We start from the raw sequence: 288,358 nt of genomic DNA, 5'->3' as shown, positions 1-288,358 counted from the left end.
AAAGATGTTTAGTCTTATACTCCATGAACATGGAATAGTCTTCCATTCATTTAGTTCTTCTTTGATTAATAGTATTGTGTACAAGTTCTTTACATCTTTAATTAAGTTTATTCCAAAGTATTTGATTCTTTTAGTTGCTATTGTAAATGAATTTTTTTCTTGATTTCCTCCTCAGATTGTTCATTATTGATATACAGAAATGTTACTGACTTTTGCACATTGGTCTTACATGCTGCCACTTTACTGAACTCATTTATCAGCTCTAGAAGCTTTCTTGTAGATTTCCCAGGACTTTCTATGTATAGGATCATGTTATCTGCAAGTAGTGAAATTTTTACTTCTTCCTTTCCAATTTGGATGTCTTTTACATCATTTTCTTGCCTAAGTGCTTGAGCAAGTATTTCTAGCACAATGTTAAATAAGAGCAGTAAGAGCATACAACCTTTCTTGTTTCAGATCTTAAAAGGAAAGCCTTTAGCATTTCACCTTTGAATATGATGTTGACTGTGGGTTTTTCATATATACCCTTTATCATGTTGAGAAAGTTTCCTTCTCTTCCTATCTTTTCAAGTCTTTTTATCTAGAAAGTATGCTGTATTTTGTCAAATGCTTTTTTTTTTTGTATCAACAGAGAAGATCATGTGATTTTTTTCCCTTTTGTTCTGTTAAGGTGGTTTATTACATTGATTGATTTTCTTATGTTGAACCATCCTTGAATACCCTGGATGAAACCCACTTGGTCATGCTGTATAATTCATTTGATGTTTTGTTGAATATGATTAGCAAGTATTTTGTTGAGGATTATAGCATCTAGTTTCATTAAAGAGATTGGCCTCTAGTTTTTTTTTGTGGCATCTTTATGTGGCTTTGGTATTAGGGCGATGTTGGTTGCATAGAATGAATTGGGCAATGTTCCCTCCACTTCTGTTTTTTTGGAAGCTTTTAAGCAGGATTGGTGTTAATTCTTTCTGGAATATTGGTAGAATTGAACTGTGAAGTCAATTGGCTCTTCTTAGTTGGGAGGTTTTTGATGACTAATCCAATCTCATTACTTGTGATTTGTCTGTTGAGTTAATCAATTTCTTCTTTCATCAATGTAGGCTGCTTGTGCATTTCTAGAAATTTGTCCACTTCATCTAAGTTATCCATCTTGTTGGCATACAGTTTTTGAAAGTATCCTGTTGTGATACTCTTTATTTCTCTGAGATTGAAGGTGATATCCCCTCCCTCATTTTTAAAAAATGTATTTGCAGGAAGTGGACTTGGTCCAGTGGTTAGGGCATCTGTCAACCACATGGGAGGTCTGTGGTTCAAACCCCGGACCTCCTTGACCCATGTGGAGCTGGCCCACATGCAGTGCTGATGCACACAAGGAGTGTCATGCCATGCAGAGGTGTCCCCCACGTAGGGGAGCCCCACATGCAAGGAGTGTGCCCCGTAAGGAGAGCTGCCCAGCATGAAAGAAAGTGCAGCCTGCCCAGGAATGGTGCTGCACACACAGAGAGCTGACACAACAAGATGATGCAACAAAGAAACACAAATTCCCATGCCACTGACAACAACAAAAGCAGGCAAAGAAGAAGACACAGCAAACAGACACAGAGAACAGGCAACTGGGATGGGGGGGGGAAGGGGAGAGAAATAAAGTAAATACATAAGCCTTTTTAAAAAAATGTATTTGCATCTTCTCTCATTTTTTCTTTTTTAGTCTAGCTAAGGGTTTGTCAATTTTATTAATCTTCTCAAGGAACCATCTTTTGCCTCATTAAAATTTTCTAGTGTTTTTAAATTCTCAATTTCATTTAGCTCTGCTCTAATCTTTGCTATTTCCTTCTTTCTACTTGCTTTGGGATTAGTTTTTTGTTCTTTTTCAGTTCCTCCAGGTGTGAAATTGGGTCTTTGATTTTAGTTTTCTTCTTTTTAAATATAGATATTATGTCTATAAATTTCCTTCTCAACACTGCTTTTGCTGCATCCCATAGGTTTTTTTAACATTATATTTTTTATTTATTTTTAAGAGGTACTTAGATTACATAAAATGTTACATAAAAAATATAAGGGATGCCCATATACCCTACCCCCCACACTTCTCACTTTCCCCACATTAACAACTTCTCTCATTAGTGAGGTACATTAGTGTGGTACATTCGTTGCAATTGATGAACACATTTTGGAGCATTACCACATAGCATGGATTAGAGCTTACATTGTAGTTTACACTCTCCCTCTCCATTCTGTAGGTGAGGGCAGGATATATAATGTCCTATATCTGTCTTTGCAATGCCATTCAGGATAATTTCAAGGCCCAAAAAGCCCCCATATTGCAACTCTTTTTCCCTCTCCCTGCCTTCAGCAACTCCAGTGGCCAATGTCTCCACATCAATGATATAATTTCTTCCATTGCTAGAGTCATAGTAAGTCTATAGTAGAATACCAGTAAATCCACTGTAGTCCATAATTTATTCCCCAATACTGAGGATTCTGGCATGGTGATGCCCACTCCAACTCCAATTGAGAGGGGGCTTCAATCCCATATGACTGATGGATGGGACTCTTGCTTGCAGTTGCAGACTCTCTTGGTTCCTTGGTGTCCCTTGATTGGTTCCTTGATTGATCAGTTCCCTTGATTGTCCTGGCTGAGTCCAATGAACTGGAGAGTAGGTTTTGCAACTATGCTGAAGCTCAGGGCTCAGTTGGCACATGGACAGCCCAGAGATTCAAGTCTCTTGGACATACACCTATCAACTCCAGCACTAACAACAGGTTCAAATAAAGGGGACAGAAGAAGATTGTGAAGAGAAGTCATATCTGAGTCTAACTCTGTCACACTTGGGTGCACAAATTCCAAAGTAGGGCCCATTGGCAAGGCACCAAACTCTGGAGCTATCTGCCATGACCATAGGACCTGGGAGTCTCCAGAGTCTCAGGAGAACCACTATTTGGGGGTAGTATCTACTTTGGCTGAGATGTGCATAAGTGCAACCTATCTGATGAACTACCAGCTCATTTTGAAGTCTCTTAGCCATATAAACTCATTTGTTTTTACCATTTCCCCTTTTTATTCAAGGTCTTTTTCCAGTTGCATCACCAGCTGATGCTGGGTAGTAACCCCTTGTTGCCAGAAAGGCTCATCCCTAGAAGTCATATCCCATGCTGAGGGAAAGATAATGTATTTATAAGCTGAGTTTGGCTTAGAGAGTAGCCACATTTGAGCAACACGGAGACTCTGAGGAGGTAACTCTTAGGCACCCTACAACACTAGGATAAGTTGCAATTTCAAGAGTGAAGGCTCATAAGCATAGTCATTAATATCAAGGGACCATCAATGGACCACCCTCTTCACTAGTCACTGCCCCTGTACTTGGGGGATTGATGCTGTTACATTAGAGATTGTGGTAGAGCTCCCCAGGATAGGAATTCAGTATTCTTTTGGTTGTTGTGTGAATCTCTACCCACTGTGGTCATGCCTCATGAACAATTCAACATATTTATATTCCTTGTATGTATGCCCAGGTGAACTTCCTTCCATGATCTCCCATCACTGACACCCTACACCAAATAGTTGTAACTTTTCTGTGATCCAAAATTTCCTTAAAAAAGGAAGCCAAGAATATTGCCAAAACCAATTAATAGAAAAATGGGATAGTAATGATAGGTTTAAACATAAGAAATAAAATACATGATAATTTAGAAAAATGAAAACTAAAATAAAGTTAAAAATTGGGGTATTAAAAAATGAAAAATATTAAAAATTTTTTTTTGCCAATTGCCTTCATCACAGTAATAACAGTTGTCCTGTATGTACAGTGGAAATTTCCTCCATTTCTTCCTTAGTGTCTTACTTTTTCTTCATTATGTCTTCAAAGAAGTTTTAGGTCACAGTAAAGTCACATACAGAATATAGGGGATTCCCATATTACCCAAGTCCCTGTCCCTTTCCCCCCTTCCCTATCAATGACCTTTTTGCATGTGGATAGTACATTTGTTTCAACTGATATACAAATATTGAAACATAGGTAGTAACTCTGGTCAGAAGTTTAAATTATGGTTTACATTTTAGACCATACACTTTTATAAATTTTTAATGAAATTTAACATGGCCTGTATCCATCACTGCAATACCATGCAGAACAATTCCATTCCCCCCCTAACTACCTCCTCTTCCATCTATTCTATTCCTCCATCCCCATCCCCTTGGGGCCCACAGCGACCACCAGACTTCACTCCTTGAAGGAAAAGATTCAAAGATACTTGCAACAATGCTGAGAGCTTGACACACTTGTCTGTCCTCCCCTATTAGGAACCACCCATGCTCCAGAGAGACATCCTCTCCTCTGCCTGAGAACACATCGGGTCTCTGCAGTATGGGATTCCAACTCTTTCCCACTCCTTATGTGGGTCTCCCCCCACTGATACAACACACTATGACAAAAGGATCACCTGAACATTTTCTAGAAGGCTGCCCCAGCTGCACTCATCTCAAATGCCCCCCACATCCAACATCTTAAAGAGTAACCCTTCCTTGCCATATTGCCAAAAGAGTTTTCTCAACATTGTAGTATCAACCATGTACTTGCCAGTCCCAATTGTTCACCTGCTTCCTCCCCCAATCCTCCCCCAAGTTCCATGGACCAGCCAACCCATCCTCCCCACCCTAGCCCCCTGTCAAACTTGCACTGCCCAACCCAATAATATCCCTATACCCCTATCATATCCCTTCACTGCACAACTGCTCACTTCCACCTTATCATAGATTTTGCCCATGTGGATGTTGGCTCAAACCTTCTCCCTTTTTGTTTCCTGTAAACCTATCTTTCAGCCTAGCTGCCTGAGTTGGTTTGATTTGCTTAATTCACATCAGAGAGATCATGTAGTATTTGTCTCTCAATGCTTGGCTTGCTTCACTCAACATAAGGTCCTCAAGATTCATCCATGTTGGAACGTGGGAGAGTATGGGCTATGATGTGGACCATTGAACATGAGGTGCAGAGATGCCCAGAGATGTACTCACCAAATGCAATTAATGTGTCATGATGATGGGGGAGAGTGTGGCTGTGGGGGGAGTGGTGGGGTGGGGGCAGTGGGGGTGAATGTAATATTTTAAAAAAATGAATTAAAAAAAGATTCATCCATGTTATCCCATGTGTTAGTACTGTATTCCTTCTTACAGCTGAGTAATATTCCATTGTATGTGTATATCACATTTTGTTTATCCATTCATCTGTTGATTGCATTTGGGTTGATTCCAACTTTTGCCAATAGTGAAAATGCCACTATGAACATTGGTGTGCATATATCTGTTTGTATCCTTGCTTTCGATTCTTCTGGGTATATACCCAGCATTGGAATAGCTGGGTCATTTGGAATATCCATAGTTAGTTTTTTGAGGAACCACCAAACTGTCCTCCACAATAGCTGGGCCATTCTACTTTCCCACCAGCAGTGGATGAGAGTCCCATTCCTCCACATCCTCTCCAACACTGGTAGTCCCCCCCCCTTTTTTTTTTTAAATGGCCACCAGTCTAATGGGCATAAGATGGTATCTCATTGTAGTTTTGATTTGCATTTTCCCTAATAGCTGATGTTGACCATCTTTTAATGTGCTTTTTAGCCATTTGTATTTCTTCCTTGGAGGAGTGTCTGTTCAAATCACTTGACCATTTTTTAAATGTGTTGTCTGTCTTTTTATTTTCGAGATATAGGATTTCTTTATATATGCTATATATTAGGCTTCCATCAGATACATGGTTACCAAATATTTTCTCCCATTAGGTAGGCTGTCTTTTCACTTTCTTGACAAACTCCTTTGAGATGCAAAAGGTTTAATTTTGAGGAGGTCCAATTTATCTTTGTGTGTGTGTGTGTGTGCTGTTCATGCTTTGGGTGTGAAGTTCATGAAACCATTTCCTATTACAAGTTTCTGTAGATGCTTCCCTACATTATTTTCGAAGGTCTTTATGGTCTTGGCTCTTATATTTAAATCTTTGATCCATCTTGAATTGATTTTTTAAAAAAGATTTATTTATTCATTTCTCTCCCCACCCACCCCCGGCTGTCTGTTCTCTGTGTCTATTTGCTGCGTCTTCTTCTTTGTCTGCTTCTGTTGTTGTCAGCAGCACAGGAATCAGTGTTTCTTTTTGTTGTGTCATCTTGTTGTGTCAGCTCTCCGTGTGTGTGGCACCATTCCTGAGCAGGATGCACTTTCTTTCTTTTTTTTTTTTTAAGATTTATTTATTTATTTATTTATCCATCCCCCCCCCCTGCGTTGTCTGTTCTCTGTGTCTATTTGCTGCATCTTCTTCTTTTTATTGCATCATCTTGTTGTGTCAGCTCTCTGTGTGTGTGGCGCCATTCCTGGGCAGGCTCACTTTCGTTCACACTGGGTGGCTCTCCTTACAGGGTGCACTCCTTGTGTGTGGGGCTCCCCTACATGGGGGCACCCCTGCATGGCACGGCACTCCTTGCACACATCAGCACTGTGCATGGGCCAGCTCCACACTGGTCAAGGAGGCCCGGGGTTTGAACCGCAGACCTCCCATGTGGTAGATGGATGCCCCAACCACTGGGTCAAGTCCGCTTCCCGTGGCTGCACTTTCTTTGATGCTGAGCGGCTCTCCATATGGGGCACACTCCTTGCATGTGGGGCTTCCCTACGTGGGGGACACCCCAGCGTGGCACAGCACTCCTTGCGTGCATCAGCACTACGCATGGGCCAGCTCCACATGAGTCAAGGAGGCCCAGGGTTTGAACTGCAGACCTCCCATGTGGTAGATGGATGCCCTAACCCCTGGGCCAAGTCTGCCACCCTTGAGTTGATTTTGTAAAGGTGTGAGATGGTGTTCCTCTCTCATTCTTTTGGATGTGGATATCCAGTTCTCCAAGTACCATTTGTTGAAGAAGCCATTCTCTCCCAGTTGAGTGGGCTTGGTGACCTTGTAAAATATCAGATTACTATATATGCAAGGATCTATGTCATAACACTCAATTCAGTTCCATTGGTCAATATGTCTATCCTTGTGCCAATACCATGCAGTTTTGACCACTGTAACTTCTTAGTATGTTTTGAAGTCAGGTAGTGTGATTCAATTACATTCTTCTTTTTCCATATGTCTTTGGGTATTTGGGGCCTCTTGCCCTTCCAAATAAATTTTTTTTTTGTAGTTTAATATATTTTAATAGCAAACTTACAGGAACAGCACAGAAGACAGACAACATTAAAAACATGTACTTGCATTGTTGGACAAATCCGTTAGAAAAGTATAGTGAAAGGATGGAATCTACTGTATGATAAAAATGCTACCAACACCATTTAGTTGCCATCAACAAGAAATTTACTTGTTTTAAACAAATCCAAATGCTGGCATTGTCCAGAAAAATTTAACAGGTTTATTTATAATTGTTATAAAGTTGAACTGTTGAAACTTGTTCACTGAAACATTTTGACTTGCATTAATGCTTTATGTCCCCGCATTTACATTAAAAAGTCACACACAAATGAAAATGGAATAACTGCCAATACCTGATTTCTGTCCCCTATTTTTCCATTCACAATCATATACTTAGGTTCCTTTTGACCCCATGGAAGAAAAATATCTAACGTTCAGAACTACCAATAACAGGAAGAAGAGGGAAAAAAAAATTTTTTTTTTTTTTTTTTTTTTTTTGAGAATGACATGTTTCCCACCATAGTGATTCTTAAGCACGCTCTCCACGTATGCGGCATGCTAGCTGGATGTCTTTTGGCATAATTGTTACACTTTTGGCATGGATAGCACACAGTTGGTGCCTTCAAAAAGGCCAACCAGATAGGCCTCACTTGCCTCCTGCAAAGCACCAATAGCTGCACTCTGGAAGTGCAGATCTGTCTTGAAGTCCTGAGCAATTTCTTGCACCAGACGTTGGAAGGGAAGTTCGTGAATCAGAAGTTCAGTGGACTTCTGATAACATCTAATTTCAGAGTGCCACAGTACCAGGTCTGTAATGATGCAGTTTCTTCACCCCTCCGGTAGAGGGCGCGCTATTGCGCGAGGCTTTGGTGGCCAGCTTCTTCCGGGGGGCTTTCCCACCGGTCGACTTGCGGGCAGTCTGCTTGGTATGAGCCATGGTGTGGAGACCTCACTGCCCCTTCCCCTCGGGCTGAATGTTGAGTGAGAGGCGGCATCGGCGCTGGCGAGAGGTGGCAAACACAATTCCAAATAAATTTCATAGTTAGTTTTTCCAATTCAGTAAAAAATGCTGTGTTGATTTTTATTGGAATTGCATTAAGTCTGTAGATTAGCTTGGGTAGGATAGACATGTTAAAGATATTTAATCTTCCTACCCATGAACAGGGAATACTTTTCCATTTATTTAAATCTTCTTTGATTTCCTTTAAGTGTTGTGTAGTTTTCTGTGTATATGTCATTTACATCTTTAGTTAAATTTATTGAGGTATTTGATTTTTTAAGTTACTATTATAAAAGGTATTTTTTTCTTGATTTCTTCCTCAGATTGCTCATTATTGATGTACAGAAATGTTACCGATTTTTACACATTGACCTTATAACCTGCAACATTACTGAACTCATAAGTTCTAGGTGCTTTGTTGTAGATTCCACAGGGCTTTCTGTATATAGGATTATGTGGCCTGCAAATAGTGAAATTTTGACTTCTTCCTTTCTAATTTGAATGCTTTTTATATCTTTTCCTTGCCTCAGTGCTCAAGCAAGTACTTCTATCACAATGTTAAACAGGAGCAGTGATAGTGAGCATCGTTGTCTTGTTCTCGATCTTACTGGGAAAGCTTTTAATATTTCACCATTGTATATGATGTTAACTGTGGGTTATCATGTTCAGAAAATTTCCTTCATTCCTATCTTTTGCAGTGCTTTTATCAGGAAAGCGTGCTGTATTCTGTTGAATTTTTTTCTGGGTCTATAGAGATGATCATATGATTTTTAAATTTTGTTCTGCTTATGTGGTATATTACATTGATTGATTTTCTTTTTTTGTGTATGTGTTCCAGAATATTTAATATTGTTTTTTAATTCATTTTTTAAAAATATTACATTCAAAAAATATGAGGTCCCCATTCACCCCCACTGCCCCCACCCCACCACTCCCCCCACAGCAACACTCTCCGCCATCATCATGATACATCCATTGCATTTGGTGCATACATCCCTGGGCATCGCTGCACCTCATGGTCAATGGTCCACATCATAGCCCATACTCCCCCACATTCCATCCAGTGGGCCATGGGAGGATCTACAATGTCCAATAATTGTCCCTGCAGCACCACCCAGCACAAATCCAAGTCCCCAAAATGCCTCCATATCTCATCTCTTCCTCCCATTCCCCGCACCCAGCAGCCACCACCATGGCCACTTTTTCCACACCAATGCCACATTTTCTCTGTGGACCTTGGATTCATTGTGTCCATTCCACATCTATGTCAAGAGGGAGCTTAGATTCCACATGGATACTGGATGCAATCCTCCTTTCAGTTGTAGGCACTCTAGGCTCCATGGTGTGGTGGTTGACATTCTTCAACTCCATGTTAGCTGAGTGGGGTAAGTCCCATAAACCAGAGTGCAGGAGCTGAAGTCTGTTGAGGCTCAGGGCCTGGCTATCATATTGTCAGTCTAGAGATTCAGATCCCCCAGATATATCTTAAACCCCAGCACCAACTACAATTCCTGTAAAGTAACAGGGAAGGCTTGTGAAAAGAGATCACATCTGAGTCCAGCTCCATCACGCAGAGACACCAACTCCAAAGAAGGGTCAACTGACATGGCAGTGAATGCAATCTGCCATGACCATAAAACTTGTGGGTCTAGGTAGTCCTCAGAATAACCAATACCTGGGGTTGTATCTACTTTATCTGTCTCTGAGACTCTGCTCAGGTGTGCATAAGGGCAATCCTTCTGACAACCTCCAGACTCTTTTGTAGAGACTCATAGCCATATAAACTCATTTGTCCTTTCCATTTCCCCCTTAATTTAGGTAAAAAAGCATTTTTAACTCCTGTTATTATATGTAGACAGGGATATTCTGCTGGTCCGCATTGAACCTTTTTTTCAAGGTCATTTTCTAGTTCTGTCATCAGCTGGTACTTGGTAGTGATCCCTTGGCGCCAGGGAGGCTCATCCCCAGGTGTCATGTTCCACGCTGGGGGGAAGGCAGTGCATTTACATGCTGAGTTTGGCCTTGAGACTGGCCACATTTGATTAACATGGAGGCTGTCAGGAGGGAACTCTTAGGCACAGTGCTGCTCTAGGCCTTGTTCTTATTTCAGGTGTACAGGCTCACAAGAATAGTCATTAGTATCAAGGGCTCACTGTTGGACCCTCATTCCTTCCTGGTCTTTGTCATTGCACCCAGGGGACTGCTGCTGCTCCCCTAGGGGCCACGACAGAGCCCCCACCGGCCAGGAACCCAGCACTCCCCCCAGCTGTTGTTTTTAACTGTTTCCACTATGAGTATATCCAAGCATTTCCATGCACCCTGGACACATGCCCTGTATAACTCCCTGTCAACCACATGTCCCCTGTCAATAACATCCCATACCAGTATTCCTCCACTGCCATTGTTGAACCACTCTGTGATCCAAAACTTCCTGAAAAATGAAGTCCAATATAATGCCAGGTTCCCTTAATAGTAAAATGGAATATAGCAATTAGTTTAAAGGTTAGATATAGAATACATATTGATTTGGAAAAATTCTACATCCTATCTTTTTCTTTTCTTTTTTCCTACTTATTAAGCTTCTCTTCACAAGAGCTATAGATCACAGTAATTCATATATACAATATACAGTACACCCACATATCCAATATAAAACCTTTTCCCTTCCACAGCAATAATCTTTTAACATATTCATACAATATTTACTGACACTGATGTACAGATATTGAGACAATAGCTTTCAAACAAGGTAACATTTGTATTTACATTGTGATTTATACTTTAGGCTATACAATTTTCTAAATTTTTAGTTATCCTATGTTTTACATTATGATTTACATTATTAATCTGTCAGTCCCTATATGTTTTTGGTGTAATATTACATGTTTTATATCCATCCTTGCATACACTTGTGAAACACTTCTATTGCTCTCACAGTTACGTTGGTTCCATCTATTCAATATCTATATTCCCCTCCCCTTGGGGCCCACAGTGGCAGTCAATCTTCATTTCTTGAGGAGCCATGTTCAGAAATATTTGTAACAGTGTTGAGGGCTTGACTTGCTCAACTGCCCTAATGCCCTGGGAACCATCATTTCTCTTGAGAGATACAGTTCCCTCTATTTGATGACATTAGTCCTCCCCAGGATGTGGGTATACCTTCACTCTCATTATATGGGTCTCTACCCAATGATATAACCCACTCAGGCAAAATGAGCATTCACATATTCCCTAGGAGTCTGTCGTACATCAGATTATCCCCTTTGAGTATCTTAAACAGGTAGCTTTGCTAGTTATATTTTGAAAAGGTTTTCTCAACATTATACTCTCAACCAACACCTGACAATCTCCTATGTTCGGGTGTTGCCCCACCCTCCCCCCAATTTCTTGGGCAATATTTCCCATCCACCCATCCCTAGCCCCCGTCAAACCTCCAAGTCTCTCCCAAAGGTAACCCTATGCCCCCATTTTATACCTTCCTTGTACACATACTTACCTCAAGCTTATCATAGATTTCCCCCATGTAGATGTCAGCTTATATCCTTCCTCTACCCCCCGATTTCCTGTAAGCCTATCTTCCAGTCTCTAGCTCTCTGAGGCAGCTTGGTTTACTTATTTCATATCATTGAGGTCATGTAGTAGTTGTCCTTCAATGCCTGGGTTACTTCACTCAACATAAGGTTCTCAAGATTCATCCATGTTCTCACGTGTGTTTGTAGTGTATTTGCTCTTAAAGCCGAGTAGTATTCCATTGTATGTATATACCACATTTTATTGCTCCACTCATCTGTTGATGGGCATTTGGGTTGATTCCAACTTTTGGCGATAGTGAACAATGCTGCTATGAACATTGGTGTGCATATATCTGTTTGTGTCCTTGTTTTGAGTTCTGCTGGGTATATACCCAGCAGTGGAATTGTTAGTTTTTTGAGAAACCGACAAACTGTCCTCCAGAATGGTTGGATCCTTCTGCATTCCCACCAGCAGTGGATGAGTGTTCCCATATCTGCACATCCTCTCTAGCACTTGTATTCTTCTGTTTTTTCATAGCTGCCAATCTTATGGGAGTAAGATGGTATCTCATTGTAGTTTTGATTTGCATTTCCCTGATAGCTAAAGATTCGGAGCATTTCTTCATGTGCGTTTTAGCCATTTGTATTTCTTCTTTGGAGAAATGTCTGTTTAAATCTTGTTCCCATTTTTTAAATGGGTTGTTTATCTTTTTATTTTCAAGATATAGGGTTCTTTATATATGCAAGTTATAAGTCTCTTATCGGATGTATGTTTGCCAAATAATTTCTCCCATTGTGTAGGCTCCCTTTTTACTTTCTTGACAAACTCCTTTGAGGTGCAGAAGGCTTTAATTTTGAGGAAGTCCCATTTACCTATTTGTTCTTTTGCTGCTCGTGCTTTTGGTGTGATGTTTATGAAGCCATTTCCTATTACAAGTTCTTGTAGATGTTTCCCTACACTGTTTTCCAAAGTCTTTATGGTCTTGGCTCTTATATTTAGGTCTTTGATCCATCTAGAGTTGATCTTTGTAAAAGGTGTGAGATGGTAATCCTCTTTCATTCTTCTACATATGGATATCCAGTTCTCCAGGCACCATTTGTTGAATAGGCCATTCTCTCCCAGTTGAGAGGGTTTGGTGGCTTTATTGAATATTATATGGCTATATATATGAGGTTCTATATCAGAACTTTCAGTTCAATTCCATTGGTCTGTGTGTCTCTCCTTATGTTAATACCATGCTGTTTTCACTACTGTAGCTTTGTAGTATGTTTTGAAGTCAGGTAGTGTGATTCCTCCAATTTCATTTTTCTTTTTCAATATGTCTTTGGCTATTTGGGGCCCCTTTCCTTTCCAAATAAATTTCATAGTTAGTTTTTCAAGTTCCTTAAAGAATGCTGTGTTGATATTTATTGGGATTGCATTGAATGTGTAGATCAGTTTTGGTAGGATAGACGTCTTAATAATATTTAGTCTTCCTATCCATGAACAGGGAATATTCTTTCATTTATTTAGGTCTTCTTTGATTTCATTGAACAGTGCTGTGTAGTTCTCATTGTATAAGTTTTTTACATCTTTAGTTAAATTTATTCCTAAATATTTGATGTTTTTATTTACTATTGTAAATGGTATTTGTTTCTTGATTTCCTCGTGATCTTGCTCATTATTGGTGTACAGAAATGGTACTGATTTGTGCACATTCATCTTATAACCTGGGACTTACTAAACTCATTTATGAGTTCTAGAAGCTTTGTTGTAGATCTCTCAGGGTTTTCTATGTATAGGAGCATGTCATCTGCCAATAATGAAATTTTGACTTCTTCCTTTCCAATTCGAATGCCTTTTAATTCTGGTTCTTGCCTCAGTGCTCGAGCAAGTACTTCTAAGACAATGTTAAATAGAAGGGAAGAGAGTGGGCATCCTTGTCTTGTTCCTGACTTTAGAGGGAAGGATTTTAGGTTTTCTGCATTGTAAAAGATGTTGGCTGTGGGTTTTTTCATATATACTCTTTATCATGTTCAAAAAATTTCCTTGTATTCTGATCTTTTGGAGTGTTTTTATCAAGAAAGGGTGCTGTATTTTGTCAAATGCTTTTTCTGCATCTATAGATATAATCGTGCGATTTTTTTCTTCAATCTGTTTATATGGTGTATTACATTGATTGATTTTCTTATGTTGAACCATCCTTGCATACCTGGGATGAATCCCACTTGGTTGTGGTGTATAATTCATTTAATATGTTGTTGAATACAATTAGCAAGTATTTTGTTAAGTATTTTTGCGTTTAGGTTCATTAGAGAAATTGGTCTGTAGTTTTCCTTTCTTGTGGTATCTTTGTTTGGCTTTGGTACTAGGGTAATGTTGGCATCATAGAAGGAGTTAGGCAATATTCCTTCTGGTTTGATATTTTGGAATAGTTTCAGCAGGATTGGTGTTAGTTCTTTCTGGAATGTTTTGTAGAATTCACCTGTGAAGCCATCTGGCCCTGGGCTCTTCTTAGTTGGAAGGTTTTTAATGACTGATTCTATCTCTTTACTTGTGATTGCTTTGTTGAGATCATCAATTTCTTCTTTCATCAGTATAGGCTGCTTATGTGTTTCTAGGAATTTGTCCATTTCCTCTGAATTGTCATTTTTATTGGAATATCATTTTTCAAAGAATCCTCTTATGATAGTCTTTATTTCTGTGGGGTCAGTGGTGATACCTCCTTTCTCATTTCTTATTTTGTGTATTTGCATCATCTCTCTTTTTTTCTTTGTTAGTCTTGCTAAAGGTTTGTCATTTTTATTGATTTCAAAAAACCAGCTCTTGGTCTTGTTTATCTTTTTAAGTGCTTTCTTATTTTCTATTTCATTTAGTTCTGCTCTTATCTTTGTTATTTCTTTCTTTCTTCTTCCTGTGGGATTACTTTGTTGTTTTTTTACTAATTCCTCCAAATGTGCAGTTAGTTCTTCAATTTTTGCTCTTTCTTCTTTTTTGATTTATGAATTTATGGCTATAAATTTCCCTCTCAGTACTGCCTTTGCTGCATCCCATAAGTTTTGGTATGTTGTGTTATCATTATCATTTGTTTCAAGGTAGTTATTGATTTCTTTTGAGATTTCCTCTTTGACCCACTGTTTTTGTAAGAGTGTGCTATTTAATTTCCATATCTTGGTGTGAAATCTGGGCCTCTTGCTCTTGCAGATTTCCAGCTTCACTCCACTGTGGTCAGATATTATTTTGTATGATTTTGATCTTTCTGAATTCATTAAGCCTTTGTTTGTGGCCTAGCATATGATCTATCTTGCAGAATGATCCATGTGCACTTGAGAAAAATGTATATCCTACTGTATTTGGGTGTAATGATCTGTATATGTCTATTAGATCCAGCTCCTCTAAAATACTGTTCAAATGTTTTGTTTCTTTAGTGATTCTCTTTTGAGATGTTCTGTCCAGAGTTGATAGTGGTGTATTAAAATCTCCCACTATAATTGTAGATGCATCTATTCTTTCACTTAGTTTTTCCAGTGTTTGCCTCATGTATTTAGAGGCACCCTTGTTAGGAGCATAAATATTTATGATTGTTCGTTCTTCTTGAGAGATTGTCCCTTTCACTAATATGTAGTATCGTTCTTTGTCTCTCACAATTGTTTCGCATTTAAAGTCTATTTTGTCTGATATTAATATAGCTACTCCTGCCTTTTTTTTGGCTATTGTTTGCTTGTAAGATTGTTTTCCAACCCTCAGTTTCAGCCTCCATGAATCTCTGGGTCTAAAATGTGTCTCTTGTAGTCAGCATATAGATGAGTCATATTTCCTTATCCAATGTCCCAGTCTGAATCTTTTGATAGGTGAGTTTAATCCATTGACATTCAGTGTTATTACTTTCAAGGAATTATTTATGTTAGCCATATTTTGATTGGACTTGTGTTTGTCATATTTTATTTGTTTTTTTCCTTCTCTTTTTGTCTTTTTTGTTTTTCTTACACTCTCCTCCAACTCTGCCTGTCCTGTTTTTTTCTTTCTTCCTGCAGAACTCCCTTTAGAATTTCTTGATGGGGCGGTTTCTTGTTGACATACTCTTTCAATTTCTGTTTATCTGTGAATATTTTGAACTCTCCATCATTTTTGAATGCTAGTTTAGCTGGATAGAGTATTCTTGGTTGGAAATTTTTTTCTTTTAGGACCTTGACTATATCATACCACTGCCTTCTTGCCTCCACGATTTCAGATGAGAAATCAGCACTTAATCTTATGGAGCCTCCCTTGTATGTGATGGTTTTCTTTTCTCTTGCTGCTTTTAGAATTTTCTCTTTGTCTTGAGTGTTGGATAATTTGTCAAGTATATGTCTTGGGGTGGGCCTGTTTGAGTTTATGATGTTTGGGGTGCGTTGTGCTTCTTGGATATGTACGTTTGTCTCTCTCAGTAGATTTGGGAAGTTTTCAGTCATTATTTCCTGCAACACCTCTTCTGACCCCTTTCCCTTCTCTTCTCCTTCTGGGATGCCTATAATACGTATGTTTGTGCATTTTGCATTGTCATTCAGGTCCCTAAGTCCTAGCTGGATTTTTTCTATCTTTTTATTGATCAATTCTACTATCTGTTTGATTTCCGATGTACTGTCTTCCACATCGCTAATTCTCTGCTCTGCCTCTTCTAATCTGCTGTTATTTGCTGCGAGTGTATTTTTGATTTCTTGAACTGTGGTGTTCATTCCCTTCATATCTGTTATCTTTTTATGTATGTCTGCAATTTCCTCTCCAAGTGTTTTCTTCATATTGTTAAACTCTTCCTTTCCTTCATTAAGTTTGTCTCTGATATATTTTCTGAGATCTTTAATTACTTGTGTGAAGTTCTGCTCCCCTTCCTGGTTTTTAGCTTCTTCATTGGTTTCAGCCATGTTTTCCTGATTACTGGTTTGGTTTGTATTCTTTTGTTGCTGTCTGGTCATCATTTTATCTTGACAGGTTTAATGAGTTCCTTAGCTTCTTTGTCTAGTCTTGGGGATTAATTAGCTCTTGTTCTTGCATGTTATATCTTCTCTTTGTCACTTTGTTCTTCTTATTCTAATTTCTTGTTGCTGGCTGAGTTAACTTTTACATGAGTCTTCTCTGTCACTGTCCCACCAAATCGATATCCAGGCACCTCCTGCCCTGCAAAATCCTGAAACAGCCTGGTCTGAAGAATTTCCAATGCTGCCCAGCCGCTTCTTTGCAGGAGAGACTATAAGGTGCATTCACTCAGACACCGTCTTCCCCACCTTGATTGATTTTCTTATGTTGAACCATCCTTGAATACCCAGGATGAAACCCAGTTGGTCATGGTGTATAATTCATTTGATGTTTTGTTGAATATGATTAGCAAGTATTTTGTTGAGGATTTTAAAAAGCTATTTATTTATTTGTTTGTTTATTTATTTATTTCTCTCCCCATACACCCCCCCCACCCCGGTTGTCTGTTCTCTGTGTCTATTTGCTGTGTCTTCTTTTTTTTTTTTTTTAATATTTATTTATTATTATTATTTTTAATTACAATTAAAAAAATATATGAGGTCCCATTCAACCCCACCGCCCCCGCCCCCCACTCCCCCCACAGCAACACTCTCTCCCATCATCGTGATACATCCATTGCACCTGGTAAGTTCATCTCTGAGCATCACTGCACCCCATAGTCAATGGTCCACATCATAGCCCAGACTCTCTCACGTTCCATCCAGTGGGCCCTGGGGGGATCTACAGTGTCCTGTAATTGTCCGTGAAGCACTATCCAGGATGACTCCACGTCCCGAAAACGCCTCCACATCTCATCTCTTCCTCCCGTTCCCCACACCCAGCAGCCCCTATGGCTACCGTTCCCACACCCATTCCACATTTTCTCTGTGGACATTGGATTGGTTGTGTCCATTGCACACCTATGTCAAGTGATGGCTTAGATTGCACATGGGTACTGGATGCACTCTTCCTGCTTCTAGTTGTAGACACTCCAGGCTCCATGTTGTGGTGGTTGACCTTCTTCAACTCGATGTCAGCCGAGTGGAGCAAGTCCAACAAGTCAAAGTGTAGGAGCTGAAGTCTGCCGAGGCTCTGGGCCTGGGTGTCATATTATCAGTCCAGAGATTCAGATCCCCTACATATATCTTAAACCCAGCACCAACTACAATTCCAATAAAGTAGCATGCAAGTCTTGTGAAAAGGGATCCCCTCTGAGTCCATTTCCATCACGCAGAAACACCAGCTCCAAAGAAGGGCCATCTGTCATGGCAGTGAACCCCTTCTGCCATGACCATAGAACCCGTGGGTCTCTTTATCCCTCAAAAGAACCAATACCTGGGGTTGTATCTACCTTATCTGTCTCTTAGACTCTGTTCAGTTGTACATAGGGGTATTCCTTCTGACAACCTCCAGACTCTTTTTTAGAGACTCACAGCCTTATAATCTCATTTCTCCTTTCCATTTCCCCCTTACATTAGGTCAAACCGCTTCCCGAAGTCATGTTATTATATGTAGACAGGTATATTCTGCTGTTCCGCATTGAATCTTTAATTCAAGGTCATTTTCTAGTTGCTTCTTCAGCTGGTATGTGGTAGTGATCCCTCGGTGCCAGGGAGGCTCATCCCCGGGTGTCGTGTCCCACGCTGGGGGGAATGCATCACATCTACACGCTGAGTTTGGCTGTGAGAGTGGCCACATTTGAGTAACATGAAGGCTGTCAGGAGGAAACCCCCAGGCACAATGCTACTCTAGGCCTTGTTCTTATTGCAGGTGCATAGGCTCAAAAGTGTAGCCATTAGTATCAAGAGCCCACTGTTGGGCCCTCCTTCCTTCCTGGTTCTTGCCGTTGCACCTGGAGGATTGCCGCTGCTCTCCCAGGGCCCACAACAGTGACCCCCTGGCCAGGAGCCCAGTACCCCCCTAGCTATTGTTATTAATTGTTTCCACTATGAGTATATATAGACATTACCATATACCCTGGGCATATGCCCTGTATAACTCCCTGTCAACCATATATATCCTGTCAATAACATCCCATATCAGTATTCCTCCGCTGCCATTGTTGAACCACTCTGTGATCCAAAACTTCCCGTAAAGTGAATCCCAACATAATGTCAGTTTCAGAAGAGTCTTAGATCACCAAAATTCATATATACAATATACAGTATTTCCCCAGATCCACCATAAAACCTTTTCCCTTCCACAGCAATAATCTTTTAACTTATTCATATCATATTTCCTGAAACTGATGTACAGATTCCGAAACTATAGTTTTCAAACAAGGTAACATTTGTGCTTACTATGTGGTCCATACTTTAGGTTATACAGTTTTCTAAATTTTTTAGTTATCCTATGTTTTGTCTTATGGTTTTCATTATTAGTCTGTCGTCCCCTATATGTTTTTGGTGTAATATTAGCTGTTTTATATTCATCCTCGTGTACTCTCACATAACTCCTCTTTTGCCCCCTTATTTACCTTTGTTCCATCCATTGCACGTCTATTTTCCCCTCCCCTTAGGGCCCACAACGCCTGCCAATCTAATGCCCTGGGAGCCGTCCTTTCTCACGAGAGATACAGTTCTCTCTATTCGACGGCATTAGTCTTCCCCAGGATATGGGTCCACCCCACCCAATGGTAGAACCCACCTTGGCAAAATGAGCCTTCAGCTATTCCCTCCGGAGTCCGTCCCGCATCAGACCATACCCCCTGAGCGTCCTAACCAGGTAACCCTCCTACTTATACTTTGATACGTTTTACTCAACATTTAGTTCTCAATGAACTTCTGGCACTCTCCCATGTTTGTATGTTGCCCCTCCCTCCCACCTATTTCTTGGACCATATTACCCCTCTTCCCATCCCCAGCCCCCCTCAAACCCAGAAAACCCCACCCGAAGGTAACCCCTTGCCCCCATTTTGTCCCTTCTTTGTGCTCATTCTTACCCCCAGCTCATCACAGATTCCACCCCTACAGACATTAACTCACAGCCTTCCTCCACCCCCCGATTTCCAGTAAGCCACTTTTCCAGACTCTAGCTCTCTGAGGCAGTTAACTTATTTCATATCATTGAGGTCATATAGTATTTGTCCTTCAATGCCTGGGTTGCTTCACTCAACATAAGATTCTCAAGGTTCATCCATGTTATCACGTGCGATTGTAGGGTATTGGTTCTTACAGCTGAGTAGTATTCCATTGTGTGTATATACCACATTTTATTGATCCACTCATCTGTTGATGGACTTTTGGATTGATTCCAACTTTTGGCGATGGTGAACAATGCTGCTATGAACATTGGTGTACATATATCGGTTTGTGTCCTTGTTTTCAGATCTGATGGGTATATACCCAGCAGTGGTATTGCTGGGTCATATGGCAAATCTATGGATAATTTTTTGAGAAACTGCCAAACTGTCCTCCAGAATGGTTGGATCCTTCTGCATTCCCACCAGCAATGGATGAGTGTTCCCCTTTCTTCGCATCCTCTCCAGCATTTGTATTCTACTGTTTTTTTCATGGCTGCCAATCTTATGGGAGTAAGATGGTATCTCATTGTAGTTTTGATTTGCATTTCCCTGATAGCTAGGGATTTGGAGCATTTTTTCATGTGCTTTTTAGCCATTTGTATTTCTTCTTTGGAGAAGTGTCTGTTTAAGTCTTTTTCCCATTTTTTAAATGGGTTGTTTATCTTTTTGTTTTCGAGATCTATGAGTTCTTTATATATGCAAGTTATAAGTCTCTTATCAGATATATGGTTGCCAAATATTTTCTCCCATTGTGTGGGTTCCCTTTTTACTTTCTTGACAAACTCCTTTGAGGTGCAGAAGGCTTTAATTTTGAGGTAGTCCCATTTATCTATTTGTTCTTTTGCTGCTCGTGCTTTTGGTGTGATATTCATGAAGCCATTTCCTATTACAAGGTCCTGTAGATGTTTCCCTACACTGCTTTCTAAGGTCTTTATGGTCTTGGCTCTTATATTTAGGTCTTTGATCCATCTTGAGTTGATCTTTGTATAAGGTGTGAGATGGTAATCCTCTTTCATTCTTCTACATATAGCTATCCAGTTCTCCAGGCACCATTTGTTGAATAGGCCATTCTCTCCCAGTTGTGAGGGTTTGGTGGCTTTATCGAATATTATATTGCTATATACATGAGGTTCTATATCTGAACTTTCAATTCGATTCCATTGGTCTGTGTGTCTCTCCTTATGCCAGTACCATGCTGTTTTCACTACTGTAGCTTTGTAGTATGTTTTGAAGTCAGGAAGTGTGATTCCTCCTATTTCGTTTTTCTTTTTCAATATGTCTTTGGCTATTCGGGGCCTCTTTTTATTCCAAATAAATTTCATAGTTAGTTTTTCTAGTTCCTTAAAGAAGGCTGTGTTGATTTTTATTGGGATTGCGTTGAATGTGTAGATCAGTTTTGGTAGGATAGACATCTTAATAATATTCAGTCTTCCTATCCATGAACAGGGAATATTCTTCCATTTATTTAGGTCTTCTTTGATTTCCTTGAACAATCTTGTATAGTTCTCGATGTATAAGTTTTTTACCTCTTTAGTTAAATTTATTCCTAAGTATTTGATTTTTTTATTTACTATTGTGAATGGTATTTGTTTCTTGATTTCCTCCTGATCTTGTCACCATGCAGGGACTACAGCCAGAACTGAGACTTCCGGAAATGCCCAGATGTCTCAACCCCTCCGCCTCCCTAACGTTGGCGAAGGCCGGAGAGCAGAACAGGAGCCCCGGAATTGGAAGTGATGGGTTCAGCCTTTTCTCATTACCAGTGTGAGAGACTGAGACTCCGCGGGGTCCAGTTGAGGATCCTGTGGGGGCCAGCTACGGCTGCGCGGGTGTTATTCCTAGGTAACATGCTTTTTGTAAGTCTCTGTGTAATTATCAATCATGTCCTGTAGAAGAGCAAGTAATTTTTTAAAAATGCCCTAATTGAGGTTTAATTTGAATACCATAAAAGTTACCAGTTGTAAGAGGTTCAATGATAATAATTTTATTGCACTGTGCAATTCAATTTTAGAACATTTGGCTCACCCCAGATCATTATCTCAATTGTATTTTTAGTCAGTCACCAGTCCATCCCAACCTCAGGCAACCACTGATGTAATTTTGGTTCTATAAAGTTGCCTTTCTGTACGTTTAGTGTTATTTAATAATACAGTATGTGATCCTTTGCATCTGGCTTCTTTAACTTATGGTAATGATTTTGAGGTTCATTCCTACTGTACCTTGTATAGGTATTTTACTACTACTTATTGTTGAGTTGTAATTTGCTGTTGTATAGCTATGCCTCAAGTGGAATGGCTGGAACAAAAGTAAATGCATTGGTAATCTGATAGTGTGAGAAATCCTCCATACTGATTATCATCATTTTACTTCCGCAACAATAGCATATGTATTCATATTTTTCCAAATGTGCTTGCCAACACAGTTGGCACCCATGTTTTCAAATCCTTTCATTTTTGCCAATCTTAGAAGAGAGAAAAACTAGATCTGTGTTGGTTTTGTGGGGTTTTTTTTCAGTTCTCTTAGTGAGTTGGCCAAATATGCTCATTTTCTTCTTAAAATTTTATAATTTAATGTTATCAAACATATAGATGCAAAAAGTTTAGATATCAATTGTATAATCTTCAAACTGAATTTTTATATCTAAGTAACATGCTTCTATTGAAGATATGCAATTTTTCTATTTCAGACATTATAGATTTATCATAATGGAAGCTGTAAAACAACTCTAACACACACACACACCCATACGCATACACTCTACACCCCCCTCCCCTGACCTTTGCCTTTCCCCCATTCCACTGTATTTTAGTTGGATGTATATTTCATGTTTACATTATTATGACTAAGATAGTACTGGCAGCTGAATCATGTCATATACCTTGATGACTTTTCCTTTATTGTGCTTTTTATTCTCCTTATGGTCATATTTTATATTTTCACAATATAAACAATAAGTGTATAGTAAAAATTGTGAACTTACACAGCAAACATGCGTAACACCATACATCAACCCTCCACCAACACCTTTCATTGTCGTGAGATGTTTGTTACAAATTATGAATGTTGTCAAAATCTTACTACTAATTATAGTATTTATCTTACATTTGGTGTAATTTTTCCCCCAACCCACCCTATTATTATTAGTTTATTTCTCTCCCTTCCCCCCCAGTCATCCGCTCCCTGTGTCCACTCACTGTGCATTCTTCCGTGACTGCTCCCATCCCTATCAGTGGCACTGGGAATCTGTGTTTTTCTTTTTGTTGCATCATCTTGCTGTGTCAGCTCTCTGTGTGTGCGGTGCCATTCCTGGGCAGGCTGCACCTTCTTTCGTGCTGGGCAGCTCTCCCTAGGGGGCACACTCCCTGTGGATGGGGCTCCCCTATGCAGGGGACACCCCTGTGTGGCACGGCACTCCCTGGATGCATCAGCGCTGTGCATGGGCCAGCTCCACAGAGGTCAAGGAGGCCCAGGGTTCCAAACGCAAACCTCCCATGTGGTAAGTGGATGCCCCATCCATTGGGCCAAGTTCGCTTCCCCCATTATTTTTTAAATATATTTTTATGACAGAAGTTGTAAACTTATAAAACAATCATGCACATGTGCACAGTTCCCAAACAACATCACTCTATCAACACACCACACGGTGGTGGAACATTTTCTACATATAAGATAATGTCATCTGATTGTTACCACATCCATAGTGTATGTTTGGCACACATTTTCCATACTGCCCCATTATCAAAACAGTACATCTTTGGCATTGATGCAAGGATCTTATATTATTACTGCTAACCACAGTCATAGGTCACTCCAGTTGTATTTTTCCCATGCTTCTCCACATTCCCACCACCCTGCAGTAGAGGTGTACATTTGTTCTAGCTAACAAAAGACACTCTTGTATCTGTATCATCAGACACAATTCTGATCCACCTCTTGGTTTTCTGTGCGATTCAGTTCCTAGACTATTCTCTAGCATTCTATCAATTGGCATTTACATACCTAGACTATCATTTTCAGACACATCTCCCTTTATAAACTAGCTGTTACTCACTATTTTCTACTACCCACTCTATACATACCCACACTTCTACAGTAAAGCTAATTAAAATCTCTACATACATTAAACACTAGTAGTCCATCTCAGTCCTCCTCTTATCTCTGTTAAGAATCTACCACATACCACCAGGTCTTGAAGATATTTTCCTACATTTTCTTCTAGGAGCTTTATGGTTCTTGCTTTTATTTTTAGGTTTTTGATCCATTTTGAATTAATTTTTGGATAAAGTGTGAGATAAGGGTCCTCTTTCCTTCTTTTGGCTATGGATATCCAGTTCTTTCAGCACCATTTGTTGACTGGACTGTTCTCCCTGAGCCATGTGGGTTTGACAGGTTAGTCAAAAATCATGGGCCATATATGTGAGGGTATGTTTCTGAACCATAATTTGGTTCCATTGGTCTAAGTGTCTGTCTTTATGCTAGTACCATGCTGTTTTTTACTACTAGAGCTAAGTAATGTGATTTAAAATCTGGAGATGAGGATTCACTTTTCCTTTTAAAGATATTTTTGACTATTCAGGACCCCTTACCCTTCCAAATAAATTTGATAATCATGTTTTCAATTTTAAAAAATGCTGGTGGAATTTTTATCAGGATTACATTGAATCTGTATATCAATTTGAATAGAATTGACATCTTAATGATATTTAGATATTGCAGGGTCAGATGCCAGACTTTATACATCCTGCCATAAACCACTGAATGTACTGGGGGAGAGTGAGAACTACAGGGTAAACTATTATCTATGTGGTGCAGCAGTGCTCCAAAATGTGTTCACTGAGTGTGATGAGTGTGCCACAATGATCGAGGAGGTTGTTGGTGTGGTAGGAGTGGGGTTGGGGGGGTGGGAGTATATAAGAACCTCTTATATTTTTTAATGTAACTTTTTTGTGTGATGTATATATCTTCAAAAAAACACAATTTACAAAAAATGATGGGGTGGGGGTGGGGAGTGAGGTATATAGGAACCTCATGTTTTTATGTTTTTTAATGTAATGTTCATTGTGATCTATTAACTTTAATTTAAAAAGTGTAAAAAAAAATAAAACCTTAAAAAATTAATGATATTTAGTCTTCCAATCCATAAGCATGGTATGTTCTTCCAGGTTTTTAGGACTTTTAAAATTTCTTTTAACACTGAGTTGCAGTTTTCTGCATACAAGTGCTTTACATCATTGCTTAAGTTTATTCCTGACTATTTGAGTTTTAGCTGTCATAACTTATTTCACCACTCTTTCAACACTTTTAGTTAGTTTTATTGATAATAATCTTCATTTCTAGACCCTCTTCCAGGCCTCTCTGTCATGACTTTTCTTTTCAGACTCTAGCACACCCTTTAGTATTTTCTGGAAATCTGGTCTTTTGGTTAGGAACTCTCTCAATTTCTGTTTATCTGTGGATATTCTAAACTTGCCCTCTTTTTGAAAGACAATCTTGCTGGATATAAGATTCTTGGCTGGAACTTTTTCTCTTGTAGTAACATAAATATATCATACCACTGTCTTCTTGTCTCCATGATTTCTGGTGAGAAATCAGCATTTAATCTTATTGTGTATCCTTTATATGTTATACATTGCTTTTCTCTTGCTTGCCTCAGAATTCTCTGTCTTTGGCATTTGATATTCTGATTAGTATGTGTCTCAGAGTTGGTCTATTTGGATTTTTTTTTGATGGGAGTACACTGTGCTTCTTGGACATGGATATCTATGTCCTTCAACAGGGTTAGGAAATTTTCTACCATTATTTCTGCAAATATTCCTTCTGCCCCTTTCCTTTCTCTTCTTCTGGGATGCCTATGACATGTATGTTTGCACATTTTTTGCTGTCATTTAGTTCCCTGAGACCTTGTTCAATTTTGTTGATTCTTTTCTTCATCTGTTCTTTTGTATGTTCACTTTATATGATTCCAATGTTTTTAAAATTTCATTTATTGTGCCTTTTATTCCCATATCTATTTTTCTATGCATGCTTTCAAAATCTTCTTTGTGCTCATTCAATGTCTTCTTAATATCCTTAATCTCTTTAGCTATCTCATTGAATTTACTAAGGAGATTTGTTTGAATATGTATGATTAGTTGTCTCAACTCCTCTATGTCATTTGGAGGCTTATCTTGTTCCTTTTACTGGGCCATATCTTCCCATTTCTTGGTGTGGAATGTAATTTTTTTTGGTGTCTTGGCATCTGGCTTACTAGAGTATTTATTCTGGGTGCAGTTCTCTTTAGTTTAGGGCTTCCTGTCCTTTCTACTTGCTGGTTGTACAGTAGGAGTCAAGGATGTAGTTGGTGCTATAAGCTGTGGTGGCTCAAGTGCCCTCATTGCCCAGGGACTGATGATGCTTCTCCCAACTTTCTCCTTTGCCAGGGGTAGGACAGAGTCACAGCTGTGTAGAATAATCCAAGTCGTGCAGGCCTAGGCTGTAGCTGTCCAGAGCAAACTGATGAAGCTTCATGCCCCTTTATCCCCTTCCTGGGGCAGGGATGGAGCTGCTGGTGTAGACAACAGTCTAAGCAGTGTGGGTCCAAGATGACCACAGTTGCTTCAGGAGACTTTCAATTATTCAGTCTGTGCCAGTCAAACACACCTGCAGGTACCTGGATTGGTTGGTGCAGAGCCTGCCAGCCTCCTCCCTGCCAGAGGTGGGGCTGATACCTAGGCTATGGTGGCAAGCTGATCTGGTAGAAAGAAACCTGTCCCTGTGGGCAGTGTGATTTTGATCATCCACACTGTCCCTCATGTTAGGGATGGAATCAAAATGGCAGCTGTGGGAAGTTGCCTCTGGCACTAGTATTGTATTGGCCATCTTGTTACCAAATGCCATCTTAGATACTAACCCAGTTAGGTTTCTATTCCCCCATCCTCACTGAAGTAAGTTAAGTTTCTATTTCTCTTTACGCCACTCCCCCGGGCTCCAATTGGGCACTCCCTAAAGTGCGCAAAAGTTTTTCTGCGGACGTTGCCAAACAACCATCTGCGCATGCGTGTGGCGCGAAAACCGAAAATCTAGTTACTTAATCATTTATCAACACATGCGCTGTCATCAGTACATACTACCTTCTTCCTTCCTAGTTATAAATACCCCTGACCGACCCTCAATAAATGAAACTTGATCAGAATCCTGTCTTGTCTCCATTCTTCGTGTCTCTTGTCCCCGTCTCTGTCATCCACTTTGTTTCTAGATTCCCCGAACTTGGTTGGACAGGAGACATCCTGTTGTGTTGGCCTGGCCCGTGGGTGGGCTGGGTCAAGTGGCAAGCCAGCCAGGAGAATCGAATCAAGCAATGATATAGAAAACACCAATTGATGGGCCCAAAAGAAGATATTGAAGGAGACACTGTGTAGAGTCAATCACACAGTCAGGATCTCAGAGTACAAAGAGACACCGCATAGTAGCCTGCTGTGTGGTCAGGATCTCGGTAAGTGATCAGTGAAAGTATGGGACAAGCAATGAGTGAGCATAAAGTGTTTGTAGAAGGTCTACGTGAGGCTTTAAAGGCATGAGGAGTAAGGGTTAAAGTTAAACAGCTCCTAGAATTCTTTGATTTCCTAAAAGAAGTTTGTCCCTGGTTTCACAGGAAGGGAGCATAGATGAACAGTGGTGGAGGAGAGTAGGAGATGCCCCACGGGATTTCTATAAAACTTTTGGTCCTAAAAAAATCCCCATAACTGCCTTCAACTATTGGAACCTTATCAATGATATAGTTTGTGTCCACCATAGAGATGCAGTCATGGCAAATGTAATTACAAAGGGCAAAGAGATTCTGTCACAGGGCCAGATTCCCCCTGGATCCAGTCCTTCTACCACCCTTAGCCTGCCTCCTATCAATTCAGATTCAGTTTCTATTAAGATAGAAAGTGAGGAGGAAATACCCCTATCTTAAAATAATGAGGCCAAACCCAAAATAGGTAGGAGAAATAAAAATAGGCGCAAAAAGAAAACTGGCGCTAGCTCAAGCTCTGAAACCTCTGATTCTGATCCTGAGTCAGAGTCAGTGAAACTCACTGCCATTGACTACCCACCACCACATGCTCCCTCTCCCTCTGCGCCACCGCCCAATCGCCCTACCGGTGCTGGCAATTTTGAAAGTCAGGATAACCAAGGAGTCATAGCAAAAATAGAGAAAACAAAAGAGCAAATTCGCTTACAGAGGGAACATTTACAACTCCTAAAGGAGCTAGAGCAGCTAAAAGAATTAGAACACCATAAATGCAGGAAGGCAGTTAACCACAATCCTTTTATCGACTTCCCGCCCACCTGCGCCTGCTTAGAAAGGCCACCCAGGCTTGCATCCCCTGCGGTGAAACCCCCCCCTTTTTTTTTGCATATCCAGTCACCGAGAGGCAAACCAAGAGGCAAAACAATGAGGCAGATAATGAAGCAGATCATGAGGTAAGGGTAGTTCGTGTGCATTCCACTTTCCCTTTAAAAAAGCTTTTTCAGATGTTGCCGATGCTTTGCCTTATGTTAAACAATTATTATCTGCTTTCCCGGTAACATTACATGCTATTAATACCACCAGATACAAATAATCTGCAAGGAGTGTTGAGTTTCATCCTGAGCCAAAACCTTTTAAACTACTGAAAGATTTAAAACAGGTAAAAATACTAAATAAAGTCAGTGAAATCAGGCTTGTAAGAAAACTCTGTTGTTAAAATGTTAACTAAGATAAGGAAACTATTCTGGCAGCAACTCTGCAAACCCCCTGCTGTCTACATAACAATGTAGCTGTGGGCTAGTGGGGGCCAATATAGTTAAGACACTGGAAAAACAAACAAACAAACAAAAAAACAAACAAACGTGGCAACATTTTTGTTTTGTTTTGTTTCCATGCTGATTCTGATTGGGCTTATTTAATCAAAATAATAAAATTAGTACCAAATTTTTATCAAAGTCTAAAAAGAATTTTCAGTTTTAAATCAATAGTTTTCTCCAAAACTTCAAGTCTTACAGAGTAATAATCCAAAAATGTGTGTTAATGGTTTGTCTAAACTGCAAAATAAAAACTTAACTACATTTATGCTGCTCAAGTTATCTTAACTGATTGCTGATAACTAATAAAAAATGTTTCCAAGCACAAACTTGCATGTTACAGGCAACATGGATTCCAGAAGAAATCTTAAAAAGTACAATCTAAGATGTGATATATAACAGAGGACTTAAAAGCAGCTATAACAAGAAAGTAAGAATTACGAGTTAATTGTAAACTGTATGTTTCTGTTACTGTGTTGTGATTGTTCTCTGTTTGTCTGTTCATTCAATGTCAGTGTATATTTTGATACCTCTGGATGGTAATATAAATTAATAAAAATTTATAAAAGAGCTCTATTCAAATGGCCAAAAATTAAATAAGCACTTATATTAACACTTAAGCTTAAATATTAATAAAATCTCTACAATGATAAAAATCATAAGTCTTAATTAACAAAATTACTATAAGCCTTTTTATAAAAAGTTGTTCTTGCCTAGATTGAAATAAATAACTTATTTTTCTTCACAAGATAATATGAAGGATGTAAAACTTAAATGAATATTTGGTTAAAAGTTTGTGAAAATGCTAACTGAAATTTAATACATTTTTGCAAAAAAGTGTGTTTTGTCCTAACGTAGGATGGCTAATTTTCATAAACTCTTGGAACTTAAATGCATGTGGCAAGTTATAGAAAGTATTGTGGTAACTTTAAGTAAAGAAATGTGTTCTGTAAAGATAAAATTTGTCTTAAAATAATATAATTATAGTCTATATGGTTATAAATAATTATAAGAACTTTTATAAAGCATTGTTTAAAGTGTTTAAACAAACCTGAATTAATAATAATAATAAAAGGTAATTTTATAACAGGAAAAATTTGGCAACAGCCAGCCTCCCCTGCCAACTTGCTTCTAGGAAACTTTCTGATATTGCATGCTACTAAGTATTTAAAGAAAAGTTCATTATTTTAACAAGCTTGTTTAGTGTTGACTGTATTATGTTATAAAAATTTTGCTTGATAACTTCATATGTAGGCTATATGGAATGTTTTTATTGTTAAGGAAACAAAAAATGATTTTGTCCTAAGATAAAATAATTAATTATTGGAAAGAGTAAAGTGTGGAACCTGAGTAAATACTGAAAGTGCAAGAGGTTGGTAGAAAAGGAATTTTTATGGGTAAAGTTGAATAAGATTTGATAAGTCTACCTATAAAATTTTAAAAGCTTTAGTATCAAGTAGTATGCTGATGAAAAGTTAAAAATTTTGTTCTTTCTCAAGGCCTCTCAAATCAATCTGTTTTGGTAAAAGTTTTTATCCTCAATAATCAGTATACAAAAAAAGTCTGTTTTATCAAAATAGCTCCTTGTGCTTCTTGTGCTCATCATTTCCTCAGTGTTCCAAGAAAGGAAAGTTTTCTCTCTTTTAAAGGAACATAATTTTCAAAACTGCTTTTTCAAAAACCAAATCCTGAACAGTAGCCTTTTATTACAAACTAATTATAAGAGACTTGTTATTTTACCTTAAAAGAAAAATTAAAGTAATAATTGAGTTCATTTAATATAAGTTGAATAAAAGGTGTTTCAAAGTGTTATAAAATTAACAAGTTTTTTCTTCCCTTTAACCCTCTGTTAATTAAAGTTGTGTGAGTAAAAAGTTTCTATAAATGCTTAAAAGTGTATAAAGTTACCAATATTTCAGCATAATATTAAAGAGAAGTACAATGTGGTTTTTTATAGCTTTAATTATAATAAAAGAGTATATGTCACAGAAACAACCTCTTATCATAGGTTAAAGTAACAACACTGTAGTATGCAGCAATCCCAAACACTGCTAGTTTATGGCAAAAAGTTAACGTCCAGCTGTGTTGCTATCACTTTTTTTTAAAACTTGCTAAGACTTTCTTTAGTGTCTTCTTAAACAACTCAAGCCAGCTGCATTCCTCTGTCTGTAAAAAGCCCAATAGACTTTTGCAGTGCTTTTCAGGGCTGTGTGCATAGCCCAATCATCTTGTACAGTATTTACTAATAATAATAGTAATAAAAAAGCAGAATACGTTACTTCTCAAAAAGAACATGTTTGGCAAACTCCTTATTTGTCTGCTCAATGCATAGAGCTTTCAGCCATCATTAAAGTTTTACAAATGTTTTAAAAGCCCTTAAACATTGTCTCTGACTCTAAATATGTAAGTCTTACTGTCAAGCATATTAAAACAGCTCATATCTTTGCTACTGATGAGTTATCTTAACTTTTCACTGACTTGCAACATCTCATCAAGTTAAAACAGCATCCTATTTACATTACTCACATACACTCTCATACCTCTTTGCCTAGTCCTATGACAGCAAATAATGCTCAAGCTGATTTATTAGTAAGGTGTTTACAAAGTGCTCGTGATTACCATGCTTTAACTCACATTAATGCTAAAGGCCTACAAAATAAATATCAAAAGTTAACAAAACTACAGGCACAAAAAATTATTCGCACTTGTCCTACTTGTGAACCACTAACAGCTGTGCCTTTTCAAGCTGAAACGAATCCCAGAGGCCTAACTCCTCATCAATTATGGCAGATGGATGTTACTCACATACCATCCTTTGGTAAACTACAATATGTTCATGTTTATATTAACACTTATTTTCATTTATGTGGGCTACTGCTCAAAGTAGGGAATGGTTTCATCATGTTTGTTTACATCTATGGTCTGCTTTTGCTGTAATGGGACGCCCCTTGAAAATTAAAACTAATAATGGCCCTTCTTACACTAGTAAGTCTTCTACTTCTTTTTGTTCTACATATGCTGTTAAGCATATTACTGGTATTCTTTATAATCCTACAGGTCAAGCCATAGTTAAACGCAGCCATCATACCCTAAAAACTATGCTTTTAAAACAAAAAGGGGGAGATAATGGTATTATAACACCAAAAGATTAATTAGCAAGAGCTTTATTTACTTTACATTTTCTTAATGTTTATAATTCATTAACACCTGCAGAATGTCACTTTGGAAAATGTCAAACATCTACAGTAGACACAGGAAATGAAGATCAACCAATATTCTAGAACGATATTTTAAGCAATGAATGGGGAAAAAAGGTAGGATTAAAGTAAGGGGGTGAGGCTATGCTCTTATCATTTCAGAAAATGGAGAACAAATTTAGTTACCTGCGAAAAGGATTAAACCCCAGAATGAAGAAATGGGGTCTTCTACAACTTCTGATGATGGTAATCGTAAGTAATAAGGAAGCTGCCGGTAATTACACTTATCGGGCCTATATACCTAATCCCCCATTACTTAGAGTGTTAACCTAGAAAGATCCATTCTTTCATATATATCTAAATAAAACCCATATATTCCCTAAACCAATTAATAATCAATTGCCAATTAAACCCTATGAAGAAAGACAAAGAATCAATAACCTCATATTACCATTTGATTATCAACCCTTATGCATTGGTAACCATATTTCCTGTATGTATGTTAAAAATCAGGCCATAATTATCTTCAAAAATAATAATACTCAGTTTATTGTAATTTTGTTTCCCTCTTACAATTTAATCATAACCAAAAATCCTACTTATAATTGTTGGAAAATTAACTATAACCCAAAAATGCTCTATTCTATAAAAATAAGGCCTTGCCTCCTAGTAGGCACTACCCCACAACTAACATACTATGGAGAAGGCAAACAAAAAAAATTTTACTATCCCCATCTGTGTCAAAGAGAGCCGCCTTCCTCCCTATATTGGTAGGAATTAGCCTCACAGCTTCAGTCACTGCAGCCGGCACAGCAGGTGGTGCCCTCAGTCAGGGCCTGGCTTGCACCTTTAATCAGCCCCTTTATCATAATCATTATGATCTGTGCTTTTGCACCCTGTCTTCGTAAGTTCTTACAGAAACGTATGGAAGCCAAATCAGCTTATGCAGTATACATCGCCCAGCTGCAGCAGTATTGGCCACTCGAACAACAGGAAGACATCACCTAGAAACAGCATGCTTATACTTCTCTCCAGCCCTGTTGTTCCCCCTCTTAGGACCCCTGCTTGGCTTACTAATACCTCTATTGCTAGGACCTAGTCTCTTTAACAAGATTATGGCCTTTTTAAAGCAACAACTGAATGCCATAAAAATGCAGCCCATCCAGGTCCATTATCATAGACTGGACATGGCCAACTACGACAAGGGGTCTAATCACTACTTGCAAATGGATCCAGCCGGTAGGCCTGATCCCAGACCATGAATATCTCATGAATATCTTCTGAGGTGCTGGACTGGTTAGTCAATGACAGGCAACTGGGCAAGGCATTCTCACGATAGCAACCGCCTAAGACAGGGACGTGGCCTTTCGCTGCCACAATTCTCAATGATGGGTAAGGTTTAATGCGGTTGTCTGTTTGCCAGCCCTGACTTAAGACAGGCACAGTCCCCCCAGAATGGGCCATCTTGTCAGTCTTCCTTTTCTGCTGAGAATATTAAAGAAAAGGGGGACCTGTGGGAAGCTGCCTCTGGCACTAGTATTGTATTGGCCATCTTGTTACCAAACGCCATCTTAGATACTAACCCAGTTAGGTTTCTATTCCCCCATCCTCACTGAAGTAAGTTAAGTTTCTATTTCTCTTTACGCCACTCCCCTGGGCTCCGATTGGGCACTCCCTAAAGCACGCAAAAGTTTTTCCACGGACGTTGCCAAACAACCATCTGTGCATGCGTGTGGCACGAAAACCGAAAATCTAGTTACTTAATCGTTTACCAACACACGCGCTGTCATCAGTACGTACTACCTTCTTCCTTCCTAGTTATAAATACCCCTGACTGACCCTCAATAAATGAAACTTGATCAGAATCCTGTCTTGTCTCCATTCTTCGTGTCTCTTGTCCCCATCTCTGTGTTGTCTGCTTTGTTTCTAGAGTCCCTGAACTTGGTTGGACAGGAGACGTCCTGTTGTGTTGGCCTGGCCCACAGGCAGGCTGGGTCAGGCAGCTACCAACCTCTTTCTGACTTGAACAGGTTCATACTTTAGTTGTTCTTAGGGTTATACTTTAGCCTGCCAAATTTACTGATCGGTAGGTGAAATGGGTGGCCAACTGTCTCTTTCCCCAAGCTTTGGGAAATGGAGTTTCAAATTCCAGCCATAGAATAGCTCCTGGGGCCCTGTGTGCTTACAAAGTAGGATAATCACTGGTCTCCAGGGCTTGGCTGATAATTTCCTGGAGAGGCTGGTGCAGGTCCTCCCAGCTTCCTCCCTGCTGGAGGTGGGGCTGGTGCCTAGGCTAGGGCTGCCTTCTGACCTAGATGAAAAGAAGCCAGCTCTGTGATTTTCAGTCTGTGCACTTCCCCTCATGCCAGGGGTGGAGTTAAAATGGTGGCTACGATCCTCTTTCTAACTTGGACAGGTTCAAACTTTAGCTGTTCTTAGAATTATACTTTAGCCTGCTGGATTTACTCATATGTTGCTGAAATTGGCCACCAACCATCTCTTCCTCCCCCCTTTTTGGGAAATGGAGCTTCTAATTCTAGCTGCAGAACAGCTCCTAAATGGCTTGTGCCTTCAGTGGAGGATGGACACCGACCTCTGAGGTGTGGAAGCACTCTACTTATGAATCTTCTCTGCACATGGGCAGTCTCCTTTTTTCATTCCTTTGAGGATATTGCAGGATGCTCTTTTGGTCTCCTGGAGCCCCCAAATAGGTGCTTCAGCTAGGTCCAGACAGCTCTGGGTATTTACTAATTGCCCTGTAGCAGGTGCTGATTCTAGGAGCTTCTTACTCTGCCACCATCTTCTTGGTTGTCTCTCAATGTTTTTTTGAAAAAGGTGCAACGGCGATTCAATGGAGAAAGAATATATAAGCACTGTCTTCAGAAAGAGTTATGAAACTCTGCATAAATATAAAACAATTTCCTATATTAATGATACATTTCATAATAAGAATGTAAAGAAACAAATTGGTGTAAATAAGAACAGAAGAACACAAATAAAATGGATGAATTTTATTTATTTAATTTTTTAAGATTTATTTATTTATTTATTTCTCTCCCCTTCCCCCCCCACCCTGGTTGTCTGTTCTCTGTGTCTATTTGCTGTGTCTTCTTTGTCTGCTTCTGTTGTTGTCAGCAGCACAGGAATCTGTGTTTTCTTTTTGTTGTGTCATCTTGCTGCATCAGTTCTCTGTGTGTGCAGTGCCATTCCTGGGTAGGCTGTACTTTCTTTCACACTGGGTGGCCCTCCTTATGGGGTGCACTCCTTGCACATGGGGCTCCCCTACGTGGGGGACACCCCTGCGTGGCATGGCACTCCTTGCACACATCAGCACTGCGCATGGGCCAGCTTCATACTGGTCAAGGAGGCCCGGGGTTTGAACCACAAAGCTCCCATGTGGTAGATGGATGCCCTAACCACTGGGCCAAGTCTGCCACTAAATGGATGAATTTTAAAGCATTTGAAAAAGATGTCTTCTTTTAAAAAAATGAATAAGTAAATGCAAAACTTAGAAAGGCTGGGGAAGGAGATGTGGCTCAACCGATTGGGCTCCTGTCTACCATATGGGAGGCCCTGGGTTCACTTCCCAGGCCACCTTGTAAAGGCAGACTGGCCCACACCCATGGAGAGCTAATGGCCTGCACCCGCAGAGAGCTGACAGCCTGCGCTGTCAGAGAGCTGATGACCCATACTCGCGGACAGCTGGCACAAGATGATGCAACAAAGGGAGAGAAGCAGACACAGAAGAACGTGCAGCAAATGGACATAGCAAACAGGAAGCAAGCTCTGAGGTGGTGGGGATAAAAAAATCTTTAAAAATATAAGAAAGGCTGAATACTAGGCTTAAGTGCCAGGTAGCATCCAAAGGAGAGTTTGTCTTAAGGGGCAGGAGTGAGATGTAAACATAAAGTCAGTATCAGTATCAAATCATCACAAACCAGAGAGCACACCACTGGCTGAATATTACATGAAGCACAGTGATAGAGAAATCCATAAAATGAAGTGAAAAGAAATAAGGCAAAAATCTTTCCCCAAATGATCCATTTAGTTAAATACACAGAGAAGCAGATATGTGAGGAAAGAGAGAAGGCTCCACTAGAAATGGCAGAGGCCCTGGGAAGAGAGATGAGCTGTTCATCTGACAGTTTATAGCTGGCCTTGTGAGAGAGCAGAGCAGCTGAGCCTGGAGAGAAATGAGCCCTGGGAGAGAGGCAAGACTTATCCCAGCCTACAGCTGATATTGGAAGAAGTTGGGGCCCCAGAGCCTTAAGAGGGAGAGGAAGCCCGAACTCTTGCAGATGTCAGCAACCATCTTGCTCCAACATGTGGCAAAAGACTTTGTTGAGGGAAGCAACTTATGCTTTATGGCCTAGTAACTGTAAGCTTCTACCCCAAATAAATACCCTTTATAAAAACCAGCAGATTTCTGTATTTTGCAGTAGCACCCCTTTGGCTGAAAATACACAAAGTAATAAGATGATTTAAACAATGGGAATTTATTGGCTCATGGTTTTGAGGCTAGAAGTCCAAAGTCAAGGCATCATCATGGTGATGTTTTCTCCCAGAAGACTGTGGCATTCTGGAGCTGGCTGCCAGCAATCCTTGGTCCTTGGCTTTTCTGTCACATGACAATGTACATGGCAGCCTCTTCAGGCTTCTTTTTTTTTCTTTGCATATTTCTTTTTTTTCTTTATTTGTTTTTAAATGCTACATTAAAAAAATATGAGGTCCCCATCTATCCCCTACCCCACCCTTCCCACCCCTTCCACATCAACAACGTCTTCCATCATTGTGGCACATCCACTGCACCTGCCAAATACATTCTGGAGCACCACTGCACCACATGGACAATGGCCCACACTGTAGTCCACACTCTCCCCCAGTCCACCCAGTGGGCCATGACAGGACACACAACGTCCAGCATCTGCCCCTGCAGCACCACCCAAGACAACTCCAAATCCTGAAAATGCCCCCACACCATATTTCTTCTTCCATCTACCTACCATCAGCAGCCAAACACTCTTACAAGCAAACAATAACCAAAAAAAGGGCAGGAGTAGCTACATTAATATCAGACAAAATAGACTTTAAATGCAAAACAGTTGTGATAGACAAAGATGGACACTATATATTAGTGAAAGGGTAATCTTTCAAGAAGAAAGAACAATCATAAACATTTATGCTCCTAACAAGGGTGCCTTCAAATACATGAGGCAAACACTGGAAAAACTAAGTGAAGGAATAGATGGCTTTACAATTATACTGGGGGACTTTAATATACCACTATCAACTTTGGACAGAACATATCTTCTGGCTTCTTGAACTTTTTGACTTCCACCTTCTGGCTGCTCCCTGTGGCTTTCTCTCTCTCTGGGACCTTCCCTATAAGGCCTTCAATAATAGGATTGAGTTTGGCCACACCTTAACTGACGTAGCTTCATCAAATATCCTACTTACAAGAGTTCACACCTGAATAAATAGATTAAGTTTAAGAACATGTTTTCCAGGGTACATAGCTCCAAACTACCGAAGGCAGTTATTAAACAGTAAAAGATATATACCATATGACTCAGAAATTATTCCAAATACTTACCCAAGAGATATGAAAACAATATGTCTATGCAAAGACTTGCACATTAATGTTTAGAATAGTTTCATTTGTAATAGCCAGAAACTGTAAACAATGTAAATTTTCACAAATTGAATACTGTTCAGCAATTAAAAGAAGTAAAATATTGATACATGCTACAACACGGATGAAGATCAAAAACATTAAGCTAAATGAAAGAATCCAGGTACAAAAAACTACATATTGTTTCATTCAATTTATTTTGTCATTCCATTTCTAGGAAATGTATAGAAAAGGCAAATTTGTGGAAACAGGAAGCAGATTAGTGGTTCCTAGATCTCTGGGTGGGAGCAGGATTAACAGCAAATGGACATGAGGAAACTCTTGGAAGTGACAGAAACATTTTAAAACTGGACAGCAGTGATGGCTGCAAAACTCTATATTTACTAAAATAATTGAATTGCAAATTCATAATAGGTGAGTTTGTCAGTAAACTTATGAGTAAATTACACCTCTGTGAAACTTTTTAAAAGGAACTTTTAAGAAAATAAAAGGCAAGCTACTAACTGGGAGAAATATTTATAAAACACATATCTGATATGATGAACCAGTATCCAAATTATGGAAAAATCTCTTGCAAAAATAAGAAAGTGGAGGCTTGTGGGAAGATGGTGACAGACTAACAGGCAGAGCTGAATGTTCTCTCACACAAAAAATGAGAAAGCTAAAAGTTGTCTGAGGGACCTGCTTTGGGGGTCACCAGACCAGGACAGTGCTACACCACTCCCAGGAGGGTGAGGGGCAGAGTGACAAAGAAGTCTAAAGGACAAATGTGTGTTTACCAAGCCCCAGTGGTGGTGGGAAGAGTGCACCCCCACCCCAAGATATCAAGCTGGGTTAAAACCCCTCGCTCACAGCAGCTGACAGAGAGGGGAACAGACAACTTCCTCCCTGCCAGCTGTTTCAATGCAAAAGTAAGGGGATGTTGGGATGCTTTTCTTTGTGAATTTGGCTAGGAGAGCTGGGTTTGAATCTCAGATCTGGAGATTCAACATAGGAACAAAGGACAGCCTAGAAGGAAACACCTCCGAGGAAAGGTGTTTTGACTAGCACCATCTGCTGACCAGTCTGGAAATTGCATGGACAAAAACTGTTCATGCTCTCTGTATTCAACACCTGGGAGACAATCTGTGCCCCACTAGTGAGTCCATGGCCCAATTTTGAAAACTTAAGCTGGGCAATTTTAAAGACTGAGAATGAGTTGAACCAAATATCAAAGAACTGTGGAAAAACAAACAAACAATAGATGAGAGAGAGAGATTAACCATGAGAGTAAATTCACCAACATATTCAGATGTCTAGAATGCAGCAAAAAATTACAAGCTATACTAGGAAACATGAAGAGATGGCCTAGCCAAAAGAACAAACCAAATATCCTGAAGAGATAAAGGGTTTAATATAATTAATCAGTGATAATCACAGAACTCTCCTAAATCACTTCAAAGAATTTAAAGAAAACATAACTAAAGAAATAAAGGGAAATGGATGTGGCTCAAGTGACTGAGTTCCCATCTACCACATGAAGGCTCCATGGTTTGGTTCCTGGTGCCTCCTAACGAAGGCAGTGAGCTGATGCAACAGACACAGCAAGCTGACATAACAAGATGATGCAACAAGAGACACAAGAAGAAAAACATGATGAGAGACACAGCAAAGCAGGGAGTAGAGGTTCCTGGTGCCTGCTAGAGAAGATGGGCAAGACAGCAAGACATGATGGGCAGGCGTGGCAAGCTGATGCAAAAAGATGATGTGACAAGAGACACAGGAGGAAGAACATAATGAGAGACACAACAAAGCAGGAAATGGCTTAAGCGATTGGGTGCCTCCCTTCCACATCAGAGGTTCTGGGTTCAGTTCCTTGTGCCTCCTAAAGAAATTAAAGGAAGACAAACAGACACACAAGTGCAAACAATGAGGAGGTAAGGAGAAATAAAGAAAATAAATCTTTAAAAAAAGAGAAAGGATATTAAGAAGACACTGGGAGCATAAAAAGCCATTTGAAAGCCTGCAAAGAAAAGTAACAGACCCTATGGTAATGAAAGACATGATGGATGAGATTAAAAATACATTAGAGGCACATAAGAGCAGATGTGAATTGCTTGAAGACAGAATTAATGATTTCAAAGACAGAACATCTGAACTGGAAAAGACAGGAGAAGAGAAAAAGAAGAGAATGGAAAAAATGGAACAGAGTCTCAGGGAATTGAATGACAATGCAAAATGCACAAACATTCACATTATTGGTGAAGGGAAGGAGAAGAGAATGGAAAAGGGGCAGAAAGAATATTTGAGGAAATAATGACCCAAAACTTCCCAACCCTTATGGAAGACATAAATATGAGTATCCAAGAAGTACAACACACCCCCAAACAGATAAATCCAAATAGACTTACCTCAAGATACCCCATCATTCAGAACGACAAATATCAGCGATAAAGAGAGGATTATGAAAGCAGCAAAAGAAAAGAAAAACATCACAAACAGGGAAACTCAATAAGATTAAGTGCTGGCCTCTCATCAGAAACGATGGAGGAGAGAAGAAAGTGGTATGATGTATTTAAGGCACTGAAAGAGAAAAACTGACAACCAAGAATTCTGTATCCAGCAAAGCTGTCCTTCACAAATGAGGGTGAGTTCAAAGTCTTCACAGATAAAATTTGATAGAATGTGTCACCAAAAGACCAGATTTGCAAGAAATACTAAAAGGGGTTCTGCAGCCTGAAAGGAAAAAACAAGGGTGAGAGATTTGGAGAAGAGTTTATAAATGAAGATTATTAGGAAAGATAATGTAAAGGATAAGAAGACAGACAATAGAACAATATGACAACAGACATGAGGACTGAAGGACAAAATGGATGAAGTAAGTAATGCCTTTATGGTAATAACACTGAATATTAATTCACTGAACTCCCCAATCAAAAGACATAGGCTGATAGAATAGATAAGTAAATAAGAGCCATCTATGTGTTGTCTACAAGAGACCCACCTCAGATGTAAGGACACAACCATTTTAAAAGTGAAAGGTTGGAAAAAGGTATTCCATGCAAATAGTAGCCAGAAAAGAGCTGGAGTAGATCAGATAAATGTGAAATAACAACATTAGAGTATATGAAGAATAATTGCTCAGTGCCAACAGGCAAATTGTTCCTGTGATCAGTATTCTGTAATTTTTTTTTTCATACAAAATAAAGACTTGTTTTTAATTGAGGAGGGCTGGAGAAGAGATATTTTTGGATACTTCATTTTTCATTAACTCCTTCTTATTCATACTCTTTAATTAAAATAATCTGTCTGGATCAATAATGATTTTGCATGACTACTGTTGAACAAGATTTTTGAGTTTTCTGCATCATAAAATTATGAGTTGGCAAATTGTTATCTGTTGTAATTCATTCCAATAAGATGTGAAAAATTCCCAAATAGTGTTATCTAGATTGAATTATTATTGGATTATCTAGAAAGAATTATGGCCTAAATGGAAATTAAATAACTAAAACAATTTATTTCATTCTTAGAGATTATGTCCAATAGAAATGTAATACAAAAATTAGAAGTATAATAATTTATATATTTGAATTATTATTTACATTTATAAATGTTTATTGCTATGAAAATACATAAGTATTATAATAAAATTATATGTAATTATATATACATAAAAATATTATAAGTGATTATATTAAAACTAACCTGGCCTTGCACTCTTGTTTAAAATTTGTAATTTTTTTCTATTTAGTTTTCTATTTATTTTATACTTTTACAATAAAGGACTTCTTTTAATAAATAAAGGTTTATTTATTATTTATTTATTTCTCTCCCCTCACCCCCACCCTCCCAGTTGTCTGCTCTCTGTGTCCATTTGCTGTGTGTTCTTCTGAGTCTGCTTGTATTCTTGTCAGTGGCACCAGGAATCTGTGTCTTTTTGTTGTGTTATCTTGCTGTGTCAGCTTTCCGTGTGTGTGGTGCCACTCCTGGGTAGGCTGCACTTTTTTCACATGGGGTGGCACTCCTTACAGGGTTCACTTCTTGCACATGGGGCTCCCCTTTATGGGGGCCACCCCTGTGCAGCATGGCACTCCTTGCATGCATCAGCACTGCACATAGGCCAGCTCACCACATGGGCCAGGAGGCCCTCTGTTTGAACCCTAGAGCTCCCATGTGGTAGGTGTATGCTCTATCAGTTGAGCCAAATCCACTTCCCTAAAGGACTTTTTAACAGTGAAAAACAAAAGCCATTGATTATACACATTGCAGAGATCATATGGTATGTGAATATATCTCAATAAAAGTACTCAATAAGCAAATAAATATTGTGCAAGAATAGCCAAAAATAGAAGCTATGTCCAGCAGGGGAAACAGAGATTGAGAGGTGAGGAATTTTCTTGTTTGTTTGTCTTTTGTTATTATTATTGAAATAATGAAAATGCTTTAATAGTTATTAAAGTGATGAATGCATAACTATGTGATTACATCAAATATCATTGATTGTACACTTTGGATAAATTATATGCTTTATTAATATCTAATAATAACATTAATTTGTCTAAAAAAAATAAGAAAGCAAGCAACCCTATGAAAAATAGGCAAAATATAAAAACAACTACTTAACCAAAGAAGAAATACTAACAGTAGTGTGTTAGTAAATGTTTAACAACATGCTTCCAGGAAAAAAAATAGCCATGGTGTAAACAATCCCACCATGGACAATTTCAAGCTAACATCATGATCATAGAATAAGAACTTGAGAAGAAATTTCCTCAGTTGTCTCTCAGAGGGTTTTAGAAAGCAGAGCGTGCCAAATAAGCATATGATAATATGTGCAATATCATTAGTCATTAGGGAAATGAAATTTAAAGCCAAAATAGGATTCTACATCATGCCTATTGGAATGGCTAAAATTAAAAAGACAGACAATACCTAGTTTTGGTAAAGGTGTGGAGCAACTAGAACTCATACATTTCTGGTGCAGGATGCAAAATGGTACAGGAATTTAGGAAATATTTTACCAGTTTATCATGAAGTTAAATTTACATTCACCATACAACCTCAGCATTCCATTTCTAGGTTTTTGTCCAAGAAAATGAAGACATGTTCACATATAAGCTGTATGTAAATGTTTTAGCAGTTTTATTTATAATTGCCAAATAAAGGAAATAACCCAAATATACATCAAATTGTGAATGGAAAATCAAAGTATAGTTCATCCTTATAATGGAACACTACTCAGTTATAGAAAGAAATGGATTTCTAATGTACACAACAAGAACGAATGTCAAAAGACATTACGCTACGGGAAGCGGACTTGGCCCAGTGATTAGGGCATCTGTCTACCACATGGGAGGTCCGCAGTTCAAAGCCCAGGCCTCCTTGACCCATGTGGAGCTGGCCCATGCACAGTGCTGATGCACTCAAAGAGTGCCCTCCCATGCAGCAGTGTCCCTGCATAGGGGAGCCCATGCGCAAGGAGTGTGCCCCGTAAGGAGAGCCATGAAGCGCAAAAGAAAGTGCAGCCTGCCCAGGAATGGTGCCATACACATGGAGAGCTGACACAACAAGATGATGCGACAAAAAGAAACAGATTCCCATGCCACTGACAACAACAGAAGTGAACAAAGAAGAAGATGCAGCAAATAGACACAGAGAACAGACAACTGGGACAGAGGGAGAGGAGAGAAATAAATAAATAAATCTTTAAAAAACATTACACTATATGAAAGAAGTCAAACTCAAAAGGCTACAAACTCTATGTTTACACTTGAAATCCCAAAAAAGGCAAAACTATGGGAACAGTGGTTGGGGGTGAGGAGATGGGATTAACTACAAATAGCAGAAGGGAACTATGTGGGTTATTTATAATGCTTTATATCTTGATTGTGGTAGTTAGTATGTGACTGTATACATTTTTCAAAACTCATGGAACTGTATACATAAAAGGGTGAAATTACCAAATGTAACTGTTACTTTAATAAATCTAACTGAAAAAATAGGCCATACTATTTTATCAAAAACAATGAAACAAACCATATGAAGTGTAATATAGGTTCTGTTTTTCCACACTTGGTATAATTCTCTCCCAGTTTATCTTCAACATAAATCCCTGAAAGCCAATGTGGCTGAACATTAGTATGTTGGAATCTTCCCAACATTGAATGAATTCAGAAGTTTTCAGTCCTTAATGTATTTTCTGGTGTTAAATGAATGATCCTTATTGGAAAAAGCTTTCTAGAAATCATGCAATTCAAAAGGAGTTGTAGGTGAGTGAGGCAAGATGGTCGCTGAGTGAACTTGCCTTTGCGGTCTGTCCCAGGAAGAGATGGCTGGGTGTGGCTGCAGGTTCTCCAAGGAGGGGCTTTTTCGGGATTTTTGCAGGGCAGAAGTGCCTGGACATCGATTGGGTGGAAAGGTAATGGAGAGGATTGGTCTAGAAGATATAATTTGGGTTCTATTGCCCGCAGGTGAGACCCGCACACGGGTTCCTCCCTATTGGGGGTGCGGGGAGCTGTGGTCCTGCCTGGCAGCTCCGCTTTTAGATGGCTCTGTGGTGCTAAGGAGTTCGCGAGTCCTGGGCGGGCTGTTGGCGGGTTGATGCAACGGGTCACCTTTGCGGATCGATTTGGGAAGATAGACAGTGTTTTGTTGTGAAGCGGGAGAAACTTTTGATTGCAGACACAAACAATAGCGCTTCCGCCTGAAGCCCCGCCCCCAAAAGCCCGGCAGCCAATCTCCAACCCAAATAGGCTGTAGGCAATAAAGGGACGTAATTGGAAAGTTGTTTTAGGCTGCGGCAAGGGAGGGGGACACGTCTGGAAGCCGATTAGGGAATATTTTGCGAAGCTTGGGAATTCCGGTTTTGGAATCTGTTTTCGGTGTCACAGGCTGTGCTCCGGATCTGTACCAGTAAAGTGGCTGCGGTGCAGAGGCGCCCTCTAGTGGCAGTGTTTTGGAATCACAGGGCGGGAGCTGTCCAAAAGCTGAAGTGAGATATACACACACTAATGAGCCTTACTAAGTAAGTGAATTGCAGGGTTCAGGCATAATATAGAGTTTGCGGATCTGACTTCCCCCATAGGGCTGGCACCCAGCTGTGGGGATCCCTGAGGGTTGTGTTACACTGCGGGGCTCCCAGGCTTCCTGTTGACCAGATTGGAGGTTGCCAGGTCTGAATTCCCTAAACTCTGGTGGCCCACACCACAGAGACTCACACCTCTTGAGTCCTCAATATCTCAGACTTTCCATCCCTGAATCCATCACGCACTGAGGTCCATCTGAGGTCCTTGAATGCCCTAGCCTTCAACGTTGGCATTTTTTCTTTATTGTTTCATTTTGTTTTGTTTTTATTTTCATTTTGACTTATTTTTTACATTTTTCAATGTCCTGATTGCTAACCACCGCATTATCCCCTAGTCTTCTCTCACAGCGTATCCCCCAAAGTCTTTTGTTATTCAGTTATTTAAGGTTTTTTTTTTGTGGTAGGTGTTGTGTAGTGGGTGTTTTAATTCTGGTTCGTGTATATTTGGTTTTTTTTTTCTTTCCCCTACCTGTTCCCCACCCTTTGCCCTCCCCCTTTTCCTTTCTTCCTCTCGTCCTTTCCCTCCCCCCCCCTTTTTTTTTCTTTTTTCTGTTGTCTCTCCCTCTTGTCCCTCATATTCCACTTAGTTTATTTTAACTCAATTATACAATAGGTGCAGCAGGAAACACCTCACATTTGCTGGGTTTTCTCATCCTGCACTGCCTCATTTCTGTGTGAACTGATTTAGGCTACCTACACTATCCTCTTTCCCCTACATCTTGATATCCGCCACCATCTACTGTCTCTCCTATATTCCACCTCCCACCTCCCTTTCTTCAATCCACAAAGGGTCTCAGTCTTAATTTCTTTTTTTTTTTCCCCCCCTTCCCTGGTTGTCTGTTCTTGGTGTCTATTTGTTGCGTTTCGTTTCTTTGTCCGCTTCCGCTGTCGTCAGTGGCACGGGAAGTGTGGGCGGCGCCATTCCTGGGCAGGCTGCTCCCTCCCTTCACGCTGGGCGGCTTTCCTCACGGGCGCACTCCTTGCGCGTGGGGCTCCCCCACGCGGGGGCACCCTTGCATGGCACGGCACTCCTTGCGCGCATCAGCACTGCACATGGCCAGATCCACACGGGTCAAGGAGGCCCGGGGTCCGAACCGGGGACCTCCCATATGGCAGACGGACGCCCCAACCACTGGGCCAAAGTCCGCTTTCCCCAGTCTTAATTTCTAATACCTTTGTTTTGTTTTCTGTCTGTTATCCACTCTTCAAACTATCACCTTTCTTTTCTCTTTCCCTCTCTCATGAAAACAATAGCTTTTTAGCTCATACCATATTCCTCCCATATTCAATCATCTACCTCATAATAGGTACTCTACCTACTGCTATAACTCTACACAATTTACATGAATCTAACCTCCATCCTCCCAGATCTCATATTCTTGCTTTGTTAACATATATCACCAATACTACTTTACACTTTTCCCTTGCTTACACAATTGCCTTTCCCCGGCACTAATACTTTCCTTTAAAGTGAACTTAACCAACAACAAGAAATTAGAATAAGAAGAAAAGAGTGACAAAGAGAAGATATAACACCTATGCAAAAATAACAGCTAATTAACCTCCAAGAGTACACAAAGAAGCTAAGGAACTGATTAAATCTGTCAACATAAAGAGATGACCGGAAAGCAACAAAAGTCTACAAACCAAACCAGTAATCAGGAAAACATGGCTGAATCCAATCAACAAACCAAAAATCACGAAGGGGAGCAAAACTTTGCACAAGCAATGAAAGATCTCAGAACATTTATCACCGACAAATTTGACGAAGTAATGAAAGAGGTTAACAACATGAAGACCATCACTTGAAGGGGAAATTGCAGACATACGCAAAAACATAACAGATATGATGGGAATGAACACCACAGTTCAAGAAATCAAAAATACACGTGCAGCAAATATCAGCAGACTAGAAGAGACAGAGCAGAGAATTAGTGATGTGGAAGACAGTACATCAGAAATCAAACAGATAGTAGAAGGGGTCAATAAGAAGATAGAAAAAATCCAATTAGGACTTAGGGACCTGAATGACAATGCAAAATGCTCAAACATATGTATTATAGGCATTCCAGAAGGTGAAGCAAAGGGAAAGGGGTCAGAAGGAGTGTTGCAGGAAATAATGGCTGAAAACTTCCCAAATCTACTGAAAGAGACAGATGTACATATCCAAGAAGCACAGCGCACTCCACTAGTCATAAACCCCAACAGGCCCACCCCAAGACATATACTTGTCAAATTATCCAATGCTCAAGACAAAGAGAAAAACCTAAAAGCAGCAAGAGAAAAGAAAACCATCACATACAAGGGAAGCTCAATTAGATTAAGTGCTGATTTCTCATCTGAAACCATGGAGGCAAGAAGGCAGTGGTATGATATAGTCAAGGTACTAAAGGAAAAAAATTTCCAACCAAGAATACTCTATCCAGCTAAACTAACATTAAAACATGATGGAGAGTTCAAAATATTCACAGACAAAGAGAAACTGAAAGAGTATACCAACAAGAAACCTCCCCTTCAAGAAATTCTAAAGGGAGTTCTGCAGGAAGAAAGGAAAAAACAGGAAAGGCAGAGTTGGAGGAGAGTATAAGAGCAACAACAACAAAAAAAAAGACAAAAAACAAAACAAAACAAAATATGACAAACAAAAATCCAATCAAAATATTGCTAACACAAATAATTCCTTGAAAGTAATAACATTGAATGTCAACGGATTAAACTCACCTATCAAAAGATTCAGACTGGGACATTGGATAAGGAAATATGACTCATCCGTATGCTGTCTACAAGAGACACATCTTAGACCCAGAGATGCATGGAGATTGAAAGTGAATGGCTGGAAAACAATCATACAAGCTAACAATAACCAAAAAAAGGCAGGAGTAGCTATATTAATATCAAACAAAATAGACTTTAAATGTGAAACAATTGTGAGAGACAAAGAAGGATACTACATTTTAGTGAAAGGGAAAATCTGTCAAGAAGATCGAACAATCATAAATATTTATGCTCCTAACAAGGGTGCCTCTAAATAGGTGAGGCAAATGCTGGAAAAACTAAGTGAAACAATAGATGCATCTACAATTATAGTGGGGGGTTTTAATACACCACTATCAACTCTGGACAGAACATCTCAAAAGAGAATCACTAAAGAAACAAAACATCTGAACAGTATATTAGAGGAGCTGGATCTAATAGACATATATAGATCGCTACACCCAAACACAGCAGGATATACATTTTCCTCAAGCACACATGGATCATTCTCCAAGATAGATCATATGCTCGGCCACAAAGAAAGGCTGAATAAATTCAGAAAGATTGAAATCATACAAAACAATATCTCTGACCACAATGGAGTCAAGCTGGAAATTTGCAAGGGACAGAAGCCCAGATTTCACACCACGATTTGGAAATTAAACAGCACACTCTTAGAAAAACAGTGGGTCAAAGAGGAAATCTCAAAAGAAATCAATGACTACCTTGAATCAAATGATAATGATAACACAACATACCAAAATTTATGGGATGCAGTAACAGCAGTACTGAGAGGAAAATTTATAGCCATAAACTCATATATCAAAAAAGAAGAAAGAGCAAAAATTGAAGAACTAAATGCACATTTGAAGGAATTAGAAAAACAGCAACAAAGTAACCCAACAGGAACAAGAAGGAAGGAAATAACAAAGATAAGAGCAGAACTAAATGAAATAGAAAATAAGAAAGCACTTGAAAAGATAAACAAGACCAAGAGTTGGTTTTTTGAGAAGATCAACAAAATTGACAAACCTTTAGTGAGACTAACAAAGAAAAAAATAGAGAAGATGCAAATACACAAAATAAGAAATGAGAAAGGCAATATCACCACTGACCCCACAGAAATAAAGACTATCATAAGAGGATACTTTGAAAAACTATATTCCAGCAAAAATGACAATTTAGAGGAAATGGACAAATTCCTAGAAACACATAAGCAGCCCATATTGACAAAAGAAGAAATTGATGATCTTAACAAACCAATCACAAGCAGAGAGATAGAATCAGTTATTAAAAATCTCCCAACTAGGAAGAGCCCAGGGCCAGATGGCTTCACAGGTGAATTCTACAAAACATTCTGGAAAGAACTGACACCAATCCTGCTGAAACTATTCCAAAAAATCAAAACAGAAAGAACATTGCCCAACTCCTTCTTTGATGCCAACATTACCCTAGTACCAAAGCCAAACAAAGACATCACAAGAAAGGAAAGTTACAGACCAATTTCTCTAATGAACCTAGACGCAAAAATACTTAAAATACTTGCTAATCGTATTCAACAACACATTAAACGAATTATACACCATGACCAAGTGGGATTCATTCCAGGTATGCAAGGATGGTTCAACATAAGAAAATCAATCAATGTAATACACCATATAAACAGATTGAAGGGAAAAAATCACATGATTATATCTATAGACGCAGAAAAAGCATTTGACAAAATACAGCACCCTTTCTTGATAAAAACACTCCAAAAGATTGGAATACAAGGAAATGTTTTGAACATGATAAAGAGTATATATGAAAAACCTAAAGCCAATATTGTTTAAAATGGAGAAATCCTAGAATCCTTCCCTCTAAACTCAGGAACAAGACAAGGATGCCCACTGTCTCTGCTCCTATTTAACATTGTCTTAGAAGTACTTGCTCGAGCACTGAGGCAAGAACCAGAAATAAAAGGCATTCAAATTGGAAAGGAAGAAGTCAAAATTTCATTATTTGCAGATGACATGGTCCTATACATAGAAAACCCTGAAAGATCTACAACAAAGCTTCTAGAACTCATAAATGAGTTTAGTAAAGTCGCAGGTTATAAGATCAATGCGCAAAAATCAGTAGCATCTCTGTACACCAATAATGAGCAAGATCAGGAGGAAATCAAGACACAAACACCATTCAGAATAGTAAATAAAAAAATCAAATACTTAGGAATAAATTTAACTAAAGAGGTAAAGAACTTATACACTGAGAACTATAAAAGATTGTGCAAGGAAATCAAAGAAGACCTACATAAATGGAAGACTATTCCTTGTTCATGGATAGGAAGACTGAATATTATTAAGATGTCTATCCTACCAAAACTGATCTACACATTCAATGCAATCCCAATAAAAATCAACACAGCCTTCCTTAAGGAACTAGAAAAACTAACTATGAAATTTATTTGGAAAGGAAAGAGACTCCGAATAGCCAAAGACATACTGAAAAAGAAAAACGAAATTGGAGAAATCACACTACCTGACTTCAAAACATACTACAAAGCTACGGTGGTGAAAACAGCATGGTATTGGCATAAGGAGAGACACACAGAACAATGGAATCGAATTGAAAGCTCTGATATAGAACCTCACATATATAGCCATATAATATTTGATAAAGCCACCAAACCCTCTCAACTGGGAGAGAGTGGCGGCCTATTCAACAAATGGTGTCTGGAGAACTGGATAGCCATATGTAGAAGAATGAAAGAGGATTACCATCTTACACCTTATACAAAGATCAATTCAAGATGGATCAAAGACCTAAATATAAGAGCCAAGACCATAAAAACCTTAGAAAGCAGTGTAGGGAAACATCTACAGGACCTTGTAATAGGAAATGGATTTATGAATATCTCACCAAAAGCACAAGCAGCAAAAGAACTAATAGATAAATGGGATTTCCTCAAAATTAAAGCCTTCTGCACCTCAAAGGAGTTTGTCAAGAAAGTAAAAAGGGAGCCCACACAGTGGGAGAAAATATTTGGCAACCATATATCTGATAAGAAACTTATAACTTGCATATATAAAGAACTCCTATATCTTGAAAATAAAAAGATAAACAACCCATTTAAAAAATGGGAAAAAGACTTAAACAGACACTTCTCTGAACAAGAAATACAAATGGCTAAAAAGCACATGAAAAAATGCTCAAATCTCTAGCTATCAGAGAAATGCAAATCAAAACCACAATGAGATACCATCTTACACCCATAAGATTGGCAGCTATGAAAAAAACAGAAGAATACAAGTGTTGGAGAGGATGTGAAGAAAGGGGAACACTCATCCACTGCTGGTGGGAATGCAGAAGGATACAACCATTCTGGAGGACAGTATGGTGGTTACTCAAAAAACTAGCCATAGATTTGCCATATGACCCAGCAATTCCACTGCTGGGTATATACCCAGCAGAACTGAAAACAAGGACACAAACAGATATATGTACACCAATGTTCATAGCAGCATTGTTCACTATCGCCAAAAGTTGGAATCAACCCAAATGCCCATCAACAGATGAGTGGATCAATAAAATGTGGTATATACACACAATGGAATACTACTCGGCTGTAAGAACAAACACACTACAAACACATGTGATAACATGGATGAATCTTGAGAACCTTATGTTGAGTGAAGCAACCCAGACATTGAAGGACAAATACTACATGACCTCAATGATATGAAATAACCAAGCTGCCCTAGATAGCAAGAGACTGAATGATAGGCTTACAGGAAATCAGAGGGTGGAGGAAGGATGTGAGCCGATGTCTGCAGGGGTGGAATTTAAGACGAGATGGTGGTAAGTATAAACACAAAGAAGAGATAAAATGGGGGCAAGGGGTTGCCTTTGGTTGGGGCTTTGCGGGTTTGAGGGTGGCTGGGGATGGGCGGATGGGTAATATTTCCCAAAAGTGGGGGGAGGGAGGGGTAGCATATGAACATAGGAGAGTGTCAGGTGTTGGTGGAGAGTAAAATGCCGAGAAAATCATATCAAAATATAATTAAGAGGGTTACCTGTTTAGAATGCTCGGAGGGGAGGGTCTGATGCAGGACGGGCTCCTGGGGAATGTCTAAATGCTCATTCTGCCAGAGTGGGTGACACCATGGGGTAGAAACCCAAGTAGTGAGAGTGGGGGTGGACCCACATCCTGGGGAGGACTAATGCCATCAAATAGAGGGAACTGTATCCCTCGAGAGAAAGGGTGGCTCCCAGGGCATTGGGGCAGTTGAGCAAGTTAGGCCCTGAACACTATTCCATCTATCTCTGTAAGTGGCTCCTCGGGAAACAGAGGTTGGCTGTCACTGTGGGCACCAAGGTGGAAGGGAAAATGGACGTTAAATGTGTGGAACCAAGGTAAATGGGGGGTAAGAGAGGAGTTTCGTGAGAGTACACAAGGATGGATATAAAACATGTAATATTACACCATAACATATAGGAGATGACAGACTGATAATGGAAACCATAATGTAAAACATAGGATAACTAAGAATTTAAAATCTGTGTATCCTAAACTATGCACCACAATGTAAGCACAGATGTCACCTTGTTTGAAAGCTATTGTCTCAGACTCTGTACATCACGTTAAGTAAATATGATGTGAATAGGGTGTAAGAGTATCGCTGTGGAAGGGAAAAGGTTTTGTGGTGGATGTATGGGAGTGCTGTATATTATATATATGCATTGCTGTGGTCTAGGGCTCCTGTGAAGAGAAGTTCAATAATTAGGGGGAAAAAAAAAAAAAAGAAAAAGATAGGATGTAGAATTTTTTCCAAGTCAACACGTATTCTTTATCTAACCTTTAAACCTATCGCTATATGCCATTTCCTGGTAAGGGACCCTGACATTATATTGGGCTTCAAATTTCAGGGAGTTCTGGATCACAGAGTGGTTCAACAATGGCAATGGAGGAATACTGGTATAGGATACCATTGACAGGTGATATATGGCTGACAGGGAGCTGTACAGAACATATGTCCAGGGTGCATGGTAATGTTTGGATATACTCATAGTGGCAACAATTAAAAACCACAGCAGGGGGGGTGCTGGGTTCCTGGCCAGTGGTGCTCTGTCGTGGTCCCTCGGGGAGCAGCGACAGTCTCCCAGGTGCAGCGGCGGGGACCGGGAGGGAGTGAGGGTTCAACAGTGAGCCCCTGACGCTAATGACTATGCTTGTGGGCTAATAAGCCTAAAATAAGAACAAGGCCTAGAGCAGCATTGTGCCTGGGAATTTCCTCCTGTCAGCCTTCATGTTACTCAAATGTGGTCAGTCTCGAAGCCAAACTCAGCATGTAAATGCAATGCCTCCCCCCCAGCGTGGGACATGACACCCGGGGATGAGCCTCCCTGGCACCGAGGGACCACTATCAACTACCAACTGATGATGCAACTGGAAAATGACCTTGTACGGAAGGTTCAATGCAGATCAGCAGAATATCCTTGTCTACATAAAATAACATGACTTTAAAATGCTGTTTGACCTAATGTAAGGGGGAAATGGAAAGGAGAAATGAGTTTATATGGCTACAAGTCTCTAAAAAAGAGTCTGGAGGCTGTCAGAAGGATTGCCCTTATGCACAACTGAGCAGAGTCTGAGAGACAGATAAAGCAGATACAACCCCCAGGTATTGGTTCCTTTGAGGGCCAAAGAGACCCATGGGAGTTATGGTCATGGCAGATGGGGTTAACTACCAGGTCAGATGGCCCCTCTTTGGAACTGGTGTTTAGGTGTGATGAATCTGGACTCAGATGGGATCTCTCTTCATAAGACTTTCATGCTAATGTGCTGGAGTTGCAATTAGTGTTGGGGTTTAAGATATATTTAGGGGATTTGAATCTCTGGACTGACAATGTGATAGCCAGGCCCTGAGCCTCAACAGACTCCAGCACCTACAATCTGATTTATTGAACTCACCACACTCAGCTAAGATGGAGTTGAAGAAGGACAACCACCACACCATGGAGCCTAGAGTGATTACAACTGAAAGTGGGAGGATTTCATCCAGCATCCATGTGGAATCTGAGCCTCCTCTTGACATAGAGGTGCAATGGGCACAACCAATCCAATGTCCACATAGAAAAGGTGGCATTGGATTGGGAAAAGTGGACATGGTGGCTGATGGGTATGGGGAAAGGGAGGAAGAGATGAGAGGTGGAGGCGTCTTTGGGACATGGAGCTGCCCTGGATGGTGCTTCAGGGGCAATCACCGGACATTGTAAATCCTCACAGGGCTTACTGGATTAAATGGGGGAGAGTATGGGCCATGATGTGGACCATTGACCATGAGGTGCAGAGGTGCCCAAATATGTACTTACCAAATGCAATGGATGTGTCATGATGATGGGAATGAGTGTTGCTGGGGGGGGGGGAGAGGTGGGGTGGGTGTGGTGGGGTTGAATGGGACCTCATATATATATATTTTTTAATGTAATATTATTACAAAGTCAATAAAAATAAAATAAAATACAAAAACAAAAAACAAAAAACAAAACAAAACAAAACAAAAAAACAAAAGGAGTTGTGACCATCCCACAGAGATAGTATGGGCTCCATCCCAAATTTGGTTTAGAGATGGAGACTGATGATGCCCCTACAAACATATGCATTCACACACTCACAGTATAAAAAAGGTTTATTACTCAAATGATGCTTTCTTAGGAAAACAGGGTGAGCTTCCCAAGCTAGTCCAAAATGGTCTGAGAAAACTAGGAAAAGATACTGGTTTGGGGCTTTCATGGTGATTGGGGGTTCATGGTGGGATCTGAACTTTCCACTGTTGCCAAAGAAGGGAGCTCCCCGGCTTTCTTTTCAGCTTGCCAAGATTTAGAGCAGAAGGGGAAGAGGGAGGGGAAACTTAAAAGCTGTCAGCATATAAACATTTTTTAAAAATGGGTTTGGTCCCCTTATTACAAATTTCCTCAGTATAAATTACCTAATTTCTAATGACTGATTTTCAGATCAGTTTATATATCTTGCAGGCGTAATGTTTCATTACCATGTGAATTCCATTAGATGTAATGAAATTTGGCGTTTCTCATACATATGGGTAGGAGAGTAAAATGGCAAACCTTTTGGGAAAGCTGGCAGTTTCTAAGAAAGTTAAACATATGCATACTTGAGACTCAGCAATATCTATTAGAGGTATATAGCTAAGAAAAATGAGTGCATATGTTTACAAAAAAGATTTGTCTGAAATGGTTCATAGAAAATTTATCAATAATTGACTGAATCTGGAAACTACCCTAATATCTATCAACAAAATAATGAATAATCAAGTTTGGTATATTCACAAAATAGAATACTGCTCAGCAAGAAAAAATTAAAATAAAAGAAGGAACTACTGAAACACACAACAAAGCAGAATCTCAGAAACATGTTGGGGTGAAGAAGTGAGATAAAAAGAAAATTCATATTGTAACATATATATGAAATTGGAGATGAGACAAAACTATTCTGTGGTGATAGAAGTCAAAAGAGCAGTTAGTGCTGCTAAGGGAATATTGACCAAGAACGGACATGAGGGGATTTCCTGTGTCTATGAGTCAGGGTTCTCTAAGGAAACAGAATCAACAGGAGATATCTGTCAATAGTATGTGATTTATAATGTTCTCTCATGTGACCACAGGAATGCACAAGTCTAGGTTCCGCAGGCAGGCTGCAAACCAGGGGCTCTGATGAAAGTCCAGTGAAGGTCCCTGATGACAGGAGATGGGTCCTTGATGAACATCTGGGAGCTGCTGGCTGTTCAAATATGATCTGGGAAATTCTCTCTGAATGCCAAAATCACTTCCCCTTTTAAGGCATTCAAATGTTTGGATAAAGCGTCACTCATTGCTGACGGCAATCTCCCTGGTTGACCATAGATGTAATCAGCCATCTATGCAGTAAACTCACTGATGACTAAAGCCATAAATGTCCTTATATTACAATTAGCCAGTGCTTTCTTGACCAAATGACTGGGCACATTTACCTGGTAGAGTTGACACATTAGCCTAACCATCACACTGTGGTAATGGAAATAAACTGTATCTTAATATGATAGGTAGCTACATAAGTGTATATACATGTGAAAATTCATCAAGATGTTTATTTAAGATTTCAATTTTATTCATATGTAAATTATAACTCTCTAAAAAGTAAATGAGAAAAACTAAACTATATTGTTTAGGGAAGCATACAAAAGTGACAAAACTAAAGAAAAGCAAGGAAGTTATTATGAGAAACAGCAGGATAATGGTTGTCTTGAGGAGGAAGGGAAGGGAATGTAAGTGAAAAGAGACACACTCTGGGGCTTCCAATGTGTCAGAAATATTCTATTTCTAATCTGGGAATGTGGTTGAATTACAGAGATGTTCAATTTAAGAAATATTCATTGCACTGAACTTTTTTCTCATGCATTCTGTTTTTAAAGTTTCTTTTAAAGGTAAGCCATTATGCAATTCATAAAGAAGTTTAAAGAAAGAATTCCCATAACCATGTGAAAGAGACCAACATTTATACAAATCAAGATATTTATGAAAAAAAAAAAACACAACTAGCCTCTTAACAAAACAGGTCTAAACAAATCTTCCTTAACCTAATAGGTGGCAGTTACCAAAACGTTGTAGCTAACATCATTTTTTAAATACATTTATTTATTTTCCCCTTCCCTACCACTGCCCTGCTAGATGTTTTTTTTGCTGTCTGTGTCCATTCGCTGTGTGATCTTCTGTATGTATTTCTCTCTCTCACTCTTTTTGGTCTTCTCTTCTCATCTTTCTCCTCTAGGAATTCAGAGGGATTTGATCCTGGAGAACTCTGATATGGAGAGAGGGTCCTTGTCAAATGCACCACTTCAGTTCCTGGTTTCTGATGTGCTTCATCTTGACTCTCCCCTTAGCCTCGTTTTTGTTGTGTCATCATCTTGCCGTGTGGCTCACTTGCATGGGCACTGGCTCACAATGTGGGCACTCATGTGGATGCTTGACTTACCATGTGGGCACACATGTGGGCACTCAGCCCACTGTGTGGGCACTGGCTCACCATGCAGGCACGCTTTCTCCTCTTCTTTTTCACTGGGAGGTCCCAGGCCTTATCACTTGAGCCACATCCGCTTCCCGCTAACATCATATTTAATCAAGAATCTTTAAAGATATTTCCTAGGGATTCAATAATGAGGTATACATGTATACTTTCACCTTTCTCCTAAATGCCTTTCTGGAGGTCATAGCCAGCACAGGATGACAGTAATAAGAAGGGTTTAAGCATTGGAAATGAAGAAACAAACCTCTCATTATTTGCAGATCATATGATTTTGCACATGGAAAGCAAGATAATCTGCAGGTAACGATGTGGAATAAGAAAGTCCAGTAGCATTGCTGGATGCACTGTCAACATTCAAATTAAATTGAGTGCTACACATTAGCAATATTGCAAAATAAGAAAAACCCAACTCTGTTCACAGTAAAAATTATCATGAGAATTTGAAGACACTTTATACTACTTTACTGAAAGATCTTTAAGATGAACAAAATAAAGGTATAGATAGGTTCTTGAGTGAGAAAGCTCAGTATCACAAAGATATTGATTCTCCTCCAGTCTTTTAAGTAACAAAACTTGGGCCAACATTGCTGAAGATGTAAGAACAGAGAGATATAATTCCCAAGAATTTCTTGAAAATTACTAAAATGTGACTTTTACTGAGAAAAGATAAACAGATAAACAATGGGAAAGGAACTGAGAGTAGTGTTGAATCTGTATAACCATAGAAATAAGCCTTTAGTAGACTGTGCATTTTTTGGTTACAGTGTCTAATGAAAGTGCAAAAAATAGTGATAATGTAGAAATTATATACCTGAAAAATGGGAGTGGAATAGAGTGTTGGAAACTGAAGCACAGCAGTCTTGTGACGTGCTGTCTCCATGACTATGCTTGCAACATAAGGAATGCAAGGGTTGAATGCTTGATGGCTATCAGGATGCCACAGGCAGAGGTTAAAATGAGCACATATATTTTATAGTAAATAGAATACTTAGACTTTGCACCTTGAGATAAGATTTTTTGAATTCCTTAGATCATGAGTAATGCTACTAGTTAACTGCATGTTGCTACTTGTTCTCATGTAGACTGGGGTATATAGAGAGCCCCTTGCAAACAATAAAGTTGTCTGATGAATCCCTACTTGCAGACCCCCTGATCCCAGCTCTCTCTCTCTTTCTTTCTCTTTGTTTCATTCTTCTTTTTCTCTTTCTTTCATTCTCAATACCCTTCGGGCTGACATTCCAACAATGGAGGAGGAAGGTGATCAGGAGTGCAAAGAATATTGATCTCATAATTTAGTCAAGATAGAAAGGTAAATATCATTTAAACTGATGTACTAAAAAATAGGAGAATAAATGTCCTTAAAGTATAAATAGAAACATCAGGAGAAATCTACTAACACTGTTCAGTGGAATGAAAAAGAAGGAAGTGGAACTATATGAAAAGAAGGGACTCAGGGATCTGGGCAGAAGCACCTTCTGAAACGGCAAATGGTGTCCCTTGTTTTCCATTTTTTATCAGAGAAGTTGTGAGCTTACAAAACAATTATCCATAATGTGCAGAATTCTCATACATCACCCCTCAATGGAGTCCCTTTTGTTGGCCAAGTTGCCATGGCCTGAGGAAAGCTCAGATTTTGGAATAGCCTGCAGGGCACGAAGGACTGGCAGAAATGCCCAGGGCTCCTGCAAGGATGTGAGAATAGCAATGGGTCTGAGCTTCCCCAATATCCAGACAACCCAGTACCCTAGGCAGCACCAGGTCCTTCCCAAAGAAAACACCAAGCTCAAGGTCTACAGTGACCTGGACAGATCTCATTGCTTTCCCCAGGAGCAGAACTTGGAGCATATGTAGCATCCACTTTGCACACCCTGATAGGACCACTCCAACACAGTCTTGGGAAAGACCTATCTACCCCCCACCCTGAGACACACAAAGTTCACTTCGGTGGCATCAAGAAAGTTTTCCTCTCACTGCACATTGTTTTAATTAGGTCATGTTAATAGTCCTCAGGAAGTGCTGATTGTGACTTGTCCTGGGACCAACATTTACAACTTCTTTGCAGCTGGGCCATGGTCCCTTTGCAGCAGGTGTCACTGTCTGCAGGTGACAGGGTAATGGCACCTCTGGGGGAGGGGGGAATGAACTTAGGGAATCCTGAGACCTATAACTGCTCTAGCTACAGATGGCATCTATTTACTGAAGATCCTTTTGCCAGTCCCAGCAACAGACATCAACCTTGGTGAGTATCTTTTTTAGGGCTCAGCTTCAGGTCAGGCTTAGAAAACAGAGACTGTCCAGAGGAGAGAACAGGAGAGAGGTTTTCCCTTGACCTCAGGACAGCTTTAACTAGCTCTGAACTCCCTTCTGGACACATGGATTGTGCTGATGGAGAGTGTGACAGGACAGGGAGAAGATGAAGACCCCAGAGCAGCCAGTGAATGGGCATGGGCTTGGGAAGGAAGGGATGTTGCCAAGGCTGAGGCCAGCCTGGGAAGTGCGGGGTGCTCTGTTCCCATTTGCTCTTTTCCCTGGGAGTGACCCAGGCCATTGAGCCCTGGACTCAGAGTCACTGATGAATTTGAATGTCTGGAATTCAGGGTCAATGTTCATGAACTTCTGCTGTGGCCTTTTTCTCTGTGTGCACATGTGCCTACAGATACATACCGCCTCATTATTAACCTTACGGGCAGGGTTCAGAGTTTGAGAAATAGGGTGGCTCACACTGGAGGGTCCGATCGTGTGTTTTCTTCACCACTGAGACACCAGCTGAAGGCAACGCTGAGTACCAGTCTGGCCTCTGGAGCCAGAAGCAGCTTCTTCCTAATCCTGGCTCTGCTACTACAAACTGAGGGGCTGGAAGCTCCTGGCACCACGCCTCAGCTCGCCGAACTGTGAGTGAGGAATTTGCCTAGTGTGACCTTGGTAGGCAGCTCTGAATATTAAAGTAAGTGGAAAACGTGGTGCAGGGCCAATACTTAGAAGTGAGATAGGCACCAGCTGGCAGGGATTCTCATCAGATTTTATCCCGTTTCCATGAGACTCTGCATAGGTTTCCATCTTCCTTCTTGTATGATTTTGGAAGTTCTATAGAATAGATAAGAATTACTCTGCTCTGTGTGTGTGTGAGAGAGAGAGAGAGTGAGAGAGAGAGAGAGAGAGACTGCATGTAGACCACATCCACATATACCATTACACTAGTGAATTAATCCTCCTTGGCAGTTATGCTTAATGAGTTTATACACACCACGATCAGACCACAGGTCAGATCAGACCTAGGCCTGCCTGCCATTTACCAGAAGTGAGTGACCTTGAGAAAGTTAAAACAATTTCCTGTGCCTCATTTTCGTCCATGTAAAATAACTTACATGAAGGTCCTGTCCCTAGCCCCAAAGCCCAAGATGCTGAAGGTCATCAGTAAATTGGGTTTATTGGTATTTTCTCTGAATGGACTTTGAACCATTTATTGGAAAAGGGGTTGGAAACAATGAAATTGGTGGCTCTATTCTAATTTCACTTCCTATATCTGAATTTCTATCTTCCTAATCACTTTTACCTCTCCAAATCTCTTATTAGATTTCCCCCTTATGTGACTGGAACACTCACAAACACATCCATCTCCCCTTTTGAATATCTTTAAGCCATTCCACTTTCAGATGCAGCAATTATTTCCAGCACATTCTGGCAGCCAGGAGCTTTCTCAAATATTACTGCCCCTGGCCCAAGTAGCAAGTCTCACTATGCCTGACTCACCAATATTTTATCAGTCCTTCAAACACCACTTCATTTGCAAATTCATATTTATCTGTCTGATGCTTGCTTCTATGGCACTTGCAACACCTCATTAAGTTTTTCCCTTGGATTATCCCTGGTAGAGTTAAAAAATATTTCTCATACAGATAAACCCATGAAGTACCAAACACCTGGGAGAAAAGCAAACCCAGCAGACACCATGGGTTCTATTGCAGAAACTTTTACATTATTGCATAGTGATGAAGACTGGACATCTAGCACCTAGATTACTGGGTTCAATTCCTACTAACTAGTGCAACTTTTGGTAATCTGTCTGGATTTCATTATTATCTGCAAAAAGAGAATGATGATCACCATATTTAGCTCATTTTGTTTGGGGGGAATTAAATGAACTAGTATTTTTAAAACCTTGGAGAAGTGCCTGGCCAGGGGTCAATTCTCAATAAAAGTTTCCTCTTTGTATCATCCTTCTTCTGATCTCATAAAGCATAGGTTAATGTGGATGTTTCATTGTGAAACTGTACCAGGGCTTTTGAACGTATGTCTTCAGACCCATGAGTCCAAGGCTTGATCCAGAAGTACACTCCACTCTACCCTCACCCAGCCTTGAGGTTATTAGTGACCAGCCGTGTTACTCCTTTCCTGTTCTAGAGTTCTGAGTCTGGCAGTAAGCTCAATACCAGAAAAAAGGAGGGCAGTCATATTGGCTAAGTTCAGTGTAAGAAGCTTTTGCTAAAGAGGAGTAATGAAGGGAAAATAATTAGGATATATATCCCATAATATTAGAAAGAAGTGGAAGCAGACTTGGCCCAGTGGTTACGGTGTCCGTCTACCACATGGGAGGTCCGCGGTTCAAACCCTGGGCCTCCTTGACCCGTGTGGAGCTGGCCCATGATCAGTGCTGATGCACGCAGGGAGTGCCGTGCCACGCGGGGGTGCGCCCTGTAAGGAGAACCGCCCAGCACGACAGAAAGTGCAGCCTGCCCAGGAATGGCGCCGCCCACACTTCCCGTGCAGCTGACAACAGAAGCGGACAAAGAAACAAGACACAGCAAATAGACACAGAGAACAGACAACCGGGGGAGGGGGGGAATTAAATAAATAAATTTTAAAAAAAAGAAAGAAAGAAAGAAGCTACATCTCTTTCCTTTAATCTGTAATGGTTCTTCTTTGTTTTTCATGACCCTGACAATTTTGAAGCATTCAGGTTATTTCTTTGCAGACTGTTCCTCAGTTTACACTCATCTGTTGTTTCCTCAGGTTCAATTCAGGTTATGTATTTTGGGCTGGACTCCTTTGTAAGTTATGCTTTGTCTTTCTCAGGCATCACCTTAGGATGCACAAGTTGTCAGTTGGTGCCAATATCTGTGGTGTTACCTATGACCACTTGATGATGTCTGCTGGGTTACTCCACTCTAAAATTATTATTCCTTTGTTTTGTTTTGTTTTTTAAGATTTATTTATTTCTCTCCCCTCCCCCCCCACCCTGGTTGTCTGTTCTCTGTGTCTATTTGCTGCGTCTTCTTTTTGTCCACTTCTGTTGTTGTCAGCAGCTCGGGAATCTGTGTTTCTTTTTGTTGCGTCATTTTGTTGCATCAGCGTGTGTGCGGCACCATTCCTGGGCAGGCTGCACTTTCTTTCGCCCTGGGTGGCTCTCCTTATGGGGTGTACTCCTTGTGCATGGGGCTCCCCTACGTGGGGGACACCCCTGCGTGGCACGGCACTCCTTGTGTGCATCAGCACTGCTCATGGACCAGCTCCACACAGGTCAAGGAGGCCCAGGGTTTGAATAGCGGACCTCTGATGTGGTAGATGGATGCTCTAACCACTCAGCCAAGTCCGCCGCCTCCTTTGTAATTGATAATTTGTGGGAGTTACTGTGAGGCTCCATTATCTCTTCCTCATCAAACATTCACCATCTAGCTTTAGCCTCAATTAATAATTCTTGCCTGAATCACTTTTACTTTGATGGTTGCAAAATCATGACTTTCTTTTCCATCTTTCTTGCTATACTTATTAGTTGGCATTTCATGTGAGGAAGTTTTTCTTTCTCCTTTTGTCATCTATCTATCTATCTATCTATCTATCTATCTATCTATCTATCTATCTATGTACCTACCTAATCATTAATCTGTCATCTGTCATAAATATGGACTTGTGGGTTCTTTTTATATTCAGGGGTTATAATATCATTATTACTGTCTATATTTTCTGGTGAGAAGTCAACTGTATTGTTGTTAAATTGTATTATTCCCACCTGTTAATGTGTTCTTTTTTCTCTGGCTGATTTCAAGATTTTTCTTTATATTTGGTTTTTATCTGTTTGGCTATGATGTGCTTAGGAATGACCTTTGGGTTTATCATGCTTGGGGTTCATTGTGACTCCTGAAATTGTAAATTTATATTTTTCCAAATTTTGAGCAATTTTGGCCATTATTTTTAAAAATTTTATTCTCTTCTTTTGTAACTTCTCTTGTGAGATTCCAATTATGTTTATTTTGGAATGTTTCATATTGTCCCACAGGTTTCTGAGGCTCTGTTCATTTTTCTTCAACTGTTTTTCTTTGTTCTTCAGATTATGTATTTCTATTATTCTATTTTCAACTTCACTGATTCTTCTGTCACTCCTATCTGTTGAACTCATGTAGTCATTTTTTTAAATTGCACTTAACTGTACTTTTCAGGTATAGATTTTTGTTTTCATTATGATTATGCCCATTTCTATATAAGATTTTCTATCTATTCAATCACTGATACCATATTTATTTTAATTCTTGGAATACATTTATAATAGCTGCTTTGGAGTCTTTGCCTAGTCAATTCAAAATCTGGGCACACTTGAGATAATTGCTATTTCCTTTATTTCCTTGATTATGAATCACATTTATCTAGTTCTTGTATCATCTTTTTTTCCTTCCCCACCTTTTTTTGGTGGGGGGGGTGTAGAAAACTGTATTGCAAACAATCCATTGTAATAATTCTTGATTTAGTTGCTATCTCTGAGGAGTTTTTATGTTTCCAATGTTTCCAAATTACTTACCTGGGTTCAACTGCAAAATTGTTCCCCTAGTGGTATGCAGCTGAAATATCTCTTTTGTTCTCTTGGCTTCCAGCTACTGCTTTATTATCCAGTCTCCCTGGGATCACCCTTTTTACACATAATTTGATGATTTGTGACTCAATCTGTCTGTGGTTTTCCTACTTCTAGGGATTCCTTTCTGTTTTCCAGCTGCTTTTCTGGTTCTCTCCTCTGATTCTATAAAGCCATTATCCTTCAGTTTTCTGTCACTTGACTGCATACAGTTGGGAAAAATACTCAGTTAAATAAGCAGCATATTCACAGGTCTCACCCCAACACCTCTCTCTCTCTGTTAGAGTAGATTCCTCTGATCTCTACCTGCTTTTCCCCCAGGCTATTGAGGGTCTCCCCTGAAACATGTCTAGTTTTGGTGGCAGTCAGGGATTTGGGAAGAATTTTATTCAAATGTGGTGTTTACTCCTTCAATTCTCTCATTTCCAGATTTCTCCTTTAAATTTCTAGCTTCATTTCTATCCCTTTTTTCAGGCACTTTGAGATAGTAAGAACTGCTTCTTTCCATAGCTATAGATTCCACTTCACAGCTTCAGGCAATACATTTTTGTAGCTGGTATTTGTCAAGTGTAAACTTTTCTCCAGTTTCTGCCTCTTTCAGGATGCTTTTGAATTTCTCTAAATGTTGTTTTTTAAAAATATTTTATCCATTGTTATAATTCGTAGCTGAGGGATAATACATTTATATGTGTATTAGAATTTTTGATAAAGCCTCATGTGTCATCCATCTGGTTTTATTCTTTTTTTTTTTTAACTCTTTCAGACTGTTAACTTAAAACTTCATTTTGTCATATTTAGTGAAATTTTTAAAATTTCAGATGCATTTTTTCAGTACTAGAATTTCATTTGGTTTCTTACGCAGTTACTATTTTTTTTCCATTTATTTTTCATCTCTTTACAGCAAAACAACAAACAGTTGTTCGTTACGAAAAAGCAACAAAAAGTTGTTTAATAAAATTTTATTGAAAATGAACATACATAAACAATAAATGTATAGTTAAAGTTGTGAAACCCCACAAAACAAACATGCATATCATACAGGACTCCAATGCATCACCCCACCACCAACCCTTGCATTGTTATGGAACTTCTGTTACAATATATGAAAGAGCGCTCTCAATCTATTTGTTAGAGAAAAATGGTGCTCACTGGGACATGGAGACTGATGATTGCTGGCAGAAAGTTTATTGGGACACTCTCCCAGTGGAGGGTGTCTGAAGAGAGACTTCAGCCAGCCTTTGGCAGAGGTGGTCATGAATTTATACAGTCCACCTATAGGCAGGAAAATTCGTAGTCAGTGGGAGGGGGTTGGGGACCTGAGGGCCAATTGGGAACTGTAGAGGTGAATTTTTCTCCTTGTATGGCTATGGGGTGGTGAGCTAGGGGTTGTGAATTCTAGGGAAGTGGGAGGGGTTGGTGGTGCCATGTGGCTCCTTTGTCTATTCTTGTGAGGAAATGAGCTGTATCTGAACACATTGGCTCTGGGTGGGGGTTGTTCTATGTCATGGGAATGCAAGTCACTGTTAAAAATTGTAAACCTTGTGATCAGTTAACCATTATAAACCTTGTAAGGGAGAAATCTCTAGCACTATTACTATTAACTATAGCCTATATCTTACATTTGGTGTATTTTCCCCCAACCTAACCAATTATTAGTATTATACCTTTGTATAGTATTACACCTTTGTATTAGTATTATACCTTTGTTATGTTCATGAGAAAATGTTCTCATATTTGTCCTGTTAAACAGACCATCTTCCATGACTGGATTACCTGTGTTGTAGAGCCCCATGTTCTGTACACTCCATTCAAAGTGTACACTCAGTGGCTTTCATTTTCTCATCAGAGTTTTGCTGTCATCACCTCAGTCAATTTTAGAATGTTTTCCTTACTCCAAAAGGAAAAATCCCTTACAACCTTATACTCCCTATAAAAGTTATTTTAATATCTTTACTAATTTGAACATCTGGGTCATCTTGAGTTGAGCCTTCCTCCCTCCCTTCCTTCCTTCCTTGATTTATTTCCCCCCACCCCCTCATTGTTTGCATTTGCTGTGTGTTTGTTGTGTGCTGGTCTCTTTTATAGGAGGCACACGGGAACCGAATCCAGTACCTCCCAAGTGGGAGGTAGGTGCCCAGTCGCATGAGCCACCTCCATCCCCTGCTTTGTTGTGTCTCCTATCATGTTTTCCTCCATGTGTCTTTTGTTGCATCATCTTATTGTGTCAGCTCACCATGCCAGCCCATTGTACCAGCTCATCATGTTAGCTGCTGTCCTGCTCATCTTCTCCAGGGAACACCAAAATCAAATCAACATCCCATGCGGAAGGTGGGAGCTCAATCACTTGAGTCATATCTGCTTCCCAAATTACTTTTTACTTGAATATTGGTTCCATATTACTATTTCTTTATGTTTAGTAATTTTGGAACGTGTCTTGATACACTGTAGGGCCCGGATTCCATTATATTTTACCAAAGACTGTAAATTATTTTGTTTTCAGAAGACATTAAATTAGGCTAAACTCAAATTCCATATTCTGAAATCTCAGTTCAGTAACTGCAGACTTACACGAATTGTTTGGCACCTGCTCTACACATGCATATTCATGAGTCAGGGAGAGATTTGGACAGATTATACCTAAAAATTGAGAGTACTCTATTTATGGCTCTCTTTCTTTAATGACTTTTCCCCTTACTGTCGAGCTTCTGTGTTTAAACTGAAATTTTTCTTTGGTTCTTCAGACCAATAAGACTGCATGTTCCATTTCAGTTTTAGTCATGTTGCATGGTAACAACTTCAACATGTCATGAGGCTGAGTCATTTAAAAAAAAGTGGAAAACTCTCCTTTTTTCCCCAAGTGTCAAACACATCAAAGGTTTGCCAACTTTTGTTTATTCTTTAGTGAACTTTAGTGAATATTTTTTCTTTTACAAATATTTTAAATCTAAGGATGTCATTTTCAAGAAGGTTGATTAATTAGGATTTGCTCAGCTGTTACCAGAAGCAAAACCTGTGCCTCTTTTTTACTTTGCAAATAACATTTTCCCCATGGAAATGCTTTCTCTTTCTATTTATATATAGTTGACCTTATAAAACTTTGATTGCCTCTTGATTTTGAGCCAGAGATAGAAAGCCTTTCCCTTCACTCACTTCATAGGGAAATTCAACAGAGTTTTCTTCCAATACTTATATGGATGGTTTCATTTTTAAAATTTAGGTATCCGTCTGCTCCAATAGGCCTTAGTCTTATGTATGGTGTGAAAATACATTAAAAAATTAGGATATAATAAAGATATATCCCTGGAGTAAAGATGAACTTTTTAATAAATGGTGCTGTGACAACTGTGTAGCCATTCTGAAAATGATAAAATTACAGCAATAGCCATAGTAGAATATCGGTAAGTCCACTCTAATCCATCTTTTATCCTCCATCCTGTGGACCCTGGGATGGTGATGTCCACTCCACCTCTATATCTAGAGGGGGCTTAGATCCCACATGGTTGCTGGATGCGATTCCGCTTGGAGTTGTAGGCACTCTCAGCTCCCTGGTGCGGTGGCCGAACATCTTCACCTCCCTGCCAGCTGACCTGGGTAAGTCCAACAAACTGCAGGGTAGGAGTTGCAACTCTGCTGAGGCTCAGGGCCCACCTGGCACATGGCCAGTCCAGAGATTCAAGTCTCCTGTGTATAAACCAACCCCATTGCCAACCACAGGTTCACCAAAAGTGACAGAAGAGGTATGGGTAGAAAGATCACATCTGAGGGTACACAGGATGGAGAAATAAAATCTGGGTTAGAGTGGACATACTGGTATTCTACTATAGAACTATTGTGACTAATAATGGAAGAAACTGTATCACTGATGTGGAGAAAGTGACCGTGGTAGTTTCTGAGGGCAGGGAGAGGGAAGAATTGTGCTGTGTGGGCATTTTTGGGATTTGAAGTTATCCTAAATGATATTGCAGGGACAGATGCTGGACATTATATATCCTGCTATAACCCACTGAACGTACTGGGGGAGAGTGTAAACTACAATGTAAACTATAGTCCACACAGTGCAGCAGTGCTCCAAAATATATTCACCAAATGCAATGAATGGGCCACAATGATGAAAGAGGTTGTTGATGTGGGAAGAGTGGAGGTGGGGTGGGGTATGAGGTATATGGGAACTTCATGTATTTTAATGTAACTTTTTTGTGATCTATGTATCTTCAAAAATACAATAAAAGTTTTAGAAAAATTACGTCAATAGCTAAGTCAGTTTGTAGACTTTATGCTGCTACTCTATCTGTCCATGTACAAGTATATTGTTTTAATTACAGAAAATTTGAAGCATGTATAAATATCAGGTAGAACTCATTTCCCCATATAGCTCTACTTTTACACTTTTTCTAGCTGTCATGTATGTTATTTTTCTTTTCTTTTTTTTTTTTTTTTCTGAGAAGGAAGATTTATTACTACCAGGCAGGCCCAGTGGACTCTTCAAAAAGCTGAGCACAGAGTTGGGGCTTTAGGTTCTATTTATACAAGAGACACAAGGGGTGGGGCCAGGAGAGGTTTAGGGGTCAAAAAGACTTTTTTTTGTTAGTTTTTTTTTAGGGTTTAGGGGTTTGTTTGAATACCAGCTAAGCTTGAATTAACATATAGACCATGTTCCATGTAAGCTTAAATTAATATATCACTCACCCTCCAGATAAGCTTGAATTAACATTGTTCACATACTGTCTGATGTAACTTTGAATACACTGTCTACATCCTATCTGAATATTTAAAGCCTATAGGACCTATATTACTTACTTGGCTTTCTAGAAATGAGGCACACTTGGATACAGAATTAGACAAGTTTGAATTCATGCACAGTGTATGTTATTTTTCCATTTCATTTTTAGAAATAACTTTCCTAGTTCCAGAAAAAAGCTTCTTGGTATTTTAACTTTGTCCATTAAATCTGTAAATTAACTTATGGAGAACTCACATCTTTATAATGTTTAGTTATCCAATCCAAGAACAAGTAATATCCTTCCATTTTGTCAGGTCTGCTTGATATACTACTGTATATAAAATTTTTCTTCATTAAGATTTCTGTATTTATTCTTGTTTGTTCCTAGAAATGTAAATTAAGGTTGGTTTGTAAATAGAGTTGTCTCATATATTCTGATGATTATTTTTGTACATGAAGGCCTTTGCCTTATGTGAAATTTATTAGCCCAATACATTCCTATTCTTTTATTGCTTGAGTTAGTTTTATCATAGTTTCTCTAGGGTTTACTTGGCATATTATCATACTGCAAATATAGTTTTACTTTTTTCAATTTTGATGCTTATTTATTTTCTCTTGTCTAATTACACTGGCTTATACTTACAGGACAATATTAATTATTAATTAAAATAATTGTCCCTCTTGTTTTGTTTCTGCAATACTTCCCAATTAAGGAAGGTGTGTGTGTAAATACACATGCATACACACATATTCATATAAAGGAAATATCCATAAATTCCTCTATCCTTTTTTTTTTTTCCTCAGGAGGTACCAGGGATTGAACCTGGGACTTCATACGTGGGAATCAGGAGTTCAATCACTAAGCTACACCATTCTTTTTTTTTTTTTTCTCTTTATTTTTTTTTTAATGTTACATTCAAAAAATATAAGAGGTCTCCATATACCTCCCACCCCTCTCACCCCACTCCTTCCACATCAACCACCTCTTTCCTCATTGTGGGACATTCATTGCATTTGGCGAATACATTTTGGAGCACTGCTGCACCACATGGATAGTAGTTTACATTGTAGTTTACACTCTCCCCTGGTCCATCCAGTGGGCCATGGCAGGATATACAATGTCCAGCATCCGTCCCTGCAGTACCACCCAGGACAACTCTAAGTCCTGAAAATGCTCCCACAGCATCTCTCTTCTTCCCTCTCCCTACCCTCAGCAGCTACTGTGGCCACTTTCTCTACATCAGTGCTACAATTTCTTCCTTTACTAATCCAACAGTTCCACAATAGAATATCAGTAAGTCCACTCTAATCCATACTCTATTCCTCCATCCTGTGGACCCTGGGATGGTATGTCCACTCCCCCTCTATATCAAGAGGGGGCTTAGATTTCACATGGATGATGGAGGCAATTCTCTTGCTTGCAGTTGTAGGCACTCTTGGCTCCCTGGTGTGGTAGTTGACCTTCTTCACCTTCCTGTTAGCTGGCCAGGGTAAGTCCAATAAACTAGAGGGTAGGAGTTGCAAGTCTGCTGAGGCTCAGGGTCTGGCTGTCTTGATTAAAAATCAAGATGGATGTTGATTTTTGTAAAAAGTTTCTTTTTTTTTTTAGCATCCATGAGATAATCTTATCAATTTTCATGAGATATATTAATACATTAAATTTTATTCATGGGTTTTAAAATATTGAACAATCTTTGCATTCCTGGTTTATATCTCACAGAGTACTTGTTTCCTAGAGCTGCCATAACAAATTACCACAAACTGGGTGGCTTCAAACAACATATATTTATTCTCTCATAGTTATGGAGGCTAGAAAACTCCAGTTGGCCATGCTCCTTCTCAAGTATCTAGAGAGGAATTCTTCCTTGCCCCTTTCTAGCTTCAAGTGGCTACTTGCAATCCTTGGCATTCCTTGGTTTGTTACTGAATCACTGCAATCTCTGCCTCAATCTTTCTATGGCCTTCTCACTAGTCATTGCACATATTCCACCCTAATTCTAAATTACCTCATCTTTACTAATTATATCTGCAAAGATCCCCATTCCAAACAAGGTTACCTCCTGAGTTTCCTGGTGGATATGAATTTTTGTAAAAAAAAAAAACCTATTTTCCCACTACATATGGTCATGTTATATTATGAGTTCCTGTGTCACCCATGAGTTATGAAGAATGCTTTAAATTTTCAAATATAAGCAGCATATTTAAGGCTATATTATTGATTTCTAACACATATACACACATTTTGGAAGAATATGAATATCTTAGAAGAATGTACATCTGAGATACATGGTTATCTCAGAGAATGTAAGATGTCAGCAGTTTATTAAATTTTCTATATATATATCTTTGTATTATTTTACTCTTATGGTATGCATTTGTGAGAAAAAATAATAATAAAATTTTCTATATCTTACTACATAATCACTGAGTGCCAGAATCCCTGGTAAGTACTTCTACAATAACTTATATCATGGCATGGTTTATATTTTATGGATATTATCTTTTATGTCTTCCATACTAGGCTCTGAGCCCTCTGGAACAAGCATCTAGGTCAATTAATCTTTGTATACCCCAGGAGTGATAACCTGTTCTGGCATATAGTGGATGTTCAAGAAAACTTTTTGAAATGAAAGGCAAGACTTTACTTTGGGGATTACATCCTCAGTATACACACCAAAGGATTTGGGAAATACAACACTGTATGAACCATTCTGCATGAACAAATTTGTTCATTCTTCCTGAACAAATGAGCATACACAGAAATATTTCAAGCTGACTACTGTGAGTGTCAATTTTGAGCTCACTGGTGTGGAGTCTCCTCAACAGAAATGTGACTGCTGTCTGGAGCAAGAAGAGATAGTAGGGGCCTAAGAGTTTCCATCAGAACTGAGAATGTTAGAACAAATTTGTGACTGGTGCTGTCAAACCAAATTCTAATTTCAGGACCTTCTTCCTTGAACATCTTCCTATAGTCTTCATGAGAATGCCTTCTGATAACTTGATCCTGAGAATACTTTTCCTGGTTCAGACTGGGATTGGGATCCTGGGGAATACTTTTCTTCTCTCCATTTATGCCTCTCCTTTAAACACTGGCCATGCACTGAGGCCCATGCACTTGATTCTCACCAATCTGGCTGTGGCCAACTTCTTGGTTCTTCTCTTCAAGGGGATCCCCCAGATGATATTTATCTGGGGAGTGACACACATCCTGGACAACACTGGGTGTAAACTTGTTTATTATATCCACAGAATGGCCCGGGGTCTTTCTCTCTGCACCACTTGCCTCTTGAGCAGTTTTCAGGCTATCACCATCAGCCCCAGAACTGGTGGGTGGATGGGGCTCAAAGACAGAGCTTGGAAGAATATCAATTCCTCCTGCCTTCTGTGCTGGATCTCCAACCTGCTGATAAACGTCTTTGTTCCCATACATTTAGATGCCGCTAATCACTCCCACAATTCTGCAAAGATACGGAATTATGGTCTGTGCTCTTCTAAAAATCCTGAAACATCTCGTGCTGCAAAATACACCATTCTAATGACTTTCCCTGATGTTGTGTTCATGGGGCTTATGATTAGTGCCAGCATCCACATGGTACTTCTTCTACATAGACACCACCAGAGAATGAGGTATATACATACCCTAAGTACCTCCCACAGATTCTCCCCTGAGGCCAAAGCCACTCAAACCATCCTGCTCCTGGCAAGCACCTTCATTTTGTTTTACTTCATCAATTCTAGTCTTACCATTTACAATACTGTTTTTTTCAAAGCTCGTCCTTGGCTGCAGCACACTACCACCTTTCTGGCAGCATGCTATCCCACATTCAGCCCTCTGATATTGCTGCTTCAAGATCCCCGAGCACCAAGTTTCTGCTCTTAAATGGTGAAAAACAAAAAGCAAATACAACCAAATTATTCGTGGTTGCATATATAACAGTTCTTCTTTTCTTCAAAGAATCTGGCTTATTCATTCTTTATTCGAGCAATGATTTGTGTCTTTCTAGTATCATATAGACATATCCCAAGACAATGACGATGAAGATTTATATGATATTAACTTAGCCCTGTAGAAGCTTGGAGCATCAGTCTGAAGACAGACACCATCAAATAAACACAATACAGCATAACTGTTCAGCATTATCCTGATGCTTTCTCATTTTTTATTTTACTTTGAAACATTTAACGGAATCATGTAGGTGAGGTGGGCAGAAATAATTTGGGACATTTGATAATTTTTATGGTGTATTAGGGACATTACTAAATGGGATGTTTTTGTTTACATTCATCTCAAGTATTTTCTAATTTTCCTTGTGATTTTGAGTTTTGAAGCATTGGTTATTTAAGAGTGTGTTGTTTAATCACCACATATTATTGAATTGTCTGATTTTTTCCATTATTTATTTCTAGTTTAGTTCCATGTGGTCAGATAACATACTCTGGATGATTCCAACCCTTTTAAATTTAGAGAGACTTGTTTTATAGCCTAATATATGGGGTATCCTGGAGGAAATTCCAGGTACACATAAGAATGTGCTTTCTGCCGTTGATGGTTGTGATGTTCTGTAGGTGACCAACAGATCTACTTGACTTATAGTGTTGTTCATATCTTCTATTTTCTTGTTAATTTCTTTTTTTTAAAAGATTTATTTTTATTTCTCCCCCCTACCCCCCAGCCCCCTTGTCTGTTCTCTGTGTCTATTTGCTGGGTCTTCTTTGTCCGCTTCTGTTGTCAGCGGCATGGGAATCTGTTTTTTTTTTTTGCTGCGTCATCTTGTTGTGTCAGCTCTCCATGTCTGCGGCACCATTCTTGGGCAGGCTGCACTTTCTTTTGTGCTGGGCGGCTGTCCTTTAGGGGTGCACTCCTTGCGCGTGGGGCTCCCCTACGCAGGGACATCCCTGCATGGCTGGGCACTCCTTGCGCGCATCAGCACTGCACATGGGCCAGGTGCACACGGGTCAAGGAGGCCTGGGGTTTAAACCGCGTACCTCCCATGTGGTAGACAGACGCCCTAACCATTGGGCCAAGTCTGCCGCCTCTTGTTAATTTATTTTACCCATTATTGAAAGTGGGGTATTGACATCTCCAAGTCTTATAGTTGAACTGGCTATTTCCCCCTTCAATTCTGTTACTTATTGCTTCACGTATTTTGGGGCTCTTTGTTATGTTCACATGTTTGTATTGTTATTCTTTATAGGCTGATCTTTTTATCACTATAAAATGTCCATCTTTGTCTCTAGTAACAACCATTGTCTTAAAGTCTATTTTGTCTGATATTACTGTAACCATTCCAGTGCTCTTTCGGTTACTATTTACATGGCATATCTTTTTCCATCCTTTTCCATTCAAAGTGTTTCTGCCTTTGAATATAAAGCAAGACTCTGTGAAGCTCACAAAAGCATTAAATTAACCATTTTAAACTGTACAATTCAGTGGCATTTAGTTCAATCATAGCGTTCTGCAATCTCTATCTCTAATTCCAAAGCATTTTTAAATTTAGATTTATTTCTCTCCTCTTCCCTGCCCCGCCCCCCCCACCCCCCCACCCCCAGTTTTCTGCTCTGTGTCCATTTGCTGTGTCTTCTTCTATGTCCACTTGGATTCTTGTCAGTGGCACCGGGAATCTGTGCCTCTTTGCTCTTTGTTGCATCATCCACTCCTGGGCAGGCTGCACTTCTTTCATGCTGGGCAGCTCTCCTTACAGGGTGCACTCCTTGCACGTGGGGCTCCCCTACATGGGGGATGCCCCTGTGTGGCACGGCACTCCTTGCACACATCAGCACTGTGCGTGGGCCAGCTCATCACATGGGTCAGGAGGCCTCCCATGTGGTAGGCAGACGCTCTATCTGTTGAGCCAAATCTGCTTCCCCCAAAGCATTTTTATCACCACAAAACCCTGTTAAATTAAGCAGTCAGACCCCACTCCCCCACCCTCAGTTCCTCAGCAACCACCAATTTGCATATTGTCTCTATGGATTTACCTATTCAGGATATTTCATATAAATGTAATGCAGTGGTGCATGTACCTGAGAAAAACATGTTCTTAAATCTAATCCATTCCTGTGCGTACAAACTTATTGTTAAGTAGGATCTTTTGATGCGGCTACTTCAGTTAAAGTGTGACCCACATCATTCAGTATGGGCCTTAATTCTATTCCTGGAGTACTTTATAAATGGAATAAATACACAGAGAGAGAAAGCCACAGAAGCAAGAAGTTGAAAGGAACAGAACCCGAAAGAGAAGGCAGACACCACCATGTGCCTTGCCACATGGCAGAGCCAAGATTGCCAGCAGTCAATCTTTGGGAAGAAAGCATCCCCTTGATGATTCCTTCATTTGGACATTTTCTCAGACTCTAACCGTGAATGAATAGATTCCCATTGCTTAAGCGGGACCATTTCATGTTACCTGCTTTAAGCAGCCTAGGAAACTAAAACATGTAATCAGACACTATATAGTCTTTTGTGTATAGCTTCTTTATGTAGAATGTATCACTACATTCTTTTTATGGCTGAATAACATTCGATTGTACAGATATTCTACATGTTTATTTCATCTGCTGATGTGACATTTTGGTTATTAACATTTTCTAGCTATTGTGAATAATGCTGCTATATACATTGGTAGTTGGTGATATTTTCACGAACATTCATGTACAAGTATTTGAGTATTTATTTTCAATTCTGTTAGGTACATCTAAGAGTGGAATTGCTGGGCCATATGGTAATCGTATGTTTAACTTTTGGAGGGACCACCAAACTTTTTCACACTGACTGCACCATTTTACAGTCCCACCAGCAGTGTCCAAGGTTTCCAAATTTGCAATGTTATTCTTAATATTAATTCACTGCCAGTAATTTTAGGAAATGCTAAGAAGAGAGGAACCATGTATAGTGCTTAGTGGCATGTCATCATAATAAAGCCAAAGTTCCTGGGTATTATAGCACTTAAAATATATACACATGAACTTGCCTCATGTAATCTCAAGTCCTTTTTTTCCTTCTCTTGTCTCATGTGTTGCTTGGCTTCAAGTATTTAATAATAAATATAAAGCTTTTTTCTTTTTAATCACCTTTGGATGTTTCAGAGAAATATGGCTAAAAAATGTAGGCTTTTATTTGTGATAGATTATTGCAATTGGCAGAAATATTACAAATGGCAGCAAAAACAAGGAGAAAAAACTTGTGTGGTATAATTCTTCAGACTTCTTACTAACAAGTCAAATCACTAATTACAAGACATATTGATTCATAAGAAATTAGAACATTTCCATATTTCTATTATTTTATACTACTCAATATTCTATGACTATGCTGAGAATGTACTTAATTCTGAGAATTATGTTCCTTCATATAATTCTAAAATAAAACTAAGTCCATGTTACAGCACAGTCTACAACCTAACCCTTATAAACATTTTTGTCTATTCCACTAAGCCTTACTCTGTTCTGATTTTTTCATACAGTCAAAATCATTGGATTTGCACAGTGAAAATGTCCAATATTTGTAGAATATTTGCTAACATCTTTTTTAAAATTTATTCCCCCACCACCACCTGCACTCACTGTCCATTTGCTGCACATTCTTCTGTGTCTGCTTGTCTTCTCTTCTTGTCTTCTCTTTTGGAGGCACCAGGAACCAATCCTGGAACCTCCAATGTGGGAGAGAGGCGCTCAATCACTTAAGCCACCTCAGCTCCGTGGTCTGCTGCATCTCTCACTGTCTCTCCTCTATGTCTCCCTTTGTTGTGTCATTTTGTTTTGTCAGCTCTCCGCAGTGTGGGCCATTAGCTCTCCATGGCATGAGTCATCAGCTCTCCATGGCATGGGCCAGCTTGCCTTCACCAGGATGCTCCGGGAATTGGGGCATCCCATATGGTAGACAGGAGACCAATCGCTTGATCCACATCTGCTTCCCTTCTCTAACATCTTTTTAAAAACATTCATGCTAAAATATTATAAAGTTATTTCTTTCTATATGCTTCCAAGTTTACTTAATTACCCAAATCTAAAAAGCCATCAAATCTAAAATGATTTACTTCTCTTATGTTCATATAAGAAAAATCCCTGGCAATTAAATTATCATATTCTGTTGATTTGCCATGGTAAAATGTGAAGAAATGAATCCACAAAATAAACAAAACAGGTAATTTATCACTGATGGTTTTGTCACATACACTGCATTTAAAAAAATCTCTCGATGACTAAACTGTTTCCATTTTAAAGAGCTTGTGAAGCTTATTGTTATCCAAATCTCTAAAAAAAAAAACATTTCCAGTGAATATGATAGGATTTCTGTAATGTACACATTTTTTGATGTAGAATAGAGATACAATTAAAGCTTTTGTGTTTCACTGAATCTAAAGTATTCCCTTGTGTGTGAATAGGCTCTCTCTGCTGTGTAATTTAGTGACAATTAAGGAGCTCTGATTTCTAGATGAAGGATTTTAGACAATCACTGCATTCGTGGCACTTCTTCCCTTCTGTACAGTAAGTACTGTGGCCAAAGACAGACATTAACCGTGTCTATCAGGTTCTCTTCTGAATGAAGCATCTGATGTATATGTCACTTTCAAAAGGAAGCTTTCCATATTTCTTGTTTCAAAATAATTTATCTACTTCGAGTTTGCTGATGATTAGTAAGTTCTCACATCTAGATGAAGGCTTTATCACATTTACTACACTGTGGGGTTTTCCTCCTGTATGAATTTGCTAACATAAGGAAAGTATGCATTAATTGGGAAGACTTTACCACATTCATGGCATCTACAGAAGTTCTATCCTATATAAAATGCCCAAGGAGTTGTGATTTTCTGGAGAAGGCTCTCTTATCACAGCATTTTTGAGTTTTTTTTTTTTTTTTTAATGTACAACAAGATATGTCCTTTCTTGGCTTTCCTGCATTCACTACATCTGTAGGGTCCCTCTTCTGAATGAATACTCTAATGCATAATAAATATAACTTTAAAGAGAATGATTTCCCACATTCACTGTACCCACTGGAGTTGCTTCCTAAATACACAATCTCTGACTTTCAAATGAAGCCTTTTGGCAATCACTGCATTCCTAATGTTTCTGTTGGTTTGATTACTATGATATAATGAGGGATGCCTTCAGATGGAAGGCTTACCTCTTTCATTGCACCTATAGTGTCTCTTTCCCAAAGGAGTTCCAGAAGGGTCTATTAAAATCACAGCATTCATGGCATTTCTGTTCCAAATGAGTTCTCTTTGTCAGATATGACTAACACAAAAAATCTTTTTCATATTCCTACATTGCCTCCTGTATGCTGAGTTTGCTGATGATTAGTAAGAGCTGACTTCCGAAAGAAGGCTTTCTGACATTCATTGCATTCATAGGGCCTCTCTCCTGTGTGAGTTCTCTGGTGACCAATGAGAGTTGACAAAGTTGTGAATGCTTTCTTACACTCAGAGCACTCATATGGTTTCTCTCCTGTATGAATTCTCTGATGTACACTGAGATAGGATTTAGCTGTGAAGGCCTTATCACATACATTGCATTTGAAGGGTTTCTCACCGGTATGGGTTCTCTGATGTATAATGAGAGTTGACTTACAAGACAAAACCTTCCCACATTCATGGCATCCATACAATTTCACTCTTGGATGACAAGTTTGCAGATGATTAGTGAGACCTGACTTTTGGATGAAAGCTTGTTGACATTCCTTGCATTCATAAGGTCTCTCTCCCGTGTGAGTTCGCTGATGAATAATGAGATGTGCCTTAGTGGAGAAGGCTTTCCTGCAATCACAGCATTCGTATGGTTTCTCTCCTGTATGAAGCCTCTGATGTACAATGAGATGTGCCTTCGATGTGAAAGCTTTATCACATGCGTTACATCTGTATGGTCTCTCTCCTGAATGAGTTCTCTGATGAACAAGAAGTTTTGACTTCCAGGGGAAAACTTTGCCACATTCACTGCATCCATGTGATTTCCTTCCTACCAGATGAATTTTCTTATGATTAGTGAGATCTGACTTCTGGATGAAAGCTTGTTGACATTCACTGCATCCGTAAGGTCTCTCTCCGGTGTGAATTCGCTGATGAATCAAGAGCTGAGCCTTTTTTGAGAAGGCATTCTTACAATCTGAACATTCATATGGTTTCTCTCCTGTGTGAGTTCTCTCATGTACAGTGAGATGTGTCCTGACCATGAAGGCTTTACCACATACTTTGCATTCGAAAGGTCTCTCTCCTGAATGAATTCTCTGATGTAAAATGAGTTTTGACTCCCAAGGGAAAGCTTTCCCACATTTATTGCATCCATATGATTCCCCTTCCCTATGATAAGTTTTCTGATGATAAATGAGTGCTGACTTTGTAATGAAGGCTTTTTGACATTGACTGCATCCATATAGTCTCTCTTCTATGGGAGTTTGGTGAGGAATAAGCAGTGACTTACTGGCAAAGGCTCTTTTATAATCACAGCATTCATGGGGTTTCTTTCCTGCATGAGTTCTCTCAGGCACAGTCACGAGTGGTTTACAAGCCTTAACTGCATCTTCATTGCATCCATATGATTTCTTTCCTAAAGCAGTCGAATGATTAGTGACTGCTGAATTCTGGATGAAGGCCAGTGTGCCCGCCATGGAATGAGCTAGATAATGAGAAAAGGTCCAGAAAAAAAGTTTTTTCAATTACTGTAAAAAACATTAGTGAGGCAACTAGTAAAATTTGAATAAGCTCAATAGATTAGGTAACAGCACTGTATCACTATCAATTTTCTGATTTTGATAACTGTACTCTGGTTATGTAAAAGAATGCCCTTGTTTCTAGGAAATAAACACTTAGGTGGTCAGCGGTAAAATGTTAAAAAAAACTTTCTATAGGGGTGTGTGTGTGTGTGTAGAGACAGAGATTTAAAGACAGACTAGGGAAGCAGACTTGGTCCAGTGGTTAGGGTGTCCATCTACCACATGGGAGGTCTGTGGTTCAAACCCCGGGCCTCCTTGGCCCATGTGCAGTGCTGATGTATGCAAGGAGTGCCGTGCCACACAGGGGTGTCCCCCACATAGGGGACCCCCATGTGCAAGGAGTGTGCCCCATAAGGAGAGCCGCCCAGTGCGAAAGAAAGTGCAGCCTGCCCAGGCATGGTGCCGCACACTCAGAGAGCGGACACAACAAGATGACGCATCAAAAAGAAGCATATTCCCGTGCCACTGACAACAACAGAAGCGGACAAAGAAGAAGACGCAGCAAGTAGACACAGAGAACAGACAACTGGGGCAGGGGGGAGGGGGGAGGGGGGAGAAATAAATAAATAAATCTTTAAAAAAAAAAAAAGATAGACTATGATAAAGCAAATGTGGGAAAATATTACCATATAGGAAATCTGCAGAATATACCAAAAATTTGTATATCATTTTTGGAAATTTTCACTAAGTCTAAACTATTTAGAAATAATTATTTTCAAAAAGAGAAAAAGATAAAACAAAGGAAGGTATATATGAAAAGATATGGACAAGTATGTTCTTAGGCCATTAGGTATTGTCTTCCTAAGTGTAGAAAGGATAAATTGTGTTATAGCATGAGACGGCATCTGCCCAGCACTGCAGCACAGTGTGCTGCCTGCAAAAATTTACCATGCTGGAAACTTACGAGTTGTACAGGTTTCCACACGTATGTCAAAGAAAAAATCCATATAGATTAAACAAAAAAAATTTAAGCAGGAATGGGAAATGCTCCTGGAAGAGGCTCCTGGAAGGAATTTTGGTATTATGTTACTAGTAATAAAATACCATTCAGAGTGATAGTGGGAGGGGATTTGTCTGATTTACACTTTAAAAGTGTTATTCTATGTGTGTGTGTGTGTGTACTGGTTATACCGAGGTCTTAAATATTGAGACATAAGTCCTATTTTTAGGCTTGTAGACTGTGGTTATGAGGATTGGTAAATATCTGCCATGTCATATAGAATTCTTATATGATAATTTAGATCACTTTCTTCATCCTCCAACTTAGAAGATTATTCTTTTTATATGGTGGCTTAATTATCTTCCAGTGTTCTTACTATACAGTTAACTATTAAAATCTGATATAGAGTGAGAATGAGAGAGAGAGAGAGATAGAGAGCCACAGGAAGCAAGAAGCTGAAGAGAAGGAAGAGCCTAGGAGACGCCACCACGTGCTTTGCCAGGTGACAAGCTAAGGACCAAAAGCTCGCCAGCAGCTGGCCCTAGAATACCACAGTTTTTTGGGGGGGAAAAAGTGTTGCCCTGATGATGTCTTGATTTGGGCTTTTTTCCAGCCTTAAATAGTGAGTGAATAAATTCCTGCTGTTTGAACTGGACCAATTTCCTGGTATTTGTTTGCACAGCCTAGGAAACTAAAACACTCCTGCTTAGAAATTTCAAAAGAACATTTTATAAAGAAATAAAAACAGTATAATTAAAAAAATCAATCTTGCTATTATGTAGAGAATAGAGAAAAGCAAGAATAAAGAAGGGAGATTATACTGGAAGCAACAGTAATAATACTGGTAAGAGATAATGGATGCTGAGGCTTGAGTAAAATACTAGTTACAGAAAGGATTGGAGGACCTCAAGGTATACTCAGCAGAGAGTTGAGAATAGACTTGCTAATGAACCGGATTTGTGAGGAAAGTGAAAAGGAGGAACCATGAGTGACTTGAGTTTGAGATAGCTCTCAGATCTCAAAATGCAGAAAAGAAATATCCAGGCAAATCTATGAGGATCAGGAAAGGTCTGGCCTGTAGACAAAAGTTTGGGAGTAATCAGCAAATAAATAAATAGTATTTATTAAAACCACATAACTGAGTAAGATCATACTGGGAGCACATGAAAGACAGAAACAGGCAAGGATGAAGCTATGCTCTACAACTTTGAAGATTTTAGAGAAAAGAGATGCCCAAGGGATAGAAAAAGTCCACACATCAGCCCCAAATGACGGCTATCAAGGAAGATGCCAACTTAATTAAATCTTAGGAACAAATATCTGGGGAAGCAGATTAGAATGAAGGATCCTCAGATTCGCACTTAAAAGTTAAATGCAATGAGTCACTCTTCTCAAATCTTTCTTTTCTAATTCTGCATGTGTGTAGTGATGAATTAATCTTACCCAAAGAGAGGTCTGGCTTTTTGCCCTCAGCACTGGGAAGTGATCTCTAGGCCCCCTGGAATGTCCTACTAATAGGAATGTGGAGTGGCTCTGTTTTCCTGGGGACTTTGACCACCAGAGAGCTGAATGATATGACTTGTGATGGAGGTTTTGGGACACGCTCTATCAGTTCCAATCTCTGGAGGGACTGGAAAATGAAGATATTAGCCATACTTCCAGGAAGGGCTGGCGAGTAAAGGTCAGTCATGCAGGCATTATATGATCAAGCCCCAATTAAAACTTTAGGTACCAAAGTCTCAGGTGAGGTTTTCTGGTTGGCAGTACTCTGTGCATATTGTCACACATCCTGACTCGTATAGAGTTAATGCTGTCCCGTGCCTCCATAAGGAGAGGATGACTAGAAACTCACATAGGGCCCTCCAGGATTCTGTCCTATGTGTCTCTTCCCTTGAATATTTTAAATTTGTATCCTTTTGTTTTAATTAACATATATTCATAAATAGAGTGCTTTCCTAATTACTGTGAATTTTTCCAGTGAATTAATGAACCTGAGGGTCATTGTGGGGACCTCTGAATTATTAGCCAGGTGATCTAAAGTGAGGCTGGTTCTGGGACTCCCAAACTTGAGGATGGTATCTGAAATGAAGGCAGTCTTCTGCGGACTGTTTCCTCAGACTGCAGGTTGGCTTAACTCATTGCAGCATGCAAAAGATCATGATCTTTCCCAACAAAATGTGGTCAACACTCCCACCTTCTAACTTGCTTTGATATATTTTTATGTGGTGAACAGAAATACAACTGGAATATAAAATCCAGTCAGTGGGCCAGCTACCCCTACTGCAGGATAAAATGCATTGCTTTGTTGGTTGCAAAAATCTTGCTGGTTTTTTAAAAATTTTAAAACACTTTTTATTATAAAAATAAACAGACCAAATAAAAACTAAAATATTGCAAAAAGACAAAGTCATCCATTTTCTGTCCTATTCCACTATAACCACAGTCAACAATTTTACTTTGTCGTTTTTTCACATGCTGGTTTGTTATTTGCAGCCATAATCATACCCATTCATATACTTCTTTATATCTTGCTTTTTTATTTAATATAACATTTTCTCATGTTTTAATAATATTCATTACTAACTTTGGGTATGCAAAATTAGTAATTTGTTTAATGACTATCCCCCTAGACCAAGGGTTTGTAAATTATGGCCCATGAATTAAATTTGGCCCAGGGTCTATTTCTGTACAGTCCACAAGCTGAAAATAGTTTTTACATTTTTTAAAGGGTTACAAAGAAAAAAAGAAGAATATGTAACAGAGACCGTATATGGCTCACATAGCCTAGAATACTTACTATTTGATCTATAAAGATAAGATTGGCCAACCTTTGCCCTGGAGGAGGGATGGCAAACTATTAACTCCCACATTTGTAAATAAAGTTTACTGGAGCACAGCCATGCCCATTTGTTTACACATTGCCTATGGCTGCTTTTGTGCTACCAACAGCATAGTTGAATAGCTTGCAAAGCCTAAAATGTTTACTATTGGGGCCTTTACAGAAAATTTTGCTGACTCCTACCCTAAACTTTTAAATAGTTAATAATTGGGCTATTACAAATAACACTACTTGAAACATCTTTGTGCATATAATTTTTCATAACTTGGACAACTTAATAGGGAGAGATTAACAAAAGTGGAATAACTGAGTTTAGCTAATAAAGATATTTTTAAGGCTGATACTGTCCCATACCATCTCTCTTGTAATATTTTAGGTATGATATAATAACAGTCCTTGGTGGCAATGAGAATGGAAAGGAAAGTCCACTACTCTTGTGAGTAGCACTTCTCTGGTCCCTGTTAACCTAGACATGTAAGTTTACCTTTAGTTACCTAAAGTGAGAGATGAAAAAGGAGACAGAAGAAAACTCTCAAGATGTCAAGGTGTGATGAAATACCATTCCAAGCTAGTTACACAGGCCAAAAGGCATATGGAGAGTTGAATAGCAGAAAGAGGTGACAGTCTCAACAATGAGCCAACTGTGGCAGCAGTGATTAATGAGTGAGGCTAAGCCAGGTGAGCAGCCCATGTAACTAGCGCAGCCGCTCAGTGCATTGTCAGATGAGAAAACTCTCTGGAAAGCACATGCTTTGGGGAACACCCTAAAGATGGCGCTGAAGCCTGTGGTGAAAGCATGTGGGTCTGCCCCTGTACTTGCCTCAACCCCCAGCAACAAGAGCAAATGAGCCTACCAGCCTCGCTGAATTAGCATAGCCAATCAGCTATAGACACGCCTGCTAACAGCATATAAAAGCTATAGCACTTCCTGAATAAACCAGACCTGCGTCAAGAACTAGTGTCTCCGGAGTGGTTACTGAGTGTTCTTTTGCTCTGTCGTCCTTATCTCTGCCTGTCCCAGGTCCCCGACTCAAGTGGGCAACAGTGTAGCAGCTATGTGTGTGGGGTGATAGGGGAAAGATCCATTCCAACCCTCTGAACATATCTTTGGCATAAACCTGCATACAAATGTAATCACACTTTATCCATATAAGAAAGTTCTAGAGTAACTACCCTATATTTCTTTTTTTTTTTTATTAAAGATTTATTTATTTATTTAAGTCCCCCCCTCCCCTGGTTGTCTGTTCTCTGTGTCTATTTGCTGCGTCTTGTTTCTTTGTCCGCTTCTGTTGTCATCAGCGGCACAGGAAGTGTGGGCGGCGCCATTCCTGGGCAGGCTGCACTTTCTTTCACGCTGGGCGGCTCTCCTTACAGGGCGCACTCCTTGCGCGTGGGGCTCCCCTGCGTGGGGACACCCCTGCGTGGCAGGGCACTCCTTGCGCGCATCAGCACTGCGCATGGGCCAGCTCCACACGGGTCAAGGAGGCCTGGGTTTGAACTGCAGACCTCCCATGTGGTAGACGGACGCCCTAACCACTGGGCCAAGTCCATTTCCCCCTACATTTCTTAACAAAAAGCATTTTTCTATCTGAGAAAGTCTTATTCTTCAGAAGAAAACCTATGGAATGGTCCAGCGAAGTCAACCCCAACTATCTCTGAGATGAAAGATGAAGCAGGCTGATTGGTCTCAAATCCAATCTTATAGCTTAGCTGTCTTCTTCTAAGTGAAATATTCTCAAAACTGACCTGAGGGTCTGGCAGCATAAATCCATTAGTAAGTTTATAATAAACTATTGTGGAATCAGACTCCACTATGGCCAAAGTAAAAGACATTGGCAAATCTGGGTTACCTTGCAATTTTTGGGATGACTTCAAGATTTCCCTTATCCTGTTATGGCTGAGGGACGCACTGATAGGAGCAGGCACTACAGTCAGAAACTCTTATCTTTCCAGCTCAGTACCGCCAAGGCATATGAGCTGCAGTTCTGGTAATCCCACACAGGGGATTATTTTATTCTCCATGAGGTCCAGACAAACCAAGAATGCTATATAAACTTGGGTTGAATCTCCAATATCTAATTCCATCATCTCTAAATACTTAGGCATCCTTGAAGGCGCATGAGTGGGTGCTGCTGCCACCTGGTACACCACCCCAGCTCATGCTGCTAAGCCTGAGGATGACTCGGAATCACTGTGTTCCTTCATGATGGGCCGTGGGGAGACCCATTTTGCTTTTGTTTTTGTTTTGATCAGGGTGAAAGGGGTGAAATGATGAGATGTTGAGAAAACAGGAGGTGAGTATGACAGAGGAGAAATAGAAAAAAAGGAGGAAGTCTGGAGAATGCTGCAAAGAAAACAAATCCTATTGAACAGTGGATCTATCAAAAGGAGAAACAGAAAGGAGACACAGCTTCCTTCAAAAGAGGCTATTTGTAATCACCTTCGAAGTTTTAGCATCATTAAACACATTTGAAAGAAGTCAACACTTCATGGTCAACTACTTTACATTCATGGCTTCCTATCATGCTGGTCTGTCACTCACTCATCTGAAGAACCTTGACACTGCATTTCATCATCTACTCTTCATGGCTCTTCTCCATGCACCAAATTCATTATCATATCTGGCTTGGTAGCTTGATAGCCTATTCGTGGAAAATGACAAAGTCTTGGACACTTGTAATTGGATATGGGTGGGGGTCTATGAACAGTACACACTGTTTCAGGAACTGACACACTTTCACCTTGGCACATTAAAAATTCTTTCTGGAAACAAAAGAGGGACTAAGAATCTATCAACTACACATTCAAGTCCAGTATCCTGGAGCTCTCTGGAAACTATGGCAACTGAAAAAGGAAAGGCTATTGGCTGGGCACACGCTGAATGATACAGGGCAACTGTCTTTACCCACTTTTCCATGGCTGTTATAATTCTCCATCATCACATCCTGGTATAGGTTCTTCTGAGCAAAACCTAGTAGCTGCCACTCTTCAAAAGTAAAGCCCACTGTTACATCCTTAAATGACATTAATTTCTGTAATAATACATTCTTCTTCAATATGAGGTGATAATCATTGGATGTCATAAAAAAGACCTACAGGTATATGTTCTGGTTATTTTTATCTTAAGTTATGAAGGTTTGTGTATGTTTTATGTCATAGTTTGTATGATTCATTATGGAAATGCCATTAAAAGTATCCTGCCAGGAGAGCAGATGTAGCTCTAGTGGTTGAATGCCTGCTTTCCATGTACAAGGTCCTGGGTTTGATTCCCAGTACCCCCTAAAAACAAACAAACAAAAAAAACCAACTCTCACAGGGGAGCATATAGCTTAGTGGTTGAGGTCCCAGGTTTAATCTCCCCTACCTCCTAAAAAAATAAAAGTATCTTGCCATTGCACATTTATCAACTAATTCAATAAATTAAAAGTTTTTGAAATGTGTGATCATTAAGCTCTATAGCTAACATCTCTCTAAAATAGAAATCTCTGAAAAAATATTTTCAACATCTATTTAGGAGAAATAAACTAGTTGCTAGGGGGAGAGCTGGGGGCAACAGTTGAATATGGGAGAATGTCAGATATATGTCTGAAGCTATAATGTTGAGAAAACTCTTTAGAAAATAGAGTAAGGAAGGATTACATGTTTAAGGTGCTTAAGTGGGGGGGGGTATCTGGTACGGGGCAAGCTTCTAGGGAGTGTGTGAGTGCACATTTTGTCAGTGTGTTATATCATTGGATGGAGACCCATACAGTGAGTATGAAGGTGTACCCACACCTTGGGGAGACCTGATGTTGCCAAATAGAAGGAATTGTGTCTATCGAGAGAAATCAGTGGCTCCCAATTAGTTAGGCCAGTCTAGTACATTAAGCCTTCAGCATCGTTACAGTGTCTGTAAATCTGGTCCCTCAAGTAGTGAAGATTATCACTGTGGGCCCTGAGAGGTACAGAATAGATGGAAGTAGGGCAAATGGGGGGCAATGGAAGTACTCCAATAGATCATGCAATGATGGATATAGGACATGTTAACTTACAGCAAAAGCGTATAAAAGTCTATAAGCTAAAATGTAGACCATGATGTAAAACATAAGGAAGCTAAAATTTTAAAAATCTGTACAGTCTAAAATATAAACCATAATGTAAACCAAAATGGAACCATGTTTGATAGCTATGTTTCAAAATCTGTATATCAGCTGCAGCAAATATAACAGGAACATGTAAAAAGATCATTGCTGGGGAAAGAGGAAAAAGGTTTGATGTTGGGTATATGGGAGTCCCCTATATTGTGTATGTGAATTACTGTGATCTAAAACTTTTTTGAAGACAAAATTTAGAAATTAGGAAAAAAAAGGATGTAGACACTGAGGAAGAAATGAAAGAAAAGTGCCTTGCCATTATACATACAGAGCAATGCCTATTACAGTGATGAAAGGCAAAATGTTTGAAACAAAGCTTTATAATATTTTTCATTTTATTAATACACCAATTTACTTTTACTTTATTTTAGTATTTCTAAATTATTATGTATTCTATTTCTAAACTTTAAACCCATCACTATATTTCAATTTCCTATTAATTGAATTTGGCAATATATTAGGCTTCATTGTTGAAGAAGGTTTGGACCAGAGAGGTAAAACTATGGCAGGGGAGGAACACTAGTGTGGAGTGTTATTGATGGGGGGGCACATGAGTGGGGGGAGTTCTCCAGGGTATGTTTAGAGGGGACATAAAAATGTTCTGATATATGTTGGGTATTTTTACAGTAGTTACAGTTATAAACATTAACTGAGGGAGTGCTGAGTTCCTACCCAGTGGAGCTCTGTCACATCTGTCACATTCCCCAATGGAACAACAATAATCCCCCAAGTGCAATGACAAAGACCAACAAGGAAGGATGGTCCAATAATGAGCCCTTGATACTGATGACTATGCTTATAAGTCTGTGTGCCTGAAATATAAACTAGGCTTAGAGCTGCAGGGTGCCTAAGAGTTACCTCCTGAGAGTCTCCATGTTGCTTACATGTGACCACTCTCTACGCCAAACTCAGTATGTAAATGCATTACCTTCCCCCCAACATGGGACATGACTTCTGGGAATGAGCCTACCTAGCGCCGAGGGATTACTACCAATCACTAACCGGAGAAGCAACTAGAAAGAGACCTCGAATAGAAGGGTCAACTCAGACCAGCAGAATATCGCAGCCTATATGTTGGATCAAGTGTTAAAAACTGCTCTTTGCCCTTGAATAAAATGGGGAAATGGAAAAGACAAATGAGTTGATATGGTTAAGAGTCTTCCAAAAATAGTCAGGAGTTTATCAGAGGGGTCACACTTATGTACACCTCAGCAGGACCCCAGAGAGACAAAGCAGATACAACCCTAGGTGCTGGTTCTTCTGAAGGCTATGGAGATCCACAGGGTATATGGCCATGGCAGATGGATTTGGAGTTCTGTGCCATGTCAGAGGGTCCTACTTTGGAATTTGTGCTCCTGACTGTGAAGGAGCTGGACTCAGATGTGACTTTTCTACACATGCCTCTTCCGTCACTTTTACTGAACCTGTGGTTGGCACTAGGGATGGTGCATACTCAGGCGACTTGAATCTCTGGACTTCCCATGTGCCAGCTGGGCCCTGAGCCTCAGCAGAGTTGAGACTTCTACTCTGGTTCACTGGACTTACCTAGGTCAGCTAACAGGGGTGTGAAGTGGTCAACCACCACACCAGGGAATCAAGAGTGCCAACAACTGCAAGCAGAGGAATTGCTCCATTATCCATGTGGAATCTAAGCCTCCTCTTGATCCAGAGGTGGAGTGGACATCATCATCTCAGGGTCCACAGAATGGAAGAATAAAATATGGATTAGAGTGGACTTACTGATATTCTACTATAAAACTACTGTGACTTAGTAATAAAAGAAATTGCAGCATTAAGGTGGAGAAAGTGGCCATAGTAGTTGCTGAGGGCAGGGAGAGGGAAGAAGAGATGTGATGTGGGGGCATTTTTGGGACTTTGAGTTGTCCTAAATGATATTGCAGGGTCAGATGCTGGACTTTATATATCCTGCCATAACCCACTGAATGTACTGGAGGAGAGTGTGAACTACAGGGTAAACTATTATTGGTGTTGTGCAGCAGTGCTCCAAAATGTGTTCACCAAGTGTGATGAGTGTGTCACAATGATGGACGAGGTTGTTGGTGTGGGAGGAATGGGGTGGGGGTTTGGGGGGTATACAGGAACATCTTATATTTTTTCATGTAAGATTTTTTTGTGTGATGTATGTATCTTCAAAAAAATACAATTTACAAAAATGATGGGGTGGGAGTGGGGAGTGGGGTATATGGGAACCTCTTATGTTTTTTATGTTTTTTAATGTTTTTCAATGTAACATTCTTTGTGACCTATTAACTTTAATTTAAAAAGTGTAAAAAAAACCTAGTTGCTAACATATAAACTCAGCATACACTAGTCCTCAAGGAGTTTTTTAACTTGAGCATGTTTTAAATGAAAGGAAAAACAATAAAGTCAGACATGAAATAATTATACAAGCAGGAATTATCAGCACAGTATATTAAATATGACCTTTTAATGTATTGAGAAATAAAATACATAAAATATAGATAAGAAACAAGAGAGCCTACCCTAAATCACATAGTTTGCCTTTCTGGCATGACTAGCTCCCTCCCTCAGAGTACTGGCTATATCCCTAAAATACACTGTAGCCAGCCCCTGCCTTAAACAGACTCCTATCAGGTATGTCATAGATACACCTTCCATAAGCCAAGCGCAAAGGCCAGACCTCTCTATGTGCAAAGTCAATTTCTTCACTACAAGATGCAGAGCAACTAGGATGTTCATATATATTGATGAGGTGGCATAGCAGTTTGATATGGTTTATTAATTTCAAAAATAGATACTGGATTGTGTTTGTAGACTGGTCTATACCTGGGCATGATTAAATTATTATTATTTTTTTTTATGCTTTCCTTTTTTTTTTAAATTGATTTTGTAAAAATATTACATTAAAAAAAATATGAGGTCCCATTCGACCCCACCACCCCCACCGCACCCCTCCCCCCCCAGCAACACTCACTCCCATCATCATGACACATCCATTGCATTTGGTAAGTACATCTCTGGGTATCTCTGCACCTCATGGTCATTGGTCCACATCATGGCCCACACTCTCCCCCATTCCATCCAGTGAGCCCTGGGAGGATTAACAATGTCCGGTGATTGCCCCTGAAGCACCATCCAGGGCAACTCCAAGGCATGATTAAATTATGATTAGGGCTTTGATTGGGCCATGTCAGTAGGGTGTTGAGTACCTGCCCCGTTGGTGGGTAGGGACTCAGAGAAAACTACACAGCAGAGCAGAGGAGTTAGTTGGAGTTTTGATGTTGGAGTTTTGAGCTGGAGCCCAGGAAGAAAGCACAGAGAAAAGCAGAGAAGCTGAGTCTGGAGAGAATCAAGCCCTGGGGAGAGAGACAGAGTCATTTGCTTGATAGCCTACAGCTGGCCTTGTGGAGAGAGGCAAAGCCTAGAGAGCCTCATAGTTTATAGCTGGCCTTGTGGAGAAAACAGAGGAGTTGAGCCCAGGGAGAAATGAACCCTGGGAAGAGAGGAACCAGGAAGCCTGAACTCTGGCAGACATTGGTAGCCATCTTGCTCCAACATGTGGCAATAGGCTTTGGTGAAGGAAATAACTTATGCTTATGGCCTGGTAACTGTAAGCTGTTGCCCTAAATAAATACACCTTATGAAAACCAACCAATTTCTGGTATTTTGCATCAGCACTCCTTTGGCTGACTAATACACGTGGGAATGTAAATGGTATTATAAACTTAAAGAATTGCTTGTTTCTCATAAACTTAACCAAATATCTCACCTGTAACTTAGCAATTCCATTCCTATGTATATAACCAAATGAAATTATGTCCATAAAATGACTTAGATCAGAATGTTCATAGCCAATAACCAGAAACATTCTAAATGTTTAACCATAAAAGCATAAATAATTTATAAATATTCATATAATGGAATAGTATCCAGCAATTTAAAAAAATGAACTATGAATCACACAACATGGATAACTTTCTAAAAAATACTAGGTAAAGCAAAATAAAAAAGCAAGATACTAAAGAGGACAGATTGGATGATTCCATTTATAGGAAGTCCAAAAATACAAGAACAGGCAAAACTAATCTACAGGGTAGTTGCCAAACTGGAAAACACAAAGGTAAACATATTAAGTTATTGATATTATAACACAATATTTATAAGACTAAATTATCTATGTTTTCAGACTTAGGGGCTACCCAGTAAAATAAGAAGAATCAGAAAATGCTAATTAGTGGTGGGGGTAACTGACTGCAAAGGGCCAAGAGAGAACTTTCTACTTTCTAGAGTAAGGAAAATATTTTTATTTTCCTTGGTGGTTCCCTAGATCAATTGTCAAAACCCATTAAAGTAGCAACTCAATACAATATAAAGCCTTTTATTGCATTATTACTTATACTGTAATAAAAATTACTGGTAACAATATGTTATGGGAAACAGTTATAAAAATTTTATACTTTTGTCTTTTTATCCTACTTGGTATGTTCGGTCAAATGTTTTTAAGTCACTTGAATAATTCATCTATATGGTTAAGATACCTAGATTGATTTTTTTTGCCAAAATTTTATCTGCAGGGATTTTTTAAATTTTAATTTTGTCTCATTACATAAAACTTTATGGAACCATGCCTTTGGCAGTTTGGTATTATTTATGAATTCCAAAAAGATGAAGATTATGTTTGTAAACTGCTCTTTTCTTCTGGGCATGATACCCTTTGATTGATTTAAAAGCAAAGGCTTTAAAGTTTACTTGAATCAATCAAGATTAGGACTTGCAGGGTTGAGTCCCCTTGGTGGGCTTTATAAACAGGCACTCATACAGGAGAAGAAACACACATAGGAAGACAGTTCCATAGACAAGGCAGAGGAGAGAACTTTGATTCTGCAGCCCTGGGGAGAAAGATGAGTCATTTGCCTGACAGTTTGCAGCTGAAGATACCAGAGCCCTAAGCAGCTGAGCAGACCTGGAAAGAAATGAGCCCTCCAGCCTATAACTGAGATTGGAAGAAACTGGGCCCATGAAGCCTGAAGAGAGGAAGGCTGAACTCTCACCAATATCTCTACCATCTTGCTTCAACACATGGCAACAGACTCTGGTGAGGAACGAACCTTGAGTTGAACTCTTTAGGGCCTTGTAACTGTAAGCTTTTACCCCAAATAAATACACTTTATAAAGGCCAACAGATTTCTGGTACTTTGCATCAGCACTCCTTTTGGCTAAGGCAATGCTAAAGCTGGAAAGAAAAAAAAAAAAAGTAAATCAGGGGAATCTAGCTTTCATTCCTACCTTCTTTACCCTGAAGCATAACTTCGCCCATAGATAATTATTTTCATTGACTTATATTGTTTATTTTTGTATTCTATGTGTAAAGTTTCAAGCAAATATTGCTCTTTTTGAAGGCTGCTGAGGACACTTAACACTGCACCCCTCCAAAGAAAGAGTCATAAATTTCCTAAGACTTAAGTGCCAGGAAATAATTACTTCCTCTGAGGAGATGGTCTGAATTCTCCTTGTGAACATACATCATGTAACCTCTATAGTTTTTCATGTTATCATTTGTGTTAGGCAGAATTTTAACAATGCCCTGTTGTTATTCAAGCTCTGGAGATGTACTTAAAGTTACCCATCAGCTGACCTCAAAATAGGGACACCTTATTCTGAATTGTTTGGGTGTCCCAATGTAATCACATAAGCCTTCAAAAGCAGCAAAAGATGGCAAAAGAGACATCAAACAGAAAAGGAAGTTGGAGAGTATGAAGCACACAAGAACTCAACCCACTACTGCTGGAGAAGGGTGACATGGAAATCATCCGACGGAATATAAACAGCCTGTCAGCAAGATCAACCCCCAGCTGACAGCCAGCAAGGACGTGGGGCTTAGTACTAGAGATGCAAGGAAATGGATTCTGCTAACAACCTGAATGGAATTTGGCAGCGAATTTTTCCCAGAGCCTATAATTAAGAGCCCAATTAGCTTACTTCTTGATTTTGGCCTTAAAAAAAATGAGAGCACAAAAACTAGCAAAGTCAACCCAGATTTCTGACCTAAAGAACTGTGATATATAGAATTTGTTTCCTTTCAGGCTGCTAAAAATTTGTTATGGCAGCAATAGAAAACTAATATATTACTGATATCAGAAATATTAGAAACAATTGGTAACTGAACTTATATGCACCATACATTCTTCCCCCCCCTTATCATACTATTACAGTTTTTAATGTAAGAAATCTGAATTCTGTTATTTATATACACACTTGGATCAATTTCTTATATCAATGTTGTAGCAAACTCACTTTTAGCTACAAGGTTCCAAGTATTTGGGCCTTTGCTTTTTATTTATTTATTGAATTATATCACACATACATAACATAAACAATAAGTATATAGTATAAGTTGTGAACTTATAAAACAAACATATATAACATCATACAGGATTCTCATAACTCACTCTACCACCAATACCGTGTATTGTTGTTAAATATATTTAATTAATGATTAAAGAGCTTTGTCAAAATATGACTATTCGGGAAGCGGACTTGGCCCAATGGATAGAGGGTCCGCCTACCAAAGGGAGGTCCACGGTTCAAACCCCTGGCCTCCTTGACCCGTGTGGAGCTGGCCCATGTGCAGTGCTGATGCGCACAAGGAATGCCCTGCCATGCAGGGGTATCCCCCGTGTCGGGGAGCCCCACGCGCAAGGAGTGCGCCCCATAAGGAGAGCCACCCAGTGAGAAAGAAAGTGCAGCCTGCCCAAGAATGGCGCTGCACATATGGTGAGTTGACACAGCAAGATGATGCAATAAAAAGAAACATAGATTCCTGGTACAGCTGATAAGGATAGAAGCAGTCACAGAAGAACACACAGCGAATGGACACAGAGAGCAAACAACTGGGGGGGGGGGCGCAGGAAGGGGAGAGAAATAAAAAAAAAAAAACAAAGTATTTTTTCCCCAATGCCCCTATTATTATCTTTGTATCATTCATATATGAACACACATAATAAGTATACAGTACAAGTTGTGAACTTACACAGCAAACATGCATAACATCATACAGGGGTCTCTTACATCAACCCTCTACCAAAACCTTGCATTGTCATGAGACATTTGTTACAAATTGTGAAAGAATATTGTGAAAATCTTACCAGTAATTATAGTCCTTATCTTACCTTTGGGGTATTTCCCCCCCAAACCATCCTATTATTATTTTTCAAATGTATATTTTATGACAGAAGTTGGAAACTCATAAAACAATCTTGCACATGTGCAGAATACCCAACAACACTCCTCTATCAACACACCACACTGTGATGGAACATTTGTTACAGATAAGATAATATCACCTGATTGTTACCACATCCATAGTGTACATTTGGCACACATTTTCCATACTGCCCCATTATCAACACAGTACATCTTTGGCATAAATGTAAGAATATTATATTTTACTGCTTGCCACAGTCCACAGGTCATTCCAGTTTTATTTTTCCCATGCTTCTCCACATTCCCACCACCTGCAGTAGTGATGCACATTTGCTCTAGCTCAAAAAGGACACTTGCATCTGTGCCATCAAACACAATTCTCATTTACCTCTTGGTTTTCCGGGTTATTCAGTTCCTAGATTATTCTCTAGCATTCTGTCAGTTGGCATTTACATATCTAGAAGACCATTTTCAGGCACATCTCCATTTATAAACTAGCTGTTACTATATGTTACCATCCACTCTATATGTCTCCACACTTTTACAGTAAAGTTAATTAAAACTCCTACATACATTAAATACCAGTAGTCCACCTCAGTCCTTTTCTTATCTCCTTTAAGAATCCACCACCTACCACCAGATCTTGAAGACATTTTCCCATATTTTCTTTCAGAAGCTTTATGGTTCTTGCTTTTATTTTTAGGTTTTTGATCCATTTTGAATTATTTTTTTTTAATAAGGTGTGAGATAGGGGTCCCTCTTTCCTTCTTTTGGCTATAGATATCCAGTTCTTTCAGCACCATTTGTTGAATGGACTGCTCTGCCCAAGCTGTGTGGGTTTGACAGTCTAGTCAAAAGTCACTTGACCATACAAGTGAGGGTCTGTTTCAGAACCATAATTTGGTTCCATTGGTCTATGTATCTGTCTTTATGCCACTACCATGCTGTTTTTTACCACTATAGCTAGGTAATGTGATTTAAAGTCTGGAGATAAGGGTATGCTTTTCCTTCTTAAGATGTTTCTGGCTATTCAGGATCCCTTACCCTTCCAAATAAATTTTATAATCATGTTTTCAATTTTAAGAAATGCTGGTGGAATTTTTTATCAGGATTGCATTGAATCTGTATATCAAATGAGTAGAACTGACATCTTAATGATAGTCTTTCATTCCATGAGCATGGAATGTTCTTGCAGTTAGTTAGGTCTTTTTTAAAAAAAATTTTAACATTGAGTTGCAGTTTTCTGAATACAAGTGCCTTATATCATTGGTTAAGTTTATTGCTATTTGAGTTTTCTCTGCCATATTTTATTTTCACCACGCTTTTGAAACTTTTAGTTACTTTTTCTGATATAATTCATTTCTAGACTCTACTCCAGGCCTCTCTCGTCTTTTCTTTTCAAGCTCTAGTACACCCTTTAGTATTTCCTGAAAATCTGGTCTCTTGGTTAGAAATTCTCTTTTTATCTGTGAATATTCTAAACTCACCCTCATTTTTGAAAGACAATCTTGCCAGATAAAAGATTCTTGGCTGGAAGTTTTTCTCTTGTAGTATCTTAAATATATCATACCACTGTCTTCTTGCCTCCATGGTTTCTGGTGAGAAATCAGTGCTTAATTTTATAGGGTATCCCTTACATGTTACGCATCTCTTGTCTCTTGCTGTTCTCAGAATTCTGTCTTTGGTATTTGACATTCTGATTAGTATGTGTCTCAGAGTTGGTCTATCTGGATTTTTTTGGATGGGAGTATGTTGTGCTTCTTTCGGGTGGGATATCTATGTCCTTCAATAGGGTTGGGAAATTTTCTACCATTATTTCTTCAAATATCCCTTCTGCCTCTTTTCCCTTCTTCTTTTGGGACACCTATGACATGTATGTTTTCATGTCTTTTGCTGTCATTTAGTTCCCTGAGACCTTGTTCAATTTTGTCAATTCTTTTCTTCATCTGTTGTTTTGTATGTTCACTTTCAGAGGCCATTTCTTCAAGCTCACCAATCCTTTCTTCTTCCTCCTCGAATCTGCTATTACATGATTCCAATTTTTTAAAAAAATTCATCTATTGTACCTTTCATTCCCAAAATATCTGCTATTTTTCTAGGAATGCTTTCAAACTTTTCTTTGTGCTCATCAAATGTCTTCTTAAAATCCTTAATCTCTTTAGTCATTGAATTAAGACTTGGAATATCTATGATCAGTTGTCTCAACTCCTTTATGTCATCTGGAGGCTTATCTTGTTCCTTTAACTGGGCCATATCTTCCTGTTTCTTGGTGTAGATTGTAAATTTTTTTGGTGTCTTGGCGTCTGGCTTACTAGAGTTATTTATTCTGGGTGTAGTTTTTCTCTTTAGTTTAGGGCTTCCTGCCCTTTCTCCCTTGCTGGTTGTGCAATATGAGCCAAGGATATAGTTGGTTTTAAAGCTGTGGTGGCTCAAGCTACCCTCATTGCCCCATGACTGATGAAGCTTCTCCCAACTTTCTCCTTTCCCTGGGGTAGGGACAGAGTCACAGCTGTGTAGAATAATCCAAGTTGTGCAGGCCTAGACTATAGTTGCCCAGAGAGCCTGATGAAGCTTCATGCTCCTTTCTCCCCTGCCTGGGGTGGGGATGGAGCTGCAGGTGTGGGCAGCAGTCTATACAGTGAGTCCAAGATGACTGCAGTTGTCCCACTAGACTTCTGCTTATTCAGTCTGTACCAGCCAAAGGTACCTGCAGTTATCTCGATAGGCTGGTGCAGAGCCTGCCAGCCTCCTCCCTGCCAGAGGTGGGGTTGGGGCTTAGGCTAGAGCTGCAATCTGACCTGGGTGAAAGAAACTGGTTCCTACTATCACTGTGATTTTTGATCAGCCAGGCTTCCCTTCCTGGTGGGTGTGGAATCAAAATAGCAGCCACTGTCATCCTCTTTCCAACAAAGACAGGTTCAAACTTTAGCTGTTCTTAGGGTTATACTTTAGCCTGCTGAATTTACTCATCAGTAGCTGAATTGGGTCCCCAACCGTCTCTTCCTTCCCCGTTTTTGGGAAGTGGAGTTTTAAATTCCAGCCACAGAACAGCTTCTGATGCAGCCTTTGCATCCAGTGGAGGATGGGCACTGGCCTCCGTGGCCTAGAGTTCTCTACTTATGAATTTTCTCTGCAGATGAGCAGTTTCCTCCTTCCATTCCTTCAGGGGTGTCACAGAATGCTCTTCTGATCTCTCGGAGCCCCCAAACAGGTGCTTCAGCTAGCTCCAGAAAGCTCTGGGTGTGTATTAACTGCCCTGCAGCAGGAGTTGACTCTAGGAGCTCCTTACTCCACTGCCATCTTGCTGGCTCTCTGGGCCTTTGCTTTTTAAAAAGTGGTTCTCTGTGTGTTTCCCAACGAGATAAGAATCACTACAAGAGTTTGTGCTAATTCCATTATAACATCACCATATTTTAATTACCTGTTTATCAGCATCCCATTAGTCTAAGAACTCCTAAGTGCGAGGACTGTCTCACCTCCTCTTGTAGAATGCCTGGTACACATAACTATCAAATTATTAGCTAAATGAATAATGAATAATATTGCTATTCAAATAGTCTAAGCACATTTATCCATAATTAACAAACTTAAAATTTATCCTAGTCTATAGTATGATTTAAAATTCTCAAATTTAAACAAAATTACAACCAGGCTTTGTGCTAAATCATTTCTTAAAAATTACAGCTTTGAGGCATTTTATTATAAAAGGTTGGTAATCATATCCATGAATTTATATGAACTTAAAAAATTACCATACATTTAGTTCATAGCATAGCTTGATCTTCTAGCTTCATTGATTTGGGCTGCTAAATAAGGAGAACCTCTCATTTGGGTGATTAAGAGCATAATTTTGTCAATGACTACCTCTTATTTTTCCTTTATTGGCAGTAGGGAGATTCTGGGAGACTCTGAAAAACTTATTTTACTCGAGGCTTCATATCATATGCTTCTCGGCTTGCAAAACATAATGGCCTACAAATCCTGTAGCAATAATGGTTAGTCCAACTGCTGCCAATCATAGCTCTGGCTTGGCTCCCCTGCTTCCCAGTGGGAGCAAGGTTAATTCAAGCCCAAATGCAATGGCTGCCCATGTCTCTACTAAAAAGTGATGCTCACATTTCTGGCCACCATACATTCTTACATATTTATTCACTTCTGCTCACACTTGAGGTACTTTGAATGACCCCTATGACCTGCATTTTCCTATTTCACCATTGCCCTGAACTTAACTTTATGGTATGTTTATTTTTCCTCAAATTTTGAATTTAAGAGTATGTATTTGTCCATTTAATAGTTATGTTCATAAGTCTCTGCAAATCCACCAGGTAAAAAAGGCAAAACTGACACTCACCAGGATTTTGGTCATTTTTTTCTGTTCTTAGGAAATGGTCAGCAAATCTAAGAAGTGGTCTAGTCTACTGTTTTTCTGGATCAGACCTTCTGCCAAAATATTTCTCCTCAAGGATAAGTAACATTTTAGAGAAGCAAAGGAAAATGCCAACTGGCCAATGACATAGCTTCCAGGATTCTAACAATTATCAATTCTTGAAACGCAGGGCTAAGGTTGGAAAAAAGAGGCCCTCAGATCAGACCCGACAACTCATATTCCAATTAGGTATTTCTTGGCCTTAATCCCAACCCCTAAAGACAAGCACAAGCGAAAAAAACAGTGGGAACCTGGGGTGACTTATCTCCTGTATAGGATTAGAGCTAGTTGATGCTGGACATCTGAGGTCTGCAGATTCTACAATCTAAAGACCAAGTTCTAGACTGACTATCAAGACAATGTGGATACAATATGTAAACCTGTACACCAGGAGTTGTAGGTTCTAAAGTGAATCAGATTTCTTTATGCTTAAATCACCTGTGCATTTGTGACGTTGTACTATTTAAAAGTTGCTCGCTTAGTCCTCAAAACACTCCACGGAAGATGTTATGATCACAGTGACGTAGATGGTAAAAAGCAACCTGAACTGGAAAACCCGCAGACAACTCAAAAGTTTCCTGGGCAGAACCGGAGTTCGGTGGGACCCACACGGAACGTCTCCTTCCAGCCCCAATACAGGATCTATCCGATTCCCCAGAGCGGGAGAAACTCAGCCAAACGCGTCCCTTACACCGACGGGATCCCTGGGGCCGCTGCTCACTCCAGCCGTGCATTATGGACCTACCGCGATCCTACCCGGGCCGACCCGGGCTTCTGGACAGACTCGGAATCGAGCCACCCAATGCCAATTCCCTCACGCGCGGCCTCTGGAACACCAAGCGGCCCCTGGTCGGTGGTGTCATGGGTGCCCACCTCGGCCGCCGCGCAGACCTAGCTGAAAAAACCGCCAAGCGGAAAAAACCGATCAAGAGCGGATGAATCACGCGTCCCAGACACCCGTCCGGCGACCGAACACACTGTACTTCGGCTTGAGCTTCCAAACTGTACTTCCCAGAAACCTCAGCGTCCCTGAACAGGAACGTCAGGCAACTCCCTTAACCACACTTCAATTCCCAGAAATCTCAGCGGTCCGGCACATGCGCCTCAGGGACTGCCTTTGCTCCAACTACATTTCCCCAAAACCTCAGCACTTAAGCGCAGGCGCCTCCGCTGGCGCCCGTGTTGGAACGAGTTTCCATACAGTACAAACGCCGCGCAAACGTAGGCTCTGCCGTGCTCCCCACGGTTCGCCCGGCCTGGTCATCTCAGGAGACCGAGTCCCTGGTGCTGACGATTGCCCCATTCTGGCGCCTGCTTGGAAGCCCGAACATCCTAGGTCGTAGGAAAACCGGGTCCAGCACTTACACCGGGCTCGCCTTTTTGATCATGAGGGCACTACGTACTGAATTATAATTTTTATAATCCACTTGATGCAGTTTGGTAACCATATCAGAGTGAGGGATGTAAGGGCTACATTTAAATATATCAACAATTAGATTCAGCGCAGAAGATACACACAAAACAGTATGTATCTAATTTAAACGAAGGTGCTTACTGGGAAAAGAGGGATATAGGAAATACCTAACAATGCGTTTTTAAGTCACATGCAAACGCAATGCTGTGACTATACTAAAAGCCATTGATTATACATTTTGGAAGGACTGTATGGTATGCGACTATATCAATAAAACTGTTAAAATACGTATAAAAGACATTTTGCAAAAACGTGCAAATAAAAGAGACATTAAATGCAAAATGATTACACATCTGAGCAGAGGAAAGGTAGTGAGATAGTGGTCAAAGATAAAAGGAGTGAATAAAATCTACAAAAGAGAAATAAATCCTGAATCCAACTATTTACTTTCTCTCCACAATCCACTGGGGAGAAAATATCCTCAGGAGAGAACCCGTGTTCCAGTCCACGGTCATCTCCATCTGGACAATAGTTCTAAATTAGTGTGACCATAAAATTTATTATACACCTCATACACTTTTCAGAGGCAATGAAGAAATTAATTACACTGATACAACAGGTATCACTAGCAATTAAGTTTATTTGCAATTTATGCAAATAAAAACTCCAATGAGATACCCGAACATATGGTCACTTTATTTTGAACTCTCCTCCCAGTTTTCACAGTTGTGTACTCCCTACCTTCAAAACTGCAGAGTAGACGCTTGGAATAAAATAACCAGATCTTTACCATGTCCTATAAGGTCCAACATGATGGGGTCCCTGGCTCTCTGATTCATTTCCTTTTTCTCTCAGACTCCATCCTTCTGCTCAATTCTTTTTTTTTTTCCCAACACATCAATTTTATTGATACGTATTAATAAAGCATATAAATCATCCAAAGTGTAAAATCAATGGTATTTGGCATAATCACATAGTTATACATTCATCACCTCAGTCATCATTGGAACATTTTCATTATTTCAATAATAAAAAATAAACAAAATTCTTCACTCCTCAGTCTCGCTGTGCTTCCCCTGCAGTACATAGTTGTTTCTGACTATTCTTGCACAATTATTTATTAAGCAATTTTACTGAGATATATTCATATGCCATATGCTCTATCCAAAATGTATAATCAATGGCTTTTTTTTTTATTGACTTTGTAATAATATTACATTAAAAATATATATATATGTGAGGTCCCATTCAACCCCACCCCCCCAGCCCCCCCTCCCCCCCAACAACACTCGTTCCCATCATCATGACACATCCATTGGATTTGGTAAGTACATCTTTGGGCACCTCTGCACCTCATAGACAATGGTCCACATCATGGCCCATACTCTCCTCCATTCCATCCAGTGGGCCCTGTGAGGATTTACAATGTCCGGTAATTACCTCTGAAGCACCATCCAGGGCAGCTCCATGTCCCAAAGACGCCTCAACCTCTCATCTCTTCCTGCCTTTCCCCATACCCATTGTCCACCATGTCCACTTTTCCCAATCCAATGCCACCTCTTCTATGTGGACATTGGATTGGTTGTGTCCATTGCACCTCTATGTCAAGAGGAGGCTCAGATTCCACATGGATGCTGGATGCAATCCTCCCATTTTCAGTTGTAATCACTCTAGGCTCCATGGTGTGGTGATTGTCCTTCTTCAACTCCATCTTAGCTGAGTGTGGTAAGTCCAATAAATCAGATTGTAGGTGCTGGAGTCTGTAGAGGCTCAGGACCTGGCTATCACATTGTCAGTCCAGAGATTCAAATCCCCTAAATATATCTTAAACCCCAACATTAACTGCACCTCCAGCACATTAGCATGAAAGTCTTATGAAGGGAGATCCCATCTGAGTCCAGATTCATCACACATAAACACCATTTCCAAAGAGGAGCCATCTGCCCTGGTAGTTAACCCCATAGGTCATGACCATAACTCCCATGGGTCTCTTTAGCCTTCAAAGGAACCAATATCTGGGGGTTGTATCTGCTTTATCTGTCTCTCTGACTCTGCTCAGTTGTGCATGAGGGCAATCCTTCTGACAGCCTCCAGACTCTTTTTTAGAAACTCGTAGCCATATAAACTCATTTCTCCTTTCCATTTCCCCCTTACTTTAGGTCAAACAGCATTTTAAAGACACGTTATTTTATGTAGACATGGATATTCTGCTGATCCGCATTGAACCTTCCGTATAAGGTCCTTTTCCAGTTGCATCATCAGTTGGTAGTTGATAGTGGTCCCTCGTTGCCAGGGAGGCTCATCCCCGGGTGTCATGTCCCACGCTGGGGGGGAGGCATTGCATTTACATGCTGAGTTTGGCTTCGAGACTGGCCACATTTGAGTAACATGAAGGCTGACAGGAGGAAATTCCCAGGCACAATGTTGCTCTAGGCCTTGTTCTTATTTTAGGTTTATCAGCTCACAAGCATAGTCATTAGCATAAGGGGCTCACTGTTGAACCCTCACTCCCTCCCGGTCCCCGCCGCTGTACCTGGGAGACTGTCGCTGCTCCCCTAGGGACCACGACAGAGCACCACTGGCCAGGAACCCAGTACCCCCCCTGCTGTGGTTTTTAATTGTTGCCACTATGAGTATATCCAATCATTATCATGCACCCTGGACATATGTTCTGTACAGCTCCCTGTCAGCCATATATCACCTGTCATTGGTATCCCATACCAGTATCCCTCCATTGCCATTGTTGAAACACTCTGTGATGCAGAACTCCCCGAAATTTGAAGCCCAATATAATGTCATGGTCCCTTACTAGGGAATGGCATATAGCGATGGGTTTAAAGGATAGATAAAGAACTTGGATAAAGTTAAAGAACTTAGATAAAGAATGTTGATTTGAAAAAATTCCACATCCTATCCTTTTTTTTTTTTTCCCCCCCTAATTATTCAGCATTTCTTCACAGGAGTCCTAGACCACAGCAATGCATATATATAATATACAGCACTCCCACACATCTACCAGAAAACCTTTTCCCTTCCACAGTGATACTCTTACGCCCTATTCATATCATATTTACTTAAGGTGATGTACAGAGTCTGAGATATTAGCTTTCTAACAAGGTAACATCTGTGCTTACATTATGGTGCATACTTTAGGATACACAGTTCTTTACATTTTTAGTTATCCTATGTTTTACATTATGGTTTACATTATCAGTCTGTCATCTCCTTTATGTTATGGTGTAATATTACATGTTTTATATCCATCCTTGTGTACTCTCAAGAAACTCCTCTCTTGCCCCCCATTTACTTTGGTTCCACACATTTAACGTCCATTTTCCCTTCCACCTTGGTGCCCACAGTGACAGCCAACCTCCGTTTCCTGAGGAGCCACTTCCAGAGATAGATGGAATAGTGTTCAGGGCCTAACTTGCTTAACTGCCCCAATGCCCTGGGAGCCACCCTTTCTCTCGAGGGATACAGTTCCCTCTATTTGATGGCATTACTCCTCCCCAGGATGTGGGTCCACCCCCACTCTCACTACTTGGGATTCCACCCCATGGTGTCACCCACTCTGGCAGAATGAGCATTTAGACATTCCCCAGGAGCCCGTCCTGCATCAGACCCTCCCTTCCGAGCATTCTAAACAGGTAACCCTCTTTATTATATTTTGATATGATTTTCTCGGCATTTTACTCTCCACCACCTCCTGACCCTCTCCTGTGTTCGTATGCTACCCCTCCCTCCCCCCACTTTTGGGCAACGTTACCCATCCATCCCTCCCCAGCCACCCTCAAACCCGTAAAGCCCCAACCAAAGGCAACCCCTTGCCCCCCTTTTATCTCTTCTTTGTGTTCATACTTACCACCATCTCGTCTTAAATTCCACCCCTGCAGACATCGGCTCATATCCTTCCTCCACCCTCCGATTTCCTGTAAGCCTATCATTCAGTCTCTTGCTATCTAGGGCAGCTTGTTTATTTCATATCATTGAGGTCATGTAGTATTTGTCCTTCAATGTCTGGGTTGCTTCACTCAACATAAGGTTCTCAAGATTCATCCATGTTATCACATGTGTTTGTAGTGTGTTTGTTCTTACAGCCGAGTAGTATTCCATTGTGTGTATATACCACATTTTATTGATCCACTCATCTGTTGATGGGCATTTGGGTTGATTCCAACTTTTGGCAATAGTGAGCAATGCTGCTATGAACATTGGTGTACATATATTAGTTTGTGTCCTTGTTTTCGGTTCTGCTGGGTATATACCCAGCAGTGGTATTGCTGGGTCATATGGCAAATCTATGGCTAGTTTTTTGAGAAACCGCCATACTGTCCTCCAGAATGGTTGGATCCTTCTGCATTCCCACCAGCAGTGGATGAGTGTTCCCCTTCCTTCACATCCTCTCCAGCACTTGTATTCTTCTGTTTTTTTCATAGCTGCCAATCTTATGGGTATAAGATGGTATCTCATTGTAGTTTTGATTTGCATTTCCCTGATAGCTAGAGATTTGGAACATTTTTTCTTGTGCTTTCTTGCCATTTGTATTTCTTCTTCGGAGAAGTGTCTGTTTAAGTCTTTTTCCCATTTTTTAAATGGGTTGTTTATCTTTTTATTTTCAAGATATAGGAGTTCTTTATATATGCAAGTTATAAGTTTCTTATCAGATATATGATTGCCAAATATTTTCTCCCACTGTGTGGGCTCCCTTTTTACTTTCTTGACAAACTCCTTTGAGGTGCAGAAGGCTTTAATTTTGAGGAAATCCCATTTTATCTATTAGTTCTTTTGCTGCTTGTGCTTTTGGTGAGATATTCATAAATCCATTTCCTATTACAAGGTCCTGTAGATGTTTCCCTACACTGCTTTCTAAGGTTTTTATGGTCTTGGCTCTTATATTTAGGTCTTTGATCCATCTTGAGTTGATCTTTGTATAAGGTGTGAGATGGTAATCCTCTTTCATTCTTCTACATATGGCTATCCAGTTCTCCAGACACCATTTGTTGAATAGGCCACTCTCTCCCAATTGAGAGGGTTTGGTGGCTTTATCGAATATTATGTGGCTGTATATGTGAGGTTCTATATCAGAGCTTTCAATTCGATTCCATTGGTCTATGTGTCTCTCCTTATGCCAATACCATGCTGTTTTCACCACCGTAGCTTTATAGTATGTTTTGAAGTCAGGTAGTGTGATTCCTCCAATTTCGTTTTTCTTTTTCAGTATGTCTTTGGCTATTCGGGGTCTCTTTCCTTTCCAAATAAATTTCATAGTTAGTTTTTCTAGTTCCTTAAAGAAGGTTGCGTTGATTTTTATTGGGATTGCATTGAATGTGTAGATCAGTTTTGGTAGGATAGACATCTTAATAATGTTCAGTCTTCCTATCCATGAACAAGGAATAGTCTTCCATTTATTTAGGTCTTCTTTGATTTCCTTGAACAATCTTGTATAGTTCTCGGTGTATAAGTTCTTTACCTCTTTAGTTAAATTTATTCCTAAGTATTTGATTTTTTTATTTACTATTGTGAATGGTATTTGTTTCTTGATTTCCTCCTGATCTTGCTCATTATTGGTGTACAGAAATGCTACTGATTTTTGCGCATTGATCTTATACCCTGCGACTTTACTAAACTCATTTATGAGTTCTAGAATCTTCGTTGTAGATCTCTCAGGGTTTTCTATGTATAGGATCATGTCATCTGCAAATAATGAAATTTTGACTTCTTCCTTTCCAATTTGAATGCCTTTTATTTCTGGTTCTTGCCTCAGTGCTCGTGCAAGTACTTCTAAGACAATGTTAAATAGGAGCGGAGACAGTGGGCATCCTTGTCTTGTTCCTGAGTTTAGAGGGAAGGAGTCTAGGATTTCTCCATTTTAAACAATATTGGCTTTAGGTTTTTCATATATACTCTTTATCATGTTCAAAAAATTCCCTTGTATTCCAATCTTTTGGAGTGTTTTTATCAAGAAAGGGTGCTGTATTTTGTCAAATGCTTTTTCTGCATCAATAGATATAATCATGTGATTTTTTTCCTTCAATCTGTTTATATGGTGTATTACGTTGATTGATTTTCTTATGTTGAACCATCCTTGCATACCTGGGATGAATCCCACTTCGTCGTGGTGTATAATACGTTTAATGTGTTGTTGAATATGATTAGCAAGTATTTTGTTAAGTATTTTTGCGTATAGGTTCATTAGAGAAATTGGTCTGTAATTTTCCTTTCTTGTGATGTCTTTGTTTGGCTTTGGTACTAGGGTAATGTTGGCATCATAGAAGGAGTTGGGTAATGTTCTTTCTGTTTCGATGTTTTGGAATAGTTTCAGCAGGATTGGTGTCAGTTCTTTCCGGAATGTTTTGTAGAATTCACCTGTGAAGCCATCTGGCCCTGGGCTCTTCTTAGTTGGGAGATTTTTGATAACTGATTCTATCTCTCTGCTTGTGATTGGTTTGTTAAGATCATCAATTTCTTCTTTCGTCAATATGGGCTGCTTATGTGTTTCTAGGAATTTGTCCATTTCCTCTAGATTGTCATTTTTGTTGGAATATAGTTTTTCAAAATATCCTCTTATGATAGTCTTTATTTCTGTGGGGTCAGTGGTGATATCGCCTTTCTCATTTCTTATTTTGTCTATTTGCATCTTCTCTCTTTTTTTCTTTGTTAGTGTTGCTAAAGGTTTGTCAATTTTGTTAATCTTCTCAAAAATCCAGCTCTTGGTCTTGTTTATCTGTTCAAGTGCTTTCTTATTTTCTATTTCATTTAGTTCTGCTCTTATCTTTGTTATTTCCTTCCTTCTTCTTCCTGTTGGGTTACTTTGTTGTTGTTTTTCTAATTCCTTCAAATGTGCAGTTAGTTCTTCAATTTTTGCTCTTTTTTCTTTTTTGATATATGAATTTATGGCTATAAACTTCCCTCTCAGTACTGCTTTTGCTGCATCCCATAAATTTTGGTATGTTGTGTTATCATTATCATTTGTTTCAAGGTAGTCATTGATTTCTTTTGAGATTTCCTCTTTGACCCACTGTTTTTCTAAGAGTGTGCTGTTTAATTTCCAAATCGTGGTGTGAAATCTGGGCTTCTGTCCCTTGCAAATCTCCAGCTTGACTCCACTGTGGTCAGAGATAATGTTTTGTATGATTTCAATCTTTCTGAATTCGTTCAGCCTTTCTTTGTGGCCTAGCATATGATCTATCTTGGAAAATGATCCATGTGCGCTGGAGAAAAATGTATATCCTGCTGTGTTTGGGTGTAGCGATCTATATATGTCTATTAGATCGAGCTCCTCTAATATACTATTCAGATGTTTTGTTTCTTTGGTGATTCTCTTTTGAGATGTTCTGTCCAGAGTTGATAGTGGTGTATTAAAATCCCCCACTATAATTGTAGATGTATCTATTCTTTCACTTAGTTTTTCCAGAGTTTGCCTGACGTATTTAGAGGCACCCTTGTTAGGGGCATAGATATTTATGATTGTTCGATCTTCTTGACAGATTTTCCCTTTGACTAAAATGTAGTATCCTTCTTTGTCTCTCACAATTGTTTCACATTTAAAGTCTATTTTGTCTGATATTAATATAGCTACTCCTGCCTTTTTTTGGTTATTGTTAGCTTGTATGATTGTTTTCCAGCCATTCACTTTCAATCTCCATGCGTCTCTGGGTCTAAGATGTGTCTCTTGTAGACAGCATATGGATGGGTCATATTTCCTTATCCAATGTCCCAGTCTGAATCTTTTGATAGGTGAGTTTAATCCGTTGACATTCAGTGTTATTACTATCAAGGAATTATTTGTGTTAGCCATATTTTGATTGGATTTGTGTTTGTCATATTTTGTTTATTTTTTTTGGTCTTTTTTGTTGTTGTTGTTGGTCTTATACTCTCCTCTAACTTTGCCTTTCCTGTTTTTTCCTTTCTTCCTGCAGAACTCCCTTTAGAATTTCTTGAAGGGGAGGTTTCTTGTTGGTATACTCTTTCAGTTTCTGTTTGTCTGCGAATATTTTGAACTCTCCATCATGTTTGAATGCTAGTTTAGCTGGATAGAGTATTCTTGGTTGGAAGTTTTTTTCCTTTAGTACCTTGACTATATCATACCACTGTCTTCTTGCCTCCATGGTTTCAGAAGAGAAATCAGCACTTAATCTAATTGAGCTTCCCTTGTATGTGATGGTTTTCTTTTCTCTTGCTGCTTTTAGGATTTTCTCTTTGTCTTGAGCCTTGGATAATTTGATAAGTATATGTCTTGGGGTGGGCCTGTTGGGGTTTATGACTTGTGGAGTGCGCTGTGCTTCTTGGATATGTACCTCTGTCTCTTTCAGTAGATTTGGGAAGTTTTCAGCCATTATTTCCTGCAACACTCCTTCTGACCCCTTTCCCTTCTCTTCACCTTCTGGAATGCCTATAATACGTATGTTTGAGCGTTTTGCATTGTCATTCAGGTCCCTAAATCCTAATTGGATTTTTTCTATCTTCTTATTGACCCCTTCTACTATCTGTTTGATTTCTGATGTACTGTCTTCCACATCACTAATTCTCTGCTCTGTCTCTTCTAGTCTGCTGATATTTGCTGCACGTGTATTTTTGATTTCTTGAACTGTGGTGTTCATTCCCATCATATCTGTTATGTTTTTGCGTATGTCTGCAATTTCCCCTCCAAGTGATGTCTTCATGTTGTTAACCTCTTTCATTACTGCATCAAATTTGTCGGTGATAAATGTTCTGAGTTCTTTCATTGCTTGTGCCAAGTTTTGCTCCCCTTCGTGATTATTGGTTTGTTGATTGGATTCAGTCATGTTTTCCTGATTATTGGTTTGGTTTGTAGATTTTTGTTGCTTTCTGGTCATCTCTTTATTTTGACGAATTTAATCAGTTCCTTAGCTTCTTTGTCTGCTTTTGGAGGTTAATTAGTTGTTATTTTTGCATAGGTGTTATATCTTCTCTTTGTCACTTTTTTCTTCTTATTCTAGTTACTTGTTGTTGGTTAAGTTCACTTTAGAGGAAAGTATTAGTGTTGGGGAAAGGCAATTGTGTAAGCAAGGGAAAAGTGTAAAGTAGTATTGGTAATGTATGTTAACAAAGCAAGAATATGAGATCTGGGAGGATGGAGGTTAGATTCATGTAGATTGTATAGAGTTATAGCTGTAGGTAGAGTACCTTTTATGAAGTAGATGACTGAATATGGGAGGAATATGGTATGAACTACAAAGCTATTGTTTTCATGAGAGAGGGAAAAAGAAAAGAAAGGTAATAGTTTCAAGAGTGGATAACAGACAGAAAACAGAACAAAGGTATTAGAAATTAAGAGTTAGACACTTTGTGGATCAAAGAACGGGAGGTGGGGGGTGGAATATAGGAGAGACAGTAGATGATAGTGGATATCAAGATGCAGGGGAAGGGGGATAGTGTAGGTAGCCTAAATCAGTTCACACAGAAATGAGGCAGTGGAGGATGGGAAAACCCAGCAAATGTGAGGTGTTCCCTGTAGCACCTATTGTGTACTTGAATTAAAATAAAATAAGTGGAAAATGAGGGACAAGAGGGAAAGAGAAAACCGAGAAAAAAAAACTAATTATAATAAAGAAAAAAAGAAAGACAAGAAGAAAGGAAGAAAGAAAAAGAGGATAGGCAAACGGTGGGGAACAGATAGGGGGAAGAGAGATACAGGTATACACGTGTCACAACTGCAACACTATCTAAAACAACAACCAAAAAAACCCCCCTAAATAACTGTATAAAAAAAGGGGGACTTTGGGGGACACGCTAGGAGAAAAGACTAGGGGATAATGCAATATTAGCAATCAGGGCGTCAAAAAGAGTAAAAAATAAGATAAAGTGAAAATAAAAACAAAACAACATGAACCAATAAAGATAAAACGCAAACATTAAGGTCCAGGGCACTCATGGACCCCAGGTAGACCCCAGGGCGTGATGGATTCAGGGGTGGAAAGTCTGAGACACTGAAGACTCAAGAGGTGTGAGTCTGGGGTGTGGACCGCCAGAGTCCAGGGGACCCAGACCTGGCAACCGCAAATCTGGTCCACAGAAAGCTTAGGAGCCCCGCAGTGCAACACAGCCCTCAGGGATCCCCGTAGCTGGGTGCCAGCCCCGTGGGGGAAGCCAGATCCGCGAATTCTATATTGAATGTCTGATCCCTGAAATTCACCTACTCCTCAGGGTTTCAGCCTTTGGACAGCTCCCTCCCTGTGCTCCCACGCAACGGCCACTTGAGGGCGCCTCTACACCACGGCCAGTTCAATGACCCAGATCCCAAGCCCCGCCGGGTGGGGTGGGCTTCAGCTGGAAACTCCGAAAACAGACTCTAAGATCCGAAATCCCAAACTTCGCAAAATATTCCCCAATCAGCTTCCAGACGTGTCCTCCTCCCTCACTGCACCCTACAACAGTCTCCCAATTGTGTCCCCTTATTGCCCAAAATCCAATTCCGTTGCAGATCGGCAGCTGGACCTGTGGGGATGGGGCTCCAGGCGGAAGCGCTACCCCCCCTGTCCGGCAACCAAAACGTCCCCTGCTTCACAACAAAGCACCGTCTGTCTCCCCAAATCGATCTGCAAAGGAGTCTTGTCCCAACAATCCCTCACCAGCCAGCCCAGTATCCGCGAATTTCTCAGCACCGCAAAGCCTCCAGAAAAAGGAAAAAAAAAACAAAAACCCTGGCCGCCGCGGCTCCGGAGCTTCAGGAGCGCCCGCTACCGCGGCTCCGCCCACCCAAGGAGGGAACTTCCCGAGCCCAGCTGGGACCTCCGTTTATATATTATAGATGTATCCTCTCTGTTACCTTCCCACCGAATTGACGTCCAGACACCTTCCAACCAGCAAAAATCCCCGAAACAGCGCGGTCCCAAAGAGCCTTCAACGCTGCCCAGCCGCCCCCTGCAGAGACATTACCAGGCAAGCTCACGCAGCCACCATCTTGCCTCTCCCCTCATCAATGGCTTTTAGTATAATCACAAATGTGCATTCCTCGCCACAAAAATTTTAGAACAATTTTATTACCCAAAAAGAAAAATGCCACACCCCTTAGCGGTTCTTCCCCAGCCCTACATAACTGCTTATCTAACTTTATCTTTATAAATTGACTTATATAACCATTTTATATAACTGGAATCATACAATATGTACTGTGTTTGGTTTCTTTTCCACAACATAATTTTTTTGTCTGATATTAACATCTTGTAGTGTTAACATATTTGTTTAATTTCAAAGAAAAAGTTTTATATAAGCAATTTTAGTCATACTCATATATCACATGTGGTTTTTATTATGCTATACAATTCCATATTACATTTTTAAGGTTTCCTTTTTAGTAATATACATGATCTTAGACTTTCCTTTTAAACCCCTTTCAAACCCACATAATAGTACTGCTAATTAGGAACTTCATGCTGGGCTTTCACCTTTTCTATTCATTTCCAAAAATTAACACACATCCTTTTTACCAATTCTGCACAAGTTAACCCTCAGCTTGCTGTTTTCTAACCTCATTCTAATTTCTGATGACCCATATTCAAGTTATTAACTCAATGAGATTATGCACTATATTTAGTTCATAGTAGCACAATCATACAGAATTTGTCCTTTTGTGCCTGGCTTGCTTCACTCAACATAATGTCATCCATGTTGTCATATGCTTTACTACTTCATTTCTTCTTACAGCCACATAATATTTCATATATTTCATTGTGCACGTACACCACAATTTGTTTATCCATTTATTGGTTGGTGGACACCTGGGTTTTTTCCATCTTTTGGCAATAGTGAATGCCACTATGAACATCAGTGTGCAGATGTCTGTACATGTATGTCACTGCTCTCAGTTCTTCTGGGTATATGCCTAGTAGTGGTAAGTCAATATTCAACTTCCTTAGGAACTCCCAAACAGTCCTCTACAGTGGCTTTACCATTCTCCAACACTTGTAGTTCTGTCTTTTTAATAGTGGCCATTCTAATAGGTGTGAAATGATATCTCATTGGAGTTTTTATTTGCATTTCCTTAATTGCTAGTGATGAGCATTTTTTCATGTGTTTTTTGCCATTTGTATAGACAAATGTCTATTCAAGTCTTTTGCCCATTTTTAAATCAGGTCATTGGTCTTTTTATCATTGAATTGTAACATCTCCCTATATATCATGGATATTAAACTGTTATCAGACATGGGATTTCCAAATATTTTCTCCCATGGAGTTGGCTGCCTTTTCATCCTTTTGATAAAGTCCTTTTAGGTACAAAAGTGTTTAATTCTGAGGAGGTCCCATTTATCTATTTTTTTCTTTTGTTGCTCATGCTTTGGGTGTAAGGCCCTAAAAACCACCACCTACCACAAGGTCTTTCACACGTTTCTCTACATTTTCTTCTATTACTTCTATTGTCCTGGCTTTTAAATTTAGGTCTTTGATCCATTTTGAGTCGATTCTTGTATAGAGGTGAGATAGGGGTCCTCTCTTTGACTCTTTTGGTTATGGATATCCAGTTCTCTCAGCACGATTTGTTGAAGAGACTGTTTTATACTGGTACCATGGCTTTGGTACATTTGTTGAAAAACATTTGGCTGTAGAGGTGAGGGTTTATTTCTGGATTCTGAATTATATTCCACAGACAAATTGATGTGCCTGTCTTTAGGTCAATACCATTCTGCTTTGACAACTGTAGCTTTGTAATGTGTTTCAAGGCCAGGTGGTGAAATTCCTTCCATGTCACTCTTCTTTTTTAGAATGCTTCTGGCTATTCAGGTACACTTTCACTTCCAAATGGATCTGGTAATTGCCTTTCCTATTTCTGAAAAAGTAGGCTGTTGGATTTTGATTGGTATTGCAATGAATCTATAAATCAGTTTGTATAGGACTGAGTCCTTCACGATATTTAGTCTTCCAATCACATGAACACAGAATGTTTTCCCCTTTAGGTCTTTGTTGATTTCTTTTAGCATTGTGTTGTAGTTGTCTGCATATAGGTCCTGTACTTTTGTTAAATTGATTCCTAGGTATTTGAGTTTTTGGTTTCTATTGTAAATGGAATTTCCCCTGATTTCCTCCTCAGATTGTTCAGTACTATTGTAAAAAACATTACTGATTTTTGCATGTTGATCATGTGTCCTGCCACTTTGATGAACTCGTTTATCAGCTCAAGTACCTTTGTCATAGACATTTCAGAATTTTCTAAATATAGGATCATATCAGCAAATAGTTTCACTTTCTCTTTTCCTATTTGGATGTCTTTTATTTTTTTCTTGTCAAATCACTCTAGCTAGAACTTCTAGTTACAATGTTGAATAAAAATGATGACAGTGAGCATCCTTGTCTTGTTCCCAATCTTAGAGGCTTTAAGCCTTTTCCCATGCTGTCGGTTTTGTACATGTTTTCTATCATATTGAGGAATTCTGTTAATGTGGTGTAATATGTCGATTTATGTTGAACCAGCCATGCACACCAGGAATAAATCCTATTTGGTCATGATGTATGTCTTTTTTTTTTTAATGATTTATTTTTTATTTATTTCTCTCCCCTTTCCTGTCCCCACCCCCCCCCCCCAATTGTCTGCTCTCTGTGTCCATTTGCTGTGTGTTCTTCTGTGTCCACTTGTATTCTTGTTAGCAGCACCGGGAATTTGTGTCTCTTTGTTGCATCACCGTACTGTGTCAGCTCCCCGTGTGTGGCACCACTCCTGGGCAGGCTGCACTTTTTCTGTGCCAGGTGGCTCTCCTTATGAGGCACACTCCTTGCGTGTGGGGCTCCCCTATGCAGGGGACACCCCTGCATGGCATAGCACTCCTTGTGTGGATCAGCACTGCATGTGGGCCAGCTCATCACATGGGTCAGGAGGCCCTGGGTTTAAACCCTGGACCTCCCATGTGGTAGGCAGACACTATTCATTGAGCCAAATCTACTTCCCATGTGTAAGTCTTTTGGTATGCTCTTGGATTCAATATGGAAGTATTTTGTTTAGAATTTTTTCATCTATGTTCATTAGAGAGATTGGTCTGAAAGTTTCTTTCCTTGTAGTGTCTTTATCTGGCTTTGGTGTTAGGATAATGTTGGCTTCATTAAATGTGTTGGGTAATTTTCCCACCTCTTCAATTTTTTGGAAGAGTTTAAATAGGATTGGTGTTAATTCTTGAAGTGCCTAGTAGCATTCACCTGTGAAGCCATCCAATCCTGAACTTTTCTTCATTGTGAAGTTTTTGATGACTGATTCAATCTTTTTAAATGTGATTGGCTTGTTAAGTTCTTGTATTTCTTGTAGCGCCAGTGTAGGCTGTTTGTGCATTTCTAGGAATTTGCCCATTTCATCTAGGTTGTCTAGTTTGTTGGTATACAGTTTCTCATAATATCCTCTTATTATCCTTATTTCTGTGGGATCAGTAGTAACATCCCCCTTCAACCATTCAGTCTTGGGCTTTTCTTCATTGTGAAAGTTTTGATGACTGACTCAATCTCTTTAAATGTGATTGACTTGTTAAGTTCTTGTATTTCTGATTTTATTTGCACCTTCTCTCTTTCTGTTACTCTAGCTAGGGGTTTGTCAATTTTATTGATCTTCTCCAAGAACCGGCTTTTGGTTTTGTTGATGTTCTCTATTGTTTTTGGTTGTTTTCTGTTCTCAATTTCATTTATTTCTGCACTAATCTTTTTTATTTCTTTCCTTGTGCTTGCTTTGGAAGGGGTGTGCTTTTCTAGTTTCCCCAGTTTTTAGTGATAGCTTTGATTTTAGCTCTTCTTTTTTAATATGGGCACTTAGGGCTATAGATTTCCCAATCAGGACTGCCTTTGCTGTATCCCATAAGTTTTGGTAAACTGTGTTCTCATTTTCATTCATCACAATATACATACAATTTCTTCTTTGACCTACTGATTATTTAGTAGTGTGTTGTTCGGCCTCCACACATCTGTGAATTTACTTCTTTACTATTTATTTATTTATTTTTCTAAATTAATGTTTATTAGCAAGATAATATTCTCTATGGTATTAGGCATTTTAATAACTACAAATACAAAAGTCAGTAAATTGTATTATAGTTCTTAATATTTTAATTATCATTTATGAAATTATAATTTGGCAGTAAAAATCACTTTTCACAAAGACATTTTATATATATTACCCAGGTTATTCTCCATTCATTTTGCCTTTCCATTTCTCCTGGTAGCTTTTTAAGAATCCACAACTTCAATTTTTCTAGCTCAGTTTTGCTTAGCTCATGATAAACATCTGGGAAACTATAAAACTATGTGCTCACACCTAGAGATTTCAGCTTTAAGTTTGTCTCTTCACCCCAAGAATGAAGAACTAACTCATCTGCAGTTCCATGACACTGAAATAATTCAGGAAGTGTACCATCAGTTTTCTGAAGAGCTGGGTAAACAGTAGATGTTTTATTCAGAAAACTAGAAAGAGCAAATACTCCTGCCACATCTTGATGATTTCTATATGCTAAATGCATTGCCATGCATCCTCCCATCGAAAATCCTCCTATTAATATCCCGTTGTTCTTAATTCCACTTTTTACTTCATCATTAATTAAATCAGTAAGCACTTGACACATTTCATCAATTGATTCATGGTGTTCTGGGCAGTCATCAGATATTTTAAACCTGTCAAACCATACGTTGGACATTGCTCCTTTCATAGGAGTAGAGGGCCTGGAAGGAGGTGTTGGGTAAATAATTTTTATGTGTTGGAATGTTAAATCTTGATGAGAAACTTGCTTGATCCACTTTCTCAATCCTTGTCCAGTATCACCTTACTAATGTGCTCTGAGCCATGCAGGAAGATGAGAGAGGCGCTGTGCCCCCCAGCCGGCGCCACGATGCACCGCGGCAGGCGGACTGAAGCGGCAGCAGCCGCCATCTTTGCTGCCCCGATCAGCTTCGCGGGCCCCGTCCCTCCCTTCTTTACTATTTATTGATTTCCAATTTCATTCCATTATGATCTGAGGAAGTGCTTTGTATAATTTCAATTTTTAAATATTTATTGAGACTTGCATTTTGACCTACCATGTGGTCTATCCCGGAGAAAGATCCATAAGCATTTCAGAAGAATGTATAGCCTGCTGAGTTTGGGTGCAACATTCTGTATATATCTGTTAGATCTAATTTGTTTATCATATTGTTCAAGTTCTCTGTTTCTTTGTTGATCTTCTGTCTAGTTTTATCTAACGATGTCAGTCATGTTTTGACGTCTCCATTGATTATTGTAGAGATGTCTATTTCTCTCTTCAGTTTTGCCAGAGCTTACCACATGTATTTTGGGGTGCCCTTGTTAGATACATAAACGTTTATAACTAAATTTCTTCCTGGTGAATTGTCCCTTTTATTTATAATGGCTTTCTGTGTCTCTTAGAACTTTTTTTGCATTTAAAGTATAGTTACTGCTCATTTTTGTTTATTGTTTGTGTGGGGTGTAACTTTTACCAACTTTTCAGTTTCAGCTTATTTTTATCCCTGGGTCTAAGGTGAGTCTCTTGTAGGAAGCATATGCATGGCTCATGTTTTTTAAATCCATTCTGTCCACCTGTATCTTTTGATTGGGGAGTTTAATCCCTTCACAATGATATTACTGTAATGCATTATTTACTTCCACCATTTTATTCTTTGGTTTTCATGTGCCATATCTCATTTTCATGCCTTTTTACTCTTTTGGTTATCCTTTCTGCTATTCTTGTTGTCTTCTGTACTCTCCTCCAAGCCTGTCTCTTCTGCCTTTTTCTTTCAGGCTCTAAGGCTTCCTTTAATACTTCCTGCAAAGGAGGATTCTTTTTTACGAACTCTCTTCGTTTCTGTTCATTTGTGAATGTTTTAAACTCACCTTCATAACTGAAAGACAGTTTTGCTGGATAAAGAATTCTTGGCTGGCAGTTTTCCTCTTTCAGTATCCTAATTGTATCATACCACTGTCTTCTTGACCCCATGGTTTCTGATGAGAAATCCACACTATTACTTACTGGGCATCCCTTGTATGAGATAATGTTATCCCTTTGCTGCTCAGAATTTCTCTTTATCTTTGACATCTGACATTCTGCATAGTATGTGGCTTGGTGTATGTTTATTTAGATTTATTCTGATTGTGGTACAGTGTGCTTTATGGACATTAAGTTCTTTTGTGAGATTTGGGAAATTTTCAGGTATTTCCTCAAATAGTTTTTCTACCCCTTTGCCCTTTTCTTCTTCTGAAACACCCATGACACATATGTGTTGTGTTTCATGTTATCATTCAACTCCCTGAGCCCCTACTCAATTTTTTTCCATTCTTTTCTCTCTGTTTTCTCTTTAATTTCAGCTGTTCTGCTTCCTGTATCATTTATTCTTTCTTTTTGCGTTTTGAGTCTGTTGTTGTAGCCTATATATTTTTTATCTCACCTATTGCGTTTCATCCCCATGAACCATAACTTTTCTATTCAAGTTTACCAATTCCTTGTGCTTGCTCAGTGTCTAATTTTTTATTTTTTTAAGATTTATTTACTTTTATTTTATTTTTTTAATTTATCCCCCACCCCCCAGATGGTTCTCTTGTCTGTCTGCTCATTGTTTGCTTGCCTTCTCTGGGAGGCACAGGGACTTTCCACATGGGAGGTGAGTGCCCAATGTCCTGAGCCACATCCACTCCCTGTGGGCTATGGCATCTGCTGGCTTGTGGTGTCTGCTTGTTGCAATGGATGTGGTGTCCAGCTCATTGCAGTGGGTGCAACATTTAGCTAGATGTAGCAGGTATGGCATCTGCTTCTCTTCTTTAAGAGGAACCAGCACCCGAACCCAGGACCTCCTGTGTGATAGGCAGGGACCCAACTGGTTGAGCCACATTCGCCTCCCTCAGTGTCTTCTTGATGTCCTTTATCTCTTTAGCCATATTGTCTTTCAACTCATTAATTTGATTTGGGAAATTTGTTTGCATCTCATTGATTAGTTGTCTCAAATCCTGTGTCTCTTCCAGAGCTTTGATATATTACTTTTCTTTAGCCATTTCTTCCATTTTCTTAGTATGGCTTGTAATGTCTAGGTATCTGATTAGAATGAGTTTAGTCAGATACCCAATTTTACTCTTTCATAGTGGTGGGAGGCTGTGTTATTGCTGTTCTTTTATACTTTTTAAAAAAGATTTATTTTTATTTCTCTCCCCTTCTCCCCCTCTCCCCCCATTGTCTGCTCTCTGTGTCCATTCACTGTGTTCTTCTGTATCTGCTTGTATTATCAGGCAGAGCTGGAAAACTGCGTCTCTTTTTTGTTGCATCATCTTGCTGCGTCAGCTCCCCATGTGTGGTGCCACTCCTGGGCGGGCTGTACTTTTTTCGCGCAGGGTGGCTCTCCTTACAGGGTGCACTCCTTGTGCATGGGGCTCCCCTATGCAGGGACACTGCTGCATGGCACAGCACTCCTTGTACACAGTAGCACTGTGCATGGGCCAGCTCACCACATGGGTCAGGAGGCCCTGGGTATCGAACCCTGGACCCTCCATATGGTAGGTGGGTACTCTTATCAGTTGAGCCACATCTGCTTCCCATGTTCTTTTATTCTTGTTTCAACCTGTTCTGGGTCTTTAGGATTGTCCCTGTTAGCTGCTCAAAACTGGGCCTTGGACCCAGTAATGGGTTGCAGACCAACCTCCTATGGCCTTGGGGAGGGAGGCTGAAAGGCCAGGAAAACGCTGTTACTTATTTACTCTTAATTTTCTCATGTGCACTTCCTTGGTCTGCCAGCAGATGGTGTTCTTTTACAGACCTTTCAATTCAATACCTGGTTGGAGCAGGTCTGCTGCAACGTGGACTGGAGCAGTATCACAGAGGATCCTGCCTGGAGGCTAAGAGGCTCATATTTTAAACTTTCTGAGAGGCAGTTTTCCAACCTTTGCTTGTAGCCCCATCCCTTTTCCTAGGTAGGAAATTCTACTTCCCTCTGTGTCCTCAACAACCAGTTTATGGATGCAGGAAGGCTGAATACCTGAAAGTAACTTCTCTCCCTGTTACTAGGATACAAAGAAAAGAATTATATGTAAATTAGAAGGTAATGAGAGGGAACCCTCTCTTGGTACCAAATTCCTGTTCTTCTGGTTAAGAATATGCTGTTGAAGCAATGAAGTATGAAAACAAACTTCAACCAGTTGGCCGGACCTGTGCAGAAGCCTCTTGCTGTCCTCACTTGCTTAATTAACATAGTAAAATTCCCACCCAGGGGTGGCCTTATCCACTCCTTTTGATTATGCAATGCATGTGCAAGCATGATTTCCTGAACATACTAATCATACAATTATGTAACTAGCTACGTATGTTCATCCATATACATAACCAAAGCAAATGCTAAGTAGTAACTTAGGCATTTAAGCAAGAGTAAAACCTCAGCACAAGGAGCTGGGACTGAGTCACTTTGGACTGACCTTGGCTCCTGTAGGCAGACATAATAAACCTAAGTTCTGCCTAACTCTTGTGTGAAAGTTTTTTTCCTCTACATCTCTGGTTATCCCCAAAGGCCCAGCTTTGGGGTCTAACACAGTCCCAGTTAGTAGAGAGAGATTGAGAGGGTCAAATCTCTTTAGTCCAGGATCTCTTTAGTCCCAAGTTGGCTCCCAAGGCAAACAATGGTGTGGCCCCATGTCCCTCTCTCTCCCCTTTCCTGGGAAGGCAAGATCCTTGAAGCCCCCTTAGTCTGTCACTGCTGGCCTTGAGAATTCAAAAGTGTCTATAGTGTGGGGGAGGTTGCCAGGAGTAGCAGCTGCAGCTTTTAACTCACAGGTTTGCTGCTGCAATTCTTTCTTTTTTTTTTCAAAGATTTATTTATTTAATTCCCCTCCTCTCCCCCGATTGTCTGTTCTCTGTGTCTATTTGCTGCGTCTTGTTTCTTTGTCCGCTTCTGTTGTCGTCAGCGGCATGGGAAGTGTGGGCGGTGCCATTCCTGGGCAGGCTGCACTTTCTTTCATGCTGGGCGGCTCTCCTTACGGGGTGCACTCCTTGCACGTGGGGCTCCCCTACGCGGGGGACACCCCTGCGTGGCATGGCACTCCTTGCGCGCATCAGCACTGCGTGTGAGCCAGCTCCACACGGGTCAAGGAGGCCTGGGGTTTGAACCGCAGACCTCCCATGTGGTAGACAGATGCCCTAACCACTGGGCCAAGTCCGTTTCCTGCTGTTGCAATTCTTTTCCTTTGTCCCTCTCTCTTTTGGGTGGTGTCCAGCCTTCCCCTGGTGCCCTAAACCCTGGAAGAATTTTTTTACAGGCTGTTTCTGCCTGTCCTCTATTTTTCTGGGAGAGAAGAGTACCATGTCTATTTTGCCATTTTCCCAGAAGTCTCTGCTCAGTTCTTCATGGTTTCCTTCTTAAGACATTTCAGAACTTTGGCTTGCTTTTCCTGTTGTTTCCCTAGGTATTCCTACCTCTCACTTTTTCATTTCATTCAAATCTCAGCCCAATTATCAGTTTCCCAAAGAAGCCTTCGTTGAACGTCTATAATGTACACACACACGCCCATCATTCCCTTACACTGCTTTAGTTTCCATCAAAGCATTTTTCATATCCTGCGATATACCATATTGTTTAGTGATTTTCTCTCCCATAGAAAGTAGGAGGCCAGGACTTTGCCATTCTTGTTCACTGCTCTATCCTGGTGTGTTGCACAAAGTCATTAACATGTAAATACTTGTTGAATAAATAGATGAGAGCTTTGATTTTCTATTTACAATGGAGCAATCCTGCAATATATGAGGAAAATAATACAAACACTGTAATAATGATAATCTCTTTTTTTTTTTTAATTCTATGGAATGGGAAATCAAAAAATTTCAACTCCACAGAGTAAAATGTACATTGCTTTAAAAAAAAAAACAAAAAATAACAAAGTCTAATTTTTAATTGTTTATATATTACCTAACAAAGGAATAAAGCATCCTCTACCTTTCCACAGGCCTCAAATTTAGTAATTCCCAAATGAAATCCATTATTATCTCAATATTCTTCTCTTTTATTCCATTTCTCAAAAAATATTGCTATTATTTAAGCCTGGATATTTGGAACTCTTTTGGAATATCCGTGATAGCTATTGATTAGTGAGGTCCTAAGCCTAGAAACAACCCAGAAATTCTCTAATACAGTAAAACTTTCTGTCAGTATTACCTCAAAAACAGTTCTTTGCTTTAGATCATACGATCTGAATTACAAATGCATCCTCACTAGATCCTGCATGAGCCTGCACATCTACCTCATTATGTATCCTGTAGGTCAACAGTCAACACAGTACCATACCTAAAAACCTAATTTAGTCATGCAAAGTTAATACACTCATGTTAGAAATTACAAGAATGCTTTCAAGTTAAAATCAATAGTTCCCCCACTCCTTCTTCAGTACTCCATCACATGCTACTCTAGCTATAGTGAATTAATTTGTTTCCCAAATTCCATATTTTTTTGGTGCCACTTACATACACAAAGTGCTTAGCATATGAGCCAAACAGCCTCCGAGATAATACCCTATAATTCTTTCCCACTAATGTTCATGCTGTTGTGTAATTCTCTCCCACATTGCATCAAATATGACCAATAGGATGCAACAGAAGTGATGGAATGTTACTCCCAGCATTATAGAAGTCACCATGGCTTCCATCTCTGTCTCTCTCTCAGATTACTTGCCTGTGGGAGTCCAGCTGCCATGGCACGAGAGACCCTAAGTAGGCCCAAGTAGCAAGAAACTGAGGTTCCAACCAACAGGCATGTGGGTGAGCTTGTAAGTGGATCCTCCAGCTCTAGTTAAGACTTCAGATGACTGCAGGTGTAGAAAATAGATTGATTCATAAGAGATTCTGAGTCAGAGCCAACCAGCAAAGCTGTTCTCTGATTCCTAGCTCTTGGAAATTGTGAGATAATTTTTTTCTTTTAAGCAGTTACATTTGGGGGTAATTTATTACATGGCAAGAATAACTATACTATACTTTCTAGCGTTTAAGAAATATATCGTGAATGTTAAGATTATGGTCATGATTATTATCATAATCATTTTTATTGGTTTTCTGTAACCCAGTTTAAGTATCACCTCTTCAAATAGTCATCCAAGTCCCAGTTGAAAATTAGAATAGGTTTTCTTCTGTGTTCCCACTGTCCTCTGAGCTACTCGCAAGTTTCTCTTTTCACAACAGACTGTAACCTTTACTTGGTTGCCCTCCACAGGGAACTCTAAATTCAAGATCAGGAACTGTGTATTATTCATCCTGAGACACTCTAGTTCTAGCCTTAGACACTCCAGCTCCAACCTGTAGCGGCTTAGTATTATTTTTCTATTCCAAAAATAGATATTGGATTATGTTTGTGAACTTGTCTGTTCCTCTGGGCATATTAGATTGTATTGGATTCAGAGGTTTCACTTTTACTTCATTGAGCTGTGATTAAGGCTTTGATTGGGTCACCCCAGGCAGAGACTCATAGAGAAAATTAAATTGTAAAGGAATTAGTTGGAGTTTTGAGCTGGAACCCCAAGAAGTAAAAACTCAGAAGAGAACACAGAGAAGCAGATACATGAGGAGAAAAGGCTCCATTAGATATGGCAGAGGCCCTGGGAAGAGAGACAAGCCGTTCGCCTGAGAATCTACAGCTGACTTTGTGGAGAGAACAGAGCAGCTGAGCATGGAAAGAAATGAGACTTATTCCAGCCTACAGCTGATAACTGGAAGAAGCTGGGACCATAGAGACTTAAGATGAAGAGGAAGCCTGAAACCTTGCAGATGTCGGCAGTCATCTTGCTCCAACACATGGCAACAGACTTTGGTAAGGGAAGTAACTTATGCTTTATAGCCTGGTAACTGTAAGCTTGTACCCCAAATAAATACCCTTTATAAAAGCCAACAGATTTCTGGTATCTTGCATTACCATTCCTTTGGCTAATACACACTCCAAAGTCTGGAGCACTGGTATGCTGCACGAATGGCTGGATTTGACTCAGAAAACTTAATCTTCCCTCTTTCTACTCTTCCTTCCTTACTAAAAATACAGAGATATAGAATATAGGTAGCATGCTCCCTTATGTGTATGAAAGGGAGAAAAGGAGTCTACTATGCATGTAATTGCATTAAAAAAATACTGCAATGACAGAAGGGAATGAAGACAAAGTAGATGAGATATGGATGGGAGCAAGATTTAAATGGATACCTGTTCGTAACATTTTTATTTTTGAACAATGTGAGTCCATGACCTCTTCAAATAAATTTAAAATAGAGTAGACAAATAGACTCCCATACTCTGCACTCTGGTAGTGACAGTCCAGTTGTTCAGGATGACTAATGGAGTGGGAAGATCAGATTATGGGCTTTCTAGTCAGACAATATTATATATGATATATACATATGTGTGTGATAAAATAAAGGCAGCTTAAGTTCCTAAGAGTGAATTCAACCAATTACCTCATAAGGAGTTGATTGACCAATTATTGACTATTATTGGTCACTAATACAACCAAAAGTAAGCAATCACATATTATGTGCTGGGTATAGCACTCCACATTGGATAGGCAAGGAATAGCAGAACTGGTCCAGATCTCAGGAAGCTTACAGTTTGATTGCAGAGTCAATCTGAACTGAAAGAGTGAACACTGCCTTTGCAGTCAGTGCTCTGGAGGATGGGCACATTGCTCTAAGAAGGCAGAGAGAAAGAGAGGATTTGACCTCGTCAGGAAAAGCTTCCATGAAGAAGTGATAATAGAAATGACATTTCAGGGAAGCGGACTTGGCCCAATGGGTAGGGTGTCCGTCTACCACATGGGAGGTCTGCGGTTCAAACCCCGGGCCTCCTTGACCCTTGTGGAGCTGGTCCATGTGCAGTGCTGATGCACACAAGGAGTGCCGTGCCACGCAGGGGTGTCCCCCGAGTAGGGGAGCCCCATGCACAAGGAGTGCACCCTGTAAGGAGAGCCACCCAGCACGAAAGAAATTTCAGCCTGCCCAAGAACGGCGCTGCACACATGGAGAACTGACACAGCAAGATGACTCAACAAAAAGAGACAGTTTCCCGTGCCGCTGACAACAGAAGTAGACAAAGAACATGCAGCAAACAGACACAGAGAACAGACAACTGGGGGCGGGGGGAGGGGGGAAGAGGAGAGAAATAAATAAAATCTTAAAAAAAAATGAAATGACATTCCAGGGATGAGAAGAGAAGCATGTGAAGATGGGAGGAAAGAATAATCCAGGAAGACAAAAATACACTGACAAAATCTGAAAGTGAGAGGAATCACTTAACACACAGACCATTAAAAGAGCCCTGAGAGCCAGGGGTTCACAGGGAGAGAGAGCTGGAGATGGAGGAGGCACCGTTTCTGGGAATTGTGCCTTCACCCTAGCCAAGAGAATTGGGAAACTTCAAAAGGTTAAGACAATGGGTATCATGATGAGAACTGTATTTTTCCAATCTAAAAACAGCCACAGGTTTATTACAGGATAACATGTTGGAATTATGAAAAATTCCAAGTTCAGAGTCTGGTTGCTCATAGTAGCCCTTGGGAAAAAGAGATTTTGTTTATATTCTGGACTCAGGCTGATTAATAACATAGTCCTATATTCTCTAATCTACTTCTACCTCCCTTCAATACAGCTAAAAATGATTTTAAAATATTTGCATGCTTAATATTTTCCGGGTTTTGTTCTCAGCATTTAGAATTATTAAAATGTTGAATCCTCCTAACAACCCAATGGAGTATTGTTACTGTCTTCCTTTTATGGATAAGTAAATCAAGGTCCAGAGAAGGTAAGCAAATTGTCCAAGGCTACATAGTGTGTAAGGAATGAGACAAGATTCAAATCCAGGGTGATACTGTATACATGCTCTTAACAACTGTGTTCTGCTACCTCTAGGCCCAGAAAAGAGAGGGGCATAGGAGTAGGTGAAGAGTTATCCTGTGACCACAAAGAGGCTGGTGGTAATAAGGGTCGTATGAGCCAGGCTTAGTTATGTGCTGCATTTGCTTCATCATTGATATCCAGAATTGATGGGTAAGTAGAGCATCTGTTCCTTCAGTCTCAGAACTTGACTGGGGAGCCCATTCTGGGTTCCTGACCTACCGTTTCAGGGATATGAGGACTTGCTTAAGGTAGAATAGGAAATGTGGCTTTTTATGGACATGAATGGAATCTGAGAGCTGGGCTGCAGCTGAAGTGGGAGTGGGGTGAAGGAGGTAGGGCATCATCTTATTTCTGTGGTGGAGTGCGTTAGCTCTAACTCCATGCTGTTGAAGTGGGCATTGTTAGAAACTCTAGAGCACATCTCCTGTGAGTTTCAGTGTTTTTTATAAATGCAGAGACCAGGACACATCCCATTAAGGTTCTGATTTGGTAGGTCTGGAATTCAGCCAAGAAATCTGGATTTTTAATAGGTTTTTCATAGTTGTCAGACTATTCTCTGAGAAGAGAACCCCTGTAACATCCTCACCACGTATCATCACAGCTGGTTCTCTAAGCTGAAGTTCCACTTAAATGTCACTTTCTGAAAGATACTCTCCCTGGAAACTCCCTCTAAAATGGTAACCACTACCATTCTCTATTGTATATCTTTATTTTGTTTTTCTTTACTGCCTTTATCACTAAATGACATCAATTCTCCATTTAAGTACTTATTTACTACCTATCTCTTCCACTATCCTGCAAATTTTCACCAGGGAAGACACTCTGCTGTGTGCTGGGGAACAACTTAAAGATATAAAATACCAAGGAATTTATACTACAGGTACTATGATGGGTCCATCAAAATACAAACTCACAAAAATATAAATAAGGTACCATTTGTAGAACGTTACTTGAGCAATTTTTAGAGAGAGGTTTTTATTTCCTCTTTCATTCATCCTATCACTTACATGGGAAACCAAAAGAAGGGATTTTAGATAGTATATTTTCTATTTCTACTCTAATGCTAATAAAAATCTTCATCTTACTACTTATGTCTACTTCATTTAATAAAATGATTTGCATCATTTAACACTATCTCCACTGGTTGAAGTGTAAAACATTACATTTATATATGATCCAGCTAAATATTATCAGGGATTGGGGACATTTTAGATAACATTTTAATTCCTGATACTGAGAAAAGTGATGGTATACATTAAGTACTCAATGAATTTATATAGAGAATGAAGTCAATGCCTGGATATGTTTTTGTTTTTTGCTTCATACAAAATTCCTGGCGTTTTTTAGAAGGGTTGCTATCTTTTAAGATAGTGTAAATTGAAATGGTACGTGTGTACCAATTTTCACCAGTGCAGCAAACTGACATTTTCAAATCTATTTTCAATGTCCATGTGTTTTTTCTATCGTAAAACCATTACATACATTATCTTCTCTGTTTTCAGAATTTCTCCACTTAGAGATATGTAAGCATGCTCTATTCCAATTTAATTGACATATGTGAAAAAATGGTGTGTAGATCTCAGTTGACAAAAGATTATTTTGGACACACATCTATTCAGATACAAAGAGTATCACTCTTAATGCCAGAGTGTCTCAGACCTTCACAGAAAGAAGGAATTGAATGGATATTGGTTTGTCTTATATGCCTTGCTTTATATTCACATTTAACTGAGAAACTGCCTGTCTTCTCTGAGATTATTTTCCCTGAGACAGAATCCCCAAATATAGAGAAGATAACTTTAATTTTCCTTCATGAATGATAAAATGAGTCATGTCTGACATCAGTTATTACTGTACTGAACAATAATTCTGTTTTCAACTTACTTTGCAGCAAAAACTGAGTCTTAAAGTCCTCTATTAGGGTAGAGTGCTAGGTATTTTTTTTTTTTAAAGATTTTATTTATTTCCCCGTTGTTTGTGGTTGCGGTCTGCTCTCTAGGTCCATTTGCTCTGTTTTCTGTATCTGCTTGTCTTCTCTTTAGGAGGCACCAGGAACCAAACACGGGACCTACCTTGTGGTAGGCAGGAGTTCAATTACTTGAGCCACATCTCCTTCCCTAACTTTATTCTTGATTGCTTATTAGGTTAGGGTCATTCAATTCACTCAACAAAAAGCAATGCTCGGCTTTTCACCAGGGCAGTTTTACCAGCTTTTTGCTTTTACTTCTTTAAAGGTGTCACTCCACTGCATTCTGGCTTACATTGTTTCTGACAAGAAAACTGCTGTCATTTTTATCTTTGTTCTGTGTGTCTTTTTTCTCTGGCTGCTTTTAATATTTCCTGTTTTTCAGCAGTTACATTATGGTGTGCCTTGGTGTGGTTTTCCTTGTTTCTTTTGCCTGGGTTTCTCTTTGAGTTTCTTCGCTCTATAGATCTGTAGGTATACAGTTTTCATGAAATTTGAAAGGCTTTTCAGCAAGTATATATTATTTTCTTCCCCCATATCATTATGTACTCTCCTTCTGAGACTATAATTACATACATGTTGGGTTGTTTAATGTTGCCCTGATGCACTATTCATAGTTTCTTTTTAATCTTGGTGTTTCCTTTTTGGATAGTTTGTTACTGTCTTCAAGTTCACTAATCTTTTCTTCTGTGGTGTGTAAAGTTATTTCCATCCAGTGCAGTTTTATCTCTTTACATTGACTGGGGCCTTTTTATATCACCCATTTCTCTCTTTATCAATCTCATACTTTTCTCCTCCTTCTTGAGCATATGGAATTTTTAAAAGGTGTTTTGCACCCTTGTCTGCCAATTCTATTACCTATATGATTTCCCTGTCCCTAATTCTTCCTCAAGTTATGAGACATTTTCCTGCTTCTTTGCAGGCCTCAGTAAATTTTGACTGGATATCAGACATTGTGAATTTTACATTATTGATTGCTGGATTGCTTTTTATTCCTTTAAACATTATTTGGTTTGGGGAAGGAGTTAAACTACTTGGAAACTGACCCTTGAAAGGCTTGCAATTTATGCTTTGTTATGTGGGTTCATAGAAGTCTTTAGTCTAGAACTAATTTGACCCACCTACTGAGGCAATACTCAGAAGGTGGGTCACTTTGAGTACCCAAATGTTAAGTGGTATTTTCATTCCACCTGGTAGGAACACAAATTATTCCAAACCCAGTATGAGCTCTGAGAATTTCATTTTTAGTGGTTCTTTCCCCAGCTTAGGTATTTTCCTCAATACTTGTGCTGACTGCAAAGTAAAGACTTGCGGGAGAATATTCTATAGATCTCTGGAACTCCCTTTCTTGACCGCTGGGAGCAGCTTTCTTCTGTAGTATTCTGGCCGATGTATTTGAGATAATTTGCATTGCCCAAACCATGTCTCAACTCATGGAAATGCTTGAGTTGCTCCTCCTTATGAGGCACCCTGGAAACTCTCTCTAGTCAGTAAGCTGGGGCAAGGATAAAACTCACTTCATTTGTTTCCTTTCTCTGAGGAGTTGCTGAACTGAGCTCCATATTGTCTATGCCTGAAAAAAGTTCAATTCTCTGTTTTTAAAATGATTACAGGTGAATGAGTATAGACATTAAATATTTACTGTTAAAGAAAAGGGGGTTGTTGGAATTGGCTGTGAAGAATAGTGGTCAGCATTTAGGTGCCTTATGGCATATACATACTATACTCAGAATATGTTAATTTGTGCAATTCCAGAATAGGTACAAATTTGTTTTGCAGCATAATGCCTTTAAGACATTTAAAATAGTTCTTTTCCACTGCTAATTTGATGTATTTCAAGTACATTCCACGATGTTCATGTCTAACAATCAGTGTACAATTCTGATTGTAGCAAAAAAGTTAATGTTTTTGGATAATAATTATGATAGTATTTCTCCAGAAACCTAATTTTCCAGGTTAATTTAATGGTTACACAGGGATTTATCAAAATGTGGATTCTCTGAAATCTATGAACTTGTTGTGGCAGGCAGAATAGTTCCAAAGATGTCCACATCTTAATCCCCAAACCAGTGAATATGTTACATTACATGGCAAAGGGAAATTGAGAAGGTGAAATTAAACATTTTGGAACCACATAACTTGTTTCTTGAGTTTCATAGATTTACAGGAGGAGGGGAATTTTACCTCAGAATGGATTATACCCAGACCCTCACCCATACCTAATTTAGATGACATATGGGAATTGTGAGGCAAGATTTAGATATTTTAGGCTTTGAGTTGGTGCTGTAATGGGCTGGAACTTTTGGGATAAATGTATTTTGCATATGGAACAGATGAGAATTATTGGGGGCCAGAGGGTGGACTGTGGCAGACAGAATAATGGCCTCTCAATGATGTCTACATCCTAATCCCCAGACCCTGTGAATATATTAAATTGTATGGTAATTAGGACAGCAAATAGATTTAAGGTTGCTAAATAAGCTGTGTTTTTTTCGTAAGACAGATTTTTAAAAACATTAAAAATAACATTCAGCAGTCTTAAATTAGGAAGATAATCCTGGAATACCTGGGTGGGCCTGGGGTAATCACAAGGATGCTTAAATGTAGAAGAGGTAGGCAGAAGAGTCAGTGTTAGAGTGATGAAAGACTTGACTTGTCATCGCTGGTTTTGAAAATGGAAGGGGGGCCACAAGCCAAGAAATTCAGGCAGTCACTGGAAGCTGGAGAAGGCAAGGAAATGAATTCTCCCTATGATATCCAAAAAAGGAATGCAGTATTGCCAATTTGATTTTAGGCCAGTAAGAACCGTTTTAGATTTAGGACTCACAACTTTAAGATATTAAATTTGGGTTGTTTAAAGCCAACAAATTTGGGATAATTTGTTACAGCAGCAATAAGAAATTAATACAATTGTACTTCCACATTCACTATATTCATGGGTTTCTTCCATTACATAATGTGATTTACTAGCATACAGGATTTCATGTATTGGAGAAGCCTTTCCTACATTCCCAAGGTATAAGAATATGATATATGAATTAAGTTTGTGATACAACTTCCATCATTTATTGTTTTCAGGGGTATCTCTTTTCCAAGGTTTTTACACATTTTACCAAAGATGTTTCCCAAATTAAGTGCCTGTAGAGTTTTCTTTTTATGCTTCTCTGATGTCATAGTGTAAACTCTTTTGGGAAACACCATTACTTTTCTTCCTAAGGTTTTGGTCCTGTGAGAATTCTTTGACATCAGTTGAGATCTTATCTCCAGGCAAAGTCTCTTCCCAAAGGCTACATTTTACCCAAATGATCTCACTGATATTTAATAAGTCTAACTTCCCACAGAAATATTATCCTCAGCCACTGCATCTATAGTATTTCTGTGCTAAATGTGCTCTCACATATAATGCACAAGGGATTCTTGCTAATGGTTTTTCCAAATTTCTTATATCAAGGAATTTTTGTTCCTACACGATATCTTTAACATATAAGACATAATTTATTACTGAAGGTGATGTCACATTCACCACATTTGCAAGGTGTATTCCCTGTGCAAATTCCTGATTTACTGAAGTTTGACTTAGAAAAGGTTGTTCCATAATCACCACGTTTCTATTTCCTAGAAGCTCACTGATACTTAACAAGGTCTGAGTTCCTGAAGAAGGCATTTCCACAGGTGTGTTCAGAGTGTTTTGCTCCTGTATGAGTTCACTCATGTATAAAGGGCTATGATTCTCTGAGGAAGGTTTTGTCACCTTCACTGAATTTATAGCTTTCTCTCTTATATGAGTTTTCTTGTGTTTAATGAGGACTGACATGTGGGCAAAGGCTTTGTCACATTCGCTACATGAATATGGTCTCTCTCCAGTATGAGTTCGTTGATGTTGAATGAGCTTTGACTTGCTTCTGAAGGCTTTTTCACACTCACTACATTCATAAGGTTTCTCTCCTGTGTGAATTCTCTGATGCTTGGTCAGGTCTGACTTAAAAAAGAAGGTTCTTCTACAATCACTGCATTCATAAGGCTTTTCTCCTGTGTGAAGTCTCTGATGCGCAATGAGGTATGCCTTCTGGGAAAAGGCTTTCCCACATTCACTGCATCCATAGAGTTTCTCTCCAGTATGAGATCGCTGATGTCTACTGAGCCGGCACTTCCGGCTGAAGGCTTTTCCACATTCACTGCATCCATAGGGTTTTTCTCCTGTATGAGTTCTCTTATGTACCATGAGCTGTGACTTTATGGAAAAAGCTTTCCCACATTCATTACATTCATGGGGTTTCTCTCCTGTATGAGTTCTCTGATGTTCAGTGAGCTGAATCTTCCTCATGAATGTTTTCCCACACTCACCGCATGCATGGGGTTTCTCTCCTCTTTCAGTTCTCTCATGTCTAAGTAGTTGTGCCTTCCTTGAGAAGGCTTTTCCACATTCACTGCATTTATGTGATTTCTCCTCTGTATACGTTTTTTGATGGTCACTGAACTGTGACTTAGTGCTATCAGGTTTAACATATCCATGGTATTTAATTCTAGTAAGAGCTTTATCATGCTTGACATGGAGAGATGATTTCTCATATCTACTAAACTCATCAGAATCTCTTCCTGCATATCTTCTATTTGGAATAACAATGCCTAAATGAGATTCCAAACTTTCACAATGTGAGCCAAACTTATTGTGACTTTCTGTTAAGGGAACAAGACTTTTGATTAAATTGAAATTATTTCCAAGTGCATAAGTCTGCTGACATTTTTCCAAACTTTTAAGCTTGTTTTTGTTTTCTGGGTGCCACTGCATATGGTCAATCTCCCACATTTCCTCTAGGAAAAAGAACAATGAAAACATCCATAATAATTTTAGAGGAGAAAAAAAAGATACAAAGTACCATGGTTTGGACTGGCTCTTATAAGATTTCAATCTAAGAGAAATGTACCCTATAGAAATGTACTCTATGCTCTGTGAAAAAAACGTAATATTATAAAACAGAGAAAGGAAAATAGCTATTATAGAAAAGATCATGGATAGTGTACAATGAATAAATATAAATTGGGCAGGCTTTCAAACAGGACCTTGCAAAATGGGAACAGATGTAGAAAAGAAAGAAATTACAATTGGAATAAACAAGGAGGATGGAGGGATATATGACCTAGGATTGTAGGAGATGGATCTGTTCATTCTACCAGCATTTACTGAACGCTGGTGCTGAGACATTAAAATGACCAATACACTCTGTTTTCATGGAGCTGTCATGCTAGCAGGAAAAACAAAAAACAACTAAGCTGGGAAGCGGACTTGGCCCAGGGGACAGGGCGTCCGTCTACCACATGGGAGGTCTGTGGTTCAAACCCCGGGCTTCCTTGACCCGTGTGGAGCTGGCCCATGCGCAGCACTGATGCGCACAAGGAGTGCCGTGCCATGCAGGGGTGTCCCCCGCATAGGGGAGCCCCATGTACAAGGAGTGCACCCCATAAGGAGAGCTGCCCAGCGGGGAAGAAATTTCAGCCTGCCCAGGAATGGCGCCGCACACACAGAGAGCTGACACAGTAAGATGATGCAACAAAAAGAGACACAGATTCCCATGCCACTGACCTCAGCAGAAGCAGACAAAAAGAACAGGCAGCAAATGGACACAGAGAACAGAAAACTGGGGCAGGGGAGGGGGGAAAGGGGAAAGAAATAAATCAAATAAATCTTTAAAAAAAAAAACAACTAAGCAAAGAAATAAAATTACAGAATGTAAAAAATAGTATGAAGGAGGTGAGAGTAACAGTAGGTCAATCTTAAGTATAGCAGTCATTCACAAGAAGGAAAGTTGGATATGTGAAGAACTAGAGGAAGAAAAGTCCAAGAAGAGGCAATAGCCAGTGCAAAAACCCAGAGGCAGAAAAATCTTGGGCATGATCAAGAAACGTAAGAGGCTAGTGTACTTGAAGCATCCTGAGCTTGAGTGAAGGAAAAAACAGGTAAGTTTGGAAAGGAAGGCAGAATTGGATTTGGCAGGAATTGGATTTTAAGCTAAGAATGATGGCAATAAGCCACTGAATATTTTTTGGCAGGAAAACATATTCTGAAATATTACCAAAAGGTCACATGACTGATATATGGAAAATGAATTTGAGATATGAAATTGTAGAGGAGAATGGACATGAGGCTATGAGAGTTCAGGCAAGAAATATTATTAGCTTGAACATGACTAGTATCATGGAGATGGACAAATGTGAAACAGCACAGGGATGCAGTCTTGAGGAAAATAAAGGACTCTGTTAGAATGAATGTTGATGGTAGTAAAAGTGAAAAATAAAGGATAATTCTAGGTATGTGGCTTAAGCATCTTAGATGCTGGTGCCATTTAATAACATAAGGGGATATACTTGGTTTTTGGGAGGAATCAAGTGCTTCACTTTAAAGCACATTGAATTTGAGATGATGTATATTCAATAGGAAATATGAAGTACCTAATCAGATTTATTAGCATGGAGAAAGTTCTGAACTTACAATAACAATTTTAAGACATCAGTATATAAAGATTATTTAAATATTTGGAACTATATGGAGCTAGATGAGATCATTTAGGAAGAAAGGATAGAGAAAGAGAAGGGTCCAAGATAAAAACTTTAAGTACTCCAACTTTTAGTTTGGGGAGGAGGATATTCACAGAGCATACAAAAAGCCCATGTGGAGACATCAAATCATGAGTATACTGATCAAGTAAATAAGCAATATGGGTATTAGTACCCATAGTTTGGAATCAGGAAATTAGAATGTAGGATCTGTAGTATCTCATTCCAAGATTACCATGGTAAGATATTTAGTAACCACCTTGTTACTAAATTTCCCCTCTTTCATTCCAACTGTATAACAAAACTAAACTTTCCTAAAACATCAATTACATATTAAAAATACAGAAGTAAATACTCCAACTTTCTATGGAGTTGTGATACAACTTCACAGGGTACACTATATCAAAACACATATGTGCCCATCTGGAATTTAAAAATAGTACCCTGGGCCTTTGCACTAAGGTGGAGATGCAGCTGTACTGATTGGTGGAAGTCTGAACTTCACCAATCAGTTTAATCATAACTGTGTCCAGCCCTGGCACTGTCCAAAAGAACTTAAAACTCTCTGCAATGATCGGAATGTTCCACATTTATGTTTTCCAATATGGTAGCCAGTGACCACCTGTAGCTACATAGGACTTGAATGTGGCCAGTGATTACAAAACCGAATTTTTTATTTTACATAACTTAAAATATATTTGAATTTAAGTAGCTACATGTGGCTGGTGACCAATGCACTCACTGTTCAGGGCAATATTATATCCTGTATTTGACATTAATGACCTTCTTGATACAGTCATTCCCACATTTTTTCCTTTTTTTTACAACTAATACCATATTCTTATTTAATGTTTGCTCTCACACCATCACTGGCACCCATCAATTAAGAGGTTTTGAGAAATCACATTCCCCATCCAGGAACAAAACACTCACCAGCTTTATCTTCTGGTTCTCTTAGAATGCCAATCTATACCTTCCTCCTGTTATAATGCTACTATCCAGCTATCAAGCAAGGCTCCCCAGAAAGAGGCAAAACCAGAAAATAAAACCAAACTCATACTTTCTAACCTTTTTTTTTCTTTTTAGGAGGTACTGGGGATTAAACCCTGGACCTCATAAGTGGGAAGCAGGCAGTCAACCACTGAGCTACACCTGCTCCCTAACCCAATAATTAACATAAAATCCAGAAAAATCAGCCATCTCCTTTCACTCAGTCTCCTATAGGCCAATCTAGTAAGAGTCTTCTACATCACCTTCCTTATTTCCAATTTCCAAGTCATCTTTTTATATTATTATTGATTCCTGAAGGTTTTCATGAGCATTTTAATTTAAAATCCAACCATCATTCGTGCAGAAAGAATTCTATCATGCTTTCAGGAAAAAAAATCACTGTGTTCTCTCTGAAACACTATTGAAGCTCAATTTTCTCTGATTTTTAAAACCATCCCTGTCTGTAGCAGACTAATTTTGACAATTTGCACAGCCTTGTATTGAAACATAAATGCCTCATATTCAAATGCTATCATTTTAAAGTTTTATGGGCCTATATCAATCCTTTCCAACTGGGACATTCATTCATTTTTTGTCTTTCATTATATCTGAATCTCTTTTGGAGTATATTAGAATGGTGGTTTGTCAACTATAAGGATTAAAGCAGAATGGCATGGCAAGCCATTCAAACTTCATATGCTCAGGCCTCTCCCAAACCTGACAAATCAGATGCAGAATCTCAAGAGGCAAAATCTGTAGTTTGAAAAATCTCTCACATAGTCTCTGCACATCCTTGAATAAAAAACAAAATGAAAATTAAAGCAAAAGTGAAACAAAATAAACAAATCAAAACTTGCATTCAAGGAAGATATGGCTAATGGATGCAAGTGATATCATCAAGGAATACTATGTAGTCTAAATTTGAGTAAGGAAGAATAAGACAGTTTTTTTTTTCAAAATTAAAAAAGAAGCTTCATACCAATCAATAAACTAGTTAATTATAATCTATAACTATGACTGAGTTAGTGTAGTATGAAATTAAGGAGAGAGAGTTTCAAATATATACTGGAGGGAAGCGGATGTGGCTCAAGTGTTGAGGCCTCCACCTACCATATGGGGGACCTGGATTCAATCCCTGGGACCTTCTGGTGGGAGAAAGGAAGAGGTGTGCCTGCATGGTGAGCTGAGTGCCTGTGCAAGTGCCCACGTGGTGAGCTAGTGCCTGCGTGGTGAGACAGGACCTGCGCAGTTGGGTCACGTGGCAGGATGGTGATGCAACAGAAGAGAGACCGGGCCGGGGGGGGGGGGGGGGGTTAACCAAGGTGAAGTGCAGCAGAGACCAGAAACTAATGGGGGTGGTACAGTTGACAGGGAGCCTCTCTCCACATCAGAGGTCCCCAGGATCGAGTCCCTCTGAATCCTGGAGGAGAAGGATGAGAGGAAGAAAATAAGAAAGAGAAACAGATACAGAAGATCACATAGCAAAAGGACACAGACAACAAAAAAACAGGGTGGAGGGGGAGGGGAACTATATATATATATATATATATATATATATATATATATATATATATATACTGGAGTAGTCAAAAACTACTTTAAGGAAATAAAAAAAAGCTCAAGCTGAAAGAAGATAGTATCTGGAAGGAAAAAATTCAGCCTAATCAGAGGCAGGTAGATGCCAGTATTCATGTTACTTATTTGTAGCAGTCTGCAAAATATATCACAATTTTGCCTCATTTTTCTGACTCTTCTCCTCTCTCAGCCCAATCCTTCTCATTCTATTTGACTGGATTCTCACTTTCTCAACCTCTAAATATACATGGACCACTTGCTTTTGTGACTGATATTCATCTTCCTGTTTTCTCATAAAGTACAGAACGGCTTTACCCAGAGATGAAAACAGCCAAAACATCAAAAGAAAATTGGAATTAGCCAATGTATGCAGGAATTGGGGCAATACAAGCATAAATTTTCATGGCCTGGTTTGAGGTGGGAATTGAGAGCATGGAATTTTCAAAAGGTCTTTCCAAAACAACAAAAATTAATAGGAAAAGCAGAGATCTTCAAAAATAATAGAGAAAACAGAAATTTAAGGCATTTCAAAGGGGATCAGGAAGCACAGCAGCTTACAAGGAGAGAAAAGATTATCCTGGTTTCTAATACAGAAGTTGAAGGAAGTAGGATTTCACAAGATAATTGTTCTGAGTGCAGGCAATATATAGAATTAGAGGCAGGTTATACTACAAAAAGAGAGAACCAACTTCGGATTATCTATCAGAGTATGGAGAGTTTAAATCTTCAGGGAATATGAATATGTGCCGTCAAGGTGACAAGAGATTATCTGGGACACAGGAGGATTCTAATTTTTCATATAGCAGGAAATCATAGGGCAGCTACCCTGGTAGCTGACAAAACACACAGGGTTAGAGTGCAGAACAGACATTACTAGGGAAGATGCTGATTTTGAAGTCTCCACCAGAGAACAGAAAGCTTAGGTTTTGAGAATGAATTAGATTTAGATTTTCAGAAGATATGCATATTAAGCAGGAGATAAACTATCACAGCCTGAGAGCCAGGGAAGTAGACAATGAATAAATAGAGATGAGAGGTATGTGGTTTTTATATGAAATAAGGTGAGATTAGCTGTCAAGAAGGGAAATCAATTCTTTCAAAAAGGGCAGGGATACACACAGCAAGAAAGGTGGAAAACAGGAAGTGAGACTGATGCTGAAGAAGACAAGAAGAACACATAAGGATGGTGAGAAGAAAGGAACCAGACAAGAAATCAAGGTCCTAGATGTGAAAGACTACAAGCAGATTCAGAAGACTAAAAAAAAGGGTGGAACTCATTATCTTCAATAGTAGGCTAAGAAGAATAGCACAAATAACAATAGAGTTGAAAAAAGGATTTTACTGGTTTCTGGATAACATGAAGATGTACGAGAAGTTCTCCAAATGACATTTTAAAAGTGTCGACCCTTCACTCACCAATTGGGATTTTATTGTCATATGTCCCTATCTTCTTAGTTTTCACTCACTCACCTGGATAGGGCCAACTCTGGATTTTACCCTCTACCATCCATGGTGGTTCCCCTTGCTCCAACTTGAAAAGTGAATCTGGTTTGGTAGCTTGATACCCTAAAAACAGGAAGTCATTGAACGTTTTGCACCACATAATTATGGTTAGGAAATCAAGGAAAGGTAGAGAAAGTTTTATTTCAAGGATCACATTATTTATACTCCGGTAAAGTAAAAGCCTCTCACCCAGAAATGGAGAGCAACCATTCTAGGATCAAAAAGAGAAACCACTGATTGTACACTTTGGATGAACTGCTTTATTTATTATTTATTTTTCTATCTGGTTACATCATCGTCTTTTTGGTGCATTGCTTCATCTTGCAGGGGCCTGCACCTCATCTCTCCACGCAGGTCTGGGGTGCCTTTTTTCTTTTTTTTTTTTTTCACCAGGAGGTCCCAGGGATTAAACCTGGGTCCTCCATATGTAAACAGGAGCTCAACTGCTTGAGCCACAGCTGCTTCCCTGTATGCTTTATTAATATGTATCAATAAAAGTGATTTGTTAAAAAAAAAAAGAGTAAACGTCTATGCCCTATACCGCTTTAGTCACAACCATTAAATATTTAAGGGGTCCTACAGATTTCAAGGGATGAGAAAGAAAAAGCAATCGATTGAGCTCACAGTGATCTAATAATACTGAACTTACCTACTGATAGTAGGTTGTTGTAATTCTCCAACATTACATCCTTGTACAGGTCCTTCTGAGCAGGGTCTAATAATTGCCATTCCTGCCAGGTGAAGACCACAGCCACATCCTCAAACGACAATAATCCCTATAACACATCCCAATGCAATCTGAGGTGGCTATCAAGAAATGATGTGGAACAGACAGACAGGAACATATTCTTTTTTTAAGGAACATATTCTTATTTCCCCATGATAAATTATACACACTGTGACCCACATACCATAAAACCATGGAATTCTGCTAGTTAGTTTTCATTGCTTAAAAGAATGCTAATGTGGTATTTGCATATACGTAAAACAATGTGCAGTAAGAATGTTCACATTCATTTGTTTATAATACTGAAAAACCACCAATAATCTAAATGTTCATCAAAAACCCTTTACAGTACCTCCATGCTATGAAACCATGTAAACACTAAAACCACTGAGATCTATAATACTGATATTGAAAGATCTTCAAGGCATTCTCATATATGAAAAATCAAGGTCCCAAATGCTATATATATGACATAAGATGTAAAAAATGTTAATAGGATATACAATAGTATACATATACATATGTGTATATTAGAAATGCATATAAATATACACATAAATAAGGTATAGTCTAGTACATGTAAATTCATAGAAAGGGACTAGACAGAGACCCAAACTTAACATTTGTTAACTTTGAGTTAGGGGTTGGTCAGGAGAGAAGGTGAAGAGATACTCTCTTTCACCACAAAATACTTGAGTTTGCCAGACGCCCTTGCATGCAAATGCAGCCCATGTATAATTTGGGCAATTAAACATATGAGGACTAAAACAAGAATAATGGGCTTTGACTTCATTTTCTAAACCTGGGGTTAAGAAGGAATGAAGGGAACACCATCAATAGCTACACTCCAAGATTTTGTCAAAGAATGGAATTTTCAGCAATCTCCTACCGTATCAGAAACAAAAATCTTGAGAGAATTCTTCATGGAAGCCTATTTGAAGACCAAATAGTCCATTCCTTCTATTGAGTAATCCAGGCTTTATTTGTGGGTAGTCAGACTATCAGAAGGCTCTACCGCCAAACCAGTTTTTGAAAAATTTTGTCTATCTGAGTTCTACTTTCACATGACCCCTTAGCTCACTCCAAGAATATAAGAAAAAGTTAAAAGAAACATGCTGTGCCTTTATTCCAAGGCTGCTATTAAGGACTGTCTACCACAAAACTTCTCTAAAGACCTAGGAAAAGACATTTCTTAGGATCTAAAAGCAAAGAAATGTTTACTTCCCCTGAAGAAGGGGTTTGCATTCTCCTCACAGACATTGCAAATCATGTAACTTTTCATGCTTTCTTTTTATTATGGCTGCAAAGAAAAACAGACACAAGTTCGTAGCTAAGGAAATCCACAAGGTCTTACAGTCAGTCATGTTTCATCTTTAAGACTTTGACTGAACCCTATGACCTATTGTTGCTTTTCCTAATTTGCCCTGAGGTTATACTCTGTTTATTTTCTGTAAGATCCTAATTTTTATCAAAATATACTATCTTATTTAACCAATTGACTTTTATAAGCTTCTACAAATCCCCTGGGGGGAAAAAAGGATTAAAACCTCACCTGGGCTTTGGTCATTTTCTTCTCGTCTTAAAAAAATGTTAGCACCTCTAGGGTGTGTTCTATGTTCTATCCAAAAGTTGTAGACAGATATCTCAGATCAGGCTATTATCACAAATAGTGATTTTTCAAGCCTGGGAACTCATCCTTCTTCTATCATTTAAAATGTCTCATTCCTGTAGACTAGACCTGTGGATTGAAGAACAAATTCAATTATCAGAGGATATGAACCCAGACCCACAATTTAGTCTCTTTTGCCATTTGGACTCACGCTAACAAAAGTTCCTAGTATTCCATCTGCCGCTTTAAAACCTCAGAAGCTTTTACATCATGAGGAAGTCCTTCAGAGGAGGATATGGAATAGGTGGGAGGAATGCCCTGTTTGTTTGTTTGTTTTAGCAAAGCTGGGATAGAGTGGATGGGAAAGAGAAGACAGGAAACAAAAAGGAGTGCATGGTCTTGTCCACTGGCAAGTTCTACCAAAGAGTAATTTTAGGAAAGACAATATATAGAAGTGAAGGCTCTGAAAACTGACTTAAAACAACCTGAGGGGAGTGGAGGTGGCTCAAGTGATTGTGCATCTCCCTCCCACATGGATGGTCCCTGGTTCAGTTCCTGAAGCCTCCTAAAAAATAAGAAAATGAACACACACAGCATACAACGAGCAGACACAGAGAGCAGACAGCAAGTGCAAACAAGGGGCAGAGGAGAAATAAATAAATACAATAAATTTTTAATTAAAAATAAAAGGAACCTATGGCCACATGCTCCTCTAGTGTCTGTGTACTGCTCTGATACAATTACCTGACTTTGAAAACCAAGGTACTAAACAAATCACCATGAACACTGTCTTATTTAATCCTCAGTAATACTCTATAAGGTACTCTGTATTATCTCCATATTAAACCTGAGTAAACTGAGGCTTAGTGAGAAGGAGCGTGTTGCCCGGGACAGCATCCTTCCTAAGTAGTAGTGTGGGAATTTGAACTCACATTGGTCTCTCTCCATTAGTAATTTCCCTCATCCAACAGCCTCACAGTACAAATTTGTTCTCTTTCCCAATTCCTCTAAGAATGTTATTTCCCAGTGTGTCATAATGTGGTGTGGGCATGCAGTCAAAGTTATAATTAGGTCTTGTAACATTCACTGTTCACACCCAGCCAGCTCTTCTATACAAAGAGGAACACAAAGGCAGCCCCATCCTTGCCCTAGAAGCAGCAGATGAGAAATCAGTCTCCTCAAGAGTCAAGCTCTGGAGCCATGCTAGAAACAACACACATTTGGAGGACACTAACACTGTGAGGTCAATGTAAATTATGCTTTCACTGTATGAAGCAGTAAGTAATTCTCAAAGGCTCTCTCTAGCTCTCCTATACCCTTCAAATTCAGAGAGCTCATCTCCAAGCCAATCTCTGACACACTGATGAACATGCATATCATCTTAGGACGGCTTTGTCTCAGCCCCAGTCCTTCAATCTAACCTCTTGTAGTACTAGGTCCTGAATAATGGTGCCCAACCATAATGTAGAATGCCTCATGGGTGGGAGAGAGGTAAGAAGAGGCAATTATTCCCAGGAGCAACTTGGCCAATTTTCTATCATATTGAACAGATGTTCTATACCTGGAACATAGCAATTGAACTTACATGACATATCAACTACTCTTGATTGGTTAGAGTAATCTGGACTTCTTACTGAACTGAGGTTATGGTCAAATTCCCAGATGGATGGCTACCTAAAGTAAATAAGGGTTTTCAAAACAAGTAAAGGGAGTATGGCTGTCAGGATGACAGCCAGTAGTGTCTAATAAAATAAAATAGATACTAAAAAAAAATTGCATAAAATCAGGTATTGCTTTTGTTACAAATCCATGATAAGTACTAGAATGGAGAGGCTACTTCTACAGGCTAATAAAAAAACAAAATCCTACATATCTCTTATAAAAAAACACATAAAGTACAACATCACTTGTATAAAAATTTAAAACACACAAAAATAGTATACACTTCCTGTAGATAAACACATTTAAAAGTCCCAAAATAAGCATGGGTATAATATAAAATTTCAAAATAGTTACTTCTGAGGAGAAAGAGGAAGGAATGGAGTTAGGACTTGGAGTTGCAACTTTAGTTTTATCTGTAACACTTTCTTTCTTTCCAAACCAACCAACCAATAAAACAAACAAAGAGAAAAAGAAAAAAGATCTAAAGCAAAACAACCACAACCACTTTATATTTCCAACTAGAAGCTGATGACACACTGCTAACATTCCTAGGAGGCATAAAAAGGGGGCAATCAGCATTCTCATTCATCACTGGTCTGACCATGCCTCCCAATGCAATTAGAGAAAAGAATCAAACAACAGTTACAATATTAGAGAAAGGGAGACTAATTTTTAATTTATGCTCAATATTATTGTATACTCAGAAAATCCAAGTGATTGAAATGGGCAACTATAAAAAAGAAGAGTTTAGTCAATGGTTGAAACTTACATGAAAAATGACATGTATATGAAAAATGCCAGCATTCCCTACTTTAATTTTAGACATCTTCTAGCTTTAAAACTATGAGCCAATACATTCCTTTTTTTAAGCCAACTCATTGTGTGGTATTTGTGATAGCAGCTCTGGCAAACTAAGACACTACTCATTATATATAATATGATCTTGTATTTCTGCTACAGTAAAGCAAAGCATCTATTTCTATGAATGTGTGTATGCATGTACACATAAATATACTCACATATACTCACAAAAGGAAATAAAACAATATGTTAATAATTATTATGGCTGGATACTGGATTGGAAAGTGAATTTTACATCTTTATTTTTTCAATATAAGCACAAGGTTAATTTAAATTAAAAACTGAAATAAAATGTTTAAGTGACAAACTTAATAAAAAAAGATCTGGGGAAGTGGATGTGGCTCAAGTGATTGAGTTCCTGCGATTACTGGTGCCTCCTAAAGAAGACGAGCAAAACAGCAAGTTGACACAATGGGAAGGTACAGCAAGCTACACAACAAGATGATGCAACAAAAGGCACAAGAAGTAACAAACATAATGAGAGACAACAAAGAAGGGAACAGAGATGGTTCAAGTGATTAGGTGCCTCTCTCCCATATCAGAGGCCCTAGGTCCAGTTCCCAGTGCCTCCTAAAGAAACAAGGAAAGGAAGAGCCGTGGCTCAAGCCACTGCGCTTCCGTCGACCACATGGGAGGTTCAGGGTTTGATTCCCAGGGCCTCCTGGTGAAGGCAAGCTGGCCCGCACAGCGAGCTGGACTGAGCAGAATGCTGGCCTTCATGGCAAGCTGGCCCAAATAGAGAGTTGGCACAGCAAGATGACGCAACTAAAAGAGACACAGAGGAGAGACAATAAGAGACACAGCAGACTAGGGAGCTGAGGTTCAAAGAGATTGAGCACCTCTCTTCCACTCCATAAGGTCCCAGGATCAGTTCCTGGTGCCACCTAAAAGAGAAGACAAGCAGACACAAAGAATGCACAGTGAATGGACACAGAGAGCAGACAACGGGTTGGGGGGTGGAATAAATAAATCTTAAGAAAAAAAAAAAAAGGAAGACGACAGACACAGCTAATGATGCAAACAATCAGGGAGTGGAGAGAAATAAATAAATCTTAAAAAAAGAAAAAGAAAAACAGATCTCCACTTGAAATAAAATTAAGGATACTGCCAAATAATAACTCTGTAGCTTTATGGACTTACACATTTTGGAAGGAATCAAAGGAGAGAAAGAGGATGGGAGAGAAAAGGAACAGGTCATTTATTCCACAGGATTGCCTAAAATAGCAGGGATCCTAAGGGCTCTAGAGACACCTACACAGTATAGGCAGAGCAGACAGCTCAGGAGTTTGGCACCCTGCCAATGAGAGCTACTTTGAAATTTATGCTCCCTGATGTGACCAAGTTGGACTCAGTTGTGGTTTCTCTATACATGGTTCTTCCGCCCACTCTTCTGAACCTATAGTTAGTATTAGAGTGGATAGGTGTATGTCCAAGAGACTTAAATATTAGGGTTTTTCATATGCCAGTTGGGCCCTGAATCTCAAAAGCATTGTACTACCTACTCTCCAGTGCACTGGACTCACCCAGGACAACTAACAAGGAGATGATGATGGACAACGACATCCCAAGGAACAGAGCCTGCAACTGCAAGCAACATAGTCCCATCCATCTGCCCCATGGGATCTAAGCCCCCTTTCAATTAGAGGAGAAGTGGTTATCACCATCCCAGAATCCTCACGATTGGGGAATGAATGATGGACTAGAATAGACTTACTGTTATTCTAGTACAGATGTATTGTGATTCTAGCAATAGAAGAACTGTTATCACTGATGTGGAGACAGTGGCCGCTGGAGGTTCTGAGGGGAGAAGGAGAGAGTCTGAGTCTCAGGACTTGGGAATTGTCCTGAATGACATTGCAATAACAGATACAGGCCATTATATATCTTCTCGTAACTTACAAAATTGTACAGGAGAGAATGTAAACTACAATGTAAACTATAATCCACACTTAGTGGCAATGCTCCAAAATATGTTCATTAATTGTAACAAATTACCACACTAATGAAGGATGTTGTTAATGTGGGAAAATGTGCAAGGGGTAGGAAGTGGAGCATATCGGACTCCCCCATATTTTTTATGTAACATTTGTGTAATCTAAGCATCTTTTGAAAAAAATTTAAAAATTATAAACACAAAAAACAAAGACATTAGGATAAAAAATAAAAATAAAGAGGAAAATATACTGTTGTATAATAGGAGTTACGGGATAAAAGGAACCTAAGAGATGTAACACTCAAATGCAATGCATGTACATTATTTGGATCATGTTTTGAACAATCTACTGTTAAAAGACAACTTTGAGAAAATCAGAAAAACTGAATATGGATGAAATAAAGGAATGATTAATTTTGATACATGTAAAAATGGTTCAGTAGTTATAAGTTTTTCAAAGGACCTTACCAGTTAGAGATACATTTTGGCATATTCACAAGTAAAAGGAAATGATGTGATGCCTTGGATATGCTATGAAATTCTCCAGAAAAAAAAAAAATGTAGAAGAGAACTAGATGAATAAGACTGACCATGAGTTGATAATTATTGAAGTTAGATGATTGGAATATATTATAGTATTCTCCCTCTCTTGTGTCTGAGAATTTCCAAAAAAAAAAAAAGCTAAAAAGAGTCACCAGGGCTTGATGGGGTCCCAGCTGAGTTCTATCTTTACAGTGTAGATGATTGCAATATTATTTAAACTCTCATATCAAAGAAAGAGACAAAGTTTCTCTACTAATTGTATAAGCCAACATTTCCAAATACAAATCAATAAAGTATAAGAAAGAAACTACAGAGAGAAATGCTTACTCATTAATTTTTATCCTACCTTTTTTTTTTTAAGGAGGTACCAAGGACTGAACGCGGACCTCATACATAGGAAGCAAGGTCTCAACCACTGAATTATATCTCCTCAATGAGAGTTGATTTTTTCTTTTTTTTCCCCTCCCTACTCCGCCCCGACCCTGCTGTTTTTGCTGCCTGTGCCCATTCACTGTGTGACCTTCTATTTTTCTTTTTGTCTTCTCTTCTTGTTTTCTCCTCCAGGATTCACTGGGATTCAATCCTGGAGATCTCCAATGTGGAGAAAGGTTCCCTGTCACTTGCTCCACCTCAGCTCTTAGTTTCTGTTGCACCTTGCTTTGATTCTCCCCTTTGTCTTTTTTTGTCACATCATCATCTTGCTGCGTGGCTCGCTGCATGGGCACTGGCTTGCCACGTGGGCACTTGGCTCACCATGCAGGCACACCTTTATCAGGAGGCACCAGGGATTGAAACTGGGTCCTCCCATATGGTAGACGGAAGCCCAATCACTTGAGCCACATCTACTTTCCCATTTCTTTAGGAGATACCAGAGATAGAACCCAGGATGGTGTACATAGGAAGCAGGTGCTCATCCACCTGCTCCCTCTTTTTCTTTTATTAGAGAAGTTGTGGGTTTTCAGAACAATCATGCATAAAATACAGTATTCCTATTTACCACCCCATTATTAATACCTTGCATTGGTGTGGAACATTTGTTACAAAAGATGAAAGCACATGTTTGAAAAAAAATGTTGGGTGCAGTGTTTTATATTGAGTTAGTTAATTATGCTATTTTAATCTTTCAGAGATTGGCATTACAGCAGGCTGTAGACCTGTCTATGCAAAGATAAAGTTTTATTGGAACACAGCCACACCCATTTGTTTATGTAATCTCTATGGCAATTTTTGCACTACAATGACAGAGTTGAGTAGTTGGGAACAGAGGCCATCTGGCTGGCAGAGCCTAAAATACTTATTATCTGATGCTCTACAGAAAAAGTTTGCTGACTCCAGTTAATCTATAGGCTTCTAGCGTTTTGTCCTTTCCCTCATTTACTAAGAGAGGTATGCTAATAATCTCCCATTATAACTAGGGATTTCTCCTTAATCCTTGTATCTAGCATACCCTAAGCTCAAGCAATTCTATACCTAGATATATAACCAATATAACTTTTAAGTACCAAAGACGTACAAAAATTTAATAGCAGCATTACTCATAACACCCACAAGCCAGTTAACAACCCAAATGTCTATTAATAGCAGAATGGATAAATAAATTATGTATAACAGTGCAATGGAATACTGTACAGCAATGAAAACAAAGAACTACTGCCATATGCAGCAGTTTAGATGAATTTCAAAAACAAAATATTGGAAAAAAGTCAGACAAAAAATACTACATACCTTAGGATTCCATTTATATAAAATTGGAAGCCAGGCAAATCTACTATGAGGTTAGAAGTTAGGATAATTATTTCCTCTGAAGAGGAGAGAGGAGATGAGGATGAAATGGGGGCTTCTGAGGTGCTGTATATATATATATATTTAAAAAACCTTAAAAAAGAAACTACAGATCAATTTCACTTGTAAATGAAGAGCTAAAAATTAAAAATTTTTATCATGAAAAATTTCTAGGAGCAGAAGAAAGAACAATATAATTAAACCCCATGTATTAAAGGAGAAAAAATAAAGTAGTCAACTCCACATATGCATAATGTGGCTTCAACAATTATCAGCTCAAATTTATTTATTTTTTATCGACACCACTACTCAACTCCCTTCCACTACTGGATTATGCTGAAGCAAAATAAGACATCTTTTCATTTTTAGATGCAAAAAAATTAAGTAAAACATTAGGAAATAAAATCCAGTTCTGTATTAAAACAATAAATCATATGGACAAGTATGTTTTTTCCAGAATGTAAGAATAGTAAGATATTAGGAAACCTGGTGACATAATATCAAATAAATTAAGGAGAGAGAGAGAAATAAATTATAAACAAGCATAATTTTCAAGTAAAAAAGTCCTTGGCTCTCTCTCCCTAGAGGGGCCCATACCAAATCTTGCTGTGTATTTGTCTTTCTCTCCCATTTCCCAGCAAGAACTGTTCTTTCCCTCATTTCCCAAATAAATTCTTTTTACTGGCCTAACTAAAAAAAAAAAAAAAAAAGGCCTTGAGAAAGAGAAAGAAAAACTGGGAAAATCACAGATACTATTTATTCAGACTATACTATGTGCCAGGCACTACACTTCATACTTAGAGAATATCTGCTCTCTTAGTTTCATAAAAACCCTAAAAAGAAATAATTATGACAGCTCTTTTCATAAATGAAGAAACTGACTCACCAAGTCAGAAGCAGAAGCAGGTTCTTCTCACTCTGCAGTCCATGCACCTGAAACATGGCCAAAATTATTTGCAGATGACAAACATGCTCAACTAGAAAACAAAGGAATCTATTTAGAAGCTACTAGCAATAACATGAATAGGGTGAAAAAACAAAAAATATATATATATACATATTTCTTTAAATTTTTGCTCGTGTAAAATTGAAAGAAACAAAAAAAAGGGGTGTGGGGTCATAGAAAAAACACACACACACCATTTACAATTACAACAAAAGTATAAACAATGAAGAATAAACATAATGAGAAATGCCCAAGGCACATGGGGAAAAAAATATTACAAAGCAACGCGGTAGGTTCAAGAAACAAAAAACTTGGGTTAATGGAACTCTTTCACGTCACCCTGAAAGTGCTGTACCTAGATCTTTCATATATATCAATTGTATCCAAATTAAAGTACCTATCTAGGGAGACATAACTGCAGCAATAAAAATAATTAAAAAAAAAAAATGAAAGAATTTTCTCAGGGCGTCTGTAATATGAAAATGGCTGATAGTATGTTAAATTAAAAATGTATAAAATTATATCAGTGTCTACATACCCGATCCCAACACTAAAAAATGAAATATACTAAATTTTAATAAGATTTATTTTCGGGTATGGGGGGTTTTAGGATGATGGCGATGTCAGAATCTGGGTCAGAAAGAAACTGAAGGCAAATTTTCAATATGAATACACAGTAAACTTGGAGGAAGAGGACCAGCAACCCCATCTTCAAAAGTAAAACTATGACAACCAATAAATACAAAACTTCCCAAACGCCGTCCCCAACACCAACCCGCCTTCACTTCCCTCAACTACGGACACCACAATACAGACACCAGCACCCCCAGCCAGTCACTACTCTCCAACTTAGACCTCCAAAGTGCTCGAACCCACACGGAGCCACACGAGCTCCCCCTCTACCAGAAGCCCCAATAATGGGACCCCCAAATCGCCTTCCCCAACAAGGATTCCCAGGCGCTCGCGAACACAAAACCCTCAACGCGCTCTCCTTAGCCCCGAAACACGCCCAGACCCAAAACTGACCTGGCCGCTGACCGCTGACCTCTGACCTCTGTCCCCACTACTAGGGCCGATTCAAGGAACCTACTCCTCTGAACACTTTTCCCTCAGACAACCGCCTCAGAAGCTGTGGGAACGGAGGCCTGCGAGAGCCACCTGGCGTATCCCCGGAGACCAGGACTCGGGCTTTCGACCGTCCCCTCTATGACGCAATATTTCTACGCCCCGTTCATCGACAGTTGCTGGGAGCAACCATCTTCCAACCTACTGCCGTAAACTAGTCGCCCTCTTTACTCCTTTCACGTGAAGGGATAGGGCAACGAGAAGCAATTGAAAACGACCTATATCGCCCCATTTGAAAGCCAAGGGCGCTACACAAGTTGTTTAGCTTCTCAGAGGCTCAAGCTTACTCGGACCTCTCCGCAGGTTGGGCAGAGAATGTCACGGACTTAGAGGCAATTTGCTCTTGAGGCTGAAGAAGCCGAGTGGGCGCCGCCATCTTAGAGGAAGTTCTATTGTCCGTACAGTGGGGACTTCCCACGACTCTTGGAGAGGAAGATTGGATCTGGGGAACTCTTCTAAATGGAGGGAACTTTGTGGAAGAAGCGGCATTTGAGTCCAGTTTGCGGTTTGGAGAAGTCGAGATAGTTCGGAGACGGCGCCGGTCACAGAGTGGGGAAACAACGGGAAGAAAAAGCTCTTACGATTGATTGTGCGAGGAGGGGTGGGAGGACGCGAGACACTGTGGATCCCAGGCAGGTAAAAGGGGCGGAATAAACGCAGAGGCGTGCCCCCCCCCCCCCCGCCGCCCCCGCACTTGGTACCTGGCGGGCAAGGATTTCCGTCCACAAAGAGGGAAGAATGCCTAGAATGAAGCTCACAGAAGGGAACGTGTGTTCTGTTCCTTTGCGGCCCGACTGATTAATTAAACCGACTTGTTACCAAAGCCAAACCCACTCCCGAGACTTTGAAAACATTAGCCGAGAGCCTTTGAATTAAAGGCGTTAGTCATCCATCCATCCAATAAATGTTTATAAAAGTGCCTGCTATGTGTCAGGCACAATTCTGCGCGTGGGAGATAAAACAGCTATAAGCACAAACATACCCTCCATGGAGTTTTTCGTTCTGTTTCGAGATATTTCACATGAAGTCGTTGATTTTATTTCCTCCTCACTGCAAGGGTGTTGTGATCCCCACCTACAGAAGGAAAACAAAGGTCCAAAAGGGACCTTCAGTTTATATAAAATGTAAATATAAATCAATTTATAAAGATGGAATTAGATTAGTGGTTATGGAGGGCTGGGGAAGGACTGCTAGGGGTTTGGAGTTTTTCTTTGTGGAGTAATGAAATGTTCTAAGATTTTTTGTGGTGATGAATGGATAACATTGTGTTTATACTAAAAGCTAGTGATTCTGCACTTTGGATAGATTGTATGGTATGTGAATATAGTTCCATAAAACTGCTTAATAAAAAAAATAATTGCAGCTATGTACAGCAGGGGAAGCATAGAAAGATTGAGAGGAAGAATTTTGTTTTTATTATTGAAATAATGAAAATACCCTAATAATGATTAAAGTAATGAATGCACAACAACTACTACGTGATCATACCAAACACCATTGATTGTAGTCTTTGGGTGAATTGTATGCTTTATTAATATATATCAATCAAATTGATTTGTTAAAAAAAAGGGTCCTTCATGGAATAACTCCTCATTCTTCAAAATCCAACTCACATATGGCTGCCCATCCAATAAAAGGTCCAATGTACAAGAAATTTTTAAAGAAGCAAAATATTAATCAGATTTAAAACAGTAGCAAACCCAGAGTTTCCATTGTTGCTGGGAAAATTTTATTTCCATACACTTCTGGAGGGTGTATAAATGGTCGAAACTGTCTAGAATAAAATGTGTATTAAAATTCATTATGAGGGGAGTGGATGTAGCTCAGTGGTTGAGGGCCTGCTTTCCATGTGACAAAGTCCTGGGTTCAATACCTGGTACCTCCTAAAATAATAATAATAAAATAAAAATAAATAAAATGCAATAGGAGAAAGCACATTAACTGAGAAATTCTGCCACCAGAAATATATATTAAGGAAAAAATTGCCCACTGTGCAGACATATCAACGAGGTAAGGTCCAATGTCCAAAATTAGGGGAGTTTTTTAAGTCATTGAAGGTAATTTAAGAAAGGAAATCATCTCTTTTAAAAAACACTTTGTAAAAAATGTTTTCCTTTGAAATAATTGTGGATTTACAGGAAGTCACAAAAATAGCGCAGAGGTCCCATGCACCCTTTACTCAGTGTCCTCTAATGGCAACAATTTACAGAACAATAGTAAAACATAAAAACCAGAAAAACGACATTGGTATAATCCTCAGAATTCATTCAGATGCCACCAGTTTTACTTGCACTTGTGCACATGTGTGTATATATATGGTGTAACCACCATTCACCTGCTGCATCTCTTCCTCTGGCTGGTATCCTTTCTTTTATTTTATTTTTATTTTTTTTCTTTTTTCTTTTCCTTTCTTTTAATAAAACTATAATAATAAGTACAGCACTTAATTGAATTGTCATTCTAGTGACTTATTGAACCTAAGAGAACTCCTAACTTTGTGGCCAGCTGGTCTGAAGTGAGGGTGATCCTGGGAACCCTTGGATTTATGGCTGGTGACTGTCGTGAGGGCATATGGGAACTGTTCCTTCTGACATTGACGTTGGGCAAAATCACTACAGACATTATGAATTTTACACGGGCAGGGGTTGGGGTGGGTGCAATGTGGTGAGGGAAAGTACCTGGATATTTTATATCACTATGTTCTGAGATACAAATAAGTTATTTGGAAACAGTTTGATCTTTTTGAGTCTTGCTTTTTTTTTTTTTTTTTTTACTATATAAACGAGAATGAGTTTAATTTAAAGTAAAAGCCAGGAACCAGATTGGTATTGGATAAGATTCAGTCATCCTAACTGTGGGTACTCAGAGCTTACTCTAAGGCAGACAATTTTCTAGACATCTTGTATAAGGGGTAAACAAGATAAGTTCCCTGCCCTCATGAAGCTTACAGTTTAATTCTTACAGTCTATAACTTAACACTGAAGTCCTTATTATACTCAGGAGCTTAAGTTGAGGGATTTGATATTTGTTGTAATGTGCTTTGTATGGAAACTGAGACATGGTAGTGGTGATTGTACCTTACTCAAGATCTCTCTATATTACATATCCATTGTCAAAAATCATTAAGAAAACAGTGAAGATGTTCTTTCCAAGTGTCTAAATTGATTTTTTTTTTTTTAAAGGAAAATAGGAATACATCAACAACATGCAATCACTCTGATTAGAATCCCACTAAGATTCCTGGTCTGTCAGCTCTTCACCCTAGCTTCTCCCTCTGACTGATGCCCTTACTCAAATATCAGTTTTCCAGCAGCAGACTTGGCTTGAGCCTGAGCCTTATCCTGGCCTTAGTTTTGTGCCAGTCCCTACTGACATTCCCCCAACCACTGTTCAATAATTATACAGATAAGTCTCTGAAAATACTTGACAGATTGGCTAAAAGTCTGTTGTAGTCTGATCTAAAAATCGACTGAACCAGGAAGTGGATGTGGCTTAGGTGACTGGGCTCCCACCTACCTACCACATGGGAGGTCGCTGGTAAGGATCCTGGTGCCTCCTAAAGAAGACAGTGAACTGGTGTGATGGGCAGGCGTGGCAAGCTGACACAGGAGACACGAGAAGAAAAAACACAATGAGAGACAACAAAAGCAGGGAGCGGAGGTTCACAGTACCTCATTAAAGAAGACAGTGAGCGGATGCAGCAGGCGTGGCGAGCTGACGCAACAAGAGAGTGGGAAGGAAAAACGTGATGAGACACAACAAAGCAGGGAGCAGAGGTGGCTCAAGTGATTAAGCACCTCCCTCCCATATCGGAAGTCCCGGGTTTAGCTCCTGATCCTTCTAAAGAAACAAGGAAGTCTAGAACAGACATAGCAACTGAAGAACAAGGGAATGGGGAGAAATAAATAAACCTTAAAAAAAAAAAAAAAGATTGAGCCAACCCTTCTAGGGTTCCTTTGCCTATTCCTGTTCTGATGCAATCTCTTCAGCACTCTGTGGAGTAGGAGATTCCAGGCCAGTTTTGACACTTCTATGAAGCCCTACTATTCTCTTCCTCAGGCACTACCAGGACATGGAAGACCTAGTTTGAGAAATTAACAGGAATAGATATCAGGAAGAATGGTGGCGTGGTTCCATCAGGAAGGCCAAGGATAGTGTTAAGCAGGAAACTACCCCATGTGGAAGAGTGCAGGTGGATAGGTTATTCTGGAGGTTAGAACTTTGTAGTCCAGGATTCTGAAAATAATACTTTGAATGATGAGGGGAGAGGGGAACTGGGTTGGAAGCAAGTCACCTTAATTCATGTTCAAATTGACTACCTTACTGATTTTTCTTCTTGTTTTTAAAAATTCTCAAATAAGGTATGATAAGATGGATTTTGATATTTAATGTACAGGTTTTAAAAAACTATCTTTGGACTTTCAGTTCACTATTTTGCAGACCACATTTCCCTACTAGAAAATTGAAAAAATCACATCTAAGGTATTTCCACTGCTCACTCTGGCAGACTGAGGCCCTACGGTGAAGTGACTGGGAACAGTCCACCTCAGGACAACAGGGGGTTTAGGAGAAGGCAGCACAAAGCAAAAACCCATTTCCCGCCACAATGAGCCTCAGGCTGGTGTTGAGAAACAAGAGAATCTGACCAGCATGGTTTCCAAGTCCCAGGGAATGAAGGTACTCTTCTCATGAGAACATCTATTTGAGATGTTGACTGTGCAAGACAGCCCTTAATTAAAACAATCATGGCTATGTAGTCAGAGAACCAGGTGTGAAAACCAAAATTTTAGAGTTTAGGTACTCTCTACAAAGTCCAAGCACAACAGACTGGTATTTGAAACTCCACAGTCAGGATACAACTACCCTTTCAGCCTCATCTCCTTCATAACACATGAGCCTTGTCACTACAGAACTGGTATTCCCTAAACTTTTATTTGCTTATGCTCTATTTCTCAAATGGAAATACTCACCTTTGCTCATTTGTGTATGTATACACCAATAATCAGACTTGAAGCTGGAGGTTTTAGAAATCCAAGCCAAAGGACTTCTCTTTGGAAAACACCCATGGCAAAATACTGGGAGTGTTAGCTAAAATATGAAAAAATTCTTTTTTGTATATATAGTTAAGTCCTCATTAAATTAAGCAAAATCCCCAGTGGCTAAAAGGTCAAGATGTCAAAATCAGATAAAAAAGCAGATGCTAACTTTATTAGTCAGCCAAAGGCATGTTGATGCAAAATGTCAGAAATTGGATGGTTCATTTTTTTTTTTTTAAGATTTATTTTTATTTATTTCTCTCCCCTTCCCCCCTCTCCCATTGTCTGGTCTCTGTGTCCATTTGCTGTGTGTTCTTCTGTGTCCGCTTGCATTCTTGGCGGCACTGGGAATCTGTGTCTCTTTTTGTTGTGTCATCTTGCTGCGTCACCTCTCCGTGTGTGTGGCACCACTCCTGGGTGGGCTGTGCTTTGTTCACATGGGGCGGCTCAATGTGGGGTATACTCCTTTGTGTGTGGGGCTCCCCTACATGGGGGACACCCCTGTGTGGCATGGCACTCTTTGCGTGTGGTAGCACTCCACATGGGTCAGCTCACCACACAGGCCAGGAGGCAGGAGGACCCTTTATCAGTTGAGCCATGTCTGCTTCCCAGGTTGGTTCTTATAAAGGGTATTTATTTGGGGTAGAAGCCTACAGATACCAGGACATAAAGCGTAAGTTTCTTCCCTCGCCAAAGTCTATTTTCACTTGTTGGAGCAAGATGTCTGCCGATGTCTGTGAGGGTTCAGGTTTCCTGGGTTCCTCCCTTCCAGGGTCTTGCTTCTCTCTGGGTTCAAGGTTCCTCTCTTCCTGGGGCTCACTTCTCTTTCCTCTGTGAGCTTACTTTCTGGGGCTCTAGATTAAGTCTTCAGCATCAAATTCCAACATCAAAAACCCTCAACTCTTTTCTGTGCCATGCCTTTTATCCGTGAGTCCCCACCCACCAAGGGGTGGGAACTCAACGCCCTAATCATAACTCAATCATGCCCAGGTACAGATCAGATTACAAACATAATCCAAAATCTTTTTTTTTTTCTCTTCTCAAAATCTATTTTTGGAATTCATAACCATATCAAACTGCTACACTCCATCCTCTGAATTCCAAAAAGACATTACAATATTCGAAAAAACGTTAAATCAGTAACAATGCAAGTACTAAATCATATCACAATCAATTTAAAGAAATACAGTTTGTCTTGGGGCAAAGTCCTGTCTGCTATTGATTTCTGAAACTTACAAAACAATTCATCTGCTTCCAATACACAAAAGGACAAAGGTTAAACATTTTCTTTACAATAAGGAGAAATTGGGAGGGAAACATGAGTCCCAGTATCTCTACAGTTCAGTAGACCTGCAAGGAATCCTCTGTTTGATTTCAAAGTTTGAGAGTTATCCTTAAGATGGTTTCTTCTCCTTGGGGATTTATGGGAGCCCACCCTTTCCATAGGCTTGCCCAATAGCCATTTTCTTGGTTCCACCCTCATCAAGCATCTGGGTGTCAACCAAGCTCCAGACCTCACCCTCCAAGAGTGTTGGGGTGATTGCCACACCTTACCCAAACTTTGGGTTAGTCTCAACTACCCTAGTACAGTGTCATGAAGACAACATTCCCCCCAACCTTTGGCAAACAGGCTCAACCCTCACAGAGCAACGAGTTGATCACCTGGCCTTCCCTAATCCATGGGGGACAGGTCCACCCTTCTCAGACCTGTGGGGTGCTGACCTTAACTGCTCTAATCCTTGGGGAATGTGCCCCACCCTCTCTGTATTCTGAGGCAGCAAAACTCTTCCAGAACATCAGACAGGAACATCCATCCTCTTCAACTGCTGGGGCAAATTCATCCTCTCTGTACGCATGGGTGGGGTTCCCTTCTTGGCCCAAGGTGATGTCCTAATTTCAGATTTCAGCTTCCATGGTTTTCCTCTTAACGCCGTTTCTCCTTCAATCTCTCCTTTCCATGTCCCTTTTAGTCCAAGCTGACAGTGGTTTTGTTCACATAGTTCTCTCGAATACCTTGTTGGTTTAGCATGCAAGAAGCAGGGGTCCAAGCCATCAGAGAGTAAGACTTTCCACAAGTCTTTTCAAGATAACTGCATCTTCAATCCTGATTTACAAGTTCCAAGTTTAGTTAAGTCCTCCATGGGGCAGTTTCATGTGGGAGCCTGATTTTCAGAGGCCTGGAATTTCCAGAATCAGTTTCTGTTTTCTTTGTACCCAACAATTCAGTCCTCAGCATATCTCTCTCATCTAACATTTTGCTATAAGCTGCAAGCAGAAGACAAGGCACATTCTCTGGGTTTACTTTAGAAAATCTTCAGCTAAATGCCCAGGCTCACCATTTTCAAATTCTGCCTTCCATAAAACACCAGGAGTCAATCTTGCTAAGTTCTCTGTGACTTTAAAACACGGATCGCCTTTCCTCCAGTTCCAATAATAGTTTCATCATTAACTTCTAAGGCATCATAAAAAGTCTCTTTAGCATCCATCTCACAATTATTTCCTTCTAAGGTCTTATAAAAAATAACTTTAGGCTTCTTATTGCTACCAACAGTCTCTGCAAGGCAATTCAGGCCTTTTCCATCAAGCATCTCACAATTCCTCCAAAAAATACTCCTAACCCATTTATAAAACGGTTCCAGCATTTCAGTAATTGCAAAAGCACTTCCCCACCCCTCAGCACCAAATTCTGTATTAGTCGGCCAAAGGGCTGCTTATGCAAAATACCAGAAATTGGTTGGTTTTTATAAAGGCTATTTCTTTTGGGTAGGAGCCTACAGATACCAGGCCACAAAGCATAAGTTACTTCCCTCACCAGTCTATTTTCACTTGTTGGAACAAGACGACTGCTGATGGCTGTAAGGGTTTAGGTTCCCTGGATTCCTCCCTTCCAGGGTCTTGCTTCTCTTTGGGTTCAGGGTTCCTCTCTTCCTAGGGCTTGCTTCTCTTTCCTCTGTGAGCTTACTTCCTGGGGCTCTAGATTAAGTCTTCAGCATCAAACACCAACATCAAAAACCCTCAACTCTGTTCTTTGCCCTGCCTTTTATCTGTGAGTCCCTACCTCAGTCATGCCCAGGTACAGATCAGATTACAAACATAATCCAATATCTATTTTTGGAATTCATAACCATATCAAACTGCTACACTAATACTTTGGAGGTCCCTTAGTTTGCCAGTGGTGGGGATGAAGTGGCCTAAGATTTAATGGCTGTGTGCTGACAGAAGATGAGGGTGTAGGTCCATGGGAGGCAGGGAACTGAGTCTCCTCATAAAGTGGGGTCTCTTCATAGGTTATATCTTCAGAGAAAGGGTGATATAGGAAAAAACTGTAACCAAAATCCTCCTGAAAACTCATAACCACGGGCATGCCATCATGTAGGTTTGGGGTTCAAATTTATTCTACATGCATTTCCAAGAGCCCCAAGTTGAAGAATAACGTCAAATGTGACTCCTGTGGTACCCGTGGCATGCCTGGAAGAGGCATTTCTCTAGAGGGACATATAATAAGTCCAGTGTTACTGGATTTTATCTAGGTTCTTGGCTATGGTGCAGAAATGAATTTCAAGAGCACACTGGGTGAGTTAGGCCAGTAATTTATTCAGGTAGGGCGGGAAGAGAAATGGGAGAAAATAACAGAGCAGGGTTCCTAGGTAGTGAAGAAGAGGATGAAAAGGGATGAAGAGGGCTTATTTACAAGCTACAAGTCCCCATTATAGATTATAAGTCCCCAGGTTTACTTGTGGGGCCATGTGGCAGAGGGAAAAAGGCAAAAATGACACAAAGGGGGCAGGACGGATCCATAGGCAAAAAGAGCAAGGCAAGAGCCCGTGCTCTGGTTTGTGCCTGGCTTTTAAACCGTTAATTATTCTGCCCCTTTGCTAATGGAAGGGGAGGGAGTTTCAGCTGTTTGGTGTTTGGATTGATTACCCCACCCACCTATTCCTTAGTGAGGACCCAATGATAAAAGTGTCTAGGGAACATCCGGGCTTTTCCTTGTTCTCAGGAAGGAGTCTTTGTTCTAGGTAGCAGAATCCTGGGGATGGGGTTCCTCCAGCAGCTCTCTTGGGGGTTTCTGATGTCCACGTGGGCTCTCTGTCAGGTTCCAGATCTGTCTATTCCCTATCTTACTAGCCTGCTCCATCAGGACTCAAGAGTATTTCTGCAGATAAAACCCAACTTCGGGGAAGCAGATTTGGCTCAATGGACAGAGCATCCACCCACCATATGGGAGGTCCAGGGTTCAAACCCAGGGCCTCCTGACCCATGTGATGAGCTGGCCCATGCACAGTGATGTGCTCAAGGAGTGCTGTGTCACGCAGGGGTGTCCCCCGCATAGGGGAGCCCCACACATAAGGAGTGCACCCCATAAGGAGAGCCACCCATTGTGAAAACAGTGCAGCCTGCCCAGGAGTGGTGCCACACACATGGAGAGCTGACGCAGCAAGATGACGCAACAAAGAGAGACACAGATTTCGGGTGCCGCTCACAAGAATACAAGTGGACACAGAAGAACACACAGTGAATGGACAAGAAAGCAGACAACTGGGGGGGCCGGGGGGAAGGGGAGAGAAATAAATAAATCTTAAAAAAAAAAACTTCAGCTCACAATCCCAATATTACAAAACACATAAGAAAATATGCTACCATAAGTGAGAGTCAGCAGGCACACAAACAGTAGCAGTATTAAGCTCCTCTCACTAAGATAATAGATTAAAAACCACGATGTAAATTTGTTTTAAATTAATAAAACACAAGAATATTTAAGAAATCTCTCCCTCAGGAAAAAAAATCACATCTAAGGTGAAACTGAATAATGCTTGGCTCTATTTATGGATTTAAGTTAAAACACATCCAAACACATTAAGTTACGTATATGAATTTAATATATTAATTTCTTTTTTAAGGACTTTAGTTGTCTGAAGTAATATTTAAAAAATAATTTTAGAGCCAAAGAAATGCAAGAACAAATCATCATAGGATACTGTATGGGCAATGAAAAAAATGGAGGAAAAATGGGTGAAGTAACTATAATGTGATAATTTTAAAACCAGTGGAGTGGTGCATACATCACTTCCTTTAAATTATGCAATCATTAACATAGGAATAGGAATATGGTTCAAGGCATGCTGTCCAAAAAGTTGTACACCAGGTATGTTTTCTGAGGCAAAATGAGGATATGGAACGGAAAGCTCTTAAGCATTCATTTTTACAGGGCTTCTTTATTCCGCTAAACACCTGACAATTGATGAGGCAGAATATACTATTGAAAATCTTGCCAGTCATTGCCTTCCAACAGTTTATCCCCAGTATGAACTCTCTGGCACCTGTTTAGAGTAAGGGCTTTTCCAATCATTATATTTCTACCTGCAGTGAGCTCACTAATTTATGATGCTCACTGATGATGAGCCCACAGAAGGCTTTCCCATCTCACCATTCATAAGATCAGTTGCTCATCTAGAAATTTTTGCTTAAGGCTTTTCCACACTCAACATGTCTTGCTCTTTCGGTGGGAAATTGGTAAAGGTAACCAAACAGTTTATTCCAGTTCCAAAGGAAGGAAGTCTGTGGGTGGGGGCAGGGAGACCTTCAAGGGGTTCCTTAGGGATGTTTCCCTAGCCCAATGGTGTCGGATTGCAGGTGTAGCTTCAATGACAGTCACAATGGGAAGTTTAAGAGTTTATGACTGGGGAGTGGATATAGCTCAGTGTTTGAGTGCCTGCTTCCCATGTACAAGGTCCTGGGTGCAATCTGCAGTACCTCCTGAAAAAAAGAATTTATGGCTAACAGGTATTCAAGCCATTCAAAGTGACAAAGGAGGGGCAGACACCAGTGCTCCATCCCAGGCCTTGGTAAAGATGTAATACATGCTTGGGGATATAGTCTTTATTTAAAGGCAGCTCAGGTTTGCCTTACTTTCACAGGGTTGTTTCCAATAGGGTCTTTCAAATGGCTTTGGTGGCAGGGGCACTGATTGACCCAGCCACAGCCCAAGGATACCCACCCAGGTTCCGGGGAGGGAATGCCTATTTGTCCTGATCAGCCCTGGCCAGGCCTACGCAGCAAATAACGGATAGTATGCTTGCTCCCAGGACATTGTGCCAGAGTTTTCCTATGTGTTTTTTCTGACATAAAATAAGATAAAATTGATCACTGAAGGCACTACTACATTCATCGCATTTACCAGCTTTGTCTCCTGGGTAAATTGTCTGGTAGCTTCTAAAGGAGCACACCTGGCAACAGGTTATTGCACAATGGCTCCATTCCTGTCTGCTAGGAGCCTGCTGATATTTAATGAGTCTGAGTTGCCACTGAAGGCATGTACATAGTTACTACATTGACAGGGCTTTTCCTCTGCGTGAGTTCACTAGCTTGCAATGAGCCGTGACTCTCTGTGGAAGGACCTTCCACCTTTACTACATGTTTTTCTACATGTTTTTCTCTTGTGTGCATTTTCTTATGTTTAACAAGGCAAGACACATGGGAGAAAGCTTTCCCACATTCCTTACAGTCATACCGTCTCTCTCCTGTAGGAGTTTTTTGATGTGCAATGAGCATTGTTTTTGTAGTAAAGGCTTTCCCACAGTCCCTACATTCATAGGGTTTCTCTCCTGTGTGAATTCTCTGATGTCTAATGACACCTGACTTCTGTGAACAGAATTTCCCACATTTACCACATACAAAAGGAGTTCTTCCTGTGTGAAATCTCTGACGTGCTATGAGGCAAGCCTTCTCGCTGAAGGCTTTACCACACTCTGTGCATTCATAGGATTTTTCTCCAGTATGAGTTCGTTGATGAATAGTCAGATTGCCCTTCGGAATGAAGACTTTTCCACAATCACTGCATATATAGGATTTCTCTCCTGTGTGAGTTTTCTGATGTATAATCAGCTGTGATTTTCTGAAGAAACCTTTCTCACATTCACTGAATCCATGGGGTTTTTCTCCTCTTTCATTCCTCTGATGTATAATGAGCTCTGCCTTCACGTAGAAGGTTTTGCCGCACACACTACATTCATATGGTTTCTCTCCTGCATGAGTTCTCTGGTGTTCAGTTAGCTTGAACTTTCTGGAGAATGCTTTTCCACATATATTGCATATGTGAGGTTTCTTTCCTGTATGAGTCTTCTGATGTTCGGTAAGCGGGGATTTCCTGAGGAAGGCTTTTCCACATTCACTGCATCCATGGGGTTTCTCTTCTTTGTGAGTTCTCTGATGTTCAGTTAGCTTCTTGAACTTGTAGGAAAAGTTTTTCCCACATATACTGTACCCATGGACTTTCTTTCCTATATGAATTCTCTTATGTTCAGTGAGCTGAGACTTCTTGATGAAGGCTTTCCCACATTCAATCCATTCAAGGGTTTTCTCTATTGTGTGAGTTTTCTGATGTTTAATAAGTTGTGACTTAGTGCTGACTGATTTTCTACTTTCAACGAATTTATTTTCAGTAGAAGTGTGCTCAGGATTAACATGGAAAAAGGCTTTTCCATTTCCTTTAAACTCAGCAGGCTCTTTTATTTCACAGCTTCTTTTCTGGTTGATAAACCTAAATATAATTTCAATGTTTTTCCATATATATCAAACATATCATGAATTGACCTTAAAGGAAAATGACTTTTACTCTGACGAACAATATTTCCAAATGCATTATGTTCATAGCATTGTTCCATTATCTTTGGCATTCTTTGATTTTGTGAATGCCCCAGCAGATGTTTGTCAATTTCCTTAATTTCTAGAAAAGAAAAAAACAATGAATGAAGATTGAGGGTGGTATGGAACACAGTTGCTTCAAAAATGCCTTGGGGAGGGAGAGTTCTTTAGAGAAAACCCTAAGTTAACAATATAAAAGAAATTTCAAGTATAAATGTTCCTTATCTCTTGGACATATATAAAAACACAATAATACAATAATGTAAAACAAACCAAAAGATACCAGTAATCAGTGCAGAAACAGATAATTCAAAATGAGTAATAGAGATTTGGTTGCTTTCTAAATGGGGCCTTGAAAAACATGCAGAGTCAGTAAAATATAAGCAAGTCACTATTAGCACCAAATCCCAAAGGCTGGAAGAAAAACTTTCTTCAAAATGGGGAGAAACATATTCATTGATTCAGTGTATCCTTCTTAAATGATCCTTATTAAATGGCTAAACCATGTACCAGGCTGGTGTTGGTAGAGGAGATATCACAAAAATATCCTTTATTTTTACTGAAGTTACATTTTAGGTGTGAAAAGGGAAACAATAAACAAGCCAGAAAAACAAAACAAAACAAAACAAAAACACTAATAAAGACGGCAGTTGCAAATTATGAAAAGTGGTTTGAGGTAACAAAGGAAATGAAGAGAAATGGATGAAATCAAGATTGATTTTAAAGAAAGTAAAAACGAGAATCACTAATGGATCCAGTGTGGGGGAAGGTAAAAAAAGAGGGAATCAAAGAATATTCCTAAGTATTTGACTTGAGTCAATGGGCAGGTGGGTAGTGCCTTTTATAAGATGAGGAATATTGTTGAGATTTAAAATGTAGAAAAACCAAGTGTGCATTTTAAAGCATTATCAATCTTGAGAATATTATTAAGATGCCCAAATACAGACATGAAGATCCAAGTCAGATATAAAAAAATTGAGAAAGGCACTGAGTGGAGATAGCAATGTGGGAATCATTGGTATGTGAATGTTATGTAAGAAATAAGTATTAATCTTTAACTAACTATTAGATGGGTATTAGATGAGATCACATTCAGAGAAGATGAAGAATGAAAGAAGATGAAAGGCACAGGACCAAGTCTTCAGTTATTCTAGCATAGTTTTGGGATTCTTAGTTTTGTGAGTGCCCCAGTACTGAAGAGACCCCAAAATCAACTACACTGAGTAGGAAAATAAGCAGACATGGGTGCAAAGACAAATAACCCAAAGAGGCAAGTCAGAGTGTTGCATGCACTGCATTTAATTTAAAATTAACTATGAAAGACCCTTGGGTGGGGACACTGTTCCTAAAATTTTCCCTTCTTCTTCGTTCTGTAGAGCAAACTAACTTTCCCAAAGCACCACTTTCACATTTAAAGGAAAACTCCTGCGGTCAACACTCCAACCTTGTGTCTAGCTATGACACATTCGTGTATGTTCCTACAGAATGGGAGATGATGATCCCTAAGGGATTTTCCAGCATTCCAGTAGATTATAGTCTTCTCCAGAAGCAAATATGCTGCTATACCAGATATGGGCACTGTCACTTCTTCATGCTGTACCTGTACAGATATTATATTGGTATTTTCCCATTTCAGTATCCCTGTATATTGATCTATCTTGCACTTTCTTCCACAACTCTACATTTATGCCTCAGTTGGCATCAGTGATAGGTCCCTTAAGATCACCTTTTCTTTCTTATTTTTTTTCAAGATTTATTTTTTATTTATTTCTCTCCCCTTTCCCATCTCCTCCCCCGCCAGTTGTCTGCTCTGTGTCCATTTGCCATGTGTTCTTCTGTGTCCGCTTGCATTCTTGTAAGTGGCACCCGGAATCTGTGTCTCGTTTTTGTTGCGTCATCTTGCTGCGTCAACTGTGTGTGTGTGGCGCCATTCCTGGGCAGGCTGTACCTTTTTTGCGCTGGGGGGCTCTCCTTACGGGGTGCACTCCTTGCATGTGGGGATCCTCTACACGGGGGACACCTCTGCATGACACGACACTCCTTGCGTGCACCAGCACTGCACGTGGGCCAGCTCACCACATGGGTCAGGAGGCCCTGGGTTTAAACCCTGGACTTCCCATGTGGTAGGCAGACGCCCTATCTGTTGGGCCAACTCTACTTCCCACCTTTTCTTTCTAAATCATGACTTTTGGTAGCTTTATCTTCTATTTTTCTTAGAATATCTGGTTATACATTATTATCGCTATGCTGTGGCCACTCAAGTGAAAGGTAAGTCTATCTAGAGCTAAAAAAATACAAAAGCAACCTGCCCTTCACATGTTCTACTACTAATACGTAAAATTGATAACAGTCAGCCTGGCAATTAAAGTTTACATAACCATAATTTACCCAGTGGCTCTAAACTTTCACTCTACCAGTTCCCAACAAATACTTTCTAACATTGGCCTTTATGTGGGTGCCTTAAACCCAATTTTTGGCAGTCTCCACAAGCCCCTATACATTTCCAATTTCATGTCTTATACCCTTATTTCTTTATCATCACCTTAATTCAAAACCTACTAGATATAGCTCTTACTTTATGATACCATCATTCTCCATGCTCCTTAAACTGTATTTCTTCTAAATTTCTAGAATAGTTTCTGTATTTACTATCTACTTCAGTTTTTTTTTAATCCCCTCCATCCCCTCACCCCCTGAGATGGCCCCCTTATCTGTCTGCTTGTTGTCTGCTCATCTACTTTATGAGGCACTGGGAACTGAACCTGGGACCTCCCACACGGGAGGCCAGTACCCAGGCATTTGAGCCACTTCCACTCCCTGCTGGTTGCATCATCTGCATCTGTTCGTTGCTGCAGTTACAGCATCTGCTGGTTGTGGCATCTGCTTGTTGCAGCATCTTGCTAGTTGTAGCGTCTACTCGTGGTACCTTGCTGGTTGCAGTGTCTGCTCATCTTCTTTAGGAGGCACCAGGAACCGAACCTGGGACCTCCCATGTGAGAGGCAGGCATCCAATTGCTTGAGCCACATCTCTTCTTCTACTTCAGTATTGAACAGCCTTGCATTGTTGCAAAATGTTTCACATTCAAAAGTTTAATTTCTAAATACTGCACAAATATTTGTTCTAACTTTGCTAGTAAAATCTTATGCTTCTTAAATATATTTCTGTTTCTCACTAAATTCAGTCTCACCCACCATATTACATGTTAGGGCTGTGATTCATCAACTAGGGTCCCAACAAGAGTCTCTGGAGAGCTTTATGTAAAGACATGCCAGGCTCCCACACAACTCTAAAAACAAGGACTCTCAGTAGAAGAGCCAGGGAACAAGTATTATGAAAACTCCCTCAATAAAAATTTTGCATTCAAGAAATGACTGACAGATAGATGGAAAAGCATGGCCTCTCCCCAGCCTGGATAATTAGTCACCCAAAAAAATCGGTGAATGACCAACATCTTTTTCAGTCTTCACAAGGAAGAATGAAAACAAAGCCTTTGACTCCAGAATGGCAAAAAAGCCTCAAGCACTACCAATCCATTATGATACAATAACTTCAGAGGGGGGTTGTGTGGTTGGAGCACAAAGCCAAATAGAAATTCTGAGAAGGAAGATAATTAAATTCTAATGTAGTAAAAATAATTTCATGAAAAGAGAATTCCAAGTGGAAAATATATATACTGTCTAGATGGGAAGACACATCAAAATCACATACTTATCTCTTAGTTCTTATCTTTGATGAATTTGCAACTCTAGACAATGTTTATGGCTTAATCTTTGGCGAAACACATTTTGTTTCAGAGAAAGTAGCCTCCTTTTGGATGTTACCCTTTCATCACCTCTTCTCTCCAAACTGATTTGTTACAGACTCATTTGTCTGATCTGTAATTTCCCAAGGCTCTTCTTTTCTTTTCTTTCTTAAAATTTTTTTTTTATTTTGAGGTACCGGGACCTGGGATTGAACCCAGGACCTTGTATGTGGGAAGCCGGCTCTCAACCACTGAGCCACATTGGCTGCCCTCTTTATCTGTACTTAGTCCCTAGAAGATCTCACCCCCATCCATTTTTTTTTTAAATCTCCAGAACTAACCTCTCCTTGAATTCCTCAGGTACAACCAACAGAAGCAGAGAGTTCCACTTTAATGCTAACAAGCAACTCTGACTTACAGAACTCCTGACCTCCCAACCCAAATCTCCTCCACCACATACCTTCTCCATCACAGTAAGTGGTAATTCCATTCTTCTTGAGACATGTGCTGAAAGTTCTTAGCATCACTCTTCATCTGCTTACTTCTCTCAAAGCCCACATCTACCTCGATTCCCAACAGCTTTTCTTTATAAACATATCTGATATCTGTCTAATATTCACCCCTCAAGCCTGGTTGAAGCCACCAACATGATCTCCTGTCTGGCTTTCTTGCTTCCATAGCTGCCATGTTCCAGCTTACTTTTTACCCCCATTGGCAAAGTGATACTTTAAAAACATAAATTATATCATGGTCCTGATCTAGTCTATACCTTCTAATGTTTTTTCATCTCATTAGGAATAAAACAAAGTCCTTGAGCAGAGTTGGTGTAGTTCAGTGCTTGAGCACCTCTTTGCATGTACGAGGTCTTGGGTTCAATCCCTGATACCTCCTAAAATTTTTATTAATAAAAGTGAAAAAATAAAAAACAAAACACCAGGTCCTTAAAAGGGATTATAAAGCCCTATGTGACGTACCTATCCCCAACCCCTGGCTACTACCTCATTGACCTTATTGACAGTATTTTTCTGTTTTTGTTCACTCTGCTCGATCCACATAGGCTTCTTTGATGTTCCTAAACCACAAACCCGCCTCAGACCTTTCAGCTTACTATTCTCTCCGCTCGTCACCCAGGGAGCCCACTAATGTCCCTTGCCTTTCTGTGCAAAGACACCTTATCATAGAGGTTTTCCCATGCCCAAAAGAGTAGCACCCAGACTCATCACCCACTGTTCTATTATGCCAATGTATTATGCTCACAGTCATTTTCTCCACCAGACATAGTATTTATGTATTTATTTTTGTTAATTTTATGCCTTCTCCTCTTAGAGAGTAAGGACTTAGGTTTCTGAAAGAAAAAAAATCTCCATGTCATGCTAATACAGTCAACTGGAACTTAATATTATCAGACTGTGAAGAAGAAATGGAAAGTTAAAAAAAAAGAATCTAGCAACAAAACCTAAGAACTAAGAGAAAGATCAGAATTAACAAATATACAAAGAACAGGCATGAAATTTTATGATTTCATTTGGCTAGGAACTGAGAAGAAGAGATTTTATAAAGGCCTTTCCTAATTAAACAGTGAATAGGAACTACAGAGACCTTAAACATGGGAGTCCAGAGGGTAGAAAAGATTCAAGGTAATGCCAGGATGGCCAGGAATTAAGATGTATAGTAGTTCAAGAAATCCTCACTTTTAAAAAGGATGGTAGAAAGTGATTTTCTTGGAGGGAAGATGATTCTAGTGCCTTGCACAGTTAAGTGTGGCCTCATAGGGGAGTTGCCATGGAGATGGGTTAAATATATGTTCCTAGTGTGTAGATTAGACAATGCTAAGGGAGATGGCAACTTGGGAGTCTCCACTGAAGACAAGAGCTTAATGTATTAGAATGAAATAAACTTTCGAGGTCTATGAGACAAATAAAAGATGAAATCAGAAGGGATCAGATCCAAAAGGAGATAAAGGAGTTTATTCTCTTCTTAACTCTTACAAAAAAAAAGAGCTCTTCTTTGGGTGAGGATACATGGAGGCTCTGTTTATGATTCCTTAGTCACCTTCAGAGTGGTGACATCTATGAATCGCCTAGAATGTGACTTCCATGGGTTTCTCATCTTGCTGGTTTTCTTACTCACCTGGATGGGTCTGACTGAGGATTTCATCTATTGCCCATGGTTGCTCTCCTCTTTCCCCCTTGAGGAGTGCATCTGGTTTGCTGGCTTGATACCCTGTTTAGGGGAAATGACAGAAGACTTAGGCATATAGAATTGCACGAGCTTCTGTGAAGACATAACTCTAGTATAATTTAGGGACTGGACAATTTGCTTTCTCCAAATCAAAGGCTTTTCTCCAATGTAAGGGGAGATTATACCCTCTCATCTGAAGCGGGCCGAGACTCTACTCACTTCAGAGCATGGCAGAGAATCCCTAGTATTAAGCAAATCGGAACGAAAAGACCACTGACTGGGTACCTTCTGAGTAACACAGGGGACCTGGCCTCACCAAGTGACACCAGGTTGCTATAGTTCTCCAACATCACATCCCAGTACAGGTCTTTCTGAGCAGGGCCCAACAGCTGCCACCCATCCCAGGTGAACTGCCCAGCCACATCCTCCAGTGTCAGCAACTCCTGCAAGAACATGGTCCTGTTGTACAGGAGGGCTCTCTTCCACCCTTTTTATTTATTTATTTTTGTCTTTTTTTTTTAATATTACATTCAAAAAACATGAGGTCCCCATATACCTCCCACCCCCCTCAGCCCACTTCTCACCCCATAACAACAACCTCCTCAATCATCATGAGACATTCATTGCATTTGGTGAATACATCTCTGAGCACCACTGCACCTCATGGTCAATGATCCACATCATAGCCCTCATTCTCCCACAGTGCACCCAGTGGGCCATGGGAGGACATACTATGTCGGGTAAATGTCCCTGCAGCACCACCAAGGACAACTCCAAGTCCCGAAAATGCCCCCACATCACATCTCTTCCTCCTACTCCCTACCCCCAGCAACCACCATGGCCACTTCTCCACACCAATGCCACATTTTCTTCAATTACTACTAATCACAATAGCTCATGAATAGAATATCAGTAATTCCACTCTAATCCATACTCTATTTCTCCATCCTGTGGACCTTAGAATGGTTGTGTCCACTCCACATCTATATCAAGAGGGGGCTTAGATTCCACATGTATGCTGGATGCAATTATCCTGCTTTAATTTGTAGGCACTCTTGGCTCCCTGGTGTGGTGGTTGACCTTCTTCAACTCCATGTTAGCTGAGTGGGGTAAGTCCAATAAACCAGAGTGTAGGAGTTGCAAGTCTGTTGAGGCTCAGGGCCTGGCTATCACATGATCAGTCCAGAGATTCGGGTCCCCTGGGTATACATTAAACCCCAGCAAAAACTACAGTTTCAGTAAAAGTAACAGGAGAGACTTGTGGACAAAGATCACATCTAAGTCCAGGTCCATCACACAGAAACACAAATTCCAAAGTAGAGCCAATTGAGAAGGCACTGAACTCCATTTGCCATGACTATAGAACCTGTGGGTCTCTGTAGCCCTCAAAAGAACCAATACCTGGGGTTGTACCTACTTTATCTGTCTCTGGGACTCTGCTCAGGTGTGCATAAGGGCAACCCCTCTGATAACCTCCCGGCACTTTTTAGAGACTCACAGCCATATAAACTCATTTGTCCTTTCCATTTCCCCCTTTTATTCAGGTCAAAAAGCATTTTTAACTCCTGGTATTATATGTAGATTGAGATATTCTGCTGGTCCAAGCTGACCCTTTTTTTTTTTTAAGATTTATTTATTTATTTATTTCTCTCCACTCCCCTCCCCACCCCGGTTGTCTGTTCTATGTGTCTATTTGCTGTGTCATCTTCTCTGTCCACTTCTGTTGTTGTCAGCGGCACGGGAATATGTGTTTCTTTTTGTTGCGTCATCTTGTTGTATCAGCGCTCTGTGTGTGCGGCACTATTCTTAGGCAGGCTGCACTTTCTTTTGTGCTGGGCAGCTCTCCTTATGGGGTGCACTCCTTGCACGCGGGGATCCCCTATGCAAGGGCCGCCCCTGCGAGGCACGGCACTCCTTGCACGCATCAGCACTGCACATGGGCCAGCTCCACATGGGTCAAGGAGGCCGGGGTTTGAACCGCAAACCTCCCATGTGGTAGAAGGATGCCCTAACCACTGGGCCAAGTCTGCTAACCTGAGTTGACCCTTTTATACAAGGTCATTTTCCAGTTACATCATCAGCTGGTACTTAGTAGTAATCCCTCAGCACCAGGGAGGCTCATCCCCAGGAGTCATGTCCCATGCTGGAGGGAAGGCAACACATTTACATGCTAAGTTTGGCTTTTAGACTGGTCACATTTGAGCAACACAGAGGCTCTCAGAAGGTAACTCTTAGGCACCCTGCAGCTCTAGGCCTTGTTCTTATTTCAGGTACACAGGCTCACAAGCATAGACATTAGTATCAAGGGCTCATTGTTGGACCTTCCTTCTTTTTTGGTCTTTGCCGTTGCACTTGGAGGATTGTTGCTGTTCCTTTAGGGACTGTGATAGAGCTCTCCTGGCTAGGAACTCAGCAATGCCTCAGTTGTTGTTTTTAATTGTAACCACTATGAAAATATCCAAACATTTTATGTACCTTGGATATATGAACTGGAGAACTCTCTGCCAACCATGTGTTCCCTGTCAATAACATCCCACACCAATATTCCTCCCCTGCCATTGTTGAACCTCTCTGTGATCTAAAACTTCTTCAAAAGTGAAGCCCAATATATTGCCATGTTCCATTAATAATAAAATGGAATATAGTGATGAATTTAAATGTTAAATACAGAATAAATATTAATTTAGAAAAATTACGGTAAAAATAAATTGGGGTATCAAAAATTTAAAAATGCAAACGCTTTGTTTTTGATGTTTTGCCTTCCATCACTGCAATAAGTGTTGCCCTGTATGCCAATTGGCAAGGCAACTACTTCCGTCTTTGCCTCAGTGTCTACATCATATCTTTTTCTTTTTTTTCCCCCTAATTATTAAGCTTATCTTCACAAAAGCTTTAGATCACAGTAATTCATATATACAATAAACAGTACTCCCATATATCCAACATAAAACCCTTTTCCCTTCCACAGCAATAATCTTTTTACATATTCATATTATATTTACTGAAACTGATGTATAGATATTGAGACAATAGCTTTCAAACAAGGTAACATTTGGGTTTACATTGTGGTTTATATTTTAGACTATACAATTTCCTAAATTTTTAGTTATCTTATGTTTTACATTATGATTTACATTTTAGCCTATCAGCCCCTATATATGTAATTTAACATGTCTTATATCCATCCTTGCGTAATCTTGTGGAACACTTCTACTGCCCACACAGTTACACTGGCTCCATCTATTCAATACCTCTTTCCCCCTCCCCTTAGGGCCCACAGTGACAGTCAATCTTCATTGCTTGAAGGGTCATGTTCAGAGATACTTGCAACAGTGTCGAGGGCTTAACATGTTCAACTGTCCTAATGCACTGGGAACCACCATTTCTCTCGAGAGATACAATTCCCTTTAATTGAGAGTGTCAGTCCTCCCCAGGATGTGGGTATACTTTCACTCTCATTAAATGGGTCTCTACCCAACGATATAACACACTATAGCAAAATGAGCATTCATATATTCCCTAGGAGCCTGTCCTGCGTTGGATTATCCACTTTAAGCATCCTAAACAGGTAACCTTCCTTATTATATTTTTGAAAAAGTTTTCTCAGCATTATACTCTCAACCAAATACCTGACAATCTCCTACGTTCGTATGTTGACCCACCCTCCCCCCAATTTCTTGGGCAATATTACCCATCCTCCCATCCCTAGCCCCCCTTAAGCCTGCAACGCCCCACCCAAAGGTAACCCTATTCCTCCATTTTATCGCTTCCTTGTACAACTACTTACCTCCAGCTTATCACAGACATCACACATGTAGGTGTCAGCTTACATCCTTCCTCTACCCCCCAATGTCCTTTAAGCCTATCATCCAGTCTCTAGCTCTCTGAGGCAGCTTGGTTTACTTAGTTCATATCATTGAGGTCATGTAGTACTTGTCCTTCAATGCCTGGGTTGCTTTACTCAACATAAGGTTCTCAAGATTCATCCATGTTATCACATGCGTTTGTAGTATATTCATTCTTAAAGCTGAGGAGTATTACATTGTATGTATATACCACATTTTATTTATCCATTCATCTGTTGATGGGCATTTGGGTTGATTCCAACTTTTGGCAATAGTGAACAATGCTGCTATGAACATTGGTGTGCATATATCGGTTTGTGTCCTTGTTTTCAGTTCTGCTGGGTATATACCCAGCAGTGGAATTGCTGGGTCATATGGCAAATCTATAGCTAGTTTTTTGAGAAACCGCCAAACTGTCCTCCAGAATGGCTGGATACTTCTGCATTCCCACCAGCAGTGGATGAGTGTTCCCATTCCTCCACATCCTCTCCAGCATTTGTAGTCTTCTGTTTTTTTCATAGCTGCCAATCTTATGGGAGTAAGATGGTATCTCATTGTAGTTTTGATTTGCATTTCCCTGATAGCTAGAGATTTGGAGCATTTTTTCATGTGCTTTTAGCCACTTGTATTTCTTCTTTGGAGAAGTGTCTGTTTAAGTCTTTTTCCCATTTTATAAATGGGTTCTTTGGCTTTTTATTTTCAAGATATACACGTTCTTTATATATGCAGGTTATAAGTCTCCTATCAGATATATGGTTACCAAATACTTTCTCCCATTGTGTAGGCTCTCTTTTCACTTTCTTGACAAACTCCTTTGAGGTGCAGAAGGCTTTAAGTCTGAGGAAGTCTCATTTATCTATTTGTTCTTTTGCTGCTCGTGCTTTTGGTGTGAAGTTCATGAAGGCATTTCCTATTACAAGGTTTTGTATATGCTTCCCTACACTGCTTTCCAAAGTCTTTATGATTTTGGCTCTTATATGTAGGTCTCTGATCCATCTTGAGTTGATTTTTGTATAAGGTGTGAGATGGTAATCCTCTTTTCATTCTTTTACATATGGATATCCAGTTCTCCAGGCACCATTTGTTGAAAAGGTCATTCTCTCCCAATTGAGAGGGTTTGGTGGCTTTATCGAATATTAAATGACTATATACATGAGGATCTATATCAGAATTCTCAGTTCGGTTCCATTGGTCTATGTGTCTCTCCTTGTGCCAATACCATGCTGTTTTCACTACTGTAGCTTTGTAGTATATTTTGAAGTCAGGTAGTGTGATTCCTCCAATTTTGTTTTTCTTTTTCAATATGTCTTTGGCTATTTGGGGTCTCTTTCCTTTTCAAATAAATTTCATAGTTAGTTTTTCTAGTTCCTTAAAGAATGCTGTGTTGATTTTTATTGGGATTGCATTGAATGTGTATATCAGTTTTGGTAGGATAGACATCTTAATAATATTTAGTCTTCCTATCCATGAAGAGGAAATATTCTTTCATTTATTTAGGTCTTATTTGATTTCCTTAAACAGTCTTGTGTAGTTCTCTGTGTATAAGTTTTTTACATCTGTAGTTAAACTTATGACTAGGTATTTGATTTTTTTATGGACTATTGTAAATGGTATTTATTTCTTGATTTCCTCCTGAGCTTGCTCATTATTGGTGTACAGAAATACTACTGATTTTTGCGCACTGATCTTATAAACTGCGACTTTATTAAACTCATTCATGAGTTCTAGAAGCTTTGTTGTAGACCTCTCAGGGGTTTCTAAGTATAGGATCACGTCATCTGCAAATAATGAAATTTTTACTTCTTTCCAATTTGAATGTCTTTTATATTTGGTTCTTGCCTCAGTGCTCGAGCAAGTACTTCTAAGACAATGTTAAATAGAAAAGGTGATAGTGGGCATCCTTGTCTTGTTCCTGATCTTAGAGGGAAAGATTTTAGGATTTCACCATTGTCAATGATGTTGGCTGTGGGTTTTTCATATATACTCTTTATCATGTTCAGAAAATTTCCTTGTATTCCAATCTTTTGCAGTGTTTTTATCAAGAAAGGGTGCTGTATTTTGTCAAATGCTTTTTCTGCATCTATAGATATAATCATGTGATTTTTTTCTATTTATATTGTGTATTACATAGATTGATTTTCTGATGTTGAACCATCCTTGCATACCCGGACTGAATCCCACTTGGTCGTGGTGGATAATTCTTTTAATGTGTTGTTGAATACGGTTAGCAAGTATTTTGTTGAGGATTTTTGTGTCTAAGTTCATTACAGAAATTGGTCTGTAATTTTCCTTTCTTGTGGTATCTTTGTTTGGCTTTGGTACTATGTAGGGAGCCACCCGCTGTGAGACCTATCTACAGCCTCACACAACATGGCAGTGTTCACAAATCTGCCCTGTCATTTCCTTATTCTTCTCCTCCCTGCTTCTTTGTTCTCCCCCTCCCGCCACTACTCAGGTGACCACAGCAATACGCATGCACAAGGCACGAAACTCTGCAGACCCGGTGCGAACTGTCGGCCAATCCCCTCCTTGGACATCTGCCACCCACAAGACCAGCCTATCACCTATGTACACATTCCCTTCCCTCTCTATATATCCCCGTGTTTTACCCCCAATAAATGAGGCTTGATCAGAACCCTGTCTTGCCTCCATTCTTCTCTCGACTCCTGCCCCACCCTGCTTCTTCCCACAGGTCCCTGGACTCGCCCCCGCCGGCTCGTGCAGTACTAGGGTAATGTTGGCATCACAGAATGAGTTAGGTAATGTTCCTTCTGTTTCGATTTTTTGGAAGAGTTTCAGCAAGATTGGTGTTAATTCTTTCCGGAATGTTTTATAGAATTCACCTGTGAAGCTGACCGGCCCTGGGCTCTTCTTAGTTGGGAGGTTTTTAATGATGGATTCTATCTCTTTAATTGTGATTGGTTTGTTGAGATCATCAATTTCTTCTTTCATCAATATAAGCTGCTATGTGTTTCTAGGAATTTGTCCATTTCCTCTGAATTGTCATTTTTGTTGGAATATAGTTCTCCAAACTATATATGATAGTCTCTATTTCTGTGGCATTTCTCATTTCTTATTTTGTGTATTTGCATCTTCTCTCTTTTTTTCCTTGTTAGTCTCATTAAGGCTTTGTCAATTTTATTGATCTTCTCAAAGAACAAGCGCTTGGTTTTGTTTATCTTTTCAAGTGCTTTCTTATTTTCTATTTCATTTAGTTCTGTTCTTATCTTTGTTCTTTCCTCTTCCTGTGGGGTTACTTTGTTGTTTTTTTACTAATTCCTCCAAATGTGCAGTTCTTCAATTTTTGCCCTTTCTTCTTTTTTGATGTATGAATTTATGGCTATAAATTTCCCTCTCAGTACTGCTTTTGCTGCATCCCATAAATTTTGGTACGTTGTGTTATCATTTTCATTAGTTTCAAGGTAGTTATTAATTTGAGATTTCCTCTTTGACTCACTGTTTTTCTAAGAGTGTGCTGTTTAATTTCCATATCTTGGTGTGAAATCTGGTCCTCTGGCTCTTGCAGATTTCCAACTTCACTCCACTGTGGTCAGAGATATTATTTTGCATGATTAAGACCTTTCTGAACTCATTGAGCCTTTCTTTGTGGCCTAGCATATGATCTATCTTAGAGAATAATCCATGTGCACTTGAGAAAAATGTACAGCCTGCTGTATTCAGGTGTAATGATCTGTATATGTCTATTAGAACCAGCTCCTCTAATATACTATTCAAAGGTTTTGTTTCTTTAGTCATTCTCTTTTGAGATATTCTGTCCAAAGTAGATAGTATTGTATTAAAATCTCCCACTATGATTGTAGAGGCATCTATTCTTTCACTTAGCTTTTCCAGTGTTTGTCTCACGTATTTGGAGGTGCCCTTGTTAGGAGAATAAATATTTATGATTGTTCGTTCTTCTTGAAAGATTATCCCTTTCACTAATATGTAGTATCCATCTTTGTCTCTCACAATTGTTTTGCATTTAAAGTCTATTTTGTCTGGTATTAATATAGCTACTCCTGCGTTTTTTTTTTTTTTTTTGGTTATTGTTTGCTTGTAAGATTGTTTTCCAGCCATTCAGTTTCAACCTCCATGAATCCCTGGGTCTAAGATGTGTTTCTTGTAGACAGCATATAGATGGGTCATATTTCCTTATCCAATCTTCCAGTCTGAATCTTTTGACAGGTGAGTTTAATCCACTGACATTCAGTGTTATTAATTTCAAGGAATTATTTATGTTAGCCATATTTTCTTTGGACTTGTGTTTGTCATATTTTGTTTGTTTTCCTTCTCTTTTTGTCTTTTTTGTTACTCTTACACTCTCCTCCAACTCTGCGTCTCCTGTTTTTTTCTTCCTGCAGAACTCCCTTTAGTATTTCTTGAAGGGCAGGGTTCTTGTTGGCATACTCTTTAAATTTCTGTTTTTCTGTGAATATTTTGAACTCTCCATCATTTTTGAATGCTAGTTTAGCTGGGTAGAGTATCCTTGGTTGGAAATTGTTTTCTTTTAGTACCTTCACTATATCATGCCACTGCCTTCTTGCCTCCATGGTTTCAGATGAGAAATCAGCACTTAATCTTATGGAGCTTCCCTTGTATGTGATGGTTCTCTTTTCTCTTGCTGCTTTTAGAATTTTCTCTTTGTCTTGAGCATTGGCTAATTTGACAAGTATATGTCTTGGGGTGGGCCTGTTGGTATTTATGGTGTTTGGGGTGCATTGTGCTTCCTGGACATGTACATCCATCTCTCTCAGTAGATTTGGGAAGTTTTCAGCCATTATTTCCCCCAACACCCCTTCTGTCCCCTTTCCCTTCTCTTCTACTTCTGGGATGCCTACAATACGTATGTTTGTGCATTTTGCAATTGTCATTCAGGTTCCTAAGCCCTAGCTGGATTTTTTCTATCTTTTTATTGATCAGTTCTACTATCTGTTTGATTTCAGATGTACTGCCTTCCATGTTGCTAATTCTCTCCTCTGCCTCTTCTAATCTGCTGCTATTTGCTGAGAGTGTATTTTTGATTTCTTGAACTGTGGTGTTCATTCCCATCATATCTATTATCTTTTGGCGTATGTCTGCAATTTCCTCTCCAAATGCTTTCTTCATATTGTTAATCTCTTCCTTTACTTCATTAAGTTGGTCTCTAACATATGTTTTGGGATCTTTAATTACTTGTCCGATGTTCTGCTCCTCTTCCTGGGTTTTAGTTTGTTCATTGGATTTGGCCATGTTTTCCTGATTATTGGTTTGGTTTGTAGTTTTTTGTTGCTGTCTGGTCATCATTTTATATAGAAGGGTATAATAAGTTCCTTAGCTTCTTTGTCTAGTCTTGGGGATTAATTGGTTGTTGTTCGTGCGTAAGTGTTATGTCTTCTCTTTGTCACTTTGTCCTTCTTACTCTATTTTCTTGTTGCTGGCTAAGTTCACTTTGAAGGAAGATATTAGAGCCAGGGAAAGCAAAATGAGTAAGAAAAGAAAATGTATAAAGTAGTATTGGTAATAAATGTTAACAGAGCAACAATGTGAGATTTAGGAGAATGGATATTAGACTCATGTAAGTTGTGTAGAGTGATAGCAGTAAGTAGAGTACTTATAATGAGACAGTCAACTGAATATGGGCAGGAATATAGTATGACTTAAAATGCTAGTGTTTTCATGAGAGAGGGAAAGAGAAAAGAAAGACAACAAAATCAAGAGTGGATAAAAGAACAGAAAACAGAACAAAGGTATTAGAAATAAAAAGTCAGACAATTTGGGGGCCAAAGAAAGTAGAATGTAAGAGAAACAGCAGATGATGGAGGATAGAAAGATATGGGAGAAAGGGGATAGTTTAGGTGGCCAAAATCAATACACACAGAAAAGAGGAAATGGAGGATGAGGAAACACAGCAAGTGTGAAGTGCTCCCTGCAGAACCTATTATATAAAGAAAATAAAATAGAAAAAGAGGAAAGAGAAAAGAAAAAAAAAGAGAAGAGAAAAGGGGGGGCAAAAAAGGGGGGGGGGAGAAAGCAAGAAAAAGAAAGAGAGAAAAAAAATTAAATAAATGAAAAAGGACCTTGGGGGATAAAACAGGAGAAAAGACCAGGAGACAATGCAATATTAGCAACCATGCCAAGGGAAAAAAAAAAAAAAAGAACCAACGTTTCAAGCTAGGTATCCTCTTTACAGTTAAATAATACACTTAGGGATCTGACCTTCCCCCTTTCTCCTTTCCTCACTTCTCTCTCTTCCAGGGCAGCAGGAAAGCTGCCTGAGAGATCTGGTAGGAGGTTCAGGTAGGTCATTGTTGAATCAACTCAACACAGAAGACCATAACTCTTTATTTCCAGCGTGAGAGCACCTACAACTCACCAGAAACCCCAAATATGTTATTGGAAGTTAGACAGCACCTCCTACAGTCCCTCCCCCTTAGGTGTGCTAGGAGAGGTCTAATTGATTTTCTGACTCCACCTTCTCCCAGACCAAGTTTCCTATCCCAGGACATTTAGGTAAATTGGGCTTTCTCAGCAGATTTGCCTCTCCTTTCTTCCCAGACTCTCCCCAAGTCAGCTGGTACACTCCTCCAAGTTCAAGGAGAGGGTGAGAAAAACAAAAACAAAAACAACACAAAACGCCGAGGGCTGGGGTAATCAAGGTCCTCTGATGGACCTCAGGGAGCAGTGGATTCGGGGATGGGAAGTCTGTGATATTGCAGACTCAGGGTGTGTGAGTCTCTGGAGCATGGGCCACCAGGGTTTAGGGGACACAGACCTGGGAACCAACCATCTGGTTAACATGGGGCCTGGGAACAATGCAGCACAACAAAGCCCTCAGGAATCGCAGCGGCCGGGCTGCCATCCCTAGGAGGAGGGTTCCCGCCCACAAGTTCTGACCTCCATGTCAGAAAGCCAAAATTCCACCTCTCACAAGAATCTCTTCTGTCACTGTCTCACCAAATTGACATCCAGACACCTTCTGCCCTGCAAGCCCCCAAAACAGCCCGCTCAGGGTTTGGGAGCACCGCAGCACAAGAAAGATTTCAGGGATCACTGTAGCCGGGCTGCCAGCCCTAGGGGGAGGGGTTCTGCCCACAACTTCTGACCTCCGTGTCAGAAACCCAAAATTCCACCTCTTGCAAGAATCTCTTCTGTCACTGTCTCACCAAATTGACATCTAGACACTTCCTGCCCTGCAAGTCCCCGAAACAGCCCGCTCATGGCTTGGGAAAACCCAAGCTCAACAAAACCTTCAGGAATTGCCACAGCCAGGCCGCCAGCCCCAGGGGGAAGGGTCCTGCCCACAACCTCTGACCTCCGTGCAAGAGACCCAAAATTCTACCTCTTGCAGGAATCTCCTCTGTCACCATTCCACCAAATTAACATCTAGACACCTCCTGCCCTGCAAACACCTGAAACAGCCTGGTCCAGCAGAATTCCAACCCTACTCAGCTGCTTCTTTGCAGGAGAGATTATGAGGTGCACTCACTCAGACGCCACCTTGAACCACGTCCTGAACCCCTTTTTATTTTTAGTAGAGAAGTTGAGTTTACAAAATGACCTAGTATAAAATACAGGATTCCCTTATACCACCGAACCCCTAACATCCTGCATTGGTATGGAACATTTGTTAGAACTGATGATAGCCCTTCATTCATAACTGTACTATTTTTTTAACAGTAGTTACCTTTGTTACAATTGATGAAAGATTATTAAAATAGTTATATTATCATTTAGATAGGTGTATTTTCATGTAGCTCTTAACAGCCCAAGCCATTATCAGACAATATCAGACCTGCTTGTACATTTATTAGAAGGATGCTATCAAGGACACAGTCCATCACATTATCTCTAGAAGAACCATCCAATAAATTTCCTGAGACTTGAGTAGTTCAAAATATTGACAGTCCCCCCAAAGAATAGGTCTGCTTTCTCCTCGGAATCAGAGCATATCATGTGACTTATCAGGATTCTCTGGTTGTGATGGCTGTCACAGATATTAGATGCAAACTGACAGCTAAGGTAACCCATAAGGTCACACATGGTATTTCAAAATTAATCATATATTATAAACCCTATGATCAAGATATTCTGAATCCCATTTTGTCCTAATTTTGAAGGTACATTCTATTTCTCCTGAGAGTCCATTGTTATCAATAATACATTTCATTTAAGTGAACTGATTTTTTTTCAGATCTCCACAAATCCATCAGGGAATGTGTTAATAATAAACCAAAACTCACCTGGACCTTGGTCATTTCTTCAGTTCTTAGGAAATGACCAGTAACTGGGATACTCTGTTTTTAGTCTCTTCTGGATCTGATCGAAATTTCTGTTCAGGAATGTCAGTCTCTGGTCAAGGGATCTCAAGAAATGACAATATCCAAGTCCTGGAGCCTACTCCTACTTTTTTCACTTGATCTCTCTCTTGCTTCTCGGGAACCAGGACCTGCAGACTGAAGAGTGTATTTATTTTCCATGATACATTCACTCTGCGCCCAGATGTTGTCACCATTTCTGTGCACTCACCTTAAGTCACTGCCTGATATTTCTGTCACCTTGTTTGCTATCTCAGAGGCTTTTAACTTTGGGACAATAAAATGTGGGGGAGAGATGCTTTTCTTCTGTGAATTGAAGGTAGTAGCATGGATGTGAAAGGCGAGGTGGCAAAGGAGAACCAACATAGCATAATGCTGTGGCATTTGATGCCCTTTTCTAATAGTGACTTGCTAATTACAGAGAGACTCATTAAGAGTTTAAGTAGTATTATTTATAGTTTTACCAAAATAAAGGCTACACACTTTGGCATGGAGGTCCCAAAGGGCTGTAGAAAAATATAAGTGAACTGGAAATAAAAGTCATCTGGGTGGCTGGAAAATCTGTCTGTGAAAACCAATTAAATGAACCTGGATGGTCTGTGCCCCTGGATTCCTGGGAGAAGCAAGAATGTCAGCCAATACCACTTCTTTTCAACATTTTACTGGAGGGTCTAGTCAGTAAATTAAGAAAAGGAAATGAAAAGTGTTGGAGAAAATACGGTGCTTACTGGGACGGAGACTGACTGACTATAGACAAAGAAAGACATATTGAGAAGCTCTCCCAATGGAGGGGGTCTGAAGAACAGACTTCAGCTCCCCCACCGGCATGGTGGGGGTCTGAAGAGAGACTTCAACCCACTCCTGGAAGGGGGGGACTTGAATTTATACAGAACTTTCTTAGGCAGGGGAATGATAGTTGGTGGGAAGGGGTCGAAGTGCTGGGGCTCACAGGAAGTCCTTAGAGGTGGAACTTTTCCTGATAGTGACTAGAAGATAGTGGGTTAAGGAGTTATGGTTTTTTGGAATGCTGCAGGAGCAGGTGTTTCTTTGTTTCGTAGGAATTTTATCTCCCTCTGATATGTAGGTAGGGAAGGTTTCCATTTCCCTTTACTGCTATCTCTATGTGGTTTCTTTATTTAACCTGTCGGGAAGCCATTCCCTTGGACCTGTACGTTTATGGGGGATGGGGTTAGCCTTTTCCCAGTGCATATCAGGGGAAACTGAACTATAGCTTAATTATTGCAAACCTCTAACAAAAACTATAAGAACTCAGAAGGAAAAATAAAAGTCATTATTTGCAGGTTATAAAATTGTATATGTAGAAAGTCTAAAACAACCTACAGATAAGTTATCCAAACTTGTAAGTGAATTGAATACAAAGCCAATGTAACATAAATTTAAAACCAGCTGGATGAATACCAGCAACAATATAAAATTAAATTCAATAACAAAATCATAGTCCTTGAAGAGTAATTTGGATTGAAGGACTGAGGGGGAATTAACATTAGTCCGGTCTGTCCAAACAGCTGAAGTTTGAGCCTCAACCCACCCACCAGCCAGAGGCTCTGCCTCCAAAACATCAGCCCCTTACCTCTCAACCATATACACCCAGGACTACCCAAACACTTCCCTCAGATCCCGTATTAATCCTAAAGGAGATCCAGACACCCTCGTAAGCTGACCACACCCCAGTTCCTCCATCCCTGAACCCCATATTAAACCCAGACATTGCTTTCACTGACAAATATCACTCCTCACCCCAGTTCTTAATCACTGACACCTACAAAGTGACCCGAGAAGACCCAAGACCCTCACCTTGTAATTCTCAGGTGTTGATAACGATAGAATTGATCGCCAGACTCTTCCCATATAAAGGAACCCCAACTTCAGACACCGTCGACACGGACTTACACCACCAGTGCTTCCCACGGTCTTCACGGTTTAACCCTAGACCTCCCCACACCTTAGCCTATTTCATGGGCAAACCCACACTGACTTGATTGCTCCTGTGCGATCTCCTGGTCGCTCAACTGCCGTAAATTCTTAACTTTCTGGTCCTTAATTCATCATCGGCGCTGGTCTACGGCGGTCGAAGAGATTACAACCCGGTTTCTTCGCAATACGGACATCAGAATTTTCAAATGGAGGTAATATGCCCGCGCCCTCCTCGCCACAGCTCTCTGGGGGCGGCCATCTTTGAATACTTGACGTACAGAAGGGAAAACACTGTTTTTTTTGTACCGGTAACCAGGGGTGGCTCGAAGAGTGACGTGGCCCTGAACTGTCCTCTCATTTGACACCTCAGCTCCTGCAGCACAAGTTTAGAAGGGTCGCCATCAACAGTGCATATGCTGTATATACTTGCAGAGGCTCGAGTTCAGTCAAGGCAAACATCGCCCTGCATCCATCTCAGCAAACTGGGGAGAGAGATCTACTTAACCAAGATAGCTTTCGAAATCACAAGGGTGAGCCCGGCCAGATAAGAGGAATTTCAGGGATCATTCAGCTGAGAACATGTCATCGCCATCAGGGAAGGGAAAAGAATGGGTAACTAAATTTGGATAATAAAAGAGCACATGGCAAGTCCCACCTTCTCAGTAGAGATTTTAGATCTAGAGGTGTGAGTTCGGGTCAAAATATAAATACACAAACAGGGTCACCATGTACTTAAGGTCTTTTCAGGAAATACCGAGTGTAGAAAAGTGAAACTGTGGCCTATGGAATAACTGGATACAAAAGCCATTATAATACTGTAGTAGCATAAACAATACAATGCAAATGATTTTTGAAGCAATCACATTCTTTCCAAGACCGTATTATCTCTGCTTGCAATTGAGATTGAAAGACTGGAATTCTAGAGCACCTATGTGCTACTGTTCTGTCATTTTCCTAGGTTTGCCCCTTTTTCTGTTCCCCAGTCTCCCAGTCTCTCTGCTCCTTAGCCCAAGCTCCCTCCAGCTGTAGCAGCAGTGACCTGCAGCAGAGGCAAATCAAACATTCCTTAAATATTTTACAATAATATCAATCTGCCAACCATGACTTTACAGAACTGTTCAAGCTGTTAAACTATCCTATTCAATCGAAGTTGCATTAAACATTATGAAAATATAAAGGAAATAAATGAAATGGCCACCCACAAATCGACCTACTTCCAATTACTAAAATATCTTTGCTGTTTATTGGCTATTCAGTCTTTTGCCCATTATTTTTACTGTTGTCATTTTCTTATTGATTCCCAAGTTATATAGTACATATAGTCTAGATATTCTTTTTCAGTTAAGTGTTGCAAATATACTCTCCCAGTCTGCAGTTTTTCGCTTTCATCTTGATGTCTTTTCGGCAGAACTGTCTGATTTTATTGTGCATGAAATTTAACATTTTCCCAATATAGTTTGTGTCTTTATAATGAAATCCTTCCCCACACTAAAATCATAAAGATATTCTTGTATACTTTCTCCTAAAACTTTTAGAGTTTTGCAGCTTATATTTAGGTTTTGCTGACTTGTAGAATCTCCTATATAAAGCATTCATTGATTTGTGTATGGAGTAAGATAGACACCTAATCTTTACTTTTCCCATAGGATAACAAATGATCCCTTCAACTTAAAAAAAAAAATTACGTATTTTTTCCTAGAAAAGCTGTAGGTTTACAGAAAAATCATGCAGAATCAGTGCCCTTTAAAAACAACCCTCTTCTGGACTGACTTGCAATGTTATCTCAGTTATATATCTGATTTCCATAAATATCAAATTGTTGGAAACTGAGGCACAGTGGTCTCGCAAGGAGAGATGTGCTGTTTCCATGGCTATGCTTGCAACCTAAGGAATGCAGTAATTTAAGAGTTCCCGGCAGACAGGATGAAAGAAAAGAGGAGCACATACCTTTTGCAGTAAATACAACACTTAGACTGTACCTTGAGATAAGATTTTTTGAATTCCTTAGACTATGAGTAATGCTACTAGTTAACTGCATGTTGCTGTTTGTGCTCACGTAGACTGGGGTATATATAGGGCCCCTTATAAACAATAAAGTTGTCTGATGAGTCTCTACTGGCAGACCCCCTGATCCCAGCTCTCATTCTTTCTCTTTATTTCCTTCTCTCTTTCTCTTTCTTTCATTCCCGATACCCTTCGGGCAGACATTCTGACAATCAATCACTTTCTGAGTTCTTTGTTGGATGGGGATATATATGTCCATCCATGCACAAGGACCAGACTCTGTTAATTATTATAGATTAATAAGTTTTGTTTGCTATCAAGCAGCGCCAAATCTTTATATCCCTAATATTTTTCTTTCTTAAAATTGATTGAAATATTTTTGGCTATTTTTCTCCTATGTGAATTTTAGGATAGGCCTGACTAGGACTTAACTTTGTTGAAGAGACTGACTTTTTACTTTTATTTTTAATTTTTGCAGCAATAGAGAACTATACAAGGTCCATGCTAAGGAGATTGGACCAAACTAATTTAAGAAAGTGATTTCTGGGTAGAGTAAGCATCTGTATTTGTGACACTCGGTTAGGTTTTACTGTAATGAAAAGAATTCCCAAACAACAAAGATTTATTTCTCATTCTTATTACATGCCTATTGTGGATAAGTTGGGGGTTCTACTCTCATGCTTGGATCCACATGCATGAAGCATGGAATAGCCCTTACCTGGGATAAAACTGGTTACCAGGGGTGAAGGAAAGAGACACAGACAGGTGCTCCTAAGGTTCTACTCAGAAGTGATAATTACTTCCATTCTAGTTTTGCTGGAGATATGGGAAGAACTGGAGAGACTTAGGGAGAACTAAATTAAAGAGGTAGACACATTGCAATCCTTCCATTTCCCTGGGGAAAAAAAGGGATCTGGGGTATTTGTGAACAGTCCTAATGACTATCTCAGCATTTTAGGAAGATGGAAATACTCGGAGTTTGGAAAACATAAAGGGCAGCAGGAATGGAGGTATAATTGTGATACTGCTGCAAGTTATAGAAAAGCATCTCAGTCTCTTAACTGATGATGTGAAAGGTCGACACAACCATATATCTACAGTTACCCTGACAAAACCAGGGGAATCACGGCCTTGGCTTAATTGCTGGACTGAAGCAAAAGTCAATGATTTTATCACAAATCTTTGTATTGTCTTCTGAACCTTTGTATACTGGAGTAGCCTCAGCTCGTAACTGGGTGAGCTGGACTGGTCACCCAGCTTAAGGGAGAGAAAGGAATGTCAGATATATTCCTTTACCTTTGTTTTCTGGCACAGTATTTTTTATTAAAACAAAGAGAATGGAATCATAAATTGCCATGTACCCAACACCCAGTCTTCCTTTCATTAAGGTTATTCTTATGATTAAGGTATTGTGAGATAAAACTGGTGCTCCTTGGAGTTTATATCATCTGATGCTAAATGAGGGCCCGGTGAGAGTCTTAACATCAAAATGCCAAGAGGAGACAAACTGAATCCATCCAAAGATGACAATGGCCCACAAGGCCATTATCATCAGATGAATCCTCCAGGGATGCATCTGCAACATGCCAACTTTCTTGAACTCCCATTTATTTTGGAGCATTACGTGTTATGGTGATAAGATGGAGAGGTAAATTTGGAGGAGCATGTCCAATATAGTGAGAAGAAATCTACAGAAAATTCTTAAACAGTTATTCTTTCTGTTTGGCCTTGAGTGCTTTCTCTGCTAGTTCCCACATTGGTGGTAGCCAGAAGGTGAAAGGATGTTAAGATTCTATAACTCTGAATGGTTTTTCTCACTGTTACACTTTTTTGACACCCAGGGAGGTCATGGCTAATAAGGAGAGAACTGATGGGGTCAGCAAGATGACAGATCTCACATGATAGTGAATGACAATTAGGTCACAAATAATAGACTCCAAATAAGTTTGTCAACCAAGAGGTAGTTAACCTTTAGTCTCAAAAGATCAAGTGGATACTTTAAACACAATACTGAAAATTTTGGTTTAGAATTCAAGTTTAACCTGGAGAGGATGCTTTACTGACTCTTGGTTGTTAGTTGATAGCAATTACTTCCCTGCAAATAGGGTTTGAAGATCATTGTCTCAGACCAAGGGAGAGAACAAGGATGAGGAAAGTAGTCTAATATTTTCCATCTTTCTATTGGGAGGTTCTTCCTTTAGTGGGATCCCTTTTAGTGTTTTGAGCATGCAAAGGAAAAGTTGCAAAGTACTCATCTAACTTTAGGTACATGACTTTCTTTGTTGGTAAGTGGTTTGTTGTGGATGCTGGCGAGGAATGATGTATGTGGAGACTCCTGATTCACTAAAGTGAGCTAGCTGCTCACAGGTCAAAATCTCTGTCATACACGCCCCTTCAGTACAATGTGGAGCTTCTTAGTAGGTCCTTCCCAAATCCTTTGGAATCACAGACAGTAGGAAAGTGGTATCTGTTTTGCTAACCACTATGTTATATCGTGCTTTAGATTTCAAAATCAGCACTCATACTCTCAATATTTACAAACCCTTCCCATATGCAAGACTGCTGGTTCCTGTCTATGGAATGGAAAGTCCGTCAGTGTTTTGGGAATTGTTAGTCCTTATTTCTTATTTGTGTTCTGTCAAGAAGGATATATTTCTCTGCTAATAATCAAGGAGTTCCCAAATGGTCTTCACATTATAATCACCTGGGGGGCTTTTATACCTGTCCTGTGGTCCAAGCTGCATCACAGACCAATTAAATCAGAATCTCTGGGAATGGGAATCAGGCATCAGTATTTTTTCAAGCTCTCCAGACGATTCCAAAAGTCCAACCAAGGCTGAGAACCACTGCCCTATACATGAGCTGCAGCATGGTCTGCTAATATGTATTTCAGAAAAACTCCCAGGTTACTCTATCAGAGCAAGTCAGTGGGCTGGCTTTGCATTAACACTGATCTGAAAAGTAATACAAGTCTGCTAAAGATAACTGAAGTGTGGGAGAAAGTGAGAGAGAAAAAGTGAAAAAAGGATTGCATTCTGTGACTACACAACTCGTACAGGGATTTTCTTCAGCAGATACTGGAGGCATCTGCAAAGGAAAGGAAGTTTGCAAATGTCTTATGTGATTATGTAATTGGAAAAAGCACTCAGTCTCCTTATTTGACAAATTTTGAAGGACTGAATGATTTGGATTTTGAAAAATTTTTCTCCTGGTTCAGGAAATCACTCATGCAAGTAATCAAAAAAGCAAAGCAAAAAAAAAAAAAAAAAAAAAAAAGACAAATGAAAGAAAAATACTGCTACAGTCCTGGTTGCCTTTTTAACTTGCAGCTCATCTGTGGTAGCTCTATAAGCTCCCACCCGGAACCACTGCCATGGCCCTCGATCAAGTGAGGAATAAAAGATACTACTTAGTGATTTAGAATATGCAGTTCAAGTTCCAAAATACCCCTGGACAGGTGTATACTAGCTTGTCTACATTGTTTATTAAAACAAAAATATTAAATATAAAAACACTGAAATATATCAATTGATGTTCTACACCTGTTTTACAAAGCCTGATTATGGTTCTGTGACCAGTGGGTGTGAAGTACTTCTCAGTAAACTAGGGCCTTGGGTTCCATAAAACTGAGATACTTCACATGTATTTTGGGGTGGCTTGTGATCCAGAAATGCAGAGAGAGTGCTGTATGACTGAAAATGGTCCCTGGATTCTTTGCCTGCATATCTCAGAAGTCACTGATATTTGCCTTTATTGTAGTTTTTTTTCCTTCTTTTTTCTTTTTCGCATGCTTTTGTCTTTAATGGAGTCTTATCTAAGTATAATTTGTGAAATCTCCTGAGTCTGTTTAATGGTCTGACCCTGAGTACTTGCTGCAGCTGCAATTCTGCATTCTAATGTAAAACATTGTGCTACAAGGGGAAATACATTTTTGTGAAATTAAAATCATGCCCAATGTAACTTAATGTTTAATCTCCACTCAAGGTATTTATGAGACTTTCTAGCCCATTGTAAAGAGGCATTAAAAAACTAACAAACAAACAAAAACATACCTAAAGCTTGGTTCTTGCTTTCAATAGGGAGCATACCTTGCATACATAGTGCAGTACAGGGGAAGTAGATGGCTATTTGATGGCTCATCTTTCTTCCTGCAGCTTTAGCTGCGGGCACAGCTTCAGCCCAAGAAGATGTCTTAGCCATCAAATAGCCTTCTCCTTTCTATCACATGGCAGGACATGTGTCTTCTTGAGTTAGTGTCCAATTATATCAGCCCACCAAGGGGGCAGGGACTTAACCCTGAGTCAAGCCCTACTGATATGGTCAAATCGAGACCATAATCTTAACAGGTAATTTAATCAAAGACATCTTAGGTGAATCTAATACAATCCAAGGGGATCACACCCAGAGGAAGAGACCAATTTACAAACATAATCCTTCTCTTTATTGGGATTCACAAAAATCATTTGAAACTCCCACATTTCACCCTCTGAATCCCAAAAAGTCACAGCAATATTCAAAAAAACCTTAAATCAGTGACAATGCCAAGTACAAAACCACATCACAATCAGTGTACAGACATACAGTTTGTCTTGCAGCAAAGTCCCCTCTGCTGTAGACCTGTCAAAGTTAAAAACAATTTATCTCCTTCCAATATAGAGAGGCACAGACATAGGATAAACATTTGCGTTACTACAAGGAAAATTTGGGAAGGAAACGTGTCACTGGTCCCCAACAGTTCCAAAAACCTGCAGGGCATGCTCCATTAGGTTTCAAAGTCTGAGAGTCATTCTTAAGATGATGGTTTCTTCTCCTACCTGGAGCCTCATGGGGGCCCACCCTTTCCACAGACTTGCCCAACAGCCATTTTCTTGGTTCTACCCCCATCAAGAATCTGGGTAGTAACCAAGCTCCAGACCTCACCCTCCAAGGACACTGGGGTGATAGCCACACTTTACCCAATCTCTGGGGTAGAGTCTCAACCCTCTTAGTACAGTGAGGCAGCAGCAACATTCTCCCTAATGTCTGGCATACAGGCCCAATCTCCTCAGAACAGTGAGGTGGTGATCTGGCCTTCCGTAATCTACTGGGAAACAGGTCCACCTCTCAGAACACAGGGGTGGCAACCTCACTCTCCCCAACCCTTAGGTTGTAGCCTGAAGTGGCAAACACTCTCCCTGAACAGTGGGCTGGAATATCCACCCTCTTCAAATGCCAGGGCAAACTCACCTTCTCTGTAGACATGGGTAGGGTTCCTCTCTCAGCCCAAGAAGATGTCTTTATTCCAAACCTCAGTTTCCATAGTTTTCCTCTGAAAGCTGTTTTCCTCTCCATCTCTCCCCTCTCTGTCTCTTCTGGTCCAGGCTGACAGTAGTTTTCTTTATTCAGATCTTAGAAAAAGCTTGTTGGTTTAGCATGCAGGAAGCAGAGGTCCAAGCCATCAGACAGTAAAATTTTCCACAAGTCTTTCCTGGATAATTGCATTTTCAATCCTGACTTACAAGTTCCAAGTTTAGTTAATTCCTCAAATGGGGTACTACTGTCCAGAGGCTTGATTTCCAGAGGCTTGAATTTCTGGAATCAGTTTCTGATTGCTTTGTGCCCAACAATTCGGTTATCAGTTTATCTCTTTTTTTTTTTTTTTTTTTTTTAAAAGATTTATTTATTTATTTAATTTCTCCCCCTCCCCTGGTTGTCTGTTCTTGGTGTCTATTTGCTGCGTCTTGTTTCTTTGTCCGCTTCTGTTGTCATCAGCGGCACGGGAAGTGTGGGCAGCGCCATTCCTCGGCAGGCTGCTCTTTCATTTCACGCTGGGCGGCTTTTCCTCACGGGCACACTTCTTGCGCGTGGGGCTCCCCCACGCGGGGGACACCCTTGCGTGGCACTGCACTCCTTGCGTGCATCAGCACTGCACATGGCCAGTTCCACACGGGTCAAGGAGGCCCGGAGTTTGAACCGCGGACCTCCCATATGGTAGACGGACGCCCTAACCACTGGGCCAAAGTCCGTTTCCCAGCTTATCTCTTTCATCTAGCATTTTACTATGAGCTGCAAGGAGAAGTCAGGCTGTATTTTCCACATTTAGTTTGGAAATCTCTTTGGCTAAATGTCTAAGTTCGTAATTTTCAAATTCTGTCTTCCATATAACATCAGGTGTCAATCTTGCTAAGTTCTCTGCAACTTTAAAACACAGACTGCCTTTCCTCCACTTTCCAATAATAGTTTCATCATTTATTTCTAAGGCTTCATCAAGTCTCTTTAGTGGCCATATTCTTACCAACAGTCTCTCTCTCTCTTTTTTAAGATTAATTTATTTATTTCTTCCCATCCTCTTGTTGTTTTTCACTTGCCGTGTCTGTTCGTCTTGTTTCTTTGGGTGGCACCGGGAGCAAAACCTGGGACCTCTGATGGGGGAGGGAGGTGTCTAATCACTTGAACCACCACTGCTCCCTGCTTTGTTGTGTCTCTCATTATGTTTTTTCCTCCCTGCATCTCTTGTTATATCATCTTGTTGTGTCAGCTCGTTGTATTCGTTGGGAGGCACTGGGAACCTCTGCTCCCTGCTTTTGTTGTGCCTCTCATTTTTCTTCTTCTAGTGTCTCGTGTCAGCTTGCTGCGCTTGCCCATCGTGCCAGCTTGCGGTCTTCTTTATGAGGCATGGGGATCCAAATTAGCAACCGCCCATGTGGTAGGCAGGAGCCCAGTCACCTGAGCCACATCCACTTCCTGTTACCAACAGCTTCTTCAAAACAATCTAGGCCTTTTCTATCAAGCATCTCACAATTCCTCAAAAAAATACCCCTTACCCATTTATAAAACTGTTCCAGCATTTTTTTGATAATTGCATCAGACTAAACTCCACTCTTGGTATCAAATTCTGTATTAGTCACCCAAAGACATTCTGATGCAAAGTACCAGAAATCTTTTAGCTTTTATAAAGGGTATTTATTTGGGGGTAAAAGCATAGTTACAAGGTCCTACAGAGTCCAAGTTAAGGCTGCTTTCTCACCAAAGTCTGTTGCTGCATGATGAAGCAAGATGGTGGGTAATCTTTGCCTGGTCTCTCAGGCCTTCTCAGCTACTCAGTTCTCTTCGGTTGCAAACTGTCAGGCAAATGGCACATCTCTCTTCCTGGGGCTTTAGCTGTTTGTTTCTTCTCCTTTCTGTCACATGGCAGGACTGAAATGACCAAGTTCTCCATGTGTCTTCTTGAGTTAGTGTCCATTTATATCAGCCCACCAAGGGGTGGGGACTCAACCCTGAGTCATGCCCTACTGACGTCGTCAAATCGAAACCCTAATATTAATAGGTAATTTAATCAAAGATACCTCAAGTAAATCTAACACAATCAAAGGGGATCAAATGCAGAGGAAGAGAACAGTTTACAAACATAATCCTTCTCTTTTTTGGGATTCACAAGAATAATCTCAAACTGCCACACCAACATAGGTGAATTTCATGCTGACAGCATCCCCAGAGATAGTACAAACATAGGCATTTCTTCCTGTCTATATTCTCTGAGCTATGCTCAGATGACATTTGTTGGAAAAGTGATGTAACTCATGGTCAGCATTGTGCCCTGTACAATTCTGACAGGTAATGAGATATGAGTTTGAAAAGAAAGCTGGTCCATATTTACTGCATTCTTGAGGTTTCACTCTTACATAAACTCTGCAGTATAATGGGCTATCTTCTCTCAATGTTATCTTTTGGCTATTCATGATTTCTCTCCTCTATGACTTTTCAGATGTAAAATGAAGCTGAATTTATGGGAGAAAGTTTTCCAACATTCACTGCATCCATAAGGCTTCTCACTTGTATGAGTTCTTTGATGGTTTAAAAGAAATGACTTCTGGGCAAAAGACTGCTGACATTCCCTACATTCATGGGGTTTCTCTCCTGTCTGAGTTTTCTGATGTAAAATAAGGCTAAACTTGATGGGGAAAGTTTTCCCACATTCACTGCATCCATAGGGTTTCTCTCTAGTATGGATTTTCTGGTGAATAATGAGGCTAAACTTGTGAGAGAAAGTTTTCCCACATTCAATGCACGCATAAGGTTTCTCTCCCAAGTGGATTCTCTTATGGGTAAGGACATATGACTTTTGGCTGAAGGCTTTCTGACATTCACTGCATTCACATGGTTGTTCTCCAGCGTGAGAACTCTGATGAATAGTGAAGTGTGACTTTTGGGTGAAAGCTTTCTGATAAAGACTACGTTCATAGGGTTTTTCACCTGTATGAGTTCTTTGGTGGAGAATGAGACTGAATTTGATGGAGAATGTTTTTCCACATTCATTGCACCCATAGGGTTTCTCTCTTGTGTATGTTCTCCAGGGGATACTGAGGAGTGACTTTACACTAAAGCCTTTTCCACATTCAATGTAATTATAAGGTTTTTCTCCTGTATGAGTTTTCTGATGTAAAATGAGACTAAATTTAAGGGGAAATATTTTCCCACATTCATTGCAACCATAGGGTTTCTCTCCTGTGTGTGTTCTCTGATGAATAATGAGTTGTGACTTATTGCTTAAGTTTTTCTGATAGTCACTGCATCCATAGAGTTTCTCTCCTGTGGGTGTTCTCTGATGGATAATGAGGTCTGACTTCTGGGAGAAGGTTTTTCCACATTCACTGCAGTTATAGTGTTTCTCCCCTGTTTGAGTTTTCCAGTGTTTAATGAGCTGTAATTTATGGGTGAAAGGCTTTACACATTCATTATATTCATTGGGTTTTTCTGCAATATGAATATTTTCATGATTAGTATGAAGAAGTAATTTGTCACATTCATTAAATCCAGCTTCATTTCCTGCATAGCTTTTATTCTCTGGATTAGGTTTCAAATGTTTTCCATGTCTGTCAAATGTATGAGATTGTTGTACTAAAGGAATCTCAAGGTTTGAGCTCTCATAAGATATTGTTCCAAATGCATTATATCTGTGGTCACTTTCCATAGTTTCAAGGTTGCCTTGGTTTTCTTGGTGCCAGTCTATATGATCATCAACTTGCCAGGCATCTTCTAGAAAGAAGACCAATGAATCCACCATTACCAAGTAATAAAAGGCATAGGATCTCATAGCAAAGGCCAAGGAGAGAAGAGGAAGTAAGATCAGAACAAAAGTCTGAGATATTTACCAGTGGAAGGAGGAAAAAATGGAAAATTATGAAAGGTATGAGAAGTACACAAAACGAGGCAAAGAGAGGAAAATTTATGAATACCTGGATGTAGAGGCAAAGGAGCTAAGACCATGGATTAAAGGGATGAGGACATGGGGAAGGCAGGAAGAGAAGGTACCACAGAGAAAGATAAATCAGGAAAGGACCTTTCAAGGTATGACAGGGAGGGATCTGATCAGACTATATAAAAGAAACAAATGTGTTATTTTAAAAAAAACAAGCAAGAGTTGTAAGATGGAGAATTTAAAAAGTAGAGGCAATATTAATATACGTGAGGAGCTTATGTCAGTTGTTAAATCCAGAGGTTTAAGAACTTCAAGAAGTGTTCTCCAAACAAGATCTCAACAGTGCTACTACATTAAACTGACCAACTGAAGTTTTACTTCCATTTCTACCATCAAGCTGGTTTTCAGCCACTTACCTGGGTAAGTCTGACTCTGGATTTCTTCCTCCAATATCCAGGGTTTGTCTTGCTCCAGCTCAAAAATTGTGTCTTCTTTTGCAACTTGATACCCTATTTATGGGAAATTACAGAGGACCTGTAGACCCAACTATTTGGGCTACCAGGTTCCTGAAAAATGGGGAAGATTTCACTTAAAGGGCTAGGTAATTTGCATTATGGCAAAGTAAAGGCTTTTTACTTGGAAGGTGAGAACAAAACCTCTGCCAGAAAGGTACTAAGAATCGATGACATAGGAAACTCAAGTCTAAAAAGGTAAAGCACTTGTGAGGCCTCACCCCCTTCTAGCACTGTGAAAGAACAGTGATTTCACATACTACATAACCAAGGGAAGCTCTGCTTACCCACTGACACTAGGTTGCTATAATTCTCCAACATGACATCTCTGTAAAGGTTCTTCTGTACAAGGTCGAGGAGCTGCCACTCATCAAAGGTGAAGGCCACAACCACATCCTTCAATGATAGTGAGTCCTGTAATAGACCATTCCTATTCATTCTAAAGGGTACATCATTGGTTAATACTATAAAGATAAACAGGAATTTGTTATAAGACTTTTTCTTAGAAGTAAGTATAAGGCAAGTCACTGTATATATCTAGTTTTGCATTATGATTTGTAGGTAAAAACAAAATTTTTGGTTAAAATATTCTATGACTGTGACATTCAATTACTCACATGTTCAATCATTCATTCACAAAAGAAAAATGGGAATAAGACATCCTTAAATCTTTCATTCTGGAGTCCATTTGCAACTTACATGTGAGTAGCTATAAGCCAGACACTGCATAAGATACTGCTTTATATATAAAGCTCATTCCTACCTTGTGAACTAAAGTTTTATATTCTGAAAGTCTGTATTGTTCAAAGCCCTCACTTTTCAAAGAAAGATTTGGCCCATGCCCAGCTCCTGGGAGATAACTTTTAAGCCTTTGTAATATCCTGTCTGATATGATTGTCCTTGTTTACCTGGGCCACACCAGACAGTCTATGCCAACAATGTGATTTATGGTGGGGACCATGGGCCCAAGTGGTATCAGCTTGAGTTCTAGAGGGGCTAGAGACTGAGATCAGCCATGTGGAAGTAAAGCCATGCCTATGTGACCAGCCCACAGTAAAAACCCTGGATACCAAGTTTTGTGAGCACTCCTTTGGTTGGCAATACTCCATGCATGTTGTCACATATCATTACTAAGAGAATTAAGTGCTGTCCACGTGACTCCACTGGGAGAGGACAAACAGAAAGGTTGCATATGCTCTTCTGGGCCCAGTCCTATACACTGTTTCCATTGATGATTTTGTGTGTGCGTGTGTGTCTATGTTTGTAGGTACTGGGGAATGAACCAATGACCTTGTACACGGGAAGCAAGCACTCAAACCACTAAGCTAAACCTACTCTTCCACCCATTGCTGATTTTAACCTGTATCCAATTAATGTAATAAACTATAACTGCTAACTATAACAATGGTAGCAGTTTATAAGACATTGTTTATGAATTCCAAAAATAGATATTGGATTATGTTTGTGACCTGGTATGTTCCTCTGGGTATATTAGATTGGATTGGATTCAGAGGTTTTACTTTTACTTGATTAAATAATGATTAAGGGTTTGATTGGGCCACATCAGTTGGACGTTGAGTCACTGCCCCCTTGCTGGGCATGGACTCACAGAGAAAAGACATGGTAGAGAAGAGTTCGGAGTTTTAATATTGGAGCCCTGGGAAGCAAACATACAGAGAAGCAGATATGTGAGGAAAGAGAGAAGACTCCATTAGACATACCAGAAGCCCTGGGAAGAGAGACAAGCCTTTTGCCTGATAGTCTACAGTTGACCTTATGGAGGAACCCAAGCAGCTGAGCCGAGAGAGAAATGAGCCCCAGGAGAGAGATAAGACTTTTCCCAGCCTACAGCTGATATTGGAAGAAGCTGGGACCATGGAGCCTTAAAAGGAAGAGGAAGCCTGAACCCTTTCAGATTTTGGCAGCCATCTTGCTCCAACATGTACAACAGACTTTGGTGGGGGAAGTAACTTACGTTTTATGGCCTGGTAACTGTAAGCTTCTACCCCAAATAAATACCCTTTAAAAAAGCCAACAGATTTCTGGTACTTTGCATCAGCACCCCTTTGGCTAATACTTTTCTGAATTCTGTGAGTCCTTTTAGAGAATGATTGAATCTGAAGATAGACTTCAGAGGCCCTAAACCCAGAGATTTGCTAGAACAGTCCTGATTCCCTTAAACATGATGAAAGCATGGTTTGGGAAAAGAAGAATGGGAAGGCAGGGGTTAAAGAACTTATGATTTCTAAATGGCCACTGGGTTACCTTTGGTGTGGCACTGCAGCTGTGTTGCAACCAATTACTAGAGGGAAGAGTTACCATGGAATTTAGAAATGGCTGATCCAACTCCTGAGGAGTTGACTCACTGGATACCTACATGATATGTAAAATAACAAGAAACAAGTTAAATATACAACTCTTTGGTTATTATCATCTGCAATAGCTAAAATCGAAGTAGAATGTTAGCGTATATCCTGATGCTGCACCAAGCATGGATTTCTATCTGAATTAGAACTGCTAGGGAGAACTATACCAAAAATTAAGATAAGAAAATTAAAGTGATTTGCAAAATTAAGAGTAGGGAAAGAAAAAGGGCAAGAGTCAAGGGCCTCACCTGGTAGAGTGGAAATCTTAGAGTGGTTATTAAGAAATAGGATGAACAAAGTGGATATCAATCAGTTCATAACGAAGGTCTTAATGCACACAATAGGAAGTTGGGTGGACTGATGGGAGCCCATGCAGGACTGGCAACATTGAAGGGCCCGAAAAATTTTTGCTTTACTTACCCATCATTCTCTTTAACCTAGTTTGGAGGAATCAAAAAAGCTGGAAGGCAAAGATGACAATAAGAAACATGAACTCAAATCACTTGAAGTGAAGGTCTGAGAAACTGATTATGATGAAGATTGTTCCCTTGGCCCAAACCCCTGCTAGGGACCCAAGGCCAGGCACATGAGTGGGTAAAATGACCAGGAGGTGGAGAAGAGACTTTTCTGGGACTCCTTGACAGGGAAGCCCAATGCACTAAAATTGTAAAAACTGTTGGTAAAGTCCTAATGGGGACAAGAGTTATATTGGGAGAATATGTGATGTAACAGTTGATGAGATAAAGTTGAATGTTTGGATGGAAATCGGGATGTTTAAACAGACTTTAGGTGAAGTAGTTGTTTCTCCTTTACCTGAATGCATACTGGCATGGATATCATGTCTGTGAGTTTCAGAGCCAACTAAAGGGTTAGAAAGAATACTCTCCAAAAGATTGCCTTCATTTCTGACACCAATTACAACTCTGGGGAGTCCCTACTTCACTGTCAATTTTGATAATTCACTGGAAGGACACACAAACCTCATTAAAAGCTGTTATACTCACAGTTATGGTTTATTACAGGGAAAGGATACAGATTAAAGTCAGCCAAGGCAAAGAGAAACAATGGGCAGAATCCAAGAGTGTTCCAACTGCAGAACTTCAGGTCATCCTTGTCCCACACAGTCATAGATTGAGTTAACTCCTTCTGGCCACAATGTTTAACAACACATTCAAAGTACTGCCATCCAGGGAAGCCCACCTGAACCTTTGTTGTCCAGGTGTTATCCAGTTTAATTCGGGATTGATCACATACTGCCCAAATGGCTGACCTGTAATTACCAGCCATCCCAGAGATTGGGCAGATATGTACTCTCCAGTTCCTCTAGAAGTTGGAATTGATATTGTGTGGCCCAAAGCCCCCATCATAAATCTCATTGTTCAACTATCTGGTGGCCAAGCCGCAAAGGCAGACAAAGGCATTCCCCTTAGTCAGGACATTCAGAGACCTAGAGATCAGAAACTATTCGAAGGATACCTATATGGGGCATACTCCATGGCAAACACTATGGGAATTTAAGGGACGCATTAATGTAAGGCATATTGATGCCCATCAAGAGAATACCCTCCCAGGATTATAAGGTAACTGGAACTAGTAAGTAGGTATCCTCGTAGCTCGCTTGAGGTGGCTTCCTTGGTCCATGAGATGAATAGAAATGGGGGTGAGGGGACAGGTACAGCAATGAGAAGATGGCCTGAATGTTAACATATTCTTTTTACATTCTCTGAGGCTTAAAGTGCCCAACAAATTACTGTTCTGTGTGCCAGCAAGAGAGACAGAGATTGTAGATGGCTATGGGGCAGATTCATTGGGCAGAAGGTCTCACATATAGCTAGAAAGTCAGACTTATGCCAGTAGCCCTGGGAGCTACAAATGGGTCTTGAATGGATCAGACACTTATTCTGGACTGGGTTTTGTATATATGATAGTAGATGTAAATGCTCAAAAACCTATAAATAAGAGTGCAAAACAGATACATTTCTTTTCTCTGATACTGACATTTATCTATACATGCTGTGCCTGCTATAAATACTGAGTAAATATACTATTGTTTTAATTGTATTACTAAACATCTTCAAATGCACTGGAAAACCAAATGAAAATAAATACATAAACAATAAACTCACCTGGGACTTAGCCATTCTCTGCTGCTATTGGACACAGTCAGGACCTCTAACATCTGCTCAGTTCTTGACTCTTTCAGCTCTTCTCTGAAGCACTAGGGAGAGGTCTCTGGTCAAGGATGAAGGCTGACCCTAGGACCTCCTCTTCCTTCCCTCATAGGTGCTATTTTACCTCCAGGAATCCTGCACCTGAATATTCAAAGCAAACTCACCATGACAGACAGCAATAAAAATGAAACAGGTAGATAAGGAAAAGAAACTAGGAGCAATCTTGGAAATGAAAAACAGAATCAATAAAATTAACAACCAAATGAATGTGATTAAACATGAGGCTGGACATGGTTGGAAAAAAGAAAAAGAAGATTGAAAGATCATACGGATAACTTCACCAAAAAAATGTAGAGCAGAAAGGAAAGATAATAAAGATAAACAAGGAGGTATAAGACAAGTAAGATAGATTGAGAGGCTTCAGAATAACCAGTAAAATTTCACGAAGAACAGATTAGAAAGAAAGGTAGAGAAGCAATATTTGAAGAGAAAAGTGGCTGAAGATTTTCCAGCATTGTAGAAATGCAGAGTCATCTGCTGAATATTCCACTTTGAGAAGTGGAGAGAGTCAACACAAAAAAAACCTCCCTGACACATTTTGGGGAAATTATATAAAATATCTAAGATAAAGAGAATATCTTAAATGTTATCAGAGAAAAAATATCATTCACCTACAAAGAACATCATTGGAATTAGCGTATTTCTCATTAGTAACAATAGAATCTAAAAGACAACGGAGCAATCATCTCAAAGTACTGAGAGAAAATAACTGTCAACCTGAACTTCTGACCCAAATTACCATTAAGGAGTGAGGGAAAAATAAAAATATTTCGAGAGACAAAATGGATTAAACTCATCTACTAAAGACAGATCATCAGATTTAATAATAACAAAATATAGTTAACATGTAGTTTTCAGGAGACAGCTCTCCAACCCCATTCCATGCCCCCAACCACCAACACAACAAGGAAAGCAGATTATAAGGGGCAGAAATGTATATACCAGAGATGTTAAGCAAACAAAGGCTGTTCTAGAAATGCCTTCCAAAGACCAAAATTGGAAGAACTGTTAAAGAATGTATTTCATCAGGAAGGAAAGAAGTATGAGGGAAGGTAGAGAAGGTAAAGAACAAAAGTATAAACAGAAGTTGACAGTATTGATACTTCAAGAAAATTATACATATTTAAAGAAGGAGAAATAAAGTCTTGATTACCATAACAATTTTGAAGATGGACTGATTGCTCAGAAGTTAGAAATCAGAGGTTTTTGTTTGGGAAGGGGGTAGAATCTGAATTATGTTAAATTACATTAACATATCTTAGAAACCTTAGAATAACTACTTAAAAACTTAAACCCAAACTATAGCTTCCACACAGGCAAAGGGAAATCAATGGGAATATAAAAAACTTTATTAATCTAAAGCTGACAGGGAAAAAAGCAGAGAAAAACTGTGGGAATCAGAGAAGATAATAGAAACAAGTCAAAATATATGAGAAATAACCATATATAAATGGATTTAGCTTGCCTATTTAAAGACAAGAGTATCAAATTCAAAACCAAACCAAACCAAACCAAAATCTAGCTATACGTGACGTTCAATAGACAAACCTAAAAATACAAAAAGATACACAAAAAAGTCTGTTAAAGTATAAACCAAGCAATTATTAACCATAAGAAAGCAATTGTAGTAATACAGATATCAAACAAAACAAAATTGAAGGAGAAAAGTGTAAGACAAAGAAAAATACCATAGAATAACAAAAATTACAATCATTCTAGGAAGAACATTCTCAAATGTGTTTGCATCCCACAATATGGCTATGATACAATCTCAGAAACTGGAAAACTGATAGAAATACAAAACAGAAATGGAAAAATCATATTTATACCAAGAAGTTTTATTGCAGCTCTACGAGAAACTGACAGATCAAGGTGAAAAATAATTGTAAGATTACAAAGGAGTTGAATGAAAGGAGTAAGCTTATATACTGTTTATACTTACATAAATTTGTGATAATCTTGTAGATTAAAAATGACTTGAAAGAAAAAGCAAATATATATATATATATATATATAAAAGCAAATATATATATATATATATATATATAAAGCAAATATATATATATATATTTTTAAACAATAGTGTGGGTTCGGGGAAAAATACACCAAATAGTAAGATAGTGACTATAGTTAGTAATATTTTGATGATGTTCTTGCATAGTTTGTTACAAATGTTTCACAACAATGACAAGTGTTGTTGGAGGGGTGATGTATAAGATCCCTGTATGATGTTATGTATGTTTCTTTTGTAAGTTCACAATCTTTACTATACACATTGCTAATGCATGTTCATGTATGAGTGATGTACCTCAATAAAAATATATTAAAAAAATGACTTGAAAGATCTAAACATTATATTTTACAAGGTATGTTTATAGCAGTTACTGAAGATACCCTACATATAGAAAACATATGTTCTTTTTGATTGTGATATGCCCACGTAAAAATAAATCACATATTGGCCAGAAAAAAAAAATCAATGAAATCCCCAAAGCAGAAATTATACAGACTACATACTCTGGTATCAAAAACACAAAGTTAAGGGAAGTGGATGTGGCTCGAGAGATTGGGCTTCCGTCTACCATATGGGAGGTCCAGGGTTTGATTCCAGGGGCCTCCTGGTAAAGGCAAGCTGGCCTGCATGGTGAGCTGGCCTGAGCGGAGTTCTGGCCCACGCAGGAATGCTGGCCCAAGCTGAGAGCTGGCATAGCAAGGTGACACAACAAAAAGAGACACAGAGGAGAGACAATAAGAGATGCAGAAGACCAGAAGTGGTGCAGGAGACTGAGCACCTCTCTCTTACTCCAGAAGGTCCCAAGATCGGTTCCTGGTGCTGCCTAAAGAGAAGACAAGCAGACACAGAAGAATGCACAGTAAATGGGCACAGAGAGCAGACAATGGTGGGGATGGGAGTGGGGAGTGATAAAAAATTTTTTTAAAAAATACAAAGTTAGAAAATAATAAAATGAAGAAAAACATCCTTCTGAAAAATCTCAAGCTTCCTGGAAACTTAAAAAAAAACAAAACTATCTTAACTTAGATCAAGAAGGATATAAACTTATTTATTTATGTTTGTATAAGATACTAATTGATTAGAGATTGATATATGGAAGCATAGAATCATAACAACCATGAGAGTAGAAAAAGAAAATATAGCTCAAGATTTTTATAATATTGTGAAGAAGACCAATCCAAGGATGTCATTAGAGAAGATATAATTTTTAAAAAAATTGACACATTTGGGTAATAAAAATTAAAAACTTCTGTATAGTGAAATACCACCATAAATCAAGCTGAAATACAAAAATATGAAGCAAACAAATACCAGCAAATTTAGGCCACAAAATTAATATGCTTCAGCACTTATAAATCAATATCAATAATGCTACAGGAGAAAAAAACTGGTAAGGGATATGAACAGGCAATTCATATTATTAATATAGATAGCTAATTAGAATACGAAAAATTCATCCTCATTAAATTAGAACAAGACAATTTTTTAGCCATGCCCATGTCCATCAGCCAAAGACTCCCCCCACCTCACCCTGTTAATATTAGGGTGGTGTGGCAGTTTGATATTTATGAATTCTAAAAAGAAATATAGATTATGTTTGTAAACTGGTCTGGTTCCTCTGGGCATGATAACCGTTTGATTGTATTAGACTTAGCTGAAATGTCTGATTAAGTTATATTAAGATTAGGGCTTTGATTAAACCACATCATTAGAGTGCGACAGTCCCCTCGGTGGGCTGATAAAACAGACTCTTACACCTAAGTAGCTACACAGAGAAGAAGAACACAGAGGGAGAGAGAGACAGCAATCCTGCAGTCCGGTAAAAGACATGAGCCTGATAGTCTTCAGATGGTGGCCATATTGCACTAACATGTGACAACAGACTGGGTGAGAAAGTACCTCTTTTTTTAAAAAAATTTATTTTATTTTATTTATTCCGCCCCCTCCCCCTCATTGTTTGTGCTTGCTGTCTGCACTCTGTGTCTGTTTGTTGTGTGCTTTCTGTGTCTGCTCATCTCCTTTGTTATTTTTAGGAGGCACCAGGTAAAGCAGGCTTTGAAGAAGGCACTAGTGTAATCTGTGAGAAGTCTGTTACCCTTACCCATGAATGGACCTTAAAACCCCAACACCCTGAGAAATCCAAAAGCCTCCCAAACCCCAACTCCCACATGCGTCTCAGGAACCAATGCCTGTCCACGTCATACCCAAACTGTGGGACACATGGCCACCCCAGTTCACCCTACTCTTGGGTCCTACAGGCAAACTAACAGTGGCTTATTGAGACCCAAACAATCAGAACCCCAGGATTCTCAGTGACCCCTGGAGATCCTCAAAGGAAATAAAGAACAGAGCCTGTCCCAAGCACTGACCTCCCACCAACGCCACTCCATTCCCTGACCATCTCCAAGTACCCAGAAATCACTGACCTCCCAAATGATGCTTCAATCACTGTCCTAGACCCAAGGAGTTCCAATCACTGACCTTCCCTCAAGGACACCCCAATCACTGACCAACCCCTAGGACACTCCATCTCTGATTTCCCCACCACCACCAAGGATGTCCCAATCACTGACCTACCCCCAAAGACATCCAATCACTGTAATTCCTCTCCCCACTGTCCCCAGGAGGACCCAATCTGTGACCTCTTCCCAAGGACGCTCCAATCAATGACTTTCTCCCAAAGCTATCTGAATCACTGACCTCTCTCCAAGGACGTCCAATCATTGACGCCTTCCAAGACACTCTAATCACTGCCATCCCTCTACGCTGTCCTACAAGACCTTTCCCAGAAGGCCTTCCCAGGAACTGACATACGCCCAAAGAAATCGTAATTTCTGACCTCCCACAATGATACCCCAACCACTGACCCTGCCATGACTGACCTTCCCCCGAGGGGAACCTTAATCAAAGACCTAGGAATACACCAATGACACTATGTCACGCCTTACACGTCAATCACTGATCTGATTTCAAGGCCGCCTCAATCAATGACCTCCCCTCCCAAGGCACCCAAGCACTAATCTCTTTCTGCAGCGCACACCAATCCTTGACCACCCCCAGGTCCTCTCCATTCCCGAGGGTCCCTCTCTATCAATGACGGAATCCACACTTCCGCCACCTCCAAGAGCTTCCTCCTCTCACGGACTCCCTACAGCCCTCTCCCATCACAAACCTCAAACTTCCACAAACCTCTATAAATCGAATTCAACCACATTCCACTCCCGGAACGCGAAACTGAGATCCGTTAAAAGATTCTTAGCGCATCAGCTGAATTGAAATAACCTCGGCCCATCACTTCCGCTCCAGATGCACAAACCTTGCTGCTCAGGCTCAGGGTCCAAACTTAACATTTGTAGTATCCGAGCCCGCAGGCTGCGGATCAGCGCCCGGGCGTCCTTTCAGAGATGCAGATTCTATTCGGCTTTCGGTCTTTCAGACAAAGACACTTCGAAAGAGTACGGCGACCCTTTCCACCCGATTGACTGGGGCGCCGCCATTTTGCAGAGGGGCTATTCAACCTCTTTTCTAGCCTTACGTGATACTTGGCGGCCTACCCAAGTGTCGCAAAAGGCGACGCGCACGCGCTGTGCCGACTCCGTGGGCCGCGGGCGCAATCTCCGCCCGCAATATGCACAGAGCCCGGGATGGCCGCCGCCGCTGGGCCCTTGTACGGCAAAGCCGCAAAGTAGTACAGTGGACAGGGTCCTCGCGAAGAGAGTGCTTGTATCCGTACAGCCAAGAGCGCCTCCTTTAGGGAGAGGGGAGAAGGGACAACCCCTGGGAATGTGTCTGGAGGAGCCACGTGGTGTGAGGGCGGCAGCACGGCTCTCTAGGCGCGTAGAGCAGGGCAAACCAGATGCGGGAAAAGAGCGTCAGCGGGGATTATTGGTAGAAGTTGAGTGACACCTACAGGGTGGAAGGGGAAGGGAATAGAGCAGTGGGAGCGCGGGGCTAAGGGTAGGGACGGGGCTTTGCAGCTGCTCTAGGACAGAGTTGGAAAGCTGGGGACTGGAAACCCAGAAAGCGTTGGGAGAAATTTCTGGACAAGCTGATCGCAAATCAAATGTTTTCACAAAAATCATTTCTAGTGCATAAAGTCATAGAATTGGAATGGGTGACTCCAAGAGAATGAAAAATTTAAACTGGGTAGATAGTTCCCGTTTGTTGTCCAAAAATGTTCTATTAATCTATACCCTTTACCCTTTCCCAAGGACGCCAAAGTAAAACTAATAGGCTATGTTTATTAAGTGGATACGTTTTTAAAAAACAACAACAGCAACAGAGAACTATGCCAAGCATGAGATTTGCATTACCTCCCTTAATACTTTGAAAAGCTCTAGGTAGTGGGCATACTAAAAAAAAAAACAAACCAAAACAACCACAAAACTAAGTTTATTAGAATGCAGATTTCCTTACAAACTCACCAACCTTTTGCTTTTTAAAAGTGAAAAAATCTTGTCTTAGTTTTATTTCTAATATTATAAATTACCTAATTACTTTTTTTTTCTGTTTTAGGTTGGTTGTCTTTTACTTATTTATTTATATTTTGTGAATATTTTTACCTGTTGTTTCCGTTTCTTACTTCATTGGCTACAACATTCAGATAAATTTGAACTGCAACAATGATAATTTGTATCCTAGTCCTATTTCTGACTTGGTTACATTTGTTTTCGCCTCACTTTAATATACTTTAATTGAGAAGTAGTTCGAATATAGAAGAAAAATAGAGCAGTCATAAAGGGACCCACTTCTCATTATGCCACATTTGCTTCAGGCCTCTCTATCACAGAGTGAAATATTACACATACAATTGGGACAATCACTGCCTCCAAATGCCTCCATCTGCCATCATTTTACTGCTACTTTTTCACTGTACATTAGTTTTGCCTGTTATAAAATTACATATAAATTGAATAATATATGTTATGTACTCTCTTATGACTGGCTTTTTTCCCCTCACGGTAATTTTTTGAAACTTGTCTGTGTCGTTGCATGTATCTATAATTTTTTTTTCTACTGCTGAATAGTGTTCCATTGTATAAGTATACCTTGGTTTGTTTATCCGTTCTTCTGTTGATGGATACCTGAACTGTTTCTCTCTTCCAGCTATTATGAATAAAGGTGCTATGAATGGACATTCTAATACCAGTCTTTAAGAGGAGGTAAATTTTCATTACTCTCCAGTAACTGTCTAGGATGTAATGACTGTGTCAGCGTTCTCAATTTTATTTTGCAGTTCTCTTATTAAATTCAGGAGACTTCTATTTCCTTGCTATTTACAGCCGCAAGGTGGGGCTCGACTTCTAACGAGTTAGTGTTTCAGCACTTGGGACAAACACAGTAATGCCAAAACTAGGCACGTCAGAGTTGTTTCCAGTGGCTGCATTTTGACCCCTCAGCTCTCCCTGTAGGAGTAAGTTTAATTTTAGCGAATTGCAGCTCCAGTATGAATGGGTTGCCCTTGAGCTCAAGTGGACTAAATAAAAAAGCTAGAAAGCTTTTCTGGTATGAAAGGGAAGGGACCCAAGCTTGATTGATTTTTATTTTTACTATTATTTTTTTAACTTTTAAAATGTGCAATATAGCAAACCTACCAAAAATAATTTTTTAAAACATGAAGATTAATAAATTTTTGTAAAACAAACAACCAAGTATTCCCAGCCAAGTCAAGAAATAGATCTCTACCAGCATTCCGGAAGCCATTAGCCACAAAATACCTCTTTCTGATCACGGTTCCTCTCTCCTCCCAACTGTAACCGCTACCTTGACTATTCTGATAATCAGTTCCTTCCTTTCCTTTCTAGTTTTACCACATAGTTATGCATCCCTGTCAGCCAGTTTAAAACATTTTTATGTAAATGGCATCATACTATATACACTCCTAGATTTTTTTATTTTCTCAACATGATATCTAAAATCCATCCATGTAGGTGCAGTTTTTTTTTTTTTAAGTTTCATTGCTGAATAGTAATTTACTGTATGAATACACTACACTTTGATCCTTCTGTTATGGAAGAACTTTTGGGTCGTTTACAGTTTGGGGCTACTATGAATGTGATCAGAAAGTCAAGTCAGCAGAGGGGACAGAAAATGCTAGGGAAATAAAGCCAAGAGTGTCCCCTTAATAGTACGAGTTTCTGTAGAGTAAATAATCCAGATTTTGTTTTGGAGGCTACTATGAATAATTCTGCAATAAGCATACATGAGCATGTATGATGTGGAACGTGAAAACATACAACTGAGGGTATGTTGAGTTCCTGGGTTATAGGAGACTCTTTTGTAAAAAAATGTATATATGGGAATTTCAAGCGGACACAAATAAAATTGAACAATGAAACACCAGGTTCAGTAATTGTAAATACTTTGCCAATCATGTTTCTTCTATCTTCCCCTTCCTTTCCTCCACCCTGGAATGTTTTAAATCAAATTTCAGATAGTCTATCATAAATTACTTTAGTCTGTATCTCTAGCAGATAAGGACTTTTAAAACAATAGCCTCAGTACCACTATCACATCCAAACAAATGGTGATTTCTTAATTGGATTGATCTTTCTTGGCCAACTTACTCAGGCTTCCAGGTATACATCAAGAAAAAGTGTCTTCCTAAAAGAGATGTAGGAATGGACTTTCTAGCCCTGGCAACAGAAAAGAGCAGGGAAATCAGCTAAATCATATATCTTCTTTTACTTTACCTTACAGATAAACCTGTAGACATGCAAAGAGACATGTGTGGGTAACATTTTACTGTATCACTGTTGATAACAGGAAAAGATTGGAAACAATTTACATGTTCATTAAAATGTGTCTGGGTAAACAAATTTTCTTACATCTGTCCAATAGAATATACGCAGGCATTTAAAAAATGATGAATCTCTTAATGTATATGCGATATAATCCTTGCATCTTATTGCTTAGGATTTTTCACATCCAGCTGGAAATATGGCTGGGAAATACATTATTCTAGCTGGATGAATTGCCACCCACATTCATTAATGAAGAAGGTGCATGAATATTGGGCAAGCAGCTGGAAGTCTCTACCACAATCCACCCCTTTGACTATCCATCATCCCTGTTCACTCTTCTTCCCAAACAGAAGAAGTAAAAGTAGTCCCATCTTTTCAAGAGTGACCACCCCAAAGTCTCATCTTGGGGCTTTAGACTGAAACAGGAGGATTTGTGTGTTTGTGTGTGTGTGTGTGTGTGTGTGTGTGTGTTAGACTGTCTCATAAACTGAAAAGAAATCCTAGTAGATACTACCCCAAATAGTGGGGCTTCTGAGGGCTCTGAAGACATCTAGATGCTATAGTCAGGGCAGATAGCACAGGAGTTTTGTGCCTTGCCAGTGGGCCCTACTTTGGAATTTATGCTCTCTGGTGTGACAGAATTGGCCTCAGTTGTGGTTTCCCTACACATGGCTCTTCGGTCCTTCTCTTTGAACCCATAATAGAACTAGAGTTGGTATGTGTACGCCCAAGAGACTTCAATCTTTGGGCAGTCCATGTGCCAGCTGGGCCCTGAATCTCAATGGAGTTGCAACACCTATTCTCCAGTTCTTTGGACTTTCCTAGGACAACTGACAAGGAAGTGATAATGGACAACTACCATACCAAGGAACTGAGAGTCTACAAATGCAAGTAAGAGTGTCCCATCCATCAGCCCCATGTGATCGCAGGTCCCTCTCAATTAGAGGTGGAGTGGACATCACCATCCCAGAATCCTCAGGATTGGGGTATGAACGATAGACTAGAGTAGACTTAGTGTTAGTCTACTCTAAACTTACTGTGATTCTAGCCATGGAAGAACTTAAATCATTGATGTGGAGGCATTAGCCACTGGAAGTTTTGAGGGGTGGGAGAGGGAAAAATAGGTGTAATATGGGGGCATTTTCAGGACTTGGGAATTGTCCTGAATGACATTGCAACAACAGATGCAGGCCATTATACATCTCACCATAACCTACAGAATTGGGTAGGAGAGAGTGTAAACTACAATTTAAACTTTAATCCATGCTTAGTGGCAATACTCCAAAATGTGTTCCTCAATTGCAATGAATGTACCTTACTAATGAAGGATGTTGTTAATGTGGGAGGTATGGAGAGCAGGGTATATGGGAATACCTTATAATTTTTATGTGACATTTGTATAATCTAAGTATCTTTAAAATATAATTAAAAGAAAAAAGAAAAAAATCCTCAGCTTCTAGATACCCATTATACAAGTGGAAAGGGAACCGGGCAATCTACTGTAAAAACTCCCAACATGGGGAAGAATAATAGGTAGGGCATAGCAGCCCCTGTTCCATAGCAATTGAACAAGACCAATGGGCAAGAATAGTGAGGACTCCTTGCCATGGAGTGAGGAAAGGTCCTTAATTTACTGATTGGGAAGCACTGGCTCTCCTATCTAAAGGCAGTCTGTGGTCCTCCTGGCTCCTGGCTTTGCTTTCTTGCATTTCTTCCTTGTTCCTTATTTTCTTTGGCCACACTTTAGTTGGTTATTAAAAAGTGTGCATTTTTGGGGAACTACACTGCATTCCTAGAAGTCAAGAATACAAATGAGGGAGTGGATGTGGCTGAAGCTGTTGAGTGCCTGACTCCCATGTGGGACTTCCCAGGTTCGGCTCCAAGAGCCTCCTGAAAAAAAAAACAACAAGCAAAACAAATGATAAAACCAACTCTGGGAGGGAGCAGATGTGATTTGAGCAGTTGGGTGCCTGCCTCCCACATGGAAAGTCCTGGGTTGGGTCCCCGGTGCCTTCTAAAGAGAGAAAAACAAAACAAAAACCAAATCAGGAAAGCTGATGTGGCTCAGTGGTTGAGTGCCAGCTTCCCACATACAAGGTCCTAGGTTCAATCCCTGGCCCCTGGTACTGCAAAATAAACAAAAATAAAAAATGAAGTGAGGAAACCACTCTGCATTTTGTAAATGCAAAGAACTTCAGGAGTGACATGAGAGAAGGGAAGAAGGAAGACTACAGCAATGGAGTGGGTGAAGGACTTTTGATGACTGGACTGCCTATTACTCTTATTCATTTCAAGTTCATTCTTTAGCCAACACATCAGGAACATATGTTATACCTAGTGAGTGTTTTTGTCTGTTTGCATAAAGTTAAGGAAAAGGCTAGGGACTCTTGTGTGTTGATTTATTTCAAAACAAAGTCAGCAGGCAACAGTTAACTAGAGTACTTTTCTTGAAGCAAGAACTCAAAACCAGAGGTGTTCATGAAAACATTAAGCCACATAGAAATTTGTAAAAATTGGGGAGTGGTGTCACCCAATTCATGATAGGAGAGTGGAAGGTAATTTTAACTAAACATTAAATGTTCTCACTTGACACCTGGGTAGTATTATTGTTTATGGATTCATTAATTCAACAAGTATTTATTGAATGCCTGTCATATACTTTGCACATTGGGGAGGGGGTCCATCAATGAACAGTCCAGACAAAAATCCCTGCCCTTGGGTAGCGTACATTGTCATTCTGTTTTAGAAGCCATACCAAGTACACAGTTGTTATACCTTTCATGACAATAAATTTGATGGTTTGCATGAAGTGGCCAAATTCCTTGGAAAATCAGTTTACCAAAACTGATAGAAGAGTAAAGAGAAAATCTGAATAGTCCAATAACTATACAGAAATTGAATCTGATGCATTCCTGGAAAGAAAACACAAGGCTCAGTTAGTTTCAGTGATGAATTTTTTCAAACATTTAAAGAAGATATAAAACTGAAGAATAGAATCAGAGAAACATTTCCCAGCTTATCTAAGGAAGCCATTATAAGTTTGATATTAAAATCTGACAAGGACATTAGAGGGAATGAAAATAACTGACCCATCTTTTACATAACATAAAACACAGAAATTCTAAACAAATCTGTTGAGATAATATATATGTATGTATATTTAAAACATCACAACCAGGTGCTTAGTCTATGAATGCAAGGGTAAATTAATATTCAAAATTAATCAGTGTTATTACTTATGATGATGTAACTAAAAGGATAAAAATAATACAATCATTTAATATATGCAGAAAAAATTAGGTAAAATTCAACACCATTCATGATTAGAATTAGAAATAGTAGGAAACTTCCATTATCTGATAAGAGATAGCTACAAAAAGCCGAATGCAAACATGTTACTTAACAGTGGCATAATAAAGTTTTCCCTTAATAGCTACCTCGTCTAAGTTCTACAAATTCCCACCATTCTTCCTCTTCACTGCCTTGTACTCTTTTCCCTCTTACACTTACCCCAGGGTATAGGCTGTGATACAAAACCCAAAAAAGACATCTGTAATAACCCCACATCTATTTCTTCCCACCAAATCAAGGGGCACAGAAGACCTTTTCTTGATGATGAAGCTGGAACTGTACACAGGACAGGATGAAGCTGCGCTCAAAAGTGTCTCCCAGCACCTGCTCACATTGCCCGTAACTCGGCCTCTTGAGGATGTGAAGAACTGACTCCTGTGTCACTGGTCTGGCCTGAGTCCTCGCTCAGAGCCCTCTCCAGACTGGCAGGCAGGGAGTGGAGGAGTCTTTCTCGGAAGTCCTGGCCCACAAAGACATAGAGTATGGGGTTGAGGCAGCTGTTGAAGAAGGCCAGGGCACTAGTTGGGTTGACCAGGACGTCAAGGATCTTGTATTGACCTTCGAACAACATCTCTTTGAGCCAGACTGTGCCAAGGAGGGCAACCAGTTGAAAGGGGAACCAGCAGAGGAAAAAGGCAGCAACAACGGCAGTGAGGACCCGTAAGGGACGGCTTGATTTAATCAGGCCTTTTTTGTGCATCTTGGCAGCGACGAGCCCATAACAAATAGCAACAATGGACATTGGAGTACTGAACCCAACCGTGAAGCGGATGATCCCTCTCACTGTCAACATGGTTATGGCCACCTTCAACATTTTTTCCTTGGTGTCACCCCAAGATGAAAAGTTGAAAGTACAATATATATTCCCTGTCCCATCATTTACTGTGGTCAAGAAGAGGAAAATTGGTAGGGTGAGGATCAGGGCAAGAATCCAGGGACCAATGATCACTCTGTTGGCCAGACCTACTGTGCGGTGGTTCTGGGCCCAGACGGGATGCAGGACACAAATACAGCGGTCCAGAGCGATGAGAGCAATCAGAAAGACACTTCCAAACAGGTTTATGTCCACCACAATGTGAATGAACTTGCACAGGAACCAGCCGAAAGGCCATCGTTCATTCATGGCCATTGAGACAATGAGGAATGGCAGGGTGGCACAGAAAGAGAAGTCAGCTAAGGCCAGGTTCAGGTAACTGATGGTGGTGACCGTGCGGGCCATCCGGAAGCCAGCCACCCAGATCACAAGCCCATTGCCCAGGACACCGAGGACAAAGGTGACCCCAAGCACCACCAATGGGAATATCTTCAGAACGACATAGCCAGCAGACTTAGCAGGTACCTCTTCAGAGTAATTCAGAGGGATAGAGAAGTTGGTGTCCATCTTTCCCACACCTGAAACATTTCAACAATGAAATAAAACAGTTTTTCCATTTCTTAGCAGTAGAACCATCCAACAGTATCCCTATTCATAGCCCACATCTACTTCTGCTACAGCTCCCCCTCCAACCAGGATACCCCCTCCACCATGCCTTTGGTCACTCATGCTATAAAACTGGCAGTCTCTTGGCTCTTCCTTTGGGGAAAGATAGTTCTCCACATGCCCATAATAATTATTGATATGCATCCCACCTAGCAGACTAATTCACCAAGAGGTTATGTGGCTCCTGTCCACACCAGGAGAAATACTGAACCAAGGGTTTTTAGACAACAAAACATTGATGGCAGTCAGCTTTGCATGGTGGGGAAAGCAATGGATTCAGAGTCAGGCAGGCACAGGTTCGAATCTGCTTCCATCCATGACTCAATGCACAAATGCTGACAAGCTCTGCAGCCTTTGTAGACCCCACATTCTCCCAGTCTCCCAACTCCAGTCCCTTCCCACTGTGAGAGCCCTTGACATATTGTTTGGTTATTGTTTACGTAAAATCTTTAGATTGGCTTGAATTTGTAGTTGAAAATGATTAGCCAACAGTAACTGTTAATGTGTTATATCATGTGGATTCTGTGCTAGAGGAAGTCAGAAGAGGGTGCTCTATCTCATCTTTTAACCCTCTGCTTTTCGCTGTCCCTGCTTAATATGGAGCTCTTCTTTGTTTGAGATGCAAAGAATTTACCTCATTAGTGTGTGTTTTTTTTTTCAGTGTTCTGTGGGATAAATAGTATGAGAGTAACATGTTTTGGTAATATTTGTGAGGTTTCTTTTCTTTTTTTCAAATAACCTTTAAAATTTTTTTATTTATTTCCCTCCCCCCACCTCTGCCCATTGTCTGCTCTCTTCTGTCCATTTGCTGTGTGTTCTTCTGTGTCCACTTGCATTCTCGTCAGGCGGTACGGGGAATCTGTCTCTTTTTGTTGCATCATCTTGCTGTGTCAGCTCTCTGTGTGTGCAGCACCACTCCTGGGCAGGCTGTGCTTTTCAGGCAGGGCAGCTGTCCTTGCAGGGTGCGCTCCTTGCGTGTGGGACACCCCTACATGGGGGACACCCCTACGTGGCATGGCACTCCTTGCAGGCGGCAGCACTGTGCATGGGCCAGCTCACCACATGGGCCAGGAGGCCCTGGGTTCGAACCCTGGACCTCCTATGTGATAGGTGGATGCTCTATCAGTTGAGTAACATCCATGTCCCCTGAGGTTTCTTTTTTTTTTTTTTTTTTAAAGATTTATTTATTTATTTAATTTCCCCCCTCCCCTGGTTGTCTGTTCTCTGTGTCTGTTTGCTGCGTCTTGTTTCTTTGTCCGCTTCTGTTGTCGTCAGCGGTACGGGAAGTGTGGGCGGCGCCATTCCTGGGCAGGCTGCTCTTTCTTTTCATGCTGGGCGGCTCTCCTCACGGGGCGCACTCCTTGCGCGTGGGGCTCCCCTCCGCAGGGGACACCCCTGCGTGGCAGGGCACTCCTTGTGGGCATCAGCGCTGCGCATGGCCAGCTCCACACGGGTCAAGGAGGCCCGGGGTTTGAACCACGGATCTCCCATATGGTAGATGGACGCCCTAACCACTGGGCCAAAGCCCGTTTCCCTCCCCTGAGGTTTCTATCAGAGACCAGGCATTGTGTTATTTGCTCTGTATAGGATCCAGCTTCATCTATATAACAGCCGCCTAATGTTCATTTTTCCAGTTTTCATAAGAATGCATTGATGTTTGGAACAGTTATGAGACCTGCTGACGGTGACTTAAGTAGTAAGTGCTAGAGGAAGGACATCTATCCAGCTTAGGCTGACTTCCAAGACGTTTCTCCAGTTGTGACACATGCTGCTGGCTATCCACCCAACATCTATTCTGCCATTCCCTGATAACCAAACCACAGTTTTAGGTAGTTCCTCAGCCTTTATGGAAGGTGTCCCTCTCCATACCTTGGGGAAAATGCCGATTACTCTAACAAGTACCAGGAATCCCATTTGCTTTGTGAGGGCTTGCACTAGGGCTCATGCCCAAGTGTTTTAGGGAACATGACCAAATTTTGGACAATAACATCATGGGAAGATATCCTGGGATGCTTCTGTGAATGTGTCCTTGTTCTTCATAATAACAATTCATAAACTGTGTTCCCTGCCTCTGGAACAAGTCACATCTGCAACCATTGCATGCAACTCAACTCAGACCCCTTTTCCATGCCACTTGACCATGGTTCCTTGTACTCAGTCTGTGGGGTATATCGGCATCATCCAGGATGGCTGCATCTATGTGAGGCTGTATATGGATGTATATCATGAGTCCCACCCTAGTCTACACTAGTATTTCTTTGAGCAGAACCTAGGTGACTTCATGGCCATAAAAATCTGAGAATCATCTGCCCTAGGCTCTTCTCCTTTCTTCCTAGAAATAGCAATTTCAGAGCACTGTTTCCATTTAAGCCACAGTTTCCTCCTCTGCAGTAAGGGAATGATTTTGTGATGAAGACTGATTTCAGGTGAGGATTAACGGAGTACCAACTTGGAAAGCTTCTAGGCTGACTCACTGAGTCTTAACTAAGTGGGAACCCTAGGTCCGTGCCAGGCCCTGGACTGTGTCCTGGGGGGTAAGCCTGGACCATGCATTGTAGGAGCTCAAGGTCAGGTCAAGAACAATAGTAGCTACTATTTATGACCATTTTCTATGTGTCATGAATTTCTCCTATAGCCTTCACAACAGCCTATCTCATGTGGATTTGAGGATTGGGTGTGGAGAGCACTGAGCATGTTCTGAGACCGTGTAACCATGGAATAATATTAGTCATAGGTAGTGTCACCATTGTACAAATGAGTAAGTCGAGACGTAGATTATTTAAAGACCTGAGCTAGGAGATAGAGACAGAGTTTGAGCTCAACCAGACTGAATCCACCAGAATTTGTGCTCTTAGCCCTCTACCACCCCATACTTCCCCAATAGACTCATCCTTCAAATACCCAAACAGGTACTCAGAAGACACAATGTTCTAAATAATTCCTAAATCATTGGTTTAAAACTGTTGCCATAACAAAGCAAGATGATTCTGCAATGACAGGTGGGCACAGGCCAACAAGGGAAAATTGTAAAATTTTGGACACCCCCTGCCCCACAGTTGGAGGGTTGGGATGAGAACCTGCGAACGACACCTGATACCAGTGCTGATGATCACTGCTGTTTGGTGAGCCCCTAATATGTGCCAGTCACTGCACATTTCCTCATCTTTAATTACACCCTTGATTTTGCATAAGTGTCATCAGCATGTAATGTAAGAGGAAACCCTGGGTCTGAGAGGGGAAGTGACTTGCCCAAATGACACAATTATTAAGGGGAGCAGCTGGGTTTATGACCACAGATTTCAAATGGAAACTCATTACTTCCTTTTAGCTTACTCTATTTCTTTAGCATTTTTTCTTGCCTGTGCTTTGAAGTAATTATTTCAGTCCTTCCACTTGCTCCTCAAAGCTTCTAACTTCTTCTCCCATCCCCAAAAACAGCTGATGCCTTTGCCTCATATTTTAAAGAGAAAATGGTGACAATTAAATGTGAACCCTTTAGCCTTCCCTCCCCCAAACCAATCCACCTGCACCTGTTACTGTGACTGAAAAGTTCTTGTTTGTTCCAAAAGCGACCCTCCCCATGTTTGCTTTGGAGCCCTCTTCCACTCAACTTCTCAATAACTCACCTCCTTCTTTATCTCTACCCTCTTCTGCAAAAAAAAACAAGACAGAGAAAACCAAGATTTTCTTTTTACTAGCTCATTCTCACTATCATATCAAGCATGATCTCATCTCCTGCCTTTAAAAAGAAACCTTTTTTTTTTAAAGATTTATTTATCATTTATTTAATCCCCCCCCCCTCCCCTGGTTGTCTGTTCTCTTGTGTCTATTTGCTGCATCTTGTTTCTTTGTCCACTTCTGTTGTTGTCAGTGGCACGGGAAGTGTGGGCGGCGCCATTCCTGGGCAGGCTGTACTTCCTTTCACGCTGGGCGGCTCTCCTTACGGGGCGCACTTCTTGCGCGTGGGGCTCCCCTACGCGGGGACACCCCTGCGTGGCAGGGCACTCCTTGCGCGCATCAGCACTGCGCATGGGCCAGCTCCACACGGGTCAAGGAGGCCCGGGGTTTGAACCGCGGACCTCCCATGTGGTAGACGGACGCCCTAGCCACTGGGCCAAGTCCGTTTCCTTCATTTACTTTCTATCCTAAATACCCTCCATACTTAGCTCCACACAACCACCAACCTCACTTAAAGCTCTTTTTCCAGCCTACTACTGATGAACAGAAACATAACGTGAATCATTGGAGTGAGACACACATATGTACCTTAAAATTTTCTAGTAGCCTTGTACAAAATTTAGGAAAAATCCCAGGGAAATTAACTTTAATAAGGTATTTTATTTAATTCATTATTTAAAAAAGAATGTCATTTGAAATATTTTACATGATGTTTTCATGTTAAATCTCAAAAAAATACTATGTACATTTGACACAGCCCATCTCAGTTTGGACTAGCCACATTTGAGGGGCTCAATAACTGCATGTAGCAAGTAGATACTGTATTGGATAGTATAGTTCTAGAGTTTAGACGACAACTGCCACATACTAGGTGTCCAAATATTTAAAAAAATTGTTCGACCCCAACTTACCACCAGATGAACAGCTGAACTTTTTGTCCTGTGGTCAGGTCCTGGGTTCCTGTGGAGCAACTCAGCCTCTAAGAATTTCACCAGAGGCTTTATTAAAAGTACAGGGGGAGGGATGACAGAGCTAGAACCAATTGGGAGGCTTTTCACAATTTCCAGAATTCGCTGCAGAAATGTCGTCACTGGACTCTCATAGAAGCTCACACGTCTGAATGCTCCCCTCACCTCCTACCCTCTATGGGAGGCCAGAGTTTAGTCCTACCAATATTAAGGATCAGGGAATCTGAGTGTCCAGATCTTTCCTCCATCAGGAATCCAAGAAAATGAAAGAGACATTTATTGAGGTGAGAATAATTACAGGTAAGCACTAACATAAAGGGATGAAGGAGCTAAAAGAAAAGGCAGCCAGAAACACAGAGAGAAGTAAGAGAAGTGCGTGAGAGAGCACCCCTCACCCACCACCACCAAGATTAATCTCCTAACCATCTGCTCCAGTGGGAACTGATTTGTGGGCCACTGATATGAGGAGATGAATTCCTTCTGTTTTTGTTTTTGTTTTCACCATCAGAATGTTCCAGAGAGTTGTTCTCAAACCTAAAGGACACAAGCCTGAAGAAAAGTGGAGAGTCAGAACAAGAGTCCCCCAAAATGAGATAACTTCAGAGGCTCAGAGCGCAGGGGCGGGTCTTGGGCGGCTGGGTCAGCTGACCCGAGGGGCCTCGCGAGCCCTTTTAGGCCGCTGGCCTGGGCCTCGAGAGTCCCTGCCGCCATGGCTTCTCAGTCGCAGGGCATCCAGCAGCTCCTGCAGGCGGAGAAGCACACTGCCGAGAAGGTGTCCGAGGCTCGCAAGCGAAAGAACCGGAGGCTGAAGCAGGCCAAAGAAGAAGCTCAGGCTGAAATTGAACAGTACCGCCTGAAGAGGGAGAAGGAGTTCAAGGCCAAGGAAGCTGCGGCTCTGGGATCCCACGGCAGCTGTAGCAGTGAAGTGGAGAAGGAGACCCAGGAGAAGATGACCATCTTCCAGAACTACTTCCAGCAGAACAGGGATGAAGTTCTGGATAACCTCTTGGCCTTTGTCTGTGACATCCGACCAGAAATCCATGAAAACTACCCCATAAATGGATAGGGGAGAAGGAGTGCCTGTTCCATGGATGGGCATTTTAGATGCCTTCACATGGAATGTGAAGCTTTAGCAAAGCTAGAGTTACATTCTTGGGGAAAGGCATTAACTTATTTCTGTATATTATGTAGTAGGTCCTTTCACTTTTTAGAGTAGCAAACCTAGGTTCTTTGTATAGACTTAGAGCTTATCCAAATAATTTCATCTTTTTACCTCCTGTTTCTTATAAATTTAATGGGTATATGTTGTCTGATTTCCTTTGCCATTTAGCTCAAGCTACATATGTGGCAATACTGACTTTTTCTTTCTTAGGTCTAGTACCCAAAACCACATTTAAAGAAAGAAAGGGGTTAAATGTTTTATTTCCCTAAGGCTTTCTTAAAGGTCAGGGGCTTTATCTATGAAAAAGTAGTAAATAGTCATTTGTAACGTGTGTGAAGCAACAGCCAACCTTAAAGTAGTCCTTTCTGGCTAAGTTTGAACAATGAATACTAGAATAACTGAGCTGCTTTTAGTTTCTTTTAATAAAAATTACTAGATAGAATTCAAGACTTATTATATGTTATTGCTTAATATACTGTTAATCATTTAAAAGTAAAGATTCTTTGTCATGCAAAAAAAACAAAAACAAAACAAAACAAAACAAAACAAAAAAAAAGAGATAACTTCACAGATAAGGGCACGGTCCTCCAGTTGATTGCTCTCACTTCAGACACCAGCTGCAATTTCAGCAGCTCCTAGGCCATCCTCACCTCTGACTGTCTGGCTGCAAGTTGGGAGTTTCCCACCCCCACTCCCCTCATATTTGCTAGAACAACTCACAGAACTCAGAAAAGCACAATACATACAATTATGGTTTTATTATAGCTAAAATGGATACAAATCAGAAGGAGATCAAAGAATGGAGGCATGGGGGAGATGTGGGCATAGACCCCACCTCTCAATGGGAAGAGGATAAAGAACTTTACAACCATTTTCTTAAACCATTTCAACTCCACCACACAGGGTGTAATTGGGTGGATCTGGGGGCCATCATTGGATAAGAACCCACAAGGAAAGGCAGAGTTATTTGGAGCATGCCATTGGACCAACGTTAGAGATCTGCATGGGGGACAGATAAACCTGAGATGATGTGTCTGGAGATTAAAAGCAAGGGGAGGGAAGTGGATGTGGCTCAAGCAGCTGGGCTCCTGCTTACCACATGGGAGGTCCCAGGTTCCTTTGCTGGTGCCTCCTAAAGAAGACAAGCAAGACAGCGAGCTGACACAATGGACTGGCACGGCAAGCTGATGCAACAAGATGATACAATGAGGAAACACAAGAGAAAACACAACAAGCAGGGAGTGGAGGTGGCTCAAGTGGTTGGGTGCCTCCCTCCCATATGGGAGGTCCCAGGTTCGGTTACTGGTGCCTCCTGAAAAGAAGACAAGTAGACACAGAGAGCAGACAGTGAGTGCAAACAACAAGGTGGAGGGGGGGGGGGCCAGAAATAAATAAATTAATCTTAAAGAAAAAAGCAAGGGGATCGTTAGCTGAGGTTAAAGCCTTAAACATGGATGGGTTTACCCAGAGAAAACATGAAACCTGAGGTGAAGAGACTTTTTTTTCCTAATCACTTGACAGTAGATAATATTTGAGTTCTTTTTTTTTTTTTTTTAAAGATTTATTTATTTATTTAATTCCCCCCCTCCCCTGGTTGTCTGTTCTTGGTGTCTGTTTGCTGCATCTTGTTTCTTTGTCCGCTTCTGTTGTCGTCAGCGGCACGGGAAGTGTGGGCGGCGCCATTCCCGGGCAGGCTGCTCTTTCTTTTCACGCTGGGCGGCTCTCCTCACGGGCGCACTCCTTGCGCGTGGGGCTCCCCCACGCGGGGGACACCCTTGCGTGGCATGGCACTCCTTGCGCGCATCAGCGCTGCGCATGGCCAGCTCCACACGGGTCAAGGAGGCCCGGGGTTTGAACCGCGGACCTCCCATATGGTAGACGGACGCCCTAACCACTGGGCCAAAGTCCGTTTCCCTATTTGAGTTCTTTATATGCACAAGAATCCATACTAAGTGTTTTGCATCAGTTATCTTATTCGTTCTGCTCAAAAATGTCCTCTGTGAGTATTATTATACCCACTTCACAGATAAAGTGACCGAGGCTCAGCGAAGCTTCATTAGGGGTGAGCAAACTACGGATTTCAGGCCTGCGAGTTAAGAGTGAGTTTTACATTTTGAAATGGTTGGGGGGGAAAAACCCTCAAAAGAAGAATAATACTTTTTGACATGTGGAAATTATGCAAAATTCAAATTTCAGTGCCCATAAATGAATTTTTATTGGAGCACAGGCATGTCCAGCTATTTACATGTTGTCTATGACTGCTTTCCCTTTACAGGCGTGGATCTGAATAGTTGAGACAGAGATGGTATGACTTACAAAACCAAAATTGTTTACTGTCAGATTTTTTACAGAAAATATTTGCTGAGCCCTGAGTTAAATGGCTTGTCCAGTTGCAGAACTAGTAAATGGCAGGGCTAGGAGTCCAGCTCAGGCAACCTGGTTTTTCCCTCTCAGTCACCCTGCTGATAGAGGCCATTTCAGACATTGGTCACTAGAAAGGCCAGGGACTTGTGGGAAAGGCAGAAGTCACCCTATACAGTTCAGCTCCAATGTCACTTCCCCTTTGGACTTACCCAATTTAGGCAGTGTGGTCACTCAGGAGAAGGAATCTATTTTGTCACTTTCCTTCTTTTCTACTTCCTAGTCCTTTTGGGCCCCACACACCACTGCCTCTGACCATTTGTGCAAATCTTTATGTGTTAATCATAGATCATTTATTTTGTGTGTGCTTAATTTTTTCTTTTTGATTCATAGATCATTTAATAGCAAGGAACTACTTGCTTATGCTTTAGTAAATGGAGCTTGCTGGAAACATGCAGGGGCATCTCAAGTAGTCCACGTTCAAAAAGAATGGCCAGATTTCAGAAGATCTGGAAATTTGTCCAGTAGTTACTTTCTGTGGGATCCTGTGTCTCTTGTTCTCTTTCAGCATCTGGGTCCTTCTCTACGTGTGATGGTGCCCTTCACCATCTTCTTCATTCTAACTCCCCAAAGGCGTTAGCTTCCTTGTGACTCTTGGTCACCTCAGCACCAATTCAAGTCCTGAATCCACACCCATCACTCTAGCTACCAAGTCTGGGTTCCTTAGTTCAATTTCCCAGTGTGAGGATGTGATTTGCCTCAGTAACCATCCCTGGCCCATCAGATGTAGCTGGAGTATGACTGGGGGTTGGCATGGGAGGGGGTAAGGGTGATGGTTAGTGATGGGAGTTATGGGTATGTCAAGTTCACATGGTAAAATACAGCAGCTTCTCTGGAGTAGTTTCTTTAAGGAGAGATTATTAGCAAAGAAAATGCAATGAGCACATCAGGTCAACCTGAGTGTGAGGCAAGGTTTCTGTAGAATCATTTGAGCTTAGCTTACTTATAGTAAACTCATTAGGCACTGGGAAACGATAGGAAGTAACTTGTAATATGTGTTAGTCACATGTTGGGCTTCATGCCCCAAGGGGTTTGTGAGCCCTAAAAAAAGGTAAGTTTCTGAGGGGAAAAACTACTTGCTAAGTGTTTTGGTTTCCTAGCTGGTAAAATACCCAGATTTAACAACAGGAATTTATTGGCTCACGGTTTCAGAGCCTGGAAGGTTTGCTTCCTCATGGTATCTTCTGGCTGGCCAGAAATCTTAGGGGTCCCATGGCTTTTCTGTCACATGGCAGTGCACATGGCAGCATCATCTCCTCCCTTTTCCAATTCCGTTGACTTCTGGCTTCTGACTGCTCCCTGTGGCTTCTCTCTCCATCTGACTTTTCTCTGCTCATAAAGGACTCCAGTAATCCAGATTAAAGCCCAACCTGAGTCAGTGGGGCCACCTTACCTGAAGGAACATCTTGAAGGCATCCTACTTGCATTAGGTCCACACCAACCAGAATGAGGACCAAGACCAAGAACGTGTCCAAACTGGGAGCCACAACTCAATCCACCACATTAAGAGTCTCACAGCCCAAGATCCAAACCCACATCTGCAGGGATTCAAATCCTTTCTGCTCTAGACTACATCATGCTACCCCTGACTTTGCTCTTTAACCCTTTTGCAACCCTAAGACATTCATTTCTTACCCATTTCATTCAGTTTTCCCAAGTGTAAATGAGGGGGGGGAATTGTAACCCTGTTGACCTTAGCATGTGTGTCAAAATGACACAACAGAGGAATGGATTCCATAGCACTTTGGGAAATAATATAAAGGACTATGCAAATATGAAGGATGCTTGCAGAACAAACACTGAGGCTTTTTCTGGGCAGGACACTTTGCTGGATGGTCTGTGGGAAAAGAGGAAGAAATCAGACCTCATTCTCCAGGAGCCCATGGGAGAGTTGTGTATGCCAAGTACACTCACTAGAGCAGGCATTCTTAACCAGGGGTTAAGATTTCAGGGGGTCCATGCACTTGAATTAATTTTGAATAATCCTAAAATTTAATTTAAAGACATGCTGATGTTGAGTGTCATAAAACTATCTGCTGCTACTTTCTGAGAAGGGGGCTGTGGTTTTCACCTGACTGGCAAAGGGGTCCGTGGAACAAAAAAAGGTTAAGAACCCCTGCACTAGAGGGTCTGAAGTGCAGTCTGGGGAGGAGGTGTTGTTCTGGTCAGCAGAGGTTTCAAGAAGAATTTGCCCTGAGCCGAAAGAATGGAATATGCTCATGACTTCCCACCCTCCAACTCTTCCTTAAAGGCTGCTCTTCCATACTCTGCTGAAACCCAAGTTCCCAACCCATTTCCTGAGGAACCGAAAATGGAGAAGAGATGTAACAATAGAATTTTTTAAAATATTCATCTTTGTTCTCCATTTTCTCTTTCCCTTCCCCAATTTCAAGTGGGTATCCGGTTTCTATACTCACTTATTCATCATTTATGGAGTGACAGAGGATTAGGAACTTCCCTAAACAACTCTGAGTTTTGTTAAGAATCTAAACTCAGGTAAATGAATAGATTCTGAGTCTTGAGAGAGCAGGAGAGTGATCCCCAAAATTGAAAGATGGAGATAGATACTGAGAGTTGGTGAAATACATTGAGGGAGCAACAGAAATTGATAGATAGAGGGAAGCAGATGTGGCTCAAGTGATTGAGCTCTTACCTATCACATAGGAGGCCCTGGATTTGGTTCCTGGTGCCTCCTAAAGAAGATGAACAAGACAGCAAGCTGACGTGACAGGCAGGCATGGCGAGCTGATGCAACAAGATGATGCAGCAGGAGACACAAGGAGATACAACAAAGCAGGGAATAGAGGTGGCTCAAGCAGTTAAGTACTTCCCTTCCACATAGGAGGTCCCAAGTTTGGTTCCTGGTGCCTCTTAAAAGAAAGACGAGCACACAATGAACAGACAGCAAGTGCAAACAATAAGGGGGTGGGGAGAATAAATAAATAAAATAATTTTTAAAAAAGAAATAGAGACAGAGAAGGGGATGACAGAAGAGGGGAGAGGTTGATGGTGCAGGGAAAGCAGAAGGGAGTGAGAGGGAGAGTAGAAAGGAGAGAAGAGGTAAGAAGGGAAAGTAATTGGAGGGGAGGGAAGGGGAGAAGAGAAAAGAAGAGGGAATGAGAGGGAAAGGGAGGCAAGGAGACGGGCAAGAGATAGAGCAGTTTGAAACACATCCACCTGGGACCCATCTGTCAGATCACTTGAAGTGGACAAACTAGAGAGGAAGGTGATATTGAATGCTAAGGAAGATGGGATCCTAGGCTCAGTAAAGGCCTCCCAACCCTAGTCATGATACAGATACAGAGAGCTTCTGGTATTCAAGGGTGCTGTGGGGTCAGGCCATGGGGTGTCCAGAAGTAACCAGGATGACTGGTCCCCTGAGTCCACATTTTTCCTTCCCATCCTCTCAATTTCCAGGAGCCACCTAATCCTCTAGGACTCTGTGCTAATATGTGCTGGAGAGGAGGCCCAGTGGTGACAGAAAATGAATTTTCCATTGAGCTGACGAGATGGTAACTTGAAGCCAGAACTTTCAAAACTAATTGTTTTAAGGGAAACAGTGAAAGGAATTCTTTCTTGACTAATCTTGGATCAAGGTTAATCCCTGTGGCCCTGAAAAATGTTGCCTCCCTGTCCCAGTCCCTGCTCTTATTGGGGATGGTAGGGGCAGAAAGCACAAAGGCAAGAATTTGCCTGGCCAGTTTGCTCAGAACCCATCAGCTTGAAATAGACTGCCTACGAAGAAAACAAAATCTCTTTGTGACCCTTGTACTTATGGAAGTAAATAAAATCTAGGCTCTTCTAGTCTTATTCCTTATTCCTCAGACATTGGGTTACACCTTGGATCAGATGGGAAGTGGACAAAGAAGGCAGAGAGAGAGAAAGAGTCATGAGAAGGAGGGTACAGGCTAGATAAGATCATGAACAGGTAACTCCAGTATCTGCATTTGCAACACCTATTCAAGGACCAGCTTCCTCTAATAGGTAGAATAAAAAAACAGAGATCCCATCTCACGCTTCTCTTGCGTGATCCACATAGAGATTCTCTCCCACTATTTCCACCATCCATTTAGCACACAGGTAAGGGTTGAACTTCTGGACATTATCCTCTTCATAAAAATACTCTTCCTACTTACCAGAGGCCAGTGTAGGTCCTTGATTTTCTCCACCACCACCACAGCAAGACTGTACAGGAATGCCATTTTTCACTAGAGAGTTGGCATAATACAAGAGGTGGTAGCAAAGGAGGGGCAAACTTCAAACTCTGTGCAGTATTTAGTGTTCTTTCTCTCCCTAGTCCAAGAGGAAGTATCCCCCAAGTTTAAACCTTTACAGGTTTCCTCCTCTTCTTGTAGGCTCACACTGGTATTGACCTGGTTTTTTTGACCTTCACAGTACAAATAAATACCTGTCTTTCAGGAAATTCTAACTTCTATGCAGAGAGCTTGATTTCTCACCAGGATCTATTTCCTCTTTCTCCCAGCAACATATTCTCTCAAAATTTACTGGAGGTGTGGGCAGCTGGCTATTTCTGCTAACTCATTCAAGTTCCCCAGGGATGTCCAAGGCATATATAGGATCTCAAGATACTGTTCCTTTTCGAAAAAAATATTTTTATTACGGAAGTTTTGAACTTACAAAACAATCATGCACATGTGTAGAATTCCCATACAACAACCCTTCCCTAATACATCACACCATTGTGGAACTTTTGTAACAGATTATGAGATAATATCGTCAGACTATTACTGACACTGTTCCTTTTGAGGGGTTCCCTTAAGTAGGAGACATGGCTAATATGTGAATTATTGAAACACACACACACATATTCATACACATGCACTCACCCAAAGACATCATCACGGCTCATGGTTATCCCAAAGGTATGACCATGCCTGTAAGCACTGCTGCAAATCACAGTTAAAATCCCACCAAACTCTCAGATACCCAAATCAGAACAGTTTCATTTTACTTCTGCCTTTCCATCATGCTCCAGAACCAGTCATTCTCCAAATCCATCTACTGTACCTAGTGAATCTTCCCAAACTCTCTCCTTCTCTCCATCTCCACAATCCCTGCCCTGAGTGTCTTGAATATCTCATGTTGATTTCCTGCAACAGCCTCCACCTTGTTACCCTTCCTCCCTTGGGAATCCTCTAAACTCTGTCTTTTATTTTAAATCCCAGGAAGTTTTTATGAAATACAAATCCGAACATATCCCACTTCTGATTAAAAATCTTTAGTTGACTCCCCATTTTTCCCCATCCTCTTTGCTTGGGATGCCATGATGTGAAGTCTGCAGCTATTGACAGCTATCTTGAAGCCATGAGGTGAAAATCCCAGGATGAAAGTCAAGACATCAGTGATCACAAAGTGCAAAGATTAAAATAAATGTGATTCTTCATAACACTACTCAGACAGAACCTAATCTAGTACTGTGGGAATGTTGTCTTTGTTTAAGTCACCATTAGATGTTATTGTAATTGTAAATTGTAAATTACTTACATTAGTCTGGGTTCTATAGGGAAACAGAATCAATGGGAGAGATCTATAAATATTACGAGTTTTGTTTTGTTTTTGCCTTTTTCCTTTTAAAAAAAAATACGTAGATCACACACAATGTTACAGAGAGCAGACAATGGCAGGGAGAGGGAAGGGGAAGAGAAAGAAATAAAAAATAAATCTTTAAAAAAAAATGAAGTTCCCATATACCTGACTCCCCACCCACCCCCACTCCTCCCACATCAACAACCTCTTTCATCAGTATGGCACATTCATTGCATTTCATGAATACATTTTGGAGCACTGCTACACTGCATGGATTATAGTTTACACTGTAATTTACACTCAGTCCATTCATTGGGTTATGGCAGGACATATAATGTCCTGCATCTGTCCCTGCAACATCATTCAGGACAATTCCAAGTCCTGAAAATGCTCCCATATCATACCTCTTCTTCCCTCTCCCTGCCCTCAGCAACTCTTGTGGCCACTGTCTCCACATCAATGATACAATTTTTTCCATTGCTAGGGTCACAGTACTTCTATAAGAGTCACTCATGTGACCATGGGGATGCATAAATTCAGGTTCCACAGTCAGGCTGCAAGCCAGGGGCTCCAATGAAAGTCCAGTGAAGGCCCTTGATGAGTTTCTGGGAGATGTTGACTGTCCAAAGACGAGCTGGGAAATTCTTTTTGAGTGCTAAAATCACTTCCCCTTTTAAGGCATTCAACTGATTGGATAAAGCATCACTCATTGCTGATGGCAATCTCCCTAGTTGACGTAGATGTAATCAGCCATTGATGCAGTAAACTCACTGATGACTAAAGCCCATAAATATCCTTGTATTACAATTAGCCCAGTGTTTATTTGAACAAACAACTGGGCACAATTACCTGGCCCAGTTGACATATTGGTCTAACCATCACAATACTTATCCTAAAAAATGACCTGAATGATACAAGGCCTTGGGAACAATGTTTGTAGCGTGGCTATTGTGACAAGTTGAGATTATTTTATGAATCCCAAAAAGAGGAAGATTATATTTGTAAATTAATCTATTCCTCTGGGTGGATACCCTTTGACTGCATTAAGTTTAGCTGAGATGTCTTTGATTAGATTACCTGTTAAGATTAGGGTTTTGATTCAACCACCTTAGTAAGGCATGACTCAGGTTGAGTCTCCAGCCCCTTGGTGGGGCTGATATAAATGGACACTCATTCAAGAAGACACACAGAGAAGAGAACTTTGTCATTTTTTGATGCTGCCATGTGGCAGAAAGGAGAAAGCTCACACAGCTAAAGCCCTGGGGAGAGATGAACCATCTGCCTGATAGCTGACAGCTGGCCTTGGGAAGAGAGCTGAGACTGAAATAGGAAGCCCTGAGACAAGCCCTATGCCAACCTGCTGCTGAGATTGGGAAGAAGGTGGGCCCATGGAGCCTCAAGAGGAAGAGGATGCCCAGAGGGGAAGACTCGAACCCAGCAGAGAGCGCCCGCCATCTTGCTTCAACACGTGGTAGTTGACTTTGGTGAGAAAGTACCTCTTATGGTACCTTGAGTAGGACTTTCCATGGCCTTTGGACAGTAATTTTTTACCCCAAATAAATACCCTTTAGAAAAACCAACAGATTTCTGGTACTTTGCATCTGCACCCCTTTGACAGACTTAACACTGCTGTCTTCACCTCTGTTTATGCCTTCCTATATTTCCCAATATTACTGTGATACCTTTGGGTGATACAATTTCAGAAAGACCACCATCTTTTTTGGCTAGAGGCCTACAAACAAGTTTCCACAGGAGCAGATGATTATGGGATTAATCTTGACAGTGGTGTGTGAGCAAGGGGTACTCTGCCTTGTTCAACTGTCTCAGTTTCTCTGCCTACCTCACCTCTCTCTGTGTTTCTTGTTCCTGTCTTGATCATCTTCATCTCTGCCTTTCACTGCTTGCCTCTGATTCTTCTCACCTTGGTAATTGCCCTTTTTTTTTAAAGATTTATTTTTTATTGTTTCTCCCCCGCCCTGTTGTCTGCTCTCTGTGTCCATTTTCTGTGTGTTCTTCTTTGTCCACTTGCATTCTTGTCAGTGGCACCAGGAATCTGTGTCTCTTTTTGTTGCATCATCTATCTGTGTCAGCTCTCCATGTGTGTGGTGCCACACCTGGGCAGGCTGCACTTTTTTTGCACTGGGTGGCTCTCCTTGAGGGGTGTACTCCTTGTGCGTGGGGCTCCCATACATGGGGGACACCCCTGCGTGGCATGGCACTCCTTGCGTGCATCAGCACTGCGCATGGGCTAGCTCACCACATGGGTCAGGAGGCCCTGGGTTTGAACCCTGGACCTCCTATGTGGTAGGCAGACGCTCTATCAGTTGAGCCAAATCCACTTCTCAATAGTTGCCCTTTCTTTATCCTGGATCCCTGATGGACGAATGTCCTGGGCACCCAAATCCCCTGACCCTTGACTTTAAGAGGGTTGGACATCTGCATACCACAAAGGATTCAGGTTGAGGAAAACATGCTTGAATTTCTAAAAGGGCTTGGCCCATTTCCCCAAATGCTGTTTGGTGGTTTGAAGTTGTATGTACTCCAGAGAAAAAGTTGAAATGGAACTAAGAACAGAAGGAAGAGAGGAGGAGATATCACCACATGCCTTGCCACATGGCAGAGGAGCCAAGGATCACTGGCAGCCAGTCTTCATGAAGAAAACATCACCTTGAGGATGCTTTGATTTGGATATTTGCACAGCTGCGAAACTGTAAGCTAATAAATTCCCATTGTTTAATTCAGCCCATTTCATGGTATTTGCTTGAAGCAGCCCAGGAAACTAAAATATGCTGTAAAAACAATACCATATTTTGTGAACTTCTAGAAGAAAAAGGAAACCTGAGTTCCTGTTACCCCATGGGTTTCAGTTCCGTTAATCCTCTTCCTGTTCCTTTAGTATATCTTTGTAAGTTACTAGAGCCAGAATCACTCTTCCTCAGAGGACAGGACTTGTACCTGGCCAGAGTAAGGACCACAGCTGGTGGCAAGTTCAGGTGAGAAACGTGTCCCTGGGGACTGAGAACCTTGACACTAACTGAAAGGGTGGAGACAGAAGACTCTTTGGAGTGAGAGGTAGAGAAACATGAGGGAGGTAACAAGCACCGCAACCCTACACAACTCTTTCATGTGTTTGCTGTGAAGTAGAGTCAAGGAATTGGTTGGAAATTAAAGAGGGATGAGGGGTTGAAAGACACTTTCCTTTAATGATAGTAGGTTCTAGAACATATCTGTGCTGATGGAAATGGTGAAATAGAGAAGAAATATCCATGCTGGGGGATAATTGAAGAAAGGAAATTTTGAGAAAGTGAGGGGTTTGGGATTTGGAGGACAAATATAGAAATGGGTATTGGGTAGGTTTTGGGCAAGGATATCTATTTCCTGGCAACAGAGCAGAAAGACGAGAACAGTGGTGCAGGAACAGGCAGGGCAGTGGACTTGGTGTATGAGGAAAGGGCATTAGCTGTAAGTAGGGGTGAGGAAGGAAGTTTAGATCTGAGGAGAAAGCAAAAGTATCAAAATAACTACTATGGATCTGAGCGGGGCTGGAGGTGGGTAGGAATTATTGCAATTGGGAATCAGTAGACTTACAGAACAGGGCTGCCTTACCACACGAAGAGACTGGGCTTAGATATTCTTGACCTTTGAGAATTGCTACCTTAGGTCAGCCATTTCCCCTCTCAACCCCCTCCCCCCCTCATTTCTTTCTTTCTTTCTGTTTTTTTTTCTTTTTCTTTTTATCATGCAGTGAGCTTGTTGAGATCAGAGGCAAGAGAGATGAGGATGTAACGTAGTGATGACCACGGAGAAGGGGCTTGAAAAATGGAACCTGCTAGAATCTGTACTAATTGCCCATCATGGGTTACTCCCCTACTCTCAAACTGCGGTGGAGCCACAGTTGCCCTGCCTTTCCTCTGTGGCTTGTGTCCTCCTGTCATTGCAGAATCTTTCCTATTCATTGTATCAATCTTTTCAAGTTGTTGCTTCAGCAATTTTTTTTTTTTGCGTTAAGTACAGGATCCCATATGCCACCCTATTATTAACAGCTTTCATTTCTTTAGTATATTTGTTACAATTGGTGGAAGAGCATTTTTAAAAATTGTGCTATTAACTGTACTCCATGGTTTACCTTAGGGTTCATTTTTTTGTGTTGTGTAATATATACATTCTAGGAACCACATTCAAATGTATAATTTGGTGCACTAATTAATATTCACAATGTTGTGCTATCATCACCACCATCCATTACCAAAACTTTTCTACCATCTTAGGTAGAAACTTTGTATATTTTAAGCCTTAATTCCCTATTCCCTATCCCCATCCCCATCCCCTGGTAACCTATATTCTAGATTCTGAGTTTATGAATTTACTTATGTTCAGCGATTCTTGAGGACAAAATTCTTAGGGTGTCTCAGTATTTGGATGGACAGTAAGGACACATCTTCAGGTTGTTTCTGAGATTATAGAGCATCATGGTCCAAAAGATATGTGAGCCATGTATGTAATTTAAAATAGTCCAGCAGGCACTTCAAAAAAGGAAGAAAAAAATGGGTGAAATAAATTTTAATGAAATATTTAATTTGACTCTATATAATCACACTTATAATTTCAGCACATCCTCAATATAAAACTATTAATGAGATACTTCAGTTTCTTCATATTAAGTTTTTGAAATCCAATGGGTATTGCACTCCTACAGCCCATCTCAGTTTGGACTAACTACATCTTTTTTATTTTTTATTTTTTTAAAATTTTTCCCTCTTTATTTTTTTTTAATGTTACATTCAAAAAATAAAAGAAATCCCCATATACCCCCCATTCCTCCCACATCAACAACCTCTTTCATCATCATGGGACATTCATTGCATTTGGTGAATACATTTTGGAGCACTGCTGCACCACATGGATAATGGTTTACATTGTAGTTTACACTCTCCTCCAATCCACCCAGTGGGCCATGGCAGGACATACAATATCTTAAGTACTCAAAAGTCGTATGTGGTGGGTAGCTACCATATTGGACAGCTCAAGTGCACAGACAGTATAGAAGTGCAGAGGTAGGAAGAAGCTGTTGCTGGAATTTTCACGGCCTGAGAGCGAATCCTGTTTCTACTTCTTGCCAATTGGATGACTTTGAACAATTAATTTAAAAGCTCTAAGTGTCAATTTCGTCATCTGCAAAATGGGTATAATAGAAAAAAACACCTAGTATTATTTAGCAATATTATGTGTCAAGCACTGGCTCATGCTTTATATTAGCTCCTTTGGTCTTCACAACAACTATTTGAGAAAGGCTGCTCCAAGAGTGGTAAGTGCAGGAAAGCTCTTGGCAAGAGCCTGGCATGTACTTTTCATACCTAATCTAGCTGAACCACACCCCAAACAATCTTTACCACAAATCACCTCCATTCTGCATAGCAGGAAACTAAAGCTCACAGAGAAGTCACCAACACAAACTTAATAGATATCAGAGGTGGGATTAGGACCAAGATTTGTCCAATCAACCTTCCAGGACTCTTTCCACTACTGCCCGCAATGTCTCTTAGAAAGATAAACAAGGGAAAATGGAAGGAAGGAAGAAATGAGAGAAAGAAAAATCCTCAGGAAAAGTTAAATCTCAGGAAGATTTTTACAAAGATAGTTATCTTGGTGAAAAGAGCACTGACTTTGAAGTCCCCAACAGCTGGGTGCAAATCTCCATACTTTCACTGACAGTGTGTGATGTTGGAGAGTATTGAACCCCCAAAAGTCTTGATGTCCTCACTTGAAGGTGGGGCATAGTACTGCCTATCGCAAAGTATTGTGTACCTGGAATGGATTCCAGAACAGAATAGGGCATCAGTAAAGGCTTTTCCTCTTAAGGAGGTACAAAAGCCTTGAGTAGATGGCTCTCAAACGTCATTGAACATAAAAATGACTTTGGAAGATTATAAAAACTCAGAATCCTGGCTCCAAACAAACAGTTCTGATTCTGGTAGGTCTGAGCTTGAGCTCAGGTATCTGAACATTAAACAAACATTCCAGGACATATGATACAGAATTCATGTCTGAGGTTCCAGAGACCTTGTCCATAGTAGAAAAAAAGAAAAAAGAAAAAAAAGGCCTTTTCTTCTAATGTCTTTATTCCAAGAACAAGGAAACCTTTTCTAGAAGTTCCCCAGATGATCTCCCCTTTTCCGTTGGCCACAATTTAGTCACAAGTTCATTACTAAACCAATCATTGTTGAGGACAATGAGACCCGTATGACTAATTTAGACTAAGCAAGATGTCAATCTAGCTGGGGTAGAGATATCTTCACTGAGGGAGTTCTGTTGGTAAGGAGAAGTGGAGAACAGATATTTGGGGCTTCCCAACAATGTGTGCTACAATTTGCCCAGTCATTGGATACTTGAAACCAGAGAAACTTGGTTGAAATCCTGGCTTGACTTCTAAGTACTTAAGCAACCATGAGCAGAAAACATGATTGTTTTGAATTTCAATTTCCTCTTATGTACTATGGAGATATAAGTATGTCAGTCAATGAAATAAATTCTATAAGTAAAATAGTTAAGAATGTCCAAGGTACTAAATAGATACCCAACACATATTTATACCATTATTGCTTTAATACTCTTCCTCTTCTCCAAGAGCACTGAGTCCATCCAATGGATGGAGAAAAGCATCCCATTCACATGGCCAAGATAATCCCAGAGACAAGAGTGGACATGGTGCCTCTTGCTCTGGCTTCCTCCAGCACAGAATACACAAGATATAATATTTTATTACACATTGTCTTTCTATCTGTCTTTTCCACCTGTCTTTGGAAACTAAACAAATATTATGCCTGATCTCTCAACAGAGAGGAAAAGGGCTTTCATGTCCCTAGGAGAGAGGAGGTCAAGTCTGGGATAGAGAGGTTGCATATTTTACAGCCCTCAGGCAGAGGATCATGGGTGGAAGAAATCTTTAGCCCATGTCTGCCTGACTCAGTCACTGAAGTTGCCTCCCATCAATTTTCTGATGTCCATGCTTTTTTTGCCCAATATTTAGAGGGCAAGGTCATTTTCTCCTTTAGCTAAAGTAATTGGCCTGGCAAGTTGCTTGCTGTTAGCAATTGTGGGTGTGTATTGCAAGATGCAATCTTGCCCAAAGTATCTGAAGAAACTTCATCAATTTATAGGTGAGAATAGGCACAAAGGAAAGTGCAGAGGATGTTCTGGCTGGAGTGGGATAATAGGGAAAGGTGAGGGTGGGTGTGAGTGGGGAAGTCAATGGATGCAGAGAGAGGGGAAGTTTTATGCAGGTTCAAAACTAAGGAAAGGCCATTGCTGAACTGTTTCAGGAGTAGGTAAGATGGAGACCAATTCCTCTCTCACCATGAATGTGTCTGGAGGGACCCAACCTGAATCTGCCAGCTCTTCAGCCTTGGAAATCTTCTCTCAGGTGGTGCTTGGGGTCACCTTTGTCCTTGGTGTCCTGGGCAATGGGCTTGTGATCTGGGTGGCCGGCTTCCGAATGGCCCGCACAGTCACCACCATCAGTTACTTGAACCTGGCCTTAGCCGACTTCTCTTTCACCTCCACTTTGCCATTTATCATGGTCTGGAGGGCCATGAGAGGACACTGGCCTTTTGGCTGGTTCCTGTGCAAGTTCATTTTTACTGTGGTGGACATAAACCTGTTTGGAAGTGTCTTTCTGATCGCATTCATTGCTCTGGACCGCTGTATTTGTGTCCTGCATCCGATCTGGGCCCAAAACCACCGTACGGTAGTTCTGGCCAAGAGGGTAATCACTGGCCCCTGGATTCTTGCCCTGCTCCTCACCTTGCCAGTTATCATCCGTCTGAGTACAAAGACTACTCTGATAGGGACAACAGTTTGCACTTTCGACTTTTCACCCTGGACTACAGACCCAGAAGAGAAGAGGAAGGTAAACACAATCATGTTGACAGTCAGAGGGATCATCCGCTTCATCGTTGGCTTCAGTACTCCGATGTCCATCGTTGCTATTTGCTATGGGCTCATCGCCACCAAGATGAGGCAAAAAGGCCTGATTAAATCCAGTCGTCCCTTAAGGATCCTCACTTCTGTTGTGGCTGCCTTCTTCCTCTGCTGGTGCCCGTATCAGGTAGTGGCTCTCATAGCCACAATTAGAGTCAGAGACCGCTTGCAGGGTATGGACACAAACCTTACAAACGTGATTAACATCACGGGTGCCCTGGCCTTCTTCAACAGCTGCCTCAACCCCATACTCTACGTCTTCATGGGCCAGGACTTCCGAGAGAGACTCCTCCACTCCCTGCCTGCCAGTCTGGAGAGGGCTCTGAGCGAGGATTTGGGCCAGACCAGTGACACAGGAGTCAGTTCTTCACATCCTCAAGAGGCCAAGTTATAGGTGATGTGAGCAGGGGGCTGGGGGACACTTTTGAGTGCAGCTTCATCCTGTCCTGTGTCTGGTTCCAGGTTCATCATCAAGAAAAAGTCTTCTGTGCTCCCTGATTTGGTGGGAAGAAATAGATGTGGGGTTTCTATCGATGTCTCTTTTGGGTATTCTATTGCAGTCTGTACCTTGGGGTAAGTGTAAGAGGGAAAAGAGTACAGGGAGGGAAGACTATTAAGGGAAAACTTTATTATGTCACTGTTAAGTAAGATGTTTGCATTCAACTTTTTGTAGCTATCTCATCAGATAATGGAAGTTTCCTACTATTCTTAATTTACTAATGGTTTTCTCTTTTTTTTAAAAAAAATCATGAATGCTTGTTGAATTTTATCTAATGCTCTTCTGCATATACTAAGATGATCACATTATTTTTATCCTTTTAGTTACATCATCTTAAGTCCATTAATTAATTTTTGAATGTTAAACTACCCTTGCATTCCTGGAATAAACTACACTTACTTGTGATATACTATATATATATATATAATCTATTTCACTAGATTTGTTTGTGATTTCTGCATTTATGATTATGTAAAAGATAAGATAATAAAAGAAATTGATGTGGGGCTACTATTGATTTCCTTTTTTTTTACTGGAATGGGTAAGAGGTGGCAAAAGATAGGGAGGCCATACATCCATTTTGCCTGAAATAGTGCGAGGGTCAACAGGTAGCAACACATGCACTTTGGTGGGGGCTGAGTGATGATGACTGATTTAGTTCACTTCATGGGCCAATTCTTGAATTTTGATACATGATGTCACCCTTAGGGGTCAGACCCTCCTCTGGAACCCCATGACCTCTTCTGTACAACCTTCAACAACTCACTCTCCAAACCTTTCATTGTCACCTCCAGTGCATTCATTTAATCTATCCCATTAACCACTGAGCTCCTGGAGGACAGTGCCTGGTCTTTGTCATCCCCCTGCGCACAAAAAGTCTCAATAAATGTTGCTGAACTAAACCTTTTGCTTCTAAACCTTATGTAGTTCCCCAGAGTCACTGCAGATATTGTGACTCTTTAAATCACCAACTCCATGAACTCAGCCAAATTCTTCTTCCTAATTTGACAGATGGGGAAATTGAGGCCCAGAAAGAAAGGTTGTCCAGGCCTTCTGAACTGGTATCAGAATGGACTCTCCAAGCTGAGCAAAGCCTGAGGTTGTGGGAGAAGCATCAGATTTGGAACAAAAGTTGGAGTTGGTCAAACTTGAGTTTAAACTCAAATATAAACTCGTGTTTATAAGGGTTGGCTCTTATAAAATCCTATCACAGCTTAGAGCCTCAGTTTTCATGTCTATGAAGTGGAAAGCCTGGACCCATTTCCTCACAGCTACTTGGTGGGTCTCAAATACCCCAGCATAGACGTGGCACATGATGAGTGCTCAATAAAACTTATGTTCATTTTCCAACTCTTCATAGAGCTCTGTCTACACCTACCAAGACCAAGCTTGGCTAATGGTTCATCAAGTTCATCAGATAAGCCAGAGCTGCCCATCCATAACCTCTGTCTGCACCTCATTTTAGAGGATGTGGCCCATCCCGGCTGCCCTTATTCTATCTTATTATCCATGTCCTCCTCTTGACTCACACACAGCAGACCTCACCCAAGGTAGAGCTCTTGCTCAAGGCCAGTTGATGCAGAATCAGCTGGTATGTCCAATTAGAGTCTCCCATGAGAAAATGAGTTGAGACATAGAGTCTGTAGCAGACTACATCAAGCACCAGAGTTGAGGCAGGAATGGTGTTATGGTAACCCAAGTCTGCATTAAAATTATAGAGTAGAGCAGAGATTGAGAAGAAAACTGTGGAGGAAGCTCATCTTTGGAGAAAGAATGGAAAAGATGAATCTGAGCAAAGTCCCAGATTGCAAGTGTCAGAGAGAAGCTACTTGATACATTTTCGATTCCTCTAAGATCTGGATGTACTCTCTGCAGTTGGCTCTCTTCAAATTCCCCCATGTCCTCGTGGTAAGCAGGTTTAACTTAAGCCAACTTGAATGGGTTTCTGTAACTTGAAACTAAATGATCCTTTCCTAAGCTATGAAAGACACTTGTCAGAAAGGGCACAGACTGGTGCCTGTGACTGAGGCTGACCATAATGAGAAGGATATGGGGGAGAGACGTAGCTGGGTAGGGGAGTGGCCATTACCTGTCGGCAATTTGTTGGCACATCTCTTGGCCATATGTGAACCAGCAAAAAGAGGAAGAAAGGGAATGGCCCATGATGTGGTCTGAGAACAAGGTCTGAGGGGACAGGAAATAGAATGGTTTCCAGATCCCAGAGAAAGGTATGGTGGGGTAGGGGCACCCAGAGAAGCAAGCCCATTTGGGTGCCCAGCTGTGGTGGTGGTAATAATACTGGACTTCAATCTCTTCCCATCCTCCCTCCAGTTGGCCAAATCCAACCGGAAGCCAGAAGGCAAGGAAACCCAAATAACATAGCTCCTGGAGGTTAGCTTCCTGGGACCAAGAGTAGGATGGAGAAGGGCAGAGAATGGATCAAGGTGGGCATGCTGAGAAAAAACAGAACACTGGGTCTCTAATTATTCTCTTGTTAAATGTAAACATTTGTATGTGTTTCAAAGAATGAGGAAGTGAGAAAATACAGGTAAACCTTTTTACACGGTTTAAGACATAGAACAAACTCAGTAAATGTTAGCTAGCTTAAATTAATTAGATAATGGTTGTCCGTTTTGACTCTGTGTCCTCTTCTTGGGTAGCCACGCCTACCCCCAAGACTTCAAATACTATTTCTGTTCCCCAAGTTCCAAATAGTTCTCTTCACCTCAGATCTCTCTTGGGTCCCAGTTTTTTAACAGCTTTACTGAGGTGTAATTTACATACCATAACATCCATCTATTTTAACTGTACAATTTGATGAGTTTTAGTAAGTTTACAGAGTTGTGCACCCAACATGACAATCCAGTTTTGGAATATTTCCATCATTCTGAAGAGAACTCTCATGACATTTTTTGCTTTCCCCCCCTCTATCTGGTTGCATCATCATCTTATTTTTTCATGTGTTGCTTCTCCGAAGTGCACAGGGACCTGTACCTTGGATGAACTGGGTCCTCTATGTGGTAACTGAGAGCTCAGTTGTTTGAGCCACGGCCGCTTCCCACTCATGTCTGTTTTGCGGTCAGTTCACATTCCCACCTCCCAGACCCATAGATTTTCTGCTTCTATAAATTTGATTTATTTTGGAAATATCATAAAAATGGAATCATACAGCATGTGATCTTTTGCATCTGAATATTGTACTTAACGTGCTATGGAGGATCATCTGTGAGTATTTTGTTCCTTTTTATTGCTGAACAGCATTCCAGTACATTGATAAACTGCTTTTTGTTTATCCATTCACCAGTCGAGCCCTAGATTTTAAACTCTACTGTCTCATGGATACTCCCCAACAAGATACCCTCCAGGCTGCTCACTCCAAGTCGAACATGAAAGTCATCATTCCCCAGCTCACCCCCCCCCAAATTCTGCCTTTCTCTTAGCTTTCCCACTTCAGTCATGGCTCCCTGATGAAGCCTGAGAGTCATCTTCCATTCTTTTCCTCCACACCCCATGGTCAATCAGGTACCATGTCCAGTCATTCTACTGCTGAATATATCTCAAACTCTCCCCTGCTGCTGCTCTCCATGCTCACAGCCACTGCCCAAGTTCATACCGTCAAAGACTTTTTTCACTGAAGCTTCCTCACTGGGTCCAAGTCCATATGGGTGCCAGTGGTGGACACTCCTAGTTTGCCTCCCAATCAACATTCTCCACCTTTTCCTCGCATTGAATGTGTCCTTGGCCACAATGCATATCCAGCCCAGAGTTTAAATCTAATTCTAAATTTTAATTTTAATTAATTTAAATGTTAATAACCAGCATGGCTAGTAGCCACCACATTGGCCTTTCTGGTACTAGAATGACTGCAACCTCCTCTCCCATTTCCCACCACATTCTGAGCTTATTAAAGCCAGTCTGGCACACAACAGGCCCCAGTAAAACACTGATGAATGAATATCCTCACATCCTTCCATTTCTGTCTTTGTATGTGCCTAGTTTTCCTTCTGTTTTTTTTTAAAGATTTATTTATTTATTTATCCCCCCCCCATTATCTGTTCTGTGTCTTCTTCTTTGTCCGCTTCTTTTGTTGTCAGCGGCACAGGAATCGAATCTGTGTTTCTTTTTTTGTTGTGTCATCTTATTGTGTCAGCTCTCGTGTGTGCGGCACCATTCTTGGGCAGGCTGCACTTTCTTTCGCACTGGGCAGCTCTCCCTAGGGGGCGCACTCCTTGTGCGTGGGGCTCCCCTACGCGGCGGACACCCCTGCAGGCAGGGCACTCCTTGTGCAGATCAGCACTGTGCGTGGGCCAGCTCCACATGGGTCAAGGAGGCCCGGGGTTTGAACCGCGGACCTCCCATGTGGTAGACAGATGCCTGAACCACTGGGCCAAGTCTGCTTATGTCCTTCTGTTTTTGATGAATGTGTTTGTGAGCTAGTTATTGGTTTCTTCTAATCACATTGAAAACCTCAAAAATTCCTTTACCTCTTTGGTCCAGAAGATTGCAAATCAACACCCAAAAGGCAGAGGGCCATGAAATGGTAGGAGCATGCAGGGGAAGGAGGCTTTGTATGTTTGTATTCCCAGGATGGTCCAACCCACCCCCAAATGGTGCTGCCCAGGCATTGAGGTATCATGTCCTTGACCATTTGGAAATCAGGAGGGACCCCAGTTCCTGTTACTCAAGCAATCACAGATCTATTTCCTCTTCTCTCCCCTCAGCTGCACTCCTTAGGAAACCATGGAAGCTTCAGTCAAGCTTCACACAAGGCCAGTATTCACGGAAACCCTTAGGCAAGAGCCACATTAGGAAAAGTGTCTGGGTCAGATCTGAGGGGCAGGGAACTGGGAACCTCCCTTCTTGGATCCCTAAGAAGAAGTGTTGGGGACCCAGACTCTGGGGACTGAGGTCATCATCTCTGAGTTTCTGTCTTCTCATTTGTAAAATGGGTAGATTAGCAATCCCTCCCTTACAGGGTTGTCTGCACAATGGAAAGACACACTGTATATTCACAAAGTGAAATGCTACTCTGCAGGAATGAGCAACTAAAAACAGCCTGCACAACCACAGATGAATCGCACAAGCCTTGTCGAGGGAAAGAAGCCAGGCACACGAGAGGACACACTGTGTGATTCCATTTATACGAAGTTCAAAAACAAGGGACACTAACCTGTGCTGATGAGAGTCAGAAGAGTACTCACCCTTTGGGGGGGGGTGACTGGGATGCTGGATACATGGAGTGTTAACTTTGTGAATATTTATTGAGTGGTGCCCTAATGATCTGGGCAGTGTCCCATGTATGTATCATACAGCAATAAAAACTTTACTGAAAGAGTAAGGGAGGGGGAAGGGAAGGGAGGAGTGGGAAGGAGAGCAAAGGAGTTAGACGGGAAGGAGCAGAGGAGAGAGAAGGAGGGGAGGAAGGGAAAGAGGGACAGAAGGGAAGGAGTCAGAGAGGGACATGGCACTTGTCTGGCATACATGTGGCAAAGGGTGAGTTTCTGATTTTTCTGTGGCCGAATGGATTAGGTGGACTTGGTTCAGGGTTCGGTAAAGACAGTGAAAATCGTTTCTGACCCTTTTCCAGCTCTGAAGACAGAAAGAGCTGTGTTGCAAACATAGCTGTCCCAGTGAGCTGAGGTGAGTGGGCGGTGCCCAATGCAGAGGGGCTGCCACAGACAAATGTCTTCTATCAATGATATTATATTCCCATGGACTGAGGACAGCCTCAGATTGCCAAACCTCAGAGTAGCCAGAGCCTTGATTTCTGGGACTCCCCATATTCATCCCACACACATCTGTGGAGGCAGCACCAGTGGTTTGCTGGATACGGTACATGAGAGGTGATGTTTAAAATTTCAGGAACTTTATGAGCCATTATTACAAATTACATTTTAAAAAATTAAATTATGCAACTTACAATTAAGTAAGTAATATTGAAAACAAAAGTAATAATAAATATTTCCCAATTATTTTGCCACGTTTTGTTGAACAAATGAAGTTCCAAAGTACATCTTGATTATTTCATTTTCATCGTACTCAGAAACATAAAAACATCGAGCAATATTCATGTCGGAACCACACTCATTCAACGGTGACACAAGCTACCTCGTTGCTGAATCAGATGGTAATCATGCATTTATTCACAGTCTGTTGTGAAATTGTTGTTGGAGATGGAATTATAAAAGCCGATAGCATGCCACATGCAAGGAGTGCCATGCCACATAGGGGAGCCCCATGCACTAGAAGTACACCCCGCAAGGAGAGCCACCCCACACGAAAAAATTGCAGCCCGCCCAGGAGTGGTGCTGCGCACATGCAGAGAGCTGACACAGCAAGATAATGCAACAAAAAGAGACACAGATTCCCAGTGCCTCCGAGAACACAAGAGGACACAGAAGAACACACAGTGAATGGACACAGAGAGCAGACAACAGGGGGGAAGGGGAGAGAAATAAATAAAATAAATCTTAAAAAAAAAAACTAATAGCGGACTTTGCAAGAAATAGCAAGTTACCTTGAAGTTATAGGTGTATGGGGTCTACAATAAAGAGTATTGTATATTTTATTACTGCATGTAAACCATTGACTACATATCCTTTATAATCAGCAATACATGGGCTACATTTTGTTCTGGAGAGCAGATTGTTAAACACTTACCAGCAGACAACTGAGCAGTGCCAAAGACTAGAAAGCACATGTGCTTTGTATCCTGCAAGAACTGTGTTCAAACGCTGGCTCTGTCATTACTTGTGGGACCTTAGGCAAGTCGCTGTCCTATTTAAGCCACAGAGTTCTCTTCTTTAACATGGGGGCTATAACAACTGTCTGAAGCATGTGGCATATATCACAGCCTGAATAAACTGCCATCAACTTTATGGCTGTTTCTACCTAATGGAGTCAGACTTGCACTCTTTTCTTTCTCTGTCCTCTGAGATCCAGATCAAATCCTCTCTGCCCTTCCTCATTGCACTTCCCTTTGCCAACCAACAGATTGAAGATGCCTTGAGCAGAACTTCCTCGGGAATCCTTGGGGTGGGCTGGGAGGAGAGAAGACATCTTCCTTGTGACCTGCTCTGGTCCCTGCACCTTAGAATAGGAAGGGTCATGTGAACTCCACAGCAGAGACCAGCTCCTGCCTTGCCAGGTGCTTGCACATGCCAGGTAATGGGGTCCACCACTCAGGTGCATCTCCTCATGTAATCCTTGCTACAAAACTGTCAGAGGAAGGAAACTAAGGCTAGGAGAGGATGATTCAGTTGTTTTTTTTTAAGATTCATTTTATTTATTTCTCTCCCCTACCCCCCACCCTTTGTCTGCTGTCTTGTGTCCTTTCACAGTGTGTTCTTCTGTGTCCGCTTGCATTCTTGGCAGCACCAGGAATCTGTGTCTCTTTTTGTTGCGTCATCTTGCTGCATCAGCTCCCCATGTGTGCAGTGCCACTACTGGGCAGGCTGCGCTTTTTTCACATGAAGCAGCTCTCTTTGCAGGGCGCACTTCTTGTATGTGGGGCACCCCTATATGTGGGACACCCCTGCGTGGCATGGCACTCCTTGTGTACGGCAGCACTGCATGTGGGTCAGCTCACCACATGTGCCAGGAAGCCCTGAGTTTGAACACTGGCCCTCCTATATGGTAGGCAGATGCTCTATCAGTTGAGCCACAACTGCTTCCCAGGATGATTCATTTTTCCAACTATCCACTGATTGGTACAGAAGTTGAATTAGAATCCAGGTTCTTCCAACTTGCTGTTACCCTATGTTCTGTCCCAGAGGAGGCCTCAGTAACAATTGATGAGTGAATAAGTGAATGAATGAATGAAGCATCTTGATAACAGGTAGGCAAAGTATGTTATGCAAGTATTTCCTCAAAACAGCAAAGTATAAATTAGAAAGCTAAGGGCTAAAGTGGAAAATTTTACATTGTATATGTGTCACCAGAATTAAAATTTAAAAACAAAAACATAGAACCGTACAACACAAAGTGTGAATCCTGATGTAAACTAGTTAATAGCATGTTTATAATAATAGTTTCATTCATTGTAACAAAGGTACACTAATGCAAAATGTTAATAGGGAAAACTAAGTGTGTAGAGGGGGCATATGAGAACTCTGTACTTTCTGCAAGATTTTTCTATAAGCCTACAAATGTTCTAGTAAAAAAAAATTAAGTTGGGGCGCTCACTTCAATCAGGGCTCCATTCCTGGTACCCTTAGCTCTCTATGAACTTGAATTTAAAGAGTCTCATCTTTAAAATGGAGATTATGGTATTTTCCCCAAATGTTTTTCAAGGATTCTAAGCAAGAGAAAGCATCTGGATCAATGCCCAGCACAGAGGCTGGAAAATATCATCTCGCTTACAGACACATTTTTGCCTATGTGGATGGCTCTCAGACTACATAAAAACCACCTGGGCAGAGTGGGTGTAGCTCAGTGATTGACGTTCTGCTCTTCATGGATGAGGTCCTGGGTTCAATCCCTCAGTACTTCCTTAAAAAAAAAAAACGACCTGGGATGATCAAGTCATTTCCTGGGCCCCAATCTCACTGAATCAGAATATCTCAAAGCAGCGCTCCAAAATCTGTATTTTTTCCTTTTTTTATTGAGGGAAAATTCACATAACATAGAATTAGCCATTTTAAGGTGTACAGTTCAGTGGCATTTAGCACATTCACCATGTTGTGCAGAAATCACCTCTGCTGGTTCCAAAACTTTTTCATGACCCTAAAAGAAAACACCATACCTCTTGTCTTAGTTTGCCACAGGGCTGCAGATGCAAAATATCAGTAATGGGTTGGTTTTTATAGTGGGAATTCAATTTAGGGTAAAAGCTTACAGTTCTGGGGCCATGAAATGTCCCAGTCAAGGCATCAACAAAGATGCTTTCTCACCAAAGTCAGCTACTGGTGATTCTGGATCCTGCCCGCTTGGCAAAGCAAGATGGCAGCTGATTTCTGCCGAGGTCCCTGCCTTCCCCTCTGGGCTCACCGTCTCCCAGAGTCCAATTGAGGGTCACCAAGCATAGCGCTTGTCCTTGTCTCTTCCCGGGCCTCCTTTCTCAGTCTCAGGTGCTCGACTTTGTTCTTGTTTTCAACTGTCAGGCTACAGCTCGTCTCTTCAGCCTGAGCTGCTCCATGGGCCCCACCTCTTGGAGACTTTGTGCTTCAGCTTAGGCTGCTAGGGATCCTTGAGTATTCTCATGTGGTGGGGCCCAAAATGGCAGCTTCCTTCCTCAATAGCTCTGTTTATATCAGATCCAGCAAGTATCAGGTATCTGGTTGAAACTATAATGTTGAGAAAACTCTTTAGAAAATATAATAAGGAAGGGTTACTGGTTTAAGATGTTTAATTGGGGGAGGGGCATCTGGCACAGGGTGCACCTGGGGAAGGCTTCTAGGAAGTGTGTGAGTGCTCATCATGTCATAGTGTGTTATATCAGTGGGTGGAGACCCATACAATGAGTAGGAAGATGTTGTACCCCCATTCTGGGGAGGCCTGATGTTTTCAAGCTGGGGAGAGGGTGTCTCTTGAGAGCATGGGTGGTTTCCAGTTGGGGAGGAAAGACTAGTGTGTTAAGCCCTCAGCATTGTTGCAAGTATCTATGAGTCTGTTTCTTCAAGTAGTGAGGCTTGGTTGTCACTGAGGGCCCCAAGGGGATGGGAAGAGAGGAATAGAATAGATGGAAGAGGGGGTAACTGGGGGCAATGGAAGTGTTCCTCAAGATCATGCAATGATGGATACAGGTCATGTTAAATTTCACCAAAAATTTATAAAAGTGTATAGTCTAAAATGTAAACCATAATGGAACTATGGTCAGTAGTTATGTTTCAATATCTGTACATCAGTTGTAGCAAATGTAAGAGCCACATGTTAAAAGATCATTGCTGGGGAAGGGAGAAAAGGGTTTGATGTTGGGTATATGGGAGGCCTCTATATTCTATATGTGATTTTACTGTGACCTAAAACTTTTTTGAAGACATAATTTAAAAAAAATTTTTTAATGATATAGACACTGAAGAGGAAATGGAAGAGATTGCCTTACCACTATACATACAGGGCAACACCTATTACAATGATGAAAGGCAAAACATCAAAAAAAAGTTTTGTGATATTTTTCATTTTTTAATACCCCAATCTATTTTTTACTTTATTTTAGTTTTTCTAAATTATTATGTATTCTATTTCTAATCTTTAACCTATCATTACTATTTCATTTTCCTACTAATTGAATTTGGCAATATATTAGGTTTCACTTTTTAAGAAGGTTTGGATCACAGAGGGGTTCAACTATGGCAGGGGAGGAGCACTGGTGTGGGGTGTCATTGATGGGGGATGCATTGGTGGGAATGAGTCCTCCAAGGCATGCATATAGGGTATATAGATTTTTCAGATGTTCATTGTGTATTGTCATAGTGGGTAGAGTTACACATGACAGTGGAGGGAGAGTTGAGTTCCCATCCTGGGGAGCTCTGTCGCATTCCCCAATAGAACAGCAACAATCCCCCAAATGCAAGGGCAAAGGCCAGTGAAGAAGGATGGTCCAATGATGGACCCTTGATACTGAAACTATGCTTATGAGCCTGTGTGCTTGAAATTTCAACTAGGCCTGGAGCTGCAGAGTGCCTGAGAGTTACCTCCTGAGAGCTTCCATGTTGCTCAAATGTGGCCACTCTCTAAGCTAAACTCAGCATATAAATGCATTACCTTCCTCCCAGCATGGGACATGAGTCCTGGGGATGAGCCTCCCTGGCACCGAGGATTTACCACCAAGCACCAGCTGGTGATACAACTAGAAAAAGACCTTGAATGAAAGGGGGAAATGGTAAAGACAAATGAGTTCATATGGCTAAGAGACTTCAAAATGAGTAGGGAGGTCATCAGAGGGGTTCTGCTTACACATGTCTCAGCAGGATCCCAGAGACAGCCAAAGTGGATACAACCCCAGGTAGCGGTGCTCCAGAGGGCTACAGAGACACCCAGGCCCTATGGTCATGCTAGATGGCTTTGGAGTACAGTACCTTGCCAATGGGCTCTACTTTGGAATATGTGTTCCTGAGTATGATGGAGTTGGACTCAGATATGACCTCTCTACACATGCCTCTTCTGTCACTTTTACTCAACCTGTGGTTGGCTCTGGGGTTGGTGTGTGCTCAGGAGACTTTAATCTCTGGACTGTCCATGTGCCAGCTGGGCCGTGAACCTCAGCAGAGTTGTGACACCTACTCTCTGGTTTCTTGGACTTACACAGGTCAGCTAACAGGGAGGTGAGGATGGTCGACCATCACACCAGGGAACCAAGAGAGTCTACAGCTGCAAGCAGGAGAGTTCCATCCATCAGCCATGTGGGATCTAAGCCCCCTCTCAATTTAGAAGATCAGTGGACATCACCATCACTGGGTCCTCAGGATGGAGGAATAAAATATGCATTAGAGTGGACTTACTGGTATTCTACTATAGAATTGTTATGACTCTAGCAACAGAAGAAATTGTATCATTGATGTGGAGACAGTGGTCACGGGAGTTGCTGAAGGCAGGGAGAGGGAAGAAGAGGTGTGATATGGGGGCATTTTTGGGACTTGGAGTTGTCCTGAATGATATTGCAGGGACAGATGCAGGACATTATATATCCTGCTATAACCCACAGAATGGACCTGGGGGAGAGTGTAAACTACAATGTAAACTATGATCCATGCAGTGTAGCAATGCTCCAAAATGTATTCATCAAATGCAATGAGTGTGCCACACCAATGAAAGAGATTTTTGATGTGGGAGGAGTGGGGGAGGGGGGGGGTTGAAAGTGTGTGGGGGGTTGGGAATGGGGTATATTGGAACTTCACATTTTTTAATGTAACATTTTGGGTGATCTATGTATCTTTAAAAAAAAAGACAATAAAAAAGAGACCCAACCCATGTCACGCCTCACTGGCATAATTCAATCAAAAGTGATCTAATCAGGGGTTGTAATTACAGAATCTAATGCAATGGAAGGGTCTCATACTCACAGCAATAGATTAGTTTAAAAAAAACATAATCTAGGAAGTGGATGTGGCTCAAGTGATTGGGCTCCCACCTACCATGTGGGAGGTTCCAGGTTTGGTTCCTGGTGCCTCCTGAAGAAGACAAGAAGACAGTGAGACATGGCAGGGTGGCATGGCGAGCTGACACAATAAGAGATATAAAGAAGAAACACAATAAGAGACACAACAAACCAGGGATCTGTGGTGGCTCAAGCGATTGAATGCCTCTTTCCCACATGGGGGGGTCCTAGGTTTGGTTCCCAGTACCTCCTAAAGAGAAGACAAGCAGACACAGAGAACACGCAATGAATGGACACAAAGAGCAGACAGAAAGTGCAAACAATGAGGGGGAGATAAATAAATAAAATAAATCTTTAAAAAAACCCATAATCTCTTTTTGGGATTCACCAAATTCAAACTGTCACAACCATTAAACAATCACTCCCATTGTCCCCTTTCCCCAGACCCTAATAACAACCAGTCTACTTTCTGTCTCTATGGATTTATCTATTCTGTGTATTACATATAAGTGGAATCACACAATATGTGGCCTTTCCTGCCTAGATTCTTCCACTTATAATGTTTTTGAAGTTCACCCATGTTGTAGCATGTATCATTATTTCATTCCTTTTGATGATTGACTAACACCCCATTGTGTGTATATACCACATTTAGTTTATCCTTTTATCCACTGGTGGAAGTAACATGTATTCTTAGCAAACACCCACAGATGATTCTGATGTTTTGGTGTACACAGATCAGTTCTCATCCTGGCAAACACCCCTCTGATCCTTGTAACAATTTCCATTTTCCAAACTTGTAATTGGTGCTCAGAGAGATTAAGGAAGCTGCCCAGATCACACTACCAGAGAGTGGCAGAGTTGGGTAATTCCACCCACCTCTGGCTGACTCCACTATCTAGTCTAAATATCACATATTCAAGGGTTCTGCAATCTGTGTTGAAAACCCATAGCACAAATACTGGATACAGAAAATTTGGCAGTAATACTGACTCATCCCCATCTTGCAAGACGAGCCCCATTCGTCAAAAATGACAGCATTTAGTTTCAAGCCACCGGTCTGTGGGTTCCTGAGCTTTGACCACAGGTAGGGGCCTCCAGCCTTCCACTGTTCTTACTTCCTCTATCTCAGAACACAAAACGCTCCCCATCAATTGCACACCATCTATACCGCATACTACCTGTTTGCTCTCCAGATTTTCCAAGCTTCCCATTAGGCCATGGTCCTCCCGATAGCCAGGGGACAGAGAGAGGGAAAAAGAGGTGTGAAATTGGGGCATTTTCGGGATTTGGAGTTGTCCTCAATAATACTGGAGGGACAGATGCAGGACATTATATATCCTGCCATAACCCATTGAATGGACTGGGAGAAAGTGTAAACTACAATGAAAACTATAACCCATGCTGTGTAGCAATGCTCCAAAATGTACTCATCAAATGCAGTGAATGTACCACAGTAATGAAAGTTGTTGATGTGGGAGGAGTGGGGGTGGGTGGGGAGTGGGGAATATGGGAACCTCATATTTTTTAATGTAACATTTTGTGTGATCTATGTATCTTTTAAAAATAAATAAAAAACATATTTAGAAAAATAGCTGGGTGAGGTCTTTTCCCCCTCTTGAGAGATGAGGAAGGTGAGATCCAGACTAAGTCGATGTCCCAAATAATTTCTAGTTTCATCCACTCACAGCAAGATGGTGTCTGATTCTCCTTGTCTGCAGGAGGAGAAGGGAGAGGTTTAGGGAAGGGAAGTGGTTTGCCCAAGGCCACCAGCCAGGGTGGTGTGAGCTGGATAAGAACCCAGGAGTGGCTGACACCAGAGCACAGGCCCGACCAGCCCCCACCGGGCCGACTCCTCAGAATGGTGCCTGTGGAGGGTGAAGGGTCCCCCTGTCGTCACTGGAGTCAGGCACAGAGGCTCTCAGCTGATGCTCGCTCAGGAACAGTTAAAACGCACCCCATTTCTGATGTGCCAGGCAGGCTCTCTCTCCTCATCCTAAAGGTGACCCTGCGAGGGATGATTTGGGATATTCCCATTTTACATCAGGAAAGCGAGACTCAGGGGATGAAATGGCTTCTTGCCCAAAACACACAAGTAACTTCCTGTGATCCCAGAAGTCCAGACCCCCAGGTCTGCCCTCCAGCTCCTCATCCTTGGGTACACTTCCTGACTCAGGCTGCTGAGTGCCTTCCTTACGGGCCTTCAGGTACTGGTCTGCGGTGGAAGCAGACCCAGGACTCAGGATGTCCCACGGAGGCATCCAGAAGGGAGAGGGGAGGAGACACAGAGCTAAGACCAGGTGAGGAAGTTACCCAGCCTCGGAGTGGGTCCAAGTGCCCGGGACTCCCTCTCAGCCCACAGGAGCCTAGCCCCAGCCCTCCTCCTTCACACCCAGGGGTCTTGGCTGGCCCCTTGCCCCTCCTCCCTCAGACCCAGAGGTCCAGCCCCCAGCCCCTCCTCCTTCAGACCCAGGGGTCCAGCCCCCAGCCCCTCCTCCCTCAGACCAGGGGTCCAGGCCCAGCCCCTCCTCCCTCAGTGCCCTCCCCAGTGGGAACTCACACAGCACCTGCCTCCATTACGTTACCTAGCTCTGCTGCCCCCGTGCCGTCTCACCATGGCCAGGTGAGAGCCCTCCTCAGGCCTCAGTTTCACCATCTGGAAAACGAGACTCCTCTCTCGCTTCCCTGGGAGAGGATAGAGAACTGCTGGAAAGGACGTCCCTCCTTCCCCCTCTCTGACAAAAAGTTGTCTCTGTTTCCCTCAGGCAAAAGGGCTGGAGAAGAGGTGGGAGCAGAGAGCAGCACCCCCTCTACCCCGCAGGCCCTGCCCTCCCTCCCAGATCCTTCCCAGAGGCATTGGTGGAGGCAGGGGTGGGTGGGTGGGTGGCCAGCGCGCTGTGAGGCCACCCTCCCTCCAGGGTAAGGGTGGAATCTTGGAGGCCCAGGTGATGCCCAGCAGGGACGTCGCTGGCTCCGGCCCGTTCAGGGCCGCAAGAACTCTGTGACCAGAGCCTCCCAGTTCCTGGGTGTCCAGAGGTCCCGCCCCTCTGGGAGCCCCTATCTCGTCCCTTTCGGGACCACTGACCACTCTGGGGAAGGGCCACAGGGCTGTAGGGTGCAGGCAGGAACAACCAGTGGCTGGACACTCTCCCTCCCCCTCCTCCCTCTCCATACTCCTCTCTCTTCCCCATCCCCACTCTTTCTTCCTCCACCCTCTTCTTTCTTATCTCTCTCCCTCTCTCCCTCCTCCTCCCCTTCCTACCTCCCTTCTCCCTCTCTCTAATCCCTCTTCCTCCTTACCCCTGGCTCCCTCCTCTTCCCCCTCTCCGTCCTCCCCTCCCTCCTCTCTCCTCTTTCCCTCCCTCCCTTTCCTCTTCATTTTCTTCCCCCTCTCTGTCTACCCTCCTGACCCTCCTCTCTCACACCACACATAGTTATCAAGGGCCTCCCGGGTACTGGGCACGGCAGGATAGCAGCCAGAGCAGGCAGAGTGACGTGTGGTCAAGGGGCCAAAAGCCTGGAGACGGGCAAGCCTCCGGGCTGAACCATGTGGCCAGGAGGTCTCCAGGGACCACCCCCCAGCACTTCTCTTCCAACCCAAGACACGTAGCCAAGGAGCCGTTTACCTGGAGTGGAGTCCTGAATTGAGCATAGCTTGTTCGAGCGTGTGCCCCAGGCCCTTACTCTCAGAGGCAGGAGGCCTCCTCCCAAAATGGGGGAGGGAAGGCTCAATGAAGCAGGGGCAGGCCCAGAGGCTGGAGTCTGTGCCTGTTTCCATCTCCTCTTCTGGCCCCTTGCTCCCCAGCAGGGCCTTTGCCCTTTGTCCCCACTCCTCTCTCCCCACCCAAGCCCAGAGAAGACCCTGGGATCTCTGGGATGACCCCACAACTCACTTGTCAGCCTGGCCACGGCCCCCAGCCTCCCCCAGTCCATCCCTCCCAGGGCTCCAGAGCTGACCCTACCCCTCACCTGCTCCCACGCCCCCTGGAACTGGTCCTCAGAGCCCTCCATGGGGTGCACTACTGCCCCCTCCCCTTTGTGCTCCCACATCTTACAGCAATGCCCTTCTCGGGCCCCCTTCCCAAACCACCCCTGGCTGACTCCTCAGTCAGGAGGCCACCTCCTCCAGGAAGACTCCTGGGCTGCTCCAGCTGGAGGAGTGCATCCTCACATGGGTCTGCGATCCTCTGTTTACACAGCTGTCTCCTCCGTCAGACTGGGGCCTCCTCAAGGGCAGGCCCAGGCCTGAGTCACCTCCATGTGCCTGGCACCACCCAGCCTGGAGCCTGGCACAGAGGCCCTGAAGGTGCTGGGACCATGAATCCAGGGTCTTCTCTCGGCCGCCTGGCTGTCTCCCCACCCCTCTGTCCTGGGGTTCTGCTAGACACCCCCTGAGCTTTTCTGATGATGGTCAAAGACTTAGGAAGGCCACTGTGCACTCGGGATGGGGTCTGGAGGTCAGGTGCCCCTGGGGTGGGGGACCCCGGGGAGAGCTATGGGAGGCTTGTGAGAGCCCCGATCCTCCCTGCCTCCTGCCGGAGGGACCCCGGCTGCCAGCTTTTGGCTGTCTTCCTGCAAGGGTTCTGGGAGACTGGGCATCTGGGTCTGAGGAGAGAGGTCCTAGGGGCCAGGACTCCTGGGTCTGAGGGAGGAGGGGCTGGGACTCCTGGGTCTGAGGGAGGAGGGGCTGGGGCCTGGACTCCTGGGTCTGAGGGAGGAGGTTCTCAGGGGTCTGTGTTCCCATGTCCCGGGGGATGGCCAATGGGGCTAGGACGGGACTCCTGAAGGAAGAAACCGTTAGGGTTCAGTGTCCCGTCGTCTGCCCTCATCCTCGCTCTGGTTTTAGAAACATCTGGTTTTATACAGCTGCTCCACCCAGGCCGGGAGGGGTGGGGGCTGGGCAGGCAAAGGAGTGGATCCTAGGCTGCCCCCCTCCCCTGCTCTGGGCTCAGCTCCCATCCCAGGATCCATCATCCTGACACAGCCAGACACCAGGCAAGGCCCGGCCCGCCCTGGCAGGGGAGGGGGGATGGCCCCGGCTCCCACCCTGGACAGGCCTCTGCTCCAGGACAGCCAGGCCCTGGCCCAGGCCGGCACTGGCCCCCACAACCTGCCTCCCTGGGAAAACCCAGGGTGGGAGGCCTTGGCCTCTCACAGGGGAGAGCTCCTGGCCAGGCAGGAAGAGATGGAGCAGCAGGCAGTGATGGGAGAGAAAAGAGGCTCAGAGAGGAACTTACAGAGTCAGAGCCCCAGAAGGAGGTAGACATGGGTATTGTGGTGGATAGAGACAGAGAGAGAGTCAGGGAAGACAGCGGCGAGAGGGGCGGGAAAAGGAAAGGAGGGTCAGACACAGAGGAACAGGGAGAAGCAGCCAGAGAAACGAGATCTGGGAGAGAGAAGAAGGGCGGTTACAGAGATGCAGAGAGAAACAAAAGGCGGTAGAAATATACAAAGGCAGAGAAACACAAACAGAGAGAGAAAGGGGGACGGCCCCAGACCGACACAGTCAGAGATACACAGAGACACCAAGAGGCTGAAAGAAAGAGAGGGAGAGGGAGAGACATCACGGGATGTAAAAGTCAAGGAGAGAAGGAGGAAAGAGGGGAACAGAATGAAAGAGTCAGGGAAACAGAGTCAGAAATTCAGACAGGTAGAGACCCAGAGAGAAGGCAGAACCTGACGGGGAGCGGGGAGGCAAAGACAGGGAGAAAGGAACAAGCACAGAGACAGGGGCCGAGGCGGTCAGATGGACGGACGGAAAGAGAACCAGAGGCAGGGGCACAGATAGAATGGCAAAGACGCAGAAAGGGAGAGAAGAATCTACAGACATAAATAAGAAGAGTCACAGGGAGAAAGGGAGGCAGAGGGAGACTGACAGATGGACATGACCAGTTCACAGAGGGACAGAGAGAAAGGTGGAATTAGATACAGAGATTTTTTAAATCACAGAAGAAAAGGACAATAACAATAACACTCATCTCACGGAGTCTTCTGGCCCCTGAGCGGTTGGGGACTCAACCCCCCTGAGAGAGGCCACTGTCACCTGCACTCTGACTTGGTTTCCCCGAGGGGTCAGGACCCTGCCAGAGTGGCTCCCTGGGGGCAACTGACCAACTAGTCTCTGAGTTCACCCCTGAGGCCCTGGGGAGGAATCCCAGCGCCCTGGCCCCCACCCCAGACACTGGCACGCCTCCCGCGCCTGCAGACCCACGTCAGTCAGACGCTGGACAGACAGACGTTCACTCACGGCTCTGGTTCCGGGCAGCCATGGCTCACAAGCCAGCGCACACACAGTCACACCCACACACACGCGTGTGCATTGTAGTCGCTGAGACAAGCCGCTGGGGGACCCCACCCACAGATGATTCTTGGGAAAGCAGAGGAGACCTGGGGGGGTTACTGAGGGGGAGGGGGAGAGAGAAAAGTGAAGAGAAAGAACTGGGGAGAAGGACATAGGAGAAGAAATACAGGGAAAGGGAGACGGGCAAGAGGGACTGGGAGAAACAGAGATGTGGGTCAGAGGGATGGAAAGAGAGAGAGGGCTGGGGATGAGCGCGAGGGAGGAGGGACACACAGGAAAAGGATGTGGAGGGGAAGGAAAAATGTAGGAGAGGCGTGGGGGGAGAGAGAGAAGAAGGAGGTGAGGGGCGGACTGGGAGAGAAGGGGGAAAGAGGTGTGTGTGTGGGGGGAGCGCTGGCGGGAGAGCCAGGAGGCGCGGGAAGGGCCAGCCCGGCCGCGGGAGCCAGGCCCGCAGCGGGCGGGGGCTGGCGGGAAGCGGGTGGAGCTGCCCGGTGGCCGTGACCTCAGCGCCCCCAGCCCCCCTCGGCCTGACGTCAGCCCCTCCTCCCGCCCCCGCCCGCCTGCTCTTCAAATGACCCCCCAGCCTTCCCGCCGCCAGAGACGCCGAGAGCCAGCCCGGGAGGAGAGAGCGCGGCGGGCCCACAGCCATGAGACAGGTGAGCGCGAGTGCGTGCGCGCGAGTGTGCGAGAGTGTGCGAGCGACAGCGTGTGTGCGAGCGTGACTTCGGCCACGCCGCTAACACTGCTCACATCTGCGGGACCACGCGTGCGGGGAGCTGTGTCTGTGGTGGAACCCACGCTCAGGCGCGCTACAGGGGCCACGCGTGGGCCAGTGAGTCCCATTTCCACGAGGGGACGACCATCCCGAGTCGGTCGACGATAGAGATGGCACGTCCTGACCGTGTCTCCAGACGAACTGCTTTTGTTAGAAATCCGCGCACACCTGTGTGCAGGGCAAGGTGTGAGAGAAGGAGCCCAAGCTGTATTTGCTGCCACCAGTGGGTCTGGATTTGTATTTTATGTGTTTTGTAAAACAGTAAGTTGAACCAAATGAAATCACCGGCATTCCACCCCTTCCACCTGTGGAAACGGCCATTTCATATGGGTCAACCTGACCTCAACTGCTACTATTTCCCCTCAAACTCTCCTTGTCTGTCCCATGGCCCCATGGGTGGGTGTCTGTGTGTTTCTTGTGGGTGGGCGTTTGTGTATTTCTTGCAGGTGGGCGTCCCCGCCAGTGTTGCTCCTTCCTGTCAAAGGGCACTTGCCAGCTGGGGATGGGGGTCCTACCAGAGCGTGGGTGTGTGTTGACCTTCCAGGGCACAGGAGTCTTCCCATGTGGCATGCTGTCCCTTGTCGCGTGTCAGTATGTGAGTCAAGAGCCCGTGTGGGTGTGTGTGTCCACGGTTGATAAATGCATTCACCCATATTGCTGGTACCCCCTGCGTCCCTGTCCATTGTGGCAATCCCCAGGGAGAATGGGGCCACCTCCCGAAACTCAGGCAGGGCCAGGTTTGGGGCAAAGGGAGGACAGAGAAGGAAGATTCTAGAAGAAATAATAATAATTGCTAATATTGAGCGACTACTAGGGCCTGGCCATGCTCTAAGAGCTCTACCTCAGCACGTCCAATAGAAGTACAATGAAAGTCACGTATTTAATTTAGAATTTTCTAGTAGTCCCATTTAAAAAAAAACAGGTGAAGTTCATTTTAATAACATTTTATTTAACCCCATGTTTCAGGGATCGATAAACTTTTTCTGTAAAAGGCCAGAGAGTATTTCTCAACTTTGATATTGTTGCGTGAAAACAGTTGCATGAAAACAGCCACTGTGTAAATGAACAAGCACGGGTGGTTGTGTTTCAATAAAACTTTAAGGACACTGAAATTGGAATTTCATCTGATTTTCATATGTCACAAAATATCATTCTTTTGATCCCCCCCCCCAACCATTTAAAAATGTAAAGGACACTCTTAGCTTGCTGGTTATACAAAATCAAGCGTCCAAATTCAGCTTGTCTGCTATACGAAAAAATAATTCTATCAGAATGGAATCTATGTGATCATATTAATGACATATTTCACTTCTTTTCTTCTTACCAAGTCTTTGAAATCCAGCCGTATTTGCAGCACCTCCCAATTGAGATGCTACATTTTCACTGGAAATACTTCATCTGTAATTTGATTTTATAAAATTTACAGTTGAAAAGGAAACTTTACATACCCAGATTGTTCCACACATACATAAAATCTTCCCAACAGCTGAATTGAGTATCAGTTTTAAAATTAATTAAAATGGAATAAAATAAAGAATTCAGTTCCTCCCTCGAAACTGGCCACCTTTCATGGGCAGAGGTTCCTGTTTTGGACACATCAAACTCAGAGCTAATGGCTTATCCGAACTCACAACCAGGGTGTGAAGTGAGAACTGGTGACACAGGAGGCAGTGTAGCATACCTGGGCGCTGGACCCTAACTTCTCTACTTAATACCCGAATCTACCTCCCTGTGCCTCAGTTTCCTCCTCTGTAATGGAGGAAGTAAAAGTACCCACCTCAACAGATTGTTTTAGAGCATAGTAGTATGGCATCTACTCTCCCTCTGATTTGGGGCTCTTCCAGCAACACCTGCTGGACAGGTGGCCCTGTGGGGGCGGGGCAGGCAGGGGTAGGAGAGCCCTGCCACGGCTTTTGGAAGCTCCAGTTCCCCTGGGAAGGTAGCTGCGTGACTTTGGCAAGCCGCTCTTCCTCGTTAATCGAGCTTTATTTTTTTGTCATTTGGATAGCAACAGTAAACAAGCTGTCCCCTAGGGCTCTCCTGAGAGTAAAGTCAGAACGTGAGGTGGTCGTTTAGTCACTGGACCCTTCGGGTTCCAGTCCCAGTTTCTCAGCTTTCCAGGTGGGACGCCAGGCAGCGTGCTTCACGGCCTCGTGACTCAGTTGCTCCCTCCATGACATGGGAATGCTGTTAAGAGTACCTACCTCTCAGGACTGGTGCAAGGCTTGAAATAAGTTCCTATAAAAGGCTTAGAGGGGCGCCTGGCACATACCATATTGCGACACAGGGACCCCTGCTGGGGAATATTGGGGGGAGGGTGGAGATCCTAATCCCCTGAGCTCCTGTTTTAGCTTCCTATATATTCCATATTTTAGATTAGTGTTATTGTCTCAACACTAAGGAGCTTTTGATTGGGAGATGAACCATTCTCTTATGCACCACTAAGAAAGAGGGGTGTATATGTGTGTGTGTGACGCTCCAGTGAGTGTAAGCCTCATGGCAATTTCAGAAATGTTGAATAGGAAAAACAAAACAAAACTGTATTGGAATCAACAGACTCAGGCAGACAGCCCAGATAACTGTTTCCACAATTATCTTCATCGGTGAAAATAGCTTTGCGGCGGGGGAATCCCATCCTCTGGCCTGGAAAAAACCCGGGCGGGCTTCCAGGCGGAGGGACTCAGGCCTCTTCCCCTCCTCCTTCCCGGCAGGACGCGTCCAAGCCCAGCGCCGCCGTGCACCGCTGCTCGGGCCTGGCCCGGCGCGTGGGCACCGTGGCCTTCGCCCTGCTCATCCTGGGCCTCATGAGCTGGGCCTACGCGGCCGGCGTGCCGCTGGCCTCCGACAGCTACGGCCTCCTGGCCTTCGGCCTCTACGGGGCCTTCCTCTCGGCGCACCTGCTGGCGCAGAGCCTCTTCGCGTACCTGGAGCACCGGCGGGTGGCGGCGGCGGCACGGCGGGCGGCGGCGCAGGGGTCCCCGCACGCGGCCCGCGCGCGCAGCGTGGCGCTGACCATCTCGGCGTACCAGGAGGACCCCGCATACCTGCGCCAGTGCTTGGCGTCCGTGCGCGCCCTGCGCTACCCGCGCGCGCGCCTCCGCGTGCTCATGGTGGTGGACGGCCACCGCGCCGAGGACCTCTACATGGTCGACATGTTCCGCGAGGTCTTCGCCGACGAGGACCCCGCCACCTACGTGTGGGACGGCAACTACCACCAGCCCTGGGAGCCGGCGGCGGCGGGCGAGGCGGGCTCCTACCGCGAGGTGGAGGCGGAGGATCCCGGGCGGCTGGCGGTGGAGGCGCTGGTGAGAACGCGCCGGTGCGTGTGTGTGGCCCAGCGCTGGGGCGGCAAGCGCGAGGTCATGTACACCGCCTTCAAGGCGCTCGGCGATTCGGTGGACTATGTGCAGGTGAGTGGCGAGCGTCCTCGGCCGCCCCTGACCCCGACGCCCCCAACCCCCGCGTCTCTAGGTACTTTCACTCAGTGTAGAGATGCATTCGATCCTTCTGTTCCAGTCTTCATCCATTCCTTCGCTGAACGTCGCGATTCTTTCCTTCCCTCGCCTATCCACCCACCCACCCATCCATCCATCCATCCATTCATCCATCGTGGAGATTCATTCGTTCAGTTATTCATTTATTCACTTATTCATTCAATTGTCAAGATTCTTTCCTCCAGTCACTCACTGATTCACTCACCCATTCATTCATCTGTCCATCTAATCTATGTAGAAAGTCATTCATTCACTCATTCATTCAATCAATTTAGAGGTTCCTTCCTTCTTTCTTTCTTTGATTCATTAAACCTATTTTTTGTTGTTCATTCACTAATTCATTCATGTATCTAGCCATTTAGTCACTGTAGAGGTTCATTTAGTCCTTTGGTGATTCACTCACCCATTCAATGAATAGTCATTAATACATGATATTCATTTTCTATTGCTGTGGAACAAATTGCTACCCATTTGATCCCTTGAAACAAGACACATTTATTTTCTTACCATTCCCATGGGTCTCGACACAGCGGACCTGGGCTCTCTGCTTAGGATCTCACCAGGCTGTAAGCAGGGTGTTGGCTGGAGCTGGATCCCACCCAAGGCTCAGGAATCTTCTTCCCAGATCATGTGTGTGTTGGCAGAATTCATTTTCTGGCAGCCATAGAAGTCATGGTAGCTTACCTCTTCAAGGTCAGCAAGAGTGCCTGACTTCTAGACCTTCTTTTAAAGGATTCATCTGATTCGGTCAGGTCCACCCAGGATTCTTAAAGTCAACAGATTAGGGACCTTAATGACATCTGCAAAACCCTTTCAACTTTGTCATATAAGGTAACAGAATCACGGGAGTCATATCCCACCACTTTTGCCATATTCTGTTGGTTAGAAGCAAGCCACAGGTCTCTCCCACCTTCAAGGGGAGAGTATTACTCAAGGGTGTGGGTCTTGGGGATCATGTCAAGATACAATTAGTCATTGCATATTACTAAAAAAGTCAAGGTCCTGTTCAGATGGGTTGCAGAGTGCCCGGCTCCTCCCCAAGCACTGGCCCTGCACAGGGGTCTGGCCTGACCTGGTACCCCTTGACCCCACAGGTCTGTGACTCAGACACGAGGCTGGACTCCATGGCGCTCCTGGAGCTAGTGCGGGTGCTGGACGCAGACCCCTGTGTGGGGGCTGTTGGTGGGGATGTGCGGATTCTGAACCCCTTGGACTCCTGGGTCAGCTTCCTAAGCAGCCTGCGGTACTGGGTGGCCTTCAACGTGGAGCGGGCTTGCCAGAGCTACTTCAACTGTGTGTCCTGCATCAGCGGCCCCCTCGGTGAGGAGGGGCAGGGCTTGGGAGGGCCGTGGATGGGTGGAGAGGGAGAAGAGGAGCAGAAGAGGTTTGGGGAAGTGCTCAAGAGTGGGGACAAAGATGGGGCTGAGGTAGGAACTGGGGATGGGGATAAGATTGGAAGTGGAAGGTGGGAAAGGGATTTGGGCTAGGGTTGGTTTTGGGGTTGGACTGGGTAGGAGAAAGTGTGCAGATGTGGACTGAGGCTGGGGCTGCAGTGGGGCTGGTGAAGGATTTGGGAAAGGAAATGGGTTAGGGTTAAGACATGGTTGGAGCCAGGGTTGGAGATGGAGATGGATTTCTGAATGGGGATGAGGTGGGGACAGGGCTGAGAATGGATGTGGGATTGTGGGTGGGGGTGGGGTGAATTGGAGTCAAAATGAGTGTGGGGTCATGGTCAGGGAGCAAGTTTGAGAGGAGGATGGATTTTGGGTTGAAAACGGGTTTGGGCCTGGGATTATGGTTGGAGAGAGGGCTGGGAAGTAGGATTGAGATAATTAGGGATGGGGATGGAACTGGAGATGGGGTGGGTTTGGAGACAGGAATGGGAAGGCTGTTGCCCACGGCAGAGGCTAAGGCTCCAGCGCTCCCCACCCCCACCCAGGCCTGTACAGGAACAACCTCCTGCAGCAGTTCCTCGAGGCCTGGTACAACCAGAAGTTCCTGGGCACCCACTGCACCTTCGGGGATGACCGGCACCTCACCAACCGTATGCTCAGCATGGGCTACGCCACCAAGTAAGCTGAGGGGTCAGGTGGTCTGGTGTGTGCTGAAGCCAGAGGGTATCCTGGGGAAGACCGGGATCTGGGAAGTTGGGAACTCTCCAAACCCAAAGTAACTGTGGGACAGTGGGCTCTACCAAGTGAGACATTTGGCAGAATGGGAGACACCAAAAGGGGCAGAGGGGACATCTGCAGTGCACCCATGGACCCTACCAAGTGAGACCTAGGGGAGAAAGGTAGATACCAGAAGGGAAGAGGAGGCATCTGCAGTGCACACTATGACCCAATGGACTCCACTAAGTAAGGGCGGGGGAGGGATTCCACACAGAGGCTATAACGTGAGTTGGGGTGACTTGGCTCTGTCACCCAGACCAAGGCCATAAGGATTACTCCAAGGGGTTGGGGAGGGTAAGAGATAAGTGGAGAGGGCAGGATTGACCTAGTGAGAGAGGAGGGGACCACCTAAACTCTAACAAGTGCTTCAGGAGAAGAGATGTGATTCAGTGAGTCTTTTGGGGGAACAGGGGAAACTCAGGGGAGAGCAAATCTACAGCATGAGACCTGGTGAGAGACTGGTCTGCTTTGAGAGAACCTGGTATATAACAAGGGGCCCCAGGTCTTCATTCATTCAGCAGATATTCATGCAGTGCCTGCAGTGATTTAAGCCTGGGTGTGGGGGTGTCACAGTGAACAAGAGACAAATCTGTGCTTATGTTTATTGGGGGAAGCAGACAACAAATAAGATAAATAAGTAAAAGATAATGTATGTTAGATAAGGATGGGGGAACAGGAGGTTTCGGTTTAGGGAATGAAATGTTAGATAGGGTGCCTGAGGTAGGATGGGAACTGAGGCTGAGAACGGCATGGGGTGGGGGTGAAGGGGCTCTGGGTGAGGGCAGCCTGCTGTTCTAGCAGGATCCCTCTGGCTGCTGTTTTGGGAAGAGACTGCAGCTGGCAAGGGTGGAAGCAGGGAGGCCATTGAGAAGCAACTGCCTTATCCAGGGGCTTGGTTTAGACCAGCAGGGTAGCAGCGAAAGCTGTGAAAACGGGTTGGATTCTGGGCAGGACAGGGAGGATGTGCCCGCAGGTCTTCGCAGGTGAGGCAAGGCAGGTGGGGAGAGGACAGTGACTGCCAGTTGGCAGCCATCCCAGTGGCTTTCCACAGAAGGGATTCTGGCCTGGTGTGATTGACTAGTCATCCTGGTGTGATTGATTAGTGATGTCTGCCATGGGCTGGGAAGGGGGCCTGAGGGTTCCCTGGAGAAGCTCCATCTAGAAAGGAAAGCTGTGTGTCTTATTCCTCACCAGGGAGCCTGCCAATAATAGCATTAGTGATACATTAGTGATGGTGTTAGTAATAGTATTCGTATTAGGAATGAGATTAGTAATAGGATTAGTCATAATAAAAATAGCAGCCGTAGCTAACGTCTATCCAAGGAGTCCTGAGCACTTGGCATTTATCTTCACTCAGTTCTCACAATATCCCTGTTAGGTAGGAACCCGTTTTGACCCCATTGTCCCTTTGGGAAAACTGAGGCCAGAGAGGATAAGAAATGGGCTCAGATCCCACAGCGGCCGTGTCTGGCCCTGGAATCCTGTCCCGGCCTCCAGGGCAGGCTGCTGATGCCCCCTTCCTCCTCCCGCCCCAGGTACACCCCCCGGTCGCGGTGCTACTCCGAGACGCCCTCGTCCTTCCTGCGCTGGCTCAGCCAGCAGACGCGCTGGTCCAAGTCGTACTTCCGGGAGTGGCTGTACAACGCGCTGTGGTGGCACCGGCACCACGCCTGGATGACCTACGAGGCGGTGGTCTCCGGCCTCTTCCCCTTCTTCGTGGCGGCCACGGTGCTGCGGCTCTTCTACGCCGGCCGCCCGTGGGCGCTGCTGTGGGTGCTGCTGTGCGTGCAGGGCGTGGCGCTGGCCAAGGCGGCCTTCGCGGCTTGGCTGCGGCGCTGCCCGCGCATGGTGCTGCTGTCCCTCTACGCGCCCCTCTACATGTGCGGCCTCCTGCCCGCCAAGTTCCTGGCGCTGGCCACCATGAACCAGAGCGGCTGGGGCACGTCGGGCCGCCGGAAGCTGGCCGCCAACTACGTGCCGCTGCTGCCGCTGGCGCTCTGGGCCTTGCTGCTGCTCGGGGGCCTGGCGCGCAGCGTGGCGCGGGAGGCGGTAGCCGACTGGAGCGGCCCGTCCCGCGCTGCCGAGGCCGAGCACCTGGCGGCCGGGGCCTGCTCCTACGCGGGCTACTGGGCCGTCATGTTGGCGCTGTACTGGGTGGGCGTGCGGAGGCTGTGCCGGCGGCGGTCCGGGGGCTACCGGGTTCAGGTGTGAGCCCCGGACGCAGGGAGGCACCTGCCGGGAGGAGGAGCGGCGGACGTGGGCCTGGTTCTCCCGGCCTTCGGTCTTGCCTCTTCTGTGAAATTAGAGGGTCGCCCAAAGTCTCTCGAGTCTGGACTATGTTGGGCTGGGACCTCTCGGTCCTCAGGGAGGGGTATTTATTGATCAGGGTGTGGGTTTTGGGGGGCAAGCGGAAGAGAGGTCCCCACATGCTGTCCTGGGGCCCGCACTTTGTCCGTTCTTATTTAATCTCCATTTGTACTGTGTGACCAGGATATAATAATAAAGTTTTATTTATTTTCTTCTGAGCCTTTTTTTTTTTTTTTTTTTTTTTGAGAATGTAGGAGGCTACATGGTTGACAATTTAGGACTCTCGGCTCTGTCCTGGGTGCTAACTTCTTGAACCTGGACAAGACACCCTATTTCATAGCTTCCTTCACTTTTAGGAAACTTGGAATATTAAACCCATGTGTGAGATTTCAGCTTCTCATTTACAGATATTTATGGAGCATCTACTAAGTGCTGGATATTGTTAGGCACCATGGGTACTCCCTGCTTTCCTGGTCCATCCACTCGTCCACTTTTTAGAAGGCTCTCTTGTACCTTTTCTTTCTCCCAACTCCAGCACCTCTGTCCCCAGCCTCACTCCCAGCTTTCTAGCTCACCCCCCAAAAAACAAACAACAAAAAACAGGTCACAAGAATTTTCAGAGTTCCCACCTCAATGTCTTCCCACTCACCTATATCTGTGCCCACCCCCATCACCTTCCACTCTCACCCCCAGGTACTGAGGATGAGCTGTCTGTGCTCTGAGCTGAAGTCTCCCCTTTCCACATGGGCCCTAGACCCCTTCCCCATTCAACTACTCCAAGATCTCACCCCAGAAGTTCTTCTGCCTGTTTCTCCACCATCAATTCTTTCCTTTCTGGGTCTTTCTCATCAGCATCCAAACATGCAGTTACTTTCCCATCTTGACCCCAGTTTCCCCTTGAGCTACTCTCCCATTTCTCTTTCTCTTAATAGCAGAACTCCTGGGGATCTGCCCACATGCATCTCCAATTTCTCTTCTCTCATTCTCTTTTAAACAGTTTTAGTGAGTTATTATTCAGATACCACAAAATTCACCCATTTAAAGGGTACAATTCAATAGCTTTTAGTAAGTTTATACAGTTGTGCAACTATGACCATAATCTAAGAAAAAAAAATTAACACCCACAAAAGGAACCCCCACATCCACTGGCAGTCATTCCTCATTCCCCACCTCTCCTCCTTCTCCCAAGTCATAGGCAACCAATGATCTACTTTCTAGCTCTATGGATTTGCCTATTCTGGACATTTCATGTAAATGGAATCATATACCCTATTCTCTTTTGTGACTGGTTTCTTTCACTCAGCATGCTTTCAAGGTTCATCCGTGTTATATCATGTCTCACCAGTTTACCCTTTTCACTGCCAAATAATATTCCATTTCATGGATACACATTTTGTTTATAAAGTCACCAGTTGAAAGACATTTGGGTTGTCTCCACTCTTTAGCTCCTAAGAATAATGCTACTATGAACTTTAATGTACAGGTTTTTGTGTTGGCATGTTTTCAGTTCTTAGGTATATACCTAGAGTGGAATTGCTGGGTCATGTGGTAACTCTTTTTGAGCAACCACCAAACGGTTTTCCTAAATGGCTGTACTATTTTACATCCCACCAGCAGTTTATGAGGGTTTCAGTTTCTCCACATCGTCATCAACACTTGTTATTGTCTATCACTGCCATCTTGGTGTGAAATGTTTTGATTTGCATTTTCATGCTAGCTAATGATGTTGATCCTTATTCTGTTAAACCCATGCCAATCAGGTGGTTGGCCCCACTGTTCCATGGAAACTACTCACCAAGGTCATCATTGACATCTACCTTGCTAAAATCAATGGTCTTTTTTTATCAGGCCTATTTCATCACTTGGTAGCATCTGATACCTCTGGTCACTCTACCTTCTTTGAAAGGCTTTCTTCACTTCGCTTTCAGAACACCATGCTCACCTTGCTTTCCTCCTCCTGATCCCCTTGCTCTTCTCTTCCCAGTTTCCTTTCCTGGTACCTCTCAATGTGACTGATGGCTGAACACAGAGAATCCCAGGGCCTGTTCCTGCCACCTCTTCTCTTGTCCACGGGCCTTCGTTTCCCAGTCTTGCAGCTCTGAATACCTCATTCAGGCCAGTGACTTCCAAATTTCTAACTTCGGATTAGACCTGTCCCCTAAATTTCAGACTTGTTTACCCACCTCCCTTTAAGACATTTCCATGTGGATTCCTCTTAGGCATCTGATACCTTCTCCCCTCTTCTCTCCCAACTCCTCCAACAGTCCTCTCTCTCAGGAAACACAGGTTCATCCTTCCAGTGGCTCAGGCCAAAACAGCTAGAGCTGCATCGTAACTACTACCACCTGGAGTATGAAATCTTTTTCCCTCCTTCCTTCATTCTTTGATTCAGTCAATCAGCCCTAAATAATTTACCAGGTATACCTACTGAATTCTGGACACTTGGCCAGGTTCGCAAATACGGAAAAGATTAAGAGCCAGCCCCTGCCTTCAAGGAGCTCCTAGTCTAGTAAAGAATTAGTGTAACCCATAGTTAAGTATATTCAGACACATGCCTCTCTTAGTTCAGCTGTCATGGAGCAAACTGTTTAAACTGAGATTCATTAAAGCTCTATCAAATTATAAATTCAATTCCTCAGTTGCACTGACCATGGTGCATGTGCTCCAGAGTGACATGCACCGACAGTGCATCATCGCAGACAGTTCTGCTGGACGTGCTGCTGTGGTTACCTGTGACCCTTCTCTCTCCTTGCACCTAGCTTCCATTCATAAGCAAATCCTGTTTGCTCCACCTGCAGAAGAGATTCCTTACCTCCACTGCCAACACCTTTGCCCCCAAGCTACATCTTGTGCCTGAATTATCACAGCACCTCCCTTCATAACAATGATTCCTGCTTCCACCCTTGCCTCCTCCTCCCATCTATTATGCGCAGTAGTCAGAGGGATCCTGTAGAAATCTAAAAAGAGATCGTGAGCCTCCTTGGCTCAAAATCTGCCCTCGGCTCTTTTCTCATGCAGAAGAAAATCCAGATCGTCCAGTGGCCAAGATCCTGCATGATCTGGTCTCATGTCCTCTGACCTCCTTGCCTACTCATTTCCCTCAGCCTTGCTCGTTACACCTGCCTCCTGCTATTCCTCCCACACACCAGGCACACACCTGCCTCAGTACCTTTCCTCCTTTTTCCTTTGCTTGGAATGCTCTTAACCTAAATATCCACATGGCTTACACTTTCATCCCCTTCAAGTTTTATTCAAACAACACCTCATTGAGGCTTTCTTTAAGATCTTATTGCTTCCTCCATCTCTCCAATATTCCCCATTTTTCTGCTTTATAGTCTCATTGTTCTTATTTTATCACTTGATATGTTTCATTTAATTTGTTTTGTTGTCTCACTGGCTACTAGAATCTAAGCTCCACGAGGGCACAGATTTTTGCTATGTCTGCAGAGCCTTGAAATACTTGGCACATACTAAGCAGTCTTTGTCGAATGAGTAAGTCAATAAAAGGAAATGACAGTGGTGAATGAGAATGACGACCTGCCTAGAAGGTGCTTAATTTTTAGGTGAGAGATGACACAAAGCAAATAAAAAATATTTTTATTAAAATATTATTTTATTAGTTAACATTAAGGCCAGATGAGTACCATGCAGAAGCTAAAACAGGGTGATATCATAAAGTCACAGGAAGGTGGGCAGGGTCAGAGAGGGCCTCATCTGAATTGGGACCTGTATAACGAGGAAGAGGTAGCTTCAGGAAGTTCTGGGGAAAGGACTTTTCAAGTACAAAGAACAGCAGGGCACAGGTCTGGAGATGGGCTTGAGCTTTGCATGCTCAAGGGATTTAAAAAAAGGTAGACACCAGGTTGGAGAGTAGCAAAGGGGATAATAAATTACCTCACAAGGTAGTCACAAAGATTAATGGGTTAATTCATGTAAATCCTGTGTGTGGGGGATCAAAATTGAGTTAAGTAGATGAAAACAGAAAAAAAAAACCCCACAGTATTTCAGGCAGGTACAAAGGTCCTGGCATGATGAACACAAGGTATGAGAAAAGACCAGCAAAACTACAAGGTAGAAAAATGGGGGGTGGGGAGGCGGGGTTTGGATAGGAGGGGATAAGGCCAGCAAGGTCATCAGCGGCTGGATCAGAGGCCCTGGAGGCCTTGGTAAGGAATCTGTATTTTGTTCTAGCAGCAATGGGGAGCCACTAAAGGCCAGTGGGGAGGCAGCTACAGTCGGCCAGGTGAGAGACAGTGGTGGCCGGGACTACAGAGGAAGGGCAGGCTTACGAGATATTAAGGAGCTAAAATGGCCAGGACCTGGAAATGGATGGATGTGGAGGAGTAATGAAGAGCAGCTGAGCAGATGGCGGTGCCTTTCACGGTGAGAGAAAGCCTTGGGAAGGAACAGCCTTTGCCAGGGACACCCTCTGCCTTCTGCAGGTGGAAATGTCTTGCTGGAGGACTCTGGGGAAGGACCTAGGCTTGAACCTAAAGCTCTGGGTACTGGATTTCGCACGGTGACAGCTAAACCTATTGTTGCAATTATGGGGCCAAAGTTTACCTGGGCTATCCCCTCCTCCCATCACTTAGTAGCAACCACTTTAAAAGATGAAAAAAGCTAGAGCTGGAAAACATATTCTTTATTTTAAGGTTGAAAATGGGGCAAGGAAGGAAAAGATGCCTCTGTTAACTGGTGCTGAAGTACCAACGAAAGAACATCCTGGCGAAACAAGGAGGCGTGTATGTATGTGGGCTGGGAAGGGAGTTGGGGACCAGAAATCTGAGTCTGGAAACCTAAATGCCTAGGTCCCAAAGGTGGACTGGGGGCTCTGACTCTTGGATTTGAGGAAGGACAAGATGGCCTAGTTGTGAGGAAGGAGTGGGGGGGGGGGGGGGGGAGAAGCGGGAGGGGTGTTTCAATTCCTGGGTTAAAGTCAGAAGCTGAGGGGTCTGAGCTCCTAGGCCTGAGAAAGTAAGGTGTTATGGGGTGGGAAGTTGGGGTCCCCCAACTGCTGAGACCAAGGGAGAAGGGAGCTAGAGACCTAAACTCCCAGGTCTGGGGGAGGAGGGGGCTGGGGCCTGGACTCCTGGGTCTGAGGGAGGAGGAGGTTGGGGCCCTGGGTTTGAGGGAGGAAGGGGCTGGGGTCCAAACTTGTCGGTCTGAAGGAGGGAGTTGGGGTCCAGGACTCCTGGGTCTGGGGACCTGGGTCTGAGAGAGAAGAGTCGGAAAAGCCAGGACTGCGCGGTCTCGGGGACTCACCACCCGAGCAGGGTCAGACCCGCCGACAGGAAAGCCGCAGAGAGCGCGAGCAGGAGCTGGTTGCTCGGCGTCAGCGCCCCGGGATGGCCCAGCAGCTCGCCCAGGCTCGGACTCCACGGCTCGCCCCGCTCCGCCTCCCGCTGCGTCCAGTTCAGCACTTCGTGAAACGTCCCCTGGAGCGCGATCAGTCCGCGCCGTTGCGTGTGCGTCACTGCGGGGGCGTGCGCGTTAGCCGAGCGCGCGCCCGGCGCGCCCCCGCCCCCGCGCCGCCCGGTCCCGCCCGAACCGTTAAGGAAGAAGTAGAGCCGCGCCAGGGGGCGCTCGTCGTGCTTGATCTCGCAGGAGAAGGTCCCGCGGTGCTTGGGCAGCGCCGGCCGGATCCGCGCCAGGAACCCGCGGGCCTGCCGCAGTTCGCGGAAGTAGGACTGGTCCTGGGTGCGGAGCTGCGGGGAGCTCGGGCTGAGGCGGCGGGAGTCCACGCCCGGCGCCCTCCAGTCGGGCTCGCCCAGCCGGACGCCCAACCAGAGCCCTGCCCGGCCCCGCCCCGCCCCCCAGCTGTAATTCGCCGAGCCTTGACGCATGGCCCCGCCCCCGAGCCTAGACCCCGCCCCCCGGAACCCCTTGCTCTCCTGCCCTAAGCGCTGCTCGTCTTACTAACTCCTAACGCAGAAGCCAGCCTGAGCTCCGACCTCTTCCTTGAGTCCCGGGACCCTCCCCTTGCACTAAGCCTGAGTGTAGACAGCACCCCCGACCCCACACCCCCAGTCCTGACGCCCCATCCTTTTCCAGCCTGCACGTTGGCCGTGCCCCGCTCGCTCCGACTCACCCCTCCTTCCGCGAACTTCCAGGAGTAGCTGATCATATCCTCAGGTAGCTGGAAGCCCACGGCGCAAGAGAACACAGCCTGATCACCCTGAGCCGCCGTCACGTCCTGGACTGCAGACGGGCCCGGGTCACCTCGGCCCCGCCCCCAGGCCCCGCCCCTCCAGCAGGCCCCGCCCCTCACCTGGGCAGTCCAGCGGGAAGTCGCAGACCGTGGAAGAGCACCACTGGCAGTGGAAAAGCCGGGCGAACTCCTGCAGCCCTAGGAGGCGGCAGCTTTGGGTCTTCCTTTCCCAGCCCGCCCGGGTGGGTCTCCCCGGCGCCCCTGGCCAGCCTCGGCCCCGCCTTCGTCGCGCTCACTGGCTGGCAGGGGCTCTCGCCGCCTTCTGGGAGTTTCAGTAACACCTGGTTTCCTTACCCTCTCCGGGGTTCCTACTGGCCTCCCTTGAATCTGCGACCCACCCGCGCTCCTCTCACACTCCAAGTCCCCACCACGCACAGCCCGTACTTCCGGGCTTTGAATTCAGTCCTTACCGCAGGGAGGGACGCAGGGCTCGGCTGCGGAGGGAGAGGAAGCGTTACCAGCCTGGAAGGCTCAGGAGCACCCACCTGAAGCTCCTAGAGGGCGTGGCGGGAGCCTCCCGGGGGGCGTGGCCAGCCTGCAGCAGGGGGCGGGGCCCGACCCAGGGCCGTCTTTGGCGCGAACCGCGCTTAATTAGGAGGCCCAGCTAGACAAGAGGCGCCGCTGGGCTCGAGGTAGTCCGCTAGGCGGGTCCCCTGGCGGAGGACTCCTTTCTCAGCGTTCGCATGGCCCGAGAGCCAGGAAAGGGGTCCCGGCTGGAGGATACCTTAGGGCCCAGGGGCGGGGCCACACCCACGGTGGTCCAGGCGCTGGAGGGCCGCGGGGGCGGGGGGCCCACAAAGAGAACCCGCTCAAGGAAAGGGCCAGGAATTTGGATTGAGAGGAGGAGATCAGGGTCTCAGGAATGGGATTCCCTAATTGTGTGTGGTGGGCGGGGGCGTCTACTTTACCTTTCTTCAGCTGGGTTATGGCCTGTTTCATCTTCTCCGCGGCGTTGGTGAAGGCAGCCTTGAAGGGCTCTGGAGGGCAGAGGGGGCCCTCTCCCTGAGTCTCTGCATCCTTCCTTCTCCTATGGCCAGCTCCCCTCCACAGGACCCACTGTTACTGTGACAAGCCCCTTCTCCAGCCCCTCTCCATCACTGTCTCTCAAGTACACCACATCCTCTTCTCTCTCTTCCTCCCACCCTACCTTGAAGGCTGACAAGTCCCCAAGTCTCCTTCCTTCTGGTTCCGTTGTCTGGCCTAGCCCCCCCTCCCCCATCTGTACTGCCCACCTTTCGTAGCCCCTGATATAAAGATATCCTTGTTCTGAGAACCCCAGGGCCTTTGCCTGTGCTGGCTTCTGTACCTATACATCCTCCCCCTGCTCCTGCTCGTCCTTCAATGTCTTACTTCGTGTTTCCTCAGAGGCTTCTTTCGCCACAAATCTAATCTAGTTCCCTGTGTCTCTCATCGTGCCCCATTAATTTCACTCATAGGTCTCCCCAGTTTGTAATCACACTTACTCATATATGGTGATTGTTTCGGTCTGTCTCTGTGCTAAACTATAACTGAAAATGCCCTTTACTACCATGTCTCCAGAAGTCAGGAGGAGGGACTGAATCTTAGAAAGGGCTCCAGATATGTGTAGAATGAATTCCAGGTCCAGCTGGTACCAGAGGCCACAACTGATGGCCTTTGGCCCCAACTCATTCCTTAGACGTTGTTTTTTTGGGGTGGGGGTGGGGGGTGGGCAGGAGCTGGAAAGCATTAAAAGAAACATGAAGCAGCCACTAACATACAAAATTTGGGAAGGTTCACATGAATTGTTTGGCTTCTCTTTAAAAAAAATACATGGAAGAGCTGTAACATGGCGACATTTCCACAAGGCAAAAATTCTGGAGCTTGATAGTAGCCACCCCCATTAAAAAGAACATGCACCCGTTCTCCACAGTCTGAATTTCCCTCCCCTTTCACTTTTATGTTTGTAGGCATTTGGGTTTTGACCACTGTAATGGCCTCCAAACTATAAGGTTTTGCAACTTTTTCCAGTGGAGATTTGCAGAGAAAGTGGAAGGCTGGATTGAACTAATGGTGGTTGTATTTTTGGAAACCAGAAATGAGGCAGGGATTACCAATTGTCTCCATTTTCACTTTAGTGATAGAACCCTACATTAGAGCTGGGGACAGTGCCATGCAGAAGACTACATTTCCCAGTCTTCCTTGCAAATAGGTGTGGTCATATGGCCAAATTCTGGCCCTTGAGATATAAGTGGAAGTGCCATGTGTACACTACAGGAAGTAGCCTTAAAGGGGAGGTGGTGCCATATTATTGGTCCCTTCTTCCATCCTCCTGCCTGAAACTTGATTGTGATGGCTGGAGCTCCAGCAGCCATCTACGACTATAAGGACAAGGATACACTCTAGGATGCTACAGCAGAAAGCTGAAAGGAGTTTGGGTCCCTAAAAAAATGTTGCTGCCATGGCAGCCCTAAGTGCAAACCTCAAGATGTATTTTATATGGGAGAAATGAACTTCTAGCTTGTTTAAGCCATTGGGGTGTGGTGGGGGTTTCTGTGACTTAAAACCATACAGAAAGGGAGGGATTGTGGATATTGGCAAAAGAGTGGCTGAAGTGCTGCTCACCCAGGTATAAGCTGGAGAGGGGATAGTGAGGCTGGGAAGAGGGTTCAGTCTGAGTGGTCAAGGACTTCAAGGTGTCTCTTTGGCCATAGAATACGTGTGTGGGCTGGAGATGGAGGGGTGGCCAGGAGGCTGTGGTCAGAGTGGGGGGCTTGAAGGAGAGGCCACTATGGGCCAAACCAAGTGACTCATGGGAGTGCAGGATATTCCAAGTGAGCTGAGGCATGGGAGTGTGTGCTCTCTATCTAATAAATGGTGGGAGCAGCGATGGAGTAAAATGTTCCCAACAGGCCAAGAGGCATGATGTGGGTTATACCATGTTAGCAGTGGGGGTATGGCGGGGATGGATGTTGTGAAGTTTCCCGGAATGGGGTGCTTCTCTGTCAAGGGCTCTGACTGTGGTTTCTGATCATCTGGGTTTGAGTCCTGCCCACTTCTGGGATATCAACCACAAGTTCTCCCTATGCGACCTTGGCTGAGTGACTTCTTTAGCCTCCTTGTTCCTAAAATGGAGACAATAAACTACCTACCTCACAGGGTTGGGGAGTGGGTAAGGACTAAACACCCCACAGTGTAGAAAGTGCTCAGATGCACCTCGTGGGAGAGAACCTCCGTGAGAGTTGGGAGAAGGGCCAGCTGTTGAGCTGTACCATCCCCAAGTGGCAAATGGGGAAACTGAGGCACAGAGTGGTTAGGGAAGTTGGCCAAGTTCACATGAATAGACTTGAACCCAGGCTGGGCTCCAGCCCCTGCATACTTCATGGTGAAGGCACCCTTCATCTCTACCATGCTCCCCACTCCATGGGTGACAGGCACAGAAGGTATCACCTGGGACCACCAAGAGGCAGGTGCATCTCTCCAGTGCTCCAGTTGGGAGAGACCTGGAAGTCAGCCTCATTTCTTACCCCCCACTCCCCACCCTTCTCAGCCCACAGACATCTGATCCAGTGCATCTCCAGATGGTCTCCCAAGTCTGCCCTGGCTGTCCAGGCAAGTCCAACCCTTGGTAAAATGGGGCTATAAACACCCACCTCACAGAACTGGCTGGAGGACCTCTGAGGAGGACAAGGAATGGAAATAACTCTCTGCCTGGCACGTGCAGTCTCTCCCTTGTGCTGGGCTGGCTTGGCACATTGTCAAATCCTTGATCTGCCTCCTCCTCCATCCTCGTACACCACTCTCAGCTCAGACCTCACCTGGGGCCACCTGGCCCACCACGACTGGCCCCAGCCACCACCCACCATCTCACCCTGGACTCCTTATGTCTGCCCTTGCCCCCACATGGCTCAGAAGGATCCTGGTGAAACCCAGATTAGAAATGTCTGTGCAAAACTCTCCAATGGCTCCTCCATCTCACTCCAGAGCAAAAGCTGAAGTCCTTACAGTGGCCTATGACAGTGATTCTCAAAGTGTGGCCCTGATCAGCAGCATCAGGAGTACATGGGAACTTGTTAGAAATGTAAATGCAGGGACTCTATCCCAGATCTCCTGGCCTGAAACTGGAGGTGGGACCCAGCCACCTGCATTTTAACGAGCTCCCCAGAAGATTCTGATGCATGCTAGGGGTTGAGGACCACTGGCCTCCTGGCTCCTCCAGGACCTGGCCCCTTGCTGCCTCTCTGATTTTCTCTCCCATTACTTTCTTCCTCATCACTGGCCCCAGGGCCTTTGCAGTGGTTCATTCTTCTGTCTGGAGCTCTCTTCCCCCAGATTCTCTGCATGGCTCTGTCACCTCTTCAAGGTCTTTACTAAATTGTACCTTCTCATTTGTACCTCTCCTGACCACCTTGTTTATTAAAATTATCTTCTGGCCACCCTTGGCACTCCCTGTCTCCTCCTGCTCTGTTTCCCTCAATGTCCTCATGTTGTGCCTGGCACATTCAGTAAACATTTGTGGAATGTATTTTGCACCAGCCTTCTCCCGACCTCCAGTCTCTACCTCCAGTCCATCCCATATGACCCCAGAGGGCTCCATCCTTTCTCAGAGCTGACCTTGCCCCTTCCTTGTACCTAGCCTTTCTCTGAGGATAGCCTCGAGCTCCCTGACCTTTCAGCTGAACCCTGGGCTGGAATCTTGCCACCTCCTGGATATTCCCTGGGCCCCCCAGAGCCACCATGGCCTAGCCCAGACTGCCATCTACCTCCATGCCTGCTCCTTCTCCCAGTCTCATCTCAGGGGTGACCCCCACTGCCCACCCAAAACAACCCTCCTTCATGCTGCCCTCATGCTCCTCTCCACCCTCACAACCCTAGCTCTGCCCAGGATACTTTCTCTCCTGCCTGGACCCTCACCCCACCTCCTCTCAGCCTCCCAACTTCCAGTCTCTCCTCCAACCCCCACCTCCACCCATACCTGGACTTATTCCTCCTCTGCTCACAACCTTCTGCTACAAGGCAGCCAAGGGGGTGGGGGTGTGTCCAGCTCTGAGTTCCCGGGTCTCCCTTGGAGAGAGGTCTGGGCTGGCTTTTCCTCCAGGCTGCCCCCCATCCCAGACACTCCCACCTGCCTTTCCAAACTCAGCCTGCACGGTGGGAACTTCCCCATCCTTTGAAGCCTTGGGCCCGAAGCTCGGTGGGCAAGAGCAGGCAATAAAGGCAGTGGCCGCTGATGGAGAAGAGCTCACCTTGGTCCCCAGGACTGCACCTCTGAGCGTTCCCCCAGCCCCCCAAGAGCTCTGTCTCTGGTGTGTGTGTGGATGGTGCGGCTGGAGACCAGCACCCCCAAGACCACAGCACTGACAAGGTGCGATCACTGCCACTGCCGGCGCCGGCCCTCCGCCCGCTGGGACGCGTCCCTCCAGGGCTGCACGCCGCCCCTCACGGCTGTCCCTGAGGTCCCACCTGCTTCAGGCTCTAGGTGCTTTCCGCCTTCTCCCTTCTCCCGCTCCCTCAGCTTCCTCTGCCGAGTCCCCGGGGGCCCCTGCCCCACACCTCCGGCTGCCGCCCACCCCCGCCCCACTCACTGTGGGCCCCCGCAGTCTCCTGCAGGGAGTGGAGCATCTGGGTGAAGGTGTCGTGCAGGCGGCTCTTCTCATCGTAGCCTGGGGGTGGGGCGGCCCAAGGGTTTGGGGGAAGCCACTTCCCTCCCCCGGCCGGCCAGTTCTCTTTCCTGAGCCTCCCGCGCTTTTCCTACTCTCGCTTTTCCTTCTCTCGCCTCCGTCCCTCAGCCACGGCGGTCTATCCTCCTCCCTCTGAGCCTGTCTCCGCCCTCTCCCCCCAGCCCAGGGTCTCGGTCCCTCCCGCTCAGCACGCCGCTCTCTCCAGGAGTCTCTCCTCGGAGTTTCTGTGTCTGTCTCTCTCTGCCCACCTGCCCCCGCCCCCACCTCTTGGGCTGACCCTCTGCAACCTCTCGGTCCCTCTCTCCTCACTGATGTTGGCGTCCACGAGGCCCTGGAAGGCGGTCACGAAGGCCTTCCCGCACTCCCGGAGCCTCGGGTGCTCCACCCCCGCAAATGCCTCGCAGACGTGGTGGCGCTCGGCCTCGGTGGTGAAGCACTGCAGGCAGGTCCAGGCCGGGCCCGCCACCAGCACCAGGGCCGCCAGCGCGGCCGGGACCGGTAGGGCCATGCCTGGGGGTCCCCGTGCTCGCGGAGAAGCTGGGGGCCTTTGTGAGGTCACTGCAGGGAGGGGAGGGGAGGGGCCTCGGGGAGGAAGGGGCGGAGGGGCCCCGGGGCGGTGGCTGGGCCGGACGCCAGGCTCCCAAGAACCTCACCTGTGACCCTGGAGACCCTCACAGGTTAAAGGGTCTCAGGGACCCAGAGGCCGGCAGTGCAGGGCGGGGTGGCCACGGTGGGGATGGGGGGAGAGACGGAACCCACCAGGGAGACTGCGGAGAGACAGGGAGAGGAGAGCAAAGAGAAGCAGAAGGAGGGACGGACAGCTATCGGGAGGACGGGCCAAAGCCCCGCAGGCTGCGTGAGGTGGAGGCAGGGCAAGCAACAAGCACCGCGAGGGGACGGCGAGGGCAGCAAGGAGACTTCTGGATGGCAGCCCAGCCCCGTCTCCCAGGGCCCCTGCAGCAGCCCCCTGAGCCCCGGCGGGGAGGGGCAGCGGGGGGTAGGGGGTCCCAGCAGGGCCCCCGTCCCGTGCAGGGCGCAGCCTGGGGAAAGCTAGGAGGCCGTATAGTGATCTCCTTGGGTGTCCTCCTCAACTATACAACCTCCTACCTCAGCCCGGGGGGCGCGGCAGGTGGACAGACCGACGGACAGACGGGGGCCAGGGGGGCCGGGGAGGGCCCGGCCGCGATGGTGAGCCCGACACGGACCCACAGACACGAGCTTGTGTGCGGCGAAGGCCCCGCAAGGTCGGTTCTACGGGTGGGTGCCGGGACCCAGGAGTCCGGGCCCCCGGCCCCCTCCTCCCCAAGGGACCCAGGAGTCCGGGCCCCCGGCTCCCCAGCCCCTTCCTCCCCCAAGGTCATTGGGTTTCAGGCACCCCAGCCTTCTTATCTCTAAGACCCAGTAGCCCAAGTCCACAGTCCCCTCCCCCCCACAGCCCCCTTCCCTGGGACCCAGGAGTCCGGCCAGGCCTGCCTCCCAGGGGAAGGTGCAGCCTGATGGGCCACCTGGCTTCCTGGTACAGGGCCAGAGGGGACCTCACCTGGCTTAGTTTGGTCCCTGGGGCAAGACCACTTCCTACAGACAGAGGGTGCCAGGCTCCAGAGAACCCAGGACCCGGCCTGAGGCCTGGGGCTATGGAGCTTCAAGGTGGGCCTCACCCCCGTCCCCTTGGCCACTCGTCATTTAGGGGCAGGTGTTCCCACCGACACCCCAGGCTGGGCGAGGGGATCCAGCAGGGAGGCGCTATTAGCATTCCCATTCCGCAGGTGTGGAGACTGAGCCTCAGAGAGGCCGAGGGACTCTCCCCGCCCCCAAAAGTCTTGCCTGTAAGCGGGAGAGGCCCCAAAAGTCTTGCCTGTAAGCGGGAGAGGCCAGGCCTCCAAGGTGGGCGGTGGGACTCCATAACCCACCGTCCAGCAGCTCGGCCTGCTTCTCCATCTCTTGCTCTCACTGTCCCGTCTTCCCGCTGGCTTTTTCCTAATTCTCTCACGGTCTCGTCTTACCTGGTTTCCATATCTTCTCATGTCTACTTCTCCTTTCCCTTGGCTCTTCCATCTTTCCTTTCTCTCCCCCAGTGTCTTTCTCAGTCTCCCTCTCCTTGCCCCTCTGCTTTCTTCCCTCACTCCCTCTCCTTTCTCCTTTTCTCTCCCCTTCTGCATTTCATCTTTCCTTTCTCCTCCTCCCTCCCTCGCCTTTGTCTCTCGTTCTCTCTGACCCTCTGTCTCTTCCTCAATTTCTGCCTCTCCCCACCTTTCCTCCTCCTTTCTGGTCTGTCTCCCCCCACCCCCACCCCCTTTCCCCTCTTCCTCCATCTCTCATCTCTCTCTCCTTCGGTCTCTGTCTCCGTTCCTCCCTCCTCTGCCTCTTCCTCCAGGTCTCCCTCCTTCTCTCGTCCTTCTCCCTCCCCTCCCCCCTTCCATGCTCTCTCTTCGTCGTCCCTTCCCTTCTTCTCTCACTCCCCCCCTCTCTCCCTCTTTCTCTTTCGCTCTCTCCCTCCCCCTCGCAGCTCGGAGCCAGGTCTGGAGCTGGGGGTGGGGTGGGGGTGGTTCGAGAAGGGGCCCAGGGCTGGGATAGCGACCTGCTGAGGAGGGGGGAGAGAGGCGGGAAGGGGGCGGAGAGGGAAAGGGGGAGGCGGGGGCCGGAGACGGGTCCGCGCTCGAGGCTCTCTTTCCCCTTCGCTCCTTCCCAACCTCCCAGACCCTAAGGCGGGGACGAGAGTCAAGCCAAGGTGGGGAGGAAGGGGAAGGGAGGAGGCTGCCCCCGCCCCCCTCCCCACCAACCTGGCCCAGAGCCCAGGCCGGGGTTCCCAGCATGCCCCGGGGCTGCCTGGGGCCTGAGGAGGGGGGTGAGGGGAGAGGGGAAGCTGAGAAGCTCAGAGATTCGCGGGACCTGGGCATCCCCCCTCCCGCTGCAACAGATTTCTCCTTGGGGGAAACTGAGGCCCAGAGGAAAGGGTCAGGACTCGTTCAAGGTCACTGGGCGAGGCGTGGGTAGACCCGAACGCCTGGGGCCCGTCGTTGGCCTTGGGGAAGGGGTAGGCTCTGCACTAAACCCCGGGTCTGGGTCCCCCCCACCTCTGCAGACCCTGGGGAGCCCCCAAGGGTCAGAGAGCAGACCCAAACAGTCTGGTACCATGGCAACCAGCTTGCCCCGCCCCCTTAACCCCGGTGGGGGCTGGACTCCAGCTGGGGCTAAAGAGGAGGTGGGGACTCCTGGGTTCCGGAGGAAGAGGGGCTGGGGCCCGAGCTCCCGCCCTCCACGGGGAGCAAGATGCTGGGGGCCCGGGCTCCAGAGTTCTAGAGGATGGGGCTGGGGGGCCGCGCTCCTCCTCCGGAGGAGGCTGGGGGCTGGAGTGTGGACTTCCAGGTCGGAGGCCGGCGGCGGCCTGGGGCCCAGATTCCTGGGTCCTGGGGAGCAGGGGGCTAGGGTTGCGGACTCGGGAACCCTGCGGGGAGCGAGGGGGCTGGGACCTGGGCTCCTGGGTCCGAGCGGGGAGGGGGTTGGGGGGACCTGGGCTCGAGCGGGGAGGGGGTTGGGGGGACCTGGGCCCCTGGGCCTGAGGGAGGAGGGGGCCGGGGCCTGGAATCCCGGGTCCCCGAGGGAGCCTGGATGCTGGGCCTCTCCTCCGCCAGACAGCCCCTGCCCCCGCCGCTGACCCTGGCCTGTCTGGCAGCCCAGACAACCTCCCCCCACTCCTCCTCAGCCCCCTCCCACTTGTACGGCTCACCCTTGACCCCTCAAAGCCCCGCAGCCCCTTCCCTGCCCCTCCCCCTCCCCTCCAGCCAGACGTTAACCCTCCCGCTGCCAGGGGCACCTCCAAAGCCAGACTGCCCACCTCCACCTCCCCGGGGGGCTCTGGCACCTGGCCCCCAGTCTCCTCCACCCCCGGAACCCTCCTAGCCCAGCCCCCTACTCCCGCTTCCCGCAGGCGTTCAGGAGGTGCTCCCAGCCCTCTCCCTCCGGATCCCGGAATGCAGCTCCCAGCCGCCTCCTTCCAGGACTCCAGAGTCCGGGTTCCCAGCCCCCTCCTCCTTCCAGAACGCCGAAATCTAGGCCCCCAGCCGCCTCCCCCCGCAGGGACCCAAGAGTCCGGCCCCCCACCTTTCCGCAGACTCACCGCTCCTGCGGCTCCCGCGTCGGAGGGCAGGGGTCTCGGGGGTCCAGCGCCCAGGCCCCGGCTGGGCCGGGCCGCTCCACCGCCAGCTGCTCTCCATCCTTCCTCCGCCTCCGCGGCCCCGCGGCCTCTCCCTTGTCGCCCCGGGCCGTCCCCGTCGGCCTCCTTCCCCTCGCCCCCGACTCCCTCCGGCCGGCGCCTCCTCCCGGGCTCTGCGGTCCGGGGCGCTCCCTCCCAGGACCCCGCCGCGGCGCGGCCCGTCGGGCCAGCCCCCTCCCCGGGGGGCCCCCGCCCGGCCCCTCCCCTCCGCCCAGCCCAGTCCGGCCTGGCTTCCCCCCTGCCCCGGAGCTGGCCCCGGTCCAGGGGAAAAAATTCCATCCAGCCCCGGGGAGGCGGCGCGGGGCGGGGGAGGGCGCGGGGCGGGGGAGGCCGGGCCCGGGGAGCGTGACGCAGCGAGGAGGGAAGGGACAAAAGAGGAGCCGGAGAGGTGGCGGGCCGGCCGGGCGCTCCCCCTGCGCCCGCCCTCCTCCCTCCGCGCGTCCCCTCCGTCTCCTCCCTCCTTCCTCTCCCGGCCGGGCTCCCTCCTCCGGGCCCCTGCGCTCCTCTCCGCCTGCCTCTCCTTTCCTCTGGGCCTGCGCCCTTCTCCGTCGGGGTCCCCACCCTTCTTTCCCCCTGCCCTTGGCCCTGCCGTCCGTCCTCCCCTCTCCCTCCTCTGCCCGGCTCCGTCGGCGTCTCCCGCCGCCACCCCTCGGCTGGCCCTGTCGGTCTCCCTTTCTCCTTTCCTTCCTCCCCTCTCCCTCCCTGCCTCCGTGTTGCTCTGTCCTCTGTGACCCTGTCGCTTCCTCCTCTCTCCCCTGCCTGCCTCCGTGTCTCCATCCTTCTTCCTCGGGCTTTCTCCTTCCCTCGCTCCCTCCCCTCCCCTCCCCTCCATCAGGTCTGCCCTTCTCTCTCCCCCCCCACTTTCTGCTCTCGGAGCCTCCCTCCTTCCGTTTCTGCCTCTCCACCAGCATCCTCCACTCCCACCCCCACTGGGGACTCGAAGGTGAATCAGACGCATTTCTGTCCTTGTGGAACTCCCAGTCTGATGGAGGAGACAGACTCTGACGCTGACAGTGACAGTCTAGGGTGGTGGCGGAGGCCGGAGGCCAGGGGAGCCCAGGGGAGAATGGAAATCTCTCAGCAGGGAATGTCGGAAAGGACCTCTGGGGAAGATGGGGCCGGTAGCAGGGCCTCCAGGACCCGGAGAAGTGAGATCTGAATCCATGGACGAGGGCGACAGTTTAGGCAAAGACCCCAAAGCAGGAGATCAGGGGAGAAGCTGGGAGAAAATAAAGCCGTGGGTGTCTGAGCAGGGCTTTGAGGACTGGACAGAGCAGTAAAAGATGAGGCTGGGTGGGGTGGACTGGTGGGAGCAGATTCTCAAGAGATTTGAAGGGAGGGCTGGGGACTTTCTCCTATGGGTGACTGAAGCCCAGGGGAGGGCTGGGAGCAACCCGAGTGGCAGGGTCTATTCTAGAATCAGAAAGAACCCTCTGGGTCCATCAAGGAGTGGACTGGTGGGGACTGAGAGCTCAGGAGGAGGCTGGGACAAGGGTCCAGGCAGGAAATGATGATACCTGAACTGGGGCCAAGAGGGAGAGGAGTGACAGGGCAGAGAGCGAGGGGTCAGGAGGGATGGGTCTGGGGGCAGATGTGCCCCTGATGGGTTGTGGGGCTTGAGGGAGCAATGCGGAACTGGGGAAAGAAGAGGTATGTTGGGAAGATACTGCATGCAGCCTGGGCCTGAGTGACTATTAGGGACCTAGGAGACATTTAGGGAAGGCATTCAGGCAGTGGTGGACAGCCGGGTCTGTAGGTCTAGGTCTGACAGTGAAAATTAGGTCTGTCCCAGACATCCAGTTCTCTTCTCTGGGGACAGCCTATACAATCAATTTCTTGTCTATCTTTCCCAAGGAATTGTGTACATCTACACATATATTATATTCCCTTCTATTTTTTTGTCCCCAGATGGGAACACTTTTTTTTTTAACATTGTATTCTGAAGATCCCTTCCATAGCCAAGCATATAGAATCACTACATTTATTTTAATAGCTGTGTAGTGTTCCATTGTCTGGGTGAATCTATTTTATTCAGTCAGTTGGGAGGGTTTTGTTTTTATTTTTGTTTTAACATAAATTTATGTTGTATACATACTCAAATCTATTGATATTTTTTCTCCAATAATTTCTTCCAATGCTTTTAAGCCCCTCAGCCCAGATAGTTAATAAATACTGATTTCTAGGTCTTTTGAAAGGTGTTGATAATTTCTAATGATGGGAAGCAGATGTGGCTCATGCGAGTGGACTTATGCCTCCTGGAGATGGTCAGTTGGTGTGGCAGGCAGGCACAGCAAACTGACACAACAAGATAACACAATAGGGAAACGGACTTGGCCCAGTGGTTAGGGCATCTGTCTACCACATGGGAGGTCTGCGGTTCAAACCCCGGGCCTCCTTGACCCGTGTGGAGCCAGCCCATGCGCAGTGCTGATGCGCGCAAGGAGTGCCGCGCCACGCAGGGGTGTCCCCCGCGTGGGGAAGCCCCACGAGCAAGGAGTGCGCCCTAAGAGGAGCCGCCCAGGGTGAAAGGGAGTGCAGCCTGCCCAGGAATGGTGCCGCCCACACTTCCCGTGCTGCTGATGACAACAGAAGCGGACAAAGAAACAAGATGCAGCAAATAGACACAGAGAACAGACAACGGAGGGGGGGGGGGATTAAATAAATAAATAAATCTTTAAAAAAAAAAGATAACACAACAAAAGAGACACAAAGAGGAAAGACAATAAGAAACACAACAAACCAGGGAGCTGAGGTGGCTCAGGTGATTGAGTGCCTCTCTTTCCACATGGGAGATCCCAGGTTCAGCTCCTAAAGAGAAGACTAGCAGACACAGCACACAGCAAATGGACACACAGAGCAGCAGTGACCTCAAGCAATGGGGGGTGGGGATGGGGATAAATCTTAAACAAAATTTCTAATGATAAGAATAATAGGGGAGTCAGCTACCGCTCAAGCGGTTGAATGCCCACCTTCCATATGGGAGGTCCTGGGTTCGGTTCCTGATACTTCCTGAAAAAACAGAGAAGCAAAACAAGTGATGAAACCAACTCAGGTAAGCCAATATGGCTCAGTGGTTGAGCACAAGATCCCCAAATATGAGGTCCCAGGTTAAATTCCCAGCCCTTGGTACCTTAAAAAAATAGAAAAAAAAAATAGTGACAACACCATTCCCTTTGTAGACAGTCCCCTCAGGGCCAGGCTCTATCACTTAATCATGACAGTCTTGTCATTAGCAACTATCATTGATCCGTGGGTAAGGATAAGGCAAGTGGGGCTCTGAATCCAAGGTCACACCATGAGGGCAGAGTCAGGATTCGAATCCAGGCCTCCTTGGCACCAGTCCCATGCTTGCTCTTTCTTGGGGGGTGGGCTGCCTCAGCAAAAATGGGTACCTCCTCAGGATTGTCACTGGAGACAAATTGACTTTATCATGCACCCAAAGTCCCGTCATTAACAAGGATCCTTTGTCAAACCTGCACCTGGGTTTGGTACCCGGGTAACCATCACCAGGTACCCTGGTAACTGTCACCAGACGTCCACCCCAGATGACCTGTCAGAACAGGGACCATCACGCCCAGTGCTGTCCTGTCCTGGCCCTGATCTCACTGCCTGGTGATTTTCTGTGTCTGGGTCTGAATTGGGGAATTCACTGAGGGCATGTCTAGGTCTGAGTCATCTCTGTGTCCTCATTATCACCCTATGTAGGGTGTGGCTTAGAGCAGGAGTGCAGGAAAATGTCTGCTGAAAGAATGGATGGAAGGATGGATGAAAGCAAATGGCTTGTGGGTTAGTCTGGGACTGGCTTAAGTCTGGGAGAAGAGGACACAGTTCCCAGTACTTTGGCTGTAGGGACTCCATGGTTGGTGAGTTACGAGTTCTACTATTTCCTGATATACAGGGTTCACAATCCCTTCAGCTCCTGAGACTCAGCTACTGCAATTCCCACAAACCCCTGAGACTCAGAATCTAACAGGATTCACCATTCTCTCAGCCCCTGAGACTCACAATCTACCATTCCCATCAACCCCTGAGATAGAGGATCCATCCACCAATCCCATCAATCCCCAAGTCACAGGACTGCCATTCCCATCAACCCCTCAGATAGAGGATCCATCCACCATTCCCATCAACCCCTGAGTCACAGAGCTGCCATTCCCATCAACCCCTGAGATAGGGGATCCACCATTCCCATCAACCCCTGAGGATAGAGGATCCATCATTCACACCAACCCCTGAGATAGAGGATTCAAAATTTCCATCAACCCCTGAGACACAGGGCTGCCATTCCCAACAGCTTCTGGGATGCTGGTACCACCATTCTAGTTATCCCTGAGAGCACCACTCCAATGGAAAAATAGAAACTTCCTGTCCTGCACAGTGCCTGCAGCAGGTACTGTTATCCAGGAAGACACTTCAACTTGTCCTGAGCTGGGCCTGAAACAAGGATCTGCTTACTTATGAGTACTGTGGAAAAGGAGGCACTGGGTCATGAATATCAAAGCAGCAGAGAATTCTTTCATGTGGGGATTAAACCCCAAGGCTGAGATAATCCTACAGTACCATGTAATCCCCACAGGTGGGATAATTCTCAGAATGGCTGAGCATACAAAATACCAGATGATCCAAATGTGACAGATGCTCCCATTAAACCCTTAAATAACTCAAAATGGTGGCTTGCCCTTAGTGGGGGTAGGGACATCATTTCTTAGTGTGTGTGTTTGTGTGTGTGTGAATGTAAGAACAAACCTCATTCCCACTATTAACCCTTTCCTCGAGAAAAGGGATTGAAAAATGGGTGTGATTTTTGGGGAGGGTTTCCCCACACCTAGTCCCTTGGGCTTTGGGCCATGTCTCTAGCCCACTGATGAATGAAGGCCTTCAGCAGCTCTGTTTTTCACATCTAAGCAAAAGGTAGGGAAGGGGGTTCTGAGAATCAAGGAGACAAGTGGGTACGGTGCAGATTTTGCAAGCCTGTCAGTTGCTATCCACTTCCCCTTCCTCTGGTAACAGAGCCTCTCTTTCCTTGCAGGAAACACACTCCATGTGGTTCTGATGAGAATGTTCCAGGGTTAAGTCTCCTGCTCCCTACACCCAAAAAACCTGGTCTGGTCATGCGACCAAATGGAGGCCAAATCAGAATATTCATTCATTTGTGATCCCCAACAGAGGTGATTAGACTCTAATATTTTATTTTTATCTCAACACTTCATTTTATTTCTGTAAAATATACAAGCATTTGTATATATACTTATGTTTTTGTTTTGCTAGAATAGAGTCATATTGTACATGGCAAGATGACCAAGAGCACAAACTGGAAGCCAGAATGCTGAGATTTGAATCCTGGCTTGGGCACTTAACTAGCTATGTCCATCTATATGCCTTAGCTCTGTCATCAATAAAATGGTTATAATAATAAGAGTTCCTAAATCATGGGTTGAGTTGAGGATTAAAGGATCTAATATATGTAAAGTGCTTCGACTAGTGTCTGACACATAGTAAGCACATGGAAATCATATAACAAATAACTAGATATAGAGCTAGCTCTTTATTCTAATTTCTTCCTGCATATACCTTTAGACAAACAGGATAATTGATGCTTATGGAGATATTTTTACTGCATTATGCCTCCCCCTCTTTTTTTTCATGGTTTGCCTTCATTGACTCCTTCCCTTCCTGCCCACTCTACAGGTGCCTCTCCATCCGAAATCCCATATCCGTGTTAACCCACTGGGTATCTCCATACTTCATGCACACATGCATATGCTTGTATTGGGGTTGCATTAAAATTCATCTTCAGACTCAGGATTGGTTCAAATTTTTCTGCTTGACTTCAGTCTCACCTCTTTTGAAGGCTAAAGAATGGAATGCTTACTTAAAAGTCATTTCTTGCCTCCCTGAACTGGTGTGGGCTCAAGAAATCTGTGATCAACTGGGTCACCATCATATCTAACCAGTGTAACAACATCAGTAACATGAGTTAGTCATGTTATTCATACCTAATGTTCATATCTTAATAGCTACCTTCAAATTTAAGCATTCGAATGTAACGCGGTAAAAATCTCAAGTTCACCTTCAAGGTTAAAATTTTATCAGTCAGCTGACGTCTATGTGTGTATAATCACAGGAGTAAAGACTGAAATACTTGATGATTGTGAAAGCTTGTAGGCTGCAGGTTAGTTCCCAGGAAACCAACTCTGAAGTGGAGATATAGAGTTCAGGAAATAACTGGGGGTGTGATCTCAGATCAATACCTGTGGGGAGTGAAGGCAGCAGGAGAAGTTGAGCTACTATGTAGTCATGACAAAGACCGCAGCCAATCCCAGAGGGAGCTCTGGAGCTGGCTGACCCTGTGTAGTTTTCCCAACTCTGGGCAAGGAGACCAGACCTTTACAACCAGTCAGGGGCCATGACCTTGGGCAACCACTGGGAGGTGGGACTCAGCTACAAGTTGTCAGCCATCCATGCTCCTGGCAACTGGAGGAATGAGTGCTTTCGTCCTGAAGGAGAACTGTGTCCACCAAAACAAGCAAGTCACAGCTAAAAATAATCACTGAGAACTTCCACATAATTATACAAATCAGGAAATAGGCTGAGTATGGATATGAATGTTAAGGGTACCTTAGTCAGAAACCATTAAGAACAACTTTTTCTCCTGGAGCAGATACATGTTTGTAAAAAATGTGAATAATAACATGAGGAGAAGAGCAGAGATTAGATAAGATGGAAATTCAGGGATCATTTTTGTGGGAAAGAGCCTTCTTTGAAGAATTGTTTGGTATATTAGCATTCATCTTATTAAATAAAATAATCATTAATAATTATTTAATTTTTGGTGTTTAAATCAATGTAGGCCACAAATCTTTTAAGTAAAAGGATTATTTGAAAATTCTTCACATTTGTGAGGATGATTTTTAAAATATTGCTAACTTTGCTGAAAACATTGCTAAACTTTCTTGAAGATGGGAAAATCCCCTCCAAAATCATGTCTAACCACTTCTATGAGAAGTCATCTTTGATCCAGATGTAATAATAAATGCAAAGTGTTTTAAAAAAAAATAAGGAAAGTGTTAGAAATGAGTTTCCCCAAGCACATTTTGTTCTCACTAATCAAACTTCAAAACAACAGATTTTATAAGAGTACTTTAAGATAAGAGAAATTCTTTACAGTTTTGAGTCTATTGAAGACAAAACCTTAAATCAAGCCTGTCAAAACGACTGCAATATACTGTCAACCATTTGTAGAAATAGAAGATGAAGGATTTTCAAAACTTACCCAAGCTATGAATTCTAAACGTTTTTTCTAGAAAATGTGTTTTGAAAAAGTATCCTGGATTTTATTCAAGTGTGCACAGAATTATATGTACTACTTCTTATTTTTTACATGAAACATTTGGACATGAAGAAATAATCAGGTATCTCTTATTATTTATTTTTAATTTTTTCTTAGAGAAGTTGTAAATTTACAGAAAATTCATGCATAAAATAAGGAGTTCCCATATACCACCCTATTATTAACACCTGGCATTAGTATGGTACATTTGTTGCAATTTATTGAAAGAATATTTTTATAATTGTACTATTTAATATAGCCCATCATTTACAATATGGTTCACTGTGTTGTATGGCCCTGTTTTCTTTTAAAATTTTTATTCTATTAACATGTACACAACCTAAAATGTCCCCCTTTTAACCACATCTTTTAAAAAATTATTAGAGGGAAGAGGATGTGGCTCACCCATTGGGCTTCCACCTACCACATAGGAGGTCCTGGGTTTGGTTCCTGATGCCTCCTGGAGAAGGTCAGCTGGCATGGCAGGCAGGTACAGCAAACTGACACAACAAGATAATACAACAAAAGAGACACAAAGAGGAAAGACAATGAGAGACACAACAAATCAGGGAGCTGAGGTGGTTCAGGTGATTGAGTGCCTCTCTTTCACATGGGAGGTCCTGGGTTTGGTTCCTGGTGCCTCCTAAAGAGAAGTTGAGCACACAGCAAATGTATACAGAGCAGACAATGACCTCAAACAATGAGGAAGGGGGATAAATAGATTTTAAAAATCTTAAAAAAATAATAAAGAACTATTAGAGAAGTTGTAGGCTTACAGAACAATCATGCATAAAATACAAAATTCTCATACACCTCCAACAACTTGCATAGGTGTGGAACATTTGTTACAACTGATGATAGCACATTTTAATAATTGTTCTATGTTTTTAACAATGGTTATTTTTGTTACAATTGATGAAAAGTTATGAGAATAGTACTATTAACTATCGTCCATAGTTTACATTTAGGTGTATTTTTCTCCATGTATCATCCTACTATTAACACCTTGTATTAGTGTCATACATTTGTTATAATTCATGAAAGAACATTCTTATACTATTAACTATAGTCCATCATCTATACAATAGGGTTCACTGTATTATATAATTCTATGTGCTATCTTTTAATTTTTTTTCTAACATACACTACCCAGGGGAGCAGATGTAGCTCCAGCAGTTGGAAGCCAACCTCCCACAAGGGAGGTCCTGGGTTCAGCTCCTGGTACCTCCTAATGATGCATTGTGCAGATGCAATTAGCTGATGAATGAGCAGACACTATGATCAGGGAGCAGATGTGGCTCGAGCAGTTGGACACCCACCTCCCGCATGGGAGGTCCTAGGCTCAGTTCCCAGTACCTCCTAAAGATGAACAGAGACAATGAGCAGACAGGTGAGGGAGTCATCTCAGGGGAGGGGATAAAGCTTTCATAGTGAGAAAAAAAATTAAAACATATATTACCTAAAGATTCCCACTTTAACCACATTCACATGTATAATTAAACACTGTTTATTATGCTCACAATAATGTGCTACCATTACCACCATCTATTTTCAAATCTTTACAATTAACCTAAAGAGAAAATCTGTGCAAATTAAGCATCAACTCCCCATTCTCTAAACATAATCTATTCCCTGGTAACCTATATTCTAGATTCTAATTCTATGAGTTTGCTTATTACAATTATTTCATATCACCGAGATTATATAATATTTATCCTTTTGTGTCTGGCATATTTCACTCAGCATAATGTCCTCAACTTTCATCCATGTTGTCACATGCATCAGGACTTCATTTCTTTTTATGACTGAATAATGTTGGACTGAATATATATATCACATTTTGTTTATCCATTTATCAGTTGATGTATACTTGGGTTGCTTTCATCTTTTGGCAACTGTGAATAATGCCACTGTGAACATCAATGTTTAAATATCTGTTTGAGTTCTTGCTTTCAGTTCTTTTGGATATATACCTGGTAGCAGGATTGCCGGGTCATATGATAATTCTATATTTAGCTTCCTGAGGTACTGCCAACCGGTCTTAGACAGCAGCTGCAGAATTTTACATTTCCACAAGCAATGAATGAATGTTCCTATTTCTCCACCTCCTCTCCAACACTTGTAATTTTCTGTTTTTTAAGCAGTAACCATTCTATTGGGTGTGAAATATCTCATTGTGGTTTGATTTGCATTTCCCTAATAGTGAACTTGAGCATCTTTTAAAAATTTTTTTAATTTTTAATTTTAATTTTTAAAATTTTTGTCTTTTTTTAAAAAGTTAATAGATCACACAAATTTAGCATCTTTTAATGTGATTTTTGGCTATTTGTATATCCTCCATGGAGATATGTCTATACCAGTCTTTTGCCCATTTTTAAATTGGGTTGTTTTTATTTTTGAGTTGTAGGATTTTCAGTATATTCTGGATATTAACTCTTATGGAATCTGTGGTTTCCAAATATTTTCTCCCTTTGAGTAGGTTGTCTTCTCACTTTCATGAGAAAGTCCTTTGAGGCACAAAAGCTTTTAATTTTGAGGAAATCCCATTTATCTATTTTTCTTTCATTGTTTGTGCTTTGGGTATAAAGTCTAATAAACCATTGCCTAATACAAGATCCTGAAGATGCTTCCCTACACTTTCTTGTAGGAGTTTTATAGTTCTTATATTTAGTCTTTGATCTATTTTGAGTTAGTTTTTGTATATGGTGTTAGATAGGGATATTCTTTCATTCTTTTGCATATAGATAGTCAATTCTCCCAGCACCGTTTGTTGAAAAGACTATTCTTTCCCAGTTGAGTAGAGTTGGCAGTCTTGTCAAAAATCAATTGACCATAGAGATGAGGGTCTATTTCTGAACTTTCAGTTCAACTTCATTGGTCAATGTATCTATTGTTGTACAGCACCATGCTATATTGACAACTGTAGCTTTGTAATATGTTTTAAAGTCAGGAAGTGTGAGGCCTCCAACTTCATTCTTCTTTTTCAAGATGTTTTTGGCTGTTTGGGGCTTCTTACCCTTCCAAATAAATTTGATCATTGGCTTTTCCATTTCTGAAAATAGTTTTTTTTTTGTAGTTTGATTGGGATTGTGTTGATTCTGTAAAATTATTTTGGATAGAATTGACATTTTAATGATATTTAGTCTTTCAATCCATGAACATGGAATGTCCATTTATTTAGGTCTTCTTTGATTTCTTTTAGCAATGTTTTATAGTTTTCTGTGTACAAGTCCTTTACATCCTTGGTTAATTTCAGTCCTAGATATTTCATTCTTTTAATTGCTCTTTTAAATGGATTTTTTTCTTGATTTCCCCCTCAGTTTGCTCATTACTAGTGTACAAAACACTATTGATGTTTCCATGGTGATCTTCTACCCCACGACTTTGCTCAATTTGTTTATTAGCTCTAATAGCTTTGTTGTAGATTTTTTCAGGACTTTCTATTATAGGATCATGTCATCTGCAAATAGTGAAAGTTTTACTTCTTCCTTTCCAATTTGGATCCTTTTATTTCTTTTTCTTGTCTACCTGCTCTGGCTAGAACTTTTACCACAATGTTGAATAGCAATAGTGACAGTGGGTATTCTTGTCTTGTTCCAGATCTTGGAGGAAAAGCTTTCAGTCTTTCACCATTGAGTATGATGTTAGCTGTGGGTTTTTCATATATACCCTTTATTATGCTGAGGAAATTTCCTTTTTTCCCTATATTTCTAAGTGTTTTTATCAAGAAAGGATATGGGCTTTTGTCAAATGCCTTTTCTGTATCAATGGAGATAATGGTGTGTTTTTTTTTCTCTTCATTTTACTAATGTGGTGTATAACATTAATTGATTTTCTTATGTCTAACCATGTTTGCATACCTGGGATAAGACCCACTTGAACATCGTGGGTAATTCTTTTAATTTGCCTTTGGATTAGATTTGCAAGTATTTTGTTGAGGATTTTTGCATCTATATTCATAAGAGAAATTGGTCTCTAATTTTCTTTTCTTGTAGCATCTTTATCTGGTTTTGGTGTTAGGGTGATGCGGCCTCATGGAGTGAGTTAGGTAGTGTTTCCTCCGATTCAATTTTTTGAAGAGATTGAGCAGGATTGTTATTAATTCTTCTTGGGAATCATTGGTAGAATTCACCTGTGAGGCCATCTAGTCCTGGGTTTTTCTTCATTGGGAGTTTTTTTTTTAACTTTTAAAAATTGAAGTTTATCATTCATACATGAACATTTATAAACAAAAAGTGCATAGTATAAGTTGTCGACTTACAAAACAAACATGCATATTACATATATGCATGGGCTCCCATACATTACCCCACCATCATCACCTTGCATTATTGTGAAAAAAATTGATACAAACTATGAAAGAGTACCATCAAAACATTTCTACTAACCATAATCAATATCTTACATTTGATGTATTTTCCGCAAACCCATCTGGTAAATAACACCCTGTATTAGTAATATATGCTTGTTATAGTTCATGGGAGAGTGTTCTCATATTTGCTCTATTTACCACAGTCCATCTTCCATCACAGGATTCATTGTGTTACACAGTCCCAGACTTTGTACAATCCACTCATATGTGGTTCTCATATTCATCACAGAGTTGTGCTGTCATCACCTCAGTCAATTTTAGAATGTTTTCATTACTCCAAAAGGAAAAATCCTATACCTCTTATACAGGATTTGTTTTCCCTTAGAATTGATATAATATCTTCTTTGCCATTGCTGCAAAAATATTACAGTATTACTGTTAACTAAAACCCATACATTACATTAATTGTAAATTTTACCATATACTTAATACTTTGTAAAGGAGGAACATTCTTATACTTTTGTTATTAACCACAATCTTCATCCACCACCACTATGTTATTCAGTCCATGCATTATTCTCTGGCTTTCTTTCAATTAAAATATTACATGCACAGACTACCCTTTTCAGCCACAATCACATTTATGTTGGGAAGCTTTTGATGACTGATTTATTCTCTACTTGTAATTGGTCTGTTGAGGCCTTCTATTTCTTATAGAGTCAGTGTAGGTTGTTGTGTGTTTCTAGGAATTTGTCCATTTCATCCAAGTTGTCTAATTTGTTGCAT

At 42.1% G+C, this 288,358-nt stretch overlaps 6 protein-coding genes and 3 pseudogenes across 16 annotated transcripts; 3 read left to right on the top strand and 6 right to left on the bottom strand.

Moving 5' to 3' along the window:
• Positions 1 to 7,363: 7,363 nt before the first annotated feature.
• Positions 7,364 to 8,845, bottom strand: LOC101444064 (histone H3.3A-like; annotated as a pseudogene).
• Positions 8,846 to 74,839: 65,994 nt separating this feature from the next.
• On the bottom strand, positions 74,840 to 156,495 carry LOC101441268 (zinc finger protein 577-like). Of its 9 annotated transcripts, none has more exons than XM_071209614.1 (7): positions 148,959 to 156,495; positions 146,792 to 146,838; positions 143,362 to 143,444; positions 139,068 to 139,253; positions 137,438 to 137,564; positions 136,756 to 136,851; positions 74,840 to 78,362 (listed from the first exon to the last, which is right to left on the bottom strand). In XM_071209614.1, the coding sequence occupies exons 4-7, from the start codon at positions 139,080 to 139,082 to the stop codon at positions 77,008 to 77,010; spliced, it is 1,593 nt and encodes a 530-aa protein (XP_071065715.1). In that variant the 5' UTR covers positions 139,083 to 139,253; positions 143,362 to 143,444; positions 146,792 to 146,838; positions 148,959 to 156,495; the 3' UTR covers positions 74,840 to 77,007. The 9 variants fall into 9 exon arrangements, with proteins under 9 accessions (XP_071065715.1, XP_071065718.1, XP_071065714.1 ...); XM_071209617.1 differs by lacking the exon at positions 148,959 to 156,495 and adding an exon at positions 147,878 to 148,188 and having other exon boundaries at positions 137,438 to 137,595; XM_071209613.1 differs by lacking the exon at positions 148,959 to 156,495 and adding an exon at positions 147,878 to 148,188.
• On the bottom strand, positions 112,622 to 115,249 carry LOC131274214 (lysophospholipase-like protein 1 pseudogene; annotated as a pseudogene).
• Positions 156,496 to 157,874: 1,379 nt separating the features above from the next.
• On the bottom strand, positions 157,875 to 202,502 carry LOC101443178 (zinc finger protein 649-like). Its single transcript, XM_058279405.2, is given in 7 exon segments — positions 157,875 to 160,547; positions 160,550 to 160,738; positions 166,530 to 166,622; positions 192,253 to 192,345; positions 192,636 to 192,762; positions 196,841 to 197,026; positions 202,276 to 202,502. Coding segments are annotated over 6 exon segments (1,767 nt in total). The 5' UTR covers positions 196,856 to 197,026; positions 202,276 to 202,502; the 3' UTR covers positions 157,875 to 159,297.
• A 6,136-nt stretch (positions 202,503 to 208,638) lies between these two features.
• Positions 208,639 to 215,179, bottom strand: FPR2 (formyl peptide receptor 2). Its single transcript, XM_004454632.4, has 2 exons — positions 215,123 to 215,179; positions 208,639 to 210,445 (listed from the first exon to the last, which is right to left on the bottom strand). The coding sequence occupies exon 2, from the start codon at positions 210,432 to 210,434 to the stop codon at positions 209,382 to 209,384; it is 1,053 nt and encodes a 350-aa protein (XP_004454689.1). The 5' UTR covers positions 210,435 to 210,445; positions 215,123 to 215,179; the 3' UTR covers positions 208,639 to 209,381.
• Positions 215,180 to 215,791: 612 nt separating this feature from the next.
• On the top strand, positions 215,792 to 216,528 carry LOC101440087 (V-type proton ATPase subunit G 1 pseudogene; annotated as a pseudogene).
• A 10,707-nt stretch (positions 216,529 to 227,235) lies between these two features.
• On the top strand, positions 227,236 to 233,287 carry FPR1 (formyl peptide receptor 1). The gene is made up of 2 exons (XM_004454629.2): positions 227,236 to 227,302; positions 231,629 to 233,287. Exon 2 carries the CDS (start codon positions 231,640 to 231,642, stop codon positions 232,678 to 232,680), a length of 1,041 nt encoding a protein of 346 aa, XP_004454686.1. The 5' UTR covers positions 227,236 to 227,302; positions 231,629 to 231,639; the 3' UTR covers positions 232,681 to 233,287.
• Positions 233,288 to 254,606: 21,319 nt separating this feature from the next.
• On the top strand, positions 254,607 to 260,088 carry HAS1 (hyaluronan synthase 1). Its single transcript, XM_058279412.1, has 4 exons — positions 254,607 to 255,308; positions 256,487 to 256,712; positions 257,332 to 257,464; positions 259,099 to 260,088. Exons 1-4 carry the CDS (start codon positions 254,703 to 254,705, stop codon positions 259,772 to 259,774), a joined length of 1,641 nt encoding a protein of 546 aa, XP_058135395.1. The 5' UTR covers positions 254,607 to 254,702; the 3' UTR covers positions 259,775 to 260,088.
• A 4,409-nt stretch (positions 260,089 to 264,497) lies between these two features.
• SPACA6 (sperm acrosome associated 6) lies at positions 264,498 to 276,054 on the bottom strand. 3 transcript variants are annotated; one of them, XM_058279413.2, is made up of 8 exons: positions 272,027 to 272,359; positions 271,622 to 271,699; positions 266,987 to 267,055; positions 266,489 to 266,512; positions 266,139 to 266,216; positions 265,959 to 266,068; positions 265,419 to 265,575; positions 264,498 to 265,343 (listed from the first exon to the last, which is right to left on the bottom strand). In XM_058279413.2, the coding sequence occupies exons 1-8, from the start codon at positions 272,223 to 272,225 to the stop codon at positions 265,129 to 265,131; spliced, it is 930 nt and encodes a 309-aa protein (XP_058135396.1). In that variant the 5' UTR covers positions 272,226 to 272,359; the 3' UTR covers positions 264,498 to 265,128. The 3 variants fall into 3 exon arrangements, with proteins under 3 accessions (XP_058135396.1, XP_058135399.1, XP_058135397.1); XM_058279416.2 differs by lacking the exons at positions 271,622 to 271,699; positions 272,027 to 272,359 and adding an exon at positions 275,835 to 276,054; XM_058279414.2 differs by lacking the exon at positions 266,489 to 266,512 and having other exon boundaries at positions 272,027 to 272,358.
• Positions 276,055 to 288,358: the final 12,304 nt, after the last annotated feature.

This window comes from Dasypus novemcinctus, chromosome 18 (genome assembly GCF_030445035.2).
Source record: "Dasypus novemcinctus isolate mDasNov1 chromosome 18, mDasNov1.1.hap2, whole genome shotgun sequence".
In the NCBI taxonomy this organism is placed as follows: domain Eukaryota; kingdom Metazoa; phylum Chordata; class Mammalia; order Cingulata; family Dasypodidae; genus Dasypus; species Dasypus novemcinctus.
The sequence above is the reverse complement of the archived record's forward strand: the minus strand, read 5'-3'. Positions and strand labels throughout refer to the sequence as shown.

What these genes read in the sequence shown, in the direction of transcription:
- LOC101441268 (XM_071209614.1), bottom strand. An exon ending in CAACAACCTACTATCAGTAG is followed by an intron (nt 136,852 to 137,437) that starts GTAAGTTCAGTA and finishes TCCTGTTTTTAG; the next exon opens with GGTATCAAGCTACCAAACCA. An exon ending in CCAGAGTTGGCCCTATCCAG is followed by an intron (nt 78,363 to 136,755) that starts GTGAGTGAGTGA and finishes CTCATTATCTAG; the next exon opens with CTCATTCCATGGCGGGCACA.
- FPR2 (XM_004454632.4), bottom strand. Translation starts at nt 210,434, where the DNA reads ATGGACACCAACTTCTCTATCCCTCTGAATTACTCTGAAGAGGTACCT.
- FPR1 (XM_004454629.2), top strand. Translation starts at nt 231,640, where the DNA reads ATGGAGACCAATTCCTCTCTCACCATGAATGTGTCTGGAGGGACCCAA.
- HAS1 (XM_058279412.1), top strand. Translation starts at nt 254,703, where the DNA reads ATGAGCTGGGCCTACGCGGCCGGCGTGCCGCTGGCCTCCGACAGCTAC. An exon ending in ATTCGGTGGACTATGTGCAG is followed by an intron (nt 255,309 to 256,486) that starts GTGAGTGGCGAG and finishes TTGACCCCACAG; the next exon opens with GTCTGTGACTCAGACACGAG. An exon ending in CTGCATCAGCGGCCCCCTCG is followed by an intron (nt 256,713 to 257,331) that starts GTGAGGAGGGGC and finishes ACCCCCACCCAG; the next exon opens with GCCTGTACAGGAACAACCTC.
- SPACA6 (XM_058279413.2), bottom strand. Translation starts at nt 272,225, where the DNA reads ATGGCCCTACCGGTCCCGGCCGCGCTGGCGGCCCTGGTGCTGGTGGCG. An exon ending in CTTCCCGCTGGACTGCCCAG is followed by an intron (nt 266,069 to 266,138) that starts GTGAGGGGCGGG and finishes GCCCGTCTGCAG; the next exon opens with TCCAGGACGTGACGGCGGCT. An exon ending in GCTCTACTTCTTCCTTAACG is followed by an intron (nt 265,344 to 265,418) that starts GTTCGGGCGGGA and finishes ACGCCCCCGCAG; the next exon opens with TGACGCACACGCAACGGCGC.